Raw genomic sequence first — 288,358 nt, forward strand, 5'->3', positions numbered from 1 at the left:
CCATGGAGACCCTGGTCCAGCAGAATAGAGATGCACGCACATCTGTACTCCATTGCGGTAACCATGGGTGAGTTCCTGCAGTGGCAACATGAGAGGTAAATGGGGCAACTCAACGTCCCTCCAGGTACTCCTTCCCCTCAAGGAGTCAGGCCTAGGACCTCTGGCACCTGAAGGGAGCAGCAGCAGCTGGACACCCTTGGATCATCCACCAAGGAACCTCAGAGGCTGTCTGCTCCCTCCGAGTCCCCTTTGCCTGTGATCCCCTCAACCTCATCACCTGTCACTGCAGAGGGAGTAACTGGCCCACAGGACAGCCAAAGTAAGCCAGGGCCCTCAAGGCCTCCAGAGGAAGCACCAAAATCAGAGACCACAGGGCCAACCATTGCACAGGCCATCTCCACCCCTGCTGCAGATGTCAAGGTAGCACCTAGAAGTGGTAGGCCTAGAAAATTAAAGAAAGTCTGATCACAAGTAGTTGCAGGGATGAACACATTTTGTTACCTTATAATCTGAAAATATATTCATTTTCACAGAATACTGTGTAATGTCGTCTTTCAGCTTCAATGACAGGTTTCACGAGTCCTCCGACTACATCCTCCCCGCTAGCAGTTCAGCTGCACGCAGCCAGACCATGAGTGATTCTGGAGGGAGAAGTGTGTGTGTGTGAGTGAGAGAGAGAGTCAGGGCCTTTCGGAGCCTCATGCAAGCACTCTCCCATGCATGTGGAGCCTTCATCCATCATGCTCATCTCACTGTCCCAAGCATTTTCAATGCAGCCTGCTGAGGTTTTCTTTCAGTTATCCACCTGAGCTGACCTGCATCTCCCCCACCCACTGACTGCACTGCATTGCAGCACCTGTGCCCGAAACGAGGCTCCACTCACTTTTGATTTCGACAATGATAGTTGTAGTCAGGTTTTAGGTAAGCTTCCTGTCCTTTCCCCTCCCCAATCATCCATGTCCTTTGCCCCATCACTATCAAGCCCCCACCTCCCCAGCGTCACCTACCAACCCAAACCCTTGTCTTTCCAGGATGTCCAGGCAAACATACACATTCTCTACCTTCCTGAGAATCCCACCCCCATCCACGTTGACCTCCCCAACTTCCTCCTTCCCATTCCCAGGATCTGTGTCTGCCTCCAAGTCCCCACCAACTAACCTCACCGTCGCTTCTACCGCTACCAACATACCCTAATCCTCTTAGCTCCCTCTCATACTCATCATTTCTTCCTACCACGCCCACCCTCAGTTTGCTCCCAAGGAGGCAGTCATTGACTCCACAGACCCCTCCCTTGACATCCCCCACCCCTTACTTCATCCTCCACCCTTACTCCCTCCTCCACTGGACAACACCCCCCACCCCATCAACTCTCTCCTCCACCCCCAGACATCTTCTTCGCTCCTGCACACCTTCCCCTCCACCCTGGACACCTTCCCCCCTCAACTCCCTCCCTTACACCTGTTACTCACAATAAGAGGTTATGGTGGAAGAACTAATCCATGCTGGTCTTTTGGTTCAAGCTGGTTTATTTTCAAGACAGATCCACACAGTGTCACTGACTTCCAAGTAATTTCCATGCAAAGCATTCCAGCTGTATCTTTTTATTCTATTTAAATGGGATAATCAATGCCCATCACCTTTTTAACTAGTAATTGTCTTTAACAAGGTGATTGCCATGCAGCGGGGATTATTTATACATTGACAGATTCCCCACTTTTCTTTTTATATTAAAACTTTAAAAAAGTTCTTTAAGTTTTTTTTGAACAAACAGGAGGAAATAATGTCACATATTTCCACATCTATAGTTCCCTTATAAAACAAAAAAGTTTTTTTTTCATTGCATCATTATAACATAAGACACTCTCCTTCCAATACATTTAATAATTTCTAAGACCAGTCACTGCTTTTCGTGAAACAGTCTGATAGTTGGTGACTTGTGTCAACCCATTCATTGTATCTTAGAGATCTCTTCTCTAACATCTCCTTCATGCTGGCTAGGTCTATTCTTAGTTTTTTTTCCGTGACACATTGTGGAATGAACGTTGTCCCAAAGAGACCAGTTATCAACATAACATTCTATGGGCAAACATTTCTCACATTGTCCCTTATATAATACTTCTGTCAGTATACAGGATAAGTAAACTCCCACATCTAATACTTCAACTAAGGCCAGCATTTCAGCAGCTAAGGTGCTTTTCATTCCTCTTTTTATTTTCTTGGCCTCAAGGCAATGAGTAACATTTATCATTCTTTCTCACCAAGAATATGATAAACCCTGTTGTGCTAGAGTACCCTTCTGGAAGACTGGCATGTGAAGCATCGCTAAAAATGACCAACCTCATATCCCTGGATCACCCAAGGCTGGAAAGTTGAGCCCACGTCTCTCAGAATTTAATTTTTTTAGGTGTTTTATTTGATCTCAGAACTTGCTCAATTGTAGCATGTTTCACCGTGATGCTCAGCTCCAACACATCATAACTAGCGTCAGGCTTAATCTGAGTGCTCAACCAGCTCAACTTCCCAATCAAATTTCTCAACTGTTCCACTTCCTTCTTGGTAGCAGGATCCTCTTTTTGTGAGGATCTAACCTAAGTTATTGGGATATGGTTAACATTTTCTAGATAAGATTGTTGATTCAATGTCACTCCTAACTTGTTCTGCTCAATGTCTAAACCTATGTATTTAAAGGCCCCTGAAGCCTGACTTTCGACCTTGCATTCCTTCTTTATCTTCTCGATTACCCATTGTTCAAATTCTACAGAGCATCCCCATAGGAAATCATCAACATGCACGATAAAGATACCAGCTGTTTTCTCCGTATGGTAACAGTAAAACATCGCGGGGTCTGCCTTTAACTGAATGCAACCTGTTTTCAACAAGACAGACCTCATGGAAAAATACCAAACTTTTGATGCATCATTCAACCCATAAACACTCCTGTTCAATTTCCATAGCTTTCCTTCTACATCCCCAGCTTCTTTGAAACTTCTCCCCCTGTAAAAATGCAGCCTTTATATCAATCGATTTGCACTCCCAGGAATAGGATGCCAAAATTGCTAAAAAAATCTTCAAACTCACTTTCCCCACAGTAGGCGATTCCACTCTGACATCCTGATCTCCTAGTCTCTCTTCAAAGCCTCGGGCTACTAAACCCGCTTTGGCTTTATATGTGCCATCTGGGAGTACCTTTTCTGTACAGATCCATCTGTGAGATAAAGCTGGCTGTCCTCAGTCAGGTATTTCAGAATATACCCCAAATTCCTCCCAACTTCCTACCTCTTTCTGTTTGGCTTCCTTTATCAGCTTAGTTTTCAATTTATTAGCAGCTACTAGAATTTCTCGATCATAAGGACTTCTACTCCTATTGAGATCGCTAGCTTGCTCTCTACTTCTTATTCTTTTTAAGTTACGGCCTCTACTCACATTCCTCTCACTTGTCCTCCCATGCGAACAGAACCCTGTTCGCAAGTCCGTGATTTTTTTTCTGGTGTCAGGACCACTTTCTGGTCCACTGTCAGGACTCATACTGCCTTTTCTGGGTTTCCACATCATTACCTCGGTTTGCCAATCTTGTCTCCTGTCCTTCATCCTGCACATTTAGCCAATGTTTGTATTTACCAGTGGCCTTTCCTGCTCACCCTTTGTTGGTGGCATCCCTCTACACACTGGTCCCTTCTGGTATGTTACCTTTCTTCCTACTTTGGGTAGTTGCTCTTTTGGATGAATAGCATTATCCTCTAACTCAGTGTTACTTTGTTAATAGTCAGTCAACCCTGTATCTGCCGTCCTCTGCTCCTCATAACTACCACGTGTGTATGTGAAGTGTGTGGTGCGTCCTTGCATCTTATGTCCTGTTCAGAACCTGTAAAGGTATAAATCAGTACCAATTAACTGTGAAGAATGTACCCTAACAGTTTGATTACCATGTGACATAATTGCTACTTTCCCATCACTCCCTATAAGCTTGCCAAGTCCTTTCCACTCTTTCTGGCCTTCCCTTATATAACATACCATGTCTCCTTGTCTAAACTGTATTCCTGATGGTCTTATGCAGTGCCTTAGGGCCCGCCGAGTTTTCTTGAAACCTCCGCCTTAATGAAAGCTTTTCTGCCCGCATGCAAAGCGTTCAGATGAGCAGAAAAGGTGGAGCTAATGCTAATCCCTTCTAGAGCAGGGGGAGCATCCGACAACACCAAAGGTAACTTCAGATTTCTTCCGTACACCAACTGATACAGACTGTACCTCCCAACCATTTGCAGAGAGTTGTTTGCGTGCACTGCCCATGCTAGTGCCATTTGCAATTTACGATCTGGTTGATCAGCCAATATTTTATGTCACATGTTATCTATTATCACATGGTTTCTTTCATAAACACCATTACTAAATGGGCTCTCAGCTGCATTGTGCATAACTATGATGTTTAAATTTTCACTCATATCTCAAAATTCTTCATTGGCGAATTCTCCACCATTATCTGTGAGGAACTTCGTTGGTGTTCCTACATATTCCATGACATGACAAAAGTCCTTGTGTCTTTACTACGTATCACAGTGGGTAGACTAAATCTGGTTGCCATATCTATGAAGTATAGTAAAAAAATACCCCTATCTTGTCCCAAACTTTCAGGTCCATTGCCACTGCATCGTTAAACTCCCTGGCTAGTGACAAGCTCACAATAGGACACGTGTTTTACAATATTTAAGACAAATTTCACACTGAGCAGTGATTTGTTCAATAAGGTCAACATATCCTTTATTGACCATTCCCACATCTCGAAGCAGAGTCTTCAGTTTTTTGTGGCACCAGATGTGCAAACTGTCTATGTAATTCCCAAATAATCTTCTTTTTGTCCACCAAATTCTCATTCTCAGCAGTTAACAAAACTTCATGAACTTTTATGATGAGAAATCTCTGGCTTCCTTAGTGGCAAGCAGTAATGGCCTGACTGAGTAAAATGTAGATCCACATTTTTCCCAACCATGACTTCTCTATTTATCTTTATATCTAGCGTCATCTGAGCCTTCTTCATTGCAGATCGACTTAACAATAGTGGTATCTCGCTAGAAACCACATCGGTACTGATAAATAGATTGATCCCTGCCATCTTACAAGGGAGGCCCATCCGTTTGAAGGATGTTAATGTATTGTCATCTCTGAACCTGAAGCAGGTAGAGTTTTCATACTCCTTGACCTTCCACTGGTCTGCCTCATCGAGAGGCTCCAGGTAGCAGTTAAGCCAGTCCATGCTGCACACTGTAGAAGTGCAACCACTGTCCAGAACTGCACAGTTGAAGGAATCTACCATCAAGATGCTCATCACCGGATTTAAACTCTGTGATCAATACAATTCCATCGTGGCAGTCCCCATCATCATTTTCAGTTTCAGATGAATCCGTCTCGTGGGTCACTTCAAAAACGTGATTCCTTTGCTGTGGGCAGTTCATTGCGTAATGGTACTGGGAATCACACCGAAAACACTGATTAATCATTCCCCGTGCATTTTTTGGGTTTAAACACCCACGGTCACTGTCCCAGACACACTTTTTGTCCCGACTCTCAAATTGGTTAGGGTTATGACCATTTTCAGACCTCTTTTCATTGTATCGGAATCTTCGTCTAATATTTTGGTCGACCTCAAAAATTCAGCCACCATTGAATCCTCTAACCTTTGTTTTACAGCACAGTTGTTCGCATTTGCTAAGAAAGTGGCAGGGAATGACTGTTTCCTCAGAAATCTTTTCAGGGCAGCAGCCCTGATTTAGGAGAGATTCTTTCCCCCAGAACTGAACCCCTGTTAGTACTAACAGACTATCAATTTGGGGAATGCGAGCACAGTCCAGAAGTTTAAATGCCAATACAGATTCCGGAATTTCAAGTTCAAATCTCTGTAGTCTCCTGTACCACTTATCAAAATCTATGATATATCCTTCCGTGGACTGATCGTCTGATTTCCTAAACCTATCAAAGATGGTCCAAGCTTCACACGCTTCCAATAACTCATCCTTTCGGTAAAGCTTATCCAAAAATTGTAACAGAAAGTTCAATTCCTCTTCATGATCCAAATCATCCACTTTCCACTCTGAAAATACCTTACTCCTTATCTTACTTTTGGCCCTTAATGATAATATCATAGCCATACCTTGCTTCTTTCAGGGTATGGAAGTAACCAGGGTCCACATTTCAGTTTCAGCCTTCCATTGCTGTCAGACAAAAAATTCGGATTATAGTCAAAGCTTGCGATTTTGCACCATCCTTCCACCATTCCATAACTTAAATTTCAGCAACAGTACACTTCTTTTCCCTCAGAGGATTGAGAAAATCTTCATATACAGCAATCAATCAGCAAAGCTTAAAGTTCATCCTCTGCTACAATGTTACTCACAATAAGAGTTTGTGGTGGAAGAATTAATCCGGGCTGGTCTTTTGGTTCAAGCTGGTTTATTTTCAAGACAGCTCCACAGTGTCACTGACTTCCAAGTAATTTCCACGCAAAGCATTCCAGCTGTATCTTTTTATTCTATTTAAATGGGATAATCAATGCCCATCACCTTTTTAACTAGTAATTGTCTTTAACAAGGTGATTGACAGATTCCCCACTTTTCTTTTTATATTAAAACTTCAAAAAAACTTAAAGAACTTTTTTTTTTAAACAAACAGGAGGAAATAATGTCACATATTTCCACATCTATAGTTCCCTTATAAAACAAAAAAGTTTTCTTTTCATTGCATCATTATAACATAAGACACTCTCCTTCCAATACATTTAATAATTTCTAAGACCAGTCACTGCTTTTTGTGAAACAATCTGATAGTTGGTGACTTGTGTCAACCCATTCATTGTATCTTAGAGATCTCTTCTCTAACATCCCCTTCATGCTGGCTAGGTTTATTCTTAGTTTTTTTCCGTGAAACATTGTGGAATGAACGTTGTCCCAAAGAGACCAGTTATCAACATAACATTCTATGGGCAAACATTTCTCACATTGCCCCTTATATAATATTTCTGTCAGTATATAGGATAAGTAAACTCCCACATCTAATACTTCAACTAAGGCCAGCATTTCAGCAGCTAAGGTGCTTTTCATTCCTCTTTTTATTTTCTTGGCCTCAAGGCAATGAGTAACATTTATCATTCTTTCCCACCAATGATAAGCCCTGCTGTGCTAGAGTACCCTTCTGGAAGACTGGCATGTGAAGCATCGCTAAAAATGACCAACCTCATATCCCTGGATCACCCAAGGCTGGAAAGTTGAGCACACGTCTCTCAGAATTTAATTTTTTAGGTGTTTTATTTGATCTCAGAACTTGCTCAATTGTAGCAGGTTTCATCACGATGCTCAGCTCCAACACATCATAACTAGCGTCAGGCCTAGTCTGAGTGCACAACCAGTTCAACTCCCCAATCAAATTTCTCAACTGTTCCGTTTCTTTCTTGGTGGCAGGATCCTCTTTTTGTGAGGATCTAACCTAAGTTATTGGGATATGGTTAACATTTTCTAGATGATTGTTGATTCAATGTCACTCCTAACTTGTTCTGCTCAATGTCTAAACCTATGTATTTAAAGGCCCCTAAAGCCTGACTTTTGACCTTGAATTCCTTCTTTATCTTCTTGATTACCCATTGTTCAAATTCTACAGAGCATCCCCACAGGAAATCATCAACATGCATGATAAAGATACCAGCTGTTTTCTCCTTATGGTAACAGTAAAACATCGCGGGGTCTGCCTTTAACTGAATGCAACCTGTTTTCAACAAGTCAGATCTCATGGAAAAATACCAAACTTTTGATGCATCATTCAACCCATAAACACTCCTGTTCAATTTCCATAGCTTTCCTTCTACATCCCCGGCTTCTTTGAAACTTCTCCCCCTGTAAAAATGCAGCCTTTATATCAATCGATTTGCACTCCCAGGAATAGGATGCCAAAATTGCTAAAAAAATCTTCAAACTCACTTTCCCCACAGTAGGCGATTCCACTCTGACATCCTGATCTCCTAGTCTCTCTTCAAAGCCTTGGCCTACTAATCCCGCTTTGGCTTTATATGTGCCGTCTGGGAGTACCTTTTCTGTACAGATCCATCCGTGAGATAAAGCTGGCTGTCCTCAGTCAGGTATTTCAGAATATACCCCAAATTCCTCCCAACTTCCTACCTCTTTCTGTTTGACTTCCTTTATCAGCTTAGTTTTCAATTTATTAGCAGCTACTAGAATTTCTCGATCATAAGGACTTCTACTCCTATTGAGATTGCTAGCTTGCTCTCTAGTTCTCATTCTTTTAAGTTACGGCCTCTACTCACATTCCTCTCACTTGTCCTCCCATGCTAACAGAACCCTGTTCACAAGTCCATGATTTTTTTTCTGGTGTCAGGACCACTTTCTGGTCCACTGTCAGGACTCATAATGCCCTTTCTGGGTTTCCACATCGTTACCTCAGTTTGCCAATCGATCAGTCTTGTCTCCTGTCTTTCATCCTGCACATTTAGCCAATCAGCCAATGTTTGTATTTACCAGTGGCCTTTCCTGCTCACCACATGCAAAGCGTTCGGATGAGCAGAAAAAGTGGAGCTAATGCTAGTCCCTTCTAGAGCAGGGGGAGCATCTGACAACACTGAAGGTAACTTCAGATTTCTTCCATACACCAACTGATACAGACCCCCAACCATTTGCAGAGAGTTGTTTGCATGCACTGCCCATGCTAGTGCCATTTGCAATTTACTATCTGGTTGATCAGCTAATATTTTATGTCACATGTTATCTATTATCACATGGTTTCTTTCATAAACACCATTACTAAATGGGCTCTCAGCTGCAGCATGCATAACTATGATGTTTAAATTTTCACTCATATCTCAAAATTCTTCATTGACGAATTCCCCACCATGAACTGTGAGGAACTTCGTTGGTGTTCCTACATATTCCATGACATGACAAAAGTCCTTGTGTCTTTACTATGTATCACAGTGGGTAGACTAAATCTGGTTGCCATATCTATGTAGTAAAAAAATACCCCTATCTTGTCCCAAACTTTCAGGTCCATTGCCACTGCATCGTTAAACTCCCTGGCTAGTGACAAGCTCACAATAGGACACGTGTTTTACAATATTTAAGACAAATTTCACACTGAGCAGTGATTTGTTCAATAAGGTCAACATATCCTTTATTGACCATTCCCACATCTCGAAGCAGAGTCTTCAGTTTTTTGTGGCACCAGATGTGCAAACTGTCTATGTAATTCCCAAATAATCTTCTTTTTGTCCACCAAATTCTCATTCTCAGCAGTTAACAAAACTTCATGAACTTTTATGATGAGAAATCTCTGGCTTCCTTAGTGGCAAGCAGTAATGGCCTGACTGAGTAAAATGTAGATCCACATTTTTCCCAACCATGACTTCTCTATTTATCTTTATATCTAGCGTCATCTGAGCCTTCTTCATTGCAGATCGACTTAACAATAGTGGTATCGCGCTAGAAACCACATCAGTACTGATAAATAGATTGATCCCTGCTATCTTACAAAGGGAGGCCCATCCGTTTGAAGGATGTTAATGTATTGTCATCTCTGAACCTGAAGCAGGTAGAGTTTTCATACTCCTTGACCTTCCACTGGTCTGCCTCATCGAGAGGCTCCAGGTAGCAGTTAAGCCAGTCCATGCTGCACACTGTAGAAGTGCGACCACTGTCCAGAACTGCACAGTTGAAGGAATCTACCATCAAGATGCTCATCACCGGATTTAAACTCTCAGTGATCAATACAATTCCATCGTGGCAGTCACCATCATCATTTTCAGTTTCAGATGAATCCATCTCGTGGGTCACTTCAAAAACGTGATTCCTTTGCTGTGGGCAGTTCATTGCGTAATGGTACTGGGAATCACACCGAAAACACTGATTAATCATTCCCCGTGCATTTTTTGGGTTTAAACGCCCACGGTCACCATCCCAGACACACTTTTTGTCCCGACTCTCAAATTGGTTAGGGTTATGACCATTTTCAGACCTCTTTTCATTGTATCGGAATCTTCGTCTAATATTTTGGTCGACCTCAAAAATTCAGCCACCGTTGAATCCTCTAACCTTTGTTTTACAGCACAGTTGTTCGCATTTGCTAAAAAAGTGGCAGGGAATGTCTGTTTCCCCAGAAATCTTTTCAGGGCAGCAGCCCTGATTTAGGAGAGATTCTTTCCCCCAGAACTGAACCCCTGTTAGTACTAACAGACTATCAATTTGGGGAATGCGAGCACAGTCCAGAAGTTTAAATGCCAATACAGATTCCGGAATTTCAAGTTCAAATCTCTGTAGTCTCCTGTACCACTTATCAAAATCTATGACATATTCTTCCGTGGACTGATCGTCTGATTTCCTAAACCTATCAAAGATGGTCCAAGCTTCACACGCTTCCAATAACTCATCCTTTCGGTAAAGCTTATCCAAAAATTGTAACAGAAAGTTCAATTCCTCTTCATGATCCAAATCATCCACTTTCCACTCTGAAAATACCTTACTCCTTATCTTACTTTTGGCTCGTAATGATAATATCAAAGCCATACCTTGCTTCTTTCAGGGTATGGAAGTAACCAGGGTCCACATTTCAGCTTCAGCCTTCCATTGCTGTCAGACAAAATTCGGATTATAGTCAAAGCTTGCGATTTTGCACCATCCTTCCACCATTCCATAACTTAAATTTCAGCAACAGTACACTTCTTTTCCCTCAGAGGATTGAGAAAATCTTCATATACAGCAATCAATCAGCAAAGCTTAAAGTTCATCCTCTGCTACCATGTTACTCACAATAAGAGTTTGTGGTGGAAGAATTAATCCAGGCTGGCCTTTCGGTTCAAGCTGGTTTATTTTCAAGACAGCTCCACAGTACTACTGACTTCCAAGTAGGTTCCACACAAAGTGTTCCAGCTGTATCTTTTTATTCTATTTAAATGGGATAATCAATGCCCTTCAACTGTTTAACTAGCAATTGTCTTTAACAAGGTGATTGCCATGCAGTGTGATTATTTATACATTGACAACACCTACCTCCCCTCTTGCCACATTCTCCCCCATTATATCCTCCTGCCCCCGTACTCCCCCCTCCCCCCCTCAACCGCCACCCCGGACCCCTTCACCCCCTGCTCCCCAACCTCTCCGAACCCACTACACCTTCCTCTCCTAGTCACACCTATACCTTCCTCTCCCATCCACCCCACCCCCACACCACCTCAGTGTACCTTTCTTTCCCACTGACAGCAGGACCTTCCTCTCCCCCACCCCTTGCCACTCATCCTTGACAGCCCATGGCCAAAACCATGATGTTCTGAAGCAGATTCAAGACATCAGCGGAGACCTCCCACCTACTGTGAGCTGCTTCCCAGCAGAGCCATGTTCATGAGAATCCACCCAGCATGCAACACACACATTCCTCCAGGTAGCTGTAGGGTTCCAGCATCCTCTGCTTTAACTCCCGACTTCTGCATGCCAGACTTGTCCAGATGTATTCTGGGCCAGCGTGTTTCCCACTGCCAGTATAATGGTAAATCTGGTGTGGGGGGATAGTTCACGTCGGGCCTTACATTGTATTCCATTACTGGGTTAGCTACAGAGTTGAGTTGTTTTGTAACTTCTTTGGTGATTTCTTTGTAGCCACTTTCCTAACATCAGTTGGTTGCTCTGTGGTTACTTATCCTTAAAGAATCAGCATTGGGCCTCCAATTTTATCATTGTTACAGATAATCTGCCTACTGCACACAGGTGTGATGAAAGAAATTCAAGACCTACATTTATACAGCACCTTTCACGATGTCCCAAATCACTTTACAGCCAATTAAGTGCTTTGGAGTTGTAATCGCTGGTATAACGTAGGCAATGTTAACAAACGGTGGAGCAGGCTTGAGGGACCAAATGGCCTACTCCTGCTCATAATACAAAAAGCTCATAGTGAATCAGTAACCTATTTTACACTGCACATGAGTCTGAAAAGTCTTTTCCATTGACTTCAATTTTGTGTACTTACCATTATCCCATTCTTGATGCTTTTCATGAGTTTCTGAGGTATGGAAATATTGTGATAAAGTTGTGTTACATAGTAGATATTGAAAATATATTGTAGGGAGAAGCAGCAATCAGCAGGGTCTTCAGACTTGCTGATCAAGAAAACACAGGTGCAATTGTAGACCATTCAGCCTTAGCCCTCTGGCCTCTTAAACTTTATGTTGCATGGAGACACCTGAGGGCTCCAATGCTTCTCACTGACAGTGAAGACCTGTGTTGTTCAATCAATCCACTTTGTTGCTCAGGAGTCATTTGATCTTTCTACCCCATGAAATTACTGATAAAATAGAATCCAATTACATCATTTACATGAAGCAATTATATTGAATAATATTAAGTACCCAGGTAGAAGAAAGTCTTCTTCTACTTCTACAGAATGGAAATGATCGTGTGCAGTTTACCTGGGTTGCAAGTATTAAATCTTTTCCCCATAAGGTGCATTGTGCAGAACATGTTATTGAGGGCTGAGTCAGCCACCAAAATGTGTTATCATCTGCACAGTGTTGTAATAACTAATGGGATATTTTCCTGTCAAATTAAAAATATTGCACAAAGCTGTTAAAGTAAAATGTGTACTCTCTGGTTTGTTTAACAGTCACAGTGGGATCACATATAGGGCACACACAAACTAACACTGCATTATACTGTTGCTGCTCTTAATATTAATGACCCATGCTGTATACATATCGGATGATATTTGTAACCAGATGTCAACAATGGGTGTTGTCATTTTACCAGGACCTTTCTGTGTTGATTGGTGAATCTTGAAAAGAGAAAAATATCATGCATGATTGAGGGCAATGGTTAAAGTGAGTGGGGAGGAATAAGGGGCCTGGAAACAGGAGAATCACTGGGGCCCATGATTTCTCTCCTGGCCCTGACTTGCTGCATTAAAAAGAAATACCCTAATCTCACTTACTTTTTATTTTGCTAATTACCATAAGTCTGCATCCTCTGATTACTGACCCTTCTGCCATCAAAACTGTTTCTCCTTATTTACTCCATCAAAACCCTTCACGATTTTGAACTCTTCTTTTTAACTCTCCTCTTAACCTTCTCTGCTCTAAGGAGAACAAATGGTGAATGAATGCACACAGACAATTACAGACTAACTTGCCTTATTTTGCCTTACCTTAGCCTTCCGTGTAAAATATATATTCAAATAATGGGATAGATTAGCAGAGGTGAGAGTGAAATGAGAGCGACTGCCCTTGACATCAAGGCAGCATTTGACCGAGTGTGGCATCAAGGAGCCCTAGCAAAACTGGAGTCAATGGGAATCAGGGGAAAACTGGTTAGAGTCATACTTAGCACAAAGGAAGGTGGTTGTGGTTATTGCAGGTCAGTCATCTGTGCTTCAGGACATCACTGCATGAGTTCCTCAGGGTGGTGTTCTAGGCCCAAACATCTTCAGCTGCTTCATCAATGACCTTCCGTCATAAGGTCAGAAGTGGGGATGTTCGCTGATGATTACACAATGTTCAGCACCATTCACAACTCCTCAGACACTGAAGCAGCCCATGTTCAAATGTAGCAAGACTGGATAATATCCATGCTTGGACTGTCAAGTGGCAAGTAACATTTGTGCCACACAAGTGTCAGGCAATGACCATCTCCAACAAGAGAGAATCCAACCATCGCCCTTGAAGTTCAATGGCATTACCATCACTGAATCCCCCACCATCAACATCCTGGGAGTTACCATTGACCAGAAAGTGAACTGGATTTGCCATATAAATACTATAGCTACAAGAGCAGGTCAGAGGCTAGGAATCATGTGATGAGTAACTCACCTCCTGACTCCCCAAATCCTAGCCACCATCTACAAGGCACAAGTCATGAGTGTGATGGGATACTCCCCACTTGCCTGGATGAGTGCAGCTCCAACAACACTGAAGAAGCTTGACACCATCCAGGACAAAGCAGTCTGCTTGATTGGCACCCCATCTACAAACATTCACTCCCTCCACCACCGACGCACAGTGGCAGCAGTGTGTACCATCTACAAGATGCACTACAGGAATTCACCAAGGCTCCTTAGACCTCAGCACCTTCCAAACCCACGACCAGTACCATCTAGAAGAACAAGGGCATCAGATAGATGGGAAAACCACCACCTGGAAGTTCCCTTCCAAGTCACTCACCATCCTGACTTGGAAATATATCGGCCGTTCCTTCACTGTCACTGGGTCAAAATCCTGGAACTCCCTTTCTAATAGCACTGTGGGTGTACCTACACCACATGGACTGCAGTGGTTCAAGAAGGCAGCTCACCACCACCTTCTCAAGGGGCAATTAGGGATGGGCAATAAATGCTGGCCCAGCCAGCGAAGCCCACATCACACGAATGAATAAAAAACTGTGCACATAAGGCAATGACAAAAACCTTGCCAACAACAAGTCATCATGGATTCAGAAGAGGTAGAGCATGCCTGACCAACCTCTTCAACTTCTTTGAGGAAGAGGCACAGTGGACTGTGATAAGCCCTGTGATTTGGTTTGTGTTCACTTCCAAAAGGCTTTCAATGCAGTTCCACATGCATGTAATTAATCTTGAAAGATTGAAGATTGAGGATAAACCCTGAGAATGGATAAGATACTGGCTTCAGGGTAAGAAACATGGGAAACTGATCAAGGAGTTAGGTCAGAATAAGCCAAAATACTGGATGGGATGTCTCAAAGCTGGAACTAGTACTGTTCCTAATTTACATAAAGGGTTTGGATTCGCAAACTTAATGCAAATATGCAAATTATACCAAACTAGAAGGAGTAGTGGAATTAGAAGAAGCAGCTCCGAAATTACAGTATGAGTTTGGCAAGATACGTATGTGAGCAGAACAATGGCCATTAAAGTGGATGGGTGGTGGTGAGAGATCCTGCATCCAGCCAGAACAGTGACTAAACTTCAAAAGAACATCACTGGCAGTTTTAAAATTCTTTCACAGGATGTGGGTGTTGCTGGCAAGGCCAACATTTATTGCCTATAAAAACAAAAAAACTGCGGATGCTGGAAATCCAAAACAAAAACAAAAACAGAATTACCTGGAAAAACTCAGCAGGTCTGGCAGCATCGGTGGAGAAGAAAAGAGTTGACGTTTCGAGCCCTCATGACCCTTCGACAGAACTTGAGTTCGAGTCCAAGAAAGAGTTGAAATATAAGCTGGTTTAAGGTGTGTATGTGGGGGGCGGAGAGAGAGAGAGAGAGAGGTGGAGAGATTTATTGCCTATCCCTAATTGCCTTTAAGAAGGTGTATGTGAGCTGCTGCCTTGAACCGCTGCAGGCCATGTGGTGTAGGTACACCCACAGTGCTGTTAGTAAGGGAGTTCCAGGATTTTGACCCAATGACAGTGACGGAACAGCAATATAGTTCCAAATCAGGATGGTCTGTGGCTTGGAGAGGAACTTCCAGCTGGTGGTGTTTCCATGTATCTGCTGCACTTGCCCTTCTAGGTGGTGGAGATCGCAGGTTTGGAAGGTGCTGTTGAAGGAGGCTTGATGAAGCGCTGCAGTGAATCTTCTAGATGGCCCACACTGCTGCTACTGTGAGCCAGTGGTGAAGGGAGTAAATGTTTAAGGTGGTGGATGTGGTGCCAATCAAGCAGGCTGCTTTGTCTGGATGGTGTCGAGTTTCTTGAGTGTTGTCGGAGCTGCATTCATCCAGGCAAGTGGAGAGTATTTCATCACACTCTTGACCTGTTCCTTGTAGACAGTGGACAGGTTTTGGGGAGTCAGGAGTGAGTTATTCCCCACAGAATTCCTAGCCTCTGACCTGCGCTTGTAGCCACAGTATTTATATAGCTGGTCCAGTTCAGTTTCTGGTTAATGGTAACCCCAGGATGTTAATAGTGGGGGATTCAGTGACCCTTGTTGGAGATGGTCATTGCCTGGCACTTGTGTGGCGCAAATGTTACTTGCCACTTATCACCCAAGCCTGAATGTTGTCCAGGTCTTGCTGCATATGGGCACGGACTGCTTCAGTATTTGAGGAGTCGTGAATGGTGCTGGACATTGCACAATCATTTATCACCATCTCCACTTCTGACCATATGGCAGAGGGGAGATCATTGATGAAGCAGCTGAAGACGGTTGGGCCTAGGAAACCACCCTGAGGAGCTCCTGCAGTGATGTCCTGGGACTGAGATGACTGACCTCCAACAACCACAACCATCTTCCTTTGTGCTAGAGATGATTCCACATGTGCAGAGTCTTCCCACCTGATGTCAAGGGCAGTTGCTAATGCTGTAAAATGTTTCAGGTCCTGAAAGACACTATATATATAGAATCAGAGAAACTTACAGCACAGAAAGAGACCATTCAACCCTTCAGGTCTGTGTGCACACTTTTTTTGTTTTGGAAAAATATACTTTATTTATAAAATATCTGGAAGAACATACCAAACCATTTCAAAATCACCATCACAAACGTACAATCAGGTTCAACATGTATCACGAGGTGCATCAATACAATCAATGAATTTTACACAATCATTTGCAGACGTTCATTTTGAGCTGTACAGCCCGAGGGGCTGTGTCTGTGTGCACACTTTGAAAGGGGAGTCATACCGGCCCATTTTTCAGCCACAACTCTGTAAATTCCTCATCCTCTAGTATCTACCCAACTTCCTTTTAAAGTTAAAAATATAAATGCAAGTCATGTACCAGTTAGAAATGTATACAGCTTTATTTACAGAACCTTTTATATTTTTTTTAAAAAACCTTTCTTTTACTGGGTTGGCCATTAGATGCCCAACCCATCTGCTGATCCGGTTTCTCTACTGACCTGCGAGGGTCTGTTTAAATTGAGAAATCAAACAAATTATTACCATGGAATTGCTGGGGTCCTCCCACTGTCTGTTGTGAGACTGGTTGAAGAATTGCGATGGGGAAGTGACGACAGTCTGTTCGGGGCAGAGCCTTGGCAGTGGGTGTTAAACAGCCTTTACCCGCTTTAGCAGGGGCAGTAGAAGCAGCGCAGCGTCGATCGGCGGAGACGCGGTGCGAATTTCCATACCCTTGTCCCAAAAGCCGACGGGCTGAAGATGACTCCCCGGACGCTAGCGGCCAGGCTGCCGGGGAGCGCTGTCAGGGAGCTGCTCCGGCTCCGGAGCTGGGGAGAGCCTCCTCCCCTCGGCAGGCTGCTGGACGGCCAGCTCTCCCGGTCCCATTCGGTGTGCGGAGCGAGCTGGCAGCAGCGCTGGCAGGGGCGCCGCATCGTCGCAACAGCGGCGCAGAGGATATGGGCGCAGCCGGCGGCTCCTTACACCAGCAGCCTCGGGGACATGAAGAGCTACTTGTGGGAAATGTACAACGAGACCAAGAAAGTCAGTGAAGGTGAGAGCAGGGCTCCGCATGGGAAACTCGGCAATCTCTCAGCGCTAGATCTGGACGCCGTGTGACATCTGTCTTCAATTCACTAAGGAACCAGCCCAGCTGCGCACATAGCTGAGCGATTCAGGCGATTGTAATTGAAAGTCATAGCATCTTACAGCACCGATAGAGGCCATTTGGCCCATTGTGTCTGTGATGGTCCTTTGGGAAGAGCTCAAAGACCTACATTTACATAGCGACTTTCACGATCACTGCTTCACAGCCAATGAAATACTTTTTAAAAAAAATGTGTAGTCACATTTGTAACGAGGGAAACACCGGGACCAATTTGTGCACGGCAAGCTCCCACAAACAGCAGTGGGACTAATGACCAAATCTGTATTTTGTGATAAAAGCTAAATGATGCGGGATGCTGGAAATCTGAAACAAAAACAGAAAATGCTCCTCAGATGCTGTTAGACCTGCTGAGTTTTTCCAACATTTTCTGTTTTTGTTTCTGTATTTTGTGATGTTGATGGGTTAGGACACAGGCGGTAACTTCGCAAGCCATTGTTCATGCCATGCGAGCTTTTAAGTCCACGTGAAAGGGCAGACAGGACCTCGGTTTTAACAACTGATCGGAAGGATGACTATCGTATTAATCTCACTCCCTCTGCTCTTTCCCTGTAGCACTGCAGATTTCTCCCTTCCCAAGTGTTTATCCAATGTCCTTTTTTTGAATGTAATGCTAGAAACTGTTTCCTTTCAGGCAGTGCGTTCCAGATCAGAATAACTTGTCCTGGCCTCCTTTTAACCTCAAAATGTTAGAATAGCCTTAGAATGCCAGTGACATTAAATGCCAACAAAAGATGGTCATCATGTTTTAAACTCTAAAAGAATGGAGTTGGCCTTCTAGCCAACTAACCATATGACAGTTGCCTTTCCATTTATAGAGAGTAAATTTGAGCCATTTGATCCTATTAACTGCTGACAGCAGATCAGATTTCCCATTAAGCAATATATCTCTTTAAAGGTCTTGCCTGTATTTCTTTTCCCAAAGTGTGGCTAAGTGCCAGGCAAAAAGAAAGTAGGAGTTCAAATGAAAGATAGTAATGGAGTATATGTCATTTAGCTGCTCAGTGAGATGATGGCTGATCTGTGACTAACTCCATATCCCTAACGCCTTTGGTGAACAAAAATCGATCAATCTCATTTTTAAAACAAACAATTGATCTGGCATCAATTGCCGTTTGTGGAAGAGAGTACCAAACGTCTACCATCCTTTGCGTGTGTGGGAAAATGTTTGCTAATTTCATTCCTGAAAGGTCTGTCTCTAATTTTTAGACTATGACCCTCTCATCTTAGACTTTCTAACCAGCTGAAATAGTTTCCCTCTGTCTGTTCCCTTGTGGTGGTCTTTTTTGGTGGTGTATGGATAATGATGTGCTTTCTGATTTCACAAGTGTGCCATCTGTGCTGGGTTGAATGCTGGTATTTTGTGTGGTCCAGGCTTCCTGCTCATTCAGGTGAATATTTAGCACTAAGCATGGTATAAGGGTTCAAAATTAGGCTAATTATGTTCAATACATAGAATTAACAGCACTGAAGCAGACCATTCAGCCCAGTGGATCCCTGCAAGTGTTTATTCCTCCTTACAAGCCTCCTCCCACCCTACTTCATCTAATCCTGTCAGCATAACCTTCTATTTCTTTTCCTTTAAACTCATCAATACAAATGTTGAATTTCCTTTTCTCTGTGTCCTCTGTTACTCCATGCTAAAAGTACAAGTCAGAAAGGTGTAGGTTATTCAGCCCCTCTAAGTCGTCTTCACCACTCAATTGGATCAGGGCTGTTCTGTACCTAATTTCATTTGCTTGCCATATGATAGAATGTTAGTTTGAGGAAATGGGATTTTTTGTGTAGGGTATACTTTTATAGGAATTCTATCTAACAGGTCATTTATGTCCACACCTTCACAGAACTGATCTTTCCAGGAAGATCGCATTTTCTTAATCCAGACGGAATATTTGCCAACAATGAGGTCTGTCTCTCAGACATTGAAATTTATGGCTTTGACTATGACTATACGTTAGCCTTTTACTCCAGCAACTTACACACTCTGATCTTCAATGCTGCACGGGAAATCCTCATTCAGCAGCATAAGGTGAGTACCTATTGCTTGGGCAATTTTTTTTAAACATATACTTGAAAGCGGTTCAAGTTAGCCTTGGCGCACTGATAGCATCGGCACTTCTGAGTCAGAAGATTGTGGGCTTAAGTTCCACTCCAGAGATTTTAGTGTAAAATTCAGACTGTGACTCCGAGTGCAGTACTGGGGAAAGGTTGCACTGTTGGATGCGCCGTTTTTCCAGATGAGATATTGAACCGAGGCCCTGTCCTCTCAGATGGGTGTGAAAGATCACAATGTGCTATTTTGACGAGGAGATGGTGGCATAGCGTAATGTCACTGCACTAGTCATCCAGAGCCCCAGACTAATGCTCTGGGGGCATGGGTTCAAATCCCACCACAGCAGGTGATGAAATTTGTATTCAATGAACAGATCTGGAAGATAAAGTTAGTCCCAGTAATGATGACCATAAAGCTATCATCAATTGTTGTAAAAACCCATCTGGTTCTCTAATGCCCTTTAGGGAAGGAAATCTGCCATCCTTAGCTGGTCTGGCCTACATGTGACTCCAGACCCACAGCAATGTGAGTGACTCTTAACTGCCCTCTGAAATGGCCTAGCAAGCCAACTCAGTTCTAGGAACGGGCAACTAATGCTGACCTTGCCAGCAATGCCCACATCCCTTGAAAGAATAAAGGAAAAAAAGGTTATCAGAAAATGATTTTGTCACTTTTTTTAACCTCCTACCTGAACAGTTCATTCATATTATTTGGGGAGGTTATTTTGAAACAAAGCCCTGTTCTGTCACGGAGTCTACCTATAATAATATTGCAAGCTTTTATTACAAAAGAGATGCCACTTCCTTTCATTTAGACTCTATCCACTAAGGAAGGCTGGCTTAACCATTGTGTGTAGAATTCATGTCGAACCAGCCTCGGAATTATTAGTTCAGGGGAAAAGAAAATTAGTACTTGTTTGTGATCTCGATTGGCTTGGCATAGCCCCCGAGACTTCAAACTAATCACAATGAAATCATTGTTGCTAGAATGTGTTACGCAAACAAAAAGCGATGGCATCACCTTGGTGATGAATGCATTGCTGAATTTCTCCACAGGACTTGTGCAGAACTCTAAACATTGCATTTTATTTCTGAGTCGACTTGACATTTGTCCAGTGGGATGGGTTTCCCCCCCATTATATTATCCCCACCCTTCTAGTTTTATATTCATGGTCTCAATGTGTGGTGAAGTTAAATGAACAGTTGTTGGATTTGAAATGATAGTGGGAGCCTGTTACCAGTAGAAATAAAAATGTAACACTAAAATGCCTAGTATACGCAATTTTTGCATGTCCAGTAGATAAAGGGGCTAGAAATTTTGAACCAGCCATATAATAAATCTGATAAAACTTATTTTCCTGTGAGGTAAGTTGTTAAGAATTGTTAATTAGTTAGCTTCAATCTCTGTAAATAATTATTTTTCCTACTCCATTTTACACCAGTTCTCTCCTGACTCTTGGAGGCATTCAGTGCTCACTGGATAATGGTACCCACCTCATTTGGAGACTTTTACTCCCTCCTTTATTGGCAATTTCATCAGGTAAACAGTGACCCCAGCACGTGTCCAAGAAACTGTACAGTGACTGTTGACGGACTTGATTCATCAGACGCTGACGAGAAATAAGCTGACAATTTGTATCACAGCGGTTTCCATGAGCAATACTCCAAACACAGTCAGGCTGTATGCTCAAACTGCCAGTCAGGACTGGAAACTTCAGTCATCCAGACTGGGCCCAGTCTCTGATCTCCAAGCAGGCCCTGGTCTTGATACTTGGCTAGGACTCAAGATTGACTGGTCCCAAATCTCTGACTTGGCGGGGGGTGCATACTGGACTATATGACCTTTCTCCATTTGTGCGAATGAGTTTTCCTGACTTCCGCTTCTGTTTGGTCTAGCTCCAATTTTAAGTATAAGCCCTCTTGTTCAGAATCCCTCACCACAGCAAATAGTTTTTTGCCATCTACTCTATCAAATCCTTTTTATTATCTGTAAACATCTCAATTAGATCACTCATTAGTCATATTTACTCAAGGGAATACGAGCCTAGTTTATGCAACCTGTTCTTGTAATTGAACCATTTTAGCCCTGGTATTGTCCTAGTGAATCTGCACAGCACTGCACCCTCCACCGCCGAACCTCCCTTCCATGGCTGATATACCCTTCCTGAGGTGCAATGCCCAGAATTGTTGAAGAGTCATACGGACTCAAAACGTTAACTGTGTTCCTCTCCGCAGATGTTGCCAGACCTACTGAGTTTTTCCAGGTATTTTTATTTTTGTCTTTAGTAATTTAATAGTTCTTGTTAAATTGTTAACAATTTAAACTATTCTTTTTGAAGTGGACTGTTTAATACACCTTGTAAGGGTTAATCTCAGAAGATGTAAAACTGCTAGATGTTTATTCCAACCTTGCCTATAAGTACCAGTTTTTATTGCTGACAATAAAAATCCAACAGGTCACATCACCGTTTATTTAAAGTTCGGAGTCTGACCCACTGCACTTTCCAATCATCAAACCTAACATTGTCCACGTGAGATTGAACAATGTGCAGCCAGCCGGGTTTTATAAGTAAACTGCAGCATCAAGCGGAAAAGTAAATTCTAACCTTTTGTTGAATTTGTGAAAATATAATCATTGAGCAACAACTTACAATCAAGAGCAAGGATTGCAGGGGGGTGGGGGGCTCTGCAGGTCTGGCAGCATCTGTGGAGAGAAAAACATGTCTTTCTCAATTTTTGTTTTTGTTTCAGATTTCCAGCATCCGCAGTATTTTGCTTTTTAACTTACATTCAAAATTTGAATTACACTGTGTTTGGCAAATTTTCAAATCATGGTCTTGCCTCCCTTACAGATAACGACATGTGAATGTTCAGAAAGTAATTGGGTAAAAGTTTAGGGCCTTGTTGCATCTCAGCTCTCACACATCCGGAGAAACTGATGGGTCTGTGAAATCCTCTGGCTGGTTTGGCATTTTTCCGGAAGTTTTGTTGATACCATGCCAGAGTTACCTTTTTGGAATTTCAAGACCATCACCTCTCCCTCACTGCTCCGTTATCATTATCCACTATCTCTTAAATCCAACTGGGATATAGTGTCCAATTGTGGAAGGATGTTGAGGCATCTGAGGGAGGGTGTCGAGAAGATTCTGGAGAGTGGTCCCAGGGATGAGTGGGCTTCAGTTCACATGTGGGAGAGACTGGAGAAGCTGGGATTGTTCTCCTTAGAGCAGAGGAGGTTAAGGCAGGTGTTCGAAATCATGAAGGGTTTTGAATGAGGAGAAATTGTTTCCAGTGGCAGAACAGTAAGTAATGAGAGCAGACTGATTTAAGGTGAAAAAAACAGGTGTTCAAGTATCATGTAATTCAATGTTTATTACTCTGAAGGTAGACCTGTACATATGCTTTATGATTACCAAAACGTACACTGATGTTTAGGTGAACTTATAAGCAATTTTGCAAGGGTCTCTTTTCCCTTCTGTTGACGAGTCTGCAACTGAAGTGTAATGTTATTCTGAAGTGGAATCTAAAGCCTTAGGTTAAACTTGGAGCAAAGGTAATTGGTAAAAGAACCAGAGGTGAAGTGAAGAAAGGACAGTGGAAGCAGTTTCAATAATAACTTTCAAAAGGGAATTGGATAATAACTTGAAGGGAAAAAAGGGGAGTGTGACTAATTGGATAACTCTTTAAAAAGAGTCAGTAAAGCCTCCTTCTGTGCTGTATCATTCCATCCAACTGAATAAAGTAACTTTGTGATCCCAACCCACATGTGTCCCTTTTCGTGCCCAGGGTCCATTTTCCTGCAATGTTTCCTTTATATGAAGAGTGTTATAAAGCAGAAACTGTTGAAATCCACTGAGTAAAAGGGTAAGTCGGAGATGAAAAGCCATTAGTCATTCAGTTCAAAGCGCAGCAGAATTGAAAATGATTGCCTTTGAAGGGCTGGTGTTGAAGTGGGGTATAACTGGTATTAAGTTATCCTTCTGGGGGATATGATTAAATTCTGTGTCAGGCTTAGTTACCAAGTCTACCGATCAGTGTTTTATCCAATTGTATCTATGTACCAATGGGCAGGTTGTTTGCTAAAGGATGCCAGTGCCTCAAGCTTTAATATTAAAGTAATACTCAACCCAGTTATCTTGTACAAATTAAGAAACGTGAAAGGAGGTGTTGGATTGGGAGGAGAGTTGCATGTGAGAAAATGTAGCTTTTGGGGAGGCGGGGTTGGGGGGGTTGGGGTGGTGGGGTGTTGGGGGACCCACCCAAGAGGATGTAAAAAATGTTAGACTCTTCCACCATCTTGTAAGAAGAAGCAAATGATGTGGTATTTATGTATTAGTGTCAGTGGGCTGAATATTTGAGCCATGCCAATGTCGGGAACAGAGATGAACGGGAACCAAAAATACTGATGCTGGCAGGTGTGCCAGTCTTCTGACCCCATTCCCGGCGCCAGCCATTTTTGCCGAGGCAGGTTTGGGGCCAGCAGAGCTGCTTCCCTCAAGAGGTGGGTAACCCATCAGGCTCAGCAAGTAGTTTGGTAACCAGGGGTAAAGAAGGCTGATTGGGATTTCTCGGTTGGCCTCCAGTTTCCAGGTGTGACGAGGGACAGTTGGGTGTCCAGCGATGGTTGGGTATGGGGGAGGTGGGGGGGTGGTGGGGGGATGGTGGTGATGCCAGTGCTTCAGGGACCTAGAGGCCCTCCCTGCCTGCCTGGGTAAGGCAGCCCTTAGGGGGATTGCCTCCCCAGTGCCACCACCATCCCCCCCCACCCCACCCCCTCCACCCCACCCACTCCCCCTCCCCCTCAACACCCCCTCCCAGTCGTGGCTAGGCTACTTTTTCTGTTTCTAATTGAACTTTTAAAAAAAATTTGGTGACAGGGAGCCTTCATGTTGAAGCGTCCTTTCAGTTACTTACCCTTCACTGCGGCCTGTTGCTCCTCTCCAGCTGGAAGGCCTCTGATTGGTCCTCCAGCTTTCAGAGCCTGCCCACCACCCTTGGCTGGATAGGGAACTTGTCTCCATGGTAATTAAAGGAGTGCCTTGGCCAAAATCCCAACAAGTGACTGATTCCCCAGGGGTGGGTTCGGGTCCCATAAGCAACCCCAACTCCTTTTCCGTGCTTCCTAAGTGAAAATTCAGCCCATGGTTCTCTCCGTTGGCACATCAATGTGGTGCATTGGAATACTAACCCTTGGGTTTCCTCACACACAGCTTCTCATGTTAGGCCGTCCCATACAGGTGAGGTACAGAGTGATGGTCAAATGCTGCCTCACGGGGAAGGGGGTATGTTCAGTGGTTTGGTTGCATAATTGTTACGTTACTGGACTAATAATCCAGAGAACATGAGTTCAAATCCCACCAAGGCGGTTTGAGAACTTGAATTTTGTTCCAAAGTAAATCTGGTACCAGTAAAAGTGGCCATGATGTGGTTCGTTACTGGTTTACCAGTGTCCTTAAGGAAACTGCTATCCTTACCTGGTCGGGCCTAGATGTGACTCCATTCCCACATCATCATGATTCACACATAACTTCACTTGTATCAAAGCAGTATCAGTGGTCCACCACCATCCTCTCAGGGCAATCAGGGATGTTCATCAAATGCCAATCTAGCCAGCGATGTCCACATCTGAGAATTTTTTTTTTAAAAATTGGGCTACTAACTTAATGTTTTGGCTGTGGGGGAGGTGGGAGGAAGCATGTGAGGAGGAATAAGAAGTAAACACAGAGTAAATGGTTACTGTCATTGGATGTCAAGAGACACTCAAAAGAATAACATCGCAACTCCTCTCTGAAGCAGTCCGTGCCCATACACAGCAAGATCTGGACAACATTCAGGCTTGGGCTGACAAGGTGAAAGTAATATGTGTGCCACACAAATTCCAGTGAATGACCATCTGCAAAAAGAGAGAATCGAACTATCTCCCCATGGCATTCAGAGAGATTATCATTGCTGAGTCCCCAACCATCAACGACCTTAGGGTCACCATTGACCAAAAACTTAACTGGACCAGCTACATAGATACTGTGGTTACAAGAGCAGACCAGGGGCTGAATATTTTGTGACAAGTCACTCACCTCGTGAATGTCCAGTGTCTTTCAATCATCCTACACGGCACAAGTCAGGAATGTGATGGAATACTCCCCATCTGCCTGAATGAGTGCAGCGCCAACAATATTCTAGGAGTTCGATTCTATCCAGGACAATGCAGCTCGCTTGGTTGGCATCCCATTTGTCACCTTAAACATCCACCCCCTCCATCATCGATGCACCGTGGCAGCAGTGTGTACCATATACAAGATGCACTGTGGCAACTCGCCAAGCCTCCTTCAACAGCACTTTCCAAACTTGTGAACTCTTACCACCTAGAAGAACATGGGAAGCAGGTGCATGAGAAGGCCACTTGCAAATTCCTCTCCAACCCACACACCATTATGACTTGGAACTATAACGCTGCTCCTTCATCACTGGGCCAAAATCGTAGAACTCCCTCCCCAATAGCACTGTGTGGGTGTACTTACACCACACGGACTGCAGCGGTTCAAGAAGGCAGCTCACCACCACCTGCTCAAGGGCAAGTAGAATGGCCTTGCCATTGACACCCACATCTCATGAACAAATAATAAAAAGACCATTGTTATCTCTAATTTTTCCAATGAGTTACATCCCATGGTTCAAATACAGAACCAAGTATAAATCTGACAGCAGTGACGCGAGTTGGCACAGTAAAAGTGGTAGCATTTGGATACTCTCATTATATTTCCACTGAAATAAATCTATCTTTTATGCAAAAACTGATTGGGGTTAATGAGACCGTTTTTAATTAGGTTTATTTGATCAAGCTTTTGGCCACTGTCCCAATATGTCTTTTCGGGTCAGTGTCAAATGTTGTTTGTTTACACTTCTGTAAAGCACCTTGGGACGTTTGACTACATTAAGGTGCCACATAAATTCAAGTTGTTGTTAGTAATCCTACATAACCGTACTTGGTTTAAGATGATTCTGCTGCAGTTCAGCTATTAATGGGTACAAGATTGAAACCACATGTAACTGCTAACTCGCCTCCCAACGGTCCAGGGCTGAGCTAGGCACAAGTTAGTGCGTTACCAGTGACTTTTTTATTTCATTACTTCAGAGTAGGAGAGGTTTCTGCAATGACTTAAAAAGGTAGTTTACATTAATACGAAACGCCTTTTATTACTGAATCTCTGTAGCTGCACAAAATAATTGTAGATGGGTTACCTTGTTTTACAATTTAGTCAGTCCATGTCAAGGAATATGGAGCAATGTGATACATTTGTATAAAAGCAGCACCAGCCTTGTCTCCTGTGGAATGTAATCCATTGCCTTAATGGAATGTGTCTGATTTATGCCTTAGTACCCAGAAGATCTGAGGAACTATGATTACAACCCCAACTTTGTGATTCGTGGACTCCATTATGATGTACAAAAGGTTAGTGCTTTTGTCAATTTTAGTGGCATCTGTGTTTCATTTCTTTCCCTCCACCTTCCAAAGGCTCTGACCCTAGTCGCAGTATCATTCTGTGGGTGCCAGTGAGACCTCACCATGTAAGCATAGAAATTTAACATGGACAAGGGGCTCACCTGCTGAGGCAACACAGCTGGGTCCACGTCTGTTCTGTCGCAGAGTTCATGCACGGATCACTTTCCTGGCAGAGGCACTCAGCAACAGGGATGTTGGCTCATTATTCCTTCCTTGCTTCTGGGTTGCCAATTGCAGCACACCCGTTAGATTCCAGTGCAGGCTGGCAATGGAATCCATCTCTTTCTACATTAACACTGCATCGGCTGGTGCTCCTGCCCACTAGGCTATTGGAGGAGCTGCGCATCACCATGTTTCTCACTGGGAACAGATCTGGTGTATGAAGGCGTACCTTCTACTTGATTAATTGTGGAGCTGAAACATGTCCGCCAACGTGTTGAGTCAGTGGAAAGTGGGAGTAATTATTCATCATTGTTAGCTTAGACAAGTTTCAAGGAACAATTTGGAAAGTAGCTTTGTTAAAGATTGTTATTTCAGAATGGGAAGGGAACTTTGGAGGATGAGCCCTATATCTATTTAACTTTATGGGGTTTTTTTTGGTCTTTGAGTATGATTTTAAATGTTTTTTTATAACCTGTGCATTGCATCATGGTGTGTCATTTCTGGTTCTTAGTTCTCCCAACCCTCACTGCCAGGTTGCTGGTCTGCTCATTGCTAAAGTGACTGTTCCAGGTGCTGGGTGAAATAGCTTCTGCACTCAAGCCTTTATATATCAAGGATGACACCAGAGGTCACATGATTATGGCAACCACATTGCACAAAGGCACTTCTCCAAACCGTGAACTGGTTAGTGCAGCCAAGCTGCTCACTAGGTACTTTTCGTTCTTTGCCTAATGATTCATGAAAGGAAATGATCGGTCAAATGATCTGCTGATGGTAATAATGAATAAAAGTCTTAGGGAGCATGACAGGGTAGATGCTGTGAGGCTGTTTTCACCACCGGCTGGAGAGCCTAGACCCAGGATCATAGTCTCAGGATTATGAGTTGTCTATTTTGGACTGAAATAAGGAGAAGTTCCCTCATTTGGAGAGTTGTGGATCATTGGATTTCTCTACCCCAGAGAGCTTTGGATGCCCCATCATTGACTGAGATTGATAGATTTTTGGACTCTTAAGGGGAACAAAGGATATGAGGAGAGGGTGGGATGTGGAGTTGAGGTAGGAGATCAGTCAAGATATTCTTGAATGTGGTAACTGACTGGATGGCACATGCCTTCCCTGTTTCTTATGTTGCTATGAAGTGGAAGAAATCAAAATGCTCTGCTGCAATATACAGCATTTCAAAGTAGTGAAGTGTAGGTGTTTTTCTTTGCGTGCTGAGCCCTGTTTGCAGGAACTCAGGAGATAATTTCTGGGCAAGATGAATCCCAAGGACCGAGAACCATATTAATGATGGAGCTTATTTTAAATTTTTAGTTGTCTGAGTCTTCTGAAGAATGTGCACATTTGTCAGTGTGGGACTGCAATCATTCTTGAATATAGAATATTAAGGGGTGATCTGCTCGAGATGTTTAGGATGATTAAAGGATTTGAGAGAGTAGATAAAGAGAAACTATTTCCTTTAGGAGGGAGGCTGGAACAAGCCTTGGGGCAGAACCTTACAGCCCTGTCACGGTAGAGGCGGGGCTGTTAAATGCGGCGAGTCTCTCAAAAGTCCATTGACTTCGACAGGACCGGAAAATCCACTGGCAGGAGGGGGCCGTAAAATTCTGCCCTTAAAATTAGCACCAGGCTATTCGGGGGCGATCTCAGGAAGCGCTTCCTCTTGAACTTTGCCTGCCCCAAAAAGCTGTAAAGATTTCAAAACTGAGGCAGCTAGGTATTTGTTAGACAAGGGTATTAAGGGAAAATTGAATCAAAGTGAATAAATAGAACTTAGATACAGACCAGCAACAATCTAACTCAGCAGTAGAACAGGCTTGATGGGTTGAATGGCCCACTCCTGTTTCTTTGTACTGCTCGCTGGAACATGTCTCATGCTTCAATTATTTACTCAAAAGTAAATTTAATACTTATGCTCACAATACCAGGAAGTCACATTGTTGTTTGATGAGAAACCAGAGTTGAAATCAACATAATGGTATTTGCTTTAGAATCTAGATCAAAGTCTTTCAGCAGCCCCTCCTTTACTTTTTATTTACTCTTTCATGGGGTGTGGGTATCGCAGGCAACATTATTTGTTGGCCCTAATTGCCCCTGAACTGAGGACATTAAGTCAACCACATTATTGTGGATCTGGTATCACATGTAGGTTGGACCAGGCAAGGATTTCCTTTGAGTAAACCCAGTGGGTTTTTACAACAATGCAACTAGCTCTCACCTCAAGATTTTTATTAATTGAATTTAAATTTCACCAGCTGCCATGGTGGGATTTGAACCCACATCCCCAGAGCATTAGCCTGAGCCTCTGGATTACTAGTCCAGTGACATTACCATTACACCATCGTCTCTCCTTCCTAGAAGGACCAAGGACAGCCATCCCATTGCATGGGTACGCCTGCACCTCTCTTATTCTCTTCCAAGTCATGCACCACCCAACTCAGACATGTATTGGCTGTTCCTTCGTGATTGATGAGTCAAAATTGTGAAGCTCCCTGACTAACCACACTCTGGGAGTCCCTTCACCACACAGACGGCAAATGTGTTCAGGAAGGGGGTTCACCACTTTCTCTAGAGTATCTAGGGATTGGCAGTGATTGCAAGTGAAGCACACATCCCAAGAATGAAATTTTTCTTAAGTTACCTGTTATCCCACGCATAAACTGGAATTTTCCAGCCCCCCAACAACACCACCCCCCCCCTCCCCCCGCCTCCCCATGGCGGGTGCCCTACGGCAGGTGTAGTGAGCCATTCAAACTCCCATTCACTTCGGTGGGACCGGGAGATCCCACCAGCAGTGGGGGCTGTAAAATCCTGCCTGTGGCCTTGGCCATAAATTCATGTTGGTCGCAATTACAAACTGACTCCTGTGGAAGTTTGGCATTAGAATATTTGGATATATGCCAAAGCATTTTGTATAAAATAAAATTGCTCTGATAATCACTTACATATTTTAGAATGACAATGTGTCTTTTATTCAATTTTTTAGGGGATGGTGATGAAGATTGATGCCTTTCATTACATTCAGTTAGGAACCATATACAGGTATTATATCGATTAGAATTGTTTACTTTCTCTCTCGCTCGGCTTGACACTGGTTAAGATAAGTGGACCTTGTCTAGATGATCTGAAAGTCATGCCTTTTCTGTCCTTGCAGCATTTCATGATCTAAGGATTAATAGGTACCCAGAGTGCAGTAATCTGATTTGTGTTAAACACAATCTCACACTAAACTACCACACTTTGAGATACTAATATTAAATTCAGGCTAGGCTTTACAGACTACTGCAGATAATTTATTTATTTAGCATTAAACACATTAATTTTTCTGTGCTGATTAAGCCTGTAGTCAGTGCTAATCCCCAAGATGTTGAGGGTGGGAGATATTTGCCAATGGTGACCCTCTCTTTATGTGTACTTGAAGTACTTAATTAAACAATGTCCTTCACACAGTGTGTCTTAACAATATAATTAACATACCATTATTAGCACACTCACTCAGTTCATGGGTCCCAGCCCCACTCCAGAGACTTGTGTACGTTATCCAGGCTTCAAATCAGTACTGAGAGAGCATTGATGGACAGAGGTGCCTTCTTTCAGATGAGTGGTCCCATCCTGTGGACATTAAAGGTCCCCCGGTACTATTCAAAGAAGAGCCGGTGGAGATCCCCCAGTATCCTGGCCAGGGTTTTATCTCTCAAGCAAAACAGGTTCGCTGGTCGTTTACTTTGTTGCTGTTTGTGGGATCTTGCTGTGCGCAGAATTGTCTGCCACATTTCCCTAAAATACAGCAACGACTACATGTCAACAGTGTGTCATTGGTGAAATTCATCGTTGCCTCCAGTGTGCCAGCTCAGCCTTCAGACAACTGAGGAAAAGAGTATTTGAGGATCTCAAACTTGTGATTAAGGCCATGGTTTATTGGGCAGCAGTTATCCCTGAGCTCCTATTTGCTTCAGAGACTTGGACAACCTACAGCAGGCACCTCAAAACATTGGGGAAGTACCATCAGCGATGCCTTTGCAAGATCCTCCAAACCCGGTGGCAGAAAGGTGGTTCAACAGCAGCGTCCTCTCGCAAGCCAACTTGCCCAACATTGAGGTGCTAATTACTCATAACCAGCTCCGTATGCCTGGCACCAGATCTCTGAAGCAACTGCTCCGCTCAGAACTTGGTCGCAGGAGGAGACTCCCAGGAGGACAGCGTAAACTTTTTAGGGACATCCTTGAAGCATCCCTGAAAAGGTCAAACATCCCCGCTGACTCATGGGAGCCCCTGGCTGGTGACTGACTAAAATGGAGAAGCCTCACCCAGGAAGGTGCAAGTACATTGAAAGATTTTGTTGGGAATGTGCAGAGGGGAAGTTGAAGCGTCGGAGGGAGTGCAAAAACCCCAAACAACCCGCCGAGCACCAACTGCCCCACATGTGGCTGATTCTGCAGACCACACATTAGGCTTATCAGACGTCTCCAAGCCCATCGAATCAGAGCGGAAACAAGTCGTCCTCGACCCCGAGGGACTGCCTAAGAAGCGAGAGAAGATTGTAAAATTCGCTTTGAAATGCTATAGAAATACAAACTTGTTTTTTTTCTCCCCCCCTCCTCCTTTCCCATTTACCCCCTTTCTTTCCCTTCTTTCATCACACATTGTTAGAATTATCAAGATGGAGAGTGCTAATGCCAATATTTGCTATTGCGCTACAGTTATAATGTGCTTTATTTCATTCTGACGTTACATAGAAACATAGAAACTAGGAGCAGGAGTAGGTCACTTGGCCCCTTGGGCCTGCTCTGCCACTCAATATGATCATGGCTGATATACTCTATCTCAATGTCATACTCATGCTCTCTCCCCATACCCCTTGATGCTTTTAAAGTCTAGATACCTGTCTATTTCCTCCTTAAATATATTCAGTGACTTGGCCTCCACAGCCTCCTGTGGTAGAGAATTTGACAGGTTCACCACCCTCTGAGTGAAGAAATCTCTCCTCATTTCAGTCCTGAATGACCTGCCCCGTACCTGAGACTGGGACCCCTTGTTCTAGATGCCCCGCAGCCACGGGAAACATCATCCCTGCATCCAATCACTCCAGCCCTGTCAGAATTTTATACGTTTCAGTGAGATCCTCTTTCATTCTTCTAAACTCTAGTGAATGCAGGCCTAGTTGACCCAATTTCTGCTCATACAACAATCCTGTTGTCCCAGGAATCAGTCTGGTGAACCTTTGCTGTACTTCCTCTCTGCCAAGTATATCCTTTCTGAGGTAAGGAGACCAAAACTGCACACAGTATTCCAGGTGTGGTCTCACCAAGGCCCTGTACAGCTGCAGTAAGACATCCTTGCTCCTGTACTCAAATCCTACAATATTGACCTATTACAGTATTGACTTCAAACGGGAATTTAAACCTGAGCACATGTCCACAGATAATGCTGTAGGTACGATGCTTTGGGGTTACTTTTCATTCTGGAAAATCAATGAACAGCAACACTTTGAACAGCACATCCATCAACCTATGTGCAAAATACACTCCCGAGTAGACTTTCATCTTTGCCACCTGATCAGTACTCTGCTGGAGTCCTTTATCGGAACCACTCCATTTTTCATTCTATTGAATTCGGAGATGACTACGGAATCACACTTTGCCTTTTGGCTGCAGTCGCAATCTGTTAAAATAGATTTTTTAAGAACATAAACCCTGCACTTACTCAAGCTAAAGTGAAAACTAACAATGATTTCTTTCTCAAGCCTGCTTCTGAAGTTTTAAGGAATGGGTACAATTCCATCATCATCAGCTGCCCGGGTAGTAATCTTTTGGAGCCAATCATCGTCCCATTGTAGAACCTGGCCGATATTTGTCCTGTTGATGTCAGTGAGGTTGAAAAGCTAGAAACGGTGGAATCCCGAAGAGACTTGAGGGTCCAGCCACAGATATCGTTAAAATGTCATGAACAGGTACAGAAAATAATCAAAAAGGCTAATGGGAAGCTGGCCTTTATATCTAGAGGATTGGATTACAAAGAGGTAAAAGTCATACTTAAGCTTTACAAAGTCCCGAGTAGAGCACACCAGGAGTACTGTGAGCAGTTCTGGTTAGACCAACTTAATAGGGATATATTGACTTTAGAAGGTGTGCAAGTTTACCAGCGTGTTACCTGAATTCCCAAGGGTTAAGTTATGAGGTGAGATTACACAAACAGGAACTGTTCCCTGGAATTTAGAAATGGAATTTAGGATGACTTGACAGAAGTTTTCAAGATATTGAGGGGAACAGATAGCGTGAATGGAGAGAAACTATTTCCGCTGTTTGGGGGAGTCTAGTGCCCAGATTTTAATGGTTGAAATGGGTATTGGGAGTCGGGAATTTTCCCAATTCCACAATCTCGTCTACGCCCTGGAGGAGCCCGTCCACCCTATTTTCATGTCGGGGAGGCGGGCAAGTGCTGGAGACAGGCCCACTGCCTCCCGAGGCAGGCTGGGGGCAGAAATGGGCCCAGAGATGGAGGTGGGCCAATGCTCTGTGGCCTGGTTTTGAGGTACATCTCTATGGATGAGAACATTGGCGGCTAGAAACAATAATTAAAGCAATGTGGATATGTTTTATGGTCCCAATCCTCACCCCGCTAGACCCCCCCTCAAACCCACCCTTGCCCTCTTATCCACTTCATCCATCATATCCATGCACTCCCCATAAACCCTCCCACCCCCTCACACATGCACCCAAGGACTCTCTTTTGGCTCCATGATAGCACGTTGCAATCCCTTCCATTGAACTGTTAAGATTAAAGAAAAATTAGCCGAATAAGCCATTGAAAAGAAAGACCATTCAAAGCCCTGTCAGCCCTGCCTATGGTGACACCAGTACACCTCAGGTTGCATGATGAACTGTAAAGACGGAAACGTCCTTCCTACCTCCAGGGCACAGCTTATGACCTCTCACATCCGGCGTAAATCAGGAAGCCCTCCCGATCATGGCCGCCCCCATGGAAAGCAGGGGGGGGAATAGGAGGATCTGCCATCTTTAAAACGGTGCCGACAACTTTAAACAACAGGCGGTCGGGGTTTCCCACTCCGGTGAAAATAACCAGCACTGGGAATGGAGACAGGACCTCCGGACGCCATTTTCTCCAGCCAGGCCTCCCTTCCAGTCCCAACTGGGACACTGAAAACCCAGCCCTAGGACAAGGAGACGTTGTCTAGATAGAGAGCCAAACCTTTCAGGGGTGAAATTAGAAAATCCTTCCACCCATAAAGGGTGGTAGAGTTTGGAATTTGTTTCGGCAAATGGCAATTCCTGCAAAATCAGTTGCAATTTTAACTCTGAGACTGATAGATTTTTGTTATCCAAAACTATTGAGATATGGAGCAAGGGCAGGTATATGACGCTGGGTCGCAAATCAGCCATGATCTTGCTGAATGGCAGAACAGGCTCGAGGGGCTAAATGGCCTCTTCCTGTCCGTATGTTCTTAATGGAATGAATCGGGGGTGGTTTGTACAGTGGGAGGGTGATCCACTCTGCCAGTTTACCATCCAACTGGGTGAAAGTGGAAATCTACCAAACTGCCAGCCAATGTTGCCCTGCCACCCCACCCCCCCACGCCGCCCCCCCCCCACCCCATCAACATGGACAACAATCCTTGAACTAATGCTGAGATCTTTCTTTTTTAACAACAGGGGACTAAGTCCAGTTCCAGATGAACAAGTTATCGAAATGTATGAAGGAACCCATGTTCCTTTGGAGCATATGAGTGACTTTTATGGCAAGGTAAATGCGTTGAAATTTTCTGCCTCTGGCCTATTTTCTACACTGCTGCTGAGGCAGGCTGATTAACAAAGAATTATCTGATCGCATAGAATGATGCAACGTAGACGGAGGCCTTTCAGCCCATCGTACATTGTGCTGGTTTAGATTTTCTTAAGAATGTTCCATTTGCATGCTAATTTTGATGGTCAAAATATCATGGACCGTATGTAGGATTGTGTTCTCGGTGGGGGCAGGCGTCCAACTGGAGTTGGGAACACAAATAGATCAACCACGAACTTATTGAATGGTAGAGCAGACTCGAAGGGCTGAATGGCCTACTCCTGCTCCTATTTTCCTATGGAAAGGCTCCATGCAGTGGGAAGCTGTAAATGGAAGGATCACATTTTCCTTCAACGTGGAGCCTGTCCTTTCTGAGACCTCTTCCTCTAAAGTTGGCCTGGTTCATTTGGTAGCACTCCCCTTGTCCATAAGTCAGGAAGTACTGTACTTCATGTAATTCTGATCAGAATATCATGGGCAGTAATGATCGCACTTAGAGAGGGTACTGTGGAGATTTATGAGGATGCTGCCAGGACTGGAGAATTTTGGCGATGGGATAAGATTGGACAAGCTGGAGCTGTTTTCTTTGGTACAGAAGTGGCATAGGAGAGGTTTAATTGAGGTATATAACATTATGAGGTGCCTAGATGGAGTATACGAGAAGAACCTATTTCCTTTAGCAGAGAGGTCAATAATTGGGGACATAGATTTAAAGTAATTGGTAGAAGCATTAGAGGAGTGTTGAGGTGAAATATATTCACCCAGAGGTTGGTAGGTGTCTGGAACCCTGCCTGAAAATGTGATTGGGGCAGAAACCCTCATCATGCTTACAAGGAACTTGGACGTGCGTTTGAGGCCGTGACCTATAAGACTACAGAACTAAGCTAAAAACAACAAAACTTGCATTTGTATAGTGCCTTTAATGTAGTAAAATCCTCTAATAAGGGGTGGGACAGATGACCAAAAACTTGACCAAAGAGGTAGTTTTCAAGGAGTGTCTGCGAGGGTAAGAAAAAAAAGAGAGGTGGAGAGGTTTAGGGAGGGAGTTCCAGAGGTTAGGACCTAGACACTTGAAGGCATGACTGCAATTGGTGGAGCGATTTAAAATCAGAGTTGCTCAAGAAATGGATGAGCACAGGTATCTCGGAGGTTGTGGGACTGGAGGAGACTAGAGATAGGGAGGGGAAAGCTAGGAAGGGATTTGAAAACAAGAATTTTAAAATTGAGACATTTTTGACTGAGCACCGAGGAAGTGGGATTAGATGAATCGTTCTTTTGCAACCGACGCTGACACAATAGGCAAAATGGTCTCCTTCTGTGCTACAAATTTCTACGAACCTATTACGTTGTAGGTCCAAATCTCATTCAAGAGCTTCAGTATTTAATCAAGGTTAAGGCAGCAGTTTGATATTGAGGAAGCACTGAATTGTTGAGAGATCCCATTTATTTCTCTGATTGTTCAGATTGATGATAAAGATTTTGTTATTTGAGGACCATTGCCACCAAAAACACGGATTAGAAGATCATTCATCTCCTTATTGTTTTTGGGACCTTGCTTGTATACAAAATGGCTGCTGCATTTGCCAACATAACAAGAATGACTACTCTTCAAAAGTAGCGAGTTGCCTGTGAAGCACTTTGGAACATTTGAGGTATACTATTGGCTGGGATTTTCCGGCCCCATCGACCTTTGGTGGGATTGGATGATCCCGATGTGGGGCGGGGCTGGAAAATCTCGCCCGTTATTTCTTTAGAATCATACAGCACAGAAGAAGGCTGGCTGGCCCATTGTGCCAATGCTGGCTCTTTGAAAGAGTTATCCATTTCGTTTAGCAGCCCCTGCTCTTGTCCTATAGCCCTGGAAATTCTGCCTTTACTAGCATTTAACCAATGGCTGGGTTTGCTGCCAATGCCGCACATAGTGCGGTTGTATGCATGGCCGCCATCTTTACAGGGGGCAACGTGCAGCAGGATATATGTGCAGTCATCACTGGCCCTGGAGTTGCAAATATTACAGCGCCGGCAGCATCAAGTTAACGCTCTTAACAATCCCTCCATTGACAGCTCACCCGAAACATCACAGACAGGGCTGGAAAGAGCAAGTGGCAAATGGGACCCACTCTGTCCGCTCACCCTCACCTCCAACCCCCCAATTAAAATGACACGTCTCATTGGTGTCGTTTTTTAGAAATTTATTAAAAGATGAAATATCGAACGAAGTGTCTGGGGGGGGAGAGAGAGAGAGAGAGAAAGCAGGAGAGTTAGAGACAGGGAAATGGCGGCGGTCCGAGTGCGCATCCACTGTGGGGCTTGGGAACACGTGGAATTGGTTGAAATTTCAGACCAGCCATTTATTTAGACCATTAGAAATGGTCCACCTGGTTAAGTATTTTTCTGGTATAAATCATTTTGGGGCTACGTGGGTAAAGAAATAAGATGCGTTATTAAAAGTTTGAAGACTGCCAGAAAGAAGCTGTCACGCTTTGAGGGTAGATATGTGTCTCCTGAAAATGAGGTCATTTGATTCTGCGCATGCGCATAAGCACGGTCAGTGGCCATCTTGCGTTGGAGGGGTTAGTGTTATCCAATTCGCTTTTAGAAGTTACAACCGAATATGCTTTCATCAGCCTTATAGTGCATTCCTGATCATAACAACTCGCCATATTTAATAAATATCTCCTCACCTTCCTTCTGTCTATTTTGTCAATAATATTAAATCTTTGTTCCTGACTCTCCCGCCAGTGGGAACATTTTTTCATATTTAAACTATCGAAACCTTCCTTAACTTTGAACACCTCTATTAAATCTCACCTTAACCTTCTCTGTTCTGATGAGATCTCAAGGTGAGGTCAAACCAGTGACATATAAAGATTTAGCAGAACTTCCATTTTTTTTACTCTATGCATCTATCTATCTATGAAGTCCAGAATCCCGTGTTGTTTTCTCCTTCAAAGATTAGTGTAAGCGAACCCCTAGATCTCTCTCTTCCTGAACTTCCTTCAAAATTGTGCCATTTGGCTTAATTTGATTCTCCACGTACTTCCTTCCAAAATACCTCATTTCTTCTCTCCTTTAAATTTCATCCCCCCTGTTTCTGCTTATTTCACCTGTTTCTGCCCTTCTGAAGCCTGTTACTAGCCTCCTTGCTGCTTATTATATTTCTGGGTTTTGTGTCATCTGCAAACTTTGAAATTATGCCCCACCTGTTCAGGTGGTGAATATTTGTACTGAATGTAGTCAGCTCCCTGCACTAACTTGCTTTCTTTCTGATTCCACTTTATGGACCAAATTCCAAATGTGTGCCGCACAATTTTAAGGAATTCTTTCTTGTGAACATTTTAAAAACTGTTTTGAAAATATGTACTGTTCACGCCGTCCAGCGAATTTTGAATAATTTTACGTTATTTTGTTTAATCAGAGTTCACATGGCTTTACAATGAAGCAATTCATGGACATTTTCTCATTACCAGAACTGACGCTGCTTTCCTGTGTCAATGACTATTTCATCAAGCAGAACATTGACTTTGAGCCAGTTTACCTTTATAAGGATGTTAAGGTAAGATGCAAGAGGCATTTTATTGCCAGTGTGATGTCCTTATTCGCTTTCCTAGCAGAGCTTTAATACTTTGATTCAGTTGACATGCAAACTATTGAAGCGGTTTGCCAACTGAAATTTTTGGCTGATGGTTCAGTGAACTAGTGGTACGACTTGAAGTTGAAAGGTCGTGAGTTCAAGTTCAAGTCTTACTTGGTCTGGGGTAGGGTGAAAGTATGGGCCCGTCCTGCTGGCAAGAAGTATCCCCTGTCCGCTGTATAAAGTACAGCTCACAAATTCAAGTAGCCACTGATTGCTCCTTCCCCCACCCACCTCCACATTCTGATTTTCTGACCATTTATAAGTAACTGGGTCCGTCATTGAACTTGGCTTAGTTGAGGCTGCAGAATGGAGTGCTGTTTAATAATTCATCTTGAGGCAGAAAGGAATTACTGATAAATCCAATCTTAGGATTCAACATATTTGTATTTCTGAAAAAAAAAACACATTTTTTTGTCAAACCTTTTCGCCTTGCACTCATCAGGACAACTCGTAAGAATACCAAATGTGAAAGGGACAACAATTTGTTCTATATGAGAAGAGGGTGCTGATTGGTTAGCAAGTTGATTGAGGAGAGAGTGCTGATTGGTTAGCAAGTTGATTGAGAAGAGAGTGCTGATTGGTTAGCAAGTTGATTGAGAAGAGAGTGCTGATTGGTTAGCAAGTTGATTGAGAAGAGAGTGCTGATTGGTTAGCAAGTTGATTGAGGAGAGAGTGCTGATTGGTTAGCAAGTTGATTGAGGAGAGAGTGCTGATTGGTTAGCGAGTTGATTGAGGAGAGAGTGCTGATTGGTTAGCGAGTTGATTGAGGAGAGAGTGCTGATTGGTTAGCGAGTTGATTGAGGAGAGAGTGCTGATTGGTTAGCAAGTTGATTGAGGAGAGAGTGCTGATTGGTTAGCGAGTTGATTGAGGAGAGAGTGCTGATTGGTTAGCAAGTTGACTGAGGAGAGACTGCTGATTGGTTGCTCATATAGTACAAATTGTTGTCCTTTTTACATTTAGTATTCTTGCGAATTGTCCTGATGAGTGCAAGACGAAAAGCTTCAACAAAAAAATCTTTCTTTCAGCAAGACTCAAGTTCTGTACTACCAAACGACTATATTTGTTTTTAATAGCAATTGTGATGAAGATTCATATGCTTCTCAATTCATAATTAACAGGAGGTGATCCGAGATGTCCATGTGAAAGGAATATTGTATGGAGCAGTTGAACAAGACATTGGTATGTATTTAATCAATTGTGTTGTTCAAATCATGACAATATTTTCATGACAGACTGATAGCATAGTGATAATGTTAAAGGATTAGTAACCCAGAGGTCTGGGCAAATGCTCTGGAGACACAAGTTCAAATCCCACAATGGCAGCTAGGGGAATTTAAATTCAGTGAATAAATCTGGAATAATAAACTAGTCTCTTTAATAATGATTACTACTGGATTATCGTAAAAACCCACCTGATTCATCAATGTCCTTCAGGGAAGGAAACCTGTCATTCTTACCTGGCCTGGGGTAGGGTGAAAGCATGGGTCTCTCCTGCTGGGTGAGAAGCCTTCCCTGTCCTCCATATAAAGTACAACTCACAAATTCAAGTATCCGCTGATTGCTCCCTCCCCGCCCCACCCCCACTCCCCCTGCACACCTCCACATTCTGATTTTCTGACCATTATAATTAAATGTTTGGAAAAGTATTGCTGTTGAAGCTTTTTGTCTTGTACTCGCCAGGACAGATGCAAGAATATCAAATTTCAGAGGAGCAACAATTTATACTGTATGAGAAAAGGCTACTGATTGGTTGGCAACTTGACTCTGGCTGAGGTATTACTAGAGAGCTATTGTCCCCCACACCTTTGTTTAATTCAAAAAAGGCACAAAGCTCAAGTTGCGTACTAAGAAGGGACGATTGGGAAAGTGTGGGCTTTCTGTGCCCGAATGTCTGATTTGTGCTGCTCCTAGCAAGGCTGATTTCTGACAGCTCAGACTTGTAAAATCACCCTGCCCCACCTTCCCATTGGCTAGGATTGGAAGCATCATTGGAACACCTGCCCATTGGTAATCAACACCACTGGCAGTCTAACTGCACTTCGGTGAGACAAACTTGTGTACTGAGTCAACTTGAATCTTGCCCGATAGAGAGTCTGTTTAGACAGCCCAATATGTTTTCCCTTGTGATCTTTGCAATTAAAAGCAACCTTGCTTCCAGCTCTTCCGTCTGGATTTGACTTGTGAATCGTTTTGCATTTTAATGTGTTGTTGAAAGCACTATGCAAAGTCAAATGTACTAGTATGTAAAAAAATAAACTCACTGGTACCTTTCTTTCACATCAGAAAAATACATATCTCATGAGGAGAAAACAAGTGCTGTGTTGGAAAGATTGATTGACAATGGCAAGAAACTTTTCCTTATTACAAACAGCCCATTTAGCTTTGTGTAAGTAACTTTCCAGATTCCATTATTGTATGAAAATGGTGATCTGCACTACAAATAGAGAAATGCCTAAATGGGACAAAATTGATTACTGTGCTGGCAGTAATTAAAATCTGAATTGCGACATGATTTTGATAAAGTTATAGTGCTCATGTTCCCTTTGATATAGTGACAAAGGAATGCAGTACATGGTTGGCAAGGATTGGCGTGACCTATTTGACATCATCATTGTACAGGCTGAGAAACCAGCATTCTTCAATGATAACCGAAGGTAAGTGCAATAGGATTGAACAGGAACAGGCTCATTGTCGTGTTTTAGTGGGTGGGAGCAAAATATGCACTTTAGTAAAGTTCAAAAATTTTTCTTAAAAGTTCTATTATTTTTCTGCAGGCCATTCAGGAGAGTAAATCAGAGAGATAAATTGCACTGGGACAAAATCAGCAAATTGGAGAAAGGTCAGATCTACAAACAGGTAAATCCCCTCATTTTGTCTTTAATTTTTTACCTGTGCTAGACCCATTAGTTTCATAAATGTTTATGGTTTCTAAGGCTGAGTGTCTGATTTATCATAAAATGTGATCAGATGAATTCTAAACATGTCTTAACATTTAAAAATGAGTTGATGTTAGTGAAAAATCATCTCATTCTTTTGTTTTTAATCTCTCAAATAATTGGAATCTCTGCTTTGTATGTCAAAATTGATAACAAAGCCACTTAATCTGTTTCAAAATCAAACAGTATGCTGTAGAAATTCTGTTAAGTATTTGACTGTGCGAACTACCCCAATTCACAGTATAACTAGTATCAGTGCAGCCTTTCTGTAGATTTATTTTTAGATGGAAGAGGTGACAGTAGAGATAAATGGCCGGAATTTTCCAACCCCTCACACTGGTGGGATCTTTTGGTCCCGCTGATGTGAATGGAGATGTCATGAAAATATTGTAATTTTCATAGTATTATTGTAATTTATTGCAAAGGTAGGTTAATAGTGGGGCTTGAATTAATTTCTCTGTGTGTAGGTATTTGTGTGTGAGTTTTAATTGAATTACAGACTGCTGGTCTGGATGCTTTGATGTATCAGAAGGGAAACTAGGTTTGAAATGCTAAATACGTAAACATAGCTGAAGTTTTAGAATGTTAGGTGTGAAGAACATTTGCATTTATAGGTCAACCAGAATTGTGAATTTCAAAGAGATGGTAAGGGGTTACACCGAGCCAACAGAGGCTAAGCCAAACAGTGGGCAGGATTTTCACATCAGCGAACGGGGTTGGGGGGGTGGGGCCCACTCGCCGGCGCATAAAATGACGTGCGTTGATGTTGCGCGGAACTCCTGACATCACCGTGCCCCATTTAAATTTCCAGTTAGGCGGGGGCACAGCAAAATCAGCTGTGGGTCCGCCAACCTGTCAATGGCCAATTGAGGCCATTGACAGTCATTTAACTAATTAATGGACCTGCCCGTCCAAGCTTAAGGTCGGCGGGCAGGCCAGGAACCCAGGCGGGAATTGGAAAAAGCATGAAACCTCATCCACGGGCGGGATGAGGGTTCATGTTGGTTTTTAAAAATTTAATTAAAGTTTTCACAAAAGTTATGGACGTGTCCCAACTCATGTGACAGTGTCACATAAGGGGACATGTCAGGGAATTTTTTTTTTCTGTTTTTAATATTTTTTATTGTAGAGATGATCTCCCTGAGACAGCACTTAGCCTCAGGGAGATGATTGCGCTCTTTCATGTGTATGCGTGAAAGAGCGCGCACTCAGGTTTAGGGATTAACCCCCACCCGCACAGAGAGCGCATAGCACTTTAGTGCGGACGTCACACTGGGCCGGCCTTAATTGGCCTGCCCATGTAAAATGGCGCCGTGTCCCCAATTGGGGGCACCGATCAGAGGCGTGCCTGTGTGCGCCCGCATTCCAACTTTGTCCCCGACAGGGGGAGAATCCTACCCAGTGTGTTTATTTTTCCCAAAGATTACTGATAATATGAGTACTATGAAGGATTTACATTATGGAAAAAGTAAAGTTTCCAAGACATATTGGAACAATGTGATTTGCATTAACGAGGGAGAAACATGTATAAAGGAGCCAAGGTTATGTGTAAGGAAAGAAGGAATTCCAACGTCTAACAAGTGTAAAAAGCCTCCAGCCTCTACGTACCAAGCTGCTGTCTCCAGCAACCGAAGTTAAGAGAATTCATTTTAAATATCACTGTCTAGGATATTGTGTGCTTTGCCTGGGTCTGTTGAAATTTGTTGTTTTACTGTCTAAATGGGAATTGGATTAATTAGGGGAGCTAGGAGTTATTATAGTAGTAATTTGTAGACCTATGTATGTGCTTAAAATCATTTCTTTTATTAATAAATGTTTAATTTAGTTTTGTAAAAAACCTCTAAGACTCAGTAGACTTATTACTACTGAATTCAAGGCAAATTGCAAAAACAGTTGCGGTGGCTCTTTCAAGTTTCCCTCTAGGATTTGAGCAGCTCAGCATTTAACATCTTCTGTGCCATAACAGGAGATTTCAATGGCTCATCGGCCCTGCCGCAGAGAAACCTTGGGGGGGTGGGCTGGAAAATTCTGGCCAAATGTTTCCGTTGGCAGCAACAGTAGCAATGCAAGTGGTATTCTTCACTAACCAGATGCTGCCATCAAGCCAAAATGACGGTCGGTCTACTCCATATGTGAGTAATGCGGTATATGAATTTCAGTGCCGGTGCGATGCCTGATACGTAGGCTATACATCCCAACAGCTGGTGGACCATATCAAACATCATGTCTCCTCAGCTGTTTGCAATAGGCAGAGTACCAATTGTACTCAGCTAGCCCCTGCTTGTGAAACTTGGAACATTAGGTATGATTCCACAATTGGACAGCACTTGCTGAACAATCCAGAATGTGCTAAGAATTGCATTAACAACCAATTTAAGATTATCAGTCAGGTTCGCAATGTGGCTTACTCACGCATGCCAGAAGCTACGTATATTCATATGCAGGGGCCTGTCCTATGCAGATAAAAGGAATATGCCCAGGAATTGCTCCTTTTAAGTGTCAGGGAGAATAGTTCTCAGGTGCATTCTCCATGGCAACATCTCGACCAATCAGAATTGACTTGCCAACCGATCAGCAGTCCCATCTCAGGCATTATAAATTGTTATTCTCTTTGAAATTTGGTATTCTTGCGTCTGACCTGATGAGGGCAAGATGAAAAATGTCGGCAGCAAGTCTCTTTTTCACCAATGTTTCAATATGGTTTCCTCCTGCTATTTCAATGTTTTTGTGCTAAATATAATTATCCAATAATCTGAGTTAAGCAAAGTTAATAATGTAGCAAGGTGGGAATTTAAAAAATGTTTGAATAATCAGACAACTTAAATTAAGTAACTTAAGAAATGTAGGTTGTATTTCATTTTAGAAAGATTTATAATCTCTAATTGCTTGTAAAAAAAATGGTCTGATATCTCTCTCTGATTTTCACCTTATTTTTGTACATTGCGATATTTAAAGTAAGCGAGTATAAAACTTAGTACGAAATGAACACAATTCTTCTTACATTAATATGTCCTTTAATTAAAAGAATGGGATCCACCTCTCTACACTATACTAATAAAATGGCTCTTTTACTGCAGGGGGAGGTGGTGGCATAGTGGCATTGTCACTGACTAGTATTCCAGAGACCCAGGGTAATATTCTGGGGGTTCAAATCCCACCATGGTAGATCTGAATTCAATAAAAAATATGGGCTTAAAAGTCTCATGGCAGCCATGAAACCATTGCCTTTTGTCATTAAAAACCCATGTGGTTCACTAAGGTCCTTTTTAGGGAAGGAAATCTGCTGTCCATACCTGGTCTGGCCTACATGTGACCCCAGACCTACAGCAATGTGGTTGACTCTTAAATTCATGCATTGCATCTGCGTGTCAGGGTTTACATATTTATTTCTAACGAGGCAATTTCTTTTTGGGGGGTGGGGTGGTGGTGATCCTCAATCCTTAGTCCGAATTGCATTTTAATCTTGTAATTTGTTTTCATCCCAGGGCAACCTGTATGAATTTTTAAAGCTCACTGGCTGGACTGGCTCGAAAGTGCTTTATTTCGGGGATCACATTTACAGTGATCTAGCTGTAAGTGCAAACGTGCTACCGTTAAGTTGATTAAATGAAAGTAACTCTGCATTATACAAAATATAGCGGTGTTTATTTTGATGTGCATTTTAACTCCTTTGTCACATGCTTCTGGGCTCAGATAATTTTTTTGCCAGGGGGGTGGGGGTAACGAGACGAGCGGAGAGAGGCAGGAACACTTAGTTGGTATAATGGTCGGTGTTAAGCACGTTGAGATTGTGCCTCGCCCTCTTATGCTTTCTATGCTGGCAAATGGTTTTATTCCCAAAATCAAATATTCTGAGTTCATTTGAAATGCTTATTAATCAGAGTTCTACTGTTGCTGAAATTTATTTTGTGTGCTCACATAAAGATTAAAGTGCTCTCTGCTGTATTTGCAGTAAAAGTCTTCTGCCCCCACCCCAGAACAGAGGAAAGGCATCTTGTTTGTACTTCTGTAACTATGACTTGGCTAAGCTTAACTAACCGATGTCCTTTCTGTCACAAAAGGATCTGACTCTGAAGCATGGTTGGAGGACAGGTGCGATTATTCCAGAGCTACGGTCAGAGATTAAAACCATGAATACAGAGCAGTACAGTCAGGTGGTTGTGTGGCTGCAGGGTCTCACTGGGCTACTTGAACGCATGCAGGTAAGGCTTTACAATGCTGAATTTATGAAGATCAGGTGATCAGTGGTGAAAAGCGGGGAGATGGTGGCATAGTGGTAATGCCACAGGACTAGTAACCCAGAGACCCAGGTTAATGCTCTGGGGACACAGGTTCAAATCCCACTATGGCAGTTGGTGGAATTTAAATTCAGTTATTAAATCTGGACTATAATGGTGACCATGACAAGTATCTTCAATTGTTGTAAAAACCCATCTGGTTCACTAATGTCCTTTAGGGAAGGAAATTACCCTTCCTTACCTGGTCTAGCCTACATGTGACTCCAGATCCACAGCAATGTGGTTGACTCTAAATACCCTCTGCAATGGCCTAGCTGGACACTCATTGTAAAGGTAATTAGGGATGGGCAACAAATGCTGCCAGCAATGCCCACATCCCATGAAAGAATAAATTAATAAAAAAGGTAAATGAGAGGCAGTAGCATGTTTGTTCTTGGATGTCTACACAATAGATTTTGGATTCGGTTTCACGTCTATTATTCGCTCAGGCTGATGCAGGTGCAGCTTGGGAAGCTCAGGCCTGGTTGTCTGCCAATCTGAAATTAGGCCTCCAAGCTTGAATCCAATTGAATTGAAAATCAGTTTTGACAAAGAGTAGTGTGTTGGCTAGTTCTATAATCTAGAACAATTCTGCATTATCAGTATTTTGTCCTTCAGATGACAGATGCATTTTGATCATGGTCAGTGTGAACTGACGACATTTTCAAGGAATTTTAATTGTGATGTTATCTAAATTGATGGATGCAAATGAATTGTGTATCTCCTTCCACTGGCCTTTTGTTGCTGAGTGTGTTCAACATCATTAGAGGTCACTGGGTGAAATTCTGTTTGGCGCCGTGTTGAAATAACCTTAGTGCTGGGCCCTTGGAAATAATGTTGCCTCTGTTAACTTCACAAAAATGGCATCCCATTGACCCTTAACCTCCCCCCAGTTTCTGAGATGGTAACACAGGGCAAAAGCATTATTTGCTAAAAGGTGTGAACACCAGTCCAATAGTTCATGCCATAAGAAGCCATACTACGTCCATCAGATTTTCTTCAACCTTTCACCAGTATAAGTTTTTCATCTTGAGGTAATGTGCAATTGTAGGATTATTGATAGAGGCCTTCTAGTTTCTGATCTCGTTTATGATGTCTAAGAGATCACCTCACTAACTTTTTCACTGAAATGAAACTTAAAACTTGTCTCCATCATATGGGGGTGTGACGATTGACCCCAATGTTTAAACAGTTGTGATTTTGTTTTGGAAGCGCGCATTTCCATATGCCTTGTTGACATTTGGTGAACTGGTGCCTTTTTTATTTTTGATTGTTTTAGATTTATGAAGACGCAGAGTCCCGGATGGTGCTACAAGAATGGATCAAAGAGAGAAACGAGTTAAGGTGAGTGTGTAATAACCACCATACATGTGACTATGTACAACCATCATTCACACTCTGGTTGAGGTGATTATAATACTGCCACGAACATGTTCATTTATGGCCCTCACTATTTACTTAACTGCATGTAAATCAGTTGGAAACCTTTTGTGAAAGAGATTAGATATAGAAATCTCAATGTTATAATATCATTCCCAATATTTTTTTCTCCTATCCTGCCCTGAAGATGATGCCAGTTGCAGAGAATGTGGATCCATGGGCATAGTCAGCCCTATGTGGCTACCTAAGCGGCCAATTGTGACATTCTTTTCATTCACAGGCTGTTGGCATCACTGGTAAGGCCAACATATATTGCCCATCCCTGATCACCTCTGAGAAGGTGGTGGCGAGTGACCTACTTGAATACAGCTGAGTGGCTTGGCCATTTCAGAGGGCAGTTAATAGTCAACCCCATTGATGTGGCTCTGGAGTCACATACAGGCCGGATCAGCTAAGGACGGCAGATTTCCTTCCCTAAAAGACATTAGTGAACCAGATGGGTTTTTTAGGCAGTCCATTAGTTTTGTAGTCATCATTGCTGATACTAGCTCTTTAACTCCAGATTTTAAAAAAAAAATTGAATTTAAATCCCTCAGTTGCTTTGGTGGGATTTTCGGATCATTAGCCATATAACATAACCACTATGTTACCGTACCCCACGTGAGGCCATGTGAGAATGTCACCAGACTCTTTGGCTGTGAGGCACCTCACAACTTAGTGTGATCCTTTCTTCATTTCTTCTCCTCACCAACATGTGCTCTCGCACTGTCACTCACTAGAAACCAGGCCAGCCAGTTTGATTGTAGCAATGAAAGAAATGACCAGATGATCAATTTTAATGATGTTGGCTGAGGGATAAATATTGGCCAGGCCTCTGAGGAGGTTGACCTTGCTCTTCTTCGAAATAGCACCATGGTATCCTTCCTGTCTAACTGAAAGGGCAGTTGGGGCTTCAGTTTAATGCCTGATCTGAAAGACTGTGCAGCACTCAGTACTGACACTGGGAGTGTCAGCCTTGACCTTGTGCTCAAGTCTCTGGAGTGGAACTTGAACCTTCTTACTCGGGAGAGGTGGTAATAATATGAATAAGGAAGATTGGACCATGCATTTCCGATGGTGAAGGAAGCTTCTTTTACCATAGGTGGCGTCAGGTCAAAGGCAGTTTCTATCCCGCGGGGCTTCCTGGTCGAGAAATCCATTAATTTGTGTTCCGTATACTGATGACCCCTTTTACTTTGATATTCCAGGGAACTGACCAAGACCATCTTTAACCCACAGTTTGGGAGCATTTTCCGAACCCATCACAACCCCACCTATTTCTCGCGACGTCTCTCGCGCTTTGCTGATATTTACATGGCGACCTTGAGCTGCATCTTGAACTACAATCTGCACAACACGTTCTACCCTCGGAGGACGCCACTGCAGCATGAAGCCTTGCTCTGGTCAGATCAGATCTGCGGCAGCCCATCCAAACACTCCTACATTGAAGGGCAGGCTCAGATTAAATGAAAATGCTGAAGCGTTTTTCTAACCGATTCAAGTTCATCGGTCCAACAAAAACAGTTCAGAACTTTTTGCTTTGATTGTTTTGTAAGTCTTTTATTGTATCTGGGCTTTCAGTGGCTGTTGTGGCAAGCTACGGTTGAACATTGCTTGAGTGCATGATCAGCTAAATTTTTCTGTCTTCTTCCACTGTAAGGGTGGAAAGTTGCTACCAAAATCTCTGTGGTTTGGGCTGCTTGGGTAATGGGTTGGTTTGTCCCGTTGCCCAGGTCTATGTATTTGCATGTCCTCCTGGTGGGAATGGAAGTGCTCACAGCCCTTAACCTTTGTTGGGCTGAGTCACAGGCAAAGGCTGTCTGATAAATCATCTTTTCAAGAGAGGGATTTGGAAGCAAAAGTGTCCTGGGCTCACTTGACCCAGGACAGAGATCCCCTCCCACTGTGCTGGACTTACTCATAGAGCAGGGTCATCCATGTTAGTGTGAAGAATTGAGGTCACTTAATATGTACAGATAGCAGGTGTGCTTTGGTGGAGAACTAATTATATAAACACAGTGTATATAGAGACTGACTTGAGGACAGTTCACGCACGACATCCACTTTCAATATTGACTCTGAAGTGTGCTAGTCACATGAGTAAGTGCAATGTTGGCAAATCCCTCATAACGACATCTTTGCCAACTTCTAGTTAGACAGCACCGGTGGAGTCATTCCTGTTACGTAAATGTAAGTTTTGTATGACATTGTTGGCTAGATTTGTTGCATAAGTCATAGGCTTTTTTATATGTACGTAGGGGGATGGTGGTCTAGTGGTAATATCACTGACTAGTAATTCAGAGACCCAGGCCAATGCTCTGAGGACATCATGGTAGGTGGTGGAACTTCAATTCAAATTAATAATCTGAAATTGAAAGCGAGTCTCAGTTTCTTGGTTGCCATTACTATCATCGATTGTTATTAAAAATCCATCTCGTTCACTAATGTCCCTTTAGGGAAGATAATCTGCCGTCCTTACCCGGTCTGGCCTACATGTGACTCCAGATCCACAGCAATGTGGGTGACTCTTAAATGTCCTCTGAAGGTCACTCAGTCATGGGTAATTAGGGATGGGCAATAAATACTGGTCTTGCCAGTGATGCCCACATCCCTTGCAAGAATAAAGGGAAAAAAAAATGCTCTTTAAGTTCCTGAAGCAAATGCATAAAAGAACAATTGGCATCCAAGACGATAGACTGAACACTATTGGGAAAGTTGATTGAAAACATAATCCAAGTGAACAGGGAAGTCATAAGGTGAAGATGGTTGGGGAGGGGAGGATCCAGACATTAAAAGCTGTGCCACTAAGTGAGGCTTGCTGGGAGGGTGACGGGATACACAGTAAGTTAGGGTCACAGATGGAGGACTGGCATAAAACCCATTAACAAAATGGCATTAGTCAGTGTGAGACTTTGTGTTTGGTCATTCTGTGCCTGATTGTTGGGAAATATCTCACAGATTTTCTATCATGGCTCCTTATTCAGTATAAAGTGTGTAAACTGCCATTTGGCATGAGTGTGCTTGCATCCTACTTGCCTTTTTTTCTACATAGCCTCAAACAATTTTTCTCTCAGCTGAATTTTTTCCCTTTGAGAAGTCCAGCATATCAAATGGAACGTTAAAACAAATTGGTCAACACTTAATAGTTAGCTTGTTACTATTTATTGCAAAGTGAATTATCCCTTTCGTGCCAAGCTTCATGACACGCGCAGTATTCCTTCAGAAATACACTTGAGCTCACTGGTCATGTTATGTTACAAAATTTTTTGTTTACAGTGTTACTCATCTGAAGTAAATTTTACAATATAACAGTAGCATTAATATCTATCTTCCAAAGAAATGCTTTGAGGAATAGCAGATGTAAACCTCCAGACCTAAAATCTGACTGGTTGCAATTTCGTGGAATTGTTCAGCACGAGGAGGAGGCCATTTGGCTTACTGTACAGCTCTCTGAACAAATTAGGCCCACTCCCTTGCTCTTTGAGGGAAATTTTACATTTTCAAGTATATTTTGTGAATGTACTTTCCAAGTATGTTTTGCCTTTTCAAGCATATATCCAATTCCCTTTTTAATGTCACTCATGAATCTGCTGCCATCACCCTTCCAAGCAGTGCATTCCAAACCATAACAATTTGTGGCATATTTTAAAACAAAAACTCCTCATCTCCCCTCTGGCTATTTTGCCAATTATCTCAGATCTGTGTCCTCCAATATGTGAGCTTCCTGCCAGAGGAACTTTATCAAAACCCCTAATAATTTTGATCACCTCCTATTAAATCTCTTCTGAACCTCCTCTGCCCTAGGAAGAACATTTCCAGCTTCTCCAGTCTCACCACGTGACTAAACACTCCACCAGTGTCGAAAATTATCAGCTGTTCACCCATACGTACATCTTCTCCCCAACCAGTGGGATATCGCTGTTCCTCCTTCAACCAGACTTGTGTTGTCTTGTGTGTTGAATTAATGATAGTTTTGTCCTCCGGCGTTTCACCCTCCAGGAACTGGGCTGAGGGAAGGGACTTCCATTCTAATTGTTCAGGCTGGACCTGAATTGGAGTGCCAAAGGGTTTTAACCAATTCTATCGACATGTCTTTTGGTACTGCATTAAATGCTTTAGAAGTGTTAAATCCTTCCGTGCCCAGTGGGCATTGCAGGGACTGGAGTGTATAGTTGATAGGAGAAATAATCTTCTTTAATTTGGCACATTTTCTTTGTTTCATGTGATTTGGATGTTTGTGGTTTGCTTCTGTCTGAAACTTTTGATCGTTTATTTTGTTTGATACTGGGTTGGTTCAATTAAAAAACAGGAAGTGTTTATAGATGAGTTGGGGTGGGGGTGAGTGGGGGTTGGGTGGGTTTTTAAATGCCCTATGCCTCCAATGGGACCTTCCATTCAGCAGGCAGTCTTCATCCGTTAATGTCTCTGGACGGAGAGCTTCTATTTTATAATGAACTGCATGTATGTCCTTAGAAAACTCCCCCTGTGATTTTGAACTGTATCACTATTGCAGTTTGGGGAGTTCAGGGAAATTTCATCTTGCATATATACTACAGATTTGAAATCTTCCCACAACCTAATTCCCAATTGAAATGAAAATCCATTTCGATAATGAGTGGTCTTAAATGATGGTTCTATAATTTAGTGAATGGAATAATTGGATATGTTTAATTTTCAGCGCCTCACGTACGTTCTGATCAAGATGATCTTGGCTTGACATTTTGAAGGACTTTAATTGTGCTGTTTTCTAAATTGTAGGATGAAAATCAAATTATTCAATACTAAAATGGTTTTAATCGTGTCTCTATTTTTGTAATTGTATAGGTGTGCTTTATGAAAAATGTTATATAATTTGAGACAATCACAGCTACTGTCTTTGTAATTCACACTGAGGTACAAATTATTCCAATTACTAAAGAAACTTAGAATTTCTGTTCAGAATTTAAGCAGAAGTTATGCAATGAAATGTAAGAAGCTACACTTAGTATTTTTTGTTTATCTTTTTAAATGCCATGCAAATCAATTATGCTTCTCTGCATCAAAGGGTTAATTGCAGATAATTAAAAGACCTCTTTTATTCCTTTTTCAAAATGCTTCTCTGCAATTTTCATGGCAGTAAAAGGTTGCACTATTTCAAATACATGAGAACAAGTGTAGTTTCAGTGTGCTCCTGACTTTGCTGTAGAAAGGAGTTCTGTAAACCATGAAGCCCAATTGTTTGTAGTTTGGTGTCTGTCCCAATAATGTAAGTTGTTACAATATATTTGAAGTGTATTTTTTCTGTATGCTGTGCCAGTAATAAAGGAAATGCATGAGGACCAGAACAATGAGAGGATTTCAGTACCTTCTTTTTTAAAATCAGCTTTACCACATTTATTAGTGGTTAGTAAAATGCTGCTTGCAGAATCTTTCAGGTTTGCAAGGTCCATTTGGAAACAGCCTTCAAAAGATGCATTTAGGAAGGAAGCGACTTATTTTTTTTACTGCCTGTTGCCTTCTCATGAATTAACTGGAATTTGTATTCCATTCAGCATCCTTACTACAGCTGCCTGCTTCAATATGGAAAGGGAGTTACTATTATTTCCCTTCGCCAGTCTTCCTTCACTAGAATGTCCTGAGTGCACCTTTTCCCCCCGTCCCCCTGAACAAATTGACAAACAATGCTTAAGAGAAAGACCTTTTCACTAACGTTTCCCCTACAAGTTCAATCCTCCAGCAGATTATGGCGTGGCCAGCTTTGGATGGGATTCCTAAGAGCAAGCTCCAGATGGTCCATAACAAAAACAGAATTACCTGGAAAAACTCAGCAGGTCTGGCAGCATCGGCGGAGAAGAAAAGAGTTGACGTTTCGAGTCCTCATGACCCTTCGACAGAACTTGAGTTCGAGTCCAGGAAAGAGCTGAAATATAAGCTGGTTTAAGGTGTGTGTGTGGGGGGCGGAGAGATAGAGAGACAGAGAGGTGGAGGGGGTTGGTGTGGTTGTAGCGACAAACAAGCAGTGATAGAAGCAGATCATCAAAAGATGTCAACAACAATAGTACAATAGAACACATAGGTGTTAAAGATAAAGTTGGTGTTATTATCTAAACGAATGTGCTAATTAAGAATGGATGGTAGGGCACTCAAGGTATAGCTCTAGTGGGTTTTTTTTTTTATTTTATATAATGGAAATAGGTGGGAAAAGGAAAATCTTTATAATTTATTGGGAAAAAAAAAAAAAGAGAAGGGGGAAACAGAAAGGGGGTGGGGATGGGGGAGGGGACTCACGACCTAAAGTTGTTGAATTCAATATTCAGTCCGGAAGGCTGTAAAGTCCCTAGTCGGAAGATGAGGTGTTGTTCCTCCAGTTTGCGTTGGGCTTCACTGGAACAATGCAGCAAGCCAAGGACAGACATGTGGGCAAGAGAGCAGGGTGGAGTGTTAAAATGGCAAGCGACAGGGAGGTTTGGGTCATTCTTGCGGACAGACCGCAGGTGTTCTGCAAAGCGGTCGCCCAGTTTACGTTTGGTCTCTCCAATGTAGAGGAGACCACATTGGGAGCAACGAATGCAGTAGACTAAGTTGGGGGAAATGCAAGTGAAATGCTGCTTCACTTGAAAGGAGTGTTTGGGTCCTTGGACGGTGAGGAGAGAGGAAGTGAAGGGGCAGGTGTTGCATCTTTTGCGTGGGCAAGGGGTTGTGCCATAGGAGGGGGTTGAGGAGTAGGGGGTGATGGAGGAGTGGACCAGGGTGTCCCGGAGGGAGCGATCCCTACGGAATGCCGATAAGGGGGGTGAAGGGAAGATGTGTTTGGTAGTGGCATCATGCTGGAGTTGGCGGAAATGGCGGAGGATGATCCTTTGAATGCGGAGGCTGGTGGGGTGATAAGTGAGGACAAGGGGGACCCTATCATGTTTCTGGGAGGGAGGAGAAGGAGTGAGGGCAGATGCGCGGGAGATGGGCCGGACACGGTTGAGGGCCCTGTCAACGACCGTGGGTGGAAAACCTCGGTTAAGGAAGAAGGAGGACATGTCAGAGGAACTGTTTTTGAATGTAGCATCATCGGAACAGATGCGACGGAGGCGAAGGAACTGAGAGAATGGGATGGAGTCCTTACAGGAAGTGGGGTGTGAGGAGCTGTAGTCGAGATAGCTGTGGGTGTCGGTGGGTTTGTAATGGATATTGGTGGACAGTCTATCACCAGAGATTGAGACAGAGAGGTCAAGGAAGGGAAGGGAAGTGTCAGAGATGGACCACGTGAAAATGATGGAGGGGTGGAGATTGGAAGCAAAATTAATAAATTTTTCCAAGTCCTGACGAGAGCATGAAGCAGCACCGAAATAATCATCGATGTACCGGAGAAAGAGTTGTGGAAGGGGGCCGGAGTAGGACTGCAACAAGGAATGTTCCACATACCCCATAAAGAGACAGGCATAGCTGGGGCCCATGCGGGTACCCATAGCCACACCTTTTATTTGGAGGAAGTGAGAGGAGTTGAAGGAGAAATTGTTCAGCGTGAGAACAAGTTCAGCCAGACGGAGGAGAGTAGTGGTGGATGGGGATTGTTCGGGCCTCTGTTCGAGGAAGAAGCTAAGGGCCCTCAGACCATCCTGGTGGGGGATGGAGGTGTAAAAATGGTCCATGCCTGGTTTAGACTGGGGTGGAGGCAGGGGTTGCCAACACTGCTTGGATGCATTTCTGGAGGTTTCATCACATGATCTCACACTCCTGCTATTGGCCACCTAACATGGCAATCTCGCAGCACAACCCACTCCTGCAACAATTGGAAAATGAGCAGGTTCTTTGTTACCAAATTGCACAATCCTTGGCTTGTCAGTTCAACAATCTTTTTGCTCTCTGCAATATTTTAAGCATTCTAATAAACAGGTTCAAAGCAAATGAACAAAAAAATAACTATTTATTGCCCCTATGATGTTTCTGATTGCTCAAAGCAGTGTCTGGGTGTAGTAATTATAAGTAAAACCTTTCATACTCTTAAGGGGATCATGTGAATGTACAGGTGAATCAGCCCTAAGCGCGGGTAAGCTTGGGGGCGGAGTTTTCAAGCCTTGGTTTTGGTACAAGCATGTAGCTTCATCAGGACCTCTAAATAAAGTTTATTGTTTCTAACAAGAAGCCTGCCCTGCACTCCAAGTTTATTACAATTGGCAATGAGGATAAGTAGCTCAGACGCTGCACCTCGTCTCGCGAATGTGAGTATTTCCATTTTTAAAGGAAAGTATCTTCAGTCATACCACTTTTCAGCTGAATTAACCCGTATGACTCGTCCATCGAAAATTGGAGTCAGTACATAGAGTGCCTAGGTTTCTACTTTGTGGCGAATGAAATAACAATGGAGGAGAAACAGAAGGCAATTTTCCTGATTGTCTGCGGGAGCAAAACTTATAACCTAATCCCTAGTCTGATGGCGCCGAACCCACCAAATTCCAGATCCTTCAATGAGCTAGTGGACCTCGTGAAGGCACAGTTTTGGCCTAAACTATCAGTGATCATGCAAAGATTCAAGTTCAACTCGAGTAAGGGTGAGTCGATTGCAACATACATCACAAAGTTAAAACAGTTAATGGAGCACTGTGACTTTGGAGATATTCTGAACGATGTGGCGAGATCGTTTGGTTTGCAGCATACGTGACAACGTCATTCAGCACTGTTTACTCGTAGCAGTACAGATCTGAAGCGCGCAATGGAGAGTGCTGAGAGAGACTCGCAGGCTTTGCAGTGTGTGCAACATGGCACTGCCCTTCAGTTAGGGCAGGAACCTGTTGCTGGGGGTGGCGTGAAAACCAGGGAGACTATGTGACGCGACAGTCCCTTCCGCTAGAAAAACAAAAAGAAATACTGGAAGCAGCTTTTCACCAGTAATTCAGAAATTAGTATTACCGATGTGGGGTAATCATGTATCGGAAACCTGCAGATTTAAAGAGGCAGAATGCCACTACTGTCACACAAAGGGGCATGTTATAAAATAATGCAGGGCGAGATCAAGACAGCCATTCGGACAGCAGATCAACTTGAATGAAGTGCACAATATAAATGAACCAAAAGCTGCTGATACTGATATCCATTCCCCATATAATCTTAAGGCCAGGAAAACTGAACCAATCACCGTTATCCTTCAAGTAAATGGGAAGCCTCTGTGGTGGCCTAGGCAACTGCAGGGAACTCAATTGGTGCTGGAAGGGTTAATGAGAAGTTGAATTGTATGCCTAGGCCTAAGATAAAAATACTACAGCCTTGAGAACAATACCATCTTGTTTGACCACAGTTGTAGGATGAGCATGGAGACATTCCATTTTGTTCTTTCCCAGGCCGAATGTAATCAGGGTTGTGATAAGCAACTGCGTAACGAAAACATCAGTTGTGAGGGAAATGGAAATTTACTGGAACGTAGATTGGTCAGTTAACTTATGCAAATAAGCGGATAGGTTTGTGCAAAATTTACTGATTGGCTGTAAAAATGCTTTTAACAAGTCTGCATATATTCTGTTACGGGACGGTATAGTAGCTCTCATTGTATTGTCTCCCTTGTGTACAAGTAATTAATGGGATTTCTACGTACGAAATGATGCCTTTGGTGTGATTAATCTCTGACACCTCTAGTCATGGAGGTTGACACAGGACCATCAACCACAGTGGTGGGAGAAAACATCTTTAAACACCTTAGAGAAGGTACCCAGCCATTGAGCTTGGAGCAAACCAAGGCTCAGCTAAAAATGTATACTGGAGAGGCAATACAGGTGAAAGGCATCACTTCTCTACATGTATCCTACGGGCAACAGACAGCCCAGCTGCCAGTAATTGTTGTAACAGGTGAAGAGCCTAGCCTTCTGGGCCGTGATTGGTTGAAAGAAATTAAACTCAATTGGTCAGAAATTTTTAAAGTCAGAACAGGAGGAATTCCTGATTTGTTACAAAGGTACGACAGAGTATTCTGAGATGAGTTGGAAAAATTAAAAGGCTTGCAGGCTAAGATATAAGTGGATTCTGAAGCAACACCCCAGTTTTTTTTTAAGGCCAGACCTGTGCCTTACACCCTAAAGGAGAAGGTGGATGCAGAATTGTGCCACTTAGAGAAGTTTGGAATAACCCAGCCAGTCCAGCCTTTGGAATAGGCAGTGCCCTCAGACCAGATTTAAACCATTCACATCTGCGGAGGTTACAAATTAACTGTGAAAAAGGCTGTGAAATTAGACAAATATCCAATTCCAAGGATTCAAGATCTATACACTAAACTTGCAGAAGGAAGATCCTACACTAAACTGGACTTAAGCCATGCATACCAACAGCTAGCGCTGGACAACCCATCAATAGGGTATGTCACCATAAACAAGCACAAGGGCCTGCACCAATATACATACCTACCTTTTGGTGTGTCATCTGCCTGTGTGATATTCCAAAGAACCATGGGAAGCCTATTACAAGGGCCTCCCTGAGCTATAGTGTACCTAGATAACATCCTGATCACAGAATCAATGGAAGCAGAACATGTGGCCCACCTAGAAGAGGTTCTGAAGAGATTTTTGGAGGCTAGCATATGTTTGAGGAAAAAAAGTGGTTTCAAATGACTGAAGTCACATATAGTTGGATCATTGAGTGGATGCCCAAGGGTTGCAAACAGTAGAGGAGAAAGTCAGAGCAATCAAGGAAGCACCCTCTCCTATCAATGTCATGGAGCTCAAGGCCTTTTTAGGGGTGCTTCTTGCCTAATTTGTCTATAGCACTACCCCCTTTACACTTATAATTGAGGAATTACAGATGGTCCTGGCAGGCACAGCAGGAGGAAGCCTTCATAAAAGTCAGGAAGCGTTCACACTCGTCATGTCTGCTAGTACACTATGAAAGAAATTAATACTCACTTATGATGCATCTCCCTATGGAGTGGGAGCAGTATTGTCTCACAAGATGGAGGATGGATCTGAAAGACCAATAGGATATGTCTCCAGAACCTCCCCTGTAGCCGAGGAGGGTTATTCACAAATTGAAAAAGAAGGTTTATTTGTCATATTTGGAGTAAAGAAGCTCCATCAATATTTGCATAGTTGGCATTTCACCATAGTGTCAGATCACAAGCCATTGGGTTTATTTAGTGAAGATAAAGCAACCTGACTGATAGAACCTGCTAGAATTCAAAGATGCGCTTTAACTTTGTCGGCATATGAGTACACTTTTATGCACTGTCCAGGCGTGCATATAGCAAATGCAAATGCCCTCAGTCTTCCTTTGCCAGATAGCATTACACATTCTCCAGTACCTCAAGAAGTTGTACTTGCTTTTAATTTCCTGGATTCCTCACTGGTCTCTGTGAAGCAGATAAATAATTGGACAAACCGGGATCCAATTTTATCAAGAGTCTGAGAACAGGTATTGCAAGGATGGTCAAATGTCCAAGACCCTGAAGAGTCAAAACCATTCAATGTTCATAAATTTGAACTAAGTTGTCAGAATGGTATCTTGTTGTGGGGAACAAGGAAGAGGACCACTATTATCAGAGCCTCATAGTGCGCATCCAGGCATTTTGAAAATGAAGATGCTCACACAAAGTTACATCTGGTGGCCAGTTATCCACAGTGAGATGGAAAAAATGGTTAAACACTGTCTCCAATGTCAGCAACAGCAGAAGTTGCCTGTTTCAGCTCCACTGCATCTGTGTGAGTGGCCTGGTTGACCCTGGGTTAGACTACATACAGACTATGTAGATCCATTTTTAGGTACCATATTTTTAGTGATCATTGCATATTCAAAGTGGATGGATGTGTATGAAGTGAGATCACCTACATTGTGCGCCAACGTACATGCCTACCAGAAGTTATTGTGTCAGATAATGGTGCTGCTTTCACTAGTATGGAATTCCAGAGATTCATGAACCTAAATGGGATTAAACATGTCAGAACAGCACTGTATCATCCCTCATCCAATGGGTTACCAGAAAAAGCAGTACAAACCTTTGAAACAGGCATGAAGAAGCTCTCCGAGGGAATGTTCGAAACATGAATTTCAAGATTTTTCAACTATCGTATGACTCCTCATATGACTACAGGTTCAACATCGTCTGAATTGCTAATGAAATGTCACCTTCGTACAAGATTGAGTCTCGTATTTCCTAACTTAGAGGAGAGGGTGGAGAAAATCCAGAGTAGTAAGAAAGTGAATCATGACGTTCACAGTAAAGTTCGAGAATTTACAGTGGGAGAGACAGTCTTTGTGTGAAATTTTGCAACTGGTACAATCATCTCTGAAACAGGGCCTGTATCTTATCAAGTAGAAGTGGAAAACAGGACTGTTAGGAAACAGGTAGATCATCTCAGAAGTAGAGAGAGACTCCAAATCCAGTTACTCCGCCTCTAATTGAAGTCGAACTTTTGATCCCTGAGGCGCCAGATTGACAAAGAATAGACATAGCTGATGTCTCTGTTGAAGTAAATAATTCTGAACTGCCATTGTCTAAGGATGTCCCTGATGCTAGAAATCCTGTCAAGTTGATCCAGTGGAAGAATCTCAAGTCGTAGAGTTGTCGCTCTACCCGAATCAGAAAACCACCTCAAAGACTAAATCTATAATTGCATGAACTGTATATATTTGTATATGTTATGGGTTAAGATATTTTTGTAAATAAGAGAGGTAAAGCAAAATTAAAGGGGGAGGAATGTGGTAATGTTAAGTAAAACCTTTCATATTGTTATGGAGATCTTGTAACTGTACAGATGAATCAGCCCTAAGTGTGGGTAATCTTAAGGGTGGACTTTTCTAGCCTTCAACAGGCGCTCTGTAAATAAAGTTTACTGTTTCCAACAAGAAATCTGTCCAGTACCCCCAAGTTTATTACACTGGGATATTAGTGTTTAATTCCAGAAGGGCAATCCTGGAGGGTTTTCAACACTAGATGTTCTTCGTGTCTTTCTAACATTTTTCTATTTCTAAACAGAAAGAAAACAGATATCCTTATTTAAAGATGTATCTGAGGCCTTTAATCCAAATTCAAAACAATTAGCCAAATATATCTTTAGACAATATTTTCCAAAGGTTTCTTACTAGCATGAGCTTTAGGACATTTTTCGTTTGAATACCTCCACTTTAATAGATTACAATAGTCAGCTAAATATTACAATCTTATATCGCTATTCTGTTAATTTGGTTGTTTTCCAAAGAAGACTATAATATCTGTAAAATATAAATTTAATTTTCATCAACCCATCCTTGGATGACTAACCAAAGATGCTCCCTGGCCCTATAGGTCCCATTGTTCATTCAAGATAGATCACAATGCTGCACTCAAGACAGCTTACAATGACCGCCAAATCTTTAGTGTTCAAAATTTCTTTGGTAATGATGTACACACAGAATGTTGACAGTGTTGCTATTGCTCATGATCATTATTTGTTGCCAGGCGATGTTCATCCTGTAGAAAATTAAACAGGTGATTACTGTAAATAAATGATCAACTGTAGCCCTAGATCCCTGTGTGGCCTTTAGCTTTGCTCATACCTGGACTCTAATAGATATCAGCCATGGCTCAATGGGTAGCACTCTTGCATTCTGTGTCAGAAAGTCAATTAGGTTTGAGTTCCGCCCAAAATCTAGGCGGACACATCATTGCAGAGGAGGTGCAGATTTTTGGATGAGACATTAAATTCTGCCCCCTCATAGGTAGAGGCTAATGATCCCATGGGGCTATTTGAAGAGGAGCAGTGGAATTCTTGTCAAAAAGGCTACAGCAATTGTCCAATCAGTGCAAGCTGCAAAGTTCTCAATCATTTTCCTGTACCCAATTGGGAGGTTGTAACACTCAGGAAACACCGAAAAGAGAAAGCAGAGAGGTGACCGAATAAAGGCCTTTGTCAAGTCCCTTCATAATTTTGGGCATGAAGAAGACATGTGGGACTGTCCAATACTGGAGGACAGAATTAGAAGAAAGTCACTTATAAATCCAATAAGGAATCCACAAGAGACCTTTTTATCCAAAAAGAGACAGGAAAATGGAAATTGCTGCCATAAGGAGTTGCTGTAGCAGTTGAGATTGTGATGACTCTATGGAGCAGACAGGTTTCATCAAGAAACAGTTGAACTTTATTACAGAGATGTTTTCAGTGCTTGCACGCTCGATCAGATCTCTCATCAGAAAAGCCCCGCCCCGCAGATTGCCCACGCTAAGAGCTCACTGGTCCGAACACCCACAGTGTGTCACATGACCCGTGATTAGCAGGAGGGAGTGACTATATGTCCAGTTACCACAAAGATGAAACTGGGCAAGTACAGGAAGGGGAAAAAAGTAGGCTGTGTTGGTAGGGCTAGACGAAATAAAGTGGGAGGAGGCTCATAGACACTGGCACACACCAGTTGGGCCGAGTGGCTGGTTCCTGCGCTGTACGTTCTGCAATACAACGCAGTAGAAGGTGACATACTTCGCGTTATAATAGTGTTGGAGCATCTGTAACTAGACTGGTTAAAAACTTGAGATCATCTTAACAACGAGGGCTGGAATTCGATCGATCGAATTTAAGTAGGAATTATACTGAAATTTACCCTTTTCTGTGTCCTCAGCACTGGAATAACTGGTGCCTTCTTAAGCTAAGCCTACTGTCATAGAATCATAGAAGTTAGTAACACATGACGCTATTGTATGTGGCACTCTTTCTGGAGCAACCTGACTAATCTCACTGCTGTGTATCTCTGCTTCGAATATTCATCCAATTTTGCGTCAAGATCAATGGCCTCAGTCACTTCTAGTCACCATGTTCCAACAACCCTCTGTGTGGAAAACTTCCTTCTAACCTCCCGCCTCATTGTTGGGTGATAATTGATGACCCATCATCACTGACCAAATGGAGAATGCAAACTTTCCCGGTTCGCTCTACAAAAACTCTTACAGATTTCAGAATTTAAAAAAAAAACCTCTCTATTAGGCCACCTTTGTCTTTGTCCGTTGCAGTGGAAATAATTAGAAAAAGCCTTTTTTTAATTATTTTCATGGGATGTGGGGGGTCACTGGCAAGGCCAGCATTTGTTGCCCATCCCTAATTGTCCTTGATCTGAGTGGCTTGCTGCGCCATTTTGGAGGTCAGTTAAGAGTCAACCACATTTCTGTGAGTTTGGGGTCATATATATAGGCCAGACCAGGTAAAAATGGCAGATTTCCTTCCCTAAAATAACATTAGTGAGCCAGATGGGTTTTTACAACAATCAGTGATGGTTTCATGGCCGCCATTACTGAAACTAGCCTTCATTTCCAGATTTTTATTAAATTTGAACCCACGTACCCTTGGGTGTTAACCTGGGCCTCTGGATTATTAGTCCAGTGACATTACCACTATGCCGTCATCTCCCTAATTTACATTTGTTCAGCTCCTTTCCTGTTCTTCTGATGTCCTGAAGCCTTTTATAGTCAATGAAGTACTCTTGAAGTGCAGTCACTATTGTAAGGTATCCTTCTATCACTTATTAGGAACTTTAGGATGGAATTTTCCCATTCTGCTGCGACCGGTTTCATGGTGAGCGGGAACCAAAATTCGGAAACCCACCTGCGTAAAAATAGTTAGCGATTCTTCCAATGGCGGGTTAATGGCGGGTCAGTTATCCCGCTGAGCAGCGCCATGAATGCTATTTGCATTCATTACCATCTCACGAATGGAGCATTAAATAAGCTTCTCGCCAGAATCAGGTGCTGCCTTCCAATTTTGCGTTAAGCCAGTGGGAATCACGTCAGTCTGAATCTCATTTGGAAAAGGTGGGTGTGCACAGGTCTGACCTCACTTGCAACTTTGAAGCGAGTACAACATAAATAGCCTACCTTCAATAACGCTGCGCTGGTCTTGTTGCACTGCCAGTGGACTCTGCGCTACTGGGGCTGTGGGATTGGTCCACTCCCAATTCTTGCCACTGTAGTCACAAGGACACCATCGTGCAGCGGTACTCAGGCAGGGGTCAACTTTCAGGCACTGACCATTATAGCAACAGGCATGGAGGGAGCGGCGTAGGCAGGTAGAAGTCCAATTACATCACACTTATCAAATGCCAGAAGGACTGGGAACAGGTTGGAAAGACCCAATGACTTAGAGGTCAGGTACAGGCAATGACGCAGCCAAAATGGCACATTGCTCTGGTAAGGTTGTCTGCTACTTGGCCAATCTACCCATTAGGGTACTGACTCAGAGTCAGTGATAGGTCCAACAAGTCTGATCAATGTGCCACTGGCGGGTCAGTCATTATCAGGGTGCCCCATTTCACCCCCACAGGTCAATGCAAAAGGTCTCATGACATTACTTTGGAGAAGAGCAGGGTATCCTGGCAAATATTTACCCCTCAGCAAACAGTACTGTTATGGTTTTATTTAGTGTGTAATGTACCTTTAAGAATAATACTTGTTAAGGAAGATCACATGATTTGTAGTAACCAATAGGAGAGTAGCATAGGCTACCTTGGCAGTCAGTATAGTGATAGAGTTGGAGTTGAAAGCACACATGTAGTTGTGGCTGAGTATATTGTAAATAAACTTATGAAGTTTCCACTCAAGGAGTGTCTGTAGATCAACTCTATCATTAACAGTACGACTCAGCCACCCTACAACAAGTACTGACACAGATTATCTTGTGATTATCAGTTTGCTGTTTGTGGAATCTTGCTGTGTGGAAATTGACATAACATCAGTGGCTACACTTCAAAAGTACTTCATTGGTTGTGAAGCAGTTTGGGACATCCTGAGGTGGTGAAGTGCAAATTCTTTCTTTTTAAATTGTTCATGTTTTCTGCAGCCTCTTTTATCTAGTAATGGAAGCTGACAGGGGAATACTTTCAACTCTGCCCTAATCATTACCAACCGTACTTGGTCAGCAAATAACTTACACAGAAAGGGTCTTCACTGCTGTCTGTAGAAGACGTGAACTTGTTGTACATCGGGTTACTGAACCTGTTGGGAGTCGAGTCGTCAAATGAGGCCACATCTTCTCCTTCGTCGGACTGTAAAAGTAAATGGGGAAACATTTCAAATAACCCAAACAAGAGCTGGCAGGATTTTCCTGTGACTCTGCTCACAGTACATTGGGCATATTAGGGATGGGCAACAAATACTGACCTTACCAGTGACACCCTTATCCCATGAAAGAATAAAAAAGAAAAACACTGCTTTAGAAGGACAGGAGCATTGATTGTATGACACACCTCAACAATTCTGTAGTTATCCGTGACTAGGTGAATTAAACAGCATATTAAACAGTTGCACTCCCCGATCCTCAGGTCACTTGAGGCTAATTGCACCTAACAGACCGTTAAGTCAGCCAAAAGTTGGCCTGTCCCATGCTTAAGACTTCTAACGTCCAATAGAAAGTAATTTCTGCTGGGGGCAGTGTCTCAGTTTATTGGAAAGAATTGGCTTTTAACACTTTACAAAGAAAAACAATGTAATGCTATAAGTTACTGCGAGTATTCAGGGGAGCCTGTCCAGCGATTCAATGCTTCAAAGTTGACTTATTGTTGATTAGGAAGCTTTGCACATTGTAAGATGCTTGGCAGTTTTGGATCTGGGTCAGAATCTCTGCGTAGAGACTGCCAGACCAGCTGAATATTTCCAGAATGTTCTATTTTTAGTTTGGACTTCTAGTGTCGTTTTGCTTTTGGAAGGAAGGAAGGAAGGTTGGTCATAGGGAACCAGTTTTTAAATGACGTTATGTTTCAGGGCAGTCTATCTTATGGAGGGAGGTTGATCATGGGACTGTTGGAATAACATTGACTAACTATTTTTTTTAAAAAACAGAGTTTATTTGCATTTATAACAAAGCTGTTGTCCAGAACAGCAGAACCAGGCTTGAGTAAATTCAAAACTATTTGGTGGAAACAATATTTCAGTGGCCAATCTATGGAACAGACTCCCCTGGTAGAAGGTGGAAGGAGTCACTATTGATTAATCAAATGCAAATTGGATAAGAGTTCTCTCGTTTTATAAAGTATGGCAAGAATTTGAGGCGCAACAAGGACAAAGATAACTTTGGAGGTGTGGGCAAAGCCTCTACAATTGGGGCGTGACTCATGTTTGGCTCTGGTCAGTCTCAGCGATAGGGATCGATTGGTATAATTGGCCATTATCACCATGACTATCAGGATGGTACGGAGCAAACCAGGTGGACATTGGGCCCGGATTTTCTGGTCCTGCTGGTGGTGGTGGTGGGTGGGGGGGGGGATTGTCGCGGGCGGGACGGCAAATTTGACAGACCAGCCGAAGGTTCATTGGCTTCAGGTGGGAATTTCCGGTCCAGCAATTTCTGTGCAGAATGAAATTTGTGTTTGAGGAGTTCCCAGCTTTGTTACTTAGCCGACAGAGGTAATCCTGTCTTCTTGCACTTCCAGTGGGGAATCCGTCTACGGGTGCGAGGCAGCGACACCGTAGTCCTGATTCTCCAGCCCTCGCTCACTCGCAGGTGAAGCCCCCAGATGTGAGGCCAGGGGCTGCTATTTGCTTTGAAATGAGCGCCTGCCATTCACTTTCTCTTTGGATGTTGGGGTGCAATTAAAATCGAGGTACAAGTTGATTAGAGTATTTAAAGAAAATAGATTGTAGCAACGCGGTGATGAGATAGAAACAGAAAATGCTGGAAAAACCCAGCAGGTCAGAGCTGAAGAAGAGTCACACGGACTGGAAGCGTTAACGCTGTTCCTCTCTCCACAGACGCTGCCAGACCTGCTGAGTGTTTCCAGCATTTTCTGGTTTTTATTTCAGGTTTCCAGCATCTGCAGTATTTTGCTTTTATCTCGGTGATGTGATAGGTTTGGCGAGACGGTGGCATAATGGTAGCATGGCTGGCCTAGGAATGCAGAAGCTCAAGCTAATGCCCTGGGGACACAGGTTCACCGTGGCAGCCAGTGGAATTTAAATTCAATTGATTAACAAATTCAATTAATTAAAACAAATCTGGAATTGGTGATCATGAAACCATCACTGAATGTCGGTAAACCATCTGGGATGGCAGGACTGTCCTATGAGGAGAGATTGAGGAGACTGGGCCTGTATTCTCCAACGTTTAGAAGAATGAGAGGCGATCTCACCGAAATTTATGAAATTCTTACAGGGCTCGACACGATAGATGTGGGAAGGACGTTTCCTCTGGTTGTGGTGGGGGGGGGCGGTCTAGAAACAGGGGGCACAGTCTTAGAATAAAGGTAAGCCATTTAGGATCGAGATGAGGAGGAATTTCTCCACTCAGGGGGTGGTGAATCTTTGGAATTCTCCACCCCAGGGGGCTGCGGAGGCGCAGTCATTGAGCATGTTTCAAAGCAGGGGTCGATGGGTTTCTAGATACCAATGACATCAAAGGACATGGGGATGGTGTGGAGACTTGGCGTTGAGGTGGAAGATCAACCATGATCTAGTTAAATGGCGGAGCAGGATCGAGGGGATGAATGGTCTGCTCCTACTCCTAATTTCCATCTGGTCCACTAATGTACTTTAGGGATGGAAATCTGCCATTCTTACCTGGTCTGGCCTACATGTGACTCCAGACCCACAGCAATGTGGTTGATTCTTAACTACTCTTGGGGGCAAATAGGGATGGGCAACAAATGCTGGCCTTGCCAGCTATGCCCATATCCCCATGAAAGAATTATATGAACCAAGTGGGGGAAGGGCATCAATTCCAGGGCCTTCAAATGGTTGATGAGTTACCTTGAAATACTGGAAGCTGAAGGGTCCTCTTCTGTGGTTGTAGTAATAATATACAGCTACGACCAAAGCAGCTATTACCAGGGTACAGGCAAAGAAAATCCCTACCCCTGCTCCAGTGTGAACAGCAAGAGGTTTAACCTAGCAGAAGATAGACAAAAAGGAGTTAGGCTTTCATAGAGGGTCAATAATAACAATAACTTGGATTTATAAAGCTACTTAAACATAGTAAAATTGTCCTGGGGTGAAACTTTTTCACACAATGCGTGGTTTGGGTCTGGAATGCACTGCCTGGAAGTGTGGTGGAGGCAGGTTCAACTGAAGCATTCAAGAGGGCATTGGATGATTATTTGAATAGAAACCTATTTGAATAGAAACAATGTGCAGGGATACGGGGAAAAGGCAGGACAATGGCACTAGGTCATAATGCTCACTTGGGGAGCTGGTGCAAACAGGATGGGCCGAATGGCCTCCTTCTGTGCCGTTAAAGTTCTGTGATTCTGTGATTCACCGCAGCTGCACCAGGTAAAATTTAACTTCGAGCCTCACATGGAGATATTAGGACAGATGACCGAGAGATTGGTCAAAGGGGGAGGTTTGTAAAGGAGCCACCTGAAGGGGCAGCGAGAGCGGGAAGGTTTAGGGACAGGAGTGCTCAGGCAGCTGAAGGCACAGCCGCCAATGGTGATGTGATGAAAATGGGTTCCACATTCTATAAGTGACTACAATGCTCAACATTGGCAAAGCAATTTGAGTCCCAGCACTGACTGACACTGGGAGTTTTCAAATGGGCTGGTAACTGTGGTTAGGGAGTGGGAAGTGTAGGTGCAGGTCAGGGAAAATGAACACTCCTTGTGTAAGTGACTCCCTTATTATTTTGCACTTCCTGTTGCCGGAGCGCAGATCAGTGGTGGTCTCAAAAAAGCTGAAGGACTTGTTCAACTGCAACTGTAACTTCAAAGAAATAAGCTTTTATTTGTATAACTCGGTCTTAAAGCTCCTCACCTTTGTTGGCCCCTTAGGTAAGAAGCATAAGACCACACATATAAAGTCTAAATCCGTGTTCCCATTAATTTGCGGATATTAGCAACCCAGAAGACAAGAACTTCCACGTCATCACACTCACCTTATTCAAACAGGTCAACAAATAAGAAATATGGACTGATTATTGGCACTGCGGCTAGCCAATGAGTTGGACGTTGGGGCTTGTAGTTTAAAAATCAAAGCCTCTGACCTCATGGCCGAAACTATAGCAAACTCTCCCGGTAAAAGCAGGATTATTTCTTGTCACTCTGAATTTAAAGTCCAGCTCTCAGCAATGTTTGTTATTCATATGCCAGCCTGGTTTCAACAGCTTTTGTTGCTTAAAATATTCATGACTGTCCACTAATCCCATTCTCAAAGCTATAGCAAAGTCTACCAATAAGAGTAGGATTATTTCTCCAGCAAAATACAATGGGTTGAAGATAGTGTAAGTTATGTGCAGGAAATCATCCCACTCAGTATATGGGATCTTAGGCTTCATAAATAGAAGCATTGAGTACAAAAAGAGGGAGATTTTGCTGAACCTTTATAAAGCTCTGGTTAGGCCACAACTAGAGTGTTGTGTCCAGTTCTGGTCACAAACTTTAGAATGCATATAAGGGTCCTTGAGAGTGGTGCGGAGGAGATTTATCAGAATGGTTCCAGGGATAGGGGATTTTAGCTACAACGTTAGGTTGGAGAAGCTGGGGTTATTCTGCAAAAGAGGTTGAGGGGAGATTTGATAGAGGTGTACAAGATTATGACAGGCAGACAAAGAAAGATGTTCTCAATTATTGATGATACAAAGACTAGGAAACACAGATTTAAGGTTTTGGGCAAGAAATGCAGGGCGGATGAGCTGAAGAACCTTTTTATGCAGCAAGTGGTAATGACCTGGAAATTGCGGTCTACAACAGTGGTGGAAACAGAGATGATCAATGGTTTCAAAAGGAAAGTGGATGAACGCTTGAGGGAAATAAACTTGCAGGGCTGCAGGGAAAGAATAGGGGAATGGCCCTGACTGAATTGCTCTATTGCAGGGACTGAATAGGCTGAATGGCCTCCATCTGGGCCATAATGACTGTATGACTCTATGGGCAGAAGTTTTCCTGTCCCATCTCCGGAGGATGTCGCGTCTCTGGAGGACGCATCCTGCAATCCGATCTGAGATGCCCCGCAGCCATTTAACACTGTGTGGACTGTTAATTGGCTGAAGATGGGCCTTCTTCCCCTCACTTGGGCGGAAGTCCTATCTCAGAGACTTTCCAGACAATCTGATTGGCCGGTAGCTCTCCAATCCCAGCCTTGACACTGGGAGTGCTGGCCAGGCCTGGGACTACAAGCAGTCCCCAAAGTCAAAGTGCCAGAGCGCCAGGACACAGGGAAGTCCGAGGTCTCACAGAGAGGAGGCGAGGGGAGGCCCGAGTGCTTGGTGGTGAGGGGGTGGGGGTTATGATTTGAAGGGCAGGTAGGGAGGGAGTATCTGGGGGCCCAGACCTTAGGATGGGCACCCGATTTTGAAAGGGGGCCAATAATGATGCGCCTCTCCCCACCCACCTTCCCCCCCAAGGCCTGAGCAGGATAGACTACCAGGCTGTCTCCACCATCCCGAACCCTTCCAGCCGGCCTCAAGATTGATGTCAGGGCAGGAAGCGGTTGTTGAGTAGCCAATACTTTTGGCTGGATCTTGTAGGAAGCATTAGCACAACTGGGACTGTGTTGCCTGAGATTTGTGGGCTGGATCATCAGGGCTTGAGGGGCATGAGTGATCTATAGGTGTAGCTTGGACAGCCTTGGTATACCTGACTCCTTGTGTGCTAACAGCATTCATTCAACTGCAAAGCGGCACACAAGTAAGCACAGTGATTTGCAAATGCATCTTTGGCAGCATCTTCCAAACCTATGGCCTCTACTACCTAGAAGGACAAGGATAGCAGGTGCAGGGGAACACCACCACCTCCAAGTTCCCCTTGAAGTGACCCATTATCCTGACTTTGGCATATATCACTGTTCCTTCACTATTGCTAGGCCAAAACCCTAGGACTCCTTACCTAACTTGGTGCATCTTCACCACATGCACCGCAGCAATTCAAGAAGGGGTTTCACTACTACCCTCTCTAGGAAAACAGGGAATGGGCGATATAGTGCCAGCCTTGCTAGTGACACCCACATCCCATGAATGAATACAAAAAAAAAACCTCCCTAAAATTCTAACTGTACATGAAATGCTTTCCTTATTTAGGTTGTAACGTTACTAAACTGTGCACGAGCTTACTGGTTCAGGAGGTGCTTGTAAAGGCTTGTCTATAGCATGAATGATGCCATTTGATGCAATTATGTCCCAGGCAATAATTGGTCGGTCATTCACCAGCTTTCCAATCTGCTGATTGAACTCTGGACTTGGAGGGTAGGTGTTTTTTGCCACCGTTATGAGCAGGGTGTAACCGATCTTGCTCAGGACGAGGGTTCCATTTTCCATTTTGTGGTATAAGAAGCTACTGTGATTAGAAAAATGGTATTCGATGTCCCGTCCAGACAATGTCTGTGAATAAAAACAATGCTCGTTAGTGTTTAGTCAACATGTCCATATTTGGATTCCCTCTCTTATGATGTGGCAAATGTGACAATGGTAATGCTAGTATATTAATAATCAGTTACTAATAATCAGTGAGTTCAAATCCCACTAAAGGCAGTTTGAGGTTCGAAATCATTTAGAATAAATTCTGGTAATTAATATTGGTGTTAGTAAAAAGTGACTGTGAAGCTGTGGAATTGTTATAAAAACACGATTGGTTCACTAATATCCCTTTAGGGAGGGAAACCTGTTGTCCTTACCCAACTTGGCCTACGTGCGATTCCAGTCCCATACCAACATGGTTGACTCTTATCTGCCCTCTAAAGTGGCAAAGCAAGCCTCTCAGTTGTACCAAACCGCTCATTGGGTATCTTGGGACTGGCAATAAAAACAGGACTAGCCAGCGATAACCATGCCCAAAGAATAAATTATCTTAAAAAGTGGGGAAGTATGAGTCAACAAGAGCAGCAACTTCCGTTGAAGTTTTGAGAAAACGGAGGTCTCTGGTGACCAGTATATACACAATAGAAAATCCATTAGGAATTCTGGTTAGATTTCTTGGAGACGTGAACTGCTGGATATCACAGACAGTGGATGGAAAACTATAGCTTCTCATAGTTTCCCACCAGTGCAATGATAGTCTGTTATATCTTGTGGTTCCCAGAAGACCGAAGTCATCACATATTTTGGCACAGGTACCGGAGCTTGCATTGTGTGTATTTTCTCAGTATAGGGCTGAAATTTTCCAGCCTCCCCCCACCCTCAGTTTTGGGTTCCCCCATGGCAGGGCTGGAAGATCCTGTCAGCATGAAGGGCAGAAAAATTCCAGCCTACATGTGTGGCGGAATGATACATGTGCTTGGTACACAGACTACAGTGCAGTAGTGAGTGATGGGGCCTTCTGGATATACATGCATACACGTGTGTAAAGAGAATATCATTTTTCCTAATATTACCGTGGGATACTGAAGCAGGCTTGTGGGGGATGTGTGTGGGTGTGGTGTGTGTTCGTGACTAATTTAATTAAACTGGAGACAGTCAGACTTCAAGGTTTAAATTGTCAAAGGGGTTATGTGTAAAAGCAGGGATTTTGAAATAGAGATGGATAAGCTAAGATGAGCTCCCAATAGATACAGTTTGAATGGAATTTGCATTGGGGAGATAAACGAGGCCTGAACTGTTAGCTGTTTAATTTCAAAGAGGCATAAAAGGAAGTGTTACAACTGGCAAAAATCGTAAATAAATAAGACAAAGTTATTAAGTTTATTTTTCCTGAAAGTGCTGGCCATAAAGACAACATGAAAGGTTTTTATATCCTGGGAAAGGTAACTTCCAAAGAAAGTTTAGAACAATGGGTTTAGAGATAAAAGGGGAGAAAATATCTTTAAGGCAAGAGTGAAAGCTGTATGAGGCAAGTGGTCATGTGAGACCTTGAAAGGTGGGCTGTACGAAGACAAACCTATGACAAGCAGCCCCTAGCCACCCAGAGAAGTGCTTCAGAAAGCAAGGTTTTGTTACAAGCCTTGGATTTCCATTGTCCAGTGAGAGGGAGAGGGAAGTCCTGTGAAATGCCTCCCTTATAGCAACAGTGGGTGCCTTTCAGTAATATTACTGAATGTTTTATAGATTAAGAATCTATTTGGACTGTTGCCAGGAAAAGAGTGTTTATTTCGGAGTCTAGCTAAGTAGAAATGTTGTAAGACTAAATTTACTTGTGTAACTGTAGTCTTGTGTGTTTAAGTTTTCTTGCCTTTTGTTAATAAAGGTTTAGCTTAATATTTAAAATCTCAAAATATAGTAGTGGAATCTTTACTTCTGACTTCAGTGCATATATTTTCTTGTAACAAAATACAAATTGAAAATCGTTGTGATAGCTTGGCCAAGTTTCCCTTTGGGATTTGGTCAGCTTGGCAATTACCACCTGCCATATCATAACGTGCACATGAAACATTATAGGTTGTAAATCACTGTTGAACAGTACAACAATAATACAATCTACCCCTGTTGATATCAAGCTATTTTTCCATTAAACTTTCCTTAAAATATTATGTAACTTCAATCAAGTACTTAGAATTTTAAAAAAGCTGTTAAAATGTGAATCAAGTAACTTGAACACAGTGCTTTGTACTAACAGGAATAAGGTTCTAATACTTTAAAAGATTAATAGGCATTGGCACATTGATATCTTCTCCGGCTTCTCCTAATTGGGGACAGCCAATTTGAATGTGTTCAATGCAGACATGAAATTCATTAGCATGCTCTCAATTGCAAATTGTATTGATCAATGATAAACTAATATGTCAGCCAAGCGATATGTCAGCTTGGTTCATTTGGTAATACACTCATCTGCCACCCCCATCAGCACCGCGCCCCCCCACAACTCCATGAGATAGAATGGGTATGGCAGCATGGTGGTTATGTTATTGTAATAATAATCCAGGCTGGATGAATAATCAGGAGACATGAGTTCGAATCCTATCATGTGCAGCTGGTGAAGATGAAATCCATCTGGAATATAAAGCTAGTCTCAGGGAAGGAAATCTGCCATCCTTAACCAGTCCAGTCTAGTGTGACTCCAGATCTACAGCAACGTAATTGATTGTTAACAGCCCTCTAAATTGCTTAGCAAAGCCACTCAATTGTATTCAAGAAGACAACCTTTCTCGAGGTCAATTAGGGGTGGGCAATGAGTGTTGACCATGACAGCAACACCAACATCCTGAATGAATTGAAAGAAAAGGTCAAGGGTCCAAAGCCCACTCTTAAGATACTCCAGTGTAATAATGGGTCATGAAAGAATCAACAGTGCTGCTAGCAGCAGTACATTGCAGGGAAAAAGGGTGGGGCCTAGAGACCAAAGTTCCCTATAGGCTCCATGGATACCGAGCCCCACACAGTCCAGAACTCATTGTGCAGAGGGCAAGCAGATTGTGCACAAGAATGTGTCCCTTTAAGATGAGCGCATGTGCGGTTGTCCGTCAATCTTAAAGGGACCACTCAGTGCGAACGGGCTGTTCATAGTGGAGGGAAATTAGAGGCAACATTGCTAGAGAACATTTTCTTTTTCTGCAGTAGGAGAACAGATTCTAACAACTCTCACCTCTGGGCAGTTAACAGGCAGATATAATTATTTAGTACTCTTCCTTGTAGTTGGTGTAACAGCAAATGGCCTACAGTCTTTGTAGTAAACAGTGATAGATCATCTGGAACGAGGCAACGTTCTAACAAAAGAACAGGATGCATGTTGTTGGGAACAGAGTCACTACTTGAAAAAAATTGCCACGTGCTTGACTTCAGAAACAGCTCCTGCCTGCAGTGCTCTGGCATGGACTCAATGGGCTGAATGGCTTCCTTCAGTGCCATAATGATTCTAAGGCTGGGAATTTCCGGCCCCTCCTGCTGGCAGGATCTTCCGGTCTCGCTGAAGTCTTTAACAGCAGTTTTAACTGCCGGCTGTATCTGCTGCGGTGGGAATTGCCAGGTCCGGGGCAGGAAAATCCCAGCCGGTGACTCCAGTGAATGTTTTATGAAGTCCATCGGATGCAGAAGAGGCTGCTGGAGCTAACAAAAGCAAAGTACGCCTTCTCCATGCGCATCAGGCTCGCTGCCACAGTTGTGAATACGTAACAATTCAACATCCACAACGTCACTGTGAACTATCCAAAAAAAGAAACTTAACTTCCCAAAGGAACGGAAAGAAAATAAAGAAGGATTTGCATTTGTGTAGAATCTCATGACATCCTCAGACTGCCCCAAAGTCCTCACAATCAATTAAATACTTCTGAACCATTACATTAGGACACCCACTTTGCAAACAGCCGGGTCTCAGAGACAGTAAAGCTGGTGAATAAACATTCGGTTTGCTTTTTTCCGGTGATGGCTGAAGGAGGAATGTTGGAGCAGGACAACTGGTCTTCTTCAACCTTCCACTTGGATCACTGAGACCAGCAGATGAGGCCTTGGTTTAACAACGCATTCTAAAGGAGGCACCTCTGATGGTGCAGCATTTCTTCAGTGCCAAAACGAAAAGCCACCTTAGGTTAGGTGTTCAAGTCTCAGAGCGGAAAACAAACTGCATAACTTCTGAAGCAAAAGCAAAATACTGCAGATGCTGGAAACCTGAAATGAAAGAGTTGTTGATCTGGGTGTCCTGGTGCATGAATCACAAAAGGGTAGCATGCAAGTACAGCAAGTAATTAGGGAAGCTAATAGAGTGTTATCGTTTATTGGGGGGAGGAATTGATTATAAAAGTAGGGAGTTTATACTTCAGTTATATGGGACACTGGTGAGACCACATCCAGAGTACTGCGTACAGTACGGTTCTCCTTATTTAAGGAAGGATGTAAATGCATTAGAAGCAGTTGGACATGTTAGGCCTGTATCCACTGGAGTTTAGAAGAGTAAGAGGCAACCTGATTGTAACTTTTAAGATCCTGAGGGGTTTTAACAGGGTGGATATAGAGAGGATGTTTCCTCTTGTGGGAGAATCTAGAGCTAGTGTCACTGTTTAAAAATAAGGGCTTTCTCATTTAAGACAGAGAAAATGAAAATTCTTTTCTCTCAAATTCTCTTCCTCAAAAGGCAATGGAAGCAGAGTCTTTGAATGTTTTCAAGGCAGAGCTAGATAGATTTTTGATAAAGAAGGGGGTGAACAGTTATCAGGGGTATACAGGATTGTAGAGTGGCGGTTACAATCAGATCAGCCATGATTCTATCGAATGGCGGAGCAGGCCGGAGGGGTCGAGTGGCCTACTCCTGCTCCTAGTTCATATGTATGTCCATGTGTTTGTACGTTCGTTTCAGGTTGATGACCTTCATTAGAAATTAACAGACCTTTCTGATGTAAGGTCATTGACCTGAAACAGTAACTCTGTTTCCCTCTGCAGATGCTGCTTGGCCTGTTGAACATTTCCTGCATTTTCTGTTTCCATTAATTTCTGACCCTGTGCTAAGAGCTCTGGCAGCTCGGGCAAGCAGACATGTGTGCCAAAAAAAAACTGATTGATATCCTTTCCGAGAAGAACTAAGGAGTGTTTGGTAAAGTGAAGTACCCTGTCCCTTTAAGAGAATGCAAGTGTACTGATCAGCACTGACAAATTACTGTACAGTGTGGGCAACTGGGAACGGTAAGTCTATTCTGGAGGTTTCTGAGTGAGCACTTATGATCTGGTGCTCTGCCCTATGTCTCAATAAACCATCACTGTTTATTCTTACATCAGTCTCTCCCTGTTGTTGATTGCAAGCAGCAACTGATGAGAACATTGGAAGGCGTGCGGTTAGAGTCCAGTTGACCAAAGAACTCATTTACCCAAGACATAAAAGAGTAAGAAAGGAGTTTTTATCGAAAAGTGAAACTATAGACCAAAAATAACACATTGAAAAATGTGTCTGAAGGAAGAACTGAGATATTTCCATTTTTAAATTCGAATTAAATTGATCTAATTGTGAAGCGCAATGGATAGCTAAATGAGTGTTTTCTTCTTCCTACATTCTTACTATTTGTTCTTTTTGGAGTTACAATGTTAATAGCTTGGATTATACTTTTCTTTTCATTAATTAGTCCCCACACCATGATTAAAGGATGTAATAAACATTATGGAGAGGGGGAGAGGACAGAATAATTTCAATATAAGGTAGTTTACCTTCTCTAATTAGGCAAAAAGCTAAATTGGCCATTTTAAAACTCTTGTTTTGTATGTGAAACCACTTTGACAACCTCCCATTGTTCCAACACCTTCATTACAGCTGCTGTTGAATGAGTTGCTCCATTGAATCTAATGCTATTGATATGGATTGGAAACAAGCAATTCATTGGGCAAATAGTGTCAGATGTTGGGCAGTTCTGAGCTTCAGACTTCCATCCCCTATTAAATGGGCTGTGATCCACCAAAGACAATCAGGTTTTAGTCAGTGAAGAAGTGTTTTTCATCCCATCAAGTCTGGATTTGTGCTTAGGTTGGATTATACTTTTCTTTTCATTAATTAGTCCCCACACCATGATTAAAGGATGTAATAAACATTATGGAGAGGGGGAGAGGACAGAATAATTTCAATATAAGGTAGTTTACCTTCTCTAATTAGGCAAAAAGCTAAATTGGCCATTTTAAAACTCTTGTTTTGTATGTGAAACCACTTTGACAACCTCCCATTGTTCCAACATTGTTCCCCTTGTTCACCTTCATTGCTTTCCATTTCTCTCCTAGTGTTTGACAAGGTGTTTACTAAAACCCGCTTTCACAGCCATATCTCCTTTCTCAGTGACTGTCTCCGTCTCCGACTTACCCCACATGGATTTCAACTGAAATTCCACCCCTCATGTTTCGAACCCACCCAGGATTACAGGTATCTCCGGGACATAAAACGTTTCTCGGACTGCTGTTCCCGTCACATTCTGAAATCCACTCTCAGTGCCATGCGCCGCCATATGAACACACTCGACCTCTCCCTCCAGCAGCACCGCCGTACCCTTTTTCAAAGCTGCGCGTGCCCCCAGTTTCATTTTATCCTTCGGCTCATCCGACGCCTCAACAAGAAACTTTTTCTCTTTCTCTCAAGTGCTAAGGAACGCAAGCTGCAACAACTCATCGACACCAACACCCATCTAGGACCCTCCACCCCTGCCTGTCCCTCCGTCCCCACCCCATCTTCCAATCCCAACCCCAGCCGTGTATTCACTATACCCCCTGACCTTCCCCGCTCCGATGCTGAACGTTCAGTGCTCAGCAAAGGACTTAGTTTCATACCCTTACGCCCTCACCTCAATGAATTTCGGGCTCGGCATGATACTGAACTCTTCTTCCGCCGTCTTCGTCTCCGGGCTCACTTCTTTGGGCAGGAGTCCTCTCCCAGTTCAACGGATCCTTTTACCCATCTTCAATATTCTCCCTCCACCTGGACCCCTCCCTCTGGATTCTTACCTTCTCTCGATCTTTTCATTGAGAACTGTCGGCGCGACATTAGTCGTCTCAATTTCTCTGCTCCTCTCACCCATTCTAACCTGTCTCTCTCTGAACTTACTGCACTCCATTCTCTCAGGTCCAACCCTGACATTGTCATCAAACCCGCTGACAAGGGTGGTGCTGTTGTTGTCTGGCGCACTGACCTCTACCACGCGGAGGCTGAGCGTCAACTCGCAGACACTTCCTCCTACCTCTCCCTGGACCATGACCCCACCACTGAACATCAAGCCATTGTTTCCAGGACTGTCACTGACCTCATCTCCTCTGGGGATCTCCCTCCCACAGCTTCCAACCTGATAGTTGCCCAACCTCGGACGGCCCGCTTCTATCTCCTACCCAAAATCCACAAACAGAACTGCCCCGGTAGACCGATCGTCTCAGCTTGCTCCTGCCCCACAGAACTCATTTCTCGTTATCTTGACTCCCTTCTCTCTCCCCTTGTCCAGTCCCTTCCCACCTACATCCGTGATTCCTCTGACACCTTACGTCACATCAACAATTTCCAGTTCCCTGGCCCCTACCGCTTCCTCTTCACCATGGACGTCCAATCCCTCTACACCTCCATCCCCCACCAGGATGGTCTGAGGGCCCTTAGCTTCTTCCTCGAACAGAGGCCCGAACAATCCCCATCCACCACTACTCTCCTCCGTCTGGCTGAACTTGTTCTCACGCTGAACAATTTCTCCTTCAACTCCTCTCACTTCCTCCAAATAAAAGGTGTGGCTATGGGTACCCGCATGGGCCCCAGCTATGCCTGTCTCTTTATGGGGTATGTGGAACATTCCTTGTTGCAGTCCTACTCCGGCCCCCTTCCACAACTCTTTCTCCGGTACATCGATGATTATTTCGGTGCTGCTTCATGCTCTCGTCAGGACTTGGAAAAATTTATTAATTTTGCTTCCAATCTCCACCCCTCCATCATTTTCACGTGGTCCATCTCTGACACTTCCCTTCCCTTCCTTGACCTCTCTGTCTCAATCTCTGGTGATAGACTGTCCACCAATATCCATTACAAACCCACCGACACCCACAGCTATCTCGACTACAGCTCCTCACACCCCACTTCCTGTAAGGACTCCATCCCATTCTCTCAGTTCCTTCGCCTCCGTCGCATCTGTTCCGATGATGCTACATTCAAAAACAGTTCCTCTGACATGTCCTCCTTCTTCCTTAACCGAGGTTTTCCACCCACGGTCGTTGACAGGGCCCTCAACCGTGTCCGGCCCATCTCCCGCGCATCTGCCCTCACTCCTTCTCCTCCCTCCCAGAAACATGATAGGGTCCCCCTTGTCCTCACTTATCACCCCACCAGCCTCTGCATTCAAAGGATCATCCTCCGCCATTTCCGCCAACTCCAGCATGATGCCACTACCAAACACATCTTCCCTTCACCCCCCTTATCGGCATTCCGTAGGGATCGCTCCCTCCGGGACACCCTGGTCCACTCCTCCATCACCCCCTACTCCTCAACCCCCTCCTATGGCACAACCCCTTGCCCACGCAAAAGATGCAACACCTGCCCCTTCACTTCCTCTCTCCTCACCGTCCAAGGACCCAAACACTCCTTTCAAGTGAAGCAGCATTTCACTTGCATTTCCCCCAACTTAGTCTACTGCATTCGTTGCTCCCAATGTGGTCTCCTCTACATTGGAGATACCAAACGTAAACTGGGCGACCGCTTTGCAGAACACCTGCGGTCTGTCCGCAAGAATGACCCAAACCTCCCTGTCGCTTGCCATTTTAACACTCCACCCTGCTCTCTTGCCCACATGTCTGTCCTTGGCTTGCTGCATTGTTCCAGTGAAGCCCAACGCAAACTGGAGGAACAACACCTCATCTTCCGACTAGGGACTTTACAGCCTTCCGGACTGAATATTGAATTCAACAACTTTAGGTCGTGAGTCCCCTCCCCCATCCCCACCCCCTTTCTGTTTCCCCCTTCTTTTTTTTTTCCCAATAAATTATAAAGATTTTCCTTTTCCCACCTATTTCCATTATATAAAATAAAAAAAAAAACCCACTAGAGCTATACCTTGAGTGCCCTACCATCCATTCTTAATTAGCACATTCGTTTAGATAATATCACCAACTTTAACTTTAACACCTATGTGTTCTATTGTACTATTGTTGTTGACATCTTTTGATGATCTGCTTCTATCACTGCTTGTTTGTCGCTACAACCACACCAACCCCCTCCACCTCTCTGTCTCTCTATCTCTCCGCCCCCCACACACACACCTTAAACCAGCTTATATTTCAGCTCTTTCCTGGACTCGAACTCAAGTTCTGTCGAAGGGTCATGAGGACTCGAAACGTCAACTCTTTTCTTCTCCGCCGATGCTGCCAGACCTGCTGAGTTTTTCCAGGTAATTCTGTTTTTGTTTTGGATTTGTGCTTAGGTTGGAGTGGGACAAATACCTGGAATTTCTGATGTTTTTCTCCCTTGGGAGATATGGGGAATTCTTAGGGAAACAGCGTAAAAGGCTAAACATGGCTGCTTATGATAGTTCCTCCAGGGGCTCTTACCCATTTCCAGTCAACATGTCTTAATGCATTGCATCTTCCTAATCGACATGCACTGTTTCTGTCACTTGTTTAAGTATGTTTGTTCTTGTATACAGGGCGCCAGATGCGAATGAGAGCGTAAGTATAGCCTTCTTTAGCCCAAGATAAATGGAACACTTATGGAACACCATAGCTGGCAACATTGAAATTGACATTAATATAAACTAATATTGATCATTGCTTTTAGCCAATATAAGGCCCGCAAGTTTTAAATGTTTGGGACTGTAACTGTAAATCCAAAACCTTGGTTCTCAAATCAAATCTGTAGCAATCTATATGAATGACTAGTTAAAGAATACAGATTCTCCTTAATCCTCAAGTAGGCACATATCAATTCATTACAGCTGGCTATAAAAACACTTTGAACACTTACCACATTTTCATGGAACCCAGAGTTCACTGGAACAAACAGTGTGCCTTTGACCGACAGATCAGTCAGAACTTCCACAAACCTTCTGCCATTGAACGTGGTGTTCGAATAATTGAGAAGTTGCTAGAAATAATAAAACTGTACTTCAGCCACAGCTTCCAGTCTTCATCATATCAACTTTAGAAATCTCATGTACAACCAAAGCCATATGTTCACCAATAGCTCACAATGGCAACACAATTGCTAATGGTTATCGATGACCTCAATTGCTTCGATTCCTTCAGTTATAGTTAATACCGGTCGTCAAGGAGGAGCAAACAATATAAATTGAATAATATTGCACAATGCTGGTAGGTAATTTGATTTTTGATGATGATCAAAAGCTGAAAGCACAAAACTTAAACAAAGGATTCTTCAGTTGTATATTTGGTACTGACAATATTTCATGCCATCACAATTAGATCTCTTACATTTGGTAGATCACAGAAAGAGGTCATTCAGCTCATCTTGTCCACACTGGCCCTTTGAAATAGCTGTCCAATCATTCTCATGGCTTTTGTGTCATAGTTGTGGATTTTTTTTGTTTTGGAATAAACATCTAGTTCCTTTTTGAAAGATCAATTTTTCACGCTGTTTGTAAGTCCCTGGTGTCTGTAAGTTAGCTGTTGGGTTTGCCTACATAACAACAGTGACTGTACTTCAAAAAATCAAAGAAAGAGTTTGCATTTATGTAGCACCTTTCACAACCACAGGATACACCAAAATGCATAATAGCCAATGAAGTGCTTTGGAAAAAGTTTGTCCATGTTGTAACTTAGGGAAATGTAGATCATGGGCTGCAAAATGCAGTGGGACATCCTGAAGGACCATAAAAATGTAAATCTTTTCTACCTCTCCTAACTGTAGTGTCTCCTAGCCTAAGGGTCAGATGTGCCTAAAGTGGTAGTGCTCTCATCTTGGCGCCATAAAGTTTTGGGTTCAAGTCCCACTCCAGAACTTGAGCACAAAAATCAACTCTGACACTCTAGGACAGCACTCAGTTCTGCAATACTGAGGGTGTGCTGCACTGTTGGATGCGCTATCTTTTGGATGAGATGCTCAGCCGAGGCCCCACCTGCCTGCTTGGATTGAAGAGGAGCATGGGAGTTATCCTTGGTGTCCTGGTCAATAATTTTCCCTCAATCAACATCACAAAAACAGATTATTTGGTTATTATTTTCATGTTTATCATGATAATTATCTTCATCACATTGCTGTTGTGGGAGCTTGCTGTGTGCAAAATTGGCTGGTCCACTTCCCACATTATGAGAGTGACCAAGTATTGGCTGTAAAATACTTGGAGAAGCCTGGTAGTTGTGAAAAGTGCTGTATAAATGCAAGTCTTTCCTCCTTTTAACTCTTCTGCACCTGCTTATTGTCTGTTCTTTCCTATGTGAAGCATCTTGTGATGTTTTATTATGAGCAGGTCCATTATAGATTATGTATATCAATTGTAAACAGCACTGATATTTATAGTTTCAATACATGAGCCTAATAGAGATCTTTAAAATTATCAAGGGGTTTAAATAGAACAGGTATGAGAAAATCTTTCCACATGTGAGGGAGTCCAAAACTAGGGGCCATGAAAATAAGACAGTCACTAATAAATCCAATAAGGAATTTGGGAGAAATTTCAATACCCAGAGATTGGTGAGAATGTGGAACTCACTACCACATTAAAGGGGGAAGCTCGATAAGTGCATGAGGGAAATTAAGAAATGGAAGGATATACTGATTGAGTTAGATGAAGTAGGGTGCTCATGTGGAGCATAAGCATCAGCATCTGCTCATTGATGAGGGGGCATGGTAAAAAAAAGAGCTTTGTTGTGTCTCAAAGAGCCCAAATTGTGTAAATATATATTTTTATATGTCTTTGGACAGACAGGGTATGGGAATTCTGGTTATGACCCAGTTCCTATGCAGTACAGGCTATCATATTCTACTCAAAGAACGCAACACAGTTACTCACTGTAAGAAAGGAAGAAAACTGGTTGATGGCTGTTAGAACTTGCAGCAGATTCCCATTACACGAATAGCCATTTCCCACATAACCTTTCTTGCACATGCATTTCACATCTGTGTGCAGAAAGGTGAGCAACACTTGAGATTTGATCATTGAAACAAAAGGCTTGCAGCGGAGGCAAAAGAAATGTCTTTCTTACCTTTCATTCGGTAGCAGAAAACATCCCATGTTTCAAGATCACTGGATCGGAAGCCATAGTCTACTATTCCCACATAGCCAGAGCCACAGTTTGGATTGGAGTAACTGGTTGGATAAGATACTCTCTGACCATCCAGCCAACCAGCCGAACAGAGATGGTAGCCCGCCTGAAACCAGAAATGGACAGCTTTCGTCATGATTGCTCAATTGAATGCACAGTGTTCTTAGCAAGCAAGTTATTTTATAGTAACGCTTCTGTTGGAATAACATTAAAACTAGCATCAATGGGGAGTCAGTGGTGTAGTGGTGTTGTCACCTGCCTTGTAATCCAGAGACCCAGGGTAATGCTCCTGGATCTGGGTTTGAATCCCACCACGGCTGATGTTGAAATTTAAATTCAAAGTTTAAAAAAAAACTCTGGAATTAAAAGTCTAAGGGTGACCATGAAACCAATACTGATTGTTGTAAAAACCCATCTGGTTCACTAATTCCCATTTATGGAAGGAAATCTGCCATCCTTACTTGGTCTGGCCTACCAAAACTCCAGACCCACAGCAATGTGGTTGCCTCTGAAATGACCTAGCAAGCCACTCAGTTCTAATGGGCAATAAATGCTGGCCTAGCCAGTGACACCCCATCATCCCATGGATGAATCTAAAAAACAAACCACAAGGTGTAGTTTAGAGAAACAGTATAGATGAATTTCAGGAGATGCTAGATAAGTATGTGTAGAAGGATACACTGATGGGGTTAGATGAAGAAGGGGCAGATAGAGGCTTGTGTGGCACAAAAGGACCAGTTGGGCCAAATAGCCTCTTTCTGTCCTGTACATCCTATGCAATTGGATATTTTTCTAAGTAATTATATGCTACTTTATTGGCAGTTGGTTAGCTCAGTTGGCGATAGTGGGGTGCAGGTGTACACCAACAGCGTGAGCTCAATCTCTGTTTTGGCTGTGGTAGTTCATGGTGGCCTGTCTTCTTACCTTGCCCCACATTTGATGTGGGGTGGTGCCCCTGAAGCCAGTTATCTCCTGCTCTTTCCAATGGAGAGAGATGCCTGTGGCACTTCATGGACTATGGATAATTACCTACCTACCTACCTATACCTGTATGGTATTCCATTTGTCAGTTTTGAGGACACATGCGAAGACTAAACAGACCTGTTGAGCATAGGCAAGCTGATTGTACGTGGCTAGTACTGCTTCCTCTCCTTTGCATAATTGCTGCGCTTCTGAATAGGTGAGTTTGTACTGTCCCTTCTTAGATCGTAGGTGGAACACTCCCACTGTTTTGTCTGAAAAGAAAAGCAGTTTCATCAAGTATTTATCAAGGGTGAGTTTACCCTCTAGCATAGGTCGTTCCACACTGAGGTTGCACTTGCAGTATGTATCCAGAGTCAGGACCTGACGTGGTATCATTCCATTACACTTCAGAATCAGTGTTGGTCTTGAGGTCCAATTAACATCGTTTCTAGGTTTAGTGTTTGTGCAAAGTGGAAAACATTTCATACCGATGCTCATGTTGTAGTGTACGCTCAGGAAGCTGAAAACTAAGAACTGTTTCCATCAGCAGGAGCAATGGAATCGCTGTCAGAGAAATTCAAACTCTTTGATATGAGCAAAGCATATATATTATACATATATATCATACATATGTATTATATACAAATATTGTACACATATGTGCATGCAAAGTTATTAATGTTTAAAGTAGCACAAGGATAAACACCCTGCATATTGCATATATATTTCACATATATATCACAGCCATATAGACATATATATGTATAAAATATATTATACACACACACATATATAAGGATAAATCGATAGAATTGGAGTTACACAACTGTTGCTCATTAAGATAATCAGTATTTAGAAGCTATAATAAGGGTAGTAAGCTCAACAAGACTGTCCCTTTCTCTTGGATCAAGCTATGCAAACTTAATGGGACTTTCAATTTACTGCCTGGGTGGACAGTTCAGTTACTTCCATTATCTAGATAGTTTGGAGAAGCTGCCTCTCCCTTGGGGAGGAGAAGTTTGAGAGGAGATTTGATGGGAGTAGTCAAAATCACTGAGGGATCTGGACAAAGCAGGTAGGGAGAAACTGTTCCCATTGGTGGAAGAATCGAAAACCAGAGGGCACAGATTTAAGGTAATTGGCAAAAGGAGCAATGGCGGCTTGAGGAAAAAGCTTTTCATGCAACAAGTGGTTAGGATCTGGAATGCGCTGCCTGAGAGTGTGGTGGAGGCAGATTCAGTTGAGGGAATTGGATCATTATCAGAAAAGGAAGAATGTTCAGGGCTACAGGGAAAAGGCGGGGGAGTAGCACTGGGTGAATTGCTCCTTCAGAGAGCCAGCACATGGACGAGAGGTCAAATGGTCTCTCTCTGTGCTGTAACCATTCTGTGTGCAAAAGATGGTGTGGATTGGTTGCCCATTGTAGAAATCACCAGCAGTCAATTCCATTGTCAGCACAATACTTCAGCATTGCAAGACTTATCAGAAAAGTGGGCTGAATTTTACCCTCTCCCACCAGCGGCAGGAGGGGTACATAAAATCCAGCGGGTGGCTTTCCTGCTGCCTAGTTGCTTGCCCTCAAACAGTCAGGGGCAGGGGAGGCATCTGCCTGTCCTTGGGCCTATTGAGGCCCTTGAGTGGCTACTTAATGGCTACTTGAGGGTTTCATTCTGCTCCCGCCAGTATTTTACCTGGGGTGGGGGGAGGCCCATGTCATGCTAGAAGCCTGGCCTCTTTAGCTGCCTGGGCTGCTGGTGGGGGACGGAATGGGGTAAGGGGCTCCTTTAGGTGTCCCTGGGCCCATGGGAGACAACCCCTCCCCCCAAGGTCATATCCCCCCCCTTTAATGCTCCCCACCCCCATCACCCACTTTGCTAAGGCCCCAACCCCAGGACTTAGCTGGGCTCCTCGGTGTAGTGGGATCACCTGTAATCCCAGCAGCGGCCACTTGCTCCCGGCTGGCACCGCTGGGACTACAGATCTGCCTCATCCGATTGGCTGGCAGCTCTCTAAGGCAGGACTTTCTACTGAGATAGACACGGAGGTCTCGCCTTAAAGCAATTATTGCTCCTCCAAATGTTAAATTGCTGCAATGTAGCCATTGGGATCAAGGGTGTGCTCCCCCCGGCTTTTTGGCAGGGAGAAGGGACGGAGGGGGTGGTGCCAGGAATGCGGAGCACTGTAAAACCTGGCCCACCATTTCGAAATACATTGCAGGGTAAACCCCCCTGATATGATGTACGTTTTGTTGATATGTTCCTGCTTTCAACACTTTTGAAGCTGTGCCGAAGAATCCAGTTAGGTCAAATGTCAAAGAATGAGGTTCTAAACTCAGTGTAACAGTAGAAATGGCCATGACTCTAATGGCAATTCTTGTTATGCAACAGAAATACACCCCTTAAAACAAGAATAATGCTTACCCTCAAAATGCAGGTCAACACAGTTGGCATCTGTGTGACAATTTCCATTGTCTTGCAGGCATCGATTAATGAGGAGCTCTTTTACAGTGCAATTAGTCCCATCCCCAATATAATTATCTTTGCATGTACATTTTCGTTTATTCTGTTGCAAAAAGATTCTAGGTTAGTCAATGATTAACCACAGTGCATGCGAGGCATTTTTTGACCTGTTTCGATTGGAAACACGTGCTTAACATACATTAACAGAAAGAACTCATTAAAAGATTTACAAGGTGGATACCAGAACAGAGAGGTTGAAAACTATCAGGAAAGATTGAGCAGGCTGGGGCTCTAATCTCTAGAAAAGGGAAGCCTGAAATGTAACCTGATGGAGGTCTTTAAGATTATGAATAGGGTTTAATTGTGTAGAGAAAAAAAACAGCTCTGCTTTGATGTAAATGTAAGAAAGCCACTAATAAATCCAATAAAGAGTTCAGGAGAAATCTCACTTTCCAGTTGAGCAGCAAAAATGTCTTTTAAAGGGAAGCTAGATAAGTACATGATTGGGGTGGGGGGTGGGGGGTGGGGGGAGAGGAATAAAGGCTCGATCGATAGGGTTAGAGGAAGTAGGGCCGGAGGATGCTCCTACAGAGCAGAAACACATATATAGATAAGTTGGGTCTTTTTCTGCAATGTAAATTCTCGAGGATGACACGGAGAGGCTGCAAAGAGATATGAGCAGGTGAAATGAGTGGGCCACAAGATGGCAGATGGAGTGTAATGTGGGGAAGCGTGAGGCTACTCACTTTGGCCTTAAGAGCAGAAAAACAGAATGTTTTTTTAAGAGGCATGAAACTTGTAAATGTTGATAAAAACAAAAAAGCTGCGGATGCTGGAAATCCAAAACAAAAACAGAATTACCTGGAAAAACTCAGCAGGTCTGGCAGCATCAGCGGAGAAGAAAAGAGTTGACGTTTCGAGTCCTCATGACCCTTCGACAGAACTTGAGTTCGAGTCCAGGAAAGAGCTGAAATATAAGCTGGTTTAAGGTGTGTGTGTGGGGGGCGGAGAGACAGAGAGACAGAGAGGTGGAGGGGGGGTGGTGTGGTTGTAGGGACAAACAAGCAGTGATAGAAGCAGATCATCAAAAGATGTCAATGACAATAGTTGAATGTTGATGTTTGCAGGGATTTGAGCAATGCTCCCACAAGGAACACAGAAAGTTAACATGCAGATACATCAAGAAATTAAAGGCAAATGACATTTGGCCTTTATTGCAAGAGGATTGGAGTACAGAATAAGGAAGTCTTGCCACAATCGTATAGGACTTTGGTAAGACCACACCAGGAATACTGTGTGCAATTTTGGTCTCCATGTTTATGGAAGGATATGCCAGCACTGGAGGTGGTAGAGCAGAGGTTCACTAGATTGGTTCCTGGGGTGAGAGGGTTATCCTATGATAAGAGGCTGAGTAAACTGAGTCTATGCTCATAGACATTTACAGCATAGGAGGCCATTCAGCCCATACTCTCTGAAGAATGAGAGACAATCTCATTGAAACTTACAAGATTCTGAAGGGACTTAACAGGGCTGACACTGAGAGGTTGTTTCCCCTGGCTGGGGTGTCTAGAACACGGGGTCACAGCCTCAGAATGAGGCGCTGATCATTTAGGACTGAGATGAGGAGAAATTTCTTCACTCAAAGGGTTGTGAATCTTTGGAATTTTCCACCATGGAGAGTTGGGGATGCTCCAGCCTGTATTCAAGGCTGAGATGAATAGATTTTTGGTCTTTCAGCGAACCAAGGGATATGGGGAGTGGCCAGGAAAGTGGAGTTGATGCACAAGATCAGCCATGGTTATACTGAATAGTGAATCTGGTTTGAGGGGGCCGTATGATCTACTCCTACACTCCTATTTCTTATGTTCTTATGTAATTCTATGCAAAACTAGCCCACTTGCTGAATCCATTCTGGCTTCATTGAAACAGGTGTTGGTTGAATTTTGACTTCCTAATCTTATATCGAATGGGGCCACACTAAGACAGCAATCAGACTTCATTGACAGAGCATCTAAACAAACCCATATGGAAAATTTGGTCTTGTCCTGTTGAAAGTTAGTGACAACATCTGCCACTTGTACCTTCTGTCTCCTTCAACCTCCAAAATAATGCTCAGCTCAGTGCCCCTCCTGCTACAATCCTCATTCTCCCTTTTGCTGCACCCAGAATCAACTATTCCAGTGTTCCCCGGGCTGGACTCCCATCTTCCACCCTACATAAACTTAAGCTCATCTAAAACTTTGCTGCATGTGTCCTAATTTGCACCAAGTCCCATCACACCGGTGCTTGCTGACCTACATTGGCTCCCAGGTCACCATTGCCTTGATTTTAAAATCTTCACCCTCTTGGTAAATGCCTTTGTGGCTTTGCCCCTCCATATCCTGGAATCTCCCTCAGCCCCACAAACCCTCCAGGAACTCAGCAATTCCTCAAATTCCGGCTTCTCGCACATCCGCTGGCCCCTCCCCCAAAACAACATCCTTCACTTCATTCTTGGTGACCGTGCCTTCAGCCTTCGCGTAAGCCTCTCTGCCTCTCTCTCCCTTTAGGACTATTCTTAAACTTACCTCTTTGACCAAGCATTTGGTCACAGTCTTAATGGCCAGTACTCTTTCCAAGGGGGAGGGGGGTGGGGGGAGGGAGTGGCCCCACCCACTGGCTGAAAATTCGGGGATGATCCCACCTCTGGTTCTGGAGTTGGTGGGTGGGGGGGTAGTTTCCTTGATTTTGATCCAGGTACATGAAGGAACAGGTAATATATGTCCAAGCTGGAATGGTCTTTGGCATGGACGAGAACCTGATGGTGTTTCCATGCATCTACCGCCCTTGTCCAGCCTTGTTCTTTTAGGGGTAAGATGGTAACATAATGGTGATGTCACTGGACTGCCAATCCTGAGGCCCAGACTAATGCTCTAGTGATATGGGTTCAAGTCTGATCATGGCAGCTGGTGGAATTTAAATTCAATTAATAAATCTGGAATACATAGTTATGGTGACCAGGAAACTATTTTGTTTTGTCGTAGAAACCCGTCTGGTTCATTAATGTCCTTTAGGGAAGGAAATCTGCCATTCTTACCCGGTCTGGCCTACATATGACTCCACACCCACAGCAATGTGGTTGACTCTTAACCACCCTCTGAAATGACCTAGCAAGCCACTCAGTTCAAGGGCATTTAAGGGTGAGCAATAAATGCTGGCCTTGCCAACGACATCCACATCCCATGAAAAGAATAAAGAAAAGTAAAATTGGTGGTAAGGTTGCGAGTTAGGGAGGTGCTGTTGAAGAAGCCTCGATGGGTTGTATGTCTGCGGCAGCCCCTCCAGCCTGATCTAGATTCACCATTGCATAGCGCTTGGAACATCCAGTCTGTTATGTGACCAGCTATAGCCCTGGAACAACTACCACTCACTTCTAGGCCGTCATAACATAACACATTGATACTATGGCAGGTAAACCTCATCCATGAACAATACTGAGGTGGATTTGTACTTACTGCCCCTGTCACTGTGCAGATCGCATGCTCATGACAACCTCCATTGTATCCATCCGCACATAAGTCTATTGGATCACAGGTATAGCCGTCTCCGGAATAATCTTTCTCACAGTTGCAGCTGACGCTTACACCATTCTGAGAGCACTTGGCAAATTCTGAACAGCCCCCGTTATTCTGGGCACACTGATCGACAACTGCATTATAAAACAAGAAGTAGTTTAAATCAAAGTGCGACAGTGACTATTTTTTTGATATTCCCTTAAGTGATACGCAGGAGGATATTCCCCTGACAAGCGGATCTAAAGGTATTTGCAGTCCAGCACCTTCAGACAATAGCATGGTAGCGTCACAGAGTGGTAGAATGTGGTGATGGATTTAATAGTGCTGCTTACTGGAGCACAGCTGCTCTTGGCCTGGATGGGAGGGCAGGATCCAATGGAGAGATGCTCCAGATCTGAATTGAAAACCCACCAGCAGCTACATAGGCCACAATTTTACACCCCCCCCCCCCCACACAGGGCCTGGCGGTCTGGGGGTTGTGGGGGGTTTTGGGGGGGAGGGGGGGGGGGCGTTGGGGGGGTAAAATTGGGCACCATGCCAGTGGCTGCCTACTCATTCCCACCTGCCCCTGCTGAAATTTTACCTGTGGCAGGGAGGCATCGTGAGGCCCACTTGCTCGTGGGCCAATTGAGACCCTTAAGTGGTCAACTAATGGCCATTCAAGGGCCTCCTCCTGCCGCTTTTGGAAAGTGTGGGAGGCCGGCATCAAGTGTCCAGCCCCCGAGGTGAAACCTGATGGCTGGGCAAGGGATGTGCCTCCTTTTCAGGCATCACATGCCCTTTGGAGGCCCCTCAAAGTACTCCCCCTCGACCACGTTTCCTTTCCCAGCCCCCTACACTATCCACTCAGGCCCCCCTCATCACTTTGCAGGGGCCTACCAGCCTGGCCCTAGTGAGGGCCTGGAATCACCTTTGTCCGACCTCTATCACGGCTCGCTTCCCTCTGGGAAGTGTCTGCAGTCCCAGCAGTGGCCATTGCTCCTGATAGGGCTGTTGGGAGCACAGAGCTGCCGGCCATTTGATTGGCCGGCAGCTCTTGAAGGTGGAGCTTCTTCCCCGATGAGGCCCACAGGCTGATTAAATAAGAGGCTGCGGGGTGAGCCGGCCAATCAGAGTTGGGTGGGGCAGGGAGCGTCAAAATTCAGCCCAAAACGTTGGCGGGGGCAGTCAAGGATTAGGCAATCCTCGTCAGTGATGTCCACATCCCAGAACAAATAAAAGAAAAGGCTGGGAGTTTTATAAGTCATGAGAAAATCGAAGAAAACAGGAGGAGGGAAAAAGTGCAGATTTTACTGCACATGTAATTATGTTTTGAAATAAGCACATCTCTCATGGTCAGCAGTCATAGGCTAGTTGAGCTTGAAGAGTAAGTCCCCTATTACAGCTGGTCTTCTGCACCACCATCAGAAATAACCAAACTCCCCTCCTTCAGGTACAATGCCCTAAGTGGGCATTGGTGACCAAGGACTTCCATTGGATTGGTCCATGGTGATACTTGGTAAAGTACTGCAGTGATTTGCCACTGACTTCTGCAGCATGGTGTAAGCATGTTCTTGACTCCATATAGTAAATGCAACTGTGTTGAGCCACCTCAGAGCTCATCTTGACCGATGCAGATAATTTCAATATCATCGCACTTTCTGTAATGGCCATTTTGACCTTATGATGGAAGAAAAGTCATTGATGAAGCAGCTGGAAATGCCTAGGCCTAGGACACTACCCTGAGGAACTTCTGCAATGATGTCCTGGAGCTGAGATGATTGACCTCCAACAACCACAACCATCTTCCTTTGTGCTAGGTATGACTCTGACATGCAGAGAGTTTTCCCCCTGATTCCCATTGACTCCAGTTTTGCTAGGGCTTCTTGATGCCACACTCGGTCAAATGCTGCCTTGATGTCAAGGGCAGTTACTTTCACTTCACCTTGGGAGTGCAGCTGTTTTGTCCATGTTTGAACCAAGGCTGTAATGAGGTCAGGAGCTGAGTGGCCCTGGCGGAACCCAAACTGGGCATCAGTGAGCAGGTTATTGCTAAGTAAGTGCCACTTGATAGCACTGTTAATGACTCCTTTCATCACTTTACTGATGATTGAGGGTAGACTGATGGGACGGTAATTGGCCAGGTTGGATTTGTCCTGCTTTTTATGAACAGGACATATCTGGGCAATTTTCCACATAGCAGGGCAGAAGTCAGTGTTGTAGCTGTTCTGGAACAGCTTGGCTAGTGGCGCGGCAAATTCTAGGGCACAAGTCTTTAGTACTACTATTGCCAGAGCCCATAGCCTTTGCCGTATCCAGTGTCTTCAGCCATTTCTTGATATCACATGGGGTGAATTGAATTAGCTGAAGACCTGTGATTTGGGGACCTCTGGAAGAGGCCGAGATCGATCATCCACTTGGCACTACTGATTGATGATTGTAGCAAGAGCTTCAGCTTTATCTTTTGCACTGACCTGCTGGTCTCCCCCATCACTGAGGATGGGGGTATTTATGGAGCCGCCTCCTCCAGTGAATTGTTTAATTGTCCATCACCATTCATGACTGGACGTGGCAGGACTGCAGAGTTTAGATCTGATCTGTTGGGTGTGGAATCACTTAGCTCTATCACTTGCTGCTTATGCTGTTTGGCACACAAGTTGTAGCTTCACCAGGTTGACACCTCATTGTTAGGTATGCCTGATGCTGCTCCTGGCATGCCCTCTTCATTGAACCAAGGTCAATCCCTTGGCTTCATGGTAATGGTAGAGTTGGGGGTATGCCAGGCCATGAGGTTACTGATACAAAAACAGAAATACCTGGAAAAACTCAGCAGGTCTGGCAGCATCGGCGGAGAAGAGCAAAGTTGACGTTTCAAGTCCTCATGACCCTTCAACAGAACTTGAGTTCGAGTCCAGGAAAGAGCTGAAATATAAGCTGGTTTAAGGGGTTGGGGGAGAAAGAAGGGTGGGGGTGGGTGTTGTTGGGACAAGCAAGCAGTGATAGGAGGAGATAACCAAAAGATGTCACAGACGAAAGAACAAAGAGGTGTCGAAGGTGGTGATATTATCTAAAAGAATGTGCTAATTAAGAATGGAGAGCAGGACAAGCAAGGTAGCTCTAGTGGGGTGTGGGGTGAAATAAACGATGGATGGAATACATTTAAAAATAATGGAAATAGGTGGGAAAAGAAAAATCTATATAAATTATTGGAAAAATCGAAAGGAAGGGGGAAGAAGCGGAAAGGGGGTGGGGATGGAGGAGGGAGTTCAAGATCTAAAGTTGTTGAACTTTGATGTCTGTGACATCTTTTGGTTATCTCCTCCTATCACTGCTTGCTTGTCCCAACAACCACCCCCCATAACCCCACCACCTCCCCCCCACCCCGCCCCCCACTTAAACCAGCTTATATTTCACCCCTTTCCTACAGTTCTGTTGAAGGGTCATGAGGACTCGAAACGTCAACTGTGCTCTCCTCTGCCGATGCTGCCAGACCTGCTAAGTTTTTCCAGGTATTTCTGTTTTTGTTTTGGATTTCCAGCATCCACAGTTTTTTGTTTTTATCTCATGAGGTTACTGATTGTGGTTGAGTACAATTCTGCTGCTGCTGAAGGCCCACAGTGCATCATGGATGCCCAGTCTTGAGTTGCTAGATCGGTTTGAAATCTATCCCGTTTAGCACGGTAGTAGTGCCACACAACATGATGGAGAGTGTCCTCAATGTGAAGATGGATCTTCGTCTCCACAAGGTCTATGTGGTGATCACTCTTACCAATACTGTCATGGACAGATGCATCTGCGGCAGACAAGTTGGTAAGGGTGAGTTCAAGTATGTTTTTCTCTTTTGTTGGTTCCTTCACCACCTGCTGCAGGTCCAGACTAGGAGCTATGTCCTTTAGGACTCGGCCAGTTCAGTCAGCAGTGGTGCTACCGATCCACTCTGGGTGATGGACATTGAAATCCCCCACCCAGAGCACATTCTGTGCCCTTGCCAACTTCAGCGCTTCCTCCAAGTGATGTTCAACATGGAGGAGCACTGATTCATCATCTGAGGGAGGGTGGTATGTGATAATCAGCAGGGGTTTTCTTGCCCATGTTTGACCTGATGCCATGAGACATCATCAGGTCCAGAGTCAATGTTGGGGACTCCCAGAGCAACTCCCTCCCAACTGTATACCACTGTGCTGCCACTGCTGCCGGGTCTGTGCCTCCGGTAGGGCAGGACATACCCAGGGATGGTGATGGTGTTGTCTGAGATGTTGTTTGTAAGGTATGATTATGTCAGGCTGTTGTTTGACTAGTCTGTGAGACAGCTCTCCCAATTTTGAGACAAGCTCCTAGATGTTACTCAGGAGGACTTTGCAGGTTTGACAGGGCTGGATTTGTCATTGTTGTTTCCAGTGACCAGGTCAATACTGGGTGGTCCAGCTGATTTAATTCATTTAAGGTTTTCAAGCAGTTTGATACAACTGAGTGGCTTGACATTTAAGAGTCAATCACATTGCTGTGGGTCTGGTGTCACATGTAGGCCAGACCAAGTAAGGATGGCAGATTTCCTTCCCTAAAGGGCATTAATTAGCCAGATAGATTTTTTTCATTTTATGATCATCATGAGACTTTTAATTCCAGATTTTAGTTGAATTCAAATTTCATCGTCTGCTATGGTGGGATTTGAACCCAGGTCCCCAAAGCATTACCGTAGGTCTCCAGATTACTAGATCAGTGACAATACCACTAGAACACCTACATTTGGAGAGGGACAGTTCTTAGCACTGTTGCCTCCTTGGTGGCTTAATCCTGAATTAGAACACTGAGATCTCATTATTGTCATTAGTTTGAGATGCAACTTAGTGGGACATGGAATTGAACTTTATATGCATCCTGTGAAGATTATTTAACAATTAAACAACTTGCAAGGATAACAAAGCTCTAACCAAAGGTATTAAGGGATATGGGAAAACGCAGGAGTAGGGTAATAGATCAGCCATGATCTCATTAAATGGTGGATAGTTTTGAGGGGCTGAATGGCCTCCTCTTGGCCCTATGTTAGCTCCTTTCCTTGGCCATTGTAAAGCAGTTCACTCATGACATTTCACACATGCATATCACTGATGGTAATGCAAAAAGGGACAAGTTAACGCACCCACACATGTCCTTCCATCACCGTCGTAGTACAGCTTACACTCGCATGTATTATTGTCCTTGCAGATTGCATTTTCAGAGCAAGCAGGTGAACACACTGGCTTCACAGCTACCAAAGAATGAAAAGAAAGCATTATAAAGACATTACGATAGGATACTGCTTTGGGGTGGTTCCCTGTAACTATAGCTGGAAAGTGGTGGCACCCCAGAAAAGCCAGTGTTAAAGGCCATCTTTGACCGTTGACTTAGTTTCTCCAAGAGTTCTGCCAATTTCCTACGGCGGAGGTGGGAACAGGAGGGAGAAAATCGATGATTTGGAAAGATGAGATGCACTATTGACTATTGATAGTGAAAAATGGCAACCCTTACACTGTGTGGAACCATTATTGACATGAGGTTAAATGATCTCACTGCTACAGTTCAAGCAGGATCTGGTTCCAATTAAACTGTAAGGGGCACTATTATTGGTTAGTGACATCAAATGGCGTGCTCCCAATTTCAATTTTTCAATTCAAGGGTTTATTTCTTTAAAAGTCAACATCTGTCACGGTCAAGGGTCGAATTGAGTCAAGCTTTACAATCAGTCATTCTAAGCAAAACACTTACATACAAAAAATGGTAGAAAGAACAGTGTAGAATAGCTTACCAATAATCAGATTAGTGTCTTTCCATTATCAAGGTTCAAAGTTGAACAGTCATTGAGTTTATTCATTGTGTGGATGAGATATGACATAAAAAGTGATGACACTCATATAAAAGATACAAAAAATGGTAGAAAGAACAGTGTAGAATAGCCTACCAATAATCAGATTAGTGTCTTTCCATTATCAAGGTTCAAAGTCATTGAGTTCATTCATTGTGTGGATGAGATATGGCATAAGGAGTGATGACATTCAGCTTATGTTAATGATGGATCAGGAACAGTTTGAAAATAGGCAGCAAAGTACTTTTAAGTGAAATACGTATCTAAGGCAGATACACAATATTGACATGGAGACTTTTCTACCAACCAAGGCTCAGCTGGTATCTCTCTCATCTCTAGCTCAGAAGATTGTAGGCTCAAGTCTCACTCCAGAGACTTGAGCACAAATAAAAAGGCTGACACTCCCAGTACAGTACTGAGGGAGTGCTGTATTGTTGGAAGTGCTGTTTCTCAGATGAGATGTTAAACCGAAGCATGTTCTGCTCTTTAAAGGTCGATGCAAAAGACCCCATGACACTACTTTTTACAAAGAACAGGAGAGTTCTATCCAATATTTATCCCTTAATCAACATCACAAAAAAAAACCCAAGTCATTCACTTATGCCATACCTAGTTGTGTTTCACAGCGGTTTCCAGTCCACCCTTCATTGCAGAAACATATTCCTTGGCCATTGATGCCATCATCGCAGACTCCATTTTCAGCACAATCACAGGCTATAAGGACATTCAGTTAGAATGAGAGATGATCCAATGGAAAATATACAATTCTGAAGAGAGCTGACAGGATGGGTGCTGAGAAAATGATTCCCTCGGCTGAGGAGTCTCGAACCCAGGGTTACGAGCTCATTATAAAAGGGTTGGCCTTTTAGGAACAACATGACCAGAAATTTCGTCACTCAGAGAGTTGAGAATCTTTGGAATTCTGTACTCCAGAGAGCTGTGGATTGCTCAGTCATTGAGTCTATTCAATACACAGAGGTCAATAGATTTTTTTATTCTGTGGGAATTGAAGGATATGGGGATAGTGCAAGAAGCAAGAGTTGAGGTAGGTGATCAACTATGAGATTGAATGGTGGAACAGGCTCGAAGGGCCAAATGGCCTGCTCCTGTTCTTATTTCTTATGATCTTATGTTTGCTGAATTAGAATCCTAAAATATAGATTCTCAAGCCTAAGAAGGTTTGATGACAGTTCCAATAGATTGCAAACATTGTGATACAGTTGGAGATAATTTTAACCCAACTCACCCTTAGGGAAACTCATGAGATTGGATAGAAAGCCTGATTTATTCCCCGTTCTGTAGAATTGTCTGCTGATTTCAAAGGAGATTCAATCGACTGGAATGTTATACCAGTGTCATTTTCCCATGGCCAGTTTAGGTTCAAATTGCCCCCAATACTTATGAGTGATAGAAATTCTTAACTCTTTGACAATCTTGCTTCAATTTCTGTTTTCCCCAACTCCAGTTTAATAGGTGAGTTGAAATGCAGGTAATAACTGCTCACACAACACTTGGAAGTGCATGAATGGACAGAGCAGAGTTACACAGACTACTGCATCTCCTCAATTAATGCCTTTTGGGCCTTAAGGGTTAAATTTGGAGGACAGTTTAAGCCTAAACTTGGCTTGTGTTCCCTTGAGTTTAGAAGTTTGAGGGTGATCTCATTTAAGGGTTTAAATGGGCTTGATAACGTGGATGCAGAGTTACTGTTTCCTATGGTAGGGGAATCTAGAATAAGGAGTCACAACCTTAGATTAAAACTAGGCTATTTAAGTGTGAAATTAGGAAGCAAAGGGTTGTGGAAATCAGGAACCTGCCACCCAAAAGGACTGCAGGGCAACTGAAGATGTCAGGACAGAGATTGATAGACTTTTTTTGTTGAGTAAAAGATGCGGAGCCGTGATCTGATTAAATGGTTGAATAGCTCCTGTTTCTATGGAAAACCATTTTGTGAGTCATGAGTGTGTCTGGGAGTTAAACATTGGTTCAGTGATGTTTGAAAACGTTCTTTATTTTTTAATGGGATGTGGGCATCATGGGTAGGGCCAGCATTTGCTGCCCATCCCTTGAACTGAGTGGCTTGCTTGGCCATTTCAGAGGGGCAGTTAAGAGGTAGCCACATTGCTCTGGGTCTGGAGTCACATGTAGGTTAGATCGGGTAAAGACGGCAGGTTTCCTTCCCTAAAGGATATTAGTGAATCCAGATGAGAAGGCTAAGAGGAGATTTTATAGAGGCGTCCAAAATCATTAGATAACCTGGACAGATCAGATAGAGAGAAACTAGGGGATCAAGAACTAGGGGATACCAATTTAAAGTGATTGGTGAAAGAACCAGAGACCACATGAGGAAAACATTTTTTATGCAGCAAGTGGTTAGGTTCTGAGGGACTGCACTGCTTGAGATTGTGGTGGAGGTAGATTCAATCTTGGCTTTCAAAAGGCAATTGGATAATTATCTAAAGAGAAAAAATGTTTGCAAGGGCTGCGGGCTAGAGGTGGTGGAGCGAGACTAGCTCTCACAGAGACTTGGCATGTTCACAACTAGCAAAATGGCCTCCTATTGTGCTGCAACCATTCTGTGATTCTATGAGTTGTGGCCCCTAACTTTGGTCTCGCCTGCAAGTGGAAAGATCGTCTCTACAACTGTCTTTACAAAACAACAGAAAATGGCTAATTACGCAGTGATTCAGGTGCACAATGAGGTGTAGAGAATTAAAATAAATATTGTGTGTGCAAAGCAGAAATGATAAAACCATAGCTTGGTTTCTGTCCAATATAATCTTACCTGTACACTCCGTTCCCCATCTCCCAGGCAAACACAGCTCACAAGCAGTGCCATGAAATCCATCTGAGCATTGGCACTTGCCAGTGCCTGTGTACTGATCGTCACACACACCGTGGGAGTTGCATGGATTTTCAGGACCTCCTGGACAAGCTAAAACAAAACAGCCATCTCTTACAAGCTTAGAATCATGAGATTAAGAAATAACAAAAACCAAAACTGCTGGAAAAACTCCACAGGTCAGGCAGCATCCGTGGAGAGAAACAGAGGCCTGGATTTTTGCCACAATGGGGAGGTCTCTGTCGTGGTAAAAAATCCCAGGAATTTCTAAGTCCCCCCACCCCCCCCAACCCCCACCTCCGAACCTAGCATTTGCCATCTTCGTGGGGGTGGGACTGGATTCAGGCCGGGGTCCACGCAAGCAGGGTTCACGGAGGTAGCTGGCCATTTATATCACTGGCTGCCTCCACTGAAGTGGGATGTTGGAAGAACAGGAGCGTGGAATCCGGAATGTGTTCCAATTCGACAAAAAACCTGACACTGAGACACATATTGGCGTAGGCGACGAAAGGTTCGGTCAAAGAGGCCTGTTTTAAAGAGCATCTTGAAGGAGGAAAGAGAGATGGAAGGGCAGAGAGGCTTGGGGGCAGAAGTTGGAGATCTTTGGGCCTCGGCAGCTCAAGGCATGGCCGCCAATGGTGGGGCGATGAAAATCGCAGTGTCAACATGCTAGAAACCAGGATTGGAGGAGCATTGAGATAGAACCATAGAACACTACAGCACAGAAAACAGGCCATTCGGTCCTTCTAGTCTGTGCCGAAATATTATTCCACTAATCCCATTGACCTGCACCCAGTCCATAACCCTCCAGACCTCTCCCATCCATGCATCTATCCAATTTAAACTTAAAACTTAAGAGTGAGCCCACATTTACCACGTCAGATAGCAGCTCATTCCACACTCACCACTCTCTGAGTGAAGAAGTTCCCCCTAATGTTCCTCCTAAACCTTTTCCCTTTCACCCTAAAGCCATGTCCTCTCGTGTTTATCTCTCCTAATCTAAATGGAAAGAGCCTACTCGCATTTACTCTGTCTATACCCTCATAATTTTGTAAACTTCTATCAAATCTCCCCTCATCCTTCTACGCTGCAAGGAATAAAGTCCTAACCTGTTTAATCTTTCCCTGTAACTCAACTCCTTAAGACCCGGCAACATCCTAGTAAATCTTCTCTGCACTCTCTCAATCTTACTGATATCCTTCCTGTAGTTAGGCAACCAGATCTCGAATTTTTTTTCCATTCATGGGATGTGGGCATCGCTGGCTAGGCCAGCACTTATTGCCCAACCCTAATTTCCCATGAATGAATTAAAAAAAAAGGAGGTTACAGAGGTAGAGCAAGGCAATGGGGCAACTTGTAAACAAGGGATGGACAATAAGTGCTGGCCTAGCCAGCTTCGCTCACAACCAATGAAATAAATTTGCCTACATCAGCACACGGTCAAGTCGAACAGCCTAAATTAAATTTATCACCCACCTTTACAATTTTTTCCAAAGTAATTGCTGCAGCATTTGGGCTTCCATGTCACAAAGGTACATTGCTGGTTACAGCCATCGATGTCTGCGTAGAAAAGGCTGCGGTAGGTACACTTGTTTTTCTCTCCCTGTATTGCGAAATAAAGAGTTAATCTACACAATTGTCTTCCTCAAGAACAAACGGTGACACTGGCCTAGCTATGTGTTTTAAAGGTGATTCCGGCAACGTTATTTTGTCAGGAACAGGCCTGCCGGTGAAGCGGACAAATACTTCGGGTTTGAGCAACCTGCCAGGGTAAGGGAGCGGAGTGGATAGAATTCCCAGAGAGCCAGCACCAGCACTGTGGGCCGAATGACCTCCTTCCGTGCTATAAAATCCTGTGGGCCTTGAAATTCTAGGGTTGCTGCTCTCCTGCAATTGGTGGGGAAAGCCGCTTAGGTCAGTGGAGCAGGTGACCGTCTGCACCTCGACAGTGAGGGTTGCAGGCCTTTAGTAGGCTGCGTGACTACGATCAAGTCGTTTCTCATATTCATCTCAAATGGACTCCAGCATACACCTCTGAAGGCCATTAGCCCCCTTGTTCAGGGGGAAAGATTTTGGGGCCTTGGCCCAGAATAGGGCACATGTTTTCAGTTGAGCTTGCTTTTGTTGGGGAAAACCTCATTCCCCAGGAGGTCCCAAAGTGCTTTACAGCCAATGAAGCATTTTTGGAGAGCTTTCGCCGTAGGGAAATACAGTAGCCAATCTGTGCATAGCCAGGTCTCACAAACAGCAATGTGATAATGACCAGATTCTTTCATGAAGTCAATTGTGGGATAAATTTTGTCCAGGACACCCCTTTCTTCTTCAAAACAGTGTCTGGAATTTTTTACTTTTACCTGATAGAGACCTCAGTTTAATGTCTCATCCGAAAGACTACACCTCTGGCAGTACAGCACTCCCTCAGTACTGCACTGGATAGTTTTCGTGTTCTATCTTGGCTTAGGACTTGACTAAGAGGTGATTGTGTTGCCCACTGGGCCACAGCTAACACGGAAGGAGCAACAGGCAGAATTTCCAGATTCTGCCATTAAGGGAACTGGACAGAAGACCAAGGTCTTGCTCCAATGCTGTAGATCATTGTGATCAATGTACCTACTTTATTCCCTGCAGCCCCACTGGAATTTCAAAACCTAGGGGCAGGATTTTCCCGGGTCATTGAGGTGGGTTCGGGAGTAATCGAAAGGAAAAGTCAAAGGGACGTTGACTCAGGAATCCCACATGCTCCCGCCTTCTGCCATCTTTCCCTGGGGTGATATTGAAGTCCTGTCATTGCTGCAGCCTGAAAAATCTAGGTGCTGGTGAGCTTTTCTGTCACATTCTGGGGCTCCCTTAACTAGAAAGCTTTCCTTTGACAGAATGGACACATTGTCTTGCCCGCACCCCGCACCCCGACTGGTTGGGAGCCCAGGGCCGGACTGCTGATTGGTTTGCTCTGGTAAAGGGCAACTGATGTGTGCACTGTGCAGGTAGTTGGGACAAAATTGGTGAAATCATGCTGTATGTTTTTCTGTATTCTTTCACAGGATGTGGGCGCTGACGAGGCCTCCATTTGTTGCCCATGCCTAATTGCCCTTGAGAACGTGGTAGTGAGCTGCCTTCTTGGACCGCTGCAGTCCATGTGGTGTAGGTACACCCACAGTGCTGTTAGGGAGAGGGTTCCAGGTTTTTGATCCAGCGACAGTGAAGAAACAGTGATATATTTCCAAGTCAGTGCTGTGTGACTTGGAGGGGAACTTGCAGGTGGTGGTGTTCCCATGCATTTGCTGCCCTTGTCCTTCTAGATGGTCGAGGTCACAGATTTGGAAGGTGCTGTCAAAGAACGCTTGGCAAGTTGATGCAGTGCAACATGTGGATGGAACACACCGCTGCAACTATGTGTAGGTGGTGAAGGTAGTGAATGATTAAGGTGGTGAATATTTAAGGTCCCAATCAAGCGAGGCTGCTTTCTCCTGGATGATTTTAAGCTTCTTCAGTGCTCTTGGAGCTGCACAAATCCAGGCAAATGGAGAGTATTCCATCACACTCCTGACTTGGACCTTGTAGATGGTGGACAAGCTTCGGGGAGTCAGGAGGTGAGTTACCCACCACTGAATTCCCAGCCACTGACCTGCTCCTGTAGCCACATAATTTATTTGGCTGGTCCAGTTCAGCTTCTGGTCAACAGTAACCTCAAGGATGTTAAGGGTGGGGGGGATTGAACAACGGCAACCATTGAATATCCAGAGAAGATGATTAGATTCTGTCTTGTTAGAGGTGGTATTTGTCTTGTGTGGCACAAATGTTATTGCCACTTATCAGGTCAAGTCTGGATATTATCCAGGTCTTGCTGCATTTGGACATGGACTGTTTCAGTATCTGAAGAGTCATGAATGGAGCAGAACATTGTGCAATCATCAGCGAACATCCCCACTTCTGACCTTATGATGGAAGGAAGGTCATTGATGAAGCAACTTAAGATGACTGGGCCTAGGACACTATTCTGAGGAGCTCCTGCAGCAACTTTGGCATCAACAGCTCTGCTGACTCCTTTGAGCACAAGGTCAGAGATTTGCAGACTAGTAGAGGCCGGATCTGAAAATAAGCAGTTGCTTTACCTTTGGTCGACTCCCAGAAGGACATGCTGGAGTGGTTAGACAGCTGCCGCAGTCTCCCTGTGTGAAATAAAAACAAAAATTGTCCTTGTAAAGGCGCTTTGAACAAGAAAGAACTTGTTTCAGTAGAGTGGCTTATCACATCTCTCAGGATACGCCAAAGCACTTAGCTCGATTAGTTTGAGACACAGTCACCATTGCTACGCCAGTAACATTGTTCAAGGATTATGAATTATGATTCAGTGGAACATTACTTTCAGAGATTTGCATATTAGCATACAGCTGTTACTCAGATAAAAATTCATTGAATGAAAGATAGTGGGCAAAATCTTACCACCTTTGACGATTTTATGGGACCCGTTTTTTATCCCTACTGCCTGGTTTCCCACCTGCGTGATCTTCCTGGGGATTGGCCATTTAAGAGGCCGCCTCTGGGAGCGACATCCATTTAAGAACAGTGGGTGGGGCAGTCCCCTGGCTGGGTGAGTGGGATGGCCCACAGTGATGTACAGCTGGCAGCCCCAGTGGGAGAGGTGGGCGCTGCTGCGGCAGGTAAGAGAACACGAGGGCGCCTCGAGGTGGATCCAAAGGTGGGTTAAATTTTTTTTTAAATGTTTGTGGCCATGGCTGCCAGGCTAACTCTGTGGAGGGGTGCCCCCCCACCCCCCCCAGGGTGGTCTGCAGCTGCAGCTGTGACCCTGAGGCAGAAATGGCTTGGGCGGAGCTAGTGGTAAGGATAGAGGGTCTTGAGGGCCCCCCAAGCCAGCTGCCAGCAAGCCAGGGGGCAGGAATGTGTACTGGTCCTGAGCTGACAACCTGATTTCAAAGTTTCCTCCCAGTCTGTCCTTCAGGCCATCAAATTCCACCCACAGCTTTCTTTAAAAAGGAATCACTTTAAAAAGTTTGTCAACCTCACACATATACAAACCATAACGTCAACAAGGGATAAGATGTCACAACGACCACCGATGCTTGGAGGAGTCATCAGACAGCCGATGCCATAGGCGACGCCACCATCAAACTCCAGGTATCTCTGTGTAATCTTACAATTCCTTCTGTTCAGGTACAGTTCCCCCTTGAGAGCAGCAGGTAAAACAAAAGATACAGACATTACACAAACTGGGGACTCAATATCTTATGGATCACACCAGCTTTAAATATACGCTTCCAGACTCGGTGACCTTGGCCTTGTAACACGGGTTGACTGGATTAAATTAGGCCGTGGGCTTCCAGTCAGGAGGTCTTGTGCTGTAGTGGGTAGTGTCCCTAACTCCGAGCCAAAAGGTCTGGGTTTCAGTCCAACTCCAGGGGTTGCATTATAAAGGAGGTCAGACTGCTCATTTCCCCAACGCCCACCTCCCCCTCCCCCCCCAACCCCGTGGGTAAAGTTGGCCAGAAGCTGACTTTGTGCCAGCCAGACTCACAGCCATAACACCCCCACGGACAGAGCTAACTTGGCGGAGAGTGGGGCTTCTGTTCTGTTACTCCTGGCAGTGCCACGGCTGAGTAGTGGGCACTGACAGGACTGCAGGAAGAAGGGAGAAGAGGAATATGGCCGCCCAAGAAGTTGGGTCCCTGGGGTATTAGGGCAGAAAGGGGTCCCAGAGCCAAGGGATCTGCCCACTCCTGCCTGAGTGCCCACGCCAACCTTGTGATGGTGTGGGCAGTGTATTATTCAGGTCAATAGGCTTCTTAACAAGCCTAAATCATCCTTAACTATTTATTTACATAAGTTAGACGGGCTGCCAATTTTAGCCCCCGCCTACCTAGCGTATTATGGGTGTGAGCTCGGCAGTGGGCAGGAAGACGGTGGGCTAGCTACCTGAACTACTTTACATAAACCCCCACTGAAAGCACACCCGGCGGGAGCGCATAAAATCCAGCCCCAGGACCTGAGGGCCACAGAAGGTGCGTTCATAGCACAGCCAAACAGGTCGATTATTAACCTGTAAATCCTTCCACCACGCCGATGGAAGGCAGTAAGAGTCAGGGAGAGTCCTGGTCAGCCATGGAATAGTGACCTGTTCCAGGAAGAATAAGTTACAGTAAATGATGTAAGCGTGTCCTTCGTCTGCCTCAATGCATCTCTGTAGGAAGCATCTCTGTGGGAGTGGGAAGCTTTCTAAATTTGTCTTTCAGTCATTTGCCATTTTAATTCCCCAGTTCACCCATCACTCTGTCACTTACACTTCTCTTGTGAAGGTCAACGGAATCGTGAGGAACAGCACATCACCTTTTGACTGAGCTCTTAACAACTGCGGATCGTAATCACAGCTCCCATTTTTCAGGCAGTCAGTGGGAGTCTTTCTGACTGGGATTCTGATGTTCATTTACTCTGTCACAGAGCTTTCCTCTTGGCTCTTTCCTCCCTTCCCCTGCCCCTGTTACTTCTCGAACTCTCCTTCAGTCCTGATGCAAGGGCATAGACTTAGCTGAAACTTTAACTCTGTTTGTCTCCGTGCAGGTGCTGAGTATTTTATGTTTACATTTCATATTTCCAGCACCCGACACATTTCGCCATTTGAATTAAGTCTTGATAAATGCTGCATTCCACTCTCCAGCACAGTGCTGGCAGTGTTTGAGCAACAATGTGAGGAGAACAGCTTTAGCTCCGTTGACTGAAAATCAACTTCAGAGGGCCTGAAAATACAGAGAAGAGGGCGGCCAACAAAGGTGGAAATATAAACAGAAAATTCTGGAAAAACTCAGCAGGTCTGGCAGCATCTGCGGAGAGAGAAACAGAGTTAATGTTTTGAGTCTGTGTGACTCTTCTTCAGAGCTAAAGAGGAGTAGAAATGTGGTGATACTTATACTGTTCAAGGAGGGGGTGCGGTAGAGCAGATGAAGGAGGATAGAAGGCCAGCGATAGGTGGGGGCTAAGGACAAAGATGTCATGGACACAAGAGAAAGGGAGTGTTAATGGTAATGGTAAGAGCTAAAGGAGGTGCTGATAGTGGCATAAAGGTAAGAAAGCAGAATGTGTGAATGGCAGGGCAAGGGTTGGCACTCTGTGAAGGAACAACATGGAACAAGTAACAGATGGCCCTTTTGGGGGTGGGCTGGGGGGGTGGGGGGGAGGGGGTGGTGGTTTGGGAAAAAGGATAGAAAAGGGATAAAAAAAGGGATAAAAAAGAGGATAAAAAATGAATAAAAATAAAAGTAAGTAAATGAAAAATAAAAATAAATTTTAAAAAAGGCAGAAACATAGTTTGACCCTGGCTGAGGGGTGGAGGTGTCTCAATTGGGGATGGAACCCAGGCCCACTGAGTAGGTCGCTAACTTTCTTAACAAAGAGAAGTTGAAGAACTCAATAAAAGGCTAAGTATCGGTTAGGGAGAGTGGTGGTGTTTAAGTGGTTACTAGAGAGAGTGGTGGCGTTTAAGTGGTGGTTAGGGAGAGTGGTGGTGTTTAAGTATCGGCTGGGGAGAGGTGGTGTTTAAGTGGTGGTTAGGGAGAGTGGTGGCGTTTAAGTGGTGGTTAGGGAGAGTGGTGGTGTTTAAGTGGTGGTTAGGGAGAGTGGAGGTGTTTAAGTATTGGCTGGGGAGAGTGGTGGTGTTTAAGTGCAGAGAGGCAAATGTGACAGAAGTAATTGATGGAAATAGGCGTGACAGGAAAGTGTTGCAAGGAGTAGGTTTAATATTTACAGGAATTGCATGCATATGCAATACAATTAAAATATTATTAGCAGATCTCCCATGGCATTGCTTACACTTTTAATATAAAAAGAATTAAGAAATAGGGCAGGTTGTGAAGCCCTATAGGTGGGATTTGAACCCCTGTCCCCAAAGCACCAACCTAGGACCACTAGATAACTAGCTAAGTGACAATACCATTACGCCACCATCTCTCCAACCCTGGTCCCTGCCAATGGGATTCACCACTGAAAATAGGGGTTCACAAATTCATCCTATAGCTTGACTCAGCAATTATCTGGATTTACTTCTGAAACGGCTGCAATGCATTGATGAGAGGCAGAGGGTTATTCTAAACTCACTTTACTTCTTCGCCGAGCACAGCTCACCCGGAGATCAGAACCCTGCAGCGTCTTCAATGAGTCAACTTTAGGAAGGGCAGCTGCCAGAATCTGGAGACAAAATAGGACACAGTAAATACTTGTGGAGAACTGAACCATCCTCTCCAGGACAACTAAGGATAGGCAATAAATACCAGCCTCGCCAACAGTGCCCATATCATGAGAATGAAAAAATCTCAAAACAGTTCATTTGTCCAATTTTGCAGTTCATTAAAGCTCAATGAGTTGCTGATGAAACCTACCATCAAACAGAACACGTGCTCGAATTTCACGCAGTCAAAATCTGGACATTACACAGAAACATAGAAAATAGGAGCAAGAGTAGATCATTCAGCCCGTCGAGCCTGCTTCGCCATTCAACACGACCACGGCTAATCCTCTATCTCAACACCATACTCTCCCCATACCCCTTGATGCCTTCAGAGTCCAGAAATCTATCTATTTCCTTCTTAAATATATTCAATGACTTGGCCTCCACAGCCTTCTGTGGTAGAGGATTCCATAGGTTCACCACCCTCTGAGTTTCTTCTCATCTCAGTCCTAAATGGTCTACCCTATATCCTGAGATTGTGATCCCTTGTTCTAGACACCACCCCCACCCAACCCGCCCCCCACCCCCCACCCCCCCCCCCCACCCCCCACCAGCCAGAGGAAATATCATCCCTGCATCAGTCTGTCCATCCCTGTCAAAATTTTATCTGTTTCAATGAGATCTCCTCTCATTCTCCTAAACTCCAGTGAATACCCAGGCCTAGTCGGCCCAATCTCTCCTCATACGGCAATCCTGCCACCCCAGGAATCAGTCTGGTGAACCTTCGCTGCACTCCTTCTATGGCAAGTACATCCTTGGATAGAGACTAAAACTGTACACAATACTTCAGGTATTGTCTCATCAAGGCCCTGTACAGCTGCAGTAAGACAACCTTGCCCCTGTACTCAAGCCCTCTCGCAATGAAGGCCAACATACCATTTGCCTTCTTAACTGCTTGCTGCACCTGCATGCTTGCTTTCAGTGATTGGTGAACAAGGACACCCAGTTCCCTTTGTACATCAACTTTTCCCAATCTATCACCATTTAAATAAAACTCTGCCATACTGTTTTTCCTATCGAAGTAGCTAACTTCATACTTATCCACATTATACTGCAAAAGCTATGTATTTGCCTGCTTATTCATCCTGTCTAAATTGCCTTGAAGTCTCTTAACAGCCTCCCCACCATTCACATTCCCACCAAGTTTCGTGTCGTCAGCAAACTTGGAAAGATTACATTTGGTTCCCTCATCCAAATCATTGATATATATTGTAAATAGCTGGGGCCTAAGCACTGATCCCTGCGGTAACCCAGTAGTCACAGCCTGCCACTCTGAAAATGACCAATTTATTCTTACTCTCTGTTTCCTGTTTGCTAACCAATTCTCAATCCATGCCAATATATTACCCCCAATCCCATGTGCTTTAATTTTACACACTAACCTCTTATGTGGGACTTTAACAAAAGCTTTCTGAAAATACAAATACATCACATCCACTGGTTCTCCCTTATCTATTCTGCTAGTTTCATCCTCAAAAAACTCCAGTAGGTTTGTCAAACATGATTTCCCTTTCATAAATCCATGGTGACTTTGTCTAATCCTGCTGATATTTTCTACTTATCCTGTTATCACATCCAGAAAATAGACTCTAGCATTTTCCCTACTACTGTTAAGCTAACCAGTCTGTAATTCCCTGTTTTCTCCCTCCCTCCTTTTTTAAATAGTGGGGTTACTTGCCACTCTCTAATTGGCCAGGACTGTTCCAGAGCCTGCAGAATTTTGGAAGATGACAACCAACACATCCACTATTTCCATGGTCTCTTCCTTTAGTACCCTGGGATGTAGATTATCGGGCCCTGGGGATTTATCAGCTTTCCATCCCATTAACTTCTCCAGAACTATTGTTTTAGTCATACTAATTTCCTTCAATTCCTTTTTCTCGCTAGACCCTTGGTTCTGTAGTATTTCTGTGAAGTTATTTGTGTCTTCCTCCATGAAGACAGAACTAAAGTAGTTGTTTAATTGCTCTGCTATTTCCTTGTTCTCTATTATAAATTCTATCATTTCAGACTGTAAGGGACCTACATTTGTCTTCACTAATCTTTCTTTTTTTAATTACTCATAGAAGCTTTTACAGTCCATTTTTATGTTCCTTGCAAGTCTACCCTCTATTTTTCCCCTCTTAATCAATCTCTTGGTCCTCCTTTGCTGAATTCTAAACTGCTCCCAATCCTCAGGCTTGCTACTTTTTCTAGCAATTTTATAGGACCCCTTTTTGGATCTGATGCTATCCTTAATTTATTTTGTTAGCCATGGTTGGGCCGCTTTTCCTGTTGTGTTTTTGCTCCATGAAGGAATGTTTAACTTTTGCAATGCATAGATTAGTTCCTTAAATATTAGCCATTGTCTATCCACTTTTAATGAAGTTCCCCAATCTATCTTAGCCAACTCACACCTCTTACCTTCGTATTTCCCTTTGTTAAGATTTAGGATCCCAGTTTCAGATCGGATGACTTCACTTTACATCCTAATGATGTTCATCTTGACACCTCTGAGCAGCCCAAAGAAAATTCTGGAACAGGAGGAGGCCATTTAGCCCCTCTGGCCTGCTCTGCCATCAGTTCCTTATAAAGCTTTTGAATCCCAACCACATTCCACCATCTCTTGCCACACCACAGGGAAGTAAATGTGCGATGGAATTAAGGAGAAGAGACATTATTCCACAAGTAAGATATAGAATGAATAAGCTATGAGACAGCCCAATTCCTCACTTTATAAAACTCTTAAATAGTACCCAAAGGATTGAGAATTTACAAACTCAACCTGACTGATCTATGGACTTTAATACAAAAAGCAGAATGCAGTAGACATTTCATTCATCTTTTGTAAATTAAGAAGACCTGTATTTTGCAATATATTGTAATTATTTGTAAGCTGAAATGATCATAAATGTGCAATCCTTTTATTATTTTAGACTTTATTTTTATTTTAATGATTGCCTACAACCATGCCATGAATTATGATTACTTGTATTGTCATCACAATTCAGCATCTGCTGCCATGATGATTTTTCAATAAACCAATTATCTGTCTGTCTGTCCATCTATCCATCATCTGTCCATCATCTATATAACAAACTGTCCACCCGTCCATTCATCCGTCCATCTATCTATCTAATTTAATCATAGCTGATCTGTATTTCAACTCCATTTATATGATTTTGCTCCTTTTCCCTTGATATTCTTACCAAACAAAAACCTATCACTCTCAATCTTCAAGGGAAAGCTCCAGTTGTTCCCCAGCATCCACAGCTTTATTGGGGAGAGAGTTCCAGCTTTCTATTTCCCTTTGTGTGAAAACGTGCTCCGTGATTTCATATCTAAATGCCCGAGATCTAATTTTAAGATTGTGACCCATCGTTCTTAATTCTCTCACCAGAAGAATTAATTACTCTCTATCTACCCTGTCGAATTCTTTTATTATTTTAAACACCTCAATCAGAGCAACCCTCAATCTTTTATACTAAAAGGAATCCAATCCAAGTTTTCGCAAGCTGTCTTCACAACTTAACCCTCTAAACTCTGGTATGAAAGATGAAACCATTGCCACCCTTGAAATACTTTTGGACATTTTTCCATGTTGAAGACACTGTATAAATTCAAGTTGTTGTGATTATGAAATTCCATTTCCTCTGCTATTTTAATAACTATTTTAACAGAATAGATTCAACATGATGACTTCATTTAGTAGTTGGGAAAAAAATTTCACACAAATGTATTCCACGCTGGGACGCTAATCTCTCAAGAGGATAACTGTAAGGTAGAACTGTGTTGAAGTATAGTATGTAATTTACAAGCACACCCAACATCACTGGCTTTAATTATTTAATCAAAACAACACAGGATTTGCAAAAATGCAGTTAGATCTACAACAGCATCCTTTGCTGAATAAATGTATGTATTTAATGTCCAGCAAATCTCTCAATGCTTGAATTCTGCCTTGAGCTGAAGAGATTACCTTGGCATCTCTGATGATATGAAATTTAAGGTACTCGATCAGAACTTTTCTGTTGTCCTTGTTATACAGGAAATCCTTTCGAGCTTTGGGTAAGGATTTCATGACACTGTCCTTTGGCAAGAAGAGGGTCACTGGTTTGTGAATTGGGTCATTAATCATATTCAGTACATTTGTTTCCTGGAAAGAAAGAAATAAACAGAACAAACTTCACTGATTAATTATAGCCAGGCTTTGCAAGGTGGCGTAAGACCATTACAATATCACAAGTCATCACCAGACAGCCGCACAACCCATGATCACAAATGTTTTAAAACTACAACAACTTTGATTCATGAGGAATTTCTTTACCCAGAGAGTGATTGGATTGTGGAACTTGCAAGGAGTAGCTGAGGTGAATAACTTAGATGCATTTAAGGAAAGTTAGTTAACTGCTTTAGTGACAAAGGAATAGAAGGATATGCAGATAGGGTGAGATGAAGGAGGGCAGGAGAAGACTTGTGTGGAGCAGAAACACCAGCAAAGAGAACTTGGGCCAAATGGCCTGGTTCTGTGCTGTAAATTCTATTTAATTACACAGATCTGGGAATTAGAATTAAAACACTGTCCTTTGCTCACTAAACACATCATTGGGGTAATTGCATCACTGGTGAGTGTTACAGAACCCACCTACAATTCATTCTATTGACTTTATTGGGCTGGAGTTCTCCAATCAATGGAACATCTATCGCTGAGCCAAGTGCCTCAGGTACAGAATTGGATGCCTTAACTATTAGTTTCACAATAAACCATAGAATAATTGAAACGTTCAGCACAAAAGGTACCATTCGGCCCACTGTGTGTGTGCTGGATCTTAGAAATTTCAGTCATGTCTAGTCACAATAGAATGATAAAACCTTACAGTTTTTGACCGCCCTGACCCTAGATAATTTCTCTTCTATAACGTGTAACCTCCACATATGTGTTTAGGACATTCTCCTCCATATATTGCTGCCATTAATGCACAGCTACTCCTTCCTGCTGACGCCCAAGTATTTAATAAAACCCACAGCCACAAAAACCCTTTCTACTTGCCTGACCTTGAAGTGTGACTTCCAATTTTCCTTCCAATGGACAAATCCTTTAAACTCACCGTAACCAGGAGAACAACATTTTCCCAGAGTCAGGTTTTCAATAACAAAGTTATGATGCGTTGCTAATGAATCATATTTTCCCATTGGCTTCCACTATTATTAGTTTCTGCTTGTCCGATGTATCGTTAGTTTTAATAAGGTCAAGTAGAAAGTGTTTATATCACTATTCTCATTTTTTTTTCTTTGAAAAGCCAGTCTTTACATACTCATGGCAAAACTAATAAATAAAACACACGATCATTCATTTTCTTTCCCCTTGTCTTACTAACTTACCATTGAATCCACATTTTCCCGATCTATATTGTATTGTTACACTAAATGACCATCTACCCACCTCAAGACAACAGCTGTGGTGCTTAAGTCCAGCCCTTTTCTGGTTTTCCAGCCCCGCCCACCGCCGGATCGCCCGTTCCCGGTGAAACGCGATGGACCTTTGGCTGGGCCGCCGAATTTCCCACGGCAATTCCCGCCACAGTGGGGCTGGAAAATCCTGGCCAAATCTAAATCGTCTGTATCAACTACACCCTTATTGAACAGTCCCATTCACCTGATGTACCTCCTAAGCAATAGACAATCGGATTAGAATGTGAATGGAGGTAACCGTCTAGCACACAGCGACAATATTTGGTAATGACTAATAGCAGGTTTAGATAAAGGCAAGAGAATGTATGGAGGAGAAGTATTTTCCATTCAGAGTGCACTGAGATTAGTGTAAGAGGCATTGAGCTCAGAAGTCACTGGAGAACCTGAGCGATCCAGAGATCTTCAGTATGAGGGACAATCAGAATGTGCATCACGAATGCCATAGCATGTTGGAATCAAACCCATGCCACACCTTGAATTGGTATGCTAGCAGTTTAAGGCATTCTTGCAATGTGCTCAAAGCGAGTTGACACAATCTGGAATGTACTGCCTGAAAAAGATGATGGCAGCAAATTCACAAGGGGATTTTCAAAAGGGATTGGATAAATATTTGAGGGAAAATATTTGCACAGCTGCGGGAAAAGTATAGGGTTGATTGTACTTTCAAAGAGTTAGCATAGGCATGATGGGCTGAATGGCCTCCTTCTGGGCTGTATGATTCTACTTTGTCACACATCTCAAACACCTCCACAGCGAACAGTATATTTACAGCCATGTTGAAGAGATCTTGCTTACCTCTAATAGGTTGCTAAAGAGGGAGTATCCATTCTGTGCTGCCACTGTTGTGAAATTCAGCTAAAGAGAAGAAAAGATTTGATAAGTAATTTGAATAGTAAAGCTGATAACCCAAATAACAGAACCTTAAAGTGTTGTCAGCTATGCCACTGACATAATCCAGCATCTGAAGCACTGGGCAGTGTGCTGATATGCCAGTGTGTCCACACTGTCAGAGCATGGGCCCAAATCTTAATGATACATCCAACGAGTGGGTCTTGTCTATGTAAAAGTACCTTTATAGTGTATGTATGTGTGTGTCTGCATATGTGTGTTTCTGTGTCTGTGTACATGTGCGTGTATGTGTGTGTGTGCATATGTGTGTGCGAATGTATGCGTATGCATGTGTCTGTGTATATGTGTGTGTGTGTGTGTGTGTGCATGTGTCTGTGTATGCGCGTGTCTGTGTATGTGTGTGTGTGAGTGTGCGCATGTGTCCGTATATGCGTGTCTGTGTATATGTGTGTGTGTGCGCGCGCATGTGTCCGTGTATGCGTGTGTCTGTGTATGTGTGTGTATTTGTGTGTGTGTGTGCACATGTGTCTGTATGCGTGTGTCTGTGTATGTGTGTGTGCGTGTGTGTGTGCACATGTGTCTGGGTATGCGTGTGTCTGTGTATATGTGTGTGTGCGCGCATGTGTCTGTGTATGTGTGTGTCTGTGTATATGTGTGTGTATGTGTATGCACATGTGTCTGTATGCGTGTGTCTGTGTATGTGTGTGTGTGTGTGTGTGCACATGTGTCTGGGTATGCGTGTGTCTGTGTATATGTGTGTGTATGTGTGTGCGCATGTGTCCGTGTATGTGTGTGTCTGTGTATGTGTGTGTGTGTGTGTGCGCATGTGTCCGTGTATGCGCGTACCTGTGCTTGTGGGGAAGATTTCTCCCTCGTTGGGCGGGCTCGGTAGGGGTGGGCAGGAGCGGTTGGGAAGCTGACCGTAAGATCGGACGGGCAGAGAAAAATTTCTTTCGATTACCTTTTCAGTGGCCTTAATAGGCCTTTTAATTGTCAGAGGGCAGACTGCCAACTCTGAAGTGCACCTGCCAACTGAAATATCGCATGAGTGTGCGGTGACAGCGGGAAACTTGCCCAACATCATTTTACGCTCAGTCGGTCGGGTGCACGCCCGCCTGATGAGCTAAAAATTCTTCCGTGTGTGTGTGCGCAAGTGTGTATGTGTTTCTGTGTCTGTGTGTGTGTCTGTGTATATGTGTATGCATATGCGTGCATCCGTGTGTGTTATTGTGTGTGTGTTTGTGTGTTTCATTGCCTATGTATATGTGTGTGTGCATGTGTGAGTGTGTGTGTGTGAGTGTGTGTGTGTGTTTCTGTGTGTGTGTGTTTCTGTATGTGTGTGTGTGTGCCTGTGCATGTGTGTGTCCACGTCTGTGTATGTGTGAACATATGTGTGTGTGTGTGTGTGTGTGTGTGTGCGTGTGTGTTTCAGTCTCTGCTAAACTTGGGATAAATTTCAACATCACTGCCCTTATTGAGTACAGGCACAGAAAGGATTGTCTTCCTTGTGTTGTAATGGTTTGATTTTCTACAATTACACGTTAGTTTAGAAATTACTGTTGTAAAATATGAAAATCACAAACAGTTATTTTTGTTTAATGCTGGCTGGTATTTTAAAAAAGTCAATCTATCCAAACCCACAACCTCCAACACCTTGAAGGACAAGGGCAGTGGAAGTGTGGGAACATGTGCAAGGACTCGTCCACATCCTGATTTGCACACACATCGCCATCCCCTCATGGTCACTGGGTTAAAATGCTGGAACTCCCTGCCTAACTTCATGTGGGTGGGTGGGTGTACCTGCACCACACGGACTGCAGCAGTCCGAGGAGGGGGCTTGCCATTACCTTCTCAAGGGAAATTAGGGAAGGGCAACAAACATTGGCCCTGCCAACAATGCCCATATGACCAGGATGAAAAATTCAAAGGAAATGAATTATGATTTGTCACAGTTTGAAATGTTTATGTATGACAGCTTCAATGTTAGAGTAAATTCAGTTTAGCACATTTACACTGGGTGTTATTTTAACAGGGCTGTTCATTTATTTCTATTAAATGAGTTAAAACTGAGGTTGTCGTACAAGTGCATCAAGCACTCTTTTGTTCACACAATGTCACACAATGGCATGTAGGCTAAAGTTCTAGTGCCAGCTATTATAGCTAATACAATGATGGCATAGTTGTAATGTCATTGGACTAGTAACCCAGAGACCCAAGGTAATGCTCTGGGGAAGAGTGCCGAAGAAGAGTCATATCTGACTCAGGATGTTGGCCAGGATTTGCCCCTTGGCGATTTGGGGGCGGGGCCTGCTCGGCGAGGGGAAATTGACGCGGGATGATGTCAGGAGGAACCCCCGACGTCATCCCGGTCCCTTTAAATTTTTGAAGGCGGGCAGACAGCGAAATCAGCTGTTCACCTGCCGACCTGTTAATGGCCAACTGAGGCCATGGACCAGGCTAGTTAAAGTACTCACAGACCTGCCCGTCCAAGCTTAAGGCTGGCGGGCAGGCCAGGAGTCCCAGAGGGCTGCAGATTATTCATGTAACTTCATCCACCGGCGGGATGAGGTTTCATGTCCGTTTTATCCAAAAGTTATAAAGGGGTTTGTGTTCTTTATTAACAAGTCCCATCTCGTGTGACATTGTCACATGAGGGGGACATGTTAATAATTTTTTAATGCTTGTATTTTTAAAGTTTTATCCACTTTCACTATTCTCCCTGAGACAGGACTTTGCCTCAGGGAGCAGTGTGTACTTTGACAGATGGGGAATCCCTCCCCCCCCCCACCCCCCCCCCGGCATAGCACTTCCTGTTCGGCAGGCCACTGGGTAGGCCTTAATTGGCGGGCCCCGTTTTGGCGAAGGGGGTTGGCTGTCTGCCCGCCGCCGAGCCGGTGGGTCCCGCGCGCCATCCGAGGGCAAAATTCTGCCCGTTAACACTGTTTCTCTCTCTACAGATGTTGCCAGACCTGCTGAGTGTTTCCAGTGCTTTCTGTGTTTATTCCAGGTTTCCAGCTGTAGGCCCACAGCCGCAATCACTAATTTTTCTAATTTTATTTTCGCTTCACTTTTGATTTTTAAGTCAATCTGTGATGAATCTTACTTTGTAGACATTGATCTAAACCTAGCTGTGATTGTGCTTTGATTAATTAGTCAATAATAATCAGCAGTTATGTGTTTTCCCATTTTCCATATTGGTATCCACAGCTGTTGCTTGGTCTACATCTCTGTTTTCCCGCTAGACTACTGAAATAAAAGTTTCTTCTTCTTTATCAGAAGTCCTTTCTTACTGTATCTGACCCCGCTGACCCTTGAACTACATGCCAAGACAATGAGTGACCTTACATGGGGTGTTCATCAGGAGATGGAGTTTCAATGCTGGGCCACAACCTGACTGATGGTAGATGGGAAGTCACTTTCAAAAGATACATAAATGACTTGGGATGTGAAGTCTGAAAACCCTTATGGTCCCTGTGAGGAGAAGTGATAAGGATTCATGTTTTTCCAGAGTCATTATTTTGAGAAAATTTGAACTAAGCCTCGGAAGGCTGGAATAGAGCTGGGAATTTGGCCTGAAGAGACACTGCTTCCAGGATTCGGGGCTGCAGCCGGAGTGGGATAGTCAATCACTGAAAACTACGGGGGGAAGGGACACAGGAGTGACTGGCCGAAGAGTCCACCCCCCGTAAGGTTACTCAGAAACTTGGTAACGAATGTACCAAGGGGCACCTTTACCAATTTAGCGCCCTGTCATGGAACAGGCTAAGTTGGGGTTATCCATTTTGGGGAGCTGTTGTGGAACAGACCAATGTGGGTTCAATGATTTATACATTTAAAAAATCTGCCTTTCTTCCTTCCTTCTGATATATATAAAGTTATCTTTCATCCTTTTTACTTTTTATTTTTATATTATCAATTATAATCGTCATATCATTATTATTAATTATCATTGTTCAATTTTCAATAAAATTGTTGTTTCAACATATTACTTGGCATTGTCACTCATTCCGGAGTATGGATCCGAACCTAAGTGAGACTCCAAAAGGACTCTCATGTCCCCTTACACAGCACCCCCAGCATTTTGACTTAATAATACTTTGGGGACATAGGTCCAAATCTCACCACGGCAGCTGGTGGAATTTAAATTCAATTAATAAGTCTGGAATTTAAAGCTAGTCTCAGTGATAGCGGCCATGAAACTATCATCAGTTGTTGTAAAAGCCCATCTGGTTCACTAATGTCCTTTAGGGAAGGAAATCTGCTGTCCTTACCTGGTCTGGCCTACATGTGACTCTAGACCCACAGAAGTGTGGTTGACTCAAACTGCCCTCTGAAATGGCCTGGTAAGTTGCTCAGTTAAAGGGCAACAAATAGAACCATGAAACCATAGAAAAGTTACGGCACAGAAAGAGGCCATTTTGCCGATTGTGTCTGCACCGGCTGAAAAAAATTGAAAAACAAGCTGCCCATCCTAATCCCGCCTTCCAGCACTTGGTCCATAGCTTTTCAGGTTACAGCACTTTAGGTGCAGATCCAGGTGCTTTTTTAAATGAGTTGAGGGTTTCTGCCTCTACCACCAAACCAGGCAGCGAATTCCAAACACCTACCACCCTCTGGGTGAAGAAATGTTTTGTCATGTCCCCTCTAATCCTTCCACCAATCACTTTAAATCTGTGCCTCCTGGTATTTACCTCTCCACTAGGAGAAACAGGGCATCACTCTCTACTCTATCTGGGCCCCTGATAATCTTCTACACCTCAATCAGGTCACCCCTCAGCCTCCTCAGTTCTAAGAAAAACAACCCCAGCCTATCCAATCTTTCCTCTTGGCTGCAATTTTCCAGCCCTGGCGACATTCTTGTAAGTCTCCTCTGCATTCTCTCCAGAACAATTATGTCCTTCCTGTAATGTGGGGATTATAACTGGTACATAAAATCCCAGCTGCGGACTAACCAGCGTTTTAAACAGCTCCATCACTACATCCCTGCTTTTGTATTCTATACCTCATCCAATAAAGGAAAGCATTCCGTATGCTTTCTTTACCACCTTATCCACCTGTCCTGCCACCTTCAGGGACCTGTGGACACGCACTCCACGGTCTCTCACTTCCTCTACCCCTTTCAATATCCTTCACCTGGCCTTAACACCCACATCCCATCAAAGAATTGTAAAAATGAGCATCCGTTTTCCTCATTAATAAGAAGCTGCTGAAAGGCTCAAAAGTCTATTCCCAGAAACTCAGTGCATAAAACGACTATGAAACATTTCATACCAAGCCTGCCACGATTATTCAAATCCCACAAAAGCTTTCTAGAAATTGGCATGGGCATAAAACCAAAAATCACGGTTTAGATTAATTCTCTCGAATAATCTTACTATTTATTTGTAAAGCAAAATGATCGCCATCATTTCTTCCTTCTGTGTTTGTGAGATAATATTCATTTCACAACCAGTCTCTAGAATTAACATGAATTTTAGCTTTCAATTAATTCTGAACATCGCAAGTCTTACGTATTGGTAGCCCACTACATCCTTCGGAATAATCTGCATCTTTTGAGGCGAGAGTAGCTTGTCTATGAAATGGACCACGCCATTGGCATTGATAATGTCGCTGTTTATTATCCTGGCTTCTTTGTTTAGATACAAGACATTCTGTCAATGAAAAGGCATGGAACCTATATTAAAATGCTGTCACATTATGAAAAATAACACCAAATGCGTTTCAAAAATTACTTACATCAACAGCTATCATTAATAACTAAGTCGGCAAACTTTCAGCTTCAGAGCATCATTTGCTATTTAGTGGGAGGGATTGAATGCCTGTCATAGTTTTTAATGCTCGCCTGGTTTTAATTCCAGTTAAGGGGTGGGCAATTCACGCTGGTCAATGCCTCACCAGGTAGTGAAGGCAGAAATCTTCCCCATAGCAACAACACACCTTGTATTTATGTGGCGCCCTTGACAGACTAAACATCTCATATTACGATGGGAGTTGAATATAAAAGTAGGGAGGTTATGCTTCAGTAGCACAGGACACTGGTGAGACCACATCTGGAGTACTGTGTATACTATTGGCCTCCTTATTTAAGGAAGGATGTAAATGCGTTGGAAGCAGTTCAGAGAAGGTTTACCAGACTAATACCTGGAATGGGCGGGTTGTCTTATGAGGAAAGGTTGGGCAGGCTAGGCTCGTAACTGCTGGAGTTTAGAAGAGTAAGAGGTGACTTGATTGAAACATATAAGACCCTGAGGGGTCTTGACAGGGTGGATGTGGGGAGGATGTTTCCTTTTGTGGGAGAATCGAGAACTAGGGGTCACTGTTTAAAAATAAGGGGTCGCCCATTTAAGACAGAGATGAGGAATTTTTTTTCTCTCAGGGGGTTGCAAATCTTTGGAATCTCTTCCCCAAAAGGCAGTGAAAGTAGAGTCTTTGAATATTTTTAAGGTAGAGGTTGATAGATTCTTGATAAACAAGGGGGCGAAAGGTTATCGGGGGTGGTAGGAATGTGGGGTTGAGGTTACGTTCAGATCAGCCATGATCTTATTGAATGGCAGTGCAAGCTCGAGGGGCTGAGTGGCTTCCTCCTGCTCCTAATTTGTATGCTCGCAGGTTCCAGGCATTTCTCAGGAGGGTAATCGAATAAACCTGACACCGAGCCAAAGAAGGAGACAATAGAAAGATGACCAGAAGCTCAGTCAAAGAGGGAGGCTTTAAGCAGAGCCTTAAAAGTGGAGAAAGAGGTGGAGAGGCAGAGAGGTCTAGGGAGATAGTTACACAGCTTAGGGTCTAGATAGCTGATGGCATGTCCTCCACTGACGGGATGCGGAAGCAGGGATTCTACAAGGGACCAGAATTGGAGAAGTGCAGAGTTCTCGGAGGGTTGTAAGGCTGCTGGAGGTTACAGAGGTAGGGAGTGGGGTGAGGCCATGGATCCAGGTTGTGAATTTTAAAATCAAAGTGTGGTGGAACCAGAATTCATGGGAAATTTCTCTCTCAGGGAGGACGTATTAGGAAATTGGATGTGTGTCCTCCATGATATTACATCAATTAAAGGCATAACTGGTGCATAACAGAGAAGCACAGAGCTACTTCTAAACACTGTACAAATCACATGCGTGCTATGATGTGTACAGTATACATAATCAATGTGTTTATATGTACAGTTAAATGCTTGCTGCTGTTCCAATATAAATGCTAATGTGTATTAAATTCCTTTGTGGCTTCTTCAAGACAGTGACTAACTCATGATAATGCCTGTAGTGAAAGAAAGTACTCATATATAACTAGCACTCTCACTTTCTGAGAACATCGTAAAGTGCTTCACAGATGATGGGTTAATTTTCAAGTGCTGGCACTGTTGTTTTGTGAGCAGTTTCGCCACAAGCAGCATCGGGCTGAATGACCAGTCAATCTGTTTTGGGGCAGTTAATCGAGGGGTAAATGACGGCCAGCACATTAGGGGAACTGGCCCATCTGGTGGCAGGCTGGCTGGAATTTGGAATGAGATACAGTTCCGGTGAATCGCCAGCCCTATTTTTGTGTGCTCCCAAATTCCACTAGAAGTGGAAATTGGCTTTTCTTGAAATCCCCCTCTTCCCATCCAGACACCACTGGATGTTGCCATTAGCTAGCATCCCCACTGGTTTCAATAGGCCCCAATGATATTTACCCTTAGAGAGTCTCCACAGAGCTGTATAGTATGTCACAGGGCAATCAATTACAGAAAATAACGTGGTTGTCCATCCTTTATATAGATGCTCATGAACCTGGGAGTTGCGATGCGATCAGAAGGGGCTACTGTGGTCAACCTCTTGCCCTACTAAAGGAACCGCAGCTGTTGTAGCTTGACAATAATTTTGAGTTTAGTAATGTCTTGACTGGCAGTCCGAAACCAGGCTCTCCGCTTGTTTGTTTAGCGCTCCTTTGTCTATTAATTCTGTGGTGGTGCAACCTTTCAAATTAAACGTGTCACTTATTTCCCTTAAGTTAACGCATTGCGCAGATGAGCTGAGCTTGCAGGTAATATTCAAAGAACCAAAGTGTCAGAGTGATTCCCTGTAAAAAAGAAATGGCTTTAACTTTGTGTTTCACACATTCTTAGGTTTGCTGCAGAAACGAAGAACAATGGGCTGAATTTTCAGGATGTCAGGGGCTCGGCCTTCTCCCCACTGACTCCAAGAGGTCCGCTGCCATTTTACGCTCTATTAAGTGTAGATTGGCATAAGGCAGGACCTCCACCCCTCAGCTGGAGGAACTCCCACTCTCGGGACTCTATAATTTTGTTGCTTTTTTTCCCTTATCAGCTTAGGACTTCAAATATCAAGTAACATGGAGGGACAGGTGATGCCGTTCATCCCCCCAAGTATTACTGCAACCCGGGCTCTCACCTTTACGTAGGAAAACTGTATGGTTTCTCCTTGAACGGTGGTGAGGGTTTTCGTGGAGATTAGCTGATTGTACAGCACTTGATTACACGCCACGATGTGATAACGGAGAACCTGGGCCATTTGTCCTTTTTCCGTCCAGTTTGATATCTAAACGTTGGAAGGGAACGAGGAGATTGAAGGCTCATGTAAAGTGACTCAAACAGCCGTCGTTGGAAAATGGTGTGGCCTTGGAGGCGTGTTCACACTCACCTGAACTTCGTTCTTAAAAGCCTCATTGCTCGGAACGAACACAGTGAAAGGGCCCGAACCACCGAATTCGGTGACATGATTAAGCTGTACGGAAAGAGAAAATAAATCATCCCAGTTTGAAAGAGTTCCTTCATGGTCATGACAACAGTGTGGGAGTGGCGGATGAACTAATTTCCAATTGGAGGATCCATTTCGTGTTTCAACTCAAGGTATATAAAAAGTAGAAGAAGAATAACTCTGCCGAAGACTCTCGTCTTCGTGTATTAAGTGGTCAGGTGACCATATCAACAGGAGTGCCCAAGGTTTTTTTTTTGTCTGTCAAAGGGCTGTATTTATATATACCATTGGGCTTTGGAGGCCACACTTAAAGACTTGGGCTGGGATTTTCCAACGCCACATCCCCCACGTGTGGTCCCGTCACAGCGGGGCCTGAAAATCCCCGGCCTTCCTTTCCCCAGTTGGCCATTCTAGTGTGATTCTCGAGGAGTACTGGTTGCCCATTCCTGATTCTTGAAGAAAGAAAGGCTTGCATTTGTATAGTGCCTCTTGTGTCCGCCGGACATCTCAAAAACTTCACAGCAAATGAAGTACGATTTTTCGAAGTTTAGCCTCTGTTGTGGCGCAGGGAACGTGGCCACCAGTTTGCACGCGGTAAGCTTCCCGCAAACCGTGATGTGACGATGGCCAGGTTATCTGTTTTAGTGATGTCGGTTGAGGAAGAAATAAGTCAGGTTTGCAGCCAGTCCATGGTTTCCTGCTCCGTCCTGTCTGCTTAGGCCTCTCCTCAGCAGGAATGCCTAACTGGAGAATTGGCCACATGTACAAAGCTTAAATCAACATTCCCATTAATTTGCGTATACCCCAACTCGCAGATACCACCAGACCATTTGTGTTCTATTTTACGCACCAATGAGGCAAAAGCGCTAATGAACAACCCCTGCCCAAACCTGCTGGCTAATAAAATTCAAACAGAACGAACCATTGAGTGAGAGACAGATGGGAAAAGAGAACTGAGTTGGCTGTGTCTCATGGACTGAATCACTAAGGGTTCATGTAGCCCCAAGGTCTGAATCTTGGCCATGTTTCTTATACACCATAACCCAAAGTTGATCAGTGCTGGAGTGCACGCAGCTCCAACAATACTCAGGAAGATTGACAACATTGAGGACATAGCAGACTGCTTGATCAGCACTCCACCCACCACCTTAAACACTCCTGTATCCACAGGCCCAGAAGGAAAAAACAGTTTTTTCCCAGTTTTTCCCAGTTTTTGCTGGTGTTCCATGTTAAGGTATACAAGACCAGTTCAGATCAGTATTCTTATTTCTCAGTTATTACTGTTTTTTCCTGCTGGGTGTACACCCTTAAGTACGCTGTGACATCCATTTTGTTTTGAAGAGCACAACAGGGTAAACCCAGTGGTTCTATGTTCTCACAATCCCAAACTCAAAGGGTGTATGGGGCTTGGTATGCCAATGCTGCAGATTAATGGCCGACCCATGTTCCCTTTGAGTGTAGCAGCTTGCTGAGGTTACAGGGCTGGCGAGTTTATCCTTATTTCTATGACTTATCAGAGTTTGTTCGCGGATCAGAGATGTGATTTGGCTTGCGGTGGTACTTTGTGCTTGCTGCATTGTAACATTTCCAAACATTTCCAAAACGGTTTGAATCACGATTCTGTTGACGGCTAGAATTTCACTAGTCAATATATTAATGCACCATGACATGTAGCTGGGCTCCAGTTATTGCCATGAAAGGCCAGACAGAAAAGGTTGGTGATTTCTTTTCTTACCTGAAGGTGATAGAAGAAACGGGTAGTGGCTGAGTTCATCGTCATCTCCTGGAACGAAAGGGTGAAGGAAAATTCCTGAGTGACTAATCTGCGGAGAGCGCTGAACGGATCACAGTCGAAACGTGACTCTAACCGAAGCAATGACTAAATAACAAAGGCATCACTGAACACACCTTGTATATGGTACCTTTACAGGTAAGCCCATCGCCAATGTAACTCGGCAAACAGCTACACACTCTTTCGTTTGGTCCGGTGTGATTGCACTTAGCAAATTCACTGCAGCCCCCATTGTCCTGCGATGAAGTAAAAGGAAATAATTCACTCGTTCTAACTCAGCATCCAGGTAGTTAATAAGTTACGTCAAATGAGGCTGTATTAAATAACCAGCAGTGTACTCACCACGCGACAGGGATTAATTGGTTCGCAGGTCTTTCCATCACCTTGATAGCCAAGCAAACAGTTGCATGCTGCCTAAAATCACCAATGAAAACTTGTAAAGCTAAGGCCAAAAGCTAATGTATTCTAGATCAAGGAATAGAGCAAAGACAGGAGAATGCACCATTCAGTTCTGCTTATTATTATTCTCAGGCACAATCCACGGATACATAAGCTATTGCTCTTTGTTATCTACCTGAACAAATTTAGAAAACCATGTTGGCCCAGTTCATTTCCTAATCATTGATTTTTAAAGAATATAAACAAGCTTCCAATACTTGGGATTTTAGCATTTATTTATATGCACAGTGCACCTCACGAGGTATGAAAATGAAAATGCAGTGGGACACAAACTTGCTGCGAGGGTTTCATCCCTGGTGATATGTTGATGTCAATGGGGGTAGCAGGATCATGGGGGAGGGGTCAGTATTCCTAGGGTCATGAGTAGGAAAGAAAATATTCCGCCATAATTTCTGCTCTGGTTGGCTCTCTCTTCATCCCTGCTGATCGTTTGCTTGTGGGTAAGGTAACAGCAATGGGGATGGACATACACAACCAGAGTCTAGCAAAATGACAGTGGACACGTTGCCAGGGGTCTGAACGACACATGTTGAACCACACGCCAGTTATGGGCTATGAGACAGATGAAATGAGCATGAATTGGAGCCTGGGGACTCCATCTTACTGACCTGGTTTGGCCCAGTTTGTGTGCATTCAGCATTTGTGTGACATCCTCCATTATTCTCTAGGCAAGGGTTGATTTCTTAAAAAACACAAAGAATTAAATGAAGCCTTTTATAAACTGACTTTGTTAGTATGAGTTTATTATCTTTAATTTTTTATTCCGAAAACTTCATAACTATTATTTACACAGACAGAAAAAAGCATTTTTTTTAAAATTGTTCATGGAATGTGAATATTACTGGCAAGACTAGCATTTATTTCACATCCCCAATTGCCCTTCAGAAGGTGAGGGTGAATCACCTTCTTAAACACTGCAGGCCATGTGGTGTAGGTACACTCACAGTGCTGTTTGGGAAGGAGTTCCAGGAAATTAACCCAGTGACAGCGAAGGAACAGCGATATGGTTCCAAGTCTAGATGGTGTGTGACTTGGAGAGGAATTTGCAGGTGCAGGTGTTCCCATGCTTCTGCTACCCTTGTCCTTCTGGGTGCTAGAGGTTGCAGGTTTGGAAGATGATGTTGAAGGAGGCTTGGTGAGTTCCTGCAGTGCATCTTGTAGATGGTACACACTGCTGCTACTGTGTATCGGTGGTGGAGGGAGTGAATGTCTGAGGTGGTGGATAGAGTGTTGATCAAGCGTAGCTGCTTTGTCCTGGATGGCGTGGAGCTTCTTGAGTGCCATTGGAGCTGCACCCATCCAGGCAAGTGGAGAGTATCCCATAACGCTCCTGACTTGTGCCTAGTAGATGGTTGACAGGCTCTGGGGAGTCAGGAGGCGAGTTACTCACTGCAGGATTCCTAGCCTCTGACCTGCTCTTCATACCACAGTGTTTATATGGCTGATCCAGTTCAGTTTCTGGTCAATGGTAACCCCCAAGATGTTGTATTCAGCCATGGTAATGTCATTGAAAGTCAAAGGAATATAGTTAAATTATTTCTTGTTGGAAATGGTTATTGCCTGGCACTTGAGTGATGCTAATGTCACTTCCATTTATTAGTCCAAGCCTGGATATTGTCCAGGTCTTACTGCATGCAAGCACAGACTACCTCATTGTCTGAGGAGTCACAAATGGTCCTGAACACTGTGCAATCACCAATGAACATCCTGACTTTATGAAGAAGGGGAGGCCATTGATGAAACAGCTGAAGATAGTTGGACCTAGAACACTATCCTGAGGAACTTCTGCTACAATTCCCTGGGGCTGAGATGATTGGCCTCCAACAACTGCAACCATCTTCCTTTGTACTCAGTATGATTCCACCCGGTGGAGAGCTTTCCTTCTCATTTCCATTGACTTAAATTTTGCTAGGGTTCCTGATGCCTCACTTGGTCAAATGCTGGCCTTGATGTCAAGAGGCAATCAATCTCGCCTCATCCCTTAAATTCAGCTCATTTGTCCATGTTTGGATCATGTTTGACCATATTTGAATTATGAAACATATTCGATGGGCAGCTATTTAAAAGAAAATATATATTGCTGTTACCAAGGCATACAAGTCCATCGCCAGTGTATCCCGTTCGACAGGCGCAATCTCTTTGCCCGGGGAGTGTTATTTTGCAGTCCGCATTTGGTGAGCAGCCTCCATTATCCATCTCACATGCATTCACAGCTGTGATAAACAATACCAGCAAATATCAGAATTGTAATTGCATGCTAAAAGCGACGTTAGTAAAATACCCTCAACACCATTAGCATCTGTTTGAAAGTGCGAGGCTCAAGTCAATTTCATAACTAAAAACCCACTCCGAGCTCCAGCAATTGATAAAGGAATTGTTTGATAGAGCCAGGCGTTTAGTGGAGTTTATTCTTAGAGTGCTATTCCATAATAGTTAAGAATACTAGTTAATTATACCAGTGGATGACATTGCTCACAGTAAGTCAGGTGATGTGCTGTTTTGTAAAAATGGAAATGGCAGCTAGACAAAGCATAGCATAATATTCTGCTGTTAAGGGTCATTAAGTGAATGACGGGTCAGTCAGAGTGCATTTGCTGTGTACTACAGAAACTTTACAGATTAGAAAGTGCCTGCAAATTTAAAGCTTCAGTGAAGGAAATGACCAAATTCATTTTTATTTAAGATCTGTAATCTGTAAAGTGGAACAATTTGAAGTGCAAAATTAGGAGAGTGAGTGTGTGCGAGATGCAAGTGTTTACAAGTGAACCACTTGTGATTCATAATTAAGTCAGGGGATGTGTTGTTTTGTACAGGCAAGAACATGGTGCCATCTAGCACATTGTTCTCTGCACTAATGTAAGCAACGGTCCCTTTAATAGCAACCCCTAGTTGCTATTAAGCAAATACCGGTGAATTAATTCAGAGATTAATTGCTACTCAGGTTGGAGGTTGGAACCTGTTTCTCTTTTTAGGAGTTTGAGTGAATTAACAGACTTGATGGAATAGAAATGCTAATACGATACATTGAGAATATACAGCAGAGAAAGAGGCTATTCGGCCCAACCAGTGTTTATTCACCTCCTCCCACCCCTCTTAATCTTATTCTGTCAGCATACTGTATCCATCTATTCCCTTCGCCATTGTGTGCTTATCCCACTAAAAGCGTATGCTCTATGCCCCCCAACCACTTCTCATGACAGTGAGTTTCACATCCAAATGTAGCACTTCAAACAGAAAAATCTACGAAATATAATAAGCGAAATAGTTGGTGTGCAGGGAAAAATCCAAAGAGATTCTGGAAGTAAGAGCTCGGTTATCAACCTTACCTTCACAGAACGTGCCATTGCCTTTGAAGCCAGCTGTACATTTACAGCGTGGGCTGCCAGGTGTTTCAGCGATGCAGCTGTGCAAGAGGATTAAAGGCCAGAGTGTCAACAGTAAGTAAATTAGTGAACCGGGAATTTCATTAATTTCGAAAGTTGTCTGTTACCAGAAAAAACTGGAGAAAGGGCACGTACTTGGCACTTGAATGACAAGTGTTATTGCACTGGCTGTCAGTGATTTCTGCAAATAAAAATCAGAGGCATGCGACAGATGTTAGCATTTCGACCTTTCCAATTCACACCATAAAAAGTCTTAGAAATCCTAATACAGCAAATAACAGGAAAATCTTAATACTATCAAACATCAATATCAGTATTATTACTTCTGAGCCAACTGGTTCTGGGTTGAAGAAGTGCGGATTTACACACACAACCTCGGCTGATTCTACAGTATAGTGCTGAAGGACAGCTGTATTGTCAAAAGTGCCATCCATCTTTCGGTCAAGGCATTAAACAGACCAGCCTGCAAAGACTCTGAGGGTGGAATTTTCCAGCAACCAGCCTCCCCCCCACCATGGCAGGGCCGGTGAATCTTTGAAATCTCCGTTCATGTCAGGCGGACCGGAAAGATCCGGCCGGAGTGAAGGGACGGGAGAATTCCGCCCTATGGCAGTGCTGGAAGACGAAAGACATGGACTGACCAACATTCCTTGTCACTGACGTAAAACAGGCTTGTTTTTTTTGTTGGGCCTTGCTGTAGACAAATTGACTGCCCGTTGCTTCTACAACAGCACTTGCTACATGTGAAAACGCAATGCATTTTTTTCAGGAGGTGCATTTGGATGTTCTGAGCATGTGATTAAAGTGCTATATAAATACAAGCAAATAGAGGGAGAGAAATCCCACCATATTTGGGTCTTTGTTGGTTTTCTTGGGTAGTTGAGCATGGGGTTTATAAAAAGAAAGAACTTGAATTTGTGTCGTGTTTTTTCCTGATTTCAGAGCACCTCAAAGCACTTTACAGCCAACCAGCTACTTTTTTGAGGGAATGTAGCGCTGGAACAGAAACTCAGTGGTCAACCTGCACAAGCCCCACACACACACGGCAACTTGATAATGACCAGATAATCCATTTCCAAATCTGAGCTGGAGGGGATAAATATTGCCCAGGCCTCCTGGGGTCAATTTCCCTGCTCGTCTTCAAAATTGTGTTGTGGGATCTTGCACCACCTGCCTAATTCTCTTGGACTGTCTGGCAGTCACCCATTCCCTTTCTGCCTCCAGGTTCCTAAGTTGTGGTGTGACCGCCTCTCTAAATGTGCTATCCACGTAGCTCTCAGCCTTGCAGACATGCCACAGTGACTCCAGCTGCTGTTCTAGCTCTGAAACCCCGAGCTCAAAGTTCTGCAACTAGCAGCACTTTCTGCACATGTGGTTGTCCAAGACTCCGGTAGCGTCCATGACTTCCCACATATTACAGGACACACATTCCACTCGGCTGAGCTGCCCTGCCATGTCTTAACTTTATTTTACTTTGGTTTATTTACATTACTTTATTATACTGGCCCTGACTTTCCCTTAATTCCAAGTATAGCTACTTTTTTAAAAAAATAGTGTCCTTTTCTAATTTACAGCAATTTAAAGACAGTCCCTAACAGCAGTTTCTTACCAGCCAACGAACCTACGGCTTTTCTGTGATGTCACTATTAGTTTTTTTCTCACTCTCTTTTCGAACTCAGCGTGGGTCGGTTCCAAGTAGCTGACTGGTTCCGTCACCTCTCTGACTCCCTAGGTAAGTGGTGTAGGCCTCAAGCCTCGGTCCTGATTTATACTCTCCCGCTCCAGGTTCCTTCCTCGCTCAGTCCACTGCCTCTCCAACTCCCAGTTAAGTGGGAAAACAGGTGACTGACTCTTGATGTTTCACCTCAGAAACATTTGCAAAGTCTCAGTGTGTTGTGAGTAGTCAGGAGATGGGATCTTTCACACTCCCTGGGGGCTGATCATCTGTCTTCGTTATAACATGGTGAAATGTGAAATTGTGTTTTCCAGCAGCTCAGCCTGTCTGGGCTCTTTCTTTAGAAAAAAATTGTCTGTACAGAATTCCAGTTTAAAATTCAGCCAGTGGAAAAAAATCAGAAATCAGATCTTCAAAAAGTACATCCTCATGCCAACCTTTAAGTAACTTTGGACCTCCACTGTTTCTCACTTTTCACCATTTAGAATGTGCTTTGTTCTATCCCTTTTAGGTCCAAACTGTTTGACCTCACATTTGCCTGCATTGAAATGTATGTGTCACAGTTTTTCCCAGTCACTTAATCTATTATTATTAATTTTATGCTTCCATCTAAACTGCTTGCAAAGCTGCATATCTTTGTGTCCTTGGCAAATTGGTTATATGGCTTTCTATCCCATCATCTTAGTCGCTAATTACAGTTGAGGCCCCAACACAGGTCCTTGTAAGGCACCACGGGTCACATCTTGGCAATTCGAGTACCTTCCCACTTGCTGTACTCTTTGTCTCCTGCCGCTCATCCAATTTCCTAACCTGATAAATAATTTGTCTTCGATTCCATGAACTCCAATTTTAGCTAATTTATGAGGGACATTCCTAAATGCCAACTCTTTATCCTGAGACTATGACCCGCACTACTAGACTCTCCAGTCAGGGGAAACAATCTCTCAACATCTCTCCTATCAAGCCCTCTAAGAATTTTATATATTTCAATGAGGTCACCTCTGCTTCTTCTAAACTCCGTAGTAAATAGACTCCTTCTACTCCATCTTTCCTCATATGATACCCCTATCATCCCAGGAAGCAATGTAGTTAATCCTTGTTCCACCCCTCCAAGGCAAGTATATCCTTCGTTAGGCAAGGAGACAAAAATTGTACATAGTACTCCAGGTATGGACTCACCAAAATCCTGTATAATTGCAGCAAGACTTCCTTACTCTAATACTCCAACCCTTTCACATAATAGAAGCTAACAATTGCATTCCAAATTGCTTGCTGTACCTGCATGCTAACTTACAGTGATCCATGTACAAGGACTCCCAAATCATGTTGGATAATAACATTTACTGGTTTATTACCATGACCGTCCACCTGGTCAGTCCCAGCCTTTAACTACCTCATCCCTCAAATTCTAGAACTCTCTCTCTAAGCCCAACCACCTTGAGACATCTTGACCTTAATGTTTATATTGTCAATTGTGTTTTCAACTTCTACTTTAACTTCCCTCAAATTGCTCACATCTGACCTCTGATTAAGTGCTTCAGGAAATATTGCTATGCTAATGGTGTGTATAGGTTAACATTTTGAGAGAAAAACTAAGAAATCAGGGAAATACATTTTCTTCTGATGTCTTGTCTTGTCCTTCATTCATTCCGAGGGTCAGCCGTGCCATGGACAATCTTTCTGCACTGATTTCTATTCTCCACTGCCCTCACTGTCTGTCCCATAGGGAGGCTGGTCCACATTCTGATATTATCCATCCACACCATTTTGGGTCTTCCTTGTGCATGTTTTCCAGGTGTTTTGCCTTGCATTACCTCTTTTTCCAAACACGCCCCTTTTGTTCACACCATGTGTCCAAAACATAATGAACATACAAATTAGAAGCAGGAGTAGGAAACTCGATCTCTCAAGCCTGCTCCGATATTCAATAAGATCACGGCTGATCTGAATGTAACCTCAACTCCACATTCCTGCCTATCCCCGATAATCTTTCACCCCCTTGTTAATCAAGAGTCTATCCATCTCAGCCTTAAAAATATACAAAGACTTAACTTCCACCGCCTTTTGAGAAAGAGAGTTCCAAAGACTCACAACCCTCTGAGAGAAAAAAATTTCTTCTCATCTCTGTCTTAAATGGTTAACCATTATTTTTAAACAGTAACCCCGAGTTCTAGATTCTCCCACAAGAGGAAACATCCGCTCCACATCCACTCTGTCAAGACCCCTCAGGTTCTTAAAGGTTTCAATTAAGTTACCTCTTACTCTTCTAAACTCCAGTGGATACAAGCCTAACCTGTCCAACCTTTCCTCATAAGACAAGCCACCCATTCCTGGTATTAGTCTAGTAAACCTTCTCTGAACTGCTTCTAACACATTTACATCTTTCTTTAAATAAGGAGACCCCGTACTATACACAATACTCCAGATGCGGTCTCACCAACTGTACAACTGAAGCATAATCTCCCTACTTTTGTAATCAGTTCCCCTCACAATAAAAGACATTCAATTAGCTTTCCAAATTATCTGCTGGGCCTGCATGCTAACCTTATGTGAGGTTATGTGAGCTTCCTTGATATCACTGCCTCAAACAAGTTCCTCTCCACCAGCTTTCTCGGGCACCCACTCATTTGTCTGCTTGGTCATCCATGACACATGTAATATCCGCCCGAGTCCTTTCACTTCAAATGCTCTTATTTGAGCCTCGTCACTCTTTTTGATGGTCCGGCTTTCATAGCCAATTATTGTCACTGGCCACACAAGAGCTTTCAGAAGATGAGTTTTTGTTGTACTTGAGATGTTGTTTCACAATGCCACGACCCTTGTTAAATCTAGCCTGAATTGTTTTGGTAGGCTCTGCATCTTCCATGATGAGTGACCCAAGACAGCAGAAGGTGTCAACCTGTTCAAACTGAACTCCGTTACTCAGAACCTTACAGGTCTTTCCACCCATTCCCATTACCTTTGTCGTATCGACGTTGATCAGGAGACTGTATTTCTGGTTAACTTGATCAAGACAATTCACCAATAACAACTCCTGTAGCTCCTCCACTGAGTTAGTGAGCAGAATAATGTCATCAGCATTTTGAAGATTCAAAACTTGCTGCCTGCCAACCGGTATCCTGTCTTTGTATCCATCAAACTCTCATTACCATTTCAGCCAGGGTGTTGAATAAATATGGAGAGAGGACACGCCCCTGGCTAACACTTTTTTTTGGCTCTGAACCATTCTGAGATGGTGCCAGCAACTCTGACCCTGGCTTGTTTCTTACAATAAAGCTTGGCTAGCAAGTCAATTAAATGTGGTGGGTATCCCATGTCAACCAGAGTTTCTCATGGGAGAGCGAATTGTATGCCTTCTGAAAATCAATGAAGCACCATGTATATTGGTTGTTAATGTTCTTGGACTTTGTGCACTAGTATTCCAAGATTAGTGATTTGATTAATGGTTCCTCTTCCATCTCGAAATCCAGCAATCCCACGCTGTCTTTTTCTGGATCCTTTCCAGGATGATCCTGATCAAGATTTTGGACATCAAAGCAATTTCTCTATAATTTGTGCACTGTTTCAAGTCACCCTTCTTTGGAAGAGAGATAAAGGTAGAATCAGTCTAGACTTGCGGCCAGTTGCCAGTCTCCCACAGTGCCGTCCATATTCTATACATCCTGCCAGCTACCGATTCTCCTCCCACCTTAAGTAATTCTGCCAGTATTTCATCCGGGTCAGTGGCCTTTTGGCTGGCCATCTGATGAATGGCTCGCTGTACCTCAGCTTGATGTGCAGGAGGCTCATGTTCAACTTGGCCTTTAAATTCCGACTCACCGTCATCCTTGCAAAGGTATTCGCAATATTCGCCCCGTGATGCAGAAATTTTCTATACTTCAATTTCAGTCTTGCCAGAGGCTGACTGGATACAATCCAGGCAAGGTTGAAACTTACATGTAATCGAACCAATTGGAAAAAGTTTCTGCATATCGCCTTTCTGATTCTCCGCTTCTAACTCATCACATATTTCTTTCAGCTGTTTCTTTTTATCCACTCCCAGCTCCCTTTGCCTTTAAACCTTTGTAACAATCTTTTGTAACCCCATCTGGTTTACTAATGTCCTTTAGGGAAGAAAATCGGCCATCCTTATCTCGTCTGGCCTACATGTGACTCCAGACCCAGAGCAATGTAATTGACTCTTAACTGCCCTCTGAAATGGCCAAGCAAGCCACTCAGTTCAAGGGCAATCAGGGATGGGCAACAAATGCTGGCCTTGCCATTGCACAAAGGTGTTCATTATTAAAAAAAACAGCAAATTTCTTTTGTAGCCCATTTCAAAGTAAAGGGGGCATTTTCCAAATCTTGCATAATTTTTTTCCCTCTTGTTTCATTAAATGATTCTTTCTTGCAACTTGTGCCTGACCTTGGTCTAAGGGGCCTTGAGTTGTCTTATCAAGAGGTGAAGCTTGCAGTTGGGCTGCTGCGATGAATCCTTTACCCTTGACTCCTCATTAAAGTGTGCTGAACAGTTGTATCATTACCCCTGATACAAGTACAAATGACAGTTCCTCTAGTGGACAATGTAACGAATTCAAACTTACGAATATTGCAGTTGACTCCTCTCCATCCAAGGTCACATTCACAAGTCCCATCCCCATTGAGTCCTTCATTGCATTTGCCATGAACGCACCTACACTCTGGAAAGTCATAAATAATAACAGGTTTACAAATGCAGAAAAAAATGAAGATACATCCTGTGGTATAGTGGCAAGCGTTATTTTTTAACAATTGCTCCTGGCATGTGGACCACACGAGGAAGACTGCATTTATTATCTGTCCCTGGTTGCTCTGAGAAGGTGATGGTGGGAATTCTCTTTGAGCCGCTGCACTCCGTGGAGTGACTGTAATCTCGGTGTGCTGTTAAGTCTTCACCCTGCAATGCGGATGGAATGGTTATATATGGTATGTGACTTGCAGCTTGAAACTATCACGGAAGAATGGAAATGTGACTGAAGACTTAAGCACATTCTTTAAAATTATGAAAGGTTTAGATTGCATTGGGCACAAGGGGAAAATGCTTTCACTTGTGGGGGAAGAGCAAAACTAGAGGCCATCAGTCCAACATAGTCACCAAGGAATCAAATAGAAAATTCAGAAAAAGCTTCCTTAACCAAAGCACAACAAGAATGTGGAACTTGCTACCATGGGGACTCCTTGAGCTGACTAGCATGGACGCATTTAAGCAGAAGCTAGACTAGCACAATAGTGAGAAGGGGCTAGAGGATTATGCTCATTGAGTTAAATAAGGAAGAATGGAGGAAGTATAGATGGAGCTTAAGTGCCACCATTAACTGGTTGGGCTGAATGGCCTCTTTCTGAGCTGCATATTCTATGCAATCCTTCAGAAACCTGAGTTTCAGTTCCCAATGGCCACGGTGGAGCCTTTCACTCCAGAAGATCTAAGAGGATTTTAAAAGTATCAGCTTTGCTCAGTTGGTAGCACTGTTGCATCTCGGTTGGTTGTAACTTTAAGGCCCATTTCAGGACATAAGTACATCAGCTAGGCTAACCTTACACTGCAATACTGAAGGAGCACCCCATTTTTAGAGATATGTTTTTTGTATGAGACATCGGGGAAGGAGCAACACTTGCAGGGACAGCTGGTTGGGAACTAGTTGGCTTTTGGTCCTTGAATTTCCAGCCAGTCATTTAAATGGATGGAAAATCAGGATCTATGTGCCTGTGATTTTCCAACCAGTGCTCCCTACGGATATCAATCCCCATCGAGATTGCTCAGCTGGGAAATCCGTCCTATTAAAGCAAGGCTCTGTTTAGATAAGTGTGAAAGTTTCCATAGCAGTATTTCCGAAGAAAAGCAAGGAATTGTCCTGATGCTATGGAGAACATTTCTCCGTCAACCCTAAACCCTAAACAGTTTAGTAAATTATTTGCCTCGCTTGCTGCAGAGCAAATTGATTTTTAAAAATAAACTCGTTCCTAGGGTGTAAGCCCGGTCAAATTGTCCATCCACCCTGATCGGTGATTGTTTCTCCAACCTAGGGCGGGATTTTCCGGCCCTGCCGAAAGTCAATGGGCCTTTGGCTAGGCTGCTGAATTTCCCACGGCAGGTCCCACCACAAAGGAGCCGGAAAATCCTGGTTTGCTAGGCCACTTCAAAGGGAATTAAGAGTCAACCGGTTAGGCTTGTAATCAGGCCTGGTCAGGTAGGGGTTGGCAGGTTCTCCAAAGGCCATCCATGAACCAGTTAGGTTTTCACAAGAATTTGGAAGCTTCTGAAGTTATTTCTCTTGGTGCTAAACCACAAATGAGCTCAATTTTTTTTTTCTATGTAATTGTTTTGATATCGTTAACACAAATAGATATGAGATCTCAGAGAGAATGACTTGAAGAATTGAGGCAGCCCTGTTGTGTGGGGTAGTGGAATTACCTCTGTAGTGGCCAGAGTCAATCTTTGCCTAAGTGGGGACAATCTAGTAACTAATCAGTTAAGATAAGGGCACAGTCACAGAACACACCTTGATCGCAATGTATTCCATACTGTCCATCAACGCAGGTCTCACATGCTGTCCCTGCAAATCCTTCTTCACATTCGCATGTCCCGGTGCCATTAATACCATCTTGGCAAATGCCATTTCCAAAGCACCAGTTTGTAGCTTTTCCTGGACACGCTTGACATTGTTTCCCAAAGTAGCCAGTGCAGCACCCTCGAGTCTGGAAGAAACCCACCAAAAACTAAAAGAGAGGCAGCAGCTTAACTAATAAACATTGGCGGCATATTTTAAGTTTTAGTTTGTGATCTTCACGGGCAGTGGCCCCTCTCAATATGCACATGAGAAAGGAAGGTTTAAGAGTATAGCTACAAGGGCAACAGTGGAGGAATAATGATGCTGTACTGGTGAACAGGGGAGGTCTTGTGGTGCAGTGGGTGATGTCCCTACCCCTAAACTAGAAGCATTGTGTTCAAGTCCCATTCGAGGACTTGATGGCCATGGAAGGTGCGTTCATAATGCTGCCAAACAGATTAAGTATCAGCCTACGAGTCCTGCCAACACACGCCAATGGCATGCGGTATGAGTGGGAGAGATTCCTGGTCAGCCATATGATGGAAAGAAAGTTGGAGCCTCTACCATCACTGTCCATAGCTCCAGAGTACGACATGCATGTAAAAGTGCATGTTGCCATAGCAACTCAGACTCTGGGTGCAGTGTAACACACCACCACCACCACAATTGGTGAACAGAGAGGCAACTACTGCCAAATAATCAGTAGCATCAAGGGTTGAGTTTTTCTTGCCCCGATATTAGAGAGTTAGAATGGGAATTCTACTCTCTGTCCCATCCCTAAATTGACCCGTGGGAAAGTATCCTGGGATGGTGGTTGTTCCCGGGAACAACTGGGAACCCACTAGGGACATCCCTACTCTGGTGCTGATGAACTATGTGCGCTGCTGTACATCTGGAGTAATGGGAGTTGTGTTTAAGGTACAGTAAAGTCCTGAAAACTGTAACGTTTCTATCACTGAATGGCAAGGCCTTGAACAAGTAAGTGCTGAGGTTAAAATGGAGGGTGAGGAAACCTCAGTTCGACTCTGTCACACCAGCAAAAGCTTTCAGTGCCTTTACTTGCGGGGAGGGGTCGTGGATGTTTTTTGAGAACCATATTGCCACCAGAATTAATTGCACTTCTGCCTTCTGACTTAACCCCGGTGTTACGCTGACCCTTGTTTTAACTGAATGGCAGAATAGACTTGAGGGGCTAAACGGCCTTCTCTTGTTCTCATTTGGTATCGACATAAGCCAAAATCAGCAATACTTCGCCAGACTTCCTGGATCTAAATTTTGCAAACGTTTTTCCAGCATTTTTTTTTTGCTTTCGTTTGCAAAAGTGACGTTGTTAAGCTTGGATTTTGCTAACTAGGAAATGCGCCGGATACGTTCCAAACCAAGTGTGAACTTTACTCACGATGACGGTTTTCACACAGTTTGTCATACAACCGAGATACATTAACCTCTTCCCTTGCAGGTACCGGACAAAGATGCAGTTCTTCTTTTTTCCCGGCTGTGTTAAGCAGATAATAAATTTAAAATTGAAAACAAAACAGAGTTCCGCGCGGTAATTGTGGAATATTTTTTGTGAGATTCCAACCGCAAAATTTCAACACTTACCATAAGGCTGGACCCAGGAGGGCATTCAAGCTTTTGTTGACAGTTCATACAATTCCCCTTCAAAGAAAAAAACCCAAATATTTTTCTTTATAAACAGCTGTAAAAGCCAAACCTTCCAAAATCTGCAAGCCTTCCTAACAAAGACAAAAAAAAGAAAATCTTGCGACTTGAAAGGGTAAATGGGGAGAAACTATTTCCTCTGGTTGGCAGATGGGGTGGGGTGGGGGTGGGGGGGGGGGGGTGAGGAGGAGGAGGATAGGGTGTCGGTGGGAGAGGAGTGGGGGTTGGTAAGGTCCAGGGAAAAAAAAAATTTGAGCCGGACCATTCAGGGGTGACGCCAGAAACCATCTCTTCACACAAAGGGTAATGGAAATCTCTCTCTCTCTCGCAAAAAGCTGTTGAGACTAATGAATGAATGGAATATTTCAAAACTGAGATTGATTGACAGGTTTTTATTAGCTAAGGGTTTTAAGGGATAGAGATCAAAAGTGGGGAAATCGCGTTATGATACAGATCAGCCATGATCTAACTGAACAGGTTTAGGGGCAGAGCTGCCCTCTCCAGCTCCAATGAGGCAGTGAGTTTGTGGATCAGCAAATCTAGTGGTTCCACTGAACCCACCAGAGTTTGCATGGTTAGGGAGAAGGATAACTCACTTCAGTGTACAAAGTTGGAGGCTGTGCCTGAAAGCAGGTGCATCTCAGTTGCTCGCTTTGTCCCCAGAGGCTAGCTACCTTGGTAAATGTGAGAAAAGTACATTCTACAGGCATTTCAATAAAATAGACCTTTTAGATTCAAAATAGTAATTGTTAGCACTTTGTGTAACTGTCCTTGTACACCTTCCAAAGCCATGCAATCTAATGTGGTTGATCTTACGGGGTCAAAGCATAAACTGTTTGACTGTTTCAATAATAGCAACAACAGCTTATCTTTATGTAGCACCTTTAACATAACAAATTGCCCCAAGGTGCTTCACAGGAGTGTTATGAAACAAGATGTGACACTGAGCGACCTAAGGAAATACTAGTTCAGCTGACCAAAGAATTGGTCAAAGAAATAGGTTTTAGCATTGCTGAAAAAAGAGATATGTCAAAGCTTTTCATCTTGCACACTTTGCAAGAACACTAATAAAAGGATAAAACAACTATTTATACTGTAGGAGAAGAAGTGCTGATTGGTTGGTAGGTGGACTCTGATTGGTAGAGGTGTTGCCATGGAGAATGCACCAATTGATGGTGACTGACAGTTAACTGCCAAGCATTGTTTGAAATTTAATCCAGGCAGCTTGACCCTGATTGGTCAAGGTATTGCCCTTAGGAATGAATCAGCGAATGGCTGTCACGTATTTTGTTTAAGCTAAAACAGGCACAATGTGTGTACATGTCCTTTCTGTCTGCAAAGAACAGAAGTTTTAATTCTGCATTAATATATGTAGCTTCCAGTACATGCAAAAATGCCACATCGCGAACTTGACTGACAATCTTAAATTGGTTGTCAATGTAATTCCTTAAATAGGTTTTAAGTAGTGTCTTAGAGAAGGAAAGCAATATAGCGAGGCAGAGATGTGTAGGGAGTGAATTCCAGAGCTTAGGTCCTAGGCAGCTTCAGGTTCGGATATCAATGGAGCAACGATTAAATTCAGAGATGCACAAAAGGCCAGATTTACATGAGCACAGATATCTAGGAGGATTGTGGGACTCTAGGGCATTGCAGAGGTAGAAAAGGGATGAGGCCATGGAAGGATTTGAAAATAAGGATGACAATTTTAAAATCAAGGTATTGTTTGACTGGGAGCCACCATAGGTCACCAAACACAAGGTTGATGGCAAACAGGACTTTGTGTCACCTGAAACAAGGGCAGCAGAGTTTTGGATGACCTCAAGTTTACAAAGGGTAGAAAGTGGAAGACCAGCCAGGAATGCATTGGAATATTCAAATCTAAGGGTAACAAAGGTTTTAGCCAATCTTTGAAAGTTCATTCATGGGATGAAAATGTCACTGGCAAGGCCATCATTCATTGCCCATTCCTAACTACTCTTGAGAAGGTGATGGTGAGCAACCTCCTTAAATTTCTGTGGTTCATCCGATATAGATACATCTCCAGTTTTGTTAAGTAGGGATTTCCAGGATTTTGATCCAGCGACCGTGATGGAATGGTGTTATGTTTCCAAATCATGACAGTGTGTAGCTTGGAGGTGAACTTGCAGTTGGTGGTGCTCCCAGGCATTGCTGCCCTTGCTCTTCTAGGGGGTGGAGGTCATGTTCTTGGATGGCTAGAGTAGTTAGGATTCTGTTTGACTTGGGGAAGCATTGAAATTATTGACATTCAGGCACAAAAAGCAGATTCAAGTTTCCATAACATAAGGAGTGCTTTAAAGGTTAGAAGGTGTAAAGTATAAAAAAATTATAATGTTCTTGGAGCTAGATTGGACTGGTCAGATGTAACCGCAGGACCATTCGAGAGTGATCTCCTCAACCTTGTTGATGTTAACATGTTACAAATCTCTCTCATATTTTACAATATTATAAATATGACCTTGGTATTTTGAATCCATTTATTGTAGTGCAGATGATTTTGTAACTGTAATAAACATATCTGCTTCATTGGATCAACTGCAAACATTTAAAATGTAAAGTTCTAACTGAGACTTTAACTGGCTTGAAACCCTGGCTCTGGTCGAGCACTGAGGTGAGGTAAGGCTTCAATTTCCAGTCAATCAGGGGTGTCAGTTGCTCAGTGGGCAGCAACCACATCTCTAAGTCAGAAGGCATGAGTTCAAGTCCCTGCTTTAGGGAAAGGAGCACCACCAGCTTGAAATCATTTTGTCACTTGCCTGCATCATTGTCGTTTCGTTGGTGTCACAGCGATTTTTCTGGATCTCCAGAACCTTCGTTAATCCGTGGATCACTCCTTTGTCCGTTTCCACATCAGTGAAATTGACAGATGCGTCATTCACACGAAGCTGCAATGAAAGGCAGTTTTTTATCACAGGGGAGGTTTACTTGAACTGTTCAAAACCATGAACAGTTTTGACGAGAGTAAATGAGGCAAAACGGTTTCCATTGGCAATCGTCAGAGAAAGCCACTGATTCACATTCCACAACAAGTACAAAAGGGCAGCCACAACATCTTCCACAGCACATGAAGCTTTCAGTAAGAAATAACTCCTACCAATTTAAATGCTTCAATTCAGACTTTCACAATGTAAGTTGGATTAACTGCAAACGTTTAAAATGTAAAGTTCTTAAGGGAGACTTTAACTGACTTGAAATTCTGGGCCTGGTTGAGCACTGTGCACTGAGGTGAGGTATGGCTTCAATTTCCAATCAGTCAGAGCTGTCAGTTGCTAAGGGTTACTCCCGGACTTGTGCACATAATTGGTGCTTTGTTAATTTAGCGGCCCTGGGGCTGGATTTTACCCCCCTTACCAGCAACCCCCCCACCAGGCATGCTTTCAGTGGGGGAGGGGCATGAAAAATAAGACAGCAGGGTTGCCACTGCCTTCCTGCCCACCCCTGACCCAGTTGCCATAATATGGGGCTAAGGCACCCACTAGCCTACCCATCCCTAGGCCTATTAAGGTCCTTAAGTGGCCAAATAATGGGTATTTAAGGATCCCAATCTACCTCCACTGACATAATCTGCTTGCCAGTGGAAGGTAGGTGAGAGTGGGAAGGCCATTTTTTAGCTAAAGTTGGTGAAATGGCAGCAAGGTGGGGGGTGTGGCGGGGCGGTGTGGTGGGTACATCCTTTGGGGGCATGCGCTGTGCACATTGAAAGCATTCCCACTAAGATTCTAACCCCCTTTGTGCCTCCCTTCCTGGTCTCCAAACTCCCCTCCCCCACCCCCTCCCCCCATCACCCCGCCTGCCTGACTGATCCCTCCCCACTCAAAAAGGCCTGACATGTCAATGGTATCCAGGACACTGCTCTGTGGGCCTGGCTGCAATACCAGCAGTAGCCACTACTACTTTCTTGTGGTGCTGCTGGGACTGCAAGAGCTGCCGCCCAATCAAATTCACCAGCAGCTCTCAAGGGCAGGACTTCCTTCCACTGAGAGGTGGAAGTCCAACACCCCACCCCCCGCACCCCCCCCCCACCCAGTTTGTTCGGGCTGCTCCCAGCTTATTATTGCTGTGTGGGGTGGCCTTGTCTAAAGTCAGTCGGTTTGCAACCAAATTCTTTTCCGGGGGAGGGGTTGAGGGCAGCAATGTGCACCCACCCCCCCTCCCCCCACCGTAAAATTCACTCCTTGATCTCTGATATAAAGAAGGAACTTCAACAACATAAATAACACTTACATTTTTATAGGTCTTTTCATGATCACCAGCTATCGCAAAGCACTTTACAGCCAATGAAGTACTTTTGAAGTGTAATTACTGTTAGACTGTAGGAAACACTGCAACCAATTTGTGCACAGCAAGTTTCCACAAACAGTAATATGATAATGACCAGATCATCTGTTTTTCTTAATGATGTTGGTTGAGGGTTTAATGTTGGCCATGATTATGACTGCCCCTGACCACTTCCTCCCCACCCTTACCATCCACAGCTCCCTGTTTATCTCCAGCTCATTACCTTGGAAAGAAATTGCTCCACAACTCTCTCACCAGTTCAATCTAATCCCAGCTTCTCTTCCTCAGGTCTTCCAGTTAGAATTATAATGCTGTTGTTGCTGCTGTTGGTTCTGTTGTTGTCGTTGTTACTGCTGTTGTTTCTGTTGTTGCTGCTGCTGTTGTTGTTGCTGTTTCTGTTTGTTATTGCTGTTGTTGTTCTTTCTATTGTTGTTATTGTTGTTGCTGCTATTGTTGTTGCTGTTGTTGTTACTGCTGTTGGTTCTGTTGCTGTTGTTATTTCTGTTGTTTCTGCTGTTGTTGCTGTTGCTGTTTCTGTTACTATTGCTGTTGTTGTTTCTGTTATTACTGTTGTTGTTTCAATTGTTGTTTTTGTCATTGTTGTTTTTCTGTTGTTGTTTCTGTTATTACTGTTGTTTCTATTGTTGTTTTTGTCATTGTTGTTGCTTCTGTTGTTGCTGTTGTTTCTGTTGTTGTTTCTGTTATTACTGCTGCTGTTGTTTCTGTTGTTGTTTCTTTCTGTTGTTGTTTCTGTTGTTGTTTTTGTTGTTGATGTTGTTGTTTCTGTTGTTGTTGCTGCTGTAGTTGTTTCTGTTATTACTGCTGCTGGTGTTTTTGTTGTTGTTTCTGTTGTTACTGCTGTTGTTATTTCCATAATTACAGCTGCTGTTGTTTCTGTTGTCGTTTCTGCTGTAGTTGTTGCTACTGTTGTTTCTGTTGTTGTCACTGCTGTTGTTTCTGCTGTTGTCACTGTTGTTGTTTCTGTTCATATTACTACTGTGGTTATTGTTCCTGTTGTTATTTCCATTGTTATTTCTGTTGTTACTGCTGTTGTTGCTGTTGTTGTTTCTGTTGTTACTGCTATTGTTGTTGTTGCTGTTGTTGTTTCTGTTGTTACTGCTATTGTTGTTGCTGTTGTTGTTTCTGTTGTTACTGCTATTGTTGTTGTTGCTGTTGTTGTTGCTGTTGTTGTTTCTATTCCTGTGTTGTTTCTGGTGTTGCTCTGGTTGTTACTGCTGTTGTTTCTGTTACTGCTGTTGTTGTTTCTGCTGTTACTGCTGTTGTTGTTTCTGTTGCTGTTGTTGTCGACATTAATGTTGTTTCTGTTGTTGTTCTTTCTATTGTTATCTCTGTTGTTACTGCTGGTTTTGTTGTTTCTATTGCTGCTGTTGTTGTTTCTGTTGTTGTTACTGCTGTTGCTGTTGACTCTGTTGTTGCTGCCATTGTTGTTTCTGTTGTTGTTGTTTCTGTTGCTGCTGCTGTTGTTCTTTCTATTATTGTTACTGCTGTTGTTGCTGCTGTTGTTGTCACTGGTGTTGTTTCTGTTGTTGTTTCTGTTGTTGCTGCTATTGTTGTCACTTGTTGTTTCTGTTGTTGCTGCTGTTGTTGTCACTGGTGTTGTTTCTGTTGTTGTTTCTGTTGTTGCTGCTGTTGTGGTCACTGCTGTTGTTGTTTCTGTTGTTGCTGCTGTTGTTGTTTCTGTTGTTATTGTTTCTGTTGCTACAGTTGTTGTTTCTGTTGCTGCTGTTGTCACTGCTGTTGTTTCTGTTGTTGCTGCTGTTGTTGTCACTACTGTTGTTTCTGTTGTTGCTGCTGTTGTTGTCACTGGTGGTGTTGTTTCTGTTGTTGCTGCTGTTGTGGTCACTGCTGTTGTTGTTTCTGTTGTTGTTGTTTCTGTTGTTGCTGCTGTTGTGGTCACTGCTGTTGTTGTTTCTGTTATTGTTTCTGTTGTGGTCACTGCTGTTGTTGTTTCTGCTGTTGTTTCTGTTGTTGCTGCTGTTATTGTCACTGCTGTTGTTGTTTCTGTTGTTGTTTCTGTTGTTGCTGCTGTTGTCACTGCTGTTGTTGCTGTTTCTGTTGTTGCTGCTGTTGTGGTCACTGCTGTTGTTGTTTCGGCTGTTGTTTCTGTTGTTGTGGTCACTGCTGTTGTTGTTTCTGTTGTTTCTGCTGTTGTTGTCACTGTTGTTGTTTCTATTGTTGTTGTTTCTGTTGTTGCTGCTGTTGTTGCTTCTGTTGTTGTTGTTTCTGTTGTTGCTGCTGTTGTTTCTGTTGTTATTGTTTCTGTTGATACAGTTGTTGTTGTTTCTGTTGCTGCTGTTGTTGTCACTGCTGTTGTTTCTGTTGTTGCTGCTATTGTTGTCACTGCTGTTGTTTCTGCTGTTGTTTCTGTTGTCACTGCTGTTGTTTCTGCTGTTGTTTCTGTTGTTGTCACTGGTGTTGTTTCTGTTGTTGCTGCTGTTGTTGTCACTGGTGTTGTTTCTGTTGTTGCTTCTGTTGTTGCTGCTGTTGTCGCTGCTGTTGTTGTTTCTGTTGTTGTTTCTGTTGTGGTCACTGCTGTTGTTGTTGCTTCTGCTGTTGTTTCTGTTGTTGCTGCTGTTATTGTCACTGCTGTTGTTGTTGTTTCTGTTGTTGCTGCTGTTGTGGTCACTTCTGTTGTTGTTTCTGTTGTTGCTGCTGTTGTTGTCACTGCTGTTGTTGTTGTTTCTGTTGTTGCTGCTGTTGTTGTCACTGGTGTTGTTTCTGTTGTTGTTTCTGTTGTTGCTGCTGTTGTCACTGCTGTTGTTGTTTCTGTTGTTGTTTCTGTTGTGGTCACTGCTGTTGTTGTTGCTTCTGCTGTTGTTTCTGTTGTTGCTGCTGTTATTGTCACTGCTGTTGTTGTTGTTTCTGTTGTTGCTGCTGTTGTGGTCACTTCTGTTGTTGTTTCTGTTGTTGCTGCTGTTGTTGTCACTGCTGTTGTTGTTGTTTCTGTTGTTGCTGCTGTTGTGGTCACTGCTGCTGTTGTTTCTGTTGTTGCTGCTGTTGTTGTCACTGCTTTTGTTGTTGTTTCTGATGTTGCTGCTGTTGTTGTCACTGTTGTTGTTTCTGTTGTTGCTGCTGTTGTGGTCACTGCTGTTGCTGTTTCTGTTGTTGCTGCTGTTGTGGTCACTGCTGTTGTTGTTTCTGCTGTTGTTTCTGCTGTTGCTGCTGTTGTTGTCACTGCTGTTGTTGTTTCTGTTGTTTCTGCTGTTGTTGTTTCTGTTGTTGTTGTTTCTGTTGTTGCTGCTGTTGTTGTTTCTGTTGTTATTGTTGCTGTTGTTGCTGCTGTTGTTTCTGTTGTTATTGTTTCTGTTGTTGCTGTTGTTGCTGCTGTTGATGTTGTTTCTGTTGTTACAGCTGTTGTTGTCACTGCTGTTGTTGCTTCCGTTGTTGCTGCTGTTGTTGTCACTGCTGTTGTTGTTGTTTCTGTTGTTGCTGCTGTTGTTGTCACTGCTGTTGTCGCTTCTATTGTTGCTGTTGTTGATTCTGTTGTCACTGCTGTTGTCGCTTCTATTGTTGCTGTTGTTGATTCTGTTGTCACTGCTGTTGCTGCTGCTGTTGTTGTTTCTGTTGTTATTGTTTCTGTTGTTGCTGCTGTTGTTTCTGTTGTTACAGCTGTTGTTATTTCCATTGTTGTTTCTGTTGTCACTGCTGTTGTTGTTGTCACTGCTGTTGCTGTTTCTATTGTTATTGTTTCTGTTGTTGCTGCTGCTGTTGTTTCTGTTGTTATTGTTTCTGTTGTTGCTGCTGTTGTTGTTTCTGTTGTTGTTTCTGTTGTCACTGCTGCTGTTGTTGTCACTGCTGTTGTCGCTTCTATTGTTGCTGTTGTTGCTGTTGTTGATTCTGTTGTCACTGCTGTTGTTGCTGCTGTTGTTTCTGTTGTTATTGTTTCTGTTGTTGCTGCTGTTGTTGTTTCTGTTGTTATTGTTTCTGTTGTTGCTGCTGCTGTTGTTTCTGTTGTTGCTGCTGTTGTTTCTGTTGTTACAGCTGTTGTTGTTTCCACTGTTGTTTCTGTTGTCACTGCTGTTGTTGTTGTCACTGCTGTTGTTGTTTCTGTTGTTATTGTTTCTGTTGTTGCTGCTGTTGTTGTTTCTGTTGTTATTGTTTCTGTTGTTGCTGCTGCTGTTGTTTCTGTTGTTATTGTTTCTGTTGTTGCTGCTGTTGTTGTTTCTGTTGTTGTTTCTGTTGTCACTGCTGTTGTTGGTGTTACTGCTGTTGTTGTTTCTTTTGTTGCTGCCTTTGTTGTTCCTATTGATGCTGCTGTTGTTGTTGTTCCTGTTGTTGTCATTGCTATTGTTCCTCTTGTTGCTGTTGTTGTTACTGCTGTTATTGTTGTTCCTGCTGTTGTCATTGCTATTGTTCCTCTTGTTGCTGTTGTTGTTACTGCTGTTGTTGTTGTTCCTGTTTTTGTCATTGCTATTGTTCCTCTTGTTGCTGTTGTTGTTACTGCTGTTGTTCCTGTTGTTGTTCCTGTTTTTGTCACTGCTATTGTTGTCATTGTTGCTGTTGGTGTCACTGCTGTTGTTGTCACTGCTGTTGTTGCTTTTGTTGCTGTTGTTGATTCTGTTGTCACTGCTGTTGTTGTTGTTTCTGTTGTTGCTGCTGTTGTTGTTTCTGTTGTTATTGTTTCTGTTGTTGCTGCTGCTGTTGTTTCTGTTGTTATTGTTTCTGTTGTTGCTGCTGTTGTTGTTTATGTTGTTATTGTTTCTGTTGTTGCTGCTGTTGTTGTTTCTGTTGTTACAGCTGTTGTTGTTTCCATTGTTGTTTCTGTTGTCACTGCTGTTGTTGTTGTCACTGCCGTTGTTGTTTCTGTTGTTATTGTTTCTGTTGTTGCTACTGTTGTTGTTTCTGTTGTTATTGTTTCTGTTGTTGCTGCTGCTGTTGTTTCTGTTGTTATTGTTTCTGTTGTTACAGCTGTTGTTGTTTCTGTTGTTGCTTCTGTTGTCACTGCTGTTGTTGGTGTTATTGCTGTTGTTGTTTCTTTTGTTGCTTCCTTTGTTGTTCCTATTGACGCTGCTGTTGTTGTTGCTGTTTCTCTTGTTGCTGTTGCTGCTGTTGTTGCTGTTGTTGTTACTGCTGTTGTTGTTGTTGTTCCTGTTGTTGTCATTGCTATTGTTCCTCTTGTTGCTGTTGTTGTTACTGCTGTTGTTCCTGTTGTTGTTCCTGTTGTTGTCACTGCTATTGTTCCTCCTGTTGCTGTTGGTGTTACTAATGTTGTCACTGCTATTGTTCCTCTTGTTCCTGTTGTTGTTACTGCTGTTGTTCCTGTTGTTGTTCCTGTTGTTGTCACTGCTATTGTTCCTCCTGTTGCTGTTGGTGTTACTGCTGTTGTCACTGCTATTGTTCCTCTTGTTCCTGTTGTTGTCACTGCTATTGTTCCTCTTGTTCCTGTTGTTGTCACTGCTATTGTTCCTCCTGTTGCTGTTGTTGTTACTGCTGTTGTCACTGCTATTGTTCCTCTTGTTGTTGTTGTTGTTACTGCTGTTGTTGTTGTTCCTGTTGTTGTCACTGCTATTGTTCCTCTTGTTCCTGTTGTTGTTCCTGTTGTTGTTTCTGTTATTGTTGCTCTTACTGTTTCTGTTGTTGTTGTTTGTGTTGTTGCCACTCGGCCCCTCGACCCTGCTCTGCCATTTAATAAGATCATGGCTGATCTGATTGTAACCTCCACCCCACGTTCGCACCTACCCCTTACAACCTTTCACTCCTGACTTATCAAGAATCTACCTAGCTCTGCCTTAAAAATATTCAAATACTCTGCTTCCACTGCCTTTTGAGGAAGAGAGTTCCAAAGACTCATGATCATCTGAGAGCAAAAAATGTCTTCTCAACTCTGGCCAGGATTTTCTGTGCCCGCTGGTGTCAGGCATGTTCAGTGGTGTGAGCGGACAAAATGGCAAGAAGGCCAAAAATCTGTTTTACAACCTAGCGAAACCAGTTTGTGATTGTCCGCTCTGCCATCGGATGTCAGGGACCTCGTTGTAATACATCAGCATAATTCATACAGCCAGCCTGCCGGACTCAAACCCCACTGCTGGATCGTCTGTCCACGTTGGCGGGAAAACACACTGACATTTTTCACAACAGCATATACAAGACATGCACTTGGCGGGCTGCACTTTGCATGGGAGTTTGAGGTTTGTTTGCCTACCTTGCTTCGGTCAACATTCACAGTCATCAGCGCCAGGCTTCACAGACAGCACCACTATTACTTTTAGAGGGGGCTCATGGGCAGGTCTCTACCCAACAGATCCGCCGTATGTGGGGGGCTTTTCAACGGCTGCAGGGCAAGATCTTTCTTGGGGAAGGGGGAGAAGTGGCCTTAGGCAAGGGAAGAGGCTGCAGGGCGAGGGCTGTATTGGGGAAGGAGGGTAACCCAGGGTGTGTGCGGGGGCACATGTTGGTCTGTGAGGGCTGAAGAGACAGTCTCCAGAGGAGATGTGGCCAGATGGAGATGTGAGGGTGTGTGTGAGAGAGTGGGTGGTGACGTCCCTTGAGCTGGCAGTGATTGAGATGCCAGTGAATGTGTGATGAGCTTGAGTGTGTGAGTATAAAGTGATGAGATGGTTGCCATACCCTGGCTGCACAGATGAGATCATTCATCCTCTATCTGCATTGGATGGCCAACCTCTTCTGTGCAGCATTGGCACTGACCACCACTGCCATCGCCTACCAAGCCGGAGTGGTAATGTTGCTGCCCCTCCTACAGCCTGAGCGGAGGTAATGGACATCACAGTGGCCCTCCACAGCGTCCAAAAGTCTCTCGAGGGCTGCAGTCTTTTTGCCTTTCGGGGCCTTGTCTCCTTTGCTGCAGTCCTGGGCTGGAAGTACTGAGCGCGACTGCACTTTAAATGTGGCGCTTGGCGTAATGAAGCAGTGAGGTGACGGCATGGTGGGCAAATTGGAGTCCGCCCGCCATTGAAATGGCGTATATCCCAGGAATGCATACTTAATGTGATGGGTTTGGGGTGATACGGTGTGAAAAGCCGCCATTGCGGCCGGGGGGAAAAATTTTGTTTTACCCACCCGCTACCGCACTAAGTGCAAATCTGGGATGATAAATGGGCATCCCCTTATTTTCAAACTGTGAGCCCTAATTCTAGATTCTCCCACAAGAGGAAACATCCTCTTCACACCCACCCTGTCAAGACTGTTCAGGATCTTATATGTTTCAATCAAGCTGCCTCTTACTCTCCTAAACTCCAGCAGATACAAGCCCAGCCTGTCGAACCTTTCCTCATAATACAACCCGCCCAATCAAGGTATTCGTCTGGTAAACCTTCTCTGAACTGCTTCTAATGCATTTGCATCCTTTCTTAAATAAGGAGACCAAAACTGTACACAATACTCCAGATGTGGTCTCACCAATGCCCTGTAAACTGAAGCATAACCTTCCTACTTTTGAATTCAATTCCCCTCGTAATAAATCATAACATTCTATTAGCTTTCCTAATTACTTACTGTACCTGCATATTAACCTTTTGTGATTCATGCACGAGGACACCCAGATCCCTCTGCATCTCAGAGCTCTGTAATCTCTCACCATTTAGATAATATGCCTCTCTTTTATTCTTCCTGCCAAAACGGACAAGTTTACATTTTCCCACTTTATATTCCGCTTGCCAGATCTTTGCCCATTCACTTAATCTATCTATATTCCTTGCAGCCTCCTTATGTCTTCTTCACACTTTCTTACCTAGCTTTGTGTCAACAGTAAATTTAGCAACTGTCCCTTCGGTCCCTTTATCCAAGCCATTATATAAATTGTAAAAATTTAAGGCCCCAGCACTGTAAGGAAACCAATTGTTACATTTTGCCAAAGAGAAAATGACGCCATTATGCCTACTCTCTGCTTCCTGTTAGCTAGCCAACTTTCTGTCCATGCCAATATGTTACACTCTGCATCATGAGCTTTTATTTTCCGCTGTAATCTTTGATGTGGCACCTTATCAAATGCCTTCTGGATATCTAAGTACAGCCCATCCACTGGTTCCCCTCTATCCACGGCACATGTTACTTCTGTGAAGAACTCCAATAAATTGGTCAAACATGATTTCCTTTTCACAAAACTACGCTGATTCTGTTTACCTTGAATTTTTCCAAGTGCCCTGCTCTAACATCTTTAATAACAGCTTCTAACGTTTTCCCTCGGACAGATGTTAAGCAAACTGGTTGTTGGTGCGGTTGCTCAAAACAAAATCACCAGGTCAGTCACTGTCTCCCGTCCGACCACAGTGCACCCCCAGCATGGCTCCCACTTTCCACCTTCAAGTCTTCAGTACTTAAAGGTGTAACCAGGGTGGATGTTATGTGATTCTTCTTTTCCCGGTGGACCTGTATAACAGGTTGTTGGTTCATGCAGGCAGCACTGATTCATTGTAAATCTTTATGAGAGACCTGTTTTTGTCTAAGGTAAAGTTCACCTTCTGGAGTCAGGACCATTGTGCTTTCCTGGACTTGTTTCAATGGCCTAAAGGAGTCAAGTAAGGAATTTTCTGCATTTCTTTCCACCCCACCGCCCCCCCCCACCCGGCCCCCCACCTCGCCCTGGAGTTTTCATGGCTCTAGTTGGGTGGGAAGTGTTTGATTCTTAATGCAGAGACATCATGACTGCATGGGTCAAGCTAGATGGGCCAGCTGGGCTATTTCTTAATGGACAGTATTTTGAGCATTGACCACCCCCACCCCTGCTGCTATTGAAATCCTTATTCATGCTTTAAACACCTCAAACTTGACCTCTCCTGTCTGCCAGGTGTAGACCACATGTTAAACGGATGGAAGAATTACAGTACGTCCATATACCTGGCCATTCCTGCGAAAGAAGCCAACTTGAAAGGAAAATCCTAGCATTGTCTCCCGGTGCATCCCATTGTGCATATCACTTTCCATTAGCTTTTGATCCAAAATGACATGGTATCTTATAAGGTCCTCATCCTGAAGGGAAAGAAAAGATACACATTCTTTATAAAAGAAGCCATTGATTTAGTTCAAAAGTAAGATGAAAACGTATATTAATGTTCTCATGGGGACTGTTATGTTTGAAATAATGATCTAAAGCCCCAGTTGCTCATAAGGGATTGTGTAATCACGCTGTGGCTTCATTTACTGTGTCTAGGCTCATGACAACATTTATACAAAGGTACAAAGCTTGAAAACAGCAGCAGAGCTGACTGTGTGTGCTCTGCTTAAAGCCAAAAGTGAAATTAAAACTGGATCGCATGACACACTTCCTTTCTAGCGATGTCATGCTGCAATCCCTTAAAGGCATAATTACAACACAAACTATCAGCAACTCGCCAAGGCTCCTTCGATAGCACCTTCCAAACCCATGACCTCTACCACCTAGAAGTACAAGGCAGCTGATGCAGGTGAACACCATCACCTGCAAGTTCCCCTCTAAGCCACTCACCATTCTGACTTGGAAATATATCCCTGTTCCTTCATGTCGCTGGGTCAAAATCCTTCAACTCCCTCCCTAACAGCACTGTGGGTGTATCTACACCACATGGACTGCAGCGGTTCAAGAAGGCAGCTCACCACCACCTTCGCAAGGGCAACTAGGGATGAGCAATAAATGCTGGCCTTGTCAGTGACACTCACATTCCAGGAAAAAATGAAAAAAAGGTAACTGAGGAGGAGCCTCTATAAATATCCCCATCCTCAAAAATGGGGGAGCCCAGTACTTTAGTGTAAAAGAAAAGACTGAAACATTTGTAACCAGATTCACAGAAGCCAATCTTCAGCCAATCCACTCCACATGATATCAAGAAATGGCTGAAGGCATTGGACAGTGCAAAGGTAATGGGCCCTGACAACATTCCTGCAATAGTACTGAAGACTTGTGCTCCAGAACTTGCCGCGCCCCTAGCCAAGCTGTTCCAGTACAGCTACAACACTGGCATCTACCCGGGTATGTGGAAAATTTCCCAGGTATGTCCTGTACACAAAAAGCAGGACAAATCCAAACCAGCCAATTATCCCCCATCAGTTTAATCTCGATCACCAGTAAAGTGGTGGAAAGATTCATTGACAGTGCAACACTTACACAGCAATAACCTGCTCACTGATGCTTATTTTGGGTTCTGCCAGGGCCACTCAGCTCCTGACCCATTACAGCCTTGGTCCAAACATGGACAAAAGAGCCCAACTCCAGAGGTGAGGTGAGAGTGACTGCCCTTGACATCAATGCAACATTTGTCCGAGTGTGGCATCAAGGAGCCCTAGCAAAACTGGAGTCAATGGGAATCGGGGGAAAACTCTCTACTGGTTGGAGCCATACCTAGCACAAAGGGAGATGGTTGTGGTTGTTGGAGGTCAGTCATCTCAGCTCCAGGACATCACTGCAGGAGTTCCTCGGGGTAGTGTCCAAGGCCCAAACATCTTCAGCTGCTTCATCAATGAACTTCCCTCCATCATAAGGTCAGAAGTGGGGATGTTCACTGATGATTGCACAATGTTCAGCTCCATTCATGCCTCCCCAGATACTGAAGCAGTCAACGTCCAAATGCAGCAAAACTTGGACAATATTCAGACTTGGCTGACAAATGGCAAGTAATATTCGCACCATAGAGGTGCCAGGCAATGGCTGTCTCCACTAAGAAAGAATCTAACCATCGCCCCTTGACGTTCAATGGCATTATCATCGCTGAATCTCCCACTATAAACATCCTGGGGATTACCATTGACTAGAAATGGAGCAGCCATATAAATGCTGTGTCTACAAGAGCAGGTCAGAGACTGGGAACTCTGAGGCGTGTAACTAACCTCCTGACTCCCCAGAGCCTGTCCACGACCTACAAGGCACAATTCGGGAGTGCGCTGGAATAGTCTCATTACCTAGGTGAGTGCGGCTCCAACAACACTCAAGAAGTTCAACATCATCCAGAAAAAAGCAGCCTGCTTGATCGGCACCCCAAATTCACTCCCTCCATACTGACACACAGTGGCTACTATATACAAGATGCACTGCAGCAACACACCAAGTCACTTATGACAACACCTTCTAAACTCACGATCTCTACAACCTAGAAGGACAAGAGCAGCAGACACATCGGAACTCCTGCAAGGAACACAACATCCTGATGTGGAAAAATAACACCTTTCCTTCGCTAGCCAGCAACGCCCACATCCCCTGAATGAATAAATAAATCCTGGTTCCAACTCACAACTTTCTAAAGTTATGGAATTCAACTTCACAACTTTCCCCAGGGAGATTTGAAGTCACAAACATACCAAAACATCAACTGCTTTCTCCTTGAGGTACTTCTCAATGGCGTCATTATTTGGGGGATAGACAGTATAGGTCCTGGCACTTTCAATCTGTGCTGTCAAGTTCTGTTGCTGTAACATATAGAGATAAGCTTTAGTGACACAGCCTTTTCAACTTGTTAATAGGCAAGCATTATAGAGCAGCACTTAATGATCAACTGGAATCATATCTGCAGAACTTACAATGACAAAATTCCTAAACCGGGAATACTCTGGCATCTGATTTAGCGTAGACAGCAGGTTGACCGATACATCACTCATAAGCGGATCAGGTATTAGAACCTACAACACAACAATTGGTAATATAAATGCATCATGCATCGACTAGTTATGGAAAAGCATCACGTGTTAATGTTCCAAAATCAACTATTACTGTGCGGATAAAGGCAGCAATTTTTACTTACATACGAACTTGCGAATTAGGAACACGGTAGGCCATTCAGCCCCTCGAGCCTGCTCCGCCATTAAATAAGAAGTGGCTGATCTGAATGTAACTTCAACCCCACATCTCTGCCTACCCCCGATAACCTTTCACCCCCTTGTTAATCAAGGATCTATCTACCTCTGCCTTAAAAACATTCAAAGGCTCTGCTTCCACCACCTTTCGAGGAAGAGATTTCCGAAGGACTTAATGGATATGGTAATAAATATGGCCAGGGTAAGGAGCTCTAGCATCGGGGAAAGAAAACAAACAAGTTTAATATGGCAAAGTATATGAAGGGGTAGGCATTAGTGAGAGTCTATTTTCACACGTATATCGAAGGCCGCACAAGGCAACGTGTGTTTGAATCAGGAGACCAAGTCTCGCACTAAATTGGGCATCAGGCGTCATTTGAATGCATCCCTGACTCCACATCGAGCCAGTGAAGCAAACATCTTTTACTTAACTATATTTTGTGCCAGCCACTTGCTGGGCAACAGCCACAGCAGGAAATCCTGAGCGGAACAGGCCCCGGGACTTCTTTACCTGAGGCAGCCCAATGGCAGAGGGGTGTTAAACCAGCTGCTAGGTGCCCTCATTATCTAATGCAAGGGGCTTAAGACCTGCTGTAGGTAATCACCAGGGATGCCTGAAAAATTGACTGGGCTGATATGGGGGTGGACGTATTTCAGGTACTGTTGGGGGTCCAGGGCATAGAGTTGCAAAATTGGCACCTCTGTTCCCTGTCTTCTGCCCCTATAAGGGCCGAGGGAGGCCCTGGCTATTCTCCCCCAAGTGATCTTATCACAACACACGACATTTCTCTTTAACTACAATTGGGGAGTTCTGGCTATGTAAGGCCTGAAGCACAAGTTGCACTCAGAAGATTGACCTTACCCTGTCAATAATGTGCATAATCCCATTTGTAAAAGCAATATCAGCATTGAGAATGTTAGCACCTTCGATTATAGGGCTCTAGAAAAACAAAACATTTGTTAGAATTGGTATAAAAAGAGCAACATTTTAGTTAAATAATAATAATACTAGTTTATTCAAGAAACGCATTTTCAGTCCGAAGGCTGAATCAGAGGATGTCAGACAGACAGCTTCTCGGCTCCAGTGTTACTTATCCCCTGCACATTCTCTCACCAACATTCTCCTATACCACGCCATATCTTACCCTCCCCCAGGGCTCTTGCAAGTCTGTCAGGTGAATATGTCTGTCTCAGGAATTACTCCCCCTTCAAGTTTCCTTCCTTCTGCCCACCGCCAAGGGCAATTAGGATTGGGCAATAATTGTTGGCCTTACCAGCAATGCCCACACCTCATGAACAAATGGAAAAAATAGGAAACACTTGATTCCTGCACGTGGCTGAGATCAGGAAATGATTGGGACATCATCACAGCGCTCATTCATAGAATGATACTTCACAGAAGGAAGCCCATTCAGCCCATCATTCCTGTGCTGGCTCTTTGAAAGAGCTGTCCAATTCGTCTCACTCCCCCATCCTCTGTCCCAATTGTCCTGCTGATTCTCCCCTTCAAGTATTTATCTAGCTCCCTTCTGAAAGTTACTATTGAATCTGCTTCCACTGCTGTTCAGGCAGTGCATTGCAGATCAGAATAACTCACTGTGTAAAACATATCTCCTCATCTTGCTCTGGGTCTTCACCTTAATTCTGTGTCCTTTGGTTAACGACCCTCCTGCCAAGCAAACAATTTCTACCTATTTATTCTATTAAGAATTTCCAGTATTTTTTGTTTTTGTTTCAGATTTCCAGCATCCACAATTTTTTGCCTTTATCTTAGGTTACCTCCAATGTTTGAAATGTGCATTTTCTTGCTTGAAACGCACACCTGCTTCCATAAATTTTCTCAGCACTTCCGGAAGATTGGCTAAATGTTCAGCTTCAGTCAATCCAATGTTGAGAACATCATCCAAGTATATGACCACAGGTGGAAGTCCCTGCAGGGGACTCTCCATGGTTCATTGAAATATAGCACATGCTGATGAAACTCCAGTAGGTAATCGGGTGTGCTGGTAGAGACCTTTATGGGTATTAATTGTCATGTATTCTTTTGACGTGCTATCCAATTCCAATTGTTGATGGGCATGACTCATGTCTAGTTTTGTGTACAAGTCATCGATTCTGAGAATGGGCATTTGTCTAACTTTGATGCTTTGTTGACTGTCAGTTTGTAGTCACCGCATATGCGTATAGTCTGATCTAGTTTGACGGCCCACTTAGAAAGCCAGATAAGTTGAATTATTCCCAGGTTTTCCAACCTGCACAACTCTGCTTCCGCTTTTTCTTTTGGTGAGGAAGGCACTGGTCTGGGCCACGATGAAGTGTGGTGTTGCCTGGGGACCGATGTGCATTTCAGCTTGCGTGCCCTTCAGCTTTCCCAACTCGTCTTAAAAAAGTGTTGTATTTCTTCAGGAGCTCTGGAATTCCGTCGGACTTCAAAATGGAATGTTTCTGACCAGTCAAGTTTTATTTTCTGCAGCCAATCTCGACCCAAAAGGCTGGGCCCCTCCCACTTTATGATTATCACAGGCAGTTGGGCTGGCTGTTGTTTGTATCAGACTGGGACAACAGCAATGCCTTTGACCTGAATGGATTCCCCAGTGTAAGTTCTCAGCTTGGCGGATGTCCACCCAATGTCAATGGCTGACTCTCTTCACTGAGGTACTTGAACGTGTGCTCCCCAACAACAGTAGTTGAAGTACTGATATCCATCTCCATCTGTGGTTGCTACCATTCACTTGCACTGTAATTGTAATGGGCTCAGATGTAACAGCAGTCACTTGATACAGAGAGTATACATCAGTAGTAGCAACCTCAACCTTTGCTGTATCAGTTAACTCAATTAGATTTGTTTGCTGTTTGCCTATCCTTTGTTCTGCACTGCCTAACCAGGTGCCCTTTCCTGTGGCAATGATTGCATTCTGCCTCTTTGAATCTACAGACATCTGCTCCATGATTTCCTCCACATCTGTAGCAATCGCCTACCTTATTAGCTGACGTATTACAATTAGGTTTCCTAACTCTTTGTGTAGTGGACATATAATCGCATTTAAATTCTGCTCAGTGACAAGATCCTGCCCAGCATAGAGTACGGTGCCATTATCCACGTGCTGCACAGCCTGTGGGTCTTTTTGTAACACTTTCCATAGCGAGAGAAAATTCCAGGGCGCGCTTGAAATCAACGACGGATTCGGCTAGCAAGGGGCGCTCAATGGTATCATCCTTGACTCCGCATACAAGTCTGTCCAGCAGCATATCATTCAAGGCACCCCCAGACTCACAGTATTTAGTTAACTGTTTCAGGTTCGCCACAAAGGTAGCAAGGGGCTCTCCTGAGCATGAATTAAACTTGAAGTGCCTCATGATTACAGACGGTTTGGCTTGGGTTGAAAGTGCGATTTCAGAAGCTCCACTAACTTAGAACTGGGCGCAGTTCTGGGGCAGTCAGGTTTTGAATCAGGTTATATGCCACTCAGTGGGATAGCTTTACGTTTTCCTTCAGTGGTAACTTAGTTCGTAACGAAGTAAAGCCTGAGGTGCTCGACTTCAATCTTCAATGTTAGCATTATATGGAGTGATTCTCCCGATCAGCGGCATGACTGATAAGTATTGTTCAACTTCGTTTTACTCACATCGACCAGGGGTGAAGTATGCAGGAGAAGTCAACTATATCCTCGTCGCCAAATGGAATGATTTGATGGAGCAGCAGGTTTCGTGAAGAAAAGGCTAAGCTTTATTAAGGAGGCATGTAGCGGTGCTTGCACACTGAACGTGATCTCTCCGTCAGAAACCCCACCCACAGGATTACTCACAGAAAAAGCTTATTGGTCGAAGCATCACATGATAAGTGATTGACAGGAGGGAGGGATATTACATCTAGTTACTACATGTTCACAGCCTCAAGATTCCCCAAAATGTTTCACAGCCAATTAAATACTTTTGAGGTGTAGTCATTGTTGTAATGTAGGAAACACAGCAGCCAATTTGTGCACAGCAAGCTCCCACAAACAGCAATGTGATAATGGCCAGATAATCTTTTTTAGTGCTTTTGGTTGTGGGATAAATATTGGCCAGGACACCAGGGAGAACTCCACTGTTGTTCTTCAAAATAGTGGCTAATGTCCACTTAAGTGTGTAGACAGGGCCTTGGTTTAATATCTCATCTGAGCTGACTGTAGGTTGATGAGGGATGTCTTTAGTTACGATGCATTGAGAGCCATGCGATAGGCTTGATGGAGCAGCTAGTCTTCCCGGACCTGTCAATTTCTTAAGGACACAGGCTGAACCCAGATGGAATACGTGACAACCAGACATGGCACTCTGCCCTGGCAACCAGACATGTCAATCTGCCCTGGCAACCAGACATGGCACTCTGCCCTGGCAACCAGATATGTCAATCTGCCCTGGCAACCAGACATGGCACTCTGCCCTGGCAACCAGACATGTCAATCTGCCCTGGCAACCAGATATGGCACTCTGCCCTGGCAACCAGATATGTCACTCTGCCCTGGCAATCTGACATGTCACTCTGCCCTGGCAACCTGACATGTCAATCTGCCCTGGCAACCTGACATGTCACTCTACCCTGGCAACCAGATATGTCAATCTGCCCTGGCAACCAGATATGTCAATCTGCCCTGGCAACCTGACATGTCACTCTGCCCTGGCAACCTGACATGTCAATCTGCCCTGGCAACCAGACATGGCACTCTGCCCTGGCAACCTGACATGTCACTCTGCCCTGGCAACCTGACATGTCAATCTGCCCTGGCAACCAGACATGTCAAGCTGCCCTGGCAACCTGACAAGGTACTCTGCCCTGGAAACCAGACATGGCACTCTGCCCTGGCAACCAGACATGGCACTCTGCCCTGGCAACCAGATATGTCAATCTGCCCTGGCAACCAGACATGTCAATCTGCCCTGGCAACCAGACATGGCACTCTGCCCTGGCAACCAGATATGTCAATCTGCCCTGGCAACCTGACAAGGTACTCTGCCCTGGCAACCAGACATGTCAAGCTGCCCTGGCAACCTGACAAGGTACTCTGCCCTGGCAACCAGACATGGCACTCTGCCCTGGCAACCAGACATGGCACTCTGCCCTGGCAACCTGACATGTCAATCTGCCCTGGCAACCTGACATGTCAATCTGCCCTGGCAACCTGACATGAGACTCTGCCCTGGCAACCAGACATGAGACTCTGCCCTGGCAACCTGACATGTCAATCTGCCCTGGCAACCAGACATGGCACTCTGCCCTGGCAACCAGACATGAGACTCTGCCCTGGCAACCTGACATGTCAATCTGCCCTGGCAACCAGACATGGTACTCTGCCCTGGCAACCAGACATGGTACTCTGTCCTGGCAACCTGACATGTCAATCTGCCCTGGCAACCAGACACGTCAATCTGCCCTGGCAACCAGACATGGTACTCTGCCCTGGCAACCTGACATGTCAATCTGCCCTGGCAACCAGACACGTCAATCTGCCCTGGCAACCAGACATGGTACTCTGCCCTGGCAACCTGACATGTCAACCTGCCCTGGCAACCAGATACGTCAATCTGCCCTGGCAACCAGACATGGTACTCTGCCCAGGCAACCAGACATGGCACTCTGCCTTGGCAACCAGACATGGCACTCTGCCCTGGCAACCTGACATGGTACTCTGCCCTGGCAACCTGACATGTCAATCTGCCCTGGCAACCAGACACGTCAATCTGCCCTGGCAACCAGACACGGCACTCTGCCTTGGCAACCTGACATGTCAATCTGCTGTAGCGCTCTGCTGTAGCACTCTACAGTGACATTCTGCAGTGGTACACTACCATGGCACTCTACTGTGCCACCCTAATGTGACACTCTCCCCTGGCACCCTAACATGGCACTCTACCATGGCATTCTGTTTCTATTCAACACTTTGTTTACCGGTTGAAGACTGAACAAGAATTGTCAAATGAAAACCCAGTAACTCAGGATGTTGCGTCAGGATGACCTTTGCTCTCATGCCCATTAGTAAATAATTAATGCTTTCTATTAAGAAAGCTTTTTAAAAAAAGTTATCTATTCTTAACATGAGTGCATCACTGGCAAGGCCAGCAATTGTCCATCACTAATTGCAATTGCAAAGGTGAAGTGAGCTGCCTTCTTGAAACCCTGCAGCCCATGTGGTGACATTAGAAGATTAGTGGAATTATAAATTGGACTGACCTACAGCAGCAATATAAGTTTATATTTATGTGAAATTAAGAACATGCAACTGATTTATTTTCCATAGAACAATAAATACCTCATTAATTTTTGTGAGGGATAAATGGTCGCCTGAATTGATTGTTACCAGTGAATTAGATGAACAATTTAGAAGATCTGTAAGGCTGTACACTCCCTGTAATACATGATGTCTAGGAGAGAAAAAAATATAAATTGATAAAATGTATGTAAGGAGCTGTACAAATTAATACAGGTAAATAAAATCTGTGGCATTTATATAACACTTTTCACGACCACCAGACATCTCAAAGGACTTTACAGCCAATCAAGAGTAGTCATTGTTGTAATGTAGGAAATGCAGCAGTCAATTTGTGCACAGCAAGCTCCCACAAATAACAATGTAATATTGACCATTTAACCTGTTTTTGTGGTGTTTTGAGGGATAAATATTGGCCAGGGCACCAGAGAGAACTCTCTGGTTCTTCTTCAAAATAGTGCCATGGAATCTTTTGCGTCCACCCAAACAGGGAAGATGGGGCCTCGGTTTAACATCTCACCTGAAAAATAGCACCTCCAACATTGCAGCACTCTTTCAATATGACACTGGAGTGTCAACCTTGTTTCTTACATTTAAGCCCTGGAGTGGGACTTGAACCCAGAACCTTGGGATGTAGAGGTGTCAATGTTACCAGCTGAGGCACAGCTAACACTTGACCCAATGTGTAATAAAAAGAAATGATGATAAGGAAAATCGTAACCTCTGCTCATGCTAACATTCTTTTCGTTTAGGAGAATACATTGAAAGGGCCGACTCTCTGGGCATGGGAGCCTCAACATTAATCACCAATATCAAGTGATTGTGGGCATGTGTCCATGCTGCGTGCTGTGTGATTTATTATCTGCAGCTATTTTCACACCCAAACCAAGAAATCATCAGGAATTGTTGCTGGTGCTGAAACTCTTGTCCACGTCTCATCATCTCGAGGCTCATTTTGCCATTGACTTCATTGCTGCCCCAATGACCTTCACCCTCCATAACCTCCATTGAAAACTCTGCCGCCCACATCTTCACTAAACCCTGTTCATCCCTCATGCCCATATTCCCTGGTCTACAATGACTCCATGCCCTCCAACAAGTCCAATGTAGAGACAGGGGTATCTTCCATTTTTTGCTAAGGTGCTTCAATTTTAAAATTCTCCCAGTTGTTTTCAAACCCTTCTAAGACCTCACCCCCTTCCTTTTCCCTGTAACCTTCTCCAGCCTTTCGAGATCTCTGTGCTCCTCTGGTTTTGGCCTCTCACATGTCACTGGTTTTAATCACTTGTGTCTGTGCCATCTCCTGCCTAGCCTTGAAGATCTGGAATTCTCTCCCTAAACCTGTCTGAGCCTCTTTCCTCATTTATGACATTCCTTAAAACCTACCTCTTTGACTAAGCTTTTGGTCATCTGACCTAATATCTCCTTATGAGGCTCAGTGTCGAATGTTATTTGATAATGCTCCCATAAAGCTGCTTGGGATGTTTTACTATGTTAAAGGCGCTATTTAAATGCAAGTACTTGTTGTGGTGAACTTGCACATGTACCAAATGCAGAAATCTGTGTGCTCAATAAGATGATTGCCTTTGTGAATGAACATATTAAAGCATTAACCTTATGGTTAACGACACATTAGATGCGAGGTTCAGTGAACTGCTCCCAAACCCATTGTCAGTCCAAGCTATACAGATAATTCACTCACTTCACCAGGCTTGGAAGTTGCTCTGCTTTGAGCCAAAATGCTCGTTTGTCACTATTCAGGTCATCAATGGCCTTCTGTGAGGGCACGAGAAGTGTGATATTGGTGGTTTCTGAAAGCAGTCGGTTTTGAGAAGCATCCTGAAAAAAAAGAGAATGAAAAATTTTAGATTAAATGAATTTTCAATTGCCCAAGGATGTCAAAGGGGACCTTCCCCTCTTTGTTTCTCTTCTCAGGTTATTACACGGCTGAGCGAGTGGGGAAGGGAAGGGGAGGGATTGGTAGGCGAGTTTCGTTGTGGACAGGGAATGTCTAGTCACCATGCTCCGAGCATCATGAACGTTGGGCTAGACGTGATGGGTCAACTCGTCTTTTCCTGCACGTCATTTTTATATGTTTACTTATTAATAATAATAGACACAAAACTGAACATTCCAGGATGGATAGGTTTCAAGGAGTTGGATCCACAAAGGACGGAAGAATACACAAGAACTCCAGAAATGGGAGCAGGAGTTTACCATATGACCCATCAAGCCTCCTCTGTCGTTCAATATGGTCATGGCTGATCTTAGGCTTCAGCTCCACTTTCCTACCTGCTCCCCATATGCCTTGATTCCCTGAAAGATCAAAAATCTGTCTATCACTGCCTTAAATATATTCAACAATAGGAGCATCCACAACCCTTAGTGGTACAGGATTCCAAAGATTCACAGCCCTTTGAGTGAAGTAATTTCTCCTCATCTCAGTCCTAAATGATGGTCCCCTTATCCTGAGACTGTGGCCCCATGTTTTAGATTCCCCCATCACTGGAAACACGCAAACAATCTCTCCGTGTCAACCCTGTCTAAGCTTCTTCAGCACCTTGTATGCTTCAATGTGGTCGCCTCCCATTCTTCTAAACTCCAGAGAATGTAGGCCCAATTTACTCAGCCTCTCATCATAGGACAATCTTCTCAACCCAGGGAACAATTTAGGGAACCTTCATTGTGAAATGCAGGTCTCAAGAGTTCTGTCTTTTTTCACTCCTCATAGAAATCCCTGCACCTATGGGGTGGGTCCCTAATGCAGATGATCGTGAGATCATTTCACTTTATTCATTCACAGGGTGTAGGCATCACTGGCATTTATTACCCATCTCTAATTGCCCTTGAGAAGGCGGTTGTGAGCTGCCATCTTGAACCTGCTTTCCATATAGTGCTGTTAGAAAGGGAGTGAAGGAACAGCGATATCTTTCCAAGTCAGGATGGTGGGTGACTTGGAGGGGAACTTGCAGGTGGTGGTGTTCCCATACTCCTGCTGCCCTTGTCCTCCTAGGTGGTAGAGGTCGCAGGTTTGGAAGGTGCTGTTGAAGGAGCCTTGGTGAGTTCCTGCAGTGCATCTTGTAGCCGGTACACACACTGCTGCCACTGTGCGTCAGATGTGGAGGGCAGGGCCCGGGAGAGGTGGTGGGAGTATGTGTGGGTGTGGGGGGATGGTGAGGTGAGGGGGTGGTGATGTCGGGGGCTGACGTGAGGGTGTGTGGGTGGGGGTTGAGGTGAGAGGGGTGAGGTGAAGGGGTGAGGGGTAGGGCAGGTGTGTGAGGGGGTGGGTGTGGGGGGCTAGGGTATGGTGGGGGTTTAGTATCACAAAATTCAACACTGTACATGTCTCAAAATTCACCTTTGAATTTAAACCATCATATAAATAGAAGTCTAAATTTTCATTGTACCCTAAGGTAGACACAACTCTGATAACTGGCTGTGTTGATGTACCAGAGGCCTGAGAATCTTGGGCCTCATCAAAATAAATGTAAGAAAGTAAAAACTGGAATTGATGGAAACCAGGGTGTTGACTAAGTCTGGGACTGAAATCCCTGTTTGTCCCTAGGAGATTGCTTAAAGAAAGGTTTTATAAATCTCTACTCCAGATAGGCTGTAAATTCACAGCGTACAACACAATTTGTATGGCAGCTTCTGGTGTAAGAGGAAACAATCTAATTTTTGAGAGAGAGAGTGCGTGGAAGAAAGCCTGAATGCATGTGGTGACCCAGGGGAGAGCAACATCGGAAGTTGAGCTCAAAACCCTGGATGTGGACCCTTGCAGAAGGCATCTGAGAGAAAGTGTCGGTTTGGGAGAAAATCCCAAAGCAAATTCTTGGAGAGTGGAGATTGGAAACCCTCGTGTGAAAGGGAGAGGTGATGGTGTAGTGGTATTGTCACTGGGCTAGTAATTGAGAGACCTGGAGTAATGATCTGGGTTCTGGGTTTGAATCCTGCCAGATGGTGGGAAAAAAAAAATCTGGAATTAAAAGTCTAATGATGACCATGAAACCATTGTCGATCTGGTTCACTAATGCCCTTTAGGGAAGGAAATGTGAGGTGGTATACAGTTGGGAGGGAGTTGCCCTGGGAGTCATGACTCTGGGTCCCATGAAGTCTCATGGCACCAGGCCCAAAAGGGTCAAGGAAACCTTGTGCTGATTACCACGTACCGCCCTCCCTCAGCTGATGAATCAGTGCTCCTCTATGTTGAACACCACTTGGAGGAAGCACAGAGGCTGGCATGGGCACAGAATGTATGGCTGGCAGGCAGGGGACTTCAATGCTCATCACCAAGAATGGCACCACTACTGGACGAGTCCTAAAGGAAATAGCTGCTAGGCTGGGTCTGGGGCAGATGGTGAGGGAACCAACAAGAGGAAAAAGTATACTTGACCTCATCCTCACCAACCTGCCTGCTGCAGATGTATCTGTCCATGACAGTACCAGTAAGAGTGACCACTGCACAGTTGTTGTGGAGACGAAGTTGCACCTTCACATTGAGGATACCCTCCATTGTGTTATGTGGCACTACCACCGTGCTAAATGCTAAATAGTTTTCAGGAGCAGCACCAGGCACACTTAAAAATGAGTCAACCCGGTGAAAACGTAACACAGGACTACTGTGCCGAACATCATAAGCAGTAAGTGATAGACAGCCAAGCGATCTGGATCAGGTGTAAGCCTTGCCACATCCAGTAATGAATGATGGTGAACAATTAAACAACTCACTGGAGGAGGAGGGTCCACAAATATCCCCATCATTGATGATGGGGGAGCCCAGCACACCAGTGCAAAAGATAAGGCTACATTTGCTACAATCTTCAGCCAGAAGTGCCAAGTGGATAATCCTTCTTGGCCTCCTCCGGAGGTCCCCAGCATCACAGATGCCATTCTTCAGCTAATTCGATTCACTCCATGTGATGAGATGGCTGAAGGCACTGGATACTGCAAAGACTATGGGGCCTGACAATATCCCAGCAATAGTACTGAAGACTTGTGTTCCAGAACTTGAGGTGCCCCTAGCCAAGCTGTTCCAGTACAGCTACAACACTGGCGTCTACCCAGCAATGTGGAAAATTGTCCAGGTATGTCCTGTACACAAAAAGCAGAACAAATCCAACCCGGCCAATTACCGCCCCATCAGTCTACTCTCGATCATCAGTAAAATAATGGAAGGGGTCATCAACAGTGCTATTAAGCGGCACTTGCTTAGCGATAACCCACTCACTAATGCACAGTTTGAGTTCCACCAGGGCCACTCAGCTCCTGACCGCCTTACAGCCTTGGTTCAAACATGGACAAAAGAGACGAACTCCAGAGGTGAGGTGAGAATGAGTGCCCTTGACATCAAGGTCGCATTTGACTGAGTGTGGCATCAAGGAGCCCTAGCAAAACTGGAGTCAATGGGAATCGGGGGAAAACTCTCCACTGGCTGGAATCATATCTAACACAAAGGAAGATGATTGTGGTTGTTGGAGGTCAGTCATCTCAGCTCCCAGACATCACTGCAGGAGTTCCTCAGGATTGTGTCCGAGGCTCAACCATCTTGAGCTGCTTCATCAATGACCTTCCTTCCAACATAAGGTCAGAAGTGGGGATATTCACTGATGACTGCACAATATTCAGCACCATTTGCGACTCCTCAGATACTGAAGTAGTTCATGTTCAAATGCAGCAAGACCTGGACAATATCCGGGCTTGGGCTGACAACTGGAAAGTAACATTTATGTCACACAAGTGCCAGGCAATGACCATCTCCAACAAGAGAAAATCTAACCATCAGCCCTTGATGTTCAATGACATTACCATCACTGAATCCCCCACTATCAACATCCTGGGGGTTACCATTGACCAAAAAATGAACTGGACTTGCCATATAAATACTGTGGCTACAAGAGCAGCTCAGAGGTTAGGAATCCTGTGACGAGTAACTCACCTCCTGACACCCAAAGCCTGTCCACCATCTACAACACACAAGTCAGGAGTATGATGGAATACTCCCCACTTGCCTGGATGAGTGCAGCTCCCACAACCCTCAAGAAGCTTGACACCATCCAAGACAAAGCAGCTGGCTTGATTGGCACCCCATCCACAAACATTCACTCCCTCCACTAGTGACACACAATAGCAGCAGTCTGTACCATCTACAAGATGCACTGCAGAAACTCACCAAGGCTCCTTCCAAACCCATGACCACTACCATCTAGAAGGACAAGGGCACCACTACCTGAAGGTTCCCCTCCAAGTAACTCACCATCCTGGCTTGGAAATATATCGCCATTCCTTCACTGTCACTGGGTCAAAATCCTGGAACTCCCTTCCTAACAGCACTGTGGGTGTACCTACACCACATGGACTGCAGCGGTTCAAGAAGGCAGCTCAACACCACCTTCTGAAGGTTAACTAGGGATGAGCAATAAATGCTGGCCCAGCCAGCGAAGCTCACATCCCGTGAATGACTAAATAAAAGGAGTTCAGTGAGACCGGTTGATTCACAGTGTGGGGGGGGTGGGTGGTGAGGTGGATGTTGAGGAGAGATCCATAGCATTGTTTGAGGTGGCATCTGTCAATTAGTTTCAGAGTGTGGTGTGTCTGACCACAGGTTACCAATGGTTTACATGGATTGTGTGTTTACTGTTAAAATTAGAGTATAAAACAGCTTTTGTAACTTGTGTTATCCTTACAAATCTGCATATATTTGTAAAGGTATAGTTGTGGTGAAAGAGTATTGTAAAATAGCTCATCTTTTCTTGTTTCATAAATGGTTTATTCTTTTGTTAAAAGTTCATCAGCTGACTCCTGTTCAGTAGCTACTCTCCACATACCTAAACAAGCAAATAGAAATCAGGATCTGTCAAGCTGGGTTCCACTCTGGGATTAGGCTTGTACAGTTGTAATATCAGCTAGGATCATAACACAACCAAAAGCCCTTTACAACCAATTAAGTCCTTTAAAGAATAGTTATTGTTGGAATGCGGGAACCAATTTGCGCAAAGCGTGGTCCATTAAACAGAAAGAATGACCAGGTAATCTCTCTTATTGATGTTGGTCAGGAGATAAATGTTGGCCAGGCCACTAGGAAGAACACTCCTTTTTCCCTTCAAAATAGAGCTGCATGATCTTTTACATCTGTCTGAGAGAGAAATTCGGGATTTGGTTTAATATCTCATTGAAAGGACAGCACCTCTGACATTTCTGTGCTCCCTCAGTATCACCTCTAGGCACATCAGCCTAGAGAATATAATGAAGTCTCTGGAATGGGACTTAAACTAACAACCTTTTAAATACAGAGTCACATGTGCTACCAACTTTGCCAAATGCCAGCCCCCTATGTCAATGTGGTACAAATAGATGTTGATGTAGTGGTATTGTCACTGGACTAATTAAGCCCAAGGTCTTGGTTGATCCTTTGGGTTCAAATCCCACCACGGCAGCTGGTGGAATTTAATTCAATTAATTAAATTAGCAATTAAAAGCTACTCTTAGTAATGGTGACTATGAAACGATTGCTGTAAAAACCCATCTGGTTCACTGACCTCCTTACCTGGTCTGGCCTACATGTGACTTCAGACTGGCCTCTGAAATGGCCTAGCAAGCCACTCAGTTCAAGGGTGATTAGGGACAGGCAACAAATGCTGGCCTTGCCAGTGATGCCTACATCCCATGAAAGAATAAATTAACTCTACTTCATTTTGTTAATTTTTCAGGAAGGAGAACAGTCTTGTTTAGACAGCAGGACTTACATTCACCCACTTGAGAAATTCCACTGCCTCTGGAATGAAGGATAGAGCCTAGAAAGGGAAGAGAAATTAGGTTCATACACATCACAAGTCATTCTCATTACTTACTAACAATGACAGACACTTGTATTGCAATTGTAATATATTCAAGTTGCTATTTATGGCATGCCCTCCTTATTTGGGCATCCCCATGCTGTGACACAGTGTCGTGCCTGCTGATAAATATTTCTACCACTACAGATCCCCTAAAATCTGTACCTAAAGCATTATTAATAGACTAAGAGGAAAATTGGATTTTCCATATGCAATGCAGCCAAAACATTATATGTTTTCAAGTAGGAGTTAGATATAGCTCTTGGGGCGAAAGGGATCAAAGGGTATGGGGAGAAAGTGGGAGCAGGCTATTGAGTTGGATGATCAACCACGATCATAATGAATGGCAGAGCAGGCTCGAAGGGCTGAATGGCCTACTCCTGCTCCTAGTTTCTATGTTTCTATGTAAAGAATGTCTAGTATAAAATTCTTAGCAGGCTTGAGTGTAGATGCTGAGAGACCATTCCCCCTGCCGGCCTCAGAGTCCTGAGCTAGGGGGTTATAGGCTCAGGATGAGGGGGTGGCCATTTACAATTGAGATGGGAAGAGATTTCTTCACTCAGGGGATCGTAATCTTTGAAACTTTCTACTTGAGAGGGCAGTGGGTGCTCCATCGTTGAGTATATTCAAGACAGAGATTGTTAGATTTGTGAGTACTATAAGGGAGCCAAGAGATATGGGGATAGAGCAGGAGAGTAGAGTTGAGGCAGAAGATCAACCATGGTCTTATGGAATGGTGGAGCAGACTCGAGGAACCATATGGCCTATTCCTGCTCCTATCTGTTGGTAATTATATCAGGCATCCATGCATACTGTAAATTAAGTACACTCACATATCATTCCTGGTAGGAAGAATGAGGAGAGGCAATATAAAATAAAGGATAAGATTTTAAAGTGGGTAAAGGGGCAGAGGGATCTGTGGCTATACGTGCACAAATCATTGAAGATGGTGGGGTAAATTGAGGAGGGGGTTAATAAAGCATTCGGGATCCTAGGCTTTATAAATAGAGGCATAAAGTACAAAAGCAAAGAAGTTATGGTGCATTTTTGTAAGAACCTAAGAAATAGGAGCTGGAGTAGTCAATACGGCCCCTTGAGCTTGTTCTGCCATTCAATAACATCTTGGTTGATCTGACTTTGGCCTTAACTCCACTCTCCTGTCTGTCCTCCAGAACCCTTGACTCCCTTGTCCATTAAAAAATCTGTCTAACTCAGCCTTTAATATATTCAATGACTCAGCCTCCACTGCTCACTCGGGAAGAGAATTCCAAACACCAATGACCCTGGCTACACCAGTTCGGCCTCAGCTAGAGCATTGTATCCACATCTGGGCACCACACTTTCGGAAGGATGTGAAGGCTTTGGAGAAGGAGCAGAAAAGATTCACAAGAATGGTTACCACGGGTGAAGGGGCTTCAGTTATGTGGATAAGTTGGAGAAGTTGGTGTTGTTCTCCTGAGTCGAGAAGGCTGAGATTTGACAGAGGTGTTCAAAATCATGAGGGGCCTGGATAGAGTAGGGAGGGGGAAACTGCTCCCGTTGACAGAAGGATCGAAAACTAGAGGACTTTGATTTCATGTGATTGGCAAAAGAACCGAAGGTGACCTGAGGTTAGAATCTGGAGCGCACTGCCTGAGTGTGCGGTGGAGGCAGATCCAACAGCTTTGTTCAAAAGAGAATTGAATTATTTTCTGAAGAGAAAAAATTTGCAGGACTACAGTGAAAAGGTGGCAGAGTGAGACTAGCTGAGCTGCTTTTGCAGAGAGCTGGCATGGATATGACCAAATGGCCTCCTCCTGTGCTGTTAATTTTCTATGATTCTACAATTCAATCACACCACTATGCTTGCTTTATGATCACCCTTTACTGAGGGCACTGAAGCAGGATTGTACTTAATCTTCTATTGAACTTTTTTCAATCAGATGTGAGAACCGTCAACCACCAGCTTCATTGGAAAGACAATGAAGATTTCTAAGGATCGATTCGTTGACTTAAGGTTCTAAACTGGAACTGAACCAGTTTTCATTGGAAAAACTAATAAGCTGAAGGTTAAACTGGATCTTCTTGAAAGGTGTGATGTAGATTAATGGAGAATCTTACAGAACAAGACAGACACTAAAATGTAAGCTTCAAGCAAAAAATGGAGATAAAGCCATTGAATACTGAAATTACTTTCACACAGCTTGTACCCCAAGGTTGAGCCCACACCTGGAGGCATATAGGGGTCATTAACTGCCTGAAGAAGGGTGATCTTGTGGTGCGGTGGGTAGCATCTCTGATTCTGAGCTAGAAGCTCTAGGTTCAAGTCCCACTCCAGGACTTGATGGCCATGGAAGGTGTGTTTATAATGTGGCCAGGCAGGCTGATTGTCAACCTGCAAATCCTTCCAACATATGCCAATAGCAGGTAGTAAGCATGGGAGTGAATCCTGGTCAGCTATTTGATGGCTGGAGTATCTACCATAGCTCCAGACTACAATGTGTATATTGCCACTCCAGTGCTTGGACTCCCTGAGTGAACTGCAACAGTCTGCCCTAAAGTTCCTGAATCCTATAACCAGCACCAGTGCCTTATTCATGCTGTAGTACAGCAATTTTCCTTTCCAGGTCATATGTCTTGTAAATTTTATGTAGAACCATAAGAACTGAATGAGCCCAGTGCCTCTGGGAAACATTTTTAAACCAATAGCCTGAATAGCTTGCTCACCATCATGGCATTGCCATAGCACAGCACACCATCTCCGTCATATCCTTGCTGACAGGTGCAGCTCCTGGTTCCTGGAGATATATATGTACAGGTTGCCTGCCAACATATTAGAAGTTGATCAGTGAATGAGTAGTAAAAAGATGCACGTTTTAAAATCCTTTTATTTTAATTTTGTTGGCGGGTTGCTGTAGATTTTAATGTTTTTTTTCAGATAACAGGATAGAAATTACCATCAGCTTTAGGCCTGCATTAAAATAGTGGAGAGAGAGGTATTTGCTACAAGATGATTAAGTAATCTATCATGAAAGAATTATTTCTATCATAGTATATCTATCCAACTGGTGCATAAGTTGATAAGGCTGTTCACATGAAGGCTGTTCAAAAGGTATACATAATCCTTGGTTTTATAAATAGAGGCATAGAGTACAAAGGCAAAAGTGTTTTTTAAAATTCATTTATGGGATGTGGGCATCGCTGGTTAGGCCAGCATTTATTGCCCATCCCTAATTGCCCTTGAGAAGGTGGTGGTGAGCTGCCTTCTTGAACCGCTGCAGTCCATGTGGTGTAGGTACACCCACAGTGCTGTTAGGGACAGAGTTCCAGGATTTTAAAACAGTGACAGAAAGGAACGGCGATATATTTCCAAGTCAGGATGGTGGCTGGCTTGGAGGGAAACTTCCAGGTGGTGGTGTTCCCATCTATCTGCTGCTGTTGTTGGAGCTGCACTCATGTATCCACTTGTTTGGATCTTGGTTGGAATATTGTGTCCAATTCTGGGCACCACACTGAAGGATGTCAAGGCCTTATAGGGGAGATTTACTAAAATGAAAGACTTCAGTTAATGAGCAATATGAGAAAGGTTGGGTTGTTTTCCTCAAAACACTGGATTTAATAAAGGTATTCAAAATTATTAAGGGTTCTCTGCTTTTTTTAAATAACCTTTCTTGGGATATGGGCATCACTTGCAAGAACAGCATTTATCGTCCATCCCTAATTGCCCTTGAGAAGGTGATGGTGAGCCGCTTTCTTGAACTGCTGTAGTTCATGTGGTGCAGGTACACCCACAATGCTGTTAGGAAGGGAGTTCCAGGATTTTGATCCAGCGACAGTGAAGGAACAGTGAAGGCGATATGTTTTCAAGTCAGGCTAGTGAGTGACTTGGAGGTGGTGGTGTTCTTTCCTTTGCTGCATTTGTTCTACTAAGTGGTAGAAGTTGCAGGTTTGGAAGGTGCTGTTGAAGGAGCCTTGGTTGAGTTGCTGCAGTGCATCTTGTAGATGGTACACACTGCTGCCACTGTACACCAGTGGTGGAGGGAGTGAATGTTTAAGGTGGGTGTGGTGCCAATCAAGTGGGTTGCTTTGCCCTGGATGGTGTCCATCTTCTTGAGTGTTGTTGGAGCTGCACTCATCCAGGCAAGTGGAGAGTATTCCATCCCACTCCTGACTTGTGCCTTGTAGATAGCGGACAGGCTTTGGAGAGTCAGGAGGTGAGTTACTTGGTGCAGAGCTTGTGTGTTTCTTCTCCTTGTGCTTACTTATAGTAGATAAATATCAAGGCACCAGTCACTCATAAGAGATTGCTTAACACAAAAATATGGAAGTTCATTTATCAAAGATTTGGGAAGTTGGCAGCAATATTACACAGTTGGAGAACTGATACACACGTCTGAGTTAGTAACTTCCTCAGAACAAACCTGAGACCAAGTCTGAATCATATGATACATTGCATAATTTCCCCTCTAATAATGTTTACAGAATCACAGAATCACACAGTGCCGAAGGGGCCCTTTGGCCCATCGAGTCTGCACCGACACGTGTGAAACACCTGACCTACCTACCCAATCCCATTTACCAGCAGTTGGCCCACAGCCTTGAATGTTATGATGTGCCAAGTGCTCATCCAGGTACTTTTTTAAGGATGTGAGGCAACCCACCTCCACCACCCTCCCAGGCAGCGCATTCCAGACCATCACCACCCTCTGGTAAGAAGGTTTTTCCTCACATCCCCCCTAAACCTCCTGCCCCTCACCTTGAACTTATGCCCCTTGTGACTGACCCTTCAACTAAGGGGAACAGCTGCTCCCTATCCACCCTGCCCATGCCCCTCATAATCTTGTACACCTCGATCAGGTCGCCCCTCAATCTTCTCTGCTCCAGCGAAAACAACCCAAGTCTATCCAGCCTCTCTTCATAACTTAAATGTTCTATCCCAGGCGACATCCTGGTGAAGAAAACTTATAACCACACCCACTGAAAATTTACAGAATTCCCAGTCTCTGACTTGCTCTTGTGGATACAAGTATTTATATGGCTGCTCAAGTTAAGTCTCTGGTCAATGGTAACCCTCAGGATGTTGATGGTGGGGAATTCACTAATGATAATATGAATCTCTCTTGTTGGAGATGGTCATTCACTGGCACTTACGTGTTGTGAATGTTACTTGCCACTTATCAGCCCAAGCCTAAATGTTATCCAAGTCTTGCTACGTGTGACAGTGACTGCGTCAGTACCTGAGCTGAGGTTTCAATAAGAACAGTCAGTTTTTTTTAAGAACAACACCAATTGTTTTTGAACTAAAGATTCTGCTTCAGTGAAAACTGCAATCCAATCTGAAATTCTCCAAAAATATAATTTCGGGTGATCTAATTTGGATACAGCTCGATTATGGCTGTTGAATGGTGGACAGGTGGACATGTTGGGCACAGACATCAGAGGAAAGGGGTCTGAGTATCATCTTAAATTTGTCCTTGTTGGACTAAATCTAAGAGAGCCCAGGGGTAATTTTAGGAGATGGGGGTGGGGTTGGGCGGATGGTGGTTTGAGTCAAATGTGAAGGGATGAATGCAGGGCCTGCAAGTAATGTAAAGGCAGGAGGAGAAACTCCTGTTCCTCTCTGAAAGAAAGACTTACCTGCCGGTTTATTCTGCAGCCTCCCTCTGAGGACCCATGATTAGGCTGCTGTAGGGCCTGAAGGCTAGTCAGAATTCTGAGCGTTGCAGATCCTGACTGCCTAGAAATGGTCACAGGACCTTCAATATAATCAAAGCTGGGGTCCTGTGCATTAATTTCAGGTGAGTGCCAGGGCGGACTTTAAAAAAAAGGCTTTGACAAAACTACCTGAATGCACACGCACGGTGTGCTCTGTCATTCTGGCAAATTGGTTACTATGGTGTCTATTTTATGCCTGTATATTGGACATATCAACATTGCATTTATGCTCCCGGGGGATTCCAGTTGAAGTGCTTACCCATCCTGAAGAAACTAGAACTCAGCAGATTCCAATGTCAGACCAACTCACCAGATAATGGCACCCTCCATTTTCTTCCAAACATGGATTTATCGGCTCACATTCTAAGCCATTACCACGAAATCCCTTCCTGCACTCACAGTCACTCTGTTAGTAAGTGAAAGATTCAATAATAATTGTTCTTACCATCTATTACAGTTGAGTTCAGTTATTAAGGGTTGCCACACAAAATAAAAATGGAATTTGCTTAAAATTGATTCTGGTAATTTTTTAAAAAGTCTTTATTCAAAATATTAATTTTGCAGTTGGTGACTTCAATTCCCAATCAACACTTGATCAGACTTATATTTTATATCTCAGAGTAACACCGAGATGAGTCTAGCTTCTATGTGTGAAGGAACTTTATTTACTAGAGTTTCATACAATGCTTTAACATGTCTGCTCCATGCTTCCAACTCTGGCTTCCAACTCTTTATACAGCCTTGGTTACTTTCCTCTGACTCCACGTCCAGGCTTAACCAATCAAACACAGTGAACATCAAGAGTAAACAGACTCAAACAATCAAACACATAACAATTGAACACTACAAGACACTCCTTTGAAAACTAGCACTCTTGTCTCAGGGCCATAAAGAAAGGGAATCAGGCGATAGGGAAGAAAAGGATGTTTTCTCTGGCTGGAGAGTTTAGAACGAAGGAGCATAATTTCAGCATAAGAGGTTTCCCATTTAGGACTGAGGTGAGGAGAAATTTCTTCTCTCAAAGGGTTGTGAATCTTTGGACTTCTCTACCCCAGAGCTGGGGATGCTAAGTTGTTGTGTAGATTTTTAGTTACTAAGGGGACCTTGGAATATGGGTATCAGGGGGGAAAGTGTAATTACAATAGAAGGTCAGCCATTATCTTATTGAAAGGCAGAGCAGGCTTTGTGGCCTAAGCCTCTTTCTTACGTTGTTAAGTCCTATTTCAGCACCGAATCGAGCCCGCATTTCAGTATTCAGTGAAAACTGCATCATAGAGGCGCTGTCATTCAGACACGGGATCTTTCACATCTATCTGAGGGGGCTGTCAGTCACTTCCATTTCTGTCCCTCGGTAATACACTCACGCCTCTAGATTGGTGATTGAATCCACAACTTACTGACTCAGGGTGCGACCAACTGAAACATGGATGACACAGGAAGGAGTTGACAGCTTCAAAAGATGCATGGAAATTAGCGAAGGAGAGAAATCATTCTCATTTACCTGGCCAGGCCCCAGGTGGATGCATTTTGCATTGGTATGGCATCCTCCTTGATTTTCCAGCAGACAGTTATTGATTTCAGTACAATCCTCGCCATCTCCTTTCCATCCAGGTAGACACCGACATGAGTAAATTCCCATTCCTGTCCTAATGCATTCAGCCTGTGAGTGAATTGGGCAGATTAAAGATTTACATTAACATAGAGATTAAAGATTTACATTAAACTAGAGGGGTGCAGCTCATCCCTTTGGAAACTGCATTAATATCAATCTATCTGGTGTGCTGTGTTACACTTCACTCAGGGAGTCTGAGTTGCTGTAGCAACATGCACTCTTACATGCATACTGTATCCATTCCATCACCTGGCTGACCTGGAATCTCTCCTGCCCTTAGTGCAAGCCATTGGCATGTTAATTCTCAACCTGTTTGGTCACATTATCAACTACCCTTCCTTGACGATCAAGCCCTGAGGTAGGACTCAAACCTAGAGCTACTGGTTTAGAGGAGTCAGTGGTTTAGTGGTAATGTCACAGGATTAGAGGTCTAGGCTAATGATCTGGGGACATGGGTTCAAATCCCACCATAGTAGCTGGTGGAATTTAAATATGATTAATTAAAGTATGGAATTGGAAACTAGTCCTAGTGATGATGACCATGAAGCTATCATCAAATGTCATAAAAACCATCTGGTTCACTATGATGTCCTTTAGGGGAAAGAAATCTGCCATCCTTACCTGGTCTGGCCTACATGTGACTCCAGACCCATTGGCTCTTATCTGCCCTCTGAAATGGCCTAGCAAGCTGCTCAGTTCAAGGGCAATTAGGGATGGACAACAAATGCTGGCCCTGTCAGTGATGTCCACATCCCATAAAAGAATAACAACATTTCTATTAGTACTGATTCCCCATCCCTGAACCTGCACAAACTATTATGCATAATAATAGGCAGCTTTTTGTCTGCCTGCGCTATTCTGATTGGCTGGTGGGCTGGTCTGGTGGGCGGAACATAGGTGGGTGTGGGGGCACGTGGGACTGCAGGAGTGGGGGAGGGGTTTTGTGGTGGGGGGGGGGGCTACGGGGTGGGCATTGATCGGTGTTGGTGGAGGACAGTGGAAGGTAAAGGGACCCAACAAAGCTACCCAGGTTGGAGGGATTGGTGAGGGGTGGGGGGGGGGGGGGGGGGGGGGGGGGGGGGGGGGGGGGGGGGGGGTGGTGGAGGAACAACATGTGTGGAATGGCATGAGGGATGGTGAGGGATGGGATGATGGTTTAAGAAGTATTGTTGCATAAAGTTACTAATTACACTGAAATGTACTTCAGGTCACTGCTAGTATCCGTATAATCAGTAAACAGTCAATTCATAGCTTTTTGTTCTTGATTTATGCATTTATAGATTTGTCGAGCAAAGAGATCTTGTGGTGCAATGGTTTTTTAAAAATTCCTTCATAGGATGTGGGTATCACTGACAGGGCCAGCATTTGTTGCCCATCCCTAATTGCCCTTGAATTGAGTGGCTTGCTAGGCCATTTCAGAGGGCAGTTGAGAGTCAATGGGTCTGGAGCCACAAGTAGGCTAGACTAGGTAAGGACAGCAGACTTCCTTCCCTAGATAAGGAAACCAGGTAGGTTTTTAACAACAGTTAATGATAGTTTCATGGTCACCATAGTAACTTTCAAATCCAGATTTAGTAATTGAATTTTAATTCCACCAGCTACTGTGGTGGGATTTGAGCCCATATCCCCAGAGCAACAGTCCAGGCCTCTGGATTGCTAACCATTACCATTGCACCATCTGTCTCCCATGAAATACTATCCACAATACCAACATATCATCAGTATTCTTTCTGAAAATGTTCATACTCCCATCAAGTAGGGTTGCCAACTCTGGATTGACATATTCCTGGAGGTTTCTTCACATGACATGCCACTGTCAATCACCCTGCCAGGGCAAACAGGCATTCCTCCCCCCACACCCCCCACCACCACACCCCCCACCCCACCCCAATGCAAGACCAATGTTTTTATTACTAATAAACCAAAGTCTTTAAGGAAAATGAAAGGCACCTATTTTTTTCTCCTGCAGCAGTAACTAGGAGATTAGGGAATTTCTGGAGATTCCAGAGCAATCCTGGAGGGTTGGCAACTCCTATGGTCAGTACAGGTAATTCACAGTTACTAGTATAAACAATCAGTCAGTTCTACCCACGTTGCGACTACAACCACCTCGATCCGGCAGACTGCAGGCATTGACCTCTTCACAGTAAGATCCATCACCTTCATAGTTTGACTTGCAAACACAGCTGGAGGCAAAACAACAGTAGCCATTTAACTCTACCATGAAGTCAAATGATGTATTGTGCACACCATCACATAGTCAGAATGAAAAATTTACAAGTACATTAAATACATACAACAGTAGACTCACCAAAGCACCTTTGGCAGCACCTTCTAAACCCGCGACCACTAACATCTAGAAAGACAAGGGCAGCAGACACATGGGAACACCACCACCTGGAATTTCCCCTCCAAGTCACTCACCATCCTGACTTGGAAATATGTCACTGTTCCTTCACTGTTGCTGGGTCAAAATCCTGGAACTCCCTTTCTAACAGCACTGTGGGTGTACCTACACCACATGGACTGCAGCGGTTCAAGAAGGCAGCTCACCACCACACCCTCAAGGGCAACTAGGGACAGGCAATAAATGCTGGCCCAGCCAGTGATGCTCACAACCCACGAATGAATAAAGAAAAGACTCATTCAATTCTTGCTGTGGCTCGGTTGGTATATTTGCTCTTGCTTCTCAGTCAGAAGGTCAAGGGGTCATGTCTTAATCTAAGACTTGTGTAGAAAAATCAAGGCTGACGGTCTAGGGGAGTGCTGCAATGTCAGAGAGGCCCTGACTAACCTCCCAGGTAAATGTAAAATACCCCATTATCTTATTTTTTTAAAAAAAAACAGGTCAGAGGCTGGGCATTCTGTGGCAAGTAACTCACAAGTCAAGGGTTACCACCCCCCATTTACCTTGATACTAGTTAGGAGCAGGAGTAGGCCACTCAAGCCTTTGAGCCTGCTCCATCATTCAATACGATAATGGCTGATCTGACTGTAACCTCCCGCATACCCCAGATATCCTTTAACCCCTTTATTTATCAAGAATCTATCTAGCTCTGCCTTGAAAACATTCAAAGACTCTGCTTCCACTGCCCTTTGAGGAAGGAAGTTCCAAAGACTCACAACCCTCTGAGAGAAAAAAATTTCTTCTCATCTCTATTTTAATGGGCGATCCTTATTTTTAAAGTGACCTCTAGTTCTAGATTCTCCCACAAGAGGAAACACTCTCTCCACATCTAAACCTGTCAAGTTACATGTTTCAATCAAGTCTCCTCTCACTCTGCTAAACTCCAGTGGATACAAGCCTGGCCTGTCCAACCTTTCCTCATAAGACAACCTGCCCTTTCCTGGTATTAGTTTAGTTAACCTTCCCTGAAGTGTTCCCAATGCATTAACACCCTTCCTTAAATAAGAAGATCAGTACTGTACACGGTACTCCAGACCTCATTATCAGCGAAGATGCCCCTCCTTTCGAATGAATATATTGGAACTAAAATGAGGGCACGGTTTTATCCATTTCCTCAAACTGACTCCTTTCACATTGTTTGATGTTTTTTCTGATATTCCAGCAAGAATACCTGAGGCCACCGTTCTTGTATTCGCAGTTGGCATGGGCGTGACAGAACTGAACACTGGGTCCACACGGCACGGTTTGCCTCTCGCAGAAGATCCCACTGTATCCCGCCTTGCAGGAGTTAAACTTGCAGGCTCCGTTGCCAGTCACCTTGTTATCACATTCCCCATGAACACACCGACAGGCTACAATACAGTAAAAAAAAACAGCGTTAAGTTCTCAGTGGATAAAGTAAACGGGTCTGTGTGACTTTGACATTCAAGTAGCGGGAACAAGCTTACTTTGGTCACAGTTCGGTCCGTACTTGTCTCGATCGGAGCAGAGGTGACACTGGGAGCCTGTAAATTTATCATTGCAAAGACATGTCCCATTTCCATCTAAACCATCTGCACACTGCGAGTAAAACACAAAGCGGTCACATTTTGTGGTTAGCATGTGGAACTTGGTACTACAAAGACTGGCTGAGGTAAATAACATTGACGCATTTAAAGGGGAGGTTAGATAGGCACATGAGGGAGGAGGGAATGGAAGGATATTCTGATAGGATTAGACGGAGTAAATTGAGAGGAAGTTCAGGTGGAGCATCAAATTGGCAATGACCATTTTAGCTGAGAGTCCTGTTTCCATGCTGTACATTCAATATAATTCTATTAGTTGTGGCATGTACATAACATTATGCTGTATAACAGCACTTTCCAAACCTGTGACCTGTAACACCTAGAAGGTCAAGGGCAGCAGATACACGGGAACACCAGCTGCAAGTTCCCCTCCAAGCCACTCACCATCCTGACATGGAAATATATCGCCGTTCCTTCACTGTTGCTGGGTCAAAACCCTGGAACTCCCTCCCTAACAGCACTGTGGGTGTACCTGCACCACATGGACTGCAGCGGTTCAAAAAGGCAGCTCACCACCACCTTCTCAAGGGCAATTAGAGATGGGCAATAAATGCTGGCCCAGCCAGCGACGCCCACATCCCATGAATGAATAGAAGAAAAGCAATGGGATCTGTAAAACTTAATTTTAATAATAAATATCATTTGGCAATTTTGATGGCGTAGCTATTTAATAACACTGGGTTCATGGCTCGCGTTAAGAAAGGTTCCAATCTAAAACGCTTACCTGTCCATGGCCAGAACAGGGGTTTCGGAAACCTCCAGGACATTGTCTGCAGTCTGGGCTGTAGAATCCTCTGCAGCACTTTGGTACCTAGGGAACAGGTCAGGAAAGCTCATTGAGAAGAATTATCATACTCTGAAGTGGCAAGTTTCAGCTTCTGAGTGATAGGGCTGAAGATCCTTTGACGGCTTCACAAAGGCTATGGCATTGTAGTGGTAATGCTGCTCGGTTAGTAATCCTACTGGCGGGAATCAGAATCACCAGAAAATGAGGGCAGGGTTTTCCCAATTGGGAAGAAATCCTGACACAAGGTTCAAATTCAGTCGGCACAGGCGGGTGGGAGGGACATCCTCAGGGAGTTTCTGATCTGCAGCCAATTAACAGCCAGCAGGTGGAGGAATCGGCCAATAGTGAGTGGCGGGTGGGAGGACGTTCTGGCAGGTCAAAGGAAGGCCCCATTCGTGCAGGCTGTACATGGAGAGGGCATTGGAAGGGGTGCTGAGTAAGAGAGGCTGAGTAGGAACGGCTGGAGTCAGAAGAAAGGTGGCTCATTGGTTCCCTTGAGGGGCTCCTGCAGGTGGCAAGGGAACAGAGAAAGGTGCTACTCTCAATGGATGGGAGAAGGAGGCCAGCGAGAAGAAGGCATGGCTGGAGGTAGCTGAGGAAGTCAGTAGCTGCGCGATGGTCACATGAACATGGGCACCGTGCTGGAAGCAGTTCGATGACTCCGTATGGTCTGGCAAGGTGAGTAGCGTTCATAATAACAAGCCCGCCTCTCCTTAACGGCACCCACAAGATGTGAGCCGGAGTGGCCGGCCCATGCTTTGGGCATGACCGGAGACCGGCGTCTAAGGTGAGATGTAGAGTTGCCTCACACTGGAGTCCCATGGTCAGTCAGAGGTGAGCACTGAATTGCCAAGGCTGAATGGCTGCTTGCAGGGCAAACAAGTTATGCGATACAGGACATGAAAAGTGGCACGGACAGACGAGCGTAACTGGCCGATGAGGCAAGAGGGACACTTGTGTCAGTCTGTGGTTGCAGGAAAAGTGTGCTCACAATGTCAGGGAGTGAAGGAGAACTGGAGGTGGTCTGCCATTCATAGCTGCAGTGACTCCAATGGAGCAGGAAGCAATGGCAACAGCATGGGTTGTTGGACAGGAGCCTGTTGTTGAGGTTGAGGTGGGTGCACATAGACAATGCATAAAGCAATGGATGTGGGCATCAAACCTTCTGAAGAGTATTGGCTATGGCACCTCTGTTGGCCTTGATCAACACAGGAAGGTCCAGATCAAGGACAAGCAAGAATTGGTTGAAATGTAACTCATTAATGTCACTCTAGTCTCTCCTGCAGGTCCAATTGCAGATGTGGGAGCGACGATGACTCCAGGACCAAATGAGCCCAGGATCCATTCCCAAAGGCATTCGGGAGGCCTGGAGAGCTGAGGCACCTGGCACCTCGGGATGAGTGAGTCATGGCTGTTCCCCTTTGCACACACCTGGAGGGCTCTTTTACAGATGGTCAGAGACAATCTGAACATTCAGTGAGAGGAAACCCTTCCTGTTCATGAAGGTTCCTGACGGTTCATGAAAGTACCCTCCAGGAGCCCTTATGGCCACATGCGATCACCTGGAACCTGAGGGAATCCAGAGATGGCCCTGCATCTTCTCACTCTCTCAGTCTGATTGATCTGATTGGTGCAATACTTGATATCTTATCCTCTGATACTTGGCATCCATTACTTACCTGATGCAGCGATGGGCCGCTGACTGGGTGATCACACATATCCCTCCAGATAATTCCTGGAAAGAGCCTGATGTTTGAATATTGAATGTCATGGGCACCTTCACTGCCACAGGCAAGGTGTGACCACCACATCTCACTAGCCTCAACGCATCCTCCAGCATTCTGCACAGGTCCGCTATCACTGGCCTGGACAGATGCAGTCTTTGGGGACGCCGGTGCTCTGATGTCTCCATGAAGCAGAGCCTTTGGGCAGAATTTTCTGTGCCCACTGTGTTCGGCAGTGTGAGTGGACAATATGGTAAGAAGGCCAAAAATCAGTTTCACGGCATTGTGAAAGCAGGTTGCGATTGTCCGCTCAGCCCATCGATGGAGGGCTGCATTTCCTCCCATCGGACATGGGGAAGCTTATTGCAATACATCCAATAAGGCCAGCCTGCCGGAATTGTCCCCCCACCCCTTCACTGCACACCCCACCCCCGCCCCGCTGGATCTTCCGCCCACGCCGATGTGTTTCACAACAGCATATAAAAGGCATGTACTTGGCGAGCTGCACCTTGAGGGGAATTCGGACGCGAGTACACAGTAACATTGCGCAGCACTCGCCCTGTTGGACTTCAAGGTCTTCAAGGTTGAGGTGCATTGTTGGGCTGGTGGGGGATGGTAAAAGCTGCCCTGCAGGTGACGGTAGCGCACAAGCATGCGCAAGGTGTGGGAGGGTGTGGGGGGAGGGAAGCAGCCACGCATTAGGGACACCTTATATAAAGTGACCATTCCTCAGCAGCTGAGACAGTTCAGGCGCAGCCACACTGATATGATTGGAGTCGGGCCTCTAGCGTCTCTACCCACACAAGAAATACAGAGGCATCAAAGTGCCACCAATTGCTCCAGAGTTTTTCACCCCCTCGGACACAGACTGCAAAGTAACGAGCGTTGTTCTGGACTGAAGAACAGTTGGATGACTGCGCACGTTGTCCGATCTCCTCGCTAAAGCAGGCCATGGAGTAGTCACTGCTGGAGGCGCTCACAGCCCCTCGCAATGCCATCATCCTGATTTCAGCCAGTCTCCCCCATTGTTTAAGCTATCAGCAGTGCGGGTTAGGTGAATTCCTGCCCATGAGCTGAGAGCACAGCATGCAGTCGCCAATCGGCCGGGTGGAGTGGGGTGGAGGCGGGTGGGGTTTCGGGCAGCCATGCAGCACATTAAACTCTGGCCATCCAAGTGGTGGTCAACACTCTCTGGGAAGTGTTAAGGGGCCTTCACACTTAACCAGAACAGGTTCTTAGTACACCCAAGCTAACCACGTGTCTCTCTCTTTCATCCTGCAGGAGGAGTACATCAGGATAATAGAGCCTGGTGAACTAGCTGTATGTTTCCTGGCGTACAGAGAGCAAAGACGACGGAGAAGAGAGTGACTGATGTAGCTGGCTGCACAAAGGGAGGAGCAGCATCCTCTGGAAACAGTGGCGGCTGGATCTCCTGCACACACCGCTGAAGAGCCAAAGCGAGCCAACGCTGGTCAGCGCCGAGCTAGACCCAGGGTCTATAGACACCACCTTTCATTCCTGCAGATGACCGAGAACCAGTGTCACTGAAGATTGTGCATCACCAGGGAACTGGTCCATCACATCTGCCACCTGCTGCAGGATTTGGTGCTATGGATGGGAGCTGGCTGAGGAGGAGATGGAGGAGCTGCATGTGGAAGACACCGATGGGGATGAAGGTGAGGAGGGCCTCGAAGGCGATGATGATGGGGATGAGACCCTCGCACTGGCCAGACGAGGCAGACGGGCTCAGGAGGCTGCTAGATTTGTGGAGGATGATGACGACATGCAGTGAGGAGACACCACAAGATCCTCACATCGCATCTGTGAACGTTTGACTTCAGTCTGGCTTATGGCAGTGCACATACCCTCTGTGAATGCTCCTGTCATGGAGATGCAGTGGAGGCCCTAATAGTCACTCAATTGCAGGAGGATGGTGATGACATGCAGTGAGGACACCCCATAGATCTTCATATAGTCTCTGAGAATGTCTGACTCCTGTCTGGCCGAGGGCAGCTTCCTTGCGCTCTGTGATCGGGATAGTATCATACAGACACAGCCATGAAACTTTAAAAGCATCTGATCCTTTGTCCACCTTCAGCACCTGACCCATTCTGGAGCACCGCATCACTGGTCACAGATGTTGAAGAGATGGGGGCCAGCCCCACCTTAAAGGTGCTGAGAGCACATCGAGAGAATGATAGAACTCTGTGGCGCCTGCCCACAACATTCTGTAGCAATGACCAGCACCATCGAGGTGAAGGCATCAGTGGTGTTTCCAGGGAGTGTGAGGCCAGACCATCACTTTGGTCTGAAGGCTGTACAGAGCACAGGGAAGAGGCTCTGGACTGAGACACCTGCCTTTATCTTGTGCAGAAAGGTTTCACATCTGAGTGACAAGAACACCGCTCATCAGAACAAGGAGCCATAGACAGGGAGGCATTTACCGGAGTTTATTGACAATAGTGAGCAGTATGTGCAAGTGATTAACACCCTTGTCCAAGCTGTGCAACTACATCTTAACATTCCTAACCCTGCCGCTATGTCTTGGTGCTCCCTGGACATCCACAGCAGAGGTGGAGGCAGCCTCCTGACTGCTGCACCCTGTCTGTGAATGACCTTGGCAGGCTTCCTCTGGAGGGCCGAGACCTGGAGGCTCCAGCCTGTTTTCAGGGTCCTGTTGTGTGGAAGTTGCACCCCCATCGGCCTGTGGAGCTGGAGCTGTTGAGTTCATAGGAAGAGGGACTCGGATGGGCTGGTCACTCCCAGAGTCACCTGGGTGGATGGCCCAGGGGTGTGTGCCTGCTGATCCTCCTCCCTATGGGTTCCCGAGGGCCCCTGGCTGTCTCCTTGAGAAGAAGGGGAAGCTGGAGTGAGATGGAGCTGCCAGGCACCCATCTCGCATACACACTGTTGGTGGCCAACTACGGTGTCAGCGATGGAGTTGAACCCGCGCAGCAGTGCAGGAGCGAAGTCCTGGACCAAGGTTCCATGGCAGCCACCATCCTACCAGTGTAAACCTCAGTGCATTGGCAATGCCAGTGCCATCACCTCAGCCTGAAGACGGACGGACTCCTCCATCATGCCTTGCAATCCGAGGAGTGCAGCGGACATCCCTTCCTGATGTTCCTGAGCTTGCCTTTGCAGCTCCAGCAACTGTGACATGACTGAGTCCAGAGGCTCATCATCTGACTTGGACTCAGCAAATTTCTGGCCTCCAGCAGTCCTCCGAGTGCCGGACACCTGGGAAGTCCCTGCCGCCGCCTGCTGTGAATCAGACAGTGCGATGTGCTCACCAGATTGTGATCCCGAGGCTACTCTAAAGCTAGGTCCCTCTGAGGTGTGTGTCTCTGCGCTGGTGGAGAGTGTGGGTGGGCGCTGTGACGGGACTTCAAGGAGGGTGCCTGCAGATTCCTCTTCAGAGGTTTCTTTGGGGCTTGATTGGAGGTCCTGGGTCATGGACTATGTCAGCTGTTTCCCAGATATGTCTGTGGAAGCAAGGGGAGATAATTAATACATGGCAGTGCCCTGTGAAACAGGACACATCACTCACAGCATGGTTGTCTGATGGATGTTGCGCTGCTGGACCCTCACTTGGTAGACCACTGCCTGACTCACCGTCAGCACAGGACTGGTCCAGATCATTGCCAGTCAGCTGGATGGCTCTGTTTTCAAAGTCCATGGGGACCTTGATTTCAGACATTCCTCCACCGGTCTGCAATATCTCCCTCTTGTTGTGTGCCAGCTTGTCCTGCATGAATAGAGATGGAGAAAATGTAAGCAGGACACCTGCCAGGCCAGATGATAAGTGTGCCTGGTATGTGTGGGTGGTGAGTGGTCCCATGGATGGGATGAGGACAATGATGGTGAGTGTGAGACAGAGAATGGTGATGTCCCTTGGCAGTGAGTGAGGTCCCTGTGCATGTGTGATGGGTTTGTGAGTGTGTGAGTTAACAGTGATGAGAAGAGTGACTTACCCTGGCGGAACTGAGATCATCCATCCTCTTGCAGCATTGGGTGGCTGCCCTCTTTTGCAGGGCGTTGACATTGACCACTGCTGCCACTGCCTCTCAAGCCAGATTAGTGATGTTGCTGCCCCTCCTGCGGCCAGAGCGGGGGGTAGAGGACATCACAATGGGCCTCCACTGCGTTCAAAGGATGCTCGAGGGGTATGTCATCGAACCTGGGGGCTGCAGTCTTTTTGCCTTGGCAGTGGTGGCTGCGCTTTAAATATGGCGCCCGGCGAGGTGCTGGCATGCCGGGTGAACGAGAGCACGCCCACCATGGAAATGGCGTGTTTCCTGGGAGTGCATGATTAACGGTGCGGGTTTGGGATGATATGGCATGAGAAGCCGCCATTGCTGCCGGCGGGTAAAACATCGTTTTACTTGCCCCCTGCTGCACTTGGTGCAAATCTGGGACGAATCGCCTTCTGTCTCTAAACTCTTTCAGCATGCCAACATTAGCCTGCATTATTGCCCCGACACAACCTCCTCACCCATATCCCCCTCGTACCCTCATGAGCTTACTGTTCCTCTAGCTACCCTGCACCATGTGTCTCTCCCTCCCACCCTCCTCCTCACTGGAGGAGTCCAACTCTGAGTGCACACTACCCATTGCAGATTGGAGCCCTCAAGGGTCAAAGCCTCTCAACCCTGTGGTGTGCTGCCTGCATTCGATGAAGTGGGCTAGGGAGACAGCCTTCCAATAAGTGCCCTCCGATAATGGGCTCGCACTGTGCAACCCCCCCCCCCGCAACCAACTTTTCAATCTCTTGCTTAACCTGTTTGACAATGCAGCTGCACTCAGTGGCTGTCATCTCCGTCACCCACTCACTCGCTGCTGACCTTCTCACCGCCTTTCAGCAGACCAGCTGCTGATGTGGAACCCATGCATCTCAGGGGAAAATTTTAAAATCCTCTTCAAAACCACCGGCCAATTGGCTGCCCATTGCCACCCGTGATCCTGCTACCCAGTTGCCTCGGGGAAATTTGCCCACTGGCCGGAAGGTGGCAGAGTTCCACTCTGACCCATTTGCCTGCCATTTTACTGACCCCCACCCCCCCACCTCCGCCCCGTCGCCATGGCACTGGTAAGATTCCACCCTGGGAGTTCAAATTCCACCCGGGGACTTTAAATTCTGAATTTTAATGAGTGTAATTTTACTCACAGTTACTGTTTCATTGCAGTTTCTACTGCAACCCTGTGCTGGCAGACGCAGTCCCATCAAACTGTTCATGTAAAAGCACCCGTGGCTAAAGGTGTCCTAAATCAGACAGCGATCACAAGAAGTGCAGTTTCAGTCTTTGCATTGCACAGAGACAATTATACCACTGTCCTAGGGTATTGGCTACATTAAACACATGAAAAATATCCCTAATACAAAGCGCTAAAACTTTAGGAATATAAATAAAAAGTGAACAACGGCCTTAGATTACTGGTGCATGTAAAGCTGTCCATCAGTGCGGAGTCAATGCTTTAGGGAAAGAAACTGAGGGGAAAAAGGAAAAAAATACATTTATAATGCAATTGAAAGCATACATAGAACACCTACGCTCCACTACTGTGTGGCCGTACCTTCAGGTCTCTAGACTCTACACTCTGGAAGTCCCTCCTTAAACCTCTCTGCTTGTCTAACTCTCCTTCCTCCTTTAAAACACAGCATAAAACATACCTCTTTGACAAAATGTTTGGGCACCTGTCCTTGTGTCTCCTCCTATGGCTTATTGTCAGCTTTTGTCTGATTACCCTCCTGTGAAGCGCTTTTGCCTTAAAGGTGCCGTGTAAATGAAAGTTGATAATTAAAAAATTAAATTGTATGTTCCTGTCAATGTTTAACATTGAAACTTCCTATGTAAACATTTAGAATGCTTGTCGGTAAGCAGTTGCCTTTGATGGCGCAGTTGCAAGCACTGGCCAGGAAGTGGTGCTGTGGTGGAGCAAGTTTCTAGACTCTCTGTAACTTCCACCGTGTAAATAACAAAAATTGGATTCATCAGATGAATGTCCACAACCCTACAAGCTATTAACTAGCTGATTAAATCAATTTGGAAGGAAAAACATGTTGCTTGTGTACTGGGATCAATCAAATTGTCACTTACCAGTTGAGCCATTCCAGATGGACAAGAGCTGATGTAAATTTTTGCACAACTTCTACAAGGGCCCTGAATTAACACAAATGTAATAATTATTATGTTGCAAGCTAGTGCACTGTACATGCCCATTTTAAATCCTGCGTAGTGGAGTTGATATGCTTCCTAAGTCATTCCTAAGAATAAAAATACCTGGAAAAACCCAGCAGGTCTGACAGCATCTGCGGAGAGGAATAGTTAACGTTTTGAGTCCATATGACTCTTAGAAGAGCCATATGGACTCGAAAGGTTAACTGTGTTCCTCTCCGCAGATGCTGTCAGACCTGCTGGGTTTTTCCAGGTATTTTTATTTTTGTTTTGGATTTCCAGCATCTGCAGTTTTTTGCTTTTTATCATTCCTAAGAACGTTAGGGCATTAGAGAGGGTGCAGGCGAGGTTTATGAGAATAGTCCCAGGGATGAGGAACTTCAGTCGCAAGGGTAGGTTGGAGAAGCTGGAGTTCTCTGAAGAGAAGAGATGGTTGAGAGGAGATTTGATAGACGTGTTCAAAAATCATCGGGGGTCTGGACAGAGTGGACAGTGAGAAACTGTTCCATTTACAGCAGAAGGGCTGAGAACCAGGGGGCACCAATTTAGAGTGATTGGCATAAGAAGCAGAGGCGACATGAGGAAAAATGTTGTTACCCAGCAAGTGGTTAGGATCTGGAATAGTCTGCCTGAGAGCTTTTTTCCCCCCCTTTATTCTTTCAAGGAATGTGGGCTTCACTGGCAAGGCCAGCATTTATTACCTATCCCTAATTGCCCTGGAATTGAGAGACTTGCTGGGCCTTTTCAGAGGGCAGTTAAGAGTCAACCACATTGCTGTGGGTCTGGAGTCACATGTAGGCCAGACCAGGTTAGGGCCGGCAGATTTCCTTCCCTCAAGGACATTAGTGAACCAGATGGGTTTTTAATGACAATTGATGATAGTTTCTTGGTCACCATGACCGAGTCTACTTTTCAAATCCGGACTTTTATTTGCCTTTAAATTCCACCAGCTGCTGTGGTGGGACTTGAACTCACGTCCCCAGAGCAAAGCCCTGAGCTGCTGGATTACCAGTCCAGTGACGTCACCATGATGCCCAGCTCAATTGAGGCTTTCAGAAGGAAATTCGATAAGCAGCTGCAGAGAAAAAAAAAATGACAGGGCTATGGAGGAAGGGTGGGGGAGTAGAAACAGCTGAGTAGCTCTTGGGGAGAGCTGGCGTGGATATGATGGGCCGAAAGGCTTTCTTCTGTGCTATAACCATTCCATGATTCTGTATAGACAAGCATTGGCAAATTATAACGATCATCAAATGCTTCGTTATTTAGATTTGTTGGAAGCTGCTGGAATCATATTTGTTATAGGCATCTCAGGAGTAAATTAACCAGCTACATCTGCAAATGACCATAATTATTGGATATAAGTGCATAAGTACAATTCTCCTGGCCTAAGTACCTCTTCTCCCCATCCCTAGGCCTCCTTAAGCCTCAGTCAGTTCCATTCTAGAAGAAGCTGTTCCTAGGGGCTTAGTTAGATCCATATTGGCTCAGCAACAAAATCTTCCTTTGGAGAAAGCACCAAACGGCTAATTTTACAGATGCGCCTACTGTATGGGATTGTCTGGGAAAGTCCAGGAAATTAAGATTAATTTCCAGGACACTGCTACAAACAAACCCAGGAGAAATTGTTTCCCCTGACTGGGGAATCTAGAACACGGGGGTCACAGTCACAGAGCGAGGGCTTTGCCAAATGGATGGAAAGCTGTATCTCAGAGGGCCTTGGGTGTCAGTCATTGAATGTGTTCAAGGCAGAGGTCAATTGATTTTTGGGTACTAAGGGAATTCGAGGGAGATGGTGCAGGTAAGTGAGTTGAGTTGGAAGATCAGCCAAGGAGACCTTGTTGAATGGTGGAGCAGGCTCGATGGGCCAAATGGTTTGCTCCTGCTCCTATTCTTATTTCTTATAGACATTCCTATTTCTTATGCCCTAAAAATCATAGGCATGCTACGTTTTCATTGATCTCATATTCATTTACTAGCTGTAAAAATAGGTGATGTAATGGTTAGCGCTGCTGCCTCATAGCTCCATGGATCTGGGTTCGATCCTGACCTCAGGTATCTGTCTGTGTGGAGCTTGCACGTTCTCCCCGTCTTCATGTCGGCTTCCTCTAGGTGCTCTGGTTTCCTCCCACTGTCCAAAGGTGGATTGGCTATGGTAATTGTCCCTTGGTGTGAGTGAGTGCCCTGTGATGGACTGGCGTCCTATCCTGGGTGTACCCTGCCTGTTGGGATAGGCTCTGACTTCCCTGTGACCCTGAATTGGATGGAGCGGTTCTGGAAAAATGAGTGAGTTGTAAAAATATTGGAGATAAGAAGTGGAGGCTACTTGAGACTGAGAATGAAAAATTATTCAACAAATTAAATAACAAAGATTTGTTCACTTCCCAATTGGTTGTGGGAAGATGGGATTTTCTGATAATTGATGTGTTGGCAGACCAATGATATGTGGGTGGGGTTGGGGGGAAGTTGGAGATGGGAGTTCAAGTAATGAAAACTCTGCGATTGTGTTCAACCAATGTATTACCTAATATGAATATTGCTGGTGGGTGTCTGTGCTTTAAGGGTGCATCTCAAGCAGCCACCATAATGGAAGTGAGGGAATAGCGGCAAAGGCCGGTTGATTTAAGAGACACCGGAAGCCTTCTGACTAGCGGGTTGGGGCTATTGTCCCAATTTCCTACCTTTGGCAGGTAAGTCAAGACCAAGGCTTGGATCCCCCCATGCAGGCCGCACTTCCATTGTGGCCCAGGCTGGTCCACCTTATGTCTCTTGGCATGCCCGCCCATTTGATCCCAGATCAGGAGGAGGGAGTTCCAAGCTCGGGAGGTCCCTCATCCTAGCCATGCCAACTCTACCGCAGGTGACCTTGCTTGGGGCAGAGGTAATTCCACTCCAATCCAGGCCTTGAGGTTAACTGGCAAAGACAGTCAACATACGTGGATCTTGTACCTGCCTCTGTCCTCCCACCAGAGGCAGGTCGACACAGGTGGCTTGCAGGAATTTGGGGGATTGGTGGACACCAAGCTGTCAAGACTATCTTGTAAACAATCAGCATGACTTCTTTGATACGCATCATATTGTCTTATGTTGCTTCATCCGATGCCAGCTGTTACCTTGGTAATCCTGTACGTTTTGTCATCACATCTGTGTGGAAGGATTGGGAGAATGGACGGAGGAACCAGAACACCATTCAAGGAGTAGATCCTTCCGTTCTTGCCAAGTATGTCTGTGTCACCAACAGCTGCATCCTGGTCACCCAGTAAAATCTGCCCCTGCGCAAGAGATTCAAAAGGCTTAAAAGATAGACTTGCCTGTATATAGCACTTTTCATGAGCACCGGACACCTCAATGTTTTACAGCCAACAAAGTACTTTTGAAATGTAGTCACTATTGTCATGTAGGTGACACATTGCAAGCTCCCTAAAACAGCAATTTGATAATGGCCAGATAATCTGTTTTCAGTGATATTGATTGAGGAATAAATATTGGCCAGGACACTAGGGAGAACTTGCCTGCTCTTCTAAAGAGTGCCATAGAATCTATTTCATCCTCACAAGAAGGGAGACAGGGCCTTGATTTAACACCTCATCTGTAAGACAGCACCTCCAACAGTGCAGCACCAACCAAGTGTTACACTGGAGCAACAGCCTTGACTTTTGGGCTCAAGTGGGATTTGAACCTGGAACCTTATAACTCAGAGATAAGACTGCTATCACCTGAGCCGCAGTTGAGACACAGAATAAATTTTAAAAAGATATTTTGAAACAAGCCAAGAAAATCGCTGCACATAGAGACCACCTGTGCTTGACTCATCCATGAATCAATATGCATCATTGGAGTCACATCACCTTGGGACTACCTAGGTACTGCATATTTCCATTCCCTTATAAATGCTTTACGTGAGATGTGTTATACAAGGGGTGCTCAAGCTGTGGATTAGGCACGTTCCTTTGGGACATGCTGCAGAGCCTCAAGAGTCACTTGTCAAGTTTAGCTTCAGGCTACCATTGAACGCACGTCATTCAAGCCATTGATATTATCAGGTCATGGTGTTCATGGATATATCCAGCAATGAGACAAACAGCAGCTCTTTCCAAAAACTATAGGCCCCTCAGAATCCAAACAGGATAAAGCAGTGACCAAGAAATATGAACGCAAATAGGATTGAGATTCCTGGGGCTTTGTTGGTCAGATTGCCTGGGCTTTTGGAACACAGGATGTCTTTCATCAACCACAGCTTGTACAGCACCAACTGGGGAAGGGGAATAATATAACAACTGATTCGATAAATTTAATCACTGGATCAAACTCCTGGATCTACTCAACTGACAGCACTGTTGGAACCCTTTCAGCATACGAATTACATTTTTTTTATTCATTCATGGGCTGTGAGAGTTATTGGCTGGGCCAACATTTATCTCCCATCCCTAATTGCCTTTGAGAAGGTGGTGGTGAGCTGCCTTCTCAAACTGCTGCAGTCCCTGTGGTGCAGGTATATCCATGGTGCTGTTAGGGAGGGAGCTCCAGGATTTTGACTTTGTGACAATGAAGAAACAACACTCTATTTTCAAGTCAGGATGGTGAGTGGCTTGGAGAGGAACCCAAAGGTGCTTGTGTTCCCAAGCATCTGCTGTTCTTTGCCCTTCTAGGTGGTAGATGTTGGGGCTTTGGAAGGTGCTGTTGAGAAGCTTTGGCAAGTTGCTGCAGTGCACCTTGTAGGTGGTCCACACTGCTGCCAATGTACATCAGCAGTGGAGGGAGTGAATGTTAAAGGTTCAAGAAGAATGCCTATGCCCACCTCGCAGGGACAACTGAGATGGGCAATAAACGACGGCTTTGCCAGTGTCCCACATCTTTCCCAATTTCTGTTGAAATCAATGGGAATGAAACAATCTGCTGATTTGCTATAACGCTATATCACACAAACTGAAGTTGGGAGTTATTTCCAAATAAATGTCCTGTGCTTTACTTCATAGCCTTCTCCGATGAAATAAAATAAGACTGACTGTTTAATACAAGTGAACTCAGGCCTTGTTACCGATTGACTTACGTTGTAGCTCACATTCAGTGTCACGAGTTGATTTGCTAAGCTCAGGATGTTGGGTGAAGAGAGGAGACTTGAAACTTCCAGCTAGTTAACACACAAGAAAAGCAACGTGAGGAGTCATTCGCTTGTAATATACTGTTCTAATATACTGTCCAAAGAGAGGTCTGCCCCACAGCACTGAGAACCTACTGCACCACACCTCCCCGGCTGGGGCAAACACTGGGGCAGGTCCCAGTCAACCCCAGCCAGAACAAGGGAATGAACCCAGTGCTGTTGGCACCAATATGATCCACACCGGCCAGTCCCCCAAAGAGTCCGAGTTGCTGTGGCTGCATACACTTATACATGTACATAGTAGTCCAGAGTGAGAGCGATGATAGAGGCTCCAGTTCTCTTTCCATCACATGGCTGGCCAGGAATCTCTCCCCTGATCTTACTGTCTGCCATTGGCATGTGTTGGAAGGGTTTACAAGCTGATACTTAACCTAATTTCTTAGCTAATATCACCACCTTCAACACCTGTTTGTCCTTTTGTCTATGACATCTTTTGGTTATCTCCACCTATCACTGGCCCTCTATCCAGCTCTACCCGTCCCATCCCCATTTAAACCAGCTTATATTTTACCTTTTTTCTATTTTTTCTTAGTTCTGTTGAAGAATCATACAGACTCGAAACGTTAACTGTATTCCTCCCCGCAGATGCTGTCAGACCTGCTGAGTTTTTCCAGGTATTTTTGTTTTTGTTTTGATACTTAACCTGTTTGACCACATAATGAATGTTCCTTCCTTGAACATCAAGTCCTAGAGCAGGATTTGAACCTGGAGCTTCTGGCTCAAGAGGCAGGGACACAGCCCAACATGTCACAAGACCCCCTAATATACCACATTCGCTACTTAATGTGTGACCTTCTCTCTACTGGGGAGACCAATTCCAGAGTGGGCCCTTGTTTTGTCTGAACCCTCCATTCCATCCACAGTAGCTATGACCCTGAGCTACTTGTAGTTCATTATTTTAACATCCCCTCCTCTCCATTTTCACTCTGACCTCTCTGTCACTGAACTTGTACATAATTCAAGCCTCAGGAACAATCATTGGGGCCTACTTTGGCCTAAGCCATACATTGGAAACCAATGGGGTCAAGGGCAACATTGGTTTCACAGCATTTCTGAATTTGATACCCACTAAAGTCAGTGGTGGCTAATACTGGGCAGGATGTAAATCAGTCCGATCCCATGAAATTCTTAACCCAGTGAGTTACATTAAAAGTTCCCCTGTGTCATCTTTCTCCTAGCCATCCCATGACCCTCCAGTCTGAATATTGATTTTAGCAACTTCATGTGACAGACTTGGGGAAGATGTTTCCACTTGCAGGAGGGGCCAGAACTAGTGGCTATTAATATATGATAGTCACTAATAAGTCCAATAGGGAGTTCAGGAGAAGCCTCTTTACCTAGAGAATGGTGGAACTCGCTACCACAGTGATTGAGGTGGATAGTATAGATGCATCTAAAGTGAGGCCGGACACACATATGGGGCAGAGTTTTGCCCTTGTCGGGTACTGCCAGTGTGGGGCGAGCATGAACTTTGTGCACGTGCGTGAGTGAGCGCGCGCTTGAAAATGAACAGTTTTAAAAATTAGAAATAAAGATTTTTAAAACGTTGTAAAAGATGTCCCCTCATGTGACTCTGTCACGTGAGCAGGGACACGTTATAAATGAAATTTTAACAGTTTTATTTTATTTTTATTTGGTGTTGGAAACCTCATCCCGCTAATGGCCTTAATAGGCCTTTTAATTGTCGGCGGGCACACTGTCGACTCTGGCGTGCTCCCACTGACCGAAATATCGCGCCACCGCGCGTTGACATTGGGACGCTTGCCCGATGTCAACGCGCGTCATTTTACGCTCGAACCGTTCGGGCACATGCCAGCCCACTGAGGTAAAAATTCTGCCCAGATGGAGGAAAGGAATAGAAGGTTATTGATAAAGGGCGATGAAAAGGGATGGGAGGACACTACATTGGAGAGTAAATGCTGGCATAGACCAGTTAGGCAGAATGGCCTGTTTCCATGCTGTGATTCAATGTAATTCTGCATTATACCTGTATTTTTTAGATCTATTTTAATTTCATACCGGACCTTAGGCTTTCCTTTTACCCCAGTTCCCAGATCTCCCACTTCCTCAGCGCTTACACACGCTCCGGGCAGAGTTTTCCGGCCCTGTTGGGACCAAGGCAGGGATGGAATACGTGGCCGGCCATTTAAACGTCCATCCATGCCGGCAGGACTGGAAGATGGCCGCCATTAGGAGGCGGGGTGGGGCTGGAAAATTCCAGCCTCTGCATTTTCTGGGGTGTCTTTCACGTCCCAAACTGTTCTCAGCCGAAGTTTGAGGACCAGCACCTCAGCCTACAAAATCAGAGAATGATGCAGGACAGAAGGAGGCCTTTCGGCCCTTTGTGCCTGTGATAGACCTATACAATTGACCCCACTCCCCTGCTCCTTCCACATTGCCCTGAAATCGCTTTTCTATTCAAGCATTTCTTCCATTTTTAAAAAAAAATGTTATCTGCTTCCAACAGCCTTTCAGGCAATGTATCCCAGATCACAAGAGCTCACATGTTGCCTCATGCTGCCCCAAGATTAAGGACTTTACAACTCTCATTGCATTCAGTAATTTCACATCATAACCACTCCTTCCAGTTAGTCGGACAGTAGATGTTGGCACTGATTCATTTACAGCTCCTCTCGACTTATCTCTCGTTTCATTACTTCTTCCATTTTGCCCCTTTTCGCTCACACCATCATCCATTTTGTCACTTCCTGCCTTCCACCCAGTCCCAGTCCTTCCGTTTTGTTCTTTCCTTCACTGTCCCCACCAGCACAACCACCCCCTGCCCCCATGCCCATCCCCTTTTTACCCAGGCTCTCTACTTGCTTATAACTTGCTACTTCTCTAACTTCTTCCAGTTCTGATGAGAGGTTGTGGATCTGAAACGTTAACTCTGCTTCTCTCTCCACAGATCCTGCCTGACCTGCTGAGCATTTCCAGCAGGTTTTGTTTTTAGTTCACATTTCCACACCCGCAGTGTCAGGATAATAATTGATTGTGGTAGTGGACTCCAGTATTAGATACTATACAGTAATCTGCAGTACACATGGTGTAACCTGACCTGGAGGATGGAAGGTCAGACAGCCTGTCTCGATAGAGTACAGTTAAATGCGTTCATGTTAGGAAAATGCGCTATCAATAAAGTTAGCTCAGCTACAATGTCGACGGCCTGTGTGCATCATAAAAAAAAGAAACAAGATACACGGTATTTTGCTTTTGCATTGTAGCTTCACAATTGTTTTCCAATTAGTCAAGAACTAACCTCGGTTGCAGGAATGATGTGATGTTTCACCAATTCCTTAAGCTTCCGTTTGCCCTAAACAAGAATGGAATGATATTACCAACACCACAAACGCTTCTGACATTGCACAAAACAGATTGACGCTCACATTGAAAGGACCACTTTTCAAAATCATGCAGTCAGCAGAAAGACTCACTGAGCCCATTGCTCACAGTTACTCACAAACTCAGAAGATGATCCCATTTAAAGGAAAGTCTTACATTCCGATGAAGGTCATCAACCTGAAATGGGTTAACTCTGTTTCTCTCCCCCCGCAGATGCCCTGCTGAGTGCTTCCAGCATTTACAGATTTACAGCATTCAGGTTTCTCACACGTGCATCAAATAGTGCCTTTCACATTCTCACAACATCCTAAAAGACTTCACAGCAAATGAATTATTTTTGAAGTACAGTCCATGTTGTTTGGTTGACCAGATTAATTTGCGCGTAGCAAGGTTCCACAGCAATCAGATAAGTTAATCTCTTTTTGGAAGTTTTAGTTGATGGATAAATTTCAGTTAGGACCAGGGGAGAACTCCACTGCTCTGCTCCAATGTGCATAGGAATTTTTATATCTATCCTAACTGGGATATGGGCCTTGGTATAACATCTCATTTGAAAGATGGTACCTCCGGTGGTGTAGCACTCCCTCAGTGCTGCACTAGGAGCGTCAGCCTATATTACCCCCTCCAGACTGTGAGGTGGTGCTTGAACTCATGACCTCTCAAGCCTTAGTGCTACCACAGAACAAAGACTGAAATCAAAAGTAACGCATTAATGTGTGAAGATCCTCTCAACTGTTTCATTTTAATCATACTATTAGACAACTGCAAAGGGTGAGAAAAATCATCATGGTTGGTGTGATTCCTAAACCGGCAATTTACTGCTTCTGCAAAAACTGTACCCCTATCAAAACACCTAACATAATTCCTGTCTACCTGCAAGCTGCCAGTGGAGTGTTATGCACTGTAATAACATTTCCATATCAGAAATCTCCCATTTTGTTACCTCTGCTGAAAGCAAGTAATCTAGTGGTCTATCCTCCATGCCATCCAAAGCGCTGTTGCTTGGGACGAAAACCGTAAATGGTCCAGAAGTTTCTAGGAGTTGGGCAAGATCACATTTCTGGTTGTGAAAGGAGAACGTTAATGAAACGAGAGGGAAAATCTGCACAAAACCATCTCAAGTCATTCTTTACTGAGCAGAGCAAACTGAGTAGGTGACACATTATTAGTTTTCTAGTTCTTTACAAGACTGGCATTGATCAGTTGAAGCTCTTCCTAAGTTTGGACTTACACCTCTTAAGGAAGCCAAAAGGAATGCATTTTTTGAAAAGGCCATTAAAACGTCACTATTAATTCTTCCCCAAATTTCTTGAATTTAGTGGTACAATGTTTCACTGACTCTTACCTGTAGTAATTGCATGTACCTCTTGAACTTTCCATTTTCTGAAATTATTGTGTACAGGGTTTTCTGAGGGAGCAAGGGAAAAACACAACCTTATTAATGGGCCCGGAAAACAGACTTTCCCAACACGGATTGCCGAATAAGAGAGCGTCAGATAGAAATTTCAGGCAGATTTTTCTCTTCAGGTTGGGGGAGTTGAATGATCAGAGTTGAAGCTGTAGGATAATGTAACTAATGTATTTAATAGGGTCAGAGATTTGGGGGGAGATGTAGTGTAAAGGGTTAACATTAAATATGTAAATAGGTGGTCTACGTCAGCAGTGATGTAAGGTCACATGACAACAGAGGATGCTGAGCGATAGTTCTATGTGAAGCCTCGGAATTGTGTTGTATATAGTTAGAAGAATGTTCAATAAAAGTTAAAGTTTACCAACAGCCTTGCCTCCAACAGTTTCTATTGATCCTGACCAAGGACAACCCCATCTAAGACCCACGACAATGATAGGTGAGAAACCTAAAAGGATTAAATTTGAGGACTGGTTTGCATTGACTGGGCTTGCATTTCCTTGAATGTAGAAGAGTAAGAGGTGATTTAACTGACGTGTTTAAGTTAATTACAGGATTCGAAAGGGTAGAGAGACAGAGAAATTGATTCCCCTATGGGAGTCCAGAACAAACAGACATAACCTTAAAGTTAGAGCTAGGCTGCTGAAGGGTGATGGCAAGAATATGTTGTGGAAATCTGGATCTCTCTCTCTCTCTCACAAGCAGCCTTGGAGACTGGGGGTTATATGAAAATATCAAAACTTAGGTTGATGAATTTTTGATATGCAAGATTATTAAGGGATACAGAACCAAGATGAGTAATAGGATCTAACTGAATGGAGGAACAGACATGAGGGGCTGAATGGCCTAATCTTGTTCCCATATTGCTGCATGAGTTGAGCAGCAAGGGAAAAATCAAACAGAAAGGGTTACTCGTGGAGCTCACCCAAGAATTTCTGTCTCCTTAGGTTAATGGAAAAAAAATTGTGTGAGATGCCTAGTGGTCACGAAACTGTCCCTGTCCGATTTGCATCCGTGAACTTCATCCAGGTGCCTTTTGTAATTTTGTAACGTGGGTCATGTTTATAAACTAGCATTTATTGCATATCCTTAGTCACCTTGAGGGAACTATGAGTCAACTGCTTGGCATGGGACCCGAATCACGTGTAGAACAGGGCAGATGGGCTGACAGGTTCCCACCCCTGAAGGACATTAGTGAGACAGTCAGGTTCTTAAGATAGCCCAGCAACCTTAGCTACTGTTTCCTGCTGCTCCTCACACATGATCAGATTCACTATGCCCCAGCGGGATTCTGAACCCATAGCCTTAGCGTCGGTCATCCTACCTCACAATCACAGATCTACTGTCTCCTATACAATTCCCACCTGCGAAAGTGGAATATTTGTTCTCACTCAAAAAACAATGTTCTGTTAGATCATTTCATGAGTAAAACATTCAAATGGAGTGAATTGCATGTCTATGGTTACCCATCACACGACGCAGATGTGTGACTTTACCTCCTTGCTGCTCTTAACCGTGGTTTCAACGCCATCCATCAATTTATCAATAATGTGTAGCAGGCCATTGGAGGCAATGACATTCCCAGTTAAGATCCGTGCCTTTTTGTTGCTTCCATTAATGCGCAGCTTTAGCTGGTCACTCTAACGAAGAGAAACACACAAGATAACTACAAACAAAGCTAAAACACATAAAGAGTAACAGTGTTTGAGGATTACCTATAGCCGTTGATACACTGTCATATTTACAGTTTCCTCTATGTCTCACTGTTGCTCTTTAGGGCTGCATTGACACTATCAGGGTCGGGGACAGGACCCATGCTGACCTCGTGAGGAGGGAGAGCAAGACTGCCCCCTGCTGTGAAATCTTTCTCTGCTTCACATCGGAGCCAAGTTGGGCACAGAATCCAGATGCAAGCTGCACCTGGTTAACTTTGGTGCGAATCTAAGTGTTTTACAAGGTTGCAGCTGCAGTATGAATCGAGCCGTTAAATGTGCTTGTACAGACATTTTCACAAATCAAGTGCACTACATCATTTGTACCGACCCTGAATCTTCTAGGATGAGAGAAGCGATTGGGATAAACAGTGTAAATAATGTCCCCAATGTTCATCCTGGGTTGTTTAGTTCTAAGTCAGTGGCCTGTGTTTTGCATGCTGACTTTAACAATACAAATAGGAAGTTTCTGAGCTGCTTATTGTCCCTGGCCTACCCGTCACAGTGCTGATCGTGCATTGTACTCCTGCTCATAGGAAGGATATAGACTGAACAAATCATGGTTTTCCTTTTCCTGCTTTCGAGCAGTACCAGGCGAAAAAAAACGCAAAGGAAGGTTTTGTTATTTTTATTGGTTGTCTTCGAGTCCCAAGACACGCAGCAACAAATGACTAAATGAATGAAGATGTCTTATTTTCCCCCAGTAGATGATGATATTTATCTGGGGATTGTTACAGGATAAGAACAGAGGCAGGAACACTAAGAATAGACACCGGGGATCTCCATTGTGCAGGCTCCAATTATCCACCTGTCTGATATATGAATGTACAAAAGGGCAGGCAGGAAAAGACCAGATGGTTCATTAAGCCCCACACAACATGATACCATGACTAGATACTTCCTACGAACCCCATCCCCAATATACCCCACAACCTCCACAGTCATGGAATCTTGTGGGTGAGACCAAAGAAATACAGAAAAATTCCTCTCTGCCTCCTTCAGGCGATCAAAGTGTGCCTAAGGAGCTCATGCATTGACCATATGTACTTCCACTGTTGACCCACCTACTTTCTGGACACTGCAATCACTGTCCCTGAATCTACCAGAATCCACATGTTGAAGCCTCGTCATGTTTCTTTTGTTTTTAGGCATTTGTTCAGATACTGCAAAATTATCCCCTGCCAAAAGTGTCACTTCACATCACCCTGAAGTCAAGCCGGACCCTGAATGTGGATTTACACTCCCAGTTAAACATCCCCGCATGCCGCAAGTTGTTGGGTACGAATGCCTAACCACTAGTTATGGCAGATTAAGGTGTGATCTAATTAAGAATAAAAAGGTGAGCAGGAAACGTAGAAACATAGAAACTAGGAGCAGGAGTAGGTCACTTGGCCCTTCGAGCCTGCTCTGCTATTCAATGTGATCATGGCTGATCCTCTATCTCAACGTCATACTCCTGCTCTCTCCCCGTACCTCTTGATGTCTTTAAAGTCTAGAAATCTATCTATTTCCTTCTTAAATATATTCAGTGACTTGGCCTCCACAGCCTCCTGTGGTAGAGAATTCCACAGGTTCGCCACCCTCTGAGTGAAGAGGTTTCTCCTCATCTCAGTCCTAAATGTCCTACCTCATATCCTGAGACTGTGACCCCTTGCTCTAAACCCCCCACCAACCCCCCTCCCCCCAGCCAGAAGAAACATCATCCCTGCATCCTGTCTGTGCAGCCCTGTCAGAATTTTATACATTTCAATGAGATCCCCTCTCATCCTTCTAAACTGCAGGGAATACAGGCCTAGTTGGCCCAAATAGGCCATCTGTCCATCAACTCTGCTCCTCCATTCGATAAACTGAAAGGAGTTGACAGATTAGAAGTTTATCTTGTTTTCTTATATATTGTTAAACCTTATGTTTGTTTCATATCACAAACTCACCTTCTCTCTAAGTATGGTCACTCCCGATCTCCCAGTCAAAGTGTAAAATGAGTCAATGGCATTTAAATCTGTGATGCTTAGCTGGCCTGCAATGATGTGCAGCTTTGCAAGATACTGTGTTCTGTCCTTGTCTGCTAAAAGCCTGTTTATCTGGATCAAAATGTCAGATAATTGTTATGAGAAAAGTTTACATATTTTCATAAGGTATCTCATCCGCTTCAGAATAGCTGCTTCAAGCTGTGTTGTCGAACTCTATATATTACAAGAAAAACAAAAGCAAAGATATTGCATTGCGATAATGCCCTTCACAACCCCGGGACATCCCAAAGCACCTTACAGACAACAAAGCACTTTTGTTGTAACGAGAGAAACATGGCATCCAATTTTGCACAGCAAGATTCCACAAAGAGCTCTGTGATAATGACCAGATAATCTCTCTTTTAGTGCTATTGCTTTGAGGGATAAATAATGGTCAGGACAGCGGGGCGATCTCGCCTGCCATGGCATCATTTACATCCATGCGAGTGAGCAGACTAGGCCTCAGGTTAACGTGCTAATGGGTGGAAAGGCTTAGGATGCAAGTGTTGGGCAAGGACTTTGGCAGTAGATGCCAGTGTGCAGAGGGGGAAATGGTGTTGGGGAAGGTCTAAAGTATCCTTGAGGGGCCGGGGTTTGGGGGGTGGGGGGGGGGGCTAGGTGTGAGATCTTGGTGGGACGAAATCCTGTTCCTCCTGGCCCATAAGGATTTTTCACAAAAGCAATGTTTGAAAACTCAAAAAAGTCAAAAGGTTCAAATTCCTGTCATGGCACAGATTACATCATTGTGCTGCGACTTTGTAACATCAAGTAAAACCCCTGCACCCGACTTAACCCCCTCAACTCTATCTGTAGTACAGTGAAAATTGCATTATGCATTTGTACACTTGAGGCTACCACATACACATGTACCAGCAGAGGGAGTCTAATGACATTAAAAGGATCCATGCTTTAACAGTATATGCAATTTTGATCCTGAATGCCCCTGGCCAAATATATTATGGTTTCTTCCCAAGAACTTCAAATCGTTCCCCTCACACCCACCTACAGGAAAACATTAACCAAATTCATTTGGCGATGATAAGATGTTATTAGGAGGGGATAGTGAAACTCAGTGGCCTGGTAATAACTCTCATACCTACACACCATTCTTACTGGTGTTTAAAATCAAGGCTCAGATGTTCAAAACACAAAATGCAGCAAGGTTCAGCACTAACTCCCTCATCTTGTTGTGCACAGACCACTCCTCCCAGCATCCCACCACCCCCCACCCCCCATCCGGAGAAGTCATAAAGAAGAATGCTTGTCAGCAGGTCAACATCCTGTAACTTACATCAACTCCTTTAAAGGCCTTGTTGGTCGGCACAAATAAAGTAAAAGGACCCAAATTTGTCAGTGGCTTGGAGTAACTAGTACCTGGGAGAGAAGAAAGGATGTACAATTATAGACATATGTTATGAAGTCTTGTGAAAATTTCTAGTTTATGACAATACCAGTAGAAAATGCATGCATATATATCAAAACTGGAACTTTTTAAATTATAGGACTGATTTCTCCAATCAGGGAACATAGGTGCTACTAAATGGAGAAAGACAGAGGTCCATCTAATTTACCCTCTACTACTTGGTGGTCCGATGGTATAACTGTAATGGAGTTGTTGACTAATCATGGCAACTAATGTCCATTAATGGGTCTACAACAGACCAAGACATCAAGCAAGGAAACCCCACCACCTGCAAAACTCCACTGGTGGAGAGCTTTAGGAACAAAGTTCCTCCTATGCCTGCTACACTCACCATGTGTCATGAATCAAATTTCTGCTACAGGACTTCGCAAATTGTTATTTTGTACAAGAATTCCAATTTCTTTCAGTAACTTACAGGGGAAGACTGCTTAGGAAATTGCAGACTCATAACCCCACCACCACCCCCCTGCTTTTCCACTGTTTAAGTTATTGCAGGAGTGCTTAATCAGGGAAGCAGTCTTTCATTACGCCTCAGCTTTTAGGCAAACCCATTATTATCGATTGCTACAAAGAGCCGAGGGAGCTGATGGGGGGCACCGAGCACTCGTTATCCCAGTAGCTCTCAAAGCTTGGTCTGCAGACCACCATTGGGCTGCGAGTGTCCTCCAGGGGATCTGCAGGCTCCTTCCAAATGCAAGTCACTGTACAGGTGAGGCCGTTCGAGAGAACAGGCCAGAGCCCTCATCCCCAGCACTCACACGACATCGCACAATCAGACCGGATCCCGTGTCCGTCGTCATAAGCCCCAGCGACAGCAAGGCAGTTTTATAAACAGGGTTTATGTCTCTCTACTGGAGAGCTGCAGGATTTTGATTAGCCAGCTCTCAGCAGGCGGGATTTCCATCGCCGGGGTCCTAAACCCTGAGGAAGGCACCGGCACTGGCTACTTAGGTACCTGACAGACACTCAATTTGTTGGGGTCTCCCTCACTGAAGCGACACGGGTCTCCTGCTGGTTCTCCAACTAGTGTCAGAAAGTTAAATCCAGCCCTAAGTTTCCCTCGCCACGGACTTCGACCCTTCCCAGTCAGGAGACAGCCCCTGGAGCCAATTCTTCCATCCACCTGGTTCAGACCAGTGGCTTTGTGACTGCCTCCACACACCCGGAACAGATGGGTGAACAACTGACCTCACCCACCCATAGTTAAAATCGGGGCCACAGAGTTGGCATTAAATCAGAGATGGGGTCAGGATAGCTTTTTCAAACAGCCTAGCACAGTCAGACATGACAGACCACATAGCATCCTTCTTTAGATATACGATCTACTCAAGATCTGGGAAAGCCATGGTCTCAATGAAAATTGAGGGAACAGAAAGTTACCAAAAAACAACATGGCTGATGTTAGTCGTCCCTGCCATTGACCTCCAGACTGAGTGTTCAGGTCCTTGATTCTCTCCATGATACTTCCATAGCAGTCAAAGCCATCGCCCGTATACGCTTCATTGCATGTGCATCTAGTTGAGGTATTTACACATGGTATTAAATTCTCGATCAGCATTTACATGTATTAAAACTAATTACCTTTCATAATCACAGTTTGGGCATTCGTTAGAAGCTCTGAATCATACAGCTCCTGAATTTCCTGAGAGGTAGCAGGTACCATTAGACTCCCACCATTGCTGTAGCCAATACAACACACTGAAAAGGGGCAGGACACAGGAACACAAGAGATAGGAGCAAGCGTAGACCCATAGGGCCTGTCAAGCCTGCTCCACCATTCAATATGATCATGACTAATCTTGGGCTTCAACTCCACTTTTCCACTTGCGTCCCATATTCCTTGTTTCCCTGAACAACCAAGCTGAGATGGTGGAGTAGCAGGAATGCCACAAGGCTATTAATCCAGAGGCCCAGGGCATGGGGTAAAATCCCACTACAGCAGCTGGTGGAATTTGAGTTCGATAAAATCTGGAATATAAAGCTAGTCTTTTAATGGTGATCATGAAACTATCATTAATTGTTGTGAAAACCCATCTGGTTCACTAATGCCCTTTAGGGAAGGAAATCTGTACTCTCATCCAGCCTGGTCTACACGTGACTCTAGATCCACAGCAATGTGGTTGGGTCTTAACTGCCCTCTGGAATGGCCTAGCAAGCCACTCAGTTCAAGGGGAATTAGGGATGGGCAACAAATACTGGTCTTGCCAGCGACACCCATGTCACATCAAAGAATAAAAACAAAATCCTGTTGCTCTGAAGATCGAAGGTGGCCTGGTCTGGCTGCAACCAGTTTTGGGCCCCCCACTTTAGGAAGGATGCCAAGTCTTTGGACAGGGGTGCACAGGAGATCCACTAGCATAGTGCCAGGAAAGAGGGACTTCAGTCATGTGGAGAGACAAGGCAAGCACATTGGTCTGCTTAGAACAGAGAAAGTTCAGAGGAGATTCCATTGTGGTTTTTAAAATCATGAAGGGTTTTGATAGAGTAAATTGAGAAAACATGTTCCCACTTGCCTGAGGGTCAGTAACTAGAGGTCACTGGTCATATGCAGAAGAACCAAGAGGCAGACAGGGGGAAATTATTTTTATGTAGCGAGTTGTTCTGACCTGGAATGCACTGCCTGAAAGCAGCGGAAGTAGATTCAACAGCAACTTTCAAAAGGGAATTGAATAAATACTTAAAAATAAGACATTTGCTGGCCTCTATGGAAAAGAGCAGTGGGGCTGGGACAAATTGGAAAGCTCCTTCAGAGAGCCACCACAGATATAATGGGCAGAGTAGCCTCCTTTGGTATTGCATGAGTCAAAGAAGACAAATGCCACTCTCTCTGAGTGAGATGCTCCATAACAGTAGTTCTTGGCTCTCCTCATTGGAGGACTGGATGTCAGGGGAGATATGATGTGCCAGCTTTCAGATGGGTGCAAATTGGCATCAGTCGGGATGCTGAACAATGGGAGAAGTCAAGACCTCTAGATTAGGACATTTTTTAAAAAGTATGGATTGGCACCCCTTACCCCCTTGCACAGAGGTCCAAAGAGGAAAAATGGCTGGCATCTTGGGTGAAGGGGGTGGGTATTGGGCATCCACCCAATAGTGGGCAGGGGGATATTTCAGTCGCATAAGAACATTAAAGAAAGATCAAAGTAGGCCACATTATCCCTTACTGAGCCCGCTCTGCCAATCAGTATGACCATAGCCGATCTTGTGCCTCAACCCCACTTTTAGTCTGACCGGGGCAAGGCAGGTACTAAAACTGCGCCCACAGTGTCCTGATGGCCATCAGCATTGGGCAATTGAGGTGCCATCCCACTGACTCCACAAACGTTCACTGACCCAAGCAAAAGTCCAAACAGTTGGACAATAGAGGTCATGACCCCAGCATAACTTCCAGAAGTGTGGCCTGGGGCAAACTATGTTCCCTGGCCATCAAAACCAAAGATGCATCAGATTTAAAAGATGCATCTGATATCAAACTTGGGCGCAGGCTAGGCTATTAAAACACCCTCAAATTATTCATTAACTTCCCTCAGTAAACATTAGACATCATTGCCACCCGAGCAGCCATTACACAAACTTCTTACTCAATCTGTCCGGGGCTAACTGTGACACACTTGGCATTTTTATCACACGAGTTGTTTGTCTTGCAGACGTCAGTTAGTTTACATCCTATTCCTGCCAACAGATTCTCGTAGCCTTGCTGACATTGACAATGAGACTAGGAAAAAGAAGAAAATGAGGTTTATTGATTCGAGCTGTTCCACCATGCCGCACATCGAAATGTGCAAGTCTTCCTTTCTTTCTCTTTACATTATTTAATAAAATACCCTTTATGTAAACATTGTATGTGTATTAACAGCTCGTATTAGTTTACACAATAGGAGTGATGGTGGAATAATGGTAATATCACTAGGTTAGTAATCTAGAGGCCGAGGCTAATGTCCTGGGGTTACAGGTTCAAATCCCCCCCCATAGCATATCTGGTGGAATTTATTCAATTAATAAATCTGGAATTGAAAAGTAGTCTTTGATTACCCATGATTGTTGTAAAAACCCATTGGGTTCACTGACACCCTTTAAGGAAGGAAACCTGCTCTCCTTATCTGATCTGGCCTATAGGTGACTTCAGACCCACAGAGATGTGTTTGACTCTGAAATGGCCTAGCAAGCTACTCAGTTCAAGAGAAATTAGGGATGGGCAACAGATGCTGGTTTTTGCCAGCGATGCCCACATCTCAGGAAAGAATAAAGGGGGAAAAAAAACAACAGTTGCACACGAATAGACTTTCACACAATGAACAACAGCAGTAACTGCTGAAACCCTCATGGGTGTCTTTGTTATCTCCAGACTCAACTACCCTAGCATTCTCCTGGCCGACCTGCAATTGACCTCATCCAATTCTGCTGGCCCACATTGACACATGAGGTGGCAACGCCTCAGTTCTCAAAGTCTCATTGTTCTTAACCCTGTCCATGACCTTGCCCCTTCTACTAATTATTAACCTCCTCCCGCCCAACAATCCCCCATTGGCAGACATGCTTACAGCTGCTGAGGCCCCAAATTCCCTCCTGTGATGTCTTCTCCTCTCCACCTCTACCTTCTCATTCTGTTGTACCACGCGCCACGAGGAGCAGCAGCAGCAGCACAACGGGGGCCAATATTCTATTGGGCAGATGGCACTGACTGAAAATCTCATGCCCGCTACCAGCTGCTCTAACTCGTATGGGCAGAGGACGAGGTTGTCTGCTGTTGGTGCACATTCATAAACGTGCCCCTTAGTGCTTGGTTGGGGCATAGAGTTTTTCAGCAGGTACCGAAGCAGATTAAGAACCAACCTTTCCAGGGCCATCGTATCGGCAAACCGTTGAGTTTGTGGGGCAGTTGCCAAAATTTTTCTGGCACGGGTCAATGGGTAGACAGATCTGACCATCGCCGTGGTAACCTTCATGGCAATTACAGGTGAAAGTGTTGGGTGCAAGATAGGTACACACTGCATTGGAGCCACAGGCATTATGAAGACAAGGATTAATTGCTGGAAAAAGAACAATATATTGTTGTTTATGTTTTATGACGTTTGCACACATCTGGCTTCAAGCTGTACACAATGAGTTAAAAATATCTGCCTGCTTAGGGAAAAGAAAGGAAAGGCTTGCATTTATTTACACAGTGTTTTTCACCACCAGACCGTCGCAAAATGTTTTATAGCCAATGAAGTGCTTTTGAAGTGTAATCACTGATGCAATGTAGGAAATGCAGCAGCCAATTTGCACACAGCAAGCTCCCACAAACAGCAATGTGATAGTGACCAGATAATTGAGGGATAAATATGGGCCAGGACACCAGGGAGAACTCCCCTGCTCTTCTTCAAGATAATGCCATGGGATCTTCTATATCCACCCATAAGGTCAGGTAGGGCCTTCGTTTAACTCTCACCTGAAAGACAGCAACTTCATCAGTGCAGCAGGCACCACCACCACCCCCCACCCCAACTATACTGCAGTGTCAAACTTCATTTTTGTGCCCAGCTTCTGGGGTGTGATTTGAACCCAGAAGTTTATAACTCAGAGGCAGGCATGTCATCAACTGTGCCATCGCTGAGATGGCTAGAGAACACGTTACTTCCTAGATATGAATTCATTCATTAGTTTATGCTCTGGTACAATTAAAAGTAAATAAACCCGATTACTGTTGATGGGAATTGTTTTAAACAGAAGAATGAAAACATTCCCTTGTAGTCAGTAGCATAACAAACACTTACGTTCGCAGTTTGTGCTCCCATTGGTATGGTAACCAGGTAAGCATTCGCACACTAGTTTTCCAGTCGCTGCTTCCTCAGAACATCTTGTATTTTCAGGGCACTGTAGCGCCCGACAAGCGGGAATGGCTTAGAAGATCAAGAAAAAGACTTGAAGCATTCCATAAATATGACAGAAATGATGCAGAGGTTTTTTTCTGAACTCTTGTGTCTGTTCTGGCCTCTTGCACAGCCTCAATTTTAGTTGCTTCACCGTCTTTAGCTGCCCAGGCCCTAAATTCTCGAATTCCCTCCCTAAACCATTCTGCCTCTCTACCTCGTTCTCTCTCTCTCTCTCTCTCTCTCTCTCCTCCTTTAAGACTCTCCTTAAAACCCACTTCTTTGAACAAACTTTTGGCCAACTGTCCTGCTTATGTGGCTGAGTGTCAAACATTTTTTTGATAACACTCCTGTGAAGTGCCTTGGGGCATTTTGCTGTGTTAAAAGTGTTATGTAAATGCAAGTTGCTATTGTTGTATTGCATGATGTAAGATGATAAATGAGAGAATGAAGTTGCATTTATATAGCACCTTTCACAACCTCTCAACATCTCATAAACAGCCAATTATTTATTTTTATTTACAATGCAGTTACCGTTGTAACGTACAAATTGTGACAACCAATTTTTGCACAATTGGTCTCCCACAAATGGAAGTTTTTTGATTGTGTTGGTTGAGGGATAAATATTGGCCAGGACACTGGGGAGAAGACCCCAGCTCCTTTTCGCAAAGTGCTTTGGGATCTTTCGCGTCCAGCCAAGAAGTCAGATTGGGCTTCGGTTTAACGTCTAATCCAAAAGTCGGCACATCCAACAGAGTAGCACTCCCTCGGCACTACACTGAAGTGTCAGCCTGCATTATATACACTCAAATGTCTGGGCCAGGATATTGCCCTTGTCAAGTGGGCTCAGAGGGGATGGATGAGAGCGGCCAGGAAGTCGACCATCGCCCGCACTCGAGCCATGACTGCGATTTCACGCTGGTGGGCCAATTAAGGCCCGCCTAACATGAAACATGCGCTGCAGCGCTCAGCGCTACCTGTGTGTGGTGGTGGTGGGTGGTGGGGATGGGGGAGAGGAGGGTGAGTGCGGATATTCACACACACACACACACACACACAGGTGCGCGCAGGAAAAGCTTCCTGAGACACAGAGCTGCCTCAGGGGGAGATGAAGATTTTTGAAAATAAAAAAGAAAGATTTAAAAAATGTTAACAACATCTCCCCTCATGTGAATCTGTCACGAGCAGGGACGTGTCAGAAACCGGTTTGAAAAGCTTTAATTTTTTTCTTTTAACGATAGATTGAAACCTCATCCCGCCCGTGGATCTGGTTTCACCAAAAATCCAAAGGCCACTTGTCCTTTTCGTCCGGCCGCCCACTGTAAAGATGGACGGGACAGTGAAAAATTCCATTCAATTAGCTCTTTAATAGGCCCGACGCCATCGTGTGCTCATTCGGGTCGGGTGTGCGCCCACCCGACAAGCGGAAAATTCCACCCCTGGAGTGGGATTTAAACCAGCAACCTTCTGACTCTGAGCAGTGAGGCCAGGTCCCTGACACACGCAGATACAGATGTGCTTTCCAGCTGTCAGTGGTTGCAGCGTGAGTGGCAGTGTCTCCCCTTGGTCACGGGCTGCTTCTGCACTCTGTAAATCTGGATTCACGCGGACAGGAGTAACAACTCTGTGCAGCTCACCGACTGCAATGCCACCTGTTAAAGTGGTCTCCTCCCGTGAGTGGACTCGTGGGTGACCCCAAAACTACAGGATTTTGCAAACTGCATTGGAAACTAATTTGCACCAATACGCAAATGGTAAACATTGTGGGAACCTAAGATTTTTGACAACATACAGGCTCAAATCAGCCCTCCCAGACACAAAAGTTCTCACACTGCCTAAACACAGGCCAGCTAAATAAACAATACAGTGGTACTTTGAGATTTCTTTTGGCGAGAACACAATGCTTCCATGCTGAAGTAAACGTGCTCTGTTAATATTGCCTTGTATAGGTTTATTTATGGTGCACGGTTCTCTTACTGTAATAGCTCCTTGTACAGTACTTACGCTGGTCACACTTAGTCCCTGTGTAGCCTGAATAACATGTGCACTTGCCATCTCCTGTAATTCCATTTTTGCAGTCTCCATGAATACATTCACACTCTGCGAAGGAAGAGATCAATGCTCTTTGAAACCCATCCAGACCGATACAACATTTTGTACATATATTTGTCACTTTAACAAGTGAAGTTTATGAAATCAACCTGTACTCATTGGAGCCTTAATTGACACTGACTGAACCCCTGAAGAGGTCAAATGGGCTGAAGAAAAAAAATGTGAAAAAGAAATGTTTTTAAGTCCTTGATTCCACTAGAGCTATGCTAATTCTAAAGATGGTAACTCCCTTCCTCCCTAACAGCACTGTGGGTGTACCTACACCACATGGTCTGCAGCGGTTCAAGAAGACAGCTCGCCACCACCTCCTCAAGCGCAATTAGGGATGGGCAATAAGTGCTGGCCCAGCCAGTGATGCCCACATCCCGTAAATGATTTAAGAAGAATTCCCCCCTAGCTTCAATTAGCTTGGCCTACAGTGAAGGCTTGGGGCCTCCAGAAGGCCTCAAAAGGATTGACATCAGGTCTCAACATAGGGCATAAAGGGAAAAAGCCTCCCAGCAACATTTCCCTTGAGGCAGGTGGAACATCTGACCATGAACCCCCCCCCAACCCAACAACAGGAATTTAAAGGGTCATTCTAAACAGGGTTGAATGCCAGAGGAGCCAAGCTCTGCACCATATTCCAGATTTCCTGAGGAAAATTGGATACATATCCTCTCTCAGCTCAGGAACTGTAGGACCTAATGTTATTACATTTGATGCTCAGCAGAAGCTCGAGAACGGCACCTCATCTTGCGATTAGGCACTTTACAACCTTCCAGACTCAACACTGCCCAAAAAAAAGACTTGTATTTATTCACTTTTCATGACAACTGGACGTCTCAAGGCACATTACAGTCAATGAAGCACTAATGAGGTGCAGTCACTGTTGTAATGTTGGAAATGCCAATTTTCACACAGCAAAATCCCATAAATGTCAATGTGGTGATGACAAGATCATCTGTTTTTTGTGACATTGTTTGAGGGGTAAATACGTGGCCAGGACACGGGGAATAACTCCACTGCCGTTCTTCAAGTAGCACCGCGGAATGTTTTATACCCACATGAGGATGTAGACAGGGACTCAATTTAACATCTCATCCAAAAGACAGCACTTCCAACACACTCTTAATGCTGCACTAGAACATCAGCTTTGATTTTTGCATTTAAGGTCTAGAGTGGGACTTGAACCCAGAAAGCTATGACTGAGAGGCAAGAGTGCTACCAACTGAGCCATGGCTACCACATTCAGCAACTGCACATTGGGAGTACTGTTCCCGTATTCCCAGACAACAACTTCTGGTAATGGATCTGCTGTTGCCATTCACTAGACTCATGGTTTGTATCTTTGCTTGTCTCATTATTCATCCCCTTTTGCCTTGCACTATCATCAGTCTGTTATTTAATCACGTTCACCTCCAATCCTCTCACAGACCTTCATTCTTGATCTCTCCTCCCTTCACTTTTGTCCTTGTTCGAATCTTGTTACAGCTCTAACTTTTCCCAATTCTGACTAAATGTCTTCTCCCTGCTGAGTATTCTCAATAGTTTCTGTTTTTATATATGATTAAAATATATTACTTTTCGTGTTTTGTTTGCCATTTGACACACTGAGGTCAGAGGCTGGGCATTGTGCAGTGAGTAACCCACCTCCTGACTCCCCAGTGCCAGTCCACCATCTACAAGGCACAAGTCAGGAGTGTGATGGAATACTCTCCACTCGCCTGGATGAGTGCAGCTCCCACAACACTCAAGAAGCTCGCTACCGTAAAGCAGCCTGCTTGACAGGCACTCCACCCATCACCTTAAACATTAACACCCTGCACCACCGATGCACAGTGGCAGCAGTGTGTACCGTCTACAAGATGCACTGCAGCAACTCACCAAGGCTCCTTAGATAGCAACTTCCAAACACGAGGGGTCTACCATCTAGAAGGGCAAAGGCAGCAGGCACGTGGGAACCTGTTCACATTCAAGTTCCCCTCCAAATCATTCGCCACTCTGACTTGGAACCATAAGGAAGGCTGGAAAAACATCTTTAGTCAGAGAGTTCCCAGCTCCTTCACTGTTGCTGGGTTAAAATCCTGGAGCTCCCTCCCATCTCAAGGGCAATCAGGAATGGGCAATGAATGCTGACCCAGTTGGCGACGCTCACATCCCCAAAAACAACCAGGAGAAAGATATAAAATGCCGTATGCCATATCTCACCTGAAGCACAGTCAGAACCGTATGTGCTCTCTTTTGCACATTTCTCACAGGCTACTCCCGCAAAGCCATCCTGGAATAAGTAATATCAAAAAATAGTATATTTGTCAGGCAGTAACAACAATGTTGAACAAAAGTTTACAACAATAGGATCCTGACAGGTGAAATGATTTAAAGCAAGTGAGCTGATCAATGACAAAATGTTTTAACTGTGAATTTCCAGTATGGGTCTGTCCTGATATTTTGCAATGGTGGTTCATAAGTAAAGGAATGTGTAAAGTCAACAAAAATCAAGACACATTTATAGCAAAACAATGGTTGTTGTTGAAAACACTCAATAGAAAATGTCAAAACAGGAAACTGGGCTGGTAGTTAAATGGCTGCTTAAACCTGGTGACCCTTGCAAATTCATTCAGGTCTTAGAAAGCTACTTAATCATTTCCCTCGAACCCGCATCCACTGTTTAATGTATAAACTACAATATGATGCACTGATCACCACAGATGGCTTTTCAGGGTCATTTGGTCTGAACTCCAATGGACCTGTCAAATTATGTGGAATTTACACAGGGAAACAGGCCATTCAGCCCAACTGGTCTATCCCAGCATTTATACTCCACAAGAGCTTCTTCCATCCCTCACTCTATCTAGCCCTAGGGATGTAATTTAATGCCCTCCCCCAGAGTGGGTTTGGTGGTAAGGAGGGCATCTAATCAGTGAGGGTGGAAGGGTGGGATCCCAACACCTTGTCACCTCCACTCAGTTAGGCCCCTGGACTGCCTTCCTGCCTGTCTGCCAATTGGGGCCCCTATGTGGGCAATTAATGCCCACTTAAGAGCCTCCTGCTGCCACTGGTATTCACCCAGCAGTGGCGGGTGGCGTACTCACCATGCAGACAGCACAAGAAGCAAGCCCATGCAGGGTTGCTTTCAGGCTCCCAGTTGGGCTGGAGAGGCGCAGGAGCATCCCTCATTCAGAGGCACTCGGTGCTTGATCAAGGGACCCAGCATCAGGAAGGGGGGGACTGAAAATCACCCACCTGCCTTTGCTGCCGACCACCCCCCATCTCCTCCTACCCAGCCCCCACCTAGTCACTCCCTCCCACTATTGCTCACCTCTGGCCTGGAACCCAGCAACAATACTAAGCCTTGAGTAGGTGCCGCACTGGCTGCAGCTACTCCCCTCTCTGGCGGCGCTGTCATTTAATAGGGCTGCCTGCCTCTGATTGGACAGCAGCTCTTGGCCCCGGGGTCCTTGAACAGAATGACTGAGTGGCCCTTAATTTGGTGGGCCTTCCCTAAAAGAGGTGACAAGGGGCTCAAGTTGGCTCTCCAACCATCGGGTGAGACTCCCTTTGCCTCCATCAACTCCAACCTCATCAGTGTAACCTTCTAATCCTTTCTCCATTCTGTGTTTATATAGCTTCTCCTATAAATATATCTGTGTTATTTACCAACAATACTCCTTGGGATAGCGAGTTCCACATTCTCACCACTCTGAGTGAAGAAGTTTCTTCTGAATTCCTACTGGATTTATTCATTGCTATCTTATATTTATGGCCCCCAAGTTTTGGACTCCCCCAGAAATGGGCGCATCTCTACATTGACCCTATCAGAACCCTCCCATAATTTTAAAGAACTCTCTCAGGTCACCTCTCAGCCTCTTTTCTAGGATAGAATCACAACCTGTTCAAAAGGTGTTACCTGCCAATTCTGTATAATATTTGAAAATCTTTTCTCACAGCTTCTCCAGCTCCCTATATACTTATCATAATCCAGAGACCAGAATTATGTCTAATATTTAAGTGCCTTTATTTAAAAAAAAAATCTGATTACATGATGAAACTGTGTAAACAGTTCTTGCCTGGGATCCTGACTTAAAGAGGGGTCAACATTCCTGAACAGTTCTTTCACAGGCCTCCTGGTTCCCTGAGCATAAAGTTTGGAAGATTAAGGCCCGGCGACCCATATCATGGGTCTCCACTCCTTTTGCATTGGCTCAGTTCTGGAGCTTTCATCAGAACACATTGCTTGGCTGTGGGGAGAGACCAGGACATGGTGGGATGTGGGGAGGGGAGGGGAGGGGCTATGTTTGAGACACTAGCCTCCCACCTCATTTCCTGATCAATTTGGATCAGCACCTTTGTACTTTGGCTATCCTGCAGTCTCCTGCCGACCAGAAGGCTCGTGGAGGCTCCAGGGGGGAGAGCCGGCATTTTCCACGTCTATTTATGTTTGTAATCCCCTCCGTCTACCTCACCCCCTTCAACATGGTGAAGACTAACTGGGTGCCAATCTCCAAGGTCCTCCACTAACAATGCTAGGGGATGAGCCCTGGTATCAGCAGTGGCTGCTCACCATCTAAATAACGATAGAGTGTGAAGTTAACATATACATCAGTTAAAGTTCCAACCTACCTTACAATTGCACACGCCATCCCCTCCCATGCCGTCGAAGCAATCTCCTCTGTTGCTGCAAGGGGATGTTGCTCCTCCTGGACATTCTGTAATTATATCAGCCAAATATTGCACAGAATTACAAAGGACGGAATTTTACGGCCTCATTATGGTGGGCCATTGACTTTGGCGGGACCGTAAAATCCTGCCGGCGTCAAATTCCACCCATAGAGTCCACAAGCGCAGAACCAGGCCAGTCAGCTCAACAGGTCCACACTGGTATTTATGATACACACCAGCCTCCTCCCAGCCCCCACCCTTCATCTTTTCTTTAAATTTATTGATGGGATGTGAGCTTCACTAGCAAGGTCAGCATTTATTGCCTATTCCAAACTGCCCTCCATTGAGGGCTGTTAAGGGTCAGCCACATTCCTGTGGGTCTGAAGTCACATGTAGGCCAGACCAGGTAAGGATGGCACAGATCTCCTTCCCTAAATAACATTAGCAAACCAGATGGGTCTTTACAACATTCAATGATAGTTTCATGGTTACCATAACTGAGGCTAGCTTTATAATCCCAGATTTAATTAAGTGAATTCAAATTCCGCCAGCTGGATAACATCCCCAGAGCATTAGTCTGGGTCTCTGGATTACGAGTCCTATGACATTACCACTACACCACCATCTAACCTTTTAACTTTTGATTCCTTTCTCCCTCATGTACTCATGGGACTAGGACTAGGTCTTTGAAGCAAGAGTAGATCATCTGGCCCTTTGAGCCTGCTTTGCCATTCAATAAGATATGATTGTGCTGCACCTACATGGAGGCATAGTGGTCAACCATGATGTGGTTGATGCTTAACAGCCCTCAAAGAAGGACATTCTGGTATGGGCAATAAATGCTGGCCTTGCCAGCAAAGCTCACATCCCATCAAAGAATTTTAAAAATGATAAAGGGGGTGGCATTGGGAGGAGGCTTGTGTGGAGCATAAATGACTAACTGCATACTAGCTTTCCCTTGGATGTTTCTATGTAATTCACTTCAACCACTCCTTGTGGTAGTGAGTTCCACATTTTCACCACTCTCTCTGGGTGAAATAGTTTCTCCTAGATTCTCTATTGGATATATTGGTGACTGTCTTAATTTTTATGGCCCCTAGCTTTTGATATCTCCCAACTTGAAAGTGATACAGGTTGTGTATCATTGAAAACATAATTTGCATTTGGTAAATGAATGAACCTCTGGGTAGAACAATAATTTACTAACGTTGATTGTTATAATATGAGTCGACTACTGTTGAACATGGACAGGTTGCGCTGTCGTTCTCTATTCATATCCTCACATTCCTCTGGAGGTTTGTAAATGTTGGAAATCCTTTCAGCTGACCATAAGGTTCTACAATACTCATTTCTTAGAAATCTTGAAGGTGTAGGTAAATTCACATTACAACAACAACTTGCATTAGTGTGCTCAAGAGTTTAAGGCCCAATGCAGAGATTTGAGCACATAATAAAGGCTGACAACGCCATGGTCTTCTGTCTGTCTGTCTATCTATTTGTCTACCTACCTACTAACTATCTACCTATCTATCTGTCTACCTCTGTCTGTCTGTCTATCTATCTGTCTGTTTACCTCTGTCTGTCTGTCTATCTATCTGTCTGTCTATCTTTCCATCTGACTGTCTATCTCTGTCTATCCTTTTCTCTTCTTCACCAAAATGTGAGGAAAATAGAAAATGAGCCAAAGAAGGAAAGAATTAGCAGGTGATCAGCTTGGTCCAAGTTATGGGTTTTAGGGGAATTTACATCATTTTTACCCAGATTACAGCAGATGAGTGGACATTCATTCCTATAAACTTTTACCTTTGTCCCTTCCTTTCAGGCCCTCTATCTTTTTTCATGGGATGCAAGCACATTTGCTGCCTGCCCATCTCTAATTGTCTTGCCAAGCCATTTCACAGGAAAGTTAAGAGTCAACAAGACTCACAAGCAAGCCAGACATTAGTGAACCAGATGGGCTTTTACAACTATTGCTGAACACCATTTACTGAGACTAACTTTACATTTCAGATTCATTAATTGATTTCAAACCCTACCAGCTGCTATGGTGGGATTTGAACCCATAGCCCCAGAGCATCAATCTGGGTCTCTAGAATACTCACCCACTAAGCCACCATCGCCCCACCTTTATCACCCACATTTTTGACCAAGCTTTTGGTCACCCTTCTGAACATCTCCTTCAGCTCAATGTGCATCTTATCCCAAGATAAGCCCCTTCAGATATTTTGTTAAGTTAATTCACTGTCTGTATGTAACAAGTTCTTGTTTGATGGTGAAGTTTTAAGTTAATTTCTCACTTGAAAGGTTTAACATGGAATACAGCGATTAAAGCTATCTCAGATAAATCTATCTGATAAAAGAGGTATTACAGCGTCAAGAATACGTCAACAATCCTTGTTAAAAAAATAAATCTGTTTTCTGCCCAGTACCCATCCTTATCAAGGCCCAGGGCACCCAGCTTGGCAATAGGCTGACACAGCTTATGTCCCAGTTGGAGTTTTTCTGATTTATTCGCTCTTCGCTCTTTCTTGTCATCACTTTCACCATTTCTGTTGAGAGGAAGCATCCTTATCCTTGACTTGCCACTTTAGAAGCATCCTTATCAGTGATTTACCGCTTCCCCACAAAGGCTTTGCCAATTGTGAGGCCTCTCAGTCATTCCTGTTCTCATGTTTAGTCACAGATAAGAAACACGTTATTGCTTGAACTTTCCAAAAAAAATGTCACAATCATCACTTTCGTCGTCTTTGCATTTGCCGGTCTTTACATAATGTGGCTCTCTTATTAGTGCAGTGGCCCAGTGCCTTACAGTGCCTTACATTACAATCTGCAATGCCCAGTTAACCCCATCCCCACATATTCTCCTGATCTCCAGAGCTCTGGTGCTTTGAATCCTTGAGCTCTGAAATGAGCCCTGTGCTTTCATTTCTCACTCAACAACAACCTGCATCAATATAGCACCATTCATGCAGTTGAATGCCTCACGCTGATGTTTGAATTGAATTGGTTTTGGCTTTTAGGAAGAGGCATTTCAGCAGTGTTACCTTACTGTTGGATACAGAACCAGATCTAGAACGCCAAGAGCAGTTATTTAATATCAGCAGGAGAAAAGCGTCAAATAACAGAATTGCAAAATTGAACTTTATGGGATGGAAATTAGCCTGGGACTTGTTTTTGAACTCAGATACAATGTTGTGGAGATAGTGCATGCTTGAAATGAGAGACCCAAAGAGCATCAGGTCTTAGGCCTCAGGCATCATCTACAATTTCAAGGTAGGTCTATGGTGCTGGTAACCCTCCAAAGTCAGCTCATCCCACGAGAATAGTCCATTTCAGGTTGCTTGTCTTGCTGGCAGCAGCCTTGAGAGGACTCAAGAAGTTCAACTCCATTGAGGGTTAAAGCAGCCTGCTTTACTGACACCCCATCCACCGCCTTCAATATCCACTCCCTCCAACATCGATGCGCAGTGACAGCAGCGTGTACCATCTACAAGATTCCCTGCAGCAACTCTCCAAGGCTCCTTCGATAGCACCTTCCAAACCCGTGACCTCTACCATCTAGAAGAACAGTGGCAGTAGACACATGGGAACACCACCACCTGTAAGTTCCCCTCCAAGCCACAAACCATCCTGACTTGGAAATATATTAGCCGTTCCTTCACTGTTGCTGGGTCAAAAACCTGGAACTTCCTCCCTAACAGCACTGTGGATGTACCTACACAGAGACTGCAGCAGTTCAAGAAGCTGACTCACCACCCACCTTCTCAAGGGCAACTAGGGATGGGTAACAAATGCTGGCCCAGCCAGCGATGCCCAAATCCCATGTGTAAAAGAATTTAAAAAATCTTTTGGGGATGGCAGGCTTAGTGAGGAGGTGGGAAGAAGATGGCATGACTGCTAGGAGTGTGGAGTCAGCAGGAGACCACCTGCTCCTTCTACCTCCCCAGAAAGGTCTATTTAAGAAAAGCCACCGACGAATCCTGAGTAGAACAGCGACCCTTGTAAAGGGATCCTTTATTTGGCATTACGCCCCCCACCCTTAACATATTGAAGGGGCCTAACCCTGTTTTGAACACCTTAGGAAAAGAGGCTCCCAAATTGTGTGGTGGGAGCAATGCAGATTCAGTTCAGTGTCGGAACACAGGAATAGACCATCCAGCCACTTGAGCCAGTTCCACCATTCAATAAGATCATGGCTGATCTGTGACTAACCCCATATACCCACCATCCCCCAACCACCAATCCTTTAATACTTAAGGTTATCGAAAAGTGATCAATCTCAGGTTTAAAATTAACAATTGATCGAGCATCAACTGCCGTTTGCAGTGGAGTTGCAAACTTCAGCCACCCTGTATGTGAAGAGATATTTCCTAATTTCACACCCAAAAGGCTTGGCACTAATTTTCAGGTTACTCCTGTGGGTCCATCACTCCCCAGCCAGCAGATAAACCCGGTGGGGTGGGGGAGGAGGAGAGCTGGTGCTGCGATATTGGTTGAGTACGTCAGGTGCCCAAGAGGTAAAGAGGTGTCCAAGATGGGGTCAGTTTAGCCCACACATAGGGCGAGGCACCATCTTGGCAAAGGAGCTGAATGGGAAAGGCTGCCCCCCTAGATGATCATTAGGAGCCGGTTCACAATTAAGTTGCCTGCTGGTGCTCAGTAAAGACGTGGTGTGCCATTTTGTGAATGGCACTTTATTTAAAAACCTCTTCTAAAAGCGACCAGCTGAACCCAAAGTAAATGCTGCTGAGAATTTTGAGGGTTACTTAAAGACATTTCATCTTCTACTGTCTGCTGCTACAGGAAGTTTGAAGAGAACCTTTGAAACACTTCAGGAGACTTTCTGGGACATTTCACCAACTCTCTATCAACATTAATTTTGGAAATTCTCTGAGGACTTCAGCTGGAAGGCGTTATTGTCACTCTACACCACCTTATTGGACACCTTTTAGGAGTCGCCAAGGGAAAGGGGGTGCTTGCTAACAAACAGGGAGGCAAAGTGGACTCCCACCCCACTGTGGGTACCAGGACATCCCACATCCTCTGGATCTCCTCCCCCAGAACCTCCGCACCGCGTCTGAGAATGAGTGTGCCCTCTCCATCTGTCCGTGAACCATCCTGAAACCTACCTGCTGTGCATCAGCCGGTGCACTCCACACCTTTGGTGGAAGCGTGTGCACAGAGCCCATATATATAGCTGTGCAAAAATTGCATCCAATCAGCACTTGAGTGCCAGAGGGAAAAAAAAGGGTTGTTTATATAGTGCCTTTCATGACCTCAAGATGTTCCCAAGCACTTTACAGCCAATGAAGTGCAGTCACTGGTGCAATGTGGGAAACATGGCAGTTTGTGCACAGCAAGATCCCACAAACAGCAATGTGATAATGATCAAATAATCCGGTTTTGTGATATTGCTAAATATTTACCAGGTACAACCCTGTCATCATCTTCAAAGTTGCACCATGGAATCTTTTACATCCAGCTGAGAGAGTGGCCAGGGCCTCAGCTTAATGTCTCATCTAAAGGGCAGCACCCCCTCAGTACTGCCCTAGATTGTCAGCCTAGACATTTACACACAAGCCCTGAAGTAGGGCTTGAACCTATAACCTTCTGATATTAGGATTGAGAATGCTATCAACTGAACCACAAGCTCACACCTAGCCAGCAAGTTTCTGGTTATCACCTGCAGGTTCAAATCATAATAATCATAATTAGTCCAAAAACTATGTTCTAAATCCAGACTTTCAAAGACCCTGTTTTCATCCTTTGGCCAAAATAACCTTCTTTCTCTCTATCTAAGAAGTCAACAAAGTGAAAAATGCTACATTAAAGCAATCTCCTTCTTTTCTTCACAAATACAAAAGCAAAACACAGTGGTTCATTGGCTATGAAATGTTAACTCCATTTCTCTTTCCACAGATGCTGCCAGACCTGCTAACAATGTCTGTCCACCATCTACAAGGCACAAGCCAGGAGTGTGATGGAATACTCCCCACTTGCCTGGATGAGTGCAGCTCCCACATAACTCAAGAAGCTCGATGCCCTCCAGGACAATTAGCAGCCCACTTGATTGGCACCCCATCCATCACCTTAAACATTCACTTCCTCCACCACTGATGCACAGTGACAGCAGTGCGTACCTTCTACAAGATGCACTGCAGCAACTCACCAAGCCTCCTTCGACCGCACCTGCCAAACCCTTGACCTCTACCACCTAGAAGGACAAGGGCAGCAGGTACATGGGAACACCACGTCCTGCAATTTCCCCTCCAAGCCACACACCATCCTGACTTGGAAATATATCGGCTGTTCCTTCACTGTCGCTGGATCAAAATCTTGGAATTCTCTTCTTAACAGCACTGTGGGTGTACCTACACCACATGGACAGCAACGGTTCATGAAGGCAGCTCACCACCACCTTCTCAAGGGCTAATTAGAATTGGGGAATAAATGCTGGCCCAGCCAGCAATGCCCACATACCGTGAAAGAATAAGTCAATAAAAATCTATTTCCAGTACATTCTGCTTTTATTCCCTCTTTCTCTCTTTCACTCTGCTCTTGCCCTAGCTTCACAGCTGAACCAAAAAGTAAAAACTCAACAGTTTTGAGGTTTTTTTTTGATGATTTAACTCTTTGTGGATGCTCATGAACTTTCTTATCATTAAGGAAACATTAGGTAGCGCTCGATGAATAGCGATGGTGACGCAGATGAATGATGTTGTCATCACCCTGAAAGCCACACTGCAAGTCAGGGCTTTCTGCAGAGAGGGAGGAAACCTGCTCCAATGACTTAGATACCAACATCAGCTGCTTAGACAGCACACTTATTTTTCATTGATTTAAATGGTGGGGTCAGGGCTATTAGGGAATTCTGCTGACGATTCCACAAAACCTCAATGTATCAACTTTACAAGAACCAATTCAAATCTTGCAGTTGACTTTATAATCAAGTTGCACAGCAGCGAGTCAACAAGGCTCCTTCACCGGCAGCTGCTGAAACCCACACCTCTGCCACCCAGAAGTACAAGGGCAGCAGGTGCATGGGAATACCACTAGCTTCAGGTTCTCCTCCAAGTCACACAGCTCTCCGGCTTGGAAATGCAACACCATTCCTTCATAGATGCTTGGGCAAAATCCTGGAACTCCCTACCTATCAGCCCAGTGGGAGGACTTACACAACGTGGACTGTGGTGAGTCAAGATGAAGGCCACCTACCTTCTCAAGGGAGGTGAGGGTCAGGGAACACATAATGACCTTGACAGCATCCCAAGGATGAACAAAAAAATTACTCCGCTCAGATCGGAGGAATGCCTCCTCTCAATAGCTCCAGTAGGAAGTTAAGTCCAAGCACAAAGATGAATTTCTTCAGCCAAGGAATTTCACTCCCATTGCCAAACAGCCAATAATCTTACCCTTTGCTCAGACCTCAATCCAATTAGGACTCAGCGGGGCAGAAATTCCTTTTGAATGACAGCACACAACTGCTGGAACGTTCAGTATCAGAGGAAAAAGTGGTCATGATTCTTGCCTATTGAGTCCCTCTGCAACGGTACATGTTTGGATGTCAACTGGGGGACGGGTTCAGTCTGAGCCTCAACAACTCATAATATTAACTCTTCTACTGGTATCTCATGTCTATACACGCACACACACACACACACACACACATACACACATACACACACGCATCCTTGTGGATTCAATTGAATGGGGATTTTGGGTAGCTGCTGTTGTGTGTGGCATATAATCCCAATGGGTGTCCCAACATGGGGACAACATGGGAGGAACTTTCAATTATATTAAAAAGCAACTAATGTTTAATTTAATATAAATAAATGATAGATTGGAATATGCCTTTAATTAATTAATTGTTGAAAAGTAATAGTTTTTAAAAAATAATAACCAGTCACCTTCAGAAATTGGGAACTGTGCCTCAGGAAAGATATATTGGTCTTTGGGTGTTTTAATATGCCTTAAAGTGATGGCACATGTGAACATATATGCATGGGCAGAAAGCTTGAGGACATCAGATCTGCAGAGCTATGTGTGTGCAAGCTACTCCAGGCCAAAATGAAACTGAGACTGGATCACATGACACACTTCTCTTAAAGTGATGACATGCTGCTATCCCTTCAAAGCATATTACAACCAGAAAATGATGCAATGCAAATTTACCAGAATAAATGGAATACTCTCCACTTGCCTGGATGAGTGCAGCTCCAACAACACTCAAGAAGCTTGACACCTTTCAGGACAAAGCAGCCTATTTGATTGGCACCACGTCCACAAACATTCGCTCCCTCCACCGCCGACACACAGTGCCAGCAGTGTGTACCATCTACAAGATGCCCTACTGGAAATCACCAAGGCTTCTTAGATATCGTTTTCCAAACCCATGACCACTACCATCTAGAAGGACAAGGGCAGCAGACAAATGGGAACAACACCACCTGCAAATTCCCCTCCAAATCACTCACCACCCTGACTTGGAAATATATCGCCATTCTTTCACTGTCGCTGAGTCAAAATCCTGGAACTTATTCCCTAACAGCACTGTGGGTGTACCTACACCACATGGACTGCAGCGGTTCAACAAGGCAGCTCACCACCATCTTCTCAAGGGCAATTAGGGATGGGTAATAAATGTTGGCCTAGCCAGCAATGCCCGCATCCCATAAATGAATAAAAAAAAGAAACTGGGGCTTAAATGTTAAATTACCAGGACAGGTTGCATAAACTTGGCTTGTATTCCCTTGAGTGTAGAAGATTGAGGGGTGATCAGATTGAAGTATTTAAAGTATTAAAAAGATTTGGTAGGACGGACATGGAGGAACTATTATCTTTTGTGTAAGAATCAGGAAAAAGAGGACATAGAGAGAAGAATAGGTCATTCAGCCCCTCAACCCTGCCTATCAATCAAAGGGATGAGAACCAATCTGTATCCTGACTCCACCCACTTGTCTTGGCTCTGTAACCTAACTTGGAAATATATTGCTGTTCCTTCACTGTCTTTGCTCCATACGCCAATACTGCCCTTGGCTTGGATTAAATAAAAGTTTTTTGAAAAGCTATTAATTGAGCTAGCACCTTCTTCAGTGTGAGATCTATACTTCTCCTACCATTCGTGTGAAGAAGTGTTTCCTAACTTATTTCCTCAATGGTCTGGCTTTCAAAATGTATTTTTGCTAGGTAAGAAAGGAGTATGGAACAAAGACAGATAACTGGAGTTGAGGTAAAGATGGGCCATTATCGAATTGAAGAGTGGAACAGATCCAAGGGCTGAATGACCTACTCCTTCTCGATACTTCCTAATTAATTGAGGGTAAGGATAATACCTGCGTGTTTCAATCACCTTGCCATTTTCCTCCCTTTGACCAAGTCTTCAAGTCCCCTGCTTGACTCTCCTCCCCCTTTCCCAGGCTCATCTCACTCTCATGCTCTTCCTGCCTTGCCATGAATGAAAGTCGCTGTCAATTTGGAGGGATTGACATTTTCCTCCAGCCCCATCAATCATAGGAAGGCAGGAGGAGGCCATTCAGCCTCTCGAGTCTGTGCTGCAGCCATTCAGTGAGACCATGGCTAATCTGCAGCCCAATTCCATATACCCTATGATCCACGAGATTAGAGCAGGAGTGCCTATCTGTTCTCTGTCTAATTCTGGCCCACTATGACCAACAGTTTTAATATCCCATGGTTTAGAGTTATTTGCATGTTGAGACAGTACTTTACAGCTATATATTAGAATTTGTCAGCTACTGTATACTTTTAACTTAGCTAATATTTGTGAGTGATAATCACCAGCAATGTGAATAGAGATTTCTGAGACTTCCTCAGGTCAGTGGTGTACAGTTAACAACAGTTCATCCCATGCTCCTCGGCCCTTTTTCATGACTAGTAATCATCACAACTGTTTCCTAATGACAGGATGTTTAAAATCCTTAGATTAACCTAACTGTAGGATTAATGGGCCCCCTTATCAATAAGGAAACATTAAGCATAACTCACTGGATAACAATGTTAAGGCCAGGAAGACAGAATCCTCTTTGCGCGACCAAGTTTCCGTTTAGCCACCAAGGTCACGTGACATGACCCCCTAGCTAGAAGAACCTGTAGAACCGTCTTGCTGTTCTGCCGACCAGTCTGCCATTTTCCATCTAGCAAGCAGAAGCTCAGAAAAAAGGGCTCTGTCCAAGTTTGAATACCTGCTCGCACCACCACCCCCCCACCCCCACACACCCCACCACCCCCAACCCCTTCCCCCCCGCCCCCTCCCATCTGCACTGTTCCTACTGGAACTTCTTAACTTCTGTACCAGCGTTTGCAAGACTAATGCATCTCTATGCGCCTATCCCAACAAGGAAGTCACCTCTACTGAAAAAGTGAATTATTTAGCATCAGTCTTCAACCTGCCAACTTTGTGAAAGATTACGCCACTGGGCTTTGATTCTGGACTCTGGACTCAGGTGAAACAATAAGTCTTTGCTCTGTGGTCTTTGCCCTGTAAATGTTTCTTTCTCTATCCCTCTTTTATTGTATGACTGTACCCGGGGCTACATAGCGACACCTCCCTCCCGCATTTTAAATGTGTGATTAAATTACCCCTCTGAGTTTACCCTATCTCCAGCTTGCTGCGGAGTTATTAATATAAATTGGATTACACCAAAGCAAAGAGGTTGGGAAATATGCCACTGCTTGTAGAGAGGGGAATCAAAGCCAAAAACACTTTTCTGTTTATGGACGAGCGGTGAGAGGAGAAATCAGAGCTGTTTAAAATAATCCCCCTCCTGTCTGTAACATTAGTTCCAAACTATTTACAGCACAGAAACGGGCCATTTGGCCCAACTACCGGTATTTATGCTCCACATGAGTCTCTTCCCACCCTCTTCATCTCACCCCCGTCAACACAAGCTTCTGTTCCTTTCTGAGCCTTATCTATTTATCTAGCTTCCCCTTAAATCCATCCACTCCTTGTGGTAGCGAGTTACATACTTTAACCACCCTCTGGCTAAAGTAGTTTCTCCCGAATTCCTCATTGGATTTATTAGTGATGATCCTAAGTCTATGGCCTCTAGTTTTGGTCTCTGACCCTCCACCTCTCTGCCCTCACCCCCACAAGCAGAAACATCTTTGAACCTATCGAACCACTTCATAATTTTAAAGGCCTCTTCTCTTTTCTAAAGAAAGGAGCTCCTGTCTGTTACATCTTTCCAGATAGGTATAAACTCTCAGTTTTGGTATCGTTCTAGTAAATCTTTATTGCACCCTCTCCAGTGCCTCTTCTAATATGACTATTACCTGTTCAGTCTTATCCTTCCCTCTTCATTTTGGTGAGATTCATAGGAGCCTCATTCATCTCCCTCGCTTTGTACTCAAGCTGTTGAGCCGTCGTTCCCTCTACTATCAGAAAATGACGTTTCTGGTGTGCGCTTCTCAACAGCTTCTCTCTTTTCAGGGCTGAACATCCAATAATAAGAACACACCCAGCAAAACAATAACAGAAGTGAGGTTTAAATGTTGCGGAGTTTGATATTAAGGAAGCAATTCAAGAGCGTTTGGTGAATGTAGAGGCAATCATTTGAATCTAAAACGGATCTAAGAGTGTTTTGGAATCCTTTGGGTGTGTAACTGAGCGGGTGGGTGGAGTGTGGCGGAGGTCAAATATATTGACTTGCAGGATGCATCTGCCAAAATTTTTCTTGAGACTAAAATGCTCTTTGGATAAAGCAGGATAATAAATTGGTTTTCTAACTTTGCTTATTAGGAAACAGAGAATGGAGATCAGTAATATTTATTCTAACTGGGCAGCTATCCTACAAGCATTCCAGTCTAGGAGCCTTCCTGTTCACAATATTTATGAATGACCTTCATGAAGGGGTAAGCTAAAGAGGAAAGAACAATCTTGAATTTATATTTCACAACCTCAGGATGTCCACAAGTGCTTTACAGCTAACAAAGTACTTTAGAAATGCATTCACTATTGTAATGTAGGTAAAGCAGCAGCAATTTTCACACAGCAAGTTCCCATAAAGAGTAATGAAGTAAAGAACCACTTGCCTAAGGTTGAGGGATAAATATTGGCCAGGACCCAATAACTCTCCCCTGTCCTTCTTTGAATAGTGTCATAAGATCTTTTACATCCACCTAACAGTGCAGACAGGGTCAGTTTAACATCTCATCTAAAAGGCCCCTCTGACAGTGCAGCACTCCCTCAGTATGGCACTGATGTGCCAGCCTAGATTATATGCACAAGTACCTGGAGTGCGACTTGAACCTATACTCAGAAGTGAGAGCGCTACCACTGAGGCAAAGCTAACCTTATGTAGAATGTATTTAGGTTTGCAAGATGTTCCAAGAAAGAACATAACATTGACTAGATACATCACATTTGTTCTTGAGAAATTTAAGGTGATAAGAGACTAACATGGTGAATACGATTACAAAAGTTTATCATTAAAGAGTGTGAATCAAGATAAAAGATTTGTGTGTTGATTAGAGAATGAAATGTCATCACAGTTTGGATGGATTTAATAGCCTTTTTCACGTTCTTGATAAGAACATTCTTATATCAAATTACCTTATTTCAGTTGCACTTATCACAGGATCACAGAACTGTTGCAGTGCAGAAGGAGGCCATTCGGCCCATCATGTCTACAATAGCTCTCTAAATGAGCAATTCACCGAATGCCATTCTCCCACCTTTCACCTGTGACCCTGCACATTCTTCCTTTCCAGGTAACAGTCTAATTTTCTTTTGAATGCCTCGACTAACTTGCCTCTGCCACAACCTCAGGTAGTTTACTCCAGATCTTAACCACTCGCTGTGCGAAAAAGTTTTTCTCATATCGTATTTGTTTCTTTTGCCCATTATTTTAAATCTGTGCCCTCTCATTCTCGATCCTTTCACCTATGGGAACAGTTTCTCCCTATCTACTTTGTCCCAACCTCTCATGATTTTGAATACTTCCAGTAAATCTCCTCTCAGCCTTCTTTCCTCCAAGGAAAATAGTCCTAACTTCTCCAATCTGTCTTCATAGCTGAAGGTCCTCGTCCATGGAACCGTTCTTGTGAATCTTTTCTGCATCTCTCCATTGCTTTCACATCCTTCTTAAAGTGGGCACCAGAACTGGACACGATACTCCAGCTGAGGCTGAAATAGTGTCTTATACAAGTTCAACATAATCTCCTTGCTCTTGTACCCTATGCCCCTATCACTAAAGCTTAGGATACTGTATGCTTGATTAACTGCACTCTCAACCTGTCCTGCCACATTCAATGACTTATGCACATGTACACCCAGGTCACTGCTCCTGAACCCCCTTTAGAGTTATTAGCTTAATTTATTTTGTCTCTCCATGCTCTTCCCACCAAAATGAATCATTTCACATTTTTCTGCATTGAACTTTATCTGCCAACTGGCCGCCCATTCCACCAACTTATCTATGTCCTTTTGCAGTTCTACACGATCCTCCTCACAGTTCACAATGTCTCCAAGTTTCATATCATCCACAAATTTTGCAATTGTGTCCTGCACCTGAAGGTCTAGGTCATAAATATATATCAGGGAAACCAAGGGTCCCAACACTGACCCCTGGGAAACTCCGCTACAAACCTACCTCCAGCCTGAAAAACATCCATTAACCACTACCCTGCTCCTGCCACTCAGCCAATTCCATATGCATATTGCTAATGCCCCTTTCATTCCATGAGCTATATAAATTTGCTGTGTGGCAAGTCTGTTGTGTGGCACTGTATCAAAAGCCTTTTGGAAACCCACGTACACCACACCAACAGCATTGCCCTCATCAACCCTCTCGATTAACTCTTCCATAAGACTCAAGCAAGTTAATTAAACATAGGCCAGAATCTTCGGGTCGCAAGGGTGGGGAGCCGAGGCCCTGCTCGCCGACGCGTAAAATGATGCGCGGTGATGTCAGGGGCGTGCATCCCGATGTCACCGCGCGTCATCAGATCTTCAGTTCAGCGGACGAGCAGGGACTCGGCTGTGTGCCCACTGAACTGTCAAAGGCCTATTAAGGCCATTTAAATACTAGTTAAAGTTATTAACTGAACTGCCTGCCCAACCTTAAGGTCATGAAACCTCATCCATGGGCGGGATGAGGTCTCATGAAGGTTTCGAAGCATTAATAAAATTTTTCAGTAAGATTCATTGACCTGTCCCAGCTCATGTGACACTCTCACATGAGGGGACATGTCTTAAAATTTTTTTTCTTTCCCTTATTAAAATTTTTTAAAAATCAAACTAATTTCCCCTGAGGCAGCTCTGTGCCTCAGGGAGATTTCTGTGCTCCTTTGCACACATGCGCCAAACAGCCCAGGCCCCGACTCTCCCTCCTCCCCCTGCCCGCACAGGGAGCGCTCAGCGCTTCCGGGTGCACGTCACGCTGGGTGGGCCTTAATTGGCCCCGCCCACATAAAATGGCGGCTCAGCCAATTGCGGGCAGTGAACGGCTGCTCGCCCGCCTGTGACCACTCCCTCCCGACGGGGAGAAAATTCTCCCCATGATTTTCCCTTAATAAATCCAAGCTGGCTTCCCTTAATTAACCCGTATTTGCCCATGTGGCTATTAATTTTGTCCAGAATTATTGTTTCCAGAAGTTTCCCAGCATAGAGAATAAGTTGACTGATCTGTAGTTGCTGGGTTTATCTTTACACCTTTTTTTGAACAGGGGTGTAACGTTTGCACTTCTCCAGTCCCCTAGCACCTTCCCTGAGTCTAAGAACGACTGAAAAATTATGGTCAGTGCCCCTGGAATTTCCACACTCACTTCCCTCAGTCTCCTTGGCTGCAAGTCATCCAGTCCTGGTACTTCATCAACTTTAAGCGCAGACAGCTTACCTAATGCCGCCTCCTTATCAGTTTTAAACCTTTCAGTGTCTGAATTAACCTCTTCTTTCACCATGGCCTGGGTAGCATCTTCTTTCTTGGTAAAATATTCATTTAATATCTCAGCTATGTCCCCTGCCTCCTGGTGTAAATCCCCTTTTTGGTCTCTACTCCCTACTCCTCCTTTTATGACCTGCTTGCTGTTTATATGCCTATAGAAGACTTTGGGATTCCTTTTCATGTTGCCTGCCTGTCTCTTTTCATACTCTCTCTTTGCTTTTCTTATTTGCTTTTCTCACCTTCCCTCTGAACCTTCTATATTCAGCCTGGTTCCCAATTGTGTTTTCTACCTGACCTCTGTCATGGGCATAGTTTTTCTTCTTTACATTAATTTCTATCTCTTTTGTCATCCAGGGAACTCTGAATTTGTTTGTCCTGCCTTTCCCTTTTGAGGGAATATACCTTGACTGTGCCTGAATTATCTTTGCTTTGAAGGTAGTCCATTGCTCAGCTACCATTTTTTCCACCAACCTTTGACTCCAGATCATTCTTACCCAATTGGAGTTGGCTTTCTCTCAGTTAGCTACCCTTATTCTGGATTGTTCTTTGGCCCACGCTTTGTTCTCACTTGACTCACCTCATTCCCAAGCACCAGGTCTTTTTTTATTGTTCATTCATGGGATGTGGGCGTCGTTGGCTAGGCCAACATTTATTGCCCATCCCTAATTGCCCTTGTTCAGAGGGCATTTCTGAGAGTCAACCACACTGCTGTGGATCTGGGTTCAAATGTCAGCCAGACCAGGTAAGGATGGCCGATTTCCTTCCTCAAAGGACATTAGTGAACCAGATGGATCCTAATGACAATTGGCAATATCTTCATGATAATCATCAGGCTTTTAACTCCACATTTTATTTTTATTGAATTCAATTTTACCATCCACCATTGTGGGGTACAAACCTGGGTCCCCAAAGCATGACCCTTAATATCTGGATTACTAGTCCAGTGAACAAGCCACTGCCTCCCATAGCAGTGCCTCCTTTCTCGTTGGACTGAAATCATAATGCTGTAGAAAACTTTCCTGAACTCAGGGCACCCTTGCCCTTCTCTGCCCTTTACACTACTGCTATCCCAGTCTATTTTCGGGTAATTAAAGTCCCCCATTACAACTAGTCTATAATTTTTGCACCTCTCTGCAATTTCCTTGCGCATTTGTTCCTCTACATCCTTCCCAGATTCAACAACTGTAAAACTTTTTACCAGCGCAATGTTGCTCTACATTATAAGTGCTATATTCCATCGTAATTATCGCATTCTCCAAAAAGAGTTATCAGTTCCTATCTAAATGGTCCCCGAATTAGTTCCTAAATAGCTCAGTTACTTATTGGTATGGTGTTTATGGTCCTGGGCTAGTTATCCAGAGTCCTGGACTAAACATCTGGAGCAGGATTTTTCAGACGGAAGGAGTTCGTTCCCCACTGTTTCTTCGGGTGGTGGAACAATTCCACCTCAGAAAGTTACCGGCTAATCAGGTTGGCTGGCAGCTTTGTAGTCCCAGCAACACCAGTTGAAGCAGCGGCCTGGAATGGGACTTAAAAGCAGTCCCCAGAACCAAAACCCCTGATTCCAGGACCGGGTAAGTGTGGGCGGTCTCACGGTGGGGTGGAGAGGTGAAGCTTGGGGAGGTGGGGAGAGTGAGGTGGGGGTCTTGATGGAGACGGTGGGGAGGGGAGGGGAGGGGAGGGGAGGGCGCACTTGCAGGTGCATATCTTGGGGGATAGGTGCCAGGTTTGGAAAGGGGGTCATTGGAGGTGCCCCCCCTTCCCTACATCTGAGGCCTGAGCAGGGCGATTTGCCAGACTTTCCCCCATCTCTGAGCTCCTCCTGCCAGCCTCAAAATTGGTCATCAACTTGTACTTGCAGTACAATACAGTATCCTGATGTATACATTTGGCTTGGATTGCATTAGACTTCTGTTCTGGGAGTCAATTTTTTCTATTCACTCTAGACCAGAGAAGCTGGCATGGTGCTCCTTAGAGCAGAGAAGGTTGAGCGGAGATTTAATCGAGGTGTTCCAAATAATGAGAGGATTTTAATGGGAAAGAGAGGATCATTTTCCATTGGCAGCAGAGTTGGTAAACAGAAGACACAGACTCAAGGTATTTGGAAAAAGAACCAAAGGGGAGATGTGGAGGAAGATTTTTACACAGCAAGTTATTACAATCCGGAATGTGCTGCTTGAGGTTCAACAGAAACTTTCAGAAAGAGGATTGGAAAGATACTTGAGAAGGAAAGTAAAATTGCAGGGCTGCGGGGGGAAGAGTAGGGTAGTGGGATTAACTGAATTGTTCAATCCTCCCAGTCCCCCCCTCTCAGGGCCGGCTTGATGGTGGAGCTGGGAGAAGGTTCACAGATGCTGGGCCTGAATTTCACGCTCCCCTGCCGGAGGGTTTTTAGGTGGGGGGTAAGGGAGAGGTGGAATTGAAGGAACCGGATTCCCTCCGGGTTCCTGCCAGCCCCAACCTCAAAGCGACTTTACGCTGGGGCGGGCAGGGCCTTGGACAGGACACCCGCCCTTGCCCCCAGTTGAGGCCCTTAAGTGGACAATAATTAACCACGTTTCCTGCCCAACCTCAAATTTTGAGGCTGGCGGGAGGATTTACCTGGCGTGGGGGAGCCCAAAAAAGAACCAGCTTAGGCCTCGGGTGGGAAGTGGGTGGGCACCTCCAGCAGAAGCTCCCTTTCTCATGTGTCGCTGCAGAATCGATGGGCCGAAGGGCCTTTTCTGCACTGTGAAATTCTGTGATTCTGTGATTCTGACTTTGGCCACCACCCCTCCCCTCCCCTTAAGGTCCAGTGGTCCCTGGACCTGGCTCCCCACCATCCTCCCCACCCACACCCACCACCCACCCCCCCCCCCCCCCCCCCCCCCCCCCCCCCACCCCCCACCCCCACCCCCACCTCACCGCCTTTCCCAATCTCCCACTTTCAATTCTCTCCCAAGCCTTCCCTGCCCTCTCCACCCTGGGGCCCCCAAAACATACCTTGCCATCTAGCCCCAGGACTTAGGCTCTGGCATGTCGAAGCACTTAATTCTCTGTCCACTGCAGCTCCTGTCGCTGCAGGGACTAGAGCGCTGCTGGCCAATCAGATTGGCTGGCAGCCTCTCTAAGGCGGGACTTCCTCCTGAGCGAGGGGCAGAAGTCCCGCCTCCAGCCAACTGAGGCTCGAAGTGGGGTGTGAGATGTCTGTGGGGCAGTCGGTGTTGGTGGGGATGTGTTTCCCCACCGACTCCTCGGATGGTGGGCAGTGTCGCCATCCGAAATACTCAAGCCTTGGCGTCTGGTCAACGGGCCGATGCGTTTCTGTCTACAGTCGATCTTCCTGGAGGTCACCCATCTAACAGCAGTCGGGTAGCCACTCTACATCATCAACTGAGCATTTGTGGGCTGACTGGGCGCACGGGGCCTCCCACTGAGGCCAAGCCCGGTAGGTGCCTGGAGGCCTCTGAAAATCAGCAACCCTCAACACCAACCTCAGGGGTCACCCTCCCCGGCCAACACCAGCCCCACCCCCCCCACCCCCGCCACCTCCACCCCCCGCAACTCTCCCCACCCCCCCAACTAGTCCAATCCTTGGCTGCCTCGGGGATGATCTCCTGACAGCCAAAAGAAAAGGGTTGGCACCCAGAAATGGTTCTGACTCACGCTGCTAGCCTCAGAGCAAAAGACTCCGCACTCGTGGTGCTGACACAGGGATGATGGGCTGAACGGCCTCCTTCTCTGCTGTGTGATCCCCTGATTCAGTTATTGTCAACCAACTTCTTCCCTTTCCCCAGCTGCTTCCCAGCTTCCCAATGTGAACATCGTTACCCTCACTGAAACCAGGTATATTCCATCCGTATGTTGCAAATTGGCATTCCCGAGGAAATTACAGCAAGCTGCTACTGAGCGTTATCAGAAATCGTCACCAGTTCCTACAAACATCTGCAGAACTTATAACCCAATAAACGTGACTTGGCAGCTCGATGTTCCTAATCCAAACTCAAAAATGAAAATCCACCCGCCTGCTTGAACTCAAACCTTCACTGGACTTGTACTCCATACCCACACTGAAGCACGTGACCAACAAAAAAAAAAAGTTTTGCATTGATGTAGCGCCTGTCACAACCTTAGGATGCCCCAAAGCCCTTTTTTCAGCCAGTTAAATACTTTCTGAAGTGTAGTCATTGCTGTGAGGTAGGAAATGCGGCAACCAATTTGTGCACAGCAAGCTCCCACGCAAACAGGGGTGCAGCAGTGACAGGGTAATCCATTTTTAGGCAATGAGTTAAAGACCACGTAAATGCAAGTTATTGTTAATAGTGATAAACATTGGTCAAGACACAAGGGAGATCTCCCCTCCTCTGAAATGGTGCCATGGGATAACTTCAACCCACCTGACAGGATAGATGGGGTTTAGTGCCTCACCTTTTTTTTCCCCTTTATCCTTTCATGGGATGCAGGCATGGGCGTCAATGGCAAGGCCAGCATGTGTTGCCCATACCTAATTGCCCTTCAGCTTAGTGGCTTGCTAGACCATGTCAGAGAGCAGTTAAGAGTCAACTACGCTGCTGTGGACCTGAGTTCACATGTAGGCCAGACCAGGTAAGGATGGCATTAATTCCCTAAAGGGCATTAATGAACCAGATGGGTTTTTACAGCAATCAATGATAGTTTCGTGCTCCAGGTTTATCAATTGAATTTAAACCCCTCTAGCTGTTGTGGTGGGGTTTGAACCCGTGCCCCAAGGCATTCGCCTGTGCCTCAGGCTTACTAGCTGCCACTACACCACCATCTCCCACTGTAATATAGACCGCGGGCGGAATTTAGCCCTCGGATGGCGTGCGGGTCCCACCGGCTCCGCGGCGGGCAGACAGCCGACCCCCGCCGCCGAAACGGGGCCCGCCGCCATTTTGAGTGGGCGGGACAATTAAGCGGCCTGCCCGACGGGAAGCACCTCCTGTGCTGGTGGGGGTTTGGGGGGGTGAAGGGATTCCCCAGCTGTCAAAGTGTGCACTGAGTGCATGTGCATGAAAGTGCGCACTGCTCCCTGAGGCAAAGTCCTGTCTCAGGGAGATTCGTGACAGGTAAGTAAAGTCAGAAAAATAGAGACATTTTAAAATTATTAACATGTCCCCCTCATGTGACAATGTCACACGAGATGGGACATGTTGGTAACAAACTCATAAAATGTATTAAATTTTCACAAAACGGTAATGAAGTTTCATTAATAGTCTACAGGCCGCTGGGGATCCTGGCCTACCCACCAGGCTTAAGGTTGGACATTTGGGCAGGGTATTTAACTACCTTAACTAGCCTGTCAATGGCCTCAATTGGCCATTGAGAGGTCGGCGGGCGGACAGCTGATTTCACTGTCTGTCCGCCTTCCCTAAGATTTAAATGGACCGGGATGACATCGGGGAGGTTCCTCCTGACATCATCCCGTGTCGTTTTCCCCTTGGCGAGTGGGCCCTGCCCCCAAATTGCCGTGGGGAAAATCCTGGCCAGCATCTCCAACAGTGCGGCACCCCCTCATTACTGCACTGGTGTATCAGCCTCGATTCTTGTGTTAAGTCTCTGGAGAGGGACCTGAACCCACACACCTCTGTTTCATTAAACCATAGCTGACACACTGAAGACAGCAACAAGCCTAGCTTTGCTCTTTTATTATCACTGAAATGGGATGAAAGGAGCAATTGTTAAACTCATAGGGATTGACTTTGTACAATAAAATCTCCAGGGCTGGGTGATGAACAGCTTCTTACCCATGCAGTCTGGTCCCCAGTAACCGGGACAGCACTCAGCCTCCAGGAACTCCTTGGTGCAAGTATGACGACAGCCAACTACAGCTAGGGAGTACACCCGGAGTGAAATGTGATACCTAGCATAGAATAAACAAAAAGAAGCATTGCAACTCCCAAAACGATACAAGAAACTCAAAATAAAACAGTAAATATTTGCTTCTGGCATCACTTACTTGCAGTCCATGATACCGGACATATTAGTTATCTGATTGTAACCATGTGGACATTTCAGCCTGGTGTTTAAGGGGCAGGAGCGACACTGAGTCTTGCTCATGACGAGTGTTCTCCTGTCGCAGCGATTTATTCTGCGCTGAAGGCATACAGAGGTGAAAATAGTCTCATCTTTAAAGTGACACGATCTTTGTCTTAGAATGTGAATTGATGAACAGTTGTATGCAGCCTCTCTCTGTCACACACACACACAGACACAAACACAGACACACACACACAGACACACACACATGCACACACACACGCATGCACACACACACACACACACACTCACACACGCAAACAAACACACACACATACACACACCCATGCACGCACACACGCACATGCACGCACACACACACATGCACGCACACACACATGCACAGGCAAGCACACCATACACACACAAACACACACACACACACGCACGTGAACACACATGCACACATGCACACAGAGACATGCACTCACACACACGCACACCCACACATGTGCACACCCACACATACACACACGCACACCCACACATACACACATGCACACACACACGCACAAGCACACCCACACATGTGCACACCCACACACAAATATGCACACACACATGCATGCACGCACAGACACGCACACCCACACGTGCACACACACGCATAAACACAAATACATGCATATGCGCGCATACACATGCACACACACACAAGGCAGGATTTTACCGTCAGCGAGCGGGGTTGGGGCCCGCTTGCTGGCACATAAAATGACGTGCGGTGATGTCGGGCGGAACTCCCGAAGTCACCCCGCCCCATTTAAGTTTTCAGGAAGTCGGGGGCGCAGCAAAATCAGCTGTGGGCCCACCGACCTGTCAATGGCCAATTGAGACCTTTGACAGATCAATTAAAGTAATTAGTGGACCGGCCCGTCCAACCTTAAGGTCAGCGGGCAGGCCAGGAGCCCCGGCGGGAAGCGGAAAAAACATGAAACCTCATCCACGGGCGGGATGAGTGTTCATGTAGGGTTTTAAAAATCTTAATGAAGTTTTGGAAATTATGAACATGTCCCAACTCATGTGACATTGTCATATGAGGGGACATGTTAGGGAATTTTTTTTGTTCTACTTTAAATATTTTTGCGCGTGCAGCCTATCTCCCTGAGGCTGCACTTAGCCTCAGGGAGATGAATGCGCTCTTTTGTGCACATGTGTAATAGAGCGCACTCTTGATTTTAGGAATAACCCCCCAGCCTGCACAGGGAATGCATAGTGTGACGCTGGGCAGGCCTTAATTGGCCGGCCCATGTAAAATGGCCACCCATCAACTTCCTCCCCAACGGGGGGAAAATTCAGCCCCACACATTCACATACACACACACACACAATACACAACACACATATTCACACACACACGTGCAACACACAACACACATATTCACACACACACACACACAACACACAACACACAACACACATATTCACACACACACACACACACACGCAACACACAGCACACGCACACAACACACATATTCACACATACACAACACACATATTCACAGACACACACACAACACACCACACACAACACACATATGCACACACACACAACACACATATTCACACACACACAACATACATATTCATACACACACACACGCAACACACAACACACATATTCACACACACACACGCAACACACAACACACATTTTCACACATGCACACACACACACGAGCTGCACTAATATGTTTTATGGCAAACCTTATCATCCATACCCCAAACTAAAATATGAAGCTGTTAGGCTACTTTCAATGATTAGATGCAACTTTGATTAGTTTTAAATGGAACAATATAATTTAAAAACAATCCCTTAAATATGTGCAATCGCAACACAGAGCAACCTGGGACTAATGACATGAATCTTGACATCACAGAGTATTACAGCATGATGGAAGGCCATTCAGCCCATAGTGCTTGTGCAGGCTCTTATGAAAGAACCATTCACTTAGTCTCCCTCTTTCTCCATAGCCCTGCAATTTCTTTATCTTTTCAGTTATATATCCAGTTCCCCATTTGTTACTTGGTATTGAATCTGCTTCCACAGTCCTTTAACTCTGCGCATTTCAGACCGTAACAACTCATAACGGTAAAAGTAAATGAGTCCACATCTCCCTCCACCAATACTTTTAGCCAATTGTCTTTTAAAACGGAATTTGCTGTGGCTGATTTCCTTTCAGCTGTTACTGTCTTGTGGCAATGATTGTGTGTGGCTGCGGCACTCTGAATGAGGTGCTCCTGGGTGCCACATGGTTTAATGAGCAACAAACGGGCAGCCTCTTCCAAGCAACGAAATGCCCACTTACCTGGTCCCCAGGCAAATTTCCAGGCAAACAGGCTGTCAGCTCGAGTAACGTCAGTGCCAATGGGAAACTCGCGATCCACTGTCCTCTCATTTCGCCAGTGTCCCCAGTACAGCACCACCTCCCCCCCCCACCCCACTAGAATTCACGTTCTATTTTAGTACTTGTTCAAAAAAAAGGCCAAACAGGACTGAATTCCTCTGCAGTTTTCCTTTGTGGTGTCCTGTGCAGTTTCTTCCTTCCCATCTCCTTGCCTTTTTACAGTCTACGCTCTCCTCCTCCGCCCACCACCCCCTGTAACACCCCTTTTCCTGCAGGCACACATCATCAAGTGTAAAACTTGCTATCTAAGGCTGCAGGACACTTGATAGCTGTCAGCAGGCTGCAGAAATTGCAAGCCTGACATCTTGTCTTCCTCCAGTGGTTTTTTTTTTTGTTTGTTATTCAAATATAAACAATACAGCAGAATTGGGGCTGGAAAATGAGAGGATTTCCTCATGGGCAACCCCCGCCACCCCCCCCCCACCCCCCCCTACAACCACCTTCTTTTTAACAGAGATTGTGCCCTGGCCCCCAAATGGCCCTGAGAGGGGGAGTTTATAAGGTTTACAGGGTTACGTGCCGCCATCATGGAGGCTTTACGCTGGATGGAAGCTGCAGTGAATCTCCCGTGATGCCGAGAAAACTCTCGCCGTTCCTGACTTCCTCTTTCGCAAACTCGCGCAAAATCTTCGTACGACCCCCCCCCCCCCGCCAACCCCCCCGCGGAGGCCGGAATTCAACTTACCCACGGCTTTAAAACTGAAAAAATATAGAAGCCACCTTTAGAAAATGTCGAGAGAAAGCTGAGTAAAGTTTAAAACAAGGCAGGCGTCCATGACGTGTTTCTCGCAGTAGAAAATGCGCACGGTGGGTGCGCTGCCTGCCATTGTTTTCATGTGGATGTTGCTGGGATTTAATTCCCGATCGCAGTCCACCTCCACTCTCATGTAAAGTACTGTCAGCGTGACACATTTTGCACTGTTCTTGTTTTCTTTGTTTTATTATACAATTTCTCCAGTAAATTTCTCTTTAAATTTATTGAAAGATGCCATTGATCCCTTATGCGTGTAAAATTTCAGGATGGCTGGAGCCTTATCTCTTTGACTCCCCGTGGCAAAGAGTGTTTGTTGTTCGTGATTCTGTGGGAGCGTAACTCCCATGAACGATGGGAGTTTGCTAAATTCTCGGGGGGCAAGGAGAACGTGGGGTTCAAGCCCCACTCCAGGGCTCAAGCGCATAATCCAGGGTGACACATCCAGTGCAGTACTGGGGGGCATGCTGCACCGCCGAAGGTACCGTCTCTTGGGCCAGATGTTAAAGCAAGGTCCTGCCTGCCTTCTCAGGTGGATGCAAAAGATCCCACATCACAATTTCGAGAAGAGTCAGTGTGTACTTCCCCCCCCCCACCCCCCCCAACTACCACCCCCCCCACCCCCCCCCCCCCCCCCCCCCCACCCCACCCATGCCCTGGACAATATTTATCCCTCAACCATCACCATGGACATCACCACCTCGCTGTGCTCAAATTGAATACCATATTTCCAGGACTACAGTCCAAAAAAGTACTTGGTTGACTGGCAAAATGCTCTGGGGCACAAAGCAAGTTCTTCCTTGCTTTTTCCTTGGAGGGACTAAGGCAGGAAAATTCCTGGAAGCTGCTGCTATTCCTTTGCAAGAAGTGGGGTGGGATTCTCATCTGGCAGCTCCGAGGGTTGGGGGGGTGGTGTTGGTGGGGGGCTGGTGGTGCTGTGCTCACAGCTGGGTGGGCGATAGTCCTGTGAGGAAAACCAGGCCAGGCGGCACTAAAAAAACTACTGACGGCTGGTGTAACTTTGGGTTGTAGGAAATGCGAAATGCAGTGCAACCCAATGATGCCTATCCCACACCCTCCTTCGCAAAACCATACAGTAACCACCCCATTTGCTAGTGACCCTGTCATGTTAAAAGATGTCGCAATTCTGGTCCCAGTTCTCCTGGAGGGGAGATTATCTTATCCAAAAACACGCATGCTGTTTCCTGTGATACCATGTGAAGACAGCGCACTGCTTTTCAAAGATACAACGTGACTCACTGATTGCTAATAGGAAGGTTGTGTAGGCAACAGCCCATGTCATGAGAAAGAGAGATACACAGTGACCAGATGGGCTAAGGTTTGGTGGATGGGGTATCATGTGGCAAATTGTGAGGCTGTCCACTTTGGTGGTAAGAATAGATGAGCAATGGGTTATTTAAATAACCCATTATACAGCTGTGTAAGGTTTTGGTCGCCCTACTTAAGGAGAGATCGGAAACACTCCAGAGAAGGTTCACAAGGCTGATCCCTGGGATGAAGGGGTTGTTTCATGAGGAAAGATTGAGCAGGTTGGGACTATGCTCGTTGGAGTTTGGAAGAACGAGAGGCGATCTTATTGAAACATATAAGGTTCTGAGGGAGCTTGACAGGGCAGATTGAGAGGATGTTACCTCTCATATAAGGATAGAAGGAGGGGGCAGAGTTACAGAATAAGGGGTCTTCCATTTAAGACGAAGGCCAGGAGGGATTTATTTTCTCAAAAGGCCATTAATCTTTGGGGTTCACTATTGCAGAGAGCAGTGGGGGCTGAGTCATTGAGTATGTTCAAGGTTGAGGCTAGCCAGATGTTTGGTCTGCAAGGGAGTCGAGGGTTTTGGGGGTGTCAGGCGGGAAAATGCAATTAAGGCCATAATCAGACAATTAGCATCTTGTTGAATGGCATAGCAAGTTCAAGTTGCCAAACAGCCTATTCCTGCTTCTACTTTTTTATGTTCTCATGTTCTAATGATAGGTCGCACCCACTGAGGTGCCTTTACCTAATAACCCATCATGGAATCAGGGGTAGACCAATGATTAGTGAACCACAGAGAGAGACTCGCTATAAATAGTATAACTTCTGTTGGTATTGTTGGCCTTGCATTGTGCAGGGCTTTAATGTGTTCAGGTTAACGATCCAGTGAAGCGTAGGCTGACAGTTGGTGAACTAGATATTGAAAGAAGAAGGGCTTGCATTTTTAAAGTGCCTTTTATGACCTGAGCACACCTCAAAGCGTTTTACAGCCAATCAGGTACTTTTGAAATGTAGTCACAGTTGTAATATTGGAAACCTGGCAACCAATTTGCGCACAGAAAGCTCCCACAAACAGGGATATGATAATGATCGGATAATCTGTTCAGTGAGGTTGGCTGAGGGATAAAGATTGGCCGGAATACAGGAGACAGGTCCTGGGAAAGAGTATTTTAGAAGTTGTCAGTGATTTCTCTTTGTAAAAAAGAAGATTGCGAGAAGGACATAGCAGCAGCAAACCTTCCTGATTAGGATTGGCAACAATAGTACGATCATAAATGAAGATATATTTAACATTCCCATTGAACATTGGAATTCTCATCGATAGGTAGGTATAGAAAACAGCTTGAAATGGTAACCCATCCTAGTTTTCCTTATATATTGCAATCGACTGTGTGACAGTGCTGTATACACAAAGGTGGCAATGAATGGTATGACAGGGTTCCACTGTGCCTTATTTTTGTTTCCTTGTGAGTTGTTCAGGGTCTCTGGTACAAGTGAAGGAAACACAAGGGGCTCCGGTTCACACTATACTCCAAAGTAAGAGAATTCGCCCAGGGTCCGAATGATTAGGGCTGGTTACACAGGAAACAACAGGAAGCTCTAGTTTCTCCAAGCAAAGGCCCATCAATGTCCTTGTGGGTGCAGAATGGCTCAGCCAGGAACTCTGTGCTAAACACAGGCGAGCAGCACAGGAAGTGGGTGTTCAGGACGCGCTGGGAGGTTTGAGGTACAGTTCCATTTGTCAAAGCATTGCTGAGGGCTCTGTACAGATAGCATTGATCCAGAGCAAATTCAAGCACCAGGGCTGGTCAAAGCTCTGGAACCCACCCTGGGCAGGATTTCCGGGTTCCAGGTCATTGGGTGAGGGAGGTGGGTGGGCCCGGGAGGGGGATGGGCAATGGACCACCGCCCATGATCGGTTCCACACCGCCCCCCCCCCGACCGTGATTTCACGCTGGCTGACCAATTAACGACCAGCCAGCGTGAAAGGCGCGATGAAAGGCTCAGCGCTGCCGGGGTGGGGGAGGGGTGGGGAGGGGGGGGGAAGAGGCTGAGCACTGACGTCAGCACGGGCGCGTGGGTGGGGGGAGCGCACAATGCAAGCCCCGTGAAGGCAGGGAGCTGCCTCGGGGAGTGGACGAGTTTGAAAAAACAAAAACAAACATTACGAAATTCCGAAAAAAGGTCCCCCACATAGGGACTCACTCACCCGAACGTGTGGATAATCAAAATCCTGTCAAAACATTTTTTTTTTTTTAATTAATCTCGGAAACATCACCCCACCCGCGGATGAGGTTTCGTCAAAAATCCAAAGGCCGCCTTGGCCGATTTTGCCCGCCCGCCAACCGTGAGGTCGGACGGGCAGCGATAAGATGCTCTTCATTAATACGTTAATGGCCTTAATAGGCCTCTTAATTGTCGGCGGGTGCTCCGCCAACTCTCATGTGCGCGCCCGCCGATTGAAATATCGCGCGAATGCACGATGAGGTTGGGACGTTCGCCCATTTGTCATTGCGCTCGATTTTATGCCCGATCGGGTTGGGTGCCCGCCTGCAGCCTGTAGAATGCTGCCCCGTGGGTGCACCTTCACCATGCGGAAAGTGATCCAACACGATGCCCACCACCACTTTCTCAAGGGCAATTTGGGATGGGCAATAAATCCCAGTCTTGCCAGCAGTGCCCACTTCCTGAAAATCGATTCTTATAAATATGTTCACACCCAGGGATCTGTCCTCTGCAAACAAAAAGAGCGTGCCCATGCACTGAGGATTTTTCAACCAAACAAAAGCTTGAGGGGCAGCCACTCTCTTGTTCATTCCCCATGGCCAGGCCTTGATCAGTCAGACTCGACCTGCCTGGTTTGAATTTAATCATAAAGCTTGGCAGTTAACTGTTCCCGGATGCATTCTCCACAGCAACGCCTCTACCAACCAGAGTCCACTTGTCAACCAATCAGCACCATCTCCTCATAAATTATAAATTGTTGTCCCCTTTGAGATTTGACGTTTTTGCAAATCTGTCCTGACGAGTGCAAGATGAAAAGCTTTGACATGATGTCTCTTTTTTCAGTAATATTTAAGTTCTGTACTACCAAGCAACTAATTTATTAATAATTAGTTGCCTTTTGCTAGCATGCTTGCCTCCTTGTTGCAAGGTCAGGGATTCAGGGCCCACTCCAGGATTTGAGCACCGAATCTAGGCCACTTCAGTTCAGTCCTAAGGGAGTGCTTCACTGTCGGATGTGCTGTTTCTCAGGTGAGATGTTAAACCAAGGCCCGGCCTGTCAGCCCTCTCAGGAGGATGTTAAAATCACGTGGTATTACTCAAAGGGTAGAAAGAAGCTCTCTATGGTGCCCTGGCCAATATTTATACTTCAAACAATATCATTCAAAAAAAACCCTCAAAATACCGCAGATGCTGAAAATCTGAAATGTGAATAGAAAATGCCGGAAATACTCAGCAGGTTGGTCAGCATGTGTTCCAGAGAGATTCAGAGTTAATGGCCAGAAACTTGCCTATGTTGGGCAGGCTGGTCAGGAGTGGGCAGGGAAGGACATGGAACCAATCACTGCCTGCGATCGTCTGCGCGCCACCATTTCACCAATTAAGGCCCGCCCAGCGTGACGCACGGCCGGTAGCACTCAACGCTACCTGTGCGGGGGGGGGGCGGGGGAGGGTGGGGGGTGTGGGGGAGAGTAGGAGCCTGTGCTCTGTTGCGCATGTGCGCGAGAAAGAGTGCAACCATCTCCCTGAGGCACGGAGCTGATTGATAAAAGTTGATTTAAAAAAAAACCTTGTTAAAAATAAAGTACAAGATTATTTAAACATGTCCCCTGCTTAAACAGTGTCACGTGAGCTGGGACATGTTTTAATATTTAGGAAAATTTCTTCACCTAATTAACAAAAGCTTCAGGAAGCCTCATCCTGCCGGAGGATGAGGTTTCTTAAAAAAACGCCAAGGCCGCTTGTCCTCTTCGCCTGCCCGACAACCGTATCACTCTGCGCGTCGGCGTTCGGGCCTGACCCCACACGCAGGCTGCAATATTCTGACCAACGTTTCAGATCAGTAACCTTTCATCCAACTAGAAGAAGGGGTGCGACAGGTTTTAAGCAAGGGCAGAGGCAGGGGAGAGGTTGAGTGAAGTTAAAGAACCAAAGGCCAGGTCTGTGACAGGGAGGCAGCAGGAGAGGCTAAATGACAAAAGAGAAATGATGGTGCAAGTGGGACGAGTAAAGAAACAAAGGGCAGAATTTTGCCCTCGGATGGCGTGCGGGTCCCACCGGCTCGGCGGTGGGCGGACAGCCGACACCCGTCGCCGAAATGAGGCCCGCCGCCATTTTGAGTGGGTGGGCCAATTAAGGCCTGTCCAGCGGCCTGCCCGACAGGAAGCGCTTCCTGTGCGGGGAGGGAGGTAGGGATTCCCCATCTGTCAAAGGGCGCACTGCTCCCCGAGGCAAAGTCCCTGTCTCAGGGAGATTCATGACAGGTAAGAAAAGTCTAAAAATAGATAAATATTAAAATTATTAGCATGTCCCCCCTTGTGACAATGTCACACGAGATGGGACATGTTAATAATAAACACATAAAATTTATTGAATGTTTAAAAAAACGGACATGAAACCTCATCCTGCCAGTGGATGAAGTTTCATGATTAATCTGGAGCCCGCTGGGGCTCCTGGCCTGTCCACCAGCCTTAAGCGTGGACGGGCAGGTCTTTAATTATCTTAATGAGCCTGTCAATGGCCAATTGAGGCCATTGACAGGTCGGCAGGTGATTTCACTGTCCGCCCACCTTCCTAGAAATTTAAAGGGACCAGGATGACGTCGGCGGTTCCTCCTGACATCATCCCGCATCATTTCCCCCTTGGCGAGAGGGCCCCAACCCCAAATCACCAAGGAGAAAATCCTGGCCAAAGGACGAGTCTAGACGAGGTGAGAATGGCAATGACAGAATCAGTACCTGCATCTGCCGCCTGTAAAAATAGCAGCGGGTGGTCAAAATCTGAAACTTGCTGCATCTGGAAGAATGGTATGTTGGCCTTTACTGTGAGAGGACTCGAGTACAGGAGCAAGGGTGTCTTACTGCAGCTGTACAGGGCCTTGGTGAGACCACACCTGGAGTATTGTGTACAACTTCGGTCTCCTTACCTAAGAAAGGATGCACTTGCCATAGAGGGAGTACAGCACAGGCTCACCAGACTGATCCCTGGGATGGCAGAATTGTTGTATGAGGAGAGATTGGGCTGACTAGGCCTGTATTGACTGGAGTTTAGAAGGATGAGAGGGGATCTCATTGAAACAGATAAAATTCTGACAGGGCTGGACTGACTGGATGCAGGGATATTTCCTCTGCCTGGAGGGGGTTCTGGACCAAGGGGTCACAGTCTCAGGATACGAGGTAGACCATTTGGGACTGACGTTAAGAGGAACGTCTTCACTCAAGGTGGTGAACCTGTGGAATTCTCTATCACAAGAAGCTGTGGAGGTCAAGTCACTGAATATATTTAAGAAGGAAATAGATAGATTTCTGGACTCTAAAGGTGTCTGGGGGTATGGGGAGAGAGCGGGAGTATGGTGTTGAGATAGAGGATCAGCTATGATCAAATTGAATGGTGGAGCAGGCTTGAAGGGCTGAATGGCCTACTCTTGCTCCTATTTTTCTGTGTTTCTAACCGAAAGATGAAGTGCTGTTCCTCCAGTTTCGATTGAGCTTTGTTGGAATAGTATAGGAGATGGAGGACAGAAAGGTTGTAAGGTGAGATAATTAACCATGGTTCACAAGGGGCATTAGGCATCGCTGCTTTTATAGCTTGAGGGGCACACTTCACATCAAGCAAGACACCAAGCCTCTACAACCTACAGCGAAGGCAGCAGTTAAACCCACACCATTGGCACCATTTTGCACCATGATCTAGCCCTCTAGCCAACTGAGCTAATCAACCCAGAGTGGGTTTGGAATGGGGAATCGAAATGGAAAGAAACCAGGAGCAGGATCTTCCAGTCGGCGAGCGGGGGCGGGGCCTGGTCGGCGAGCGGGGGCAGGGTCCAGTCGGCAAGCGGGGGCGGGGTCCGGTCGGCGAGCAGGGGCGGGGCCCGTTTGCTGATGCGTAAAGTGATGCGGGATGACGTCGGGCGGAACTCTCGACCTCACTCCATGTTATTTCCATTTTCAGGTCGGCGGGGACACAGCCATGAATTCATTCATGTCTCTGCTGTTTGTGCAGTCTTTCTGTCCTTGAATTAACTGTCACATTCATCCACAAACAAGAGAGTCCAGACTTCAAAAGTAACAAATTGGCTGTTATGCCTTTTGAGATGTCCGGAGTTCATGGAAAGCAAGTTGTTTCTCTCTATTTATGCCCTAAAAGCTAACAGGAAATGCAGTGCACACCCATATTCAACAGAAAAACCTAATATCAAATCATTGAGAAAAGCCACAACTTCCATCCAATGTTTCCTCTAGTGGCCAACTCCACTATCCTGTCCGTCCCCCCCACCTTATCCTTGACTCCCTTGTCAATCAAAAATCTGTCTAGCTCAACCTTGAATAAATTCAATGACCCAGCCTCCACTGCTCTCTGGGGAAGAGAATTCCAAAGGTTAACGGCCCTCTGAGAGAAGAAATTCCTCCTTTTCTGTGTCTTAAATGAAAATTTGAAATTCACCCGCAAAAGGAAATAACCCCTCAGCATCTACCCTGTCAAACCCCCTCAGAATCTGATATGTTTGATTACAATCACCTCTCCTTCTTCTAAACCCTAAAGCGTATAGGCCCAACCTGCTCATCCTTGGTTATAAAACATCCCCTTCATCCCAAGACTCAGCCTAGTGAACCTTCTCTGCACTGCTTACAACGTAATCGCTCCTCAAGTAAGAGACCAAAACTGTACACAGTGCTCTAGGTGCAGTCTCACCAATGTGCCGTATGGTTGGAGCAAGACTTCCCTACTTTTATACTCCATCCCCCTTGCAATAAAGATCAATATTCCATTTACATTCCTAATTATTTGCTGTACTTACAGGCTAACCTCTTGTGATTCATGGACAAAGACACCCAGATTCCCCTGCACTCCGCTATTCTGCAGTCTCTCTCGATTTAAATAATATTCTGCTTTCTACCATTATCATGCATGTGCAACCATGCCAGGAAAATTAAGGTCCCGGTGCACTTAAATAAATCGGCTGTGCACTTCAAAAAAATATTAAAGGGCACGTGGCTTCTATTATAGTCCAAGTAGTAGCAAAACAAACAAAACTGGAAATTGAAAGAAATGTTAAAGGTATTTGTGGTAATCATGGTCTTATTTAGTGTGTAATATACCTTTAATAATAATACTTGTTAAGGAAGATCACATGATCTTTAGTACCCAATAGGAGAGTAGTGTAGGCTACCACTGCAGTTAGTAGTTAGTAGTGTAGAGATAGAGTTTGAGTTGGAAGCACACGTGTAGTTGCTGCTGAGCACCTTTGTAAATAAACAAAAGTTTCCACCTAAGAAGTGACTGCTGATCAACTCTATCGATAGTACCAACTGGGACACCATTCATGACTGCGTTATATAAATGCAAGTTGTTCTTTTTGTAGAAGAAATGTTGTAATGGAACACAGATGATTCAGGAATAGATAGGCTGCTGTGAACCAGAATCTTTAAAATTTCTTTCATGGGATGTGGGCGTCGCTGGCTAGGCCAGCATTTATTGCCCATCCCTAGTTGCCCTTGAGAAGGTGGTGGTGAGCTGCCTTCTTGAACTGCTGCAGTCCATGTGGCGTAGGTACACCCACAGTGCTGTTAGGGAGGGAGTTCCAGGATTTTGACTCAATGACAGTGAAGGAAAGCCGATATATTTCCAAGTCCGGGTGGTGTGTGACTTGGAGGGGAACTTCCAGGTGGTAGTGTTCCCTTGTGTCTATTGCCCTTGTCCTTCTCGATGGTAGTGGTCATGGGTTTGGAAGATGCTGTTAGGAAGGGATCTCCAGAACTTTGACCTAGCGACAGTTGAAGGAGCAGTGATGTTGTTCCAATTAGACAGGATAGTGTGTGGCTTGGAGAGGAATCTGGAAATAACCTGTAAAGTACATGGCACAGCATCAGGATTGAACCAGAACATATTTAGATAAAGTCCAGGGGGGTGTGGAAAGCAGAACTGTTCATTCTCTGAGATTAAATGCAAACAGGTCATTCTTGCTAGAATGGTACCTGGGATGAGGGGCTTCAGTTAAGTGGTGTGAGTTAGCAGAAAATTTGGTTGAGGCGTTGAATGGTTTTGATTGAGCTAATTAGGAGAAACGGTCTCCAATAGCAAAAGGTTCAGGAACTAGAGGACACGGATCTAAGGTAATTGGCAAAAGAACAAAAGGGAACGCGAGGAAACATTTCTAACACAGCAAGTTGTGGAATGTGCAGCCTGAAAAGCTGGTAGAAGCAGATTCAATAGGAACTTTCAAGAGGGATAAATACTTGAAGGAAAAGAAATATAGGACTATGGGGAAAGAGCAGGAGAGTGGGACTATTTGGATAGATCTACTGGAGAGGCGGCACAGGCTCGATGGGTCGAATGGCCTCCTTCTGGGCTGCGCTCATTCTGTGATAGTATGGCCATGACATTCGGATCAGTAATATTACTGGAGACGATGCTACTGAGGCCAATGCCCTTTCGAGGTGCATAGTAGCTTCCAGCAAAGCCCGCCATCTGGAGCTGTTACAACTGGATGAGGAGGAATGAGCTGGCTCCACTCTTTTCCAACCTCCTCGGTTGGTCGCAACAAAAGTTGGTTTAAAATTCATCCCCCATGGATAGCTTTTCCCAATTCAAATGTGTTTACTTTTTAATAAGGAGATAATCCAACCAAGTTCTCTTGAGTCAAAGAAAGAGTAAGCTTATTAGTTACTATAAAACAAAGGGAAAATATTAAAAGACGCCAAATACACAGACACACACACACAACATGCACACACACATAAATAGACACACACACATACACAGACACACACACGCAAAAGCACACACGCACACATATACACACACATAGGCACAGACACACACACACACACACACACACAGGCACACACACGCGCATACAGACACACAGAGGCACACACAGACACAGGCACACACACACACACACACACAGGCACACACACGCTCATACAGACACACACACAGGCACACACACACACACACAAGCACACATGCACACATACACACACACATAGGCACAGACACACATACACACATACAGACAAGCAGACACAGGCACACACACAGACACACACACACACACACACACACACACACAGACACACATACACACACAGAGGTACACATACAGACACACAGACACAGATACACACACACGCTGACACACTGACACACAGACTGACACACACACACATACATAGACACGCACACATGCACATGCACACACACTGACAGACACACAGACACATACACAGACATACACAGAGACACACAACACACACAGAAACACCCACACAATACACGCACACAGATACACACACACAGAGATACACATGTAGAGACACACACAATACACATAGACACACACACACATATGCAGAGATATACACAGACACACACACAGAGACACAGACAACACACATACACACACATACATACACATACACACAGGCACACTGACACACACTGACACACACACAAACGCACATACTGACAGACACACCGACACATACACAGACAAACACAGAGACACACACACACACACAGACACACACACAGATACACATGCAGAGATACACACAACACACTCAGACACACACACATAGACACACACACACATACGCAAAGATGCACACAGACACACACGCAGAGACACACACACAGGCACACACACACACAGAGACACACACAACACATACAGAAACATATACAGACACACACACAGACAATCACAGGCACGCACACAGAGACACACATGCAGACACACACACACAATACACACACACATATACACATACAGACACACACACACAGGCACAGACACAAATGCAGAGACACACACAACACACACAGACACACACACACTGACACATACACACACACACACACATACACACACACACACACATACAGGCACACACAGACACACACACACAGGCACACACACACACACACAGACTCACACACACAGACACACACAGGCACACACAGACACACAGGCACACACAGACACAGACACACAGACACAGACACAGACACACACACACTGACACACACACACACACACACACACAGGCACACACAGACACAGACACACACACACACACACACACACATACGCACACACACTGATACACACACAGATCATAAGTAAGAAAGTAAAAAGTCCAAATAAAAGTTAAAAAGAATAGACCAATAAGTCCTTGGCTTGTTTGTGAGACATAGATGGTGGTATGTTGTGGCCGCTAAGTTAGATGATTCCGGTAGAACTTTGAAACTGTCCTTGTTGGCTTTCCCAGCAGATTGTTGGAGACACTTACTGCCTTGTCCCCAGAGGAAGAGATGACCTTGTCTCTGCAGGATGACTGAGGAGGCTGCCCTGTTTCTTCCTGCTTGTTGTCAAACTCTGCTAAAACACAAAGATCAAAACAAAATGCTGCGGCTGTTGGAAATCTGAAAGAAAAACAGAAAATGCTGAAAAACCTCAGCAGGTCTAACAGCATCTGTGGAGAGAAAGGCTCAGAGCAACATAGCTTCAGGTCTCTGAAGAGGAGTCATACAGACTCGAGACATTAACTCTGTCTTTCTCTCCACAGATGCTGCTATACTTGCTGGGTTTTTCCAGCATTTTCTGCTTTTGTTTCTGCTAAAACACACTTGTCTTCAGCGAGGGAGAAAGAGAGAGAGAGAGATCCTTGTTGTTCTTCTTCTTGTTCCTGCCGCTGCCAAAACACTGGTCTTCAGCCAGCTTTAACCCATTTTCCCTGTGCATTCCTGGGAGGTGGAGATAGGCATGTCTTTATTCCACAGTCCATTTTACTTTCATCTCAGGAACTTTTTGACACAGTCTGAGATATAAATCAACAGGGGGTGGTTTCTGTATGTCTGATGGGGATGTAACTGAATGGGAGGACAGTTTCCATTGTCTTCACAAACACAGGAGATTGAAGTCCAGCCCTTTGCATTTTCCATGTCTTCCTTTCAAGTGTCTCTGTTTGAAGTGGGCCTTGACATCTCTCCAGGAGTGACATCCTATGTTCCCTCAGGACAGGTCTGTCAGTACAATCCAGATAGGGATTTTCCAGAAAGTTGTCACTTTACACTATCAGTGTCTTTTCTTGTACCTTCCCTAAAAGTTCAACACGCCCGTGATTGGTTGGTGAAGTTGCAGTCCAGTTTTGTGACATGCGTGTGATCCCTGCAAGCACCGGGAACAACGGAACAGATGAGGACATGAGAGGCACACGGGCCCTCCTGGTCCATGTGACGCCCATTCTCCAAACTCGGACCACGCAGGTCCATTGGATGAATTTATGTGTCATGCAACAAAGATCAAGCGCGCAGCTGGAAGTTAGTGCTCTGCTTTAGTGCTACATAAAGGGCCCGTCCACAAGGTGCGGGTGTGAGGCTTCTGATGTTGGTCTGCTTAGGTTAAGTTTTTAACGAAGGTTTGCTATGTGTTTGGGGTTGGTTTTTCAGGACTGGTGCTCACTGTCACACAAGATGACCTGACCCAGGTATGGGGACAGTGGCTGTGTTTCTTTGTCTGCAACATGCTCAGGAAATGAAGGGGAGGTTGCATAGAGGGGAAGCTCTGTCAAGAGAGAGAGGAGGAGGAGGGCTCTCCACAGAAGACCCTGCTCCCCTAGGAGGTCCCAGAGCACTTCTTACACCTACACCTCACCCAGGAGCAGTGCCTGAAGTGATTCAGGTTCAGCAAGGAGGTGGTCACTGAGCTTTGCCACCTCCTATAGCCCAGGCTGGAGTCTCACAGCCAGTGGTCATGAAAGGTCACCTTCACTCTCAGTTTTTAAGCCTCTGAGTCCTTCCAGACAGGAGCAGGAGGCATCAGCAATATCATCCAGTGTGGCATCCATCGCAGCGTCTGGGAGGTGATGGAATCCATCTGTTCCAGATGAGGGCAGTTCATCACCTTTTCGCTGAGAAGTGCCAAGCAGGTTAAAAGGCCATGTGGCTTTGCCAGGATAGCAAGATTCCCAATGGAGCAGGGAGCCACTGGACGCATTCATACTGTGCCACAATCTTCAGGCCTTCCAGAAGAACCAGAGATTGGTTGCTGGGGGATATGGGTTACCGGCACTGTGCATGGCTGCATAACTCCCAACCATCCCACCACATGAGCAGAGTGGGCTTTCAATGAGAGGGCTTTCAATGGAGCAGGCAATCAGCCTGTTTGAGCCACGGTTCCACTACCTCGGCTGCTTGGGGACAGCCTTGCTGTACATGCCAAAGCGAACCTCCTGGTGGGCCGCTGCTTCCTCCAAGGCCTCACCTTTGTGAAGGTGCAGCCATCACCTGCAGGGGTCTGGGATCCAACTCAGAGCAGGAGGAGGCAGGAAAGAGGCACCTTTTAACTGGACGAGCGGCGGGAGAGCAGATCAGTGGGAGAGGCTGGTGGATTGGTGAGTAGGAGATGGGATGTGAAGATGCATTCCTTGACCTTGACCACATACATCAGGTCATTAAACTTCTCCTGGCCTTTGCTACCAGGTCCTCAGGGACAGACTCGCAGCATTTATCGTCCCGGCAACTTGCTCCCACTACCCGTGGAAACATTGCTTGTCTCTTTTAGTGGATCCCTGAAACTTGTGCCTCGACTGTGGCATATAGAAATCTCCCTGGCCTGGTGTTACATTCCCCTTTACTTTGACTGGTTCAGTTCCAATGATTTTCGGCCCCCCTCTAAAAGGGACAGACTGCCTTTAAGAGCTGGAGGAGAGCTGGAACAAGGTTTTAGGTGAATCTGCTTTTGGTGCGGCAGTCAGAAGTGTGGGTCATGCTTGGCTTCACGCAGAAATCATGGGAACGAGGAGTGTTTTGATCCTTGTAGAGGCTGATAACTTTTACAAAAGAAAGGAAGCCCCACACTGCCGATGGAAAGAAAATCACTGAACAAGATTTCACTTCTTAAAATCTTTACTGTAACAAACCATCTTCAATCAACATAACTCAAACATTAATTTACAGGTGAAGAATATTTCAAATAAAAATGTAAATTTTGCTTCAAATAGTTGATATAACAGAGATATGCCTCATGTAGTTATAAGCACTCGCATTACTCCCTGAACAAATGTGGCCCCATGACAGACCTAAAAATGAGGTGTCAACCTGGTGAAGCTACAACACAGGACTACTTGCATGGCAAACAGCATAAGCAGCAAGTGACAGGCAGAGCTAAGCGATTTTAGATTCTGCCAGGGCCACTCAGCTCCTGACCTCATTACAACCTTGGTTCAAATTTGGACAAAAGAGCTGAACTTCAGAGGTGAGGTGAGAGTGACTGCCCTCGACATCAAGGCAGCATATAACCAAGCATCAAGGAGCCCTAGCAAAACTGGAGTCAATGGGAATCAAGGGGGAAACTCTGCTGGTTGGAATCATACCTAGCACAAAGGAAGATGGTTGTGGTTGTTGAAGGTCAATCTCAGCTCCAGGACATCACTGCAGGAGTTTCTCAGTGTATTGTCCTCAGCCCAACCATCTTCAGCTACTTCATCAATGACCTTCTTGCCATCTGTTATGACCCACTCCCAGGTGAGGTTCCCCAGAGTTGTTGATCCAGGAGAGACCCCTCAATTTGTCACACTGTGGCTGGGACATGGCCAAATTGCTATGTCCTTGGTGAGGAAGGATGAACTCGCTCCATGTCTTTATTCAGCACCCCCTCCCCTCCCTTCTGTTGGGTGCGACAAGTTTTAATCTAAAACGGATCCCTTTCGTGGATACCTTTTACTCAGACCCAATGTTCTGGTTTTGAAGGAGCCAATTTGATCAGACTTTCTTGAGTTAAAGGTAAGAGTAAGTTTATTAACTACTGAAGGCAAGAAAGGATAAAGCACATGCATATACATCATACAGGTTAAAAGTAAGAAATTAGCTTGAAATAAATGAATACATGCATATATATATATATATAAAGGGTTACAGAACAGTATTTGACTCGTGGGGATTAGGTGATTGAGTGTTGTGGTTGTTGCAATTTGAGATTCCAGTAAAAATGACTCCGGTAGATGAATAGTTGGATTTGAGGTTCCAGTAGAATTGTCTCTAGTAGACGAATAGTCAGTTTCGAGTTTCCTGTGGAGTTGAATTCGGTAGAGAGGGAGAGAAATTGGTATACATGCAAAATGGCGATTTGCAAGGATACTTTTTTTTAAAATTCATTCACTGGGCCAGCATGTACTGCCACTGTGTGCGGTTGCTATTTCTGAGTGAAACTTCCAGCATTTGCTCTCTCTCAGAACACCCACCAACAGACAGACACTGAGGCAGCTTTTCAGCTCACTTTTAACCCCTCCTTTGTATATTCCAAGTGGGAAAAAAATTCACAAATCTGTCTGGGCATTGCTCACAGGATTTCTTGATGAGATGATACTCATCTCTCATTATACCCCATTGTCTCTACTGGAGGGACCAATTGGTTTCTGGATGTCTTTAGAAGTACATTGTCTGGCAAAAGCTCCATTGCTTCTTAGGGAGTCACCCTGCAGCATTCCAGCCAGTGGCTTGTGTGCATTTTTAAAGTCAGGTCTTATTTTTAAAGTCTAATATTTCTGGACACAATTCAGTGGTTCCTTCATTATCATGACACATCATAAGGTCAGAAGTGGGGATGTTCGCTGATGATTGCACAATGTTCAGCACCATTCTCGACTCCTCAGATACTGAAGCAACCCATATCCAAACGCAGCAAGACCTAGACAATTTCCAGGCTTGGGCTGAGAAGTGGCAAGTAACATTTGCGACACGTGAGTGCCAGGCAATGACAATCTCCAACAAGAGAGAATCTAACCATCACCCCCTTGACATTCAATGCCATTACCATCATTGAATCCCCCACTATCAACACCCTGGGGGTTACCATTGACCAGAAACTGAACTGGACTACCATAAAAATTTATGGCTACAAGAGCAGGTCAGAGGTTAGGAATCCTGCAGCGAGTGACTCACCTCCTGACTCCCCAAAGTCTGTCCACCATCTACAAGGCGCAAGTCAAGAGTTTGATGGAATACACTCCACTTGCCTGGATGAGTGCAGCTCCAACAACACCCCCATAAGCTTGACACCATTCAGGGCAAAGCAACTTACTTAATTGGCATCCCATCTACAAACATTCACGCCTCCACTGACAGCAGTGTGTACCATCTACAAGATGCATTGCAGGAACTCACCAAGGCTCCTTAGACAGCATCTTCCAAATCTACAACTGTTATCATCTAGAAGGAACAAAAACAGAATTACCTGGAAAAACTCAGCAGGTCTGGCAGCATCGGCGGAGAAGAAAAGAGTTGACGTTTCGAGTCCTCATGACCCTTCAACAGAACTGAGTGAATATTAGGAGAGGAGTGAAATATCAGCTGGTTTAAGGTGAGGGTGGTGGGGGGGAGGGGGGGTGGGGGGGAGAGAAGTTGGGGGGGTGGGGTGTGGTTGTAGGGACAAACAAGCAGTGATAGGAGCAGATAATCAAAAGATGTTACAGACAAAGCAACACATAGGTGTTAAAGTTGGTGATATTATCTAAACGAATGTGCTAATTAAGAATGGATGGTGGGGCACTCAAGGTACAGCTCTAGTGGGGGTGGGGTGGAAAGACTAGCAGGGCATAAAAGATTTAAAAATAATGGAAATAGGTGGGAAAAGAAAAATCTATATAAATTATTGGAAAAAACAAAAGGAAGGGGGAAGAAATGGAAAGGGGGTGGGGATGGAGGAGGGAGTTCAAGATCTAAAGTTGTTGAATTCAATATTCAGTCCGGAAGGCTGTAAGGTGCCTAGTCGGAAGATGAGGTGTTGTTCCTCCAGTTTGCGTTGAGCTTCACTGGAACAATGCAGCAAGCCAAGGACAGACATGTGGGCAAGAGAGCAGGGTGGAGTGTTAAAATAGCAAGCAATAGGGAGGTCCGGATCCTTCTTGCGGACAGACCGCAGGTGCTAAACAGTTTCTCTGACATGTCCTCCTTCTTCCTTAACCGAGGTTTACCACCCACGGTCGTTGACAGGGCCCTCAACCGTGTCCGGCCCATATCCCACATATCCGCCCTCACGCCTTCTACTCCCTCCCAGAAACTCCACACTTACCACCCCACCAGCCTCTGCATTCAAGGGATCATCTTCCACCATTTCCACCAACTCCACCAACTCCAGCATGATGCCACCACCAAACACATCTTCCCTTCACACCCCCTGGCGGTGTTCCGTGGGGGTCATTCCCTCCGGGACACCCTGGTCCACTCCTCCATCACCCCCTACTCCTCAACCCTTACCTATGGCACCACCCCATGCCCACGCAAAAGATGTAACACCTGCCCCTTCACTTCCTCTCTCCTTACCGTCCAAGGGCCCAAACACTCCTTTCAAGTGAAGCAGCATTTCACTTGCATTTCCCCCAACTTAGTCTACTGCATTCGTTGCTCCCAATGCGGTCTCCTCTACATTGGAGAGACCAAACATAAACTGGGCAACCGCTTTGCAGAACACCTGCGGTCTGTCCACAAGAATGACCCAAACCTCCCTGTTGCTTGCCATTTTAACACTCCACCCTGCTCTCTTGCCCACATGTCTGTCCTTGGCTTGCTGCATTGGTCCAGTGAAGCTCAACGCAAACTGGAGGAACAGCACCTCATCTTCTGACTAGGCACTTTACAGCCTTCCAGACTGAATATTGAATTCAACAACTTTAGATCTTGAACTCCCTCCTCCATCCCCACCCCCTTTCCGTTGCTACCCCCTCCCTTTTGTTTTTTCCAATAATTTATATAGATTTTTCTTTTCCCACCTATTTCCATTGTTTTTAAATTTATATCTTTTATGCCCTGCTAGTCTTTCCACCCCACCCCCACTAGAGCTGTACCTTGAGTGTCCTGCCATCCATTCTTAATTAGCACATTCGTTTAGATAATGTCACCACCTTCAACACCTCTTTGTTGCTTTGTCTGTGACATCTTTTGATTATCTGCTCCTATCACTGCTTGCTTGTCCCTACAACCACACCACACCCCTCCACTTCTCTCCCCCCACCACCCCCTCCCCCCACCACCCCCACCTTGAACCAGCTGATATTTCACTCCTCTCCTAATATTCACTCAGTTCTGTTGAAGGGTCATGAGGACTCGAAACGTCAACTCTTTTCTTCTCCGCCGATGCTGCCAGACCTGCTGAGTTTTTCCAGGTATTTCTGTTTTTGTTTTGGATTTCCAGCATCCGCAGTTTTTGTTTTTATCATCTAGAAGGACAAGGGCAGCAGACACATGGGAACTCCACCACCTGCAAGCTCCCCTCCAAGCCACTCACCATTCTGACTTTGAAACATATTGTTGCTTCTTCACTGTCGCTGGGTCAAAATCCTGGAACTCCCTCCCCAACTGCATCGTGGGTGTACCTGCGCCACAGGAACTGCAGCTGTTTAAGGAGGCAACTCACCACCACCTTCTCAAGGGCAGTTAGGGTTGGGCAATAAATACTGGCCTAGCTAACGACACCCACACCCCATGAGTTAGTAAAATAAAAGTGCAATCTCACAGACTTTCCAACTCCCCCTCCAATTTGTTGAATCTCTCACTTCCTATCAATCATTTGAGTCACATTCATCAGCAACTGTATTCCATCCCAAGTCCCCAGACGTGACTAGCACTAACAAGTCGCACATCTATGAACCCTCTCTTACTTGAGCCACGACTGTTCTGATGGCACGGAATCCCCATAGACTCCCTTCTCTGACCCCTTTAAACATTCTGATGGGCTGTGGCAACATTGAAACAGCAGCAGTGGGTATTGTCCAATCCACAATCCTGTCTTCAGCGCCCTGTCATTCCTAAATGTGTAACACACAGAGTAACACTGTCTCTGCTCTATTCTCAGAGGTCTGCTTCAACACCAGGATTTACCTGAAGATTGCCAAACAGAAAACTATTTCATTTGAAGAGAGCCTCTTTTGCTTTGCACCAATTCCCAGAGTTCTGAACTGCCTGCCACAAAGACAGGCTGAAAAACTCAACACCGCTGCAATTATCTTTCTGTTTACCCTTTGCTCCTTAGCTGTCCACCACCATAGCAACCCAAGGTCAGATGGGCATTACTTGGCACCCAATGATGTCTAGTAAGGAAAACTATTAACCCTCTTTCTGAATTCTTCCCAGCATATCTTGTTCTAAAAGGGGCATTGCACAAAGGAAAATACATGCTTTTCCCAGCATGTGGGTCATCAGAGGAGGCAGCATGAAATCTGCGTGCTGCCTGCATTAAAAGGGAAAAGTACAGCCGGATCACGTACTGTGACCTCGTGTTGATTAGCAACACAATCCAATTTTTAGGTGTTATACATTAAGTAATTAAACTAAAGAGCCACAAGGTGGTGCCAAAGGCCAGAAACATCCACAGAAATGACCTGATTGTAGGAAGCCTGAGGCAAAGCTATCCTATTCCTGTACTCTTGATTTTCCCACTGTTGTACATCTTAAAAAATATATCAACTGCTCAGAATCTAATCCTACCATGATTTAAAATACCTTAATCACATCTCCTCTAAACCTGCCTTGTATCTTGATATTTTTGTACAACTTTCGTTGCTTTTGGTTAAATCCATTGTTTTGTTTTCAATTGTCTTCACACTGTGACTCCAAGAGCAGGTCAGAGGCTGGGAATCCTGTGGCGAGTAACTCACCACCTGACTCCCCAAAGCCTGTCCACCATCTACAAGGCACAAGTCAGGGGTGTGAAGGAATACTCCCCACTTGCCTGGATGAGTGCAGCTCCCACAACACTGAAGAAACTTGACCAGTCCAGGACAAAGCAGCCCCGATTGATTGGCACCCCATCCACAAACATTCACTCCCTCCACCACTGAAGAACAGTGGCAGCAGTGTGTGTACCATCCACAAGATACATTGCAGGAACTCGCCAAGGCTCCTTAAGCAGCAGCTTCCAAATGCACGACCTCTGCCACCTAGAAGGACAAAGGCAGCAGATAGATGGGAGCACCAGCACCTACATGTTCCCCTCCAAGCCACACACCATCTTGACTTGGAAATATATCGCAGTCCCTTCACTGGGTCAAAATCCTGGAACTCCCTCCCCAACAGCACCGTTGGTGTACATGCACCACAGGGACTGCAGCGGTTCAAGAAGACAGCTCACCACCACCTTCTCAAGGGCAATTAGGGATGGGCAATAAATGCTGGGGACAATAGATTCCTCCACAGTTCCTTCACCAGATCTGAGGTCATTTACTACTCCGACTCACATTTGCATGCATCTTCAACATCCCAAGGCACTTTGCAGGATCTGGCACAAAACTTAACTCCAAGCTACATAAGGAGATGTTAGGACATGTGACCAAAAGCTTGGTCAAAGAAGTAAGTTTCGAGAAGCATCTTAACAGAGGAATGAGAAACAGAGAGGCTGCGAAGGAATTCCAGACCGCAGGGCCTCAGCATCTGAAGGACGGCTGCCAACGGTCAAGTGATTAAAGGGGTTGCGGAAGAAGCCGGCATTGTGGCTTGCAAAAGCAAGAAGGTCTTGCATTTATACAGCACCTTTCATGGCCACTGGATGACTCAAAGTACTTTACAGTCAATGAAGTACTTTGTGAAGCACAATCACTGTCGTAATGTAGGAAAAGCAGCAGCCAATTTGCACACAGGATTCCCAGCCTCTGACCTCTTGGAGTCACAGTTTGAAGACAATTGAAAACAAAACAATGGATTTAACCAAAAGCAATGAAAGTTGTACAAAAATATCAAGATACAAGGCAGGTTTTAGAGGAGATGTGATTAAACTCCCAAAAACTGCAATGTGATAGCGACCAGATAATTTGTTTTTGAGATGCTGATTGAGGGAAGAGTATTGGCCAGGACACTGGGGGTGACACCTCTGTGAAATAGTGCCTTGGGGTCATTTAGATCCACCGAGTAGACGGATGGGGGCTCGATTTAATATCTTTTCCAAAAGGCAGCATTTCAGGCAGTGCAGCACTCCACCAGTCCTGTACTGGAGCATCAACCTTGCTTTTGTGTTCAAATCCTGGAGCAGGGACTTGAACCTACAACCTTTGACTCAGAAGTGAGAGTGCTACCAACTGAACTATAGCTGACACAAGGGTGAGTGTGGAGATTTTGGATAGCTGTGGGGCTGGAGGAGGTTTTCTTTAATTCTTTCATTTGTTGCCTGTCCCTAGCTGCCCTTGAACTGAGTGGCTTTTAGGCCATTTCAGAGGGCAGTTAAGAGTCAACCACATTTCTGTGGGTCTGGAGTCACATGTAGGCCAGACTGGGTAAGGATGGCAGATTTCTTCCCTAAAGGACATTAGTGAACCAGATGGTTTTTACAATAATCGATGGTAATTATTATGGTCACCATTGCTGAGAGAGCTTTTCAATTCTAGATTTATTAATCACTTGCATTTAAATACCACCAGATGCCCTGTTGTGGGATTGGAACCCATGTCCCCAGAGCATTAGGCTGGGCCTCTAGATTACTCGCGTTTAATGAGTTGCTCGCATGGTCTATCGTATCTTGAGTAACTCTGGTCTGACTCAGGTCAAACTACATTATTAACAGTATATACAAGATAAGCTACAGAGCAGGTACATCGCTCTTGAGTACTGACTGCTTCATCTGCTCCAACGAGTCTCTAGCACCTGACTGCTGATGTCACTGTTACATCATGATGCACATCACTATCTCATTACCATAACTATTAACCCATTATACTACAACTCGTCGGCAGTGTCACGGTCACTGGGTCAAAATTCTGGAACTCCCTCCCTAACAGCACATGGACTGCAACGATTCAAGAAGGCAGCTCACCACCACCTTCTCGAGGGGCAGTTAGGGCTGGGCAATCAATGCTGGCCCAGCCAGCGATGCCCACATCCCATGAAATAATAAATTTAAAAAACGCATTTTTTTATTTGGCCCTCACTCTCAGGATTCATTTTCCTGGAGAGCAGTGAGCCTCTGTTGTACACAGCCGGCTGCTGATTCTCAGCATTGTTTTCAAGAGGGAGCTAGCCCTTCTCTCCGCAATCATTTCTTCCTTGTTTTCCTTGCTGTGTCAATCTTTATCACAGTGACTGCTGCTTTGATGACTTCTCTTTTCACTGACCAATTTCTTGCCTCTGCGCTCTATATCAGGGGTGAGGAGCTGGAATGTGGCACTCACATAGGCCTAGCTGGGCGGATCATAAATTAAGTGCGTGCAAAACACAATCTGCCTTACACGCTTTCAGGAAAAGGAAGGGTCGTCGACCTGTTCTTTAATTGAAAGTCTGCCGGTTAAGTTATGACTCCCCTCTGGGTAAGATTCACAGCTTTGCCTCGAGTTTCCTGTTTACACTGTGGGTCAAAGGTTTGAGCAGATCAACCTCAGGTTTCCCATGATTAACACAGGCTGAATCTTTATCTGTTTCGTACTGGGACTGAGTATGATTTAGTCACAGGGCGAGCAACGGTTGAGTTTTATGTGCTCCTCTCCAATCGCTGCATCCATCGAATTATATCTGGTTCATTCCCTGACCGGGGTCAATTTCCATTCATATCATCTGGCCTTAACGGGATATTAATGGAATTTAAGTGGAGTCTCTAGCCTCATCGCCCCTATTGCCATCAGCGACGAGACCGGCTCCATCTCGAAAGGGGCCTACTGCTAGGTGACCAAAACATCCAGCCTCTTGAGCATGTTTCTCCTAGAAGAGAGAAGAGGCCTGGGTAGAGAGGTCTTAGAGAATGAAAGAGTTTGCTAGGGTAGATGTAAAGAAGGTCTTTCCACTTGCAGCCTCTTCCTGTGCTGTGAAATGGTCTGATGTTACAACACTCCCGGCCGTAACACTTCCCCAATTCCCACACCCCATGCGTTAATCCAGCTTCCCCTTAAATGCACATGCTAGTCGTCTCAACTACCCCTTGTGGTAATGACTTCCACATTCTCACCACTCTCTGCTTAAAGATGTTTCTCCTGTACTTGCTGTTGGATTTATTAGTCATTATCTAATATTTATTGCCTCTAGTTCTAGTCTCGCCCATGAGTGGAAACATCTCTTTGCCACCTAACAAACCCTTTTGTAATCTTAAAAGCCTGTATCAGGTCAACCCCTCAGTCTTGTCTGTTCCAGCTTGCTCAACCTTTGCTGATTAACACACCAGTCTTTGAAAATGCATTTTAATATTGTGCAAATACCAGTAAGCATGTAGGCGTTAGAAGGAAGGATCCATTGCGATCTTAACCATAATTAAATAATTATCTGTAATTAAATCATTATCTGTTTTTAAATCATTGAAGTTTGAGAGGAGGTTTAATAGAGGTGCTCAAAATGGAGTCGAGAGGGAGAAGCTGTTTCCACTTGCAAGATGGTCAATAAACATCAGAAGCAAATTAAAGGTGATTGGCAAAAGACCAAGACCGGAGATTAAGAGGAATGTTTTTATGCAGCAAGTGATTCTGATTTGGAGCGTGCAGCCTGAAGCAGATTCAATTATAACTTTCAAAAGGGAATTGGATAAATACTTGAAAAGGGAAGAAAAAAAATTGCATGGCTATGGGGAAGGGTCAAGGGATTGGGACTAATTTCAACACTTCTACCAAAGGGCCAGCACATGCGAGATGGGCTGAATCACCCCCTCTTGTTCTGTAAGATTCTCTGATTCTAACCCGTTTGTAAAGAACCAGTTTACAAAATCTATAAGGGTATTGTGCGCAATTAAGGCACAAACTCATTTATACTCCCTGTCAGTGTTATCTTTAATGAAATCATAACCCTGTAAAGGAACAACTTATGATTGCTGAGTTGTATCTATAATTAAATCATAAACTCCTTTATAAAGAAATCATTTACCATCTTGCCTTGCATTATCTGTAGCTCAATCGTAAATCTGTTTATAAAGAACCTGCTCACAATCTTTGAGTGCACTATCTATAATTAAATCATATACCTGTTTACAAAGAAGCAGTTTACAATCTCTGTGTTATACACCATTAGATCATAAATCTGTTCATAAAGAATTGGTTTATAATTTTGAGGGCATTTTCCCCAGATGGTGTGAGCTGATACTTTAGTGCAGTACAGAGGGAACACTGCACTACCTGAGATGCTGTCTTTCAGATAAAGACATTAAGCTGAGGCCCCATCTGCATGCTTTAGGCAGATGTAAAAGATGTTGTGGCACTATTTCGAAGAAAAGCAGGAGAACTATCCCCGGTGTCCAGGCCAATATTTACCCCTCAATTAAAGTCATAAAAACATATTATGTGATGTGGTCATTATCACTTTGTGATTCATGGGAGTTTGCTGTGTGTAAATTGGCTGCTACATCGCCTACATTCCAGCATAGAAATATAGTTTTGTTGAAGGAGACAATCATTTGAAGGACAGCTGGACAAGATAAGTTCATTTGTTGCAGCTTTGCCAAGTCGTGCTGTAGGAGACCACAATCTCGCTCAAATTGTCAGCCTCGCATTTGAAAGAGTTGTAGAATCTGCAGTGGGTCCCGTCCTCCTGGTCGGGTGGGTTTCAGCCCCATTTTCCTTTGAGGGCATTTTTTTTTCCCTCATCTACACTTCGAAGTTGCTTCATTGGCCATAAAGAGCTTTGAGATGTCCAGTGGTTGTGAAAGAGGCAGGCCTTTCACTCTGTGGTCTGCCTGCGAGGAATTTCAGGGCGAATTCACTGACTCTCTGGCTTGCGCGCCCCTCCGAACAGCTCCCCTTTGTTCCTGCAAGACTGGGGAATTGTAAGGAGTCCAGAGAGTGCGATGGGGGCAGCTATCAGGAACCTGGCTTGGAGCAATTTGATGAAAGGGAGGTTGTGTAACCTGCAAATCGGGCTCTGATGTGCATTCGTTCTCCTCAAGCTAAGCTCTGCTTATCAATCAGAACAGCTGATTCGTAAAGTTAACTCTCAGATCCTCTCAATAAAGATAGGAGCTTTATATTATTTTATTGCCCTAAGGAGCATTGGCATCGAACTCATAGGTTGGATATTACTGGATGAGTTTCGGTTCATTTAAATAGTGCAGTTCACTTGGACGAAGCAGGACGTGTGGGGTCAGCTGGTAACTATGCTGTTACCATATTAAGACTCATTGCAGCATACTCTTGTGCAGCCTCTAATTCCTTCGTCCCCCATTGGCAGCCATGCCAATATCTTGGTCCTAAACTTGGGAATTCCACATAAACCTCTCTACCTCTCCCCTCCTTTAAGATGCCCATTTAAGCACTGTCCCCTTGACTACACATTCGGTCACCTGCCCTAATGTCTCCTTCTGTGCCTCTGATGATTTTGTCCCTGTGGAAGCACCTTGGGACGTTCAAGGTGCTGCACGAATTAAATTAGTCGTTGCATGATGGCGCTGCACCAAATAGCTAGGTGCAATTCTACCTCTCTCCAACAGATGGAGCCTGAAGACTGTGTTACCCCCCCAACCCCCGCCAACCGAACCACAGGGCAAGATATTGAGCCCAGCAGGCAAGGCAAGCCTTGGCACCAGGCCCGGCCGAGCGTACACTGACGCGGAGTGACGTCCCAGCCTCATCGCGTAGGTCCCGTGACATTCCACTCGGCAGGCCTGCCGGCAATTCAAAGGCCTGTTGAGGCCGTTAAAAAGCTGATTAAATTCAAATTCACGCTGCCCGTCCAACCTTATGGTGGTGGGGGGGGGGGGGGAGCAGGTTGAAAGGGCCGAGTGGCCTTTGCGCTTTTCTGGAAGCTTCATCCCAAAGGGTGGGGGGGGTGGGGGGGGTGGGGGTGGGGGGGGGGACACAGTTCGTGACATTTTTATTTTGTTCGTTTGGTTTTTTTTCGACCAGTGCTTCGTCTCCCTGAGATATCTCCTCGCCTCGGGGAGGTCGAAGGTCTCTTTCGGGCGTGCGTGGGTGAAGTCCGCGCTGGACTCCCCCCCCCCACCCCCCCACCCCCCCCTCCCCTCCCCTCACCCTCTTCCTCCTCTGAATCGATCCCGTAAAACCGTGGCGCGGTGCCGATCGCAGGCAGGCGACATCTTCCCAATTGCCCCCACCCCCGCCACTGACCAACCCCCCCTCCCCCATCCCCCCCCCCCGCCCCCCCCCCTACCCGTCTGCTCCTACCAAGGACACCCACCAAGGGCAAAATCCTACCCATTGAGTGGAAGCATAACACAGAGGGAGTGGGTGAAAATATGAACGTCGCGTTAAATGTGACTTAAAAGTTTACCTCTTTTTTGTTTTAATGTCATGGTTAGGAGCGCCCTCGGTTAATCTGTGTGGTCTCTGAAGCTTAGGCTGCATTAAGATATGTCGGGAGCAACAAAGAGCTTCAATTATTCAGCTGGTCACTAGCACAGCGCTAACAGCACATTGGGAGCCCCCACCAACAAAGCGCACACCTTCTGTGAGGGATGGAGCTGGGGAGAGAGAGCACACAGGAAATGTGAGCCAAGCCCTTATGTCTGCAGATCTACAAGTCATAGCAGCTGGGCTTAAAGGATTAAATTATGATGACAGGTTTTATAAGCTGGTTTCCCCTTGCATTTATAAGATTGATGGATTGTTGATTTAATCAAGGTCTTTAAAATGATAATGGGACCCAATAGGGCAGATTGAGAGAAGCTATTTCCTCCTGGAGGAATGCAGAACAAGAGGCCATAATTTTGTAATTGGTGCTGGCAAATTTAGGCGGTGGAGGGGTGGGGGGGAAAGTCAGGAAGCACTTTTTCCAAACAAAGGATAATGGGGAACCTGCAATTCTCTCTCCCAAAGGGCTGTGGATGAACGAACGAGAGAACACGCATTTATATAGCACCGTTCATAATGCGAGACATTCCAAAAGCACTTCATACTCAGTAAAGTGTTATTTTACTGTCCAGTCGCTGCTGTAATGTAGGAAACACATCAGCCAATTTGCGCTCAGCAAGCTCCCACAAACAGCAATGTGTTAATGACCAGGTAATCTGTTTCAATAATGCTGGTGGAGCGTTATGCCCTGCAGTGATTGTGGGTGAAACCTTTCCTACTGTCTTAGGGGTCACACGATTGTACTGAGAAATCAGCCCTAAGCGGGGGTAATCTTAGGGGCGGAGTTTTCTAGCCGTGGATCTGATTCAAGCAAGTCGCTTCTACAAGAGCTCTGTAATAAAGTTATCCGTTTCAAGTAAGAAACCTGTCCGGTACATCGAGTTTATTTCAATTGGCGATGAGGATAAATAGCTCCAACACTGCACCTCACCCTTGTGAATGTGAGTACATCAATTCTTAAGGAGAGAAAGAAAGGTATACTGGCCAGTTATGCCACCCTTCGGCAGAATTGAACCTTCTGACATGTCAATGGAAGATGGGAGCCAGTACATAGAGCACCTGGGTTTTTATTTTGTGGCGAATGAAATAACAGCGGAGGAGAAGCAGAAAGCGATTCTTCTAAGCGTCTGCGGGAGCAAGACATATAACCCCATGTGTAGTCTGATGGTCCAGAACGCGCCCAGTTCTAAATCTTTTCACGAGCTGGTAGATCTTGGTGAAGACACATTTTCAGCCGAAGCCATCAGTAACGATGCAGAGATTTAAGTTCAACTCCAGAGTAAAGGCCCCCCGGATGAATCAATCGCAACTTATATCGCAAAGTTACGGCAGTTGTGACTGAGCACTGTGACTTCTAAAGGACATGTTGCGGGATCGTTTGGTTTGTGGCGTACACAATGATGCCATTCGGCGCCGTTTACTCGCAGAAGTTAATAACGATCTGAAGCGCGCCATGGAAATAGTGCTACCCATGGAGAGTGCTGAGAGGGACTCACAGGCTTTACAGAGGGCGTTGTTCTTTAGTTGGGGTGGGAACCTACCGCAGGGCGCCGCGTGAATACCAGAGAGAGACAGGGACGAAGCGGGGAGGCAGTCCCTACAGCACGAGAAACGAAAAGGCCTTACTGGAAGCAGCTCACCAACGCTTCAGAAGTGAATTTGTTACCAATGTGGGGGTAACCCCGGAGACCTGCAGATTTAAAGAGGCAGGATGCCACTTCTGTCACAATGGAGAGCATGTGATAAAGCAATGCGGGGCAAAATCGAGACAGCCAATCAGACAGCAGACCAAGATGATTGAAGTGCCGAACATAACAGAACTAGAACCTGCTGATACTGATATCTATTCCCTATACAATGTCAAAGCAGTAAAAACTGAACCAATCACAGTCACCCTTCAAGTGAATAGGAAGCCTCTAGTTTTTTTTATTCATTCATGGGATTTGGGCTTCGCTGGCAGGACCAGCATTTATTGCCCATCCCTAATTGCCCTTGAGAAGGTGGTGGTGAGCTGCCTTTTTGAACCGCTGCAGTCCATGTGGTGTAGGTACATCCACAGTGCTGTTAGGGAGGGAGTTCCAGGATTTTGACCCAGTGACAGTGAAGGAACGATAATATATTTCCAAGTCAGGATGGTGAGTGACTTGGAGGGGAACTTCCAGGTGGTGGCATTCCCATCTATCTGATGCCCTTGTTCTTCTAGATAGCATTGGTCATGGGTTTGGAAGGTGCTATCGAAGGAGCCTTGGTGAATCCTATCATAAGTTCAGAAGTGGGGATGTTCGCTGATGATTGCACAATGTTCAGCACCATTCGCGACTCCTCAGATACTGAAGCAGTCCATGGCCAAATGCAGCAAGACCTGGACAATATCCAGACTTGGGCTGACAAGTGGCAAGTAACATTCGTGCCACACAAGTGTCAGGCAATGACCATCTCCAACAAGAGAGAATCCAACCAGCACCCCTTGATATTCAATGGCATTACCATCACTGAATCCCCCACTATCAACATCCTGGGAGTTATCATTGACCAGAAACTGAACTGGACCAGCCATATAAATACTGTGGCTATAAGAGCAGGTCAGAGGGTAGGAATCATGTGACAAGTAACTCACCTCCTGACTCTCCAAAGTCTGTCCACCATCTACAAGGCACAAGTCAGGAGGGTGATGGAATACTCCCCACTTGCCTGGATGAGCGCAGCTCCCACACAGTCATGGAAGTAGACACGGGAGCCTCGACCACAGTGGGTGGGAGAACACACATTTAAGTACCTAAGTGAAGGTACCCAGCCACTGAATCTGGAGCAAACTACAGCTCAGTTGAAGGTGTACACTGGAGAAGCAAGGCAGGTAAAAGGCATCGCCACTGTACCTGTGTCCTATAGGCTTCCAGAGATCATTGTAACGGGTGAAGGACCTGGTCTTCTGGGCCGCGATTGGTTACAAAAAGTTTAACCTCAACTGGTCAGAATTTTTTTAAGTTAGAACAGGAGGAATTCTTGAGCTGTTAAGGAAGCATGAATCACAAAAGGCTAGTATGCAGGTACAGCAGGTAATTAGGAAAGCTAATAGAATGTTCTCATTTATTGTGAGGGGAATTGAATACAAAAGTAGGGAGGTTATGCTTCAGTTGTACAGGGCACTGGCGAGACCACATTTGCTGTATGTGTACAGTGTTAGTCAACTTATTTAAGGAAGGCTGTAAATGCGTTGGAAGCAGTTCAGAGAAGGTTTATCAGGCTAATACCTAGAATGGGTGGGTTGTCTTATGAGGAAAGGTTGGACAGTCTAGGCTATCCGCTGGAGTTTAGAAGAGTAAGCGACAACTTGATTGATCCTCCCACCATTGTCACTGAACTCAAATCTTTTTTGGGCATGATAAAATATTACGCTTGCTTCTTGCCAAACTTGTCAACAGTGCTAGCACCTTTACACTTAGTATTGAAAAAGAACCATAGATGGTCATGGAAGGCACAACAAGAAGCCTTCACAGAAGTCAAGAATCTACTACATTCATCATGTCTACTGGTACATTATAACCCATCAAAGGAATTATTAGTAACCTGTGATGCATCTCCTTCCGGGGTGGGAGCTGTGTTGTCACACAGGATGGAAGATGGTTCCAAAAGGCCAATAAGCTATGACTCGAGAACCCTCTCTGCAGCTGAGAAGGGCTACTCCCAACTTGAAAGGGGAGGCTTATCAGTAATATCTGGAGTTAAGAAATTCCATCAATATTTGCATGGTTGACATTTCACCATAGTGTTCGATCACAAGCCACTTATTGGTTTACTTAGTGAAGATAAAGTACTTTTGCTGAAAGCCTGTGTCAGAATTCAATGATGGGCTTTGATTTTGTCGGTGTATAAGCTCACCTTTATGCACCATCTGGGTGTGTATATTGTAAATGCAGATGCCCTCAGTCATCTTCCGTTACTAGATAACATTGTACATGCTCCAGTGCCATAAGAAGTTATACTTGTGCTGAATTTCCTGAACTCTTTGCTAGTCTGTGCAAAGCAAATAAAAAATTGGACAAATCGGGATCCAATTTTATCAAAAGTCCAAGAGTAGGTATTGTAAGGGTAGTTGAATGCACCAGTCTCTGAAGAGTTAAGACCATTCCATGCCCGTAAAACAGAGTTAAGTTGTCAAAATGGAATCTTGTTGTCAGGAGCAAGAGTCTTCATCGCTTAATAAGGATGAGAACCACTCTTGACAGAGCTTGATAGTGTACAACCAGGCATTTCATAGATGAAGATGCTTGCGTGAAGCTATGTCTGGTGGTCAGGTATGGACAGTGATATAGAAAAAATGGTTAAACAATGTCTGCAGTGTCAGCAACAACAGAAGTTGCCTGTTTCAGCTCCACTGCATTCGTCGGACTAGCCCGGTCAACCCTGGGTTAGACTACATACAGGCTATGTAGGTCCATTTTTACATACCATGTTTTTATTGATCAGTGATGTGCATTCTAAGTATGTGAAGTTAGATCACCGACATTGTGTGCAACAATTGAAAAGCTGCGCCAATGTTTTAGTGCACATGGTGTACCAGAAGTCATTGTTTCAGATAATGGTACTGCCTTCACACATTCGGAATTCCAGAGATTCATGGGTTCAAATGGAATTAAACGTATTAAAACAGCTCCATATCACCCCTCATCCAATGGGTTAGCAGGAAGAGCAGTGCAAACCTTCAAAGCAGGAATGAAGAAGTTATCCGAAGGAACATTAGAAACTCGAATTTCACGTTTTCTTCTCAGCTATCGTGTGACACCTCATGCAACTACGGGTTCAACAACCATACTGGTGAAATGCTGCCTTTGTACAAGGGTAAGTCTGGTGTTTCCAAACTTAGAGGGGAAGATGGAGAAGAGCCAGATTCGTCGGAAAGTGAATCGTGATATTCTTGGCAAAGCTTGGAGATTTACTGTGGGAGATACAGTTTTTTGAGCGGAATTTTGGAAATGTACCTAATTGAGTTCCTGGTATAATTGTCTCTGAAACTGGACCCTTGTCATTCCAAGTGGATGTGGAAGACCGGGTTGTTCGAAAACATGTGGATCATCTAAGGAGTAGAGAAACATTCCAACAGCCAACTATTCCACCCGTAATCGATGTCAAACCTTTAATCGATGAGGTGACAGATCGACCTAGAATAGACATACCTGATGTCGCTGTTGAATTAAATAATTCTGACCTGCCATTTTCCAAGGATATCCCTGATGCTGCAGTTCCTGATCATGTTGATCCAGTGGAGGAATCTCAAGTCATAGAGCTGTGTCAGGAATCTCGTTGTAATACGTCAGTGTGTCATTGTCAGACTATCCTGCCAGGCTCTTCCACCCCCGTCCGTCCATGTGCGCGGGAAAGCACGCCAACCTGTTTCGCAACAGCACAGAGGCAACGGGCACTTGGCCACTTGGCGGCCTGCACTTTGGGTGAACTGGAGGTGGGTGAACAGCAAAGTTCTGCAGGGCTCGCTTTTCACTTCCTCGGGTGTCCCAAAGTGTTTTACAGCCAATCGAGTACTTTTGAAATGTAGCCATGGTGCAATGTAGGAAACATGGCAGCCAATTTGTGCGCAGCAAGTTCCCACAGATAGCAATGTGATAATGAACAGATAATCTGTTTCAGGGATGGTGGATGAGGGATGAATCTTGGCCAGGACGCCGTGGTGGGGGGGAGAATTCCCCCGCTCTTCTTTGAAATAGCACCATGGGCTCTTTAACATGTGCCCATCAAAACATCTCATCAAAAAGAGGGCGGTGGGCTTGTTTGGTGGCACCAGCTGAGAATATCACCAAATGGCCCTAGTCACATTTCCTGGTGACCTAAATCCAGGATGGGTTTGTCCCCTCCCCTTGTCAGTGACAGGCTGTGTAACTCTTTCGAGTACAAACCTGTCTCCAATGAAGTTACATTGTTTTGTAGTTTGCCATTGTGAGATTTGAACTCTTGATCTTGGGGTTACAAACCCAATACTATAACCACTTGGCTGTGTATCCCACCATCCTATGTTGGGAACTTAATTTTAAAGTGTTTGCAATTCATTATTGTGCCCGTGTGCTGGAATCATCCCCCCCAGGTCAAATTTAATTCCCACGCCGGCGTGACTTCAGAACTGCATGATTCACGACCGACTTTAAAAAGCGTGTACCTGGCGAGCCGAACTTCGGAGGGGAACTCGGAGGGGAACTCGGAGGTGAGCGCACACAACCTGGCGCGTCGCCCGCGAGGATTGCCCGCATTCAGAGAGAGCAGAGGCAAGTCGCCTTTTCCCGGCTGGCTTTCAGTGCGGTGCAGGGGCAAGGACTCCAATGCAGGCGGGGCCGAGGGTGGGAGGAGCGGGGGGGCAAGGCAGCACAGACTGGTGGAAATATATAAGTACGTGCCCGGAGGAGAGTGTCGGGTGGGGGGAAGGGTGGTAAGGGAAGTGGCCACACACTTTGAGAAGCTTGTCAAAATTCTTCCACAGCTAAGGCCGTCCACGAGCAGCTCCATTGACATCCTTGGAATTGGGCCTCTGAAGCATTTCTGCCCACTCAGGCAGCACCAAAGTGTGAAAGTGCCAGCAGACTGTAAATTAATGTGTGTTTTAGTGGGCAGCAGAACAAGTGGCTGACTGGTCAAGTTGTAGATTCCCCTTGCGAAAGGCAGGCATGGAGTAGTCATTGATGGAGGCGTTCAGAGCCCATTGCAATGTCTTTGTTAAGGTGTGGACCAGTATCCCCCATGGTTCAAGCTAACAGCACAGCCTTGCTGTGTGGGTTAGGAGAATACCTGCACCTGAGCTGAGAGCACTGCATGCAGTCCAGTGGCCAGTGGCTGAAGCTTGAGTGGGTCGGAGGTGGGTAAGGTTTCGGACAGACATGAGGTGCGCTACACGTTGACCGTCCAAGTGGTGGCCAGCACCCTCTGGCATGCATGAAGGGGCCTTGAGACGCAGCCAGAGCTGGAGACTTAACCAAGGGAGGTCCTTAGGAGATGTACGCTAACCCTCGGGTCTCTCTCTTTGGTCCTGCAGGAGGAGAACATTAGGATCATGGAGCCTGGTGATTTAGCAGTATGCTGCATGGCTTACAGGGAGCAGAGAAGAAGATTGCAATGGAGGAGCATGGCTTGGCAAAGGGAGGAGCACCTCCCTCAAGAAGTGGGGGGGCAGGGCCTGCTGCACACACAGCTTAAGACCCTCAGTGAGCCGTCGCTGGTAGGTACCTCACTAGGCCCAGGGTCCACAGATGGCGCTTGTCATTCCTACAGATGAGCAAGAGCCAGTGTTGCTGAAGACTGTGCAAGTGTAGGGAACTGGTCATTCACATATGCCACCTTCTGCACTGGGACTTGGAGGGCATCCACTGCCAGTTGCAGTGAAAATATCGATGGTGCTCAATTTTTACCCCACTTCTGACATTATGATGGGGGGGAAGGTCATTGATGAAGTAGCTGAAGATGGTTGGGCCTAGGACACTATCCTGAGGAACTCCTGCAGTGATGTCCTGGAGCTGAGATGACTGACCTCCAACAACCACAACCATCTTCCTTTGTGCTACGTATGACTCCAACCATCGCTAGGGCTCCTTAATGCCACACACGATGAAATGTGGCCTTGATGTCAAGGGCAGTGACTCTCACCTCACCTCAGGAGTTCAGCTCTTTTGTCCATGTTTGAGCCGAGGCTGTACTGAGGGCCTCGGCCTGCTTTTGGGGGCTGCATTGCGTTAGTGGCGCCCTCTGCAGCCTGCGGAGCTGGAACTGCGGGTCTCGCGAGAAAAGGGGAATCGAATGGGTCGGACACTCCCAGGCTCACCTGGATGAATGCCCCAGGGGTGTGTGCACCTGCTGATCCTCCTCCCTATGGGTGCCCGAGGGCCCCTGGCTGACTCCTTGTGAGGAAGGGGCAGCTGGAATGAGTTTGAGATGCCCTGCCTCCATCTCGCATTGACACTGATGGGTGCCAGCAAGTGCTTCAGCGATGGGAATGCAGCTCCTGCAGGATCAATGTCCTGGGTCAAAGTCTCCATGGCGGCCACCATTCTGCCAGTGTTGACTTCGATGCGTTGGCATGCCGGCGCTATCACATGAGACTGAGGATAGATGGGCTTCTCCATCATGTCTTGCACTCTGAGGGTTGCAGTGGACATCCCTTCCTGATGTTCCCGAGCTTGTCTTTGCAGCTCCAGCAACTAAGGTATGACCAGAAGCCTGTCATCTGACTTGGACTCAGCAGGCTCCTGGCCTCCAGTAGTCCTCTGAGTGCTGACACCCTTGGATTTCCCAGCCTCTGCCCCCTGTGGATCAGAGCGGGAGGTAGAGGAGATGACCTTCCACTGCACCCAGCAGACGCCCCAGAGAGGCATCACTAAGTTTGAGGGCTGCTACCCTCTTTGCTTTTAAGGCCATCTGTCGCCTGGAGCAGTCCTGTTGTCTGTAGATGCAAAGTGGGCCGTGCTCTGGTGCGCTTTGAATATGGTGCCAGAGGGAGGAAGCACTGAGGTCACAGCATCGGGGGCAAATCCGAGCCCACCCACCCACCAGCGAGCCTGCGTGTTTCCCGTGCATGCCTTCTTAATGAGGTGGGACGTGCCAGCAAAAACCCACCATTGTGGCCGGCAGGAAAAAGGTCTTTTTTCACACCCACCGCTGCACTTGGTGCAATTCAGAGAAAATTCGGCCTGCTACCTCTGACAGTGCAGCACTCTCCCTTAGGGGAGCTAGCTCTCTGAGGGTTGTTGGCTGGTCCTCCCTGTGCATGTTTTCCATAGGCCTCAGGTGACGCGGTGAGGCAAGTGATGTCTGCTGAGGCCGAGTTTTGCTAGAGGTGGGCAATCAGAGCTGATAACCTGAGCGCACAGCAGTAAAGTTGGAATGTAAATGGCCTCAAGGTTCTGAGTGTCTGCATGCTCAGTGTTAGAAATGGTTCTGCAACTCGAGAGAAGTGAAAACATAAAGGAAGAAGGCAATTCATAGAATTACAGCATGGATACAGCACAGAAGGAGGCTTTTTGGCCCATCACGTCCATGTTGGGACTGCCAGCTCTCTGAAAGAGCACCTCAGCGAGTCCCACTCCCCACCATTTCCTCGTAGTCCTGCATTCCCTTTCTCTTCAGGTGCTTATCCAAGTCCTTTTGAAAGCCATGATTGAATCTGTCTCCAACGCACTCTCAGGCAGTGCATTTCAGAGCCTAACCACTTGCATATAGAGATAAAAGCAAAGAACTGCGGATGCTGGAAATCCAAAACAAAAACAGAAACAGAAATACCTGGAAAAAGAAGGGTCATGAGGACTCGAAACGTCAACTGTGCTCTTCTCCGCCGATGCTGCCAGACCTGCTGAGTTTTTCCAGGTATTTCTGTTTCTGTTTTTGCACTTACATATAGAAGTTTTTCCTCAAGTTGCTTTTGGTTCTATTGTCAATCGTCTTAAACTGGTGCCTCCTGGTTCTCGGCTTTTTCTGCCAACGGGAACAGTTTCTCCCTCTCCACTCTACTCAGACCCCTCACGGTTTTGAAAATTGACTACAATTACTTATTAAATAATGCTCCTTGCTATAATCATTCAAAATTCTTGCTTTCAAAAGGCGAATTCATTAAATAAACAAAGAATCCAACCCTTGGCAGTTCATGGCTTTCATTCTTTACCTACCATGAGATACAACACAAATCAAAACTGGTGAGCATCTGTGAAGTAATCCTGCAAGGATCCCAGCCATCATGTCATACAGCTACAACCTGGGACATGGCTCATCAACCAGTCTTCTTAACTCATCAGTGCTTCAGAGCTTCCAAATTCATAGCTCTGGCCGTAAGCTGTGTACTACTGAGAGTCCAAACTGTTCACTTAAAGTTAAGTCTGGAGTTTGGTCAGTAAAGCTGGCACAGTCAGGCTGGGCACTGGCAAAACATTGACCACAATCTTTCAGCATGCGATGTTAAACCAAGGTCCCGTCTGCCCTCTTGGGTTAATGTAAAAGATCCCAAGTCACTATTTTGAAGAAGTGCGGGGCGCTCCTCCCCCGGGTCCGGGCTAGTATTTATCCCTGAATCATCATCACGGAGAAAAAAAAACAGATTGTCTGATCACTATCCCTTTGCAGTTTGTGGGATCTTGCTGTGCGCAGATTGGCAGCCATGCTTCGTACATTGTAACAGTGACCACGCTTCAAAAAGTACTTCATAGGCTGTAAAGCGCCTTTGGGATGTTCTGATGTTCATGAATTCTTGAACGGCGCTATATAAATGCAATCCTTTCTTTTTATCCAACGTAAAATTTGCAGATAGTTATGAAGTTCAGTGATTACTGTCTAGAATATGACAGCCTTTGACAAGGTTCCAAAATGTCCTCTCAATACTCTCTTGACCAGATACAAGAATACACAGCAAGAACTCTGACCCAGTGACAGCTGCACATTGAAGTCATTGCGTGGCGGCTGCATGTGTAACGCCATTGGCTCTGTGCATGTCATGTGAGATGTTGTCACGAACACTATTGCTATGGCAACAGCTATTCCAAGGTGTTACACAAGTGCTCAGCAAAGTGAAAAGGTACTTTCCCTTTAACACCAGTGGTCAGTTACTCTGTTGGTGTTAAGGGGGAAGTCACCACAATGTCAAAAAGCAAAGAAACAGGAACCTGTTGAAATTTCATTCTTACCTTCAAGCGACTGCAGAAACAGGGGCAGAGGCTTGCGTTAATAACAATTGGCAACTTTAAAACATTGAAAATATCTCAGTTCAGAATTAATTACCAAATGCAAATGATATGTCGCTCAATGGGACACCAAAGATGAAAAGTCATGACAGACCAGGAAACAAACTGGGCTCATGCTAATCTATTTAAAGCAATCCATTAGGTAATATTTAATGAGCTAAATTATGCACATTTTTAACAGCAGAAGTTTCCTAAATACATTAAAACCACTCTTGAGTAGGAGTCATTAATTATAGGCTGAATTAGAATAGGTACAGGATGCAGAATCTGAATGCACTTGAAAAAGCCAGCACACTGTATTATTCAGCTTTTATATTTCACTTCAACTGTAACAGTTCCATGAAATAGATTCTTTGAAATTACCCAACACTCATTCACTTGCCCATGTCTAGACAATAGAGTGGGCAGCAGTAATAACTAGCTCCTTTTATGTATTCTTCACAGCCCATTCCCCAGTTTGTCAGGTCCAGCACTAAAAATAGTTGGTGATTGTCCCTCTATGCAGCACAGACTAATGGATTTGCAAGACCCCCAGGAAATGACCTTGAATTTCTGCATATCAACATTTGTTTGCGCTGTGTCTTTTCTCAGGCTCTCCGGAGGCTGAATCATTAAAACTGGCTACAAATGACAGCTCCCTTTGTCTACCAGCTGGCACAGCAGGGGGCCTGACTCTTGTCTTATCTTGTAGACACCACCAGGTAAAAGTGAGACTGCAGCTGGGTGGAAAGAGCAGGGCTGGGGTGGGACAAAGTGGGCAGCTCTTTTGGAGGGCTAGCAAAGGCATGAAGAGCTGAATGGCCTCCTTCTTCCTACATGCCAGGAGTCTCATCCCCTCGGCACGTTGCCCTCGAGGTGGCTGTGGTGGGGAAGAGACCGTTGTTCACCTCCTTGTAGATTGTGCCTTTGCAAAGAAAGTCTGGAGAGAGATGCAGTGGTTTCTGTCGAGGATCGTCCCGAGCTGTTTGGTGACACAGGACTCTGTGCTCTACGGGCTGTTCCCAGGGACACATACCGAGACAAACATCAACTGCAGCTGGAGGATCATCAACTCGGTAAAAGACGCTCTTTGGTCTGCCCGTAACTTGTTGGTCTTCCAGCGCAAAGAGTTGTCCCCGACCGAGTGTTGCAGACTGGCACATTCCAAGGTTCAGGACTACGTGCTGAGGGACGTACTAAAGCTTGGGGCAGCTGCCACAAAGTTGCAATGGGGAAGGGTCGCTGCCTAAGACCTTTCTGTCACAGTGCAGCGAGGGGCTGGGAACTGTAAAGAGCCCCTCGGGATGTACAACTCAAAATGAATGTCTGCCAATGATTGTAATATTCATTGTTTGTACTGATACACCTTGTGATTCATGTTGTAAAAGTTGAACCTGATTGTATTTTTGTGATGGTGATTTTGAAATGGTTTGAAATGTTGTTGAAGATTTATGAATAAAGTATATTTTTGCAAAGAAAAAGAGCTGAATGGCCTCCTTGTGTTGTGCGATTGGACAGACCTATGATTCGATTTGAAAATCTGGATCTTTCAAACTGGTTTATCCTGTCTCCTCCTCCAGGGAGCTGTTTGCATAAACAAACACAAATGGACAACAGTTCTAAGATGGATAATGAATAATTTCCTATCAGTTACAAGCCCAGAAACTAAGGTCTGTAAGAAGAAAGACTTGCATTTATGTAGCACCTGCCAAGGTTGTTTACAGCCAATTAAGTATTATTTTCAAATGTAGTCACTGTCAAAATGTAGTTGTCAGTTAGTCAGTAACGAGCACAGCATGCTCCCATAATCTGATGGTAACGAAAAAATCTTTTCTTTAGTGTTTTTTTTTCATTCAGGGGACGTAGGTGTCACTGGCTAGGTCAGCATTAATTGCTCATCCCTAATTGCCCCTTGAGAAGGTGGTGATGAGCCACCTTCTTGGACCACTGTAGTCCATGTGGTGTACATACACCCATAGTGCTGTTAGGAAGGGAGTTCCAGAATTTTCACCCAGCCACAGTGAAGGAACGCCGATATATTTCCAAGTCAGGATGGTGAGTGACTTGGAGGGGAATTTCCAGATGGTGGTGTTCACATGTGTCTGCTGCCCTGGTCCTTCCAGGTGGTAGAGATCGTGGGTTTGGAAGGTGCTGTCGAAGGATCCTTGGTGAATTCCTGCAGTGTACCTTGTAGATGGTACACACACTGCTGCCACTGTGCGTCGGTGGTGGAGGGAGTGAATGTTTGTGGATGTGGTGCCAATCAAGCGGGCTGCTATGTCCTTAATGGTGTCAAGCTTCTTGAGTGTTGTGGGAGCTGCAATCATCCAGGCAAGTGGAGACTATTCCAGCACACTCCTGAGTTGTGCCTTGTAGATGGTGATCAGGCTTTGGAGAATCGGGAGGTGAGTTACTCATTGCAGGATTCCTAGCTGCTGACCTGCTCTTGTAGCCATAGTATTTATATGGCTAGTCCAGTTCAGTGCTGGTCAATGGCAACCAGCAGGATGTTGTTAGTGGGAGATTCAGTGATGGTAATGCCAATGGATGTCAAGAGAGATTGTTAGATCCCCTCTAACAAGGGATGGTCATTCCCTGGTACTTGTGTGACATGAATGTTACTTGCCACATCAGCCCAAGCCTGAATGTTGTCCACATCTTGCTGCATATGGACATGGACTGATTCAGTATCTGATGAAGGTGCTGAACATTGTGTAATCATCAGCAAACATCCCCATTTCTGACCTTATGATGGTGGGAAGGTCAATGATGAAGTAGCTGAAGGTGGTGGGGCCAAGGACACTACTCCTGCAGTGATGTCCTGGAGCTGAGATGATTGACCTCCAACAGCCACAACCATCTTCCTTTGTGCTAGGTACGACTCCAACCAGTGGAGAGTTTCCCCCCGATTCCCATTGACTCCAGTTTTGCTAGGGCTCTTTGTTGCCACACAGTCAAATGCTGCCTTGATGTTAAGGGCAGTCACTCTCAGCTCACCTCGGGAGTTCAGTTCTTCTGTCCATGTTTGAACCAAGGCTGTAATGAGGTCAGGAGCTGAGCGGCCCTGGCAGAACCCAAACTGAGTGTCATTGAGCAGGAGACTTATTTACAAATGCACTCCTTCCTTTCTGTTACCAATCACTGCCATTTTCTAATGTCCTGTTAAAGCAGAGATAACTTAATTTATTACTTTTGAGTCTTGATTTTCAATTTCTATTTAAAAACAAAATATGAAAAGACCAGTGGAACTATATCACTGTTCCATTAATGTAGTGTGGTCAAAACCCTGGAACTCCCTCCTTAACAGCACTGTGTGGGTGTACCCACACCACATGGACTGCAGGGGTTCAAGAAGGCAGCTCACCACCACCCTCTCAAGGGGCAATTAGGGATGGGCAACAAATGCTGGCTTAGCCAGTGAAGCCCACATCCCGTGAGCAAATGATATATATATTAAAAATATATAACCTTTGATGCATTGGCTGCTACCTAGTGGTTTGGAAGGGGTTAAATTATGTTAAAAAAAAACTTGACCGTAGAATGGTCGCAACTGCTACCACCGTGTCTGGCCATTTCGCCGTTGTTTCGGGGAGAGCTTAGTGCTGCCTTGGGATTGATCAGCGTGAGCGCTCTGCTCTCTGGTGAAAAGCGACCCTTGTACCTGTCCAAAACCCCGTTCATTCACAAAATGCAGAGGGCAATGCGGGTCGAGACGGTGCCCTCTCTGAGATTAACAGCCCCGAGCCGTGGGGATTGTGGTTGTGCGGGGAATGATTCATAAATATTTGATGTGACAACAGCAGCCTCTGCAATCGTCGAAACCATCTGGAAACCGTAAACAGCGGGTTATTCGACACAAAGGCAAGGGTTTACCCTTGAAGTGACATCCATCCCAACTGCACCTTATCCCCCGCTATTCCGACCTGGGTAATGTCGTTTATTGTATCTCTTGACAATGCTTGGGAGTCACTATCATCATTCAGGGTTCCGGGCGGATCTTTCTCTCTGAATAGGCTGAACGAATGAATGAAACAGAAACAGACAGACAGACACACACACACACACACACACCCAGCAGCCAATCACAGCGAACCAGGGCTGCCGAGCTCTCCATTCATGGCCAAGTGCGCAGTTACTACGAGTGAATGAGTTGAAATTTGCCCAGCAACCCATTCAGGCTGGAGTTTTCGGCTAAAGGCAGGCTGTCAGCTATCTCTATCTCTCTCTCTGTTGCTGGGAAAGGGCGGACGTCCGGCAACAGTGTTTGCAGAACATAAACATATATATTGATTGCTTTTTCGCTGGCATTGTGTTCAGGGCAGCTAGTTAAACAAACAGGCAGGAAGCATAAAACTCTCACTCGCTCATTCATGCTTTTTTAAAATATATATATATATCCGCCGAGCACGGAGTGTGAGTAACAAAAGGGAGGGAGCCCAGGTGGAAGCAAGCATCGCTTCCCTGACCTCCCGAGCATGATATTGAATAAAGAACGACGTTGTGTGCGATCCCTTTGTCCGTCCCTCCCCCTGCACAGCTCCATGCTGGAGTTAAAAAGCTCATGGAAAAATTTTAATGTTTCCCACCACCCCCCCCCCCAAAAAAAAATACTTCATTCATAAAATTTTTAGAAGTACATTGCACAGCAGCCCAAATTTGACATTACATGAAGTGCAATACAGATCAGTATACAGTATATGAAGCCTCATTATACTTGCCATTACGGGTTATATTTGCAATGCACATTTACAGTATGTTTCATGTCATTCTCTACAGGGTAAGCAGACTGATAATCCAGAGACCCAGGGTAATGCTCTGGGGACCTGCGTTCAAATCTCACCACGGCAGGTGGTGGAATTTGAATTCAATAAAAAGAATGGAATGAAGATGACCATGAAACCATTGCCGATTGTCATAAAAACCCATCTGGTTCCCTAATGTCCTTTAAGAAAAGGAATCTGCCCCCCTTACCTGGTCTGGCCTACATGTGACTCCAGACCCACAGCAATGTGGTTGACTCTAAAATCACAGATCAGAAGAGGCCCTTCGGCCCATCGAGTCTGCACCGACACGTGAGAAACATCTGACCTACCTACCTACCTAATATCATTTACCTGCACTTGGCCCATAACCTTGAATGTTATAAAAACAAAAAACTGCGGTTGCTGGAAATCCAAAACAAAAACAGAATTACCTGGAAAAACTCAGCAGGTCTGGCAGCATCGGTGGAGAAGAACAAAGTTGACGTTTAGGGTCCTCATGACCCTTCAACAGAACTAAGTAAAAATAGGAGAGGGATGAAATATAAAACCTTAAACCAGCTTATATTTCACCCCTCTCCTGTTTTTACTTACTTCTGTTGAAGGGTCATGAGGACTCAAAACGTCAACTCTTTTCTTCTCCGCCGATGCTGCCAGACCTGCTGAGTTTTTCCAGGTTTTACCTTGAATGTTATGATGTGCCATTTGCTCATCCAGGTATTTTTTAAAGGGTGTGAGGCAACCCACCTTCACCACCATCCCAGGAAGTGCATTCCAGACCGTCACCACCTTCTGGGTAAAGAAGCTGTTCCTCACATACCCCCTAAACCTCCTGCCCCTCACCTTGAAATTATGCCCCCTTGTGACTGACCCTTCAACTAAGGGGAATGGCTGCTCCCTATCCACGCTGTCCATGCGCCTCATAATCTTGTACTCCTCGATCAGGTCACCCCTCAGTCTCCTCTGCTCCATCGAAAACAACACAAGTCTATCCAACCTCTCTTCATAACTTAAATGTTTCATCCCAGGCAACATCCTGGTGAATCTCCTCTGCACCCCCTCCAGTGCAATCACATCCTTCCTATAATGTGGCAACCAGAACTGCACACAGCACTCCAGCTGTGGCCTCACCAAGGTTCTATACAACTCCAACATGACCTCCCTACTTTTGTAATCTATGCCTCGATTGATAAAGGCAAGTGTCCCATATGCCTTTTTCACCACCCCACTAATGTGCCCCTCCACCTTCAGAGATCTGTGGACATATAAGCCAAGGTCCCTTTGTTCCTCAGAACTTCCTAATGTCATGCCATTCATTGAATGCTTCCTTGTCAAATTACTCCTTCCAAAGTGTATCACCTCACACTTTTCAGGGTTAAATTCCATCTGCCACTTATCTGCCCATTTGACCATCCCATCTATCTCTTCCTATAGCCCAAGACACTCAACCTCACTGTTAACCACCCAGCCAATCTTTGTGTCATCTGCAAACTTACTAATCCTATCCCCCACGTAGTCATCTATGTCGTTTATATAAATGACAAATAATAGGGAACCGAGCACAGATCCTTGTGGTACGCCACTGGACGCACGCTTCCAGTAACTAAAGTATCCTTCTATCATCACCCTCTGGCTTCTACAACTAAGCCAATTTTGAATCCACCTTATCAAATTACCCTGTATCCCATGTGCCTTTGCCTTCTTTATAAGTCTCCCATGTGGGATCTTGCCAAAGGCTTTGCCGAAATCCATATAAACTCCATCAACTGCACTACCCTCATCTACACACCTGGTCACCTCCTCAAAACATTCAATCAAATTTGTTAGGCATGACCTCCCTCTGACAAAGCCATTAGGACTATCCCTGATCAAACCTTGCCTCTCCAAGTGGAGATAGATACTCTCCTTCAGAAATTTCTCCAAAATGCCCTCTGAACAAGGACAATTAGGGCTGGGTAATAAATGCTGGCCTAGCCCACGATGCCCACATCCCAGCAAATTCTCTGCTGCATACCCAAGGAGTTTTGGTTCCAGACCCTGATACTCTGTGGCAGAAGGGCCTTAAGCGGTGGCCTTTCCCCACTGAGCCTTTGCAAATTGTAAGAGGTTGCCAGAGGATGCTTTAGGGAATGTTCCAGATTTCTGAGCTTGCAAAGCAACACTATAATACAATGTGCCTGGGCTGGCTGTGGGCCAGTGGTGACCTTACTGGGCTGTCAGATCATCTGTACTTTATCCTCCACTACAAACAGCTCAGGCTGATAGAGAGACGTGACTCCCTTTCTACCTATCTCCATCATAACAAGCACATTCAGTATTAGAGCGGTACGCACAGTTCCCAGATTGCTACAGTGCTTTCATTTATTACTGATCACTTTTCGGATTAGTCGAAGGCCTCAGTTCCCTATGACCCAGCTGGCGTTTATGTTCCTTTCTTCAACGCATTCCGAAGCTGAGCACTCACTTCGCTTTGACAGCAAGCTGGGGTTGATCTAGTGCCCTTTAACGCAGAAGGCATTTCACAGAGCCATAATCAAACTGAAACGAATGCAGAGCCAAAAGAAAAGGCAATATTGGGCATCCAAAAACTTGGTCAGATGTGGGTTTTGAGGCAAGTCTTGAAGAAGAGGGAAATGTAGCAATTGCACTCACCAGGACAATTTGCAAGAAAATACCAAGATCAGGGGAAACAACATATTCATACTGTGTGAGAAGAGAGCGCTGATTGATTGGCAATCTCTGGCATGTTGTTTCCCCTGATGTTAGTGTTTTCTTGTGAATTGATCTGATGAGTGCAAGATGAAAAGCTTTGACACAACAATGCCCCTTTATTCAGCAATACTCCAGTTCTTTCCTGCCAAACAACTAAATGGAGGAATATTGTATTTTCTGAATGTGAGAGAGACAGAGCTTTGAAACCAACAGAAACCTGCAGAAGGGAAGGTCGGTCAGTGCAACCAGCTGAAGGGTGGAGATCCTCAGGCCATGCACACCAGAAGCTCACAGAGACAGAGAGGGCACCAAGTGTTTTAACATTGATGACACAAAGATTGGCCGGGTGGTTAACAGTGAGACTGAGTGTCTTGGGCTACAGAAAGAGATAGATGGGATGGTCAAATGGGCAGATAAGTGGCAGATGGAATTTAACCCTGAAAAGTGTGAGGTGATATACTTTGGAAGGAGTAATTTGACAAGGAAGTATTCAATGAACGGCATGACACTAGGAAGTTCTGAGGAACAAAGGGACCTTGGCGTGTGTGTCCATAGATCTCTGAAGATGGAGGGGCATGTTTGTGGGGTGGTGAAAAAGGCATATGGGACACTTGCCTTTATCAATCGAGGCATAGATTACAAAAGTAGGGAGGTCATGTTGGAATTGTATAGAACCTTGGTGAGGCCACAGCTGGAGTACTGTGTGCAGTTCTGGTTGCCACATTATAGGAAGGATGTGATTGCACTGGAGGGGATGCAAAGGAGATTCACCAGGATGTTGCCTGGGATGAAACATTTAAGTTAGGAAGAGAGGTTGGATAGATTTTGGTTGTTTTCATTGGAGCAGAGAAGACTGAGGAGCGACCTGATCGAGGAGTACAAGATTATGAGGGGCAAGGACAGCGTGGATAGGGAGCAGCTGTTCCCCTTAGTTGAAGGGTCAGTCACAAGGGGGCATAATTTCAAGGTGAGGGGCAGGAGGTTTAGAGGGGATGTGAAGAAAATCTTTTTTACCCAGAGGGTGGTGATGGTCTGGAATACGCTGCCTGGGATGGTGGTGGAGGTGGGTTGCCTCACATCATTTAAAAAGTACCTGGATGAGCACTTGGCACATCATAACATTCAAGGCTATGGGCCAAGTGCTGGTAAATGGGATTAGGTAGGTAGGTCAGATGTTTCTCATGTGTTAGTGCAGAATCGACGGGCCGAAGGGCCTCTTCTGCACTGTGTGATTCTGTGATAGTCTGAAAAATAGTGGAAAAGCAGCGTTCCATGAGGCTTGCTGTAGATAGCACAAGAGTCAAATATGATACATGTAATCAGCATAAATGCCAGATGTGATGCCTGTACATGCAAACATATAAGCATATGAATTAGGAGCAGGAGTACACCATTTGGCCCCTTTAGCCTACTCCACCATTCAATAAGATCATAGCTGAGCTAATTGTGGCCTCAACTCCACATTCCGTCTACCCCTGATTCCCTTGTTAGCCAAGAATCTATCTGCTTCTGCCTTAAAGATATTCATTGACCATGTCTCCCCCGCTCTCTGGGGAACACCCATGACCCTCTGAGAAAAAAAATTATTTTCATCTCCGTCTTAAATGGGAGACCTCTTATTTTTAAACAGCGGCCCCTAGTTCTAGCATCCCCCTCGAGGGAAAACATCCTTTCAGCATCCACCCTGTTAAGTTCCCTCAGGATCTTATATGTTTCAATAGGATCACCTCTCAACCTTCCAAACTCCAATGAGTATAGGCACAACTTGTCCAATCTTTTCACATCAGATAACCCCCTCCCATCCCAGGAGTCAGTTGGGTGAATCCTCCCCGAACAGCTTCTAACACATTTATAACCTTTCTTAAATAAGGAGACCAAAGTACTCTAGATGTGGTCTCATCAATGCTCTGTACAACAGTAGCAAAACACCCCTTCTTTTATATTCCATTCCCTTGCAATAAATGGCATTTAGTGTAGTCAGCACTGAAGCCAGATATGATTCAACAAGTCAGCACAAGAACTGGATGTGATTCATGCAGCTGTCTTGTATTTACTGTATATCGTGGGCAACTGACATTGTATTGCAGAAAGCCAGGTGTTGAATGATAGAACTGGAGCCAATCTTTACACAATTTTATAAGCTTTTCTTCACATTACATACACGCGCCTCCTAACGCAACAACCCCAGTTTCAGCCTGCTCCTATTTATGGGGGCACAAATGGACCCCCAGTTAGGTCCCACCACCTGCATAAATAGAATTAGATTACAATTAACAATAGACACTAATAGGTGCCATTAAAATACATTCAGGTAACATTCAAAAAAGATATTTATTTACATCTGAATTTAAGTACGACCAATAGAATTTGAAGATTTGCAGGATATTTTCCGTGTAAATTCACCACTCTCCAAAATCTCAACTCTCCTCCAATTCTGGCTTCTTGAGCATCTCTGGTTTTATTTGCCCCACTCTTGGTGGCTGTGCCTTCAGCTGCCTCTGCCCTAAGCTCTGGCATTCCTTCCCTGAATCACTCTGCCTCTCTACCTCTCTCCCTATCTTTAAGACACTTCTTCAAGCCCTCCTCTTTGACCAAGATTTGGTCAACTGGCCTGATATCTGCTTATGTAGCTCAGTCTCAAATTTTGTTTGATAATCGCTATTGTGAAGTGCCTTGGGACCTTTTTCTGTGTTAAAGTCACTGAATAAATGCAAGTTGTTGTTAAATATCTCACCATCCGTTCTTTGCAGCCTGCCCTTTATTTTCAAAAAGGTGGCAGTGCAGCGAGTGGGTTCCGACTGATTACAGAAAGGCACAAAAGAAAGCCTGCGGGATATTGCTTACTTGGTGAAAGGGTCTCCGGGGGTTGGACCTGGCCCAGCTGTTGGGAAATACAGTTCCTTTTGTCCTTGAGATACAACTGCTGAAAGCTTACGGAACATGTTTTTGTGCACAAAATGAGGAGAAAGTAAATAGAAGAAAAGGTACTGACAGACTGCTGAACTCAAGAAAATGTAATGCAAAGGGATTGTCAAGGGTAGGTGGATAATATGAATGAGACATTCTGAACCAGAGGGTACAATGCCAGTGAACTACAGTAAGCTCCATTTATCAAATTTAATAACAGTAAAGGAATACTTGCATTGCTATAGCACCTTTCCTGACCTAAAGGTGTCTCAAAGCACTTTACAAAACCAAGTCGCACATAACAATCAACCACAAGCAGTCATTAAATAAATATCCAGATCATCTGTTTTAATAACAGATTGACGAATAAGTATTCGCCAGGACACAAGGGAGAACTCTCTTGTTCTTCTTTGAAAACGGGATCTTTTACACCCACCTGAGAGAGTAGAAGGGGCCACGGTTTAATGTCTCCTCTGAAAGACAGCACCTCCAACAGCGCAACACCCGCTCAGTACTGCACTGATGATCTCAACCTGGAATTTCTACTCAAATCTCTGGAATGGGGCTTCAACCTATAACCCTATAACTTAGAGGCTACCCACTGAGACAAGGCTGACACCTGGGGCACAGAATGATTTTTATTCAAAAGATATCCTTTATTCATAAAATTTGTAAAGGTGCATTTACAAAAGTTCAAGTTTGACACAACATAAAGTGCAATATGGTTCAATTTCTTTCAATACAGTAAGTGGCACTCTGAGGTGCAACCACGGCATTTACAATTCCTGCTTTTATTTGCAATATATGTTTACATTTCATGTCAAAATTCTCTGACGCATACAGCCTGAGGGGTTCCAACCCCTCGGTGTGCTATGATGCACCTTTCTCCATTGAGCCTTGGATACTGAGCAGTCAAATTGTGAGCAAATTATCAATGATTCAAAATGCAGGTAGTAGAGACTGAATTCTGTATGGATCAGATGGTATCCACATTGTTAACTGAGTGTGACCACATTTCTTCATTCAGTGCAAATGGATTGGCACAGACTGCCTCAAGTGCTGTGCTATTCAATGTAACAGAAGGTGCCCAAAATTTAAACCAAGCACTTCCTAGTTTGTAAACTGAATCGAATTGGTTCATAGACAGCTTGAAACTGACAGCTGGAAGATATTTTCCACAATCCAAATTAACATCAGCGTAAACAAATTTGCAGCGATTTACATTTTAATCAGGAACTCTTAATCCGGAAAAGGATATCAGACAAGAATCCTTCCTGGTTACGTTCCAGTCACCTGCTGTCAGAAAGTGCCATCTGTGGATATGAGGATAGAACAGGATTCCGCTTTGCTATGAATCCCCTACAGTCCAGTAGTCTCTTGGTACAACAAAAACTTGCATTTATACAGCATCTCTAAGGCAGTATTATTCTCCAAAGTGCTTCACAAGCGCATAATCGGACAAATTGAGATAGATTTTTTTAATAGACAAAGGAGTCAAGGGTTATGGGAGTTGACAGGAAAGTGGAGTTGAGAGCACAACCAGCACAGCCATGATCTTGTTGAATGGCGGAGCAGACTTGAGGGGCTGAATGGCCTACTGCTGCTCCCAAGTCCTATGTTCCTTTGC

At 44.8% G+C, this 288,358-nt stretch overlaps 2 protein-coding genes across 5 annotated transcripts; one reads left to right on the top strand and one right to left on the bottom strand.

The window, feature by feature from the left end:
• The first annotated feature begins 16,953 nt into the window (after window positions 1-16,953).
• Window positions 16,954-52,592, top strand: nt5dc3 (5'-nucleotidase domain containing 3). Its single transcript, XM_041216182.1, has 14 exons — window positions 16,954-17,372; window positions 19,328-19,512; window positions 26,911-26,985; window positions 30,185-30,240; window positions 34,869-34,959; window positions 38,417-38,554; window positions 39,755-39,815; window positions 40,920-41,022; window positions 41,189-41,290; window positions 41,411-41,492; window positions 45,058-45,144; window positions 45,634-45,774; window positions 47,129-47,193; window positions 48,477-52,592. Exons 1-14 carry the CDS (start codon window positions 17,081-17,083, stop codon window positions 48,736-48,738), a joined length of 1,740 nt encoding a protein of 579 aa, XP_041072116.1. The 5' UTR covers window positions 16,954-17,080; the 3' UTR covers window positions 48,739-52,592.
• Window positions 52,593-60,210: 7,618 nt separating this feature from the next.
• stab2 (stabilin 2) lies at window positions 60,211-238,280 on the bottom strand. 4 transcript variants are annotated; one of them, XM_041215938.1, is made up of 68 exons: window positions 238,049-238,280; window positions 235,660-235,796; window positions 235,448-235,563; window positions 214,759-214,844; window positions 212,347-212,416; window positions 210,049-210,144; window positions 207,949-208,074; window positions 207,026-207,222; window positions 205,774-205,907; window positions 203,573-203,706; window positions 202,061-202,143; window positions 200,692-200,841; window positions 198,545-198,688; window positions 196,986-197,048; window positions 196,584-196,700; window positions 195,558-195,611; window positions 192,188-192,268; window positions 190,251-190,409; window positions 187,063-187,125; window positions 186,132-186,227; window positions 179,178-179,264; window positions 178,337-178,448; window positions 178,060-178,240; window positions 176,574-176,667; window positions 174,371-174,529; window positions 173,180-173,275; window positions 169,882-169,977; window positions 167,086-167,133; window positions 161,046-161,182; window positions 159,386-159,497; window positions 153,961-154,038; window positions 152,826-152,924; window positions 152,607-152,714; window positions 150,177-150,308; window positions 139,841-139,969; window positions 137,007-137,063; window positions 136,804-136,899; window positions 135,357-135,552; window positions 133,422-133,517; window positions 127,299-127,344; window positions 127,107-127,183; window positions 125,868-125,993; window positions 124,389-124,462; window positions 123,664-123,735; window positions 123,438-123,557; window positions 123,265-123,312; window positions 121,473-121,556; window positions 121,224-121,370; window positions 118,347-118,487; window positions 112,783-112,842; window positions 110,495-110,671; window positions 106,407-106,496; window positions 103,341-103,487; window positions 102,416-102,472; window positions 99,780-99,906; window positions 98,247-98,396; window positions 96,071-96,175; window positions 94,760-94,867; window positions 89,581-89,774; window positions 86,048-86,189; window positions 83,766-83,899; window positions 82,605-82,770; window positions 82,412-82,518; window positions 80,407-80,526; window positions 70,209-70,475; window positions 66,914-67,051; window positions 64,105-64,218; window positions 60,211-60,664 (listed from the first exon to the last, which is right to left on the bottom strand). In XM_041215938.1, the coding sequence occupies exons 1-68, from the start codon at window positions 238,136-238,138 to the stop codon at window positions 60,623-60,625; spliced, it is 7,689 nt and encodes a 2,562-aa protein (XP_041071872.1). In that variant the 5' UTR covers window positions 238,139-238,280; the 3' UTR covers window positions 60,211-60,622. The 4 variants fall into 4 exon arrangements, with proteins under 4 accessions (XP_041071872.1, XP_041071873.1, XP_041071874.1 ...); XM_041215939.1 differs by lacking the exon at window positions 173,180-173,275; XM_041215940.1 differs by lacking the exon at window positions 94,760-94,867.
• Between the last annotated feature and the right edge of the window lie 50,078 nt (window positions 238,281-288,358).

Source organism: Carcharodon carcharias, chromosome 21 (assembly GCF_017639515.1).
Source record: "Carcharodon carcharias isolate sCarCar2 chromosome 21, sCarCar2.pri, whole genome shotgun sequence".
Classification (NCBI taxonomy): domain Eukaryota; kingdom Metazoa; phylum Chordata; class Chondrichthyes; order Lamniformes; family Lamnidae; genus Carcharodon; species Carcharodon carcharias.

Excerpts from the sequence above, each read along its gene's own strand:
- nt5dc3 (XM_041216182.1), top strand. The coding sequence starts at position 17,081 with ATGACTCCCCGGACGCTAGCGGCCAGGCTGCCGGGGAGCGCTGTCAGG. Across the intron at positions 19,513-26,910 it reads TCCTCATTCAGCAGCATAAG|TACCCAGAAGATCTGAGGAA; the intron begins GTGAGTACCTAT and ends TTTATGCCTTAG. Across the intron at positions 30,241-34,868 it reads CAGTTAGGAACCATATACAG|GGGACTAAGTCCAGTTCCAG; the intron begins GTATTATATCGA and ends TTTTAACAACAG.
- stab2 (XM_041215938.1), bottom strand. The coding sequence starts at position 238,138 with ATGAGAGGACAGTGGATCGCGAGTTTCCCATTGGCACTGACGTTACTC. Across the intron at positions 169,978-173,179 it reads ATGGAGGGTGCCATTATCTG|GCAACCTGTACATATATATC; the intron begins GTGAGTTGGTCT and ends ATATGTTGGCAG. Across the intron at positions 98,397-99,779 it reads CTTTGGAAAAAATTGTAAAG|CTTGTCCAGGAGGTCCTGAA; the intron begins GTGGGTGATAAA and ends GTTTTGTTTTAG.